This window comes from Camelus ferus, chromosome 12 (genome assembly GCF_009834535.1).
Source record: "Camelus ferus isolate YT-003-E chromosome 12, BCGSAC_Cfer_1.0, whole genome shotgun sequence".
Lineage (NCBI taxonomy): Eukaryota > Metazoa > Chordata > Mammalia > Artiodactyla > Camelidae > Camelus > Camelus ferus.
Genome location: NC_045707.1, coordinates 8,260,538 through 8,544,140, shown reverse-complemented (window position 1 = coordinate 8,544,140; position 283,603 = coordinate 8,260,538). Strand labels below are relative to the sequence as shown.

The 283,603-nt window shown below is 54.2% G+C and overlaps 2 protein-coding genes and 1 long non-coding RNA gene across 15 annotated transcripts; 2 read left to right on the top strand and 1 right to left on the bottom strand.

The window, feature by feature from the left end:
- Positions 1–65,164: 65,164 nt before the first annotated feature.
- LOC116667800 lies at positions 65,165–69,036 on the bottom strand. Its single transcript, XR_004324880.1, has 2 exons — positions 68,885–69,036; positions 65,165–66,401 (listed from the first exon to the last, which is right to left on the bottom strand). It is a non-coding gene; the product is annotated as an uncharacterized LOC116667800 (long non-coding RNA).
- A 24,950-nt stretch (positions 69,037–93,986) lies between these two features.
- On the top strand, positions 93,987–120,875 carry RTL6 (retrotransposon Gag like 6). 10 transcript variants are annotated; one of them, XR_004324374.1, is made up of 6 exons: positions 93,987–94,344; positions 94,549–97,464; positions 108,596–108,655; positions 109,558–109,619; positions 115,173–115,426; positions 116,707–120,875. XR_004324374.1 is itself a non-coding variant. In XM_032492411.1 (2 exons), exon 2 carries the CDS (start codon positions 94,871–94,873, stop codon positions 95,588–95,590), a length of 720 nt encoding a protein of 239 aa, XP_032348302.1. In that variant the 5' UTR covers positions 93,987–94,344; positions 94,549–94,870; the 3' UTR covers positions 95,591–99,922. The 10 variants fall into 10 exon arrangements, 1 of the variants encoding a protein (XP_032348302.1); XR_004324368.1 differs by having other exon boundaries at positions 109,558–114,764; XR_004324373.1 differs by having other exon boundaries at positions 108,596–108,765.
- Positions 120,876–145,273: 24,398 nt separating this feature from the next.
- SHISAL1 (shisa like 1) lies at positions 145,274–279,576 on the top strand. Of its 4 annotated transcripts, none has more exons than XM_032492410.1 (5): positions 145,274–145,380; positions 228,426–228,521; positions 231,984–232,197; positions 241,729–242,046; positions 273,626–279,576. In XM_032492410.1, coding segments are annotated over exons 2-5 (597 nt in total). In that variant the 5' UTR covers positions 145,274–145,380; positions 228,426–228,457; the 3' UTR covers positions 273,627–279,576. The 4 variants fall into 4 exon arrangements, with proteins under 4 accessions (XP_032348301.1, XP_032348299.1, XP_032348298.1 ...); XM_032492408.1 differs by lacking the exon at positions 145,274–145,380 and adding an exon at positions 200,605–200,793; XM_032492407.1 differs by lacking the exon at positions 145,274–145,380 and adding an exon at positions 201,182–201,706.
- The last annotated feature ends 4,027 nt before the right edge of the window (positions 279,577–283,603 follow it).

Genomic DNA, 283,603 nt, shown 5'->3' with positions numbered 1-283,603 from the left:
GCTACAAATTTTTGTGTAGGCTTAAGTTTCCTCTCTCCCGAGTGTAGCCTTAGGGGTGGAATTGCTGGCTCATACTATAATTCTATGTTTGACTCTTTGAGAAACTCTTGGGCTGTTTTTCAAAATGACTGTACCATTTTACTTCCCGCCAACAATTATTAGGATTCTAATTTCTCCACGTCCTTGCCAGCACCTGTTACCGTCTGTTTTCTTTCTTTTCCTTTTTAGTAGAGCCGTTCTGGTGTGTGTGAAGTGATACCTCGCCGTGGTTCTGATTTGCGTTTCCCTGATGACTAATGATGCTGAGCGCCTTTTTGTGGGCTCATCAGCCCCCGGGACAGGTTCTTCGAAGTGTCTCTTCAAATCCTTTGATCATTTTTAAATTGGGTTATTTGTTTTCTTTAATTGTTGACATACAGTAATTCTTTATATCCTTTGAATCACAACAGGTTTTAATCTTGAGGAAGTTCAATGTCTCTATTTTTTTTTTGGTTGCTTATGCTTTTGGTGTCATATCTAAGAAACTATTGCCTGACCCAGGGTCATAAAGATCTGTACCTTTTTTTTTCTAAGAGTTTTATAGTTGCAGCTCTTACATTTAGGTCTTTGACCCATTTTAAGTTAATTTTTGTATGTGGTGTGAGACGGGCATCCAACTTCATTTTTTTGCATGTGGATGTCCAGTTGTCCCAGCACCGTTTGCTGAAAAGTCTGTTCTTAAAAGAATTTGAAAAGGAATGTACGTACGTACAGTATGACTGAAACATGATGCTGTACGCTAACATTGACACAACATCGTAACTGAGTGCACTTCAGTTAAAAAAAAACTGGAAGGAAAGCCTGCTCTTTCTTCACTGACCATCGTGGCCTCTTGTTGAATGTCACTTCGACTGTGGACGTGTCTCACGCTGTTCCACGGACCTGTGTGCCACTCCTAACACCAGCGCCACGCTGGCCGCACCCCTGCAGCCTTGTGGTTAGCTTTGAGGTTGGGAAGTAGGAATCCTCTGACTTTATCCTTCTTTATCAAGATTATTTGGCTTTTCAGGGTCCCTTGCTTTTTTATATGAATTTTGGCATCAAATTCTGCAAAGCAGGCAGCTGGGAACTGGAGGGTGATGTGAAGCCATGGGTTGGGGGGGTGATTTGAGCAGGTGAGCGACAGGGCAGACTTGGGTTCTGCGAAGACTGATCTCAGTGTGGAAAAGGGATTGGAGGGTGTGGGTTAGGTCCAAGGAGATGTAAGGAGAGGAGACAGGGACTGGGGCTGGCCGAGGGACCGAGGGACAAGAAAACATGGTGGGGGGGCTACAGAGGGGTCAGGGCTTGGGACCGGTTAGCTGTGAAAGGAGGGAGGGAGGGAGGGGGTCACCTCTCCCGCAGACTCAGCCCCCACTCCCCAGCCCTGCCCCCCTTCCCTTCTCAGCACTGGCTGTTGGTGGGGGAGGGGTGCAGGGAGGGGTTGACTGGGTGCTGGGGCATCTGGATTCAATTCTGCCTCTGTTGCTGCCCCACCAGGGCCGATGAGCTTACAGTTGCCATCAGGGTTCACTCTTGGTGTTGGACATTCTGTGGGTTTGGACAAAAACATAATGACATGCACCCGCCATGACAGTATCACACAGAGCAGTTTCACTGCCCTAAAAATCCTCTGTGCTCCGCCTGTTCACCCCTCCTTCCCCCCAACCCCTGGCCACCACTGCTCTTTTACTGTCTCCACAGTTTTGTCTTTTCCAGAATGTCATAGCTGGAATCATCCAGCCTGGCCTCTCTCATCTGGGAACATGTATTTAAGGCTCCTCTATGTCTTTTCATGGCTTGATGGCTCATTTCTTTTTATTACTGAGTAATGGTCCATTGTCTGGATGGAACACAGTTTATTTATCCATCCACCTGCTGAGAGATGTCTCGGTTGCCTCTGGATGGTCTGCCTTTCAATACAGTTCATCAGGTAGGAGACTTTTCTCCTCCATGAGGCCCTGGAAGAGAGAAGAATTCGTCTCCATGGCCCTGGGTCACTCAGCAAAGGTACACGGGGGTGACAAGGGGACAGACACAGAGCCAGGCCTCCTATGTGGACCGTAAAACCCTCAGCAGGACTGGGGAGCCCAGCGCAGGGTCACAAGTGGGGCTGCCCTTGAGGATGGCTGGAAGAGGGTGAGTGAGGGGCGCCACCCGGGCATCACCACTGGGCAAATGCCAGCGGGACCCCTCTCCCTCGGAAGCTGGCGGCTCTGCCCTGGGGGCCTGGCCAGCAGTGTTGGGGGAGGCAGGGCGGGGGTCGCAGAGACTCTGAGGCCAGATGAAGGTAACGGGGCACCAGGGGCATGGGGAGAAGACTGCTCTGGGGGAGGAACAGCTTGTGCAAAGGCCTGGAGAGGGACCCGCTTAGCTCAGAGGGTCTGGAGTTGAGGACCCAGATGGGGTGAGAGAGAGAGAGATGGCCCAGGGCTTCGGAGCCCAGAGAGGAGTTTACGTTCTACCCCAGGACAGGGGAAGTGACCACAGGGTGTTTAAGCAGGGAGCACAGACTTTGATTTATGGTCTAAAATTCAGGTCAGAAATGGAGATGGCCTGAACGTGGGGGGGCTCTGGAAGGCGAGGAGGAGGCAGACCAGGGAGGGGTTCAGGAGGTGGCTCCCAGGGGCCACCAAGGCTTAGCGGCATCCAAGCAGATGGACATGTGGATCGCGGATGCTGGACTCAGGTGTTCCCTGGCACCCCATCGACACCGCTGCCTTGTGGTGCATTAATCTGAGTGTCACTGGGGCAGCAGAGAGGATGCCGTGGTCACCTTTCCCTGGCACTCACCCCCAACAGACCACTGTGGAGCCAGATGTGCGGTAGACCCTTTGTGGGGTCTGGGGGCTTGTCTTGGACACTGAGCCTCGGCCAAGTGCTCTATAAATATTTCCTTGTTCAATCCTCAAGGTCGGCCTAAGAGGTAGGACCTCTACCCCTTACAGATGTGGGCACAGGGCCTCAGGCAGGTGGATGGAGTCAGTCACAGGGCATGAAGGTGGGCAGGCTGGGATTTGAATCTGGGTCTGGGGGCAAAATGCTTCCTTTTAAGCCCTCCAGCACCCCCTTCCAGCCGCCCCCCAACGTCATTCACCACCAGTGCACTGAACAAGTGGGGTTAGAGGTCTGTTTCCACTTCCAAAGACCCCTCCCATCTCTGGGCACCTGCGGGCATCCCCGCGGGCAGAGTTAGGATGTCTGCCCGTGGCGGCTCCTGCCTGTCTGCCCAGGAGGGGCTCCTGGTGGGAAAGAGGATTGGAAGTGGTGTTTGAAGCCCTGGACAGAGGGTGAGGACCACCCGCTTGGAGGACAGACCTGATGGAGCTGCTGGGGCCCAACTGCAATTGTCCTCTGAGCAGCCTCTGTCACCTCTCCATGGAGGGATTGGGGCTTGGGGCTTGGCTTTCGAACCCCTACCTGGGGGGTCCTGGAGGTCGCTGCCACTCACCAGCTGCATGGCCATGCTCACTGCCCCTCGATCCCTTGTCTACAGGGTGAGCAGACAGCAGTTACTGGAGAATGGTGCAGGGAAGAGGACAGCATCTTCCTGAAACTCGCACTCCTGCATTGGCCACCCTCCCCACCTGCATTGCTGGGCCCCACCCACCTTCTACCTCCCCGAGTGGGTGTGCTGTCTTCCCCTCATTGGCCGTGAGGTGGCAGCAGAGCCCCACGGATCTCATCTTGAGCTGCCCGCCCATCCCGGGTGCTTCTCAGGACCGGGGCCTGGGCGGGCACCACCCAGGACAGGTCTGGAGGACGAAAGCCCAAGTTTTGGCCCTTTAGGGGCGGAGTTGGGCACCCACCTGCACCCTTTCAGCATCCCCCAGGGAGGCCCAGGGTGAGGGAGCCTAGAGGAGACGTCTTGCCAGCCCTGTGGTCTGGGAAGGCTTCCCAGGCGCTTGGACACAGTCCCAAGCAGGGGATCCAGAGGGGACAGCGCTCCTGCAGGGGAGCATGGGAGGCGTGGGGCAGCCCCAGCTCACCGGGCAGCCTGGGGTCAGGGCGGCATCCACCAGGTCAAGGCTCCAAATGGTGGTTCCTATGCTCAGGGCTGGACGTGATGCCATGTGAGTATGAGGGGCCCTTGTTGAAAAATGGCTAAATATAAAGATGGTGACAGCAGAGTGGAAACCAGGCTCTGGCCCTTCTGAGCATGGGACCCTGCGTGACCTCCCAGGCTGCACACACAGAAGCCGCCTGCTCCCACCCGTGTGCCCTAAGGAGGCTGCGTACAGCACACTCCCAGTAAGCCTTCAACCCCTGCCCTCTGCGTGTGCACAGCGCCCCCTGATGGGGGGACAGGGGAAGACAGGGGGAGGTCCAGATGCCCATTTTACAGGTGAAGAACCAGGCCCAGGGAGGGCCTCGTTCAGTTCCCCCTTTCCTTCCAGGGTGTGGAGAGGACTCCACGGATAAGGCAAGGACGGTCCTGCACGCAAATGCCCAACATATTACTGAGGACGAGACACGGGGATGCAGCCGTTTAACACACATTGCCTGCGCTTGTCCCCATCACACTGAGGACCTGGACGGCCCAGAATCGTGCTGACACTTCCTGGTTGTCCAGGCCAACTGCTTGCTCTCCGGGGTTTCAGGGCCCTGGGTTCCCGCTGAGCCAGGGCATGTGAAGGGTGCTGTGGCCAGCAGGGGGCGCCACTGCCCCACTGCAGGGCTGGGAGCCTTGAAATCAGGCTCCAGGTGGCAGCTCTGGGCAGGGCCCCTCAAAGCCCCCACCTCCCTCTGGGCCCCCACCCTCCCTGGGCCTCCACTCTCCCCAAAGCTTGGCCGAGTGCGGCCAGGCTTGCGAGGGTCCTTGGAGGCATCTAGTCCAGCTCGTTTGTGATTCCCACAGGCCAGGACGTCAGGGGGACACCTCGGGATGAGCTGGGGATGCTGGCGGGTCACCTGGTGGCGGCTGTGTGGGAGGGGTCAGGCACCAGGAGCGTTCATTCCAGAGTGGATCGGGCCCTGCTTGTCCCACTGCCGACTAGGCTGGGCTGCGCCCTCCTTCGTGCCCTCACCAACCCTGTCCTCTTCTCGCTATTCCCAGGGACAGGACTCGGGAGGTGCTGTGTCAGTGTCCTGACACAGGGGCTGCCGTGACAAACTGCCACAAAATCGGTGGCTTAAAACACTAGAAATTCATCCTCTCAGGGTTTGGAGGTCAGAAGTCCAAAAACAAGGTGTCATCAGGGCCCATGGCCTCTGAAGGCTCCAGGGAGGATCCTTCCTGGCCCTTCCAGCCCCTGGGAGCCTCAGGCGCTCCGGGGCTCGTGGCCGCGCCCCTCAGTCTCTGCCTCCGTCTTTGCGGGGCCTCCTCCTCTGTGTCCTTTCCTCCTACAATGACGTTTGCCATGGGATTTAGGCCCCAGCAGGTTGTGTGTGCAAAGCCCAGGGCAGGGCACGGGCAGTTCTCTGGGGGCAGGAGGAGGGGAGGTCCTGGAAACCCTTCTTTGAAGAGAACAGAGCACACCAGGGTCTGGTGTGTACTACGTGCTCATTTAAATGGGTTAAACCTAGAAGTTCACGTAAAGTGAAGCAGAGGAGGGAGGCCGGCCGTCCAGGGTTCATGCCTGTGATGGAGTCAGTTCTCCATTCTCCGGGCTGCAGGATGGCTCAGCCGTCTTGCTCACTGAAGGCCTCCCGGGACCACCTCCTGGCCTGTAAAACCACCTCCAAGGGGCAGGCCCATGCTGTCAGATGTGTCCTGGGAATCAAGTGGTCAGCATGGCCCCGACACAAAGAAGCTGTTTCCAAGATAGGTCCCAGAGGTCCCAGGCTGTCAAGCACACTCAGCCTGGAGAGAGCAGCCTGCCTGGGGCCCCAGTAGCCGTATTTCTGAGACAAATGGGGTTGGGGGGACAGGGCAGCCCTGAGCTAGTAGCCAGAGTGGGCTTTGGGGACTCAAGTAGGAGAGGGTGACACTATAGGGTGCCACCACTCATTGGCCATTGTCTTTGGAAAGTTTTACCGAATTCTCAGATCCTCAGTTTGCCGCCCTGTAAAATGGGCCGGCATGGCTCCTGTGTGAGTGGTGGTTTCAGTAGGCAGTGAATCCAGTACACGTCAGCCGTCCCAATTCCTCTTCCGTCTTCCCTCCCCCTTCCCTCCTCCTGTCCTGTCCTCCCCTCCTTCCTGGCCTCCCATCCCAAACCCTCCTGATCCCCTCCCTCCAGCCTCTCTGAGAAGGGCCGGTCCGCCCTGTGCCCCCACCGCACTCAGTAGGGCTCTGCTGGTGGCCAGCCTGAGCTTACTTTCATGCCTCTGCCCACGCAGTGTTTTCTTCCTTGTGTTTCCTTCTTCTTTTCTTATTTTATTTCCAACTCATGATCCCTTTCATTATACTGATCTCAGCCCCCAAAGGGGCCTCTTACAGGAAGCCTGCCAGGATTTCTGGGTGGTATATGCTTTCTCTTCCCTTTGAACCCGGCACTGTGGAGCCTGACTCTTCTTGTGGAGTGGAGCGCTCCCTTTCTTCTGTTGGGGTCATGGGTGTGCTGGTCACAGCTCTTCCTTCCCAGGGACTGTGAGCCCCCCTTGGGTGCCAGATCTTGGGAGCCCAGTGCCCATCCTGGGCCCTGAGTGGGAGCTCTGGGCACTCTGAGTAAGTCGCCCCCAGGCAGCCGAGCAGTGTCTGACCCAGAAACACATCCAGTGCGGTGCTAAGTGGCCATGCAGGGTGAGGTGTGCAGTGCGTGGTCCCTTCTAAGAAACACGCCCCCCTTTCCTCTGGTACTGCAGGCGGAGTGGGCTGCCGGGACGATGCCACCAAAGTGAGATGACGCTGAGTCTTACTTTTGTTTGTGTGCTTGCCTGCATTGTTAAATTGTTTTTACAATGTTATTTTTATTATTCCACAAATCAGTAGAATTATTCCCACTTTTGAAAAATAAAAGAAAGCCTCGTGTGAGATGTTTCCACCTCTGATTCTCGAAGGCCCAGGAGGGTCTCTGAACATCCTCTCCTGCCCCGACCTACCTGGCTTGTCCCCACAGGTGAGTTTTCCAAGACAAGGGGGCTTCTGGACACACCTCTGTCCCCAGAGCCAAAGGAAAGACAGCAGGTGCCCAGGACAACACAGCTCAGTTGCCAGGTAACGGTGGTCACCATGGCAACATTGCCTCCTTGGAGGGAGCAGAAGCCTCGGCACCCCCACCTGCAGACGAGGGGCGGGGAAGGCAGTGGCAGGAGCTCTTCCTTGACCACCTGGCCATCCTTCCCCTGGGCTTTCTTTGCCTCTTCCTCTCCTGAGCTCTTCCTCCCTCTGGTGAGGGGCTGTGAGATGAGACACAGGTCACAAGGTCTGGTGTGGCCCAGGGGCCAGGCTCTGGGATCCGCCCCCCTGCTCCCACTTCCACTGACTCCCTTGTGCCCTGTCCTGAGCTTCAGTGTCCCCATCTGTCAAATGGGGTGGTGACAGCCGCTCTTCCCTCCCCGTTCACAGTGTCTGTCCCGTCCAGGTCTGCACTTGGCTGGGCATCCCCAGCTGCCTGGCATGGTGCTAGGCACACAACCAGGGGCAAGTTACAAGGTTGTCATGGAAATTTGCAGGGCCAGGAGGCAGGAGAGCTGGGCTGGGGGCCAGTTCTGTGGTTCAGAGGCTGGCCAGTCCCTTGGTCTCTCTGGGCCTCAGTTTCCCTGTGTGACAGGGTGCAGGCTTCCTTTGCTTGCATCCTCAAGGGCTGCTTAGAGACAGCAAAGAGATGGTCTGTGGCTGACCCTGGGGGGCGCAGCCAGGGCACTCCTGTAGCCCAGGGGCTGGGGGTGCGCTTAGCTCTCTGCCTGTTTCCGGGTGATTGTTCTCTCCCTTACATTCGGCCCCCCCACCACCCAGCTTTGTTTCCTAGGTATTTAATTACATGGATTTCCATCACTCCCATCATCAAAGTCAGCATGTCCCTTGGGTTTCAGGACCAGGTGGCCTTGCCCTGACAGTTCCCCACTTCTACATACTGTGCTGTGTGACTTGGGGCCAGATCCTTGGCCTCTCTGTGCCTCTGTCTCCTGGCATCAGGTGGGGGTGGTCAGAGCACACTCCTGGAGGACAAGCGGTCAGGATAAGGGGTGCCCAGCCCCGCCAGCACTGGGCACACTGATGACAAACCGAGGAGCTCTGTTTGGGGTCAGACCTCTCCTCCCCTCACAGCCTGTTTTCTCATCTGTGGCCGGAGATTAAAATCAGCCATTTCATCACAAGATTAAGGGGCAGCTAGGCCAGCTGACACACAGCGCTGGCACGTGGTGACCCCTCAGGGGGGCAGGTGTCATCCTGGGGGGCTCAGCACACCCCTCCTGCTGCCTCTCCATTTTGTTTGCTCTGCATCCTCCCAACCCGTCCTGCTCCAGCTCACCCGGTGCCCCCAGAGTGTCAGCTCCATGTTAGGTCTTTGGGGGTCCAGCCACCGCCAGCCCCTCTTGGGTGGCTGATCCCAGGAGGTGCTGCTGGGGCCCGGCTCCCACCGGTGGAGGGGGGATGTGTGAAGCTGCGGGGCTTCCCTCAGCCCCTACTAGTTGCCATGGAAACCTCCTAGCAACAAGTCAAACAGGCCTTGTGCTCAGGCCCAGCGCAGCGCAGCTTGCAGGTCATTGGGGCCAGCCAGGGGCACTTGGGCAGCTGGGGGTCAGGCCGAGGACAGAGACCCCTGGGGCCACCGGGTCCGCCTTCCGTTTACTTCATTGTAAACAACAGGTTGCCCTGTGGCTGTGCTCCTTGGGGCCTCTCTTGGCAGCTCTGAGGGTCATGGGAACCTCCATTTCTGCAGGATGGGCCAGCGGTCCTGCTTGACCCCTGCCTGAACCCCGTTTGACCCCTGCCTGGTGGGGTCAAGCATGTTTCCTGCCATTTGGTGTTTACCGGATGTCATTAGGCTTGTGGGTGAGGAAACGGGTCGTGAGAAGTAGATTCTCTCCCAGGGCTCATCCTTCCTCCCCAACCCTGTCTTCCTCCACCCTGTCCTCCCCCCAACCCCATCCTCTCCCCAGCTCTGTTCTCCCCCAACCCTGTCCTCCCCCACCCCCGTCACCCCCACCCCATCCTCACCCCAACCCCGACCTCTCCCCACCCCGTCCTCTCCCCACCCTGTACTCCCCGCAACGCCATCCTCACCCCCACCCCTGTCCTCCCCCATCCCGTCCTCACCCCACCCCATCCTACCCCACCCTGTCCTCCCCCTACCTGGCTCCATGTCCACGGTCTTTTCCATTTAGTGTTATGAGGAGGCGATAGCTCTGTACACACACACACACACACACACACACACACACACACAGATATACACAGAGAGACACAGGGACACGCATACACCTATAGACACACACACACTATAGGTTTACACAGATACACATTTGTATAGTCCCCTCCCCATGCCTGGGGTTCCACTGAATCCAGCATTTAAAGGGACTTGCTGGAGGGGCTCCCTTGAAGGAGCATCAGCCCGTTCGAGTCCCTGACTCCTCAGAAACCATCCAGAGAGCCGCCCCCTTGGCCCTCTCCCCTGCGTCCTCACCCCACTCCCACCCGGCAGCCCCCTCCGGTCCCAGCTGGCCCCTCTGCAGCCCCTGAGGATGCAAACCCCACAGTGGCTGTCGCTGCTCCTGCCCTCACGCCCACAGCGGCGGGCTCACACTGGGCCTGCCCTCCTTCCCGGGGGCCTGAGGGAGCAGCAGCCAGGGCTGGGGCTGGGGTGGCCAGACCACTGGGTCAGAGGCCAGACTCTGCCAAAGGGGAGAGCAGTTTCTGGGCCTCCCCGGGGACTTCGGGGAAGGAGGGCAGTGCAGCCACCTGGGGGCTGGCCTCAGGCTGGCTGGAGGGACAGGGCTTCCTTCATTCCTTTTTAAAGAGCAGGGTCGTGGCAGTGTAATTCCAGTTGTTGCTGTGGGCAGCCTCAGCGTCACTCCCTCACTGTTGCACCCACAAGCCTGGGGTGAGGGAGTGTGTGTGTGCATCCGGGGTGTGAGCGTGTGACTGTGGGAAGTGTCTGTGTCTCAGCACCGTGTGTACGTGACATGTGTGGAGTGTCACAGAACACATGCGCGTGTGCAGTGTGTGTGTCTGTGTGGTGCGTGTGCATATGTGTGCTGTGTGTGCATGTGTGTGTATGTGCGGAGTGTGTGCACGCCTGTGCACGCCTGTGGAGCGTGGAGGTGGGGTCAGACGCAGGAGGGAGATGCAGAGGCCGGTGGAGGGGCTGTGAGAACAGGAAGTGGCTGTGTGGACAGGGCCCCCAGGAAGACTGTCTCCCAGTCTGAGCCTTGGTGGTCCCCGTCCCGGTTTTTGTTTCCCAGGTGGAAGGGTGAGTGTGTGTGGGATGGAAGTTTCTAGAACCAGAGGTCAGAGCCTCTCTTGCCCACTCTTCCTCCTCCCATCTCTTGGTCCAGGTGACAGGGTGGGTGTGGTGAAGGTTTTGAGGTGGCCCGAGTGTGCGCCTGCGGTCGGCAGGCTGGGGAATCAGGGCCCCTGTGTCCCTTGGCCAGATACCTCCGTCCACTTTCAGCCCAGCTCCCGCCGCTCCTCCTGCCAGCTGTCATGTGGGGCCTTGACCACACTCTCCTTTGCACCTGGGCTGCCTTCTCCCTCCTCCCTGTAGGGAGCCCACCAGCCAGTAGGTAGGGCTGGGGTGGGGGACGCAGCTGAGCCGTGCTCAGAGCCCTGGGAGACTTGGGGTGACACACAGGGGACCAGCGGTCATGCCTGGGGCAGGGAGGCTGGAGGTCCAAGGGTGTTCAAGTCTGAAGGAGACACTCCCTCCCTGTGCCCTGGACGGCACAGACACGGAAGGGTGGGCCAGGCCCCACAGCCGCCAGCCCGGGACCAGCTCTCAGGGTCCCCTTCCCAGCCTGGCCTGGGGGACACCACGGCTGATCCAGGTTCAGAGAGGCCCCGCCCTCAGATGCGTGCCAGTGACACTTGCGGCTGGAGCCTGTGTGTGGATGGTGGGACTTCTCAGTTTCTGTGTAGCACAAGGCAATTCCTCATCACATGTCATACATGTGTAGCGTGTGGCACACACGCATGCCCAGGTACATATATGTCACGTGGCTGACATATACATGCATGTATGTATATATCACATGATGTGTGTGTGTGTGTGTGTGTGTGTGTGTTCCCTACTGGTTCTGTTTCTCGGGAAGACGGGACTCACACAGTTGCCTTAGGTCTTCATCTGCTTGGGTTGCTACAACGAAACCCCGCAGGAGGGAGGCTCACACATCAGACCGCTATTTTCTCGCACTTCCGGAGGCTGGAAGTCTGAGGTCAGGGCGCCGGTGCGGTGGGCTTCTGGTGAGGAATCCCTCCTTGGGTTGTAGAAAGCCACCTTCTCATGGTGTCCCCACGTGAAGGAGAGAGAAATCTTTCTCTTCTTTGAAGGGCACCGTTTCCATCATGGGGGCCCCACCCTCACGACCTCGCGTAACTCTGATCATCCCCCGAAGACCCCCATCTCACAAACCATTGCATCGGGGGGAAGGGTTTCAGCGTAAGAATTCTGGGGGGATAGGAAAATTCAGTCCATAATGTGTGTGATCTTTTTCTGTTAAACCCATCTTCATTTATTCACTCATTTCTTATTTTGCTATAACACAAACTGCACAACCACCCCCCCCTTAGCACCTTCCCGAAGCAGGTGATGTCCCGCAGCTTCCGTCCCCACAGACACTCCACTGCTCGCTCCTGCTTCGCACAACTGGAGTCGTGCAGCAGTCTTTTCTGTCTGAATTCTTTTGTTCAACGTTATGTTCAAAAGAGCCAACCTTTTTCTTTAACAGAGCAGTTCTTTTCTCCCTTTTGCTGTGGCGTTCCGCGGCATGAATACCCTGTAATTACTCATCCCCCTCCTATTGATGGACACTGGGCTTGCTTTCAGTTTTCGGCTTTTGGAAAAAAGATGCTATGAATACACCTCTCTATGCATTTTGGTGGGCATGTGACCTCATTGCTTTGGTGGTGACTTTAGGAGGGGAACTGTGGGGTCAGAGGGTAGAATTATATTTAGCTTTAGAAGAGATTTCCAAACCTTTTTTGTAAGAGCAGTCATTTGGCATCTTAGAAAAATCGGCTTTACGTTTTAGAGCTTGTTTACTGGTTTACAGTAAAATTAAGAAGAGAGTTCAGAGCGTTCCCACACACCCGGCTGTTAGCAGATCACATCAGCGTGGAGCGTTTATCACGATTACTGACCCGGTATTGACACCAGTCTCACTAGCGAAGTCCATACTTGACTCCAGTTTCCTTTGTTTTTCCCTCGTGTCTTTTTTTCTGTTCCAGGATCCCCTCCGGGATACAACGTCACATGCGGCTGTCATGTCTCCTCAGGCCCCTCTGGGCTGTGGCAGCCTTGGTTTAACCATCTTTTCTTGTTTAATGTTACTTTAAAAAATTGAGATCCCTGTAGATTTGCAGGCAGCCGCAACGACACGGAGGGCTCCTCTGTGCGTTACGCCCGGTTTCCTCCCATGGCAACATTTTGTGAAACAAGAGCGGGGTACCAGGACGAGGACGCAGACACTGATACCCCCCGACCCCGACCTTACTTGGATGTCCCGTTTTACTTGCCCTCATTTGTGTGTGTGTGTGTGTGTGTGTAACTCTGCAACTTCATCACCTGTGTCGGTGCCTGGCCACTGCCACGGCCAGGAATGAACATTCTTAGCGTCACAAGGATAACCCAAGGTTGCCTTTTTATAGCCACACCCACCTGCCCCCTCCTTCATCCTGCATCCCTGGCAACTACTGACCTGCCCTCCATTTCCAAATTTTGTCATTTCAAAAATGTTGTATAAATGGAGTCACACAGTATGTAAACTTTTGAGATTGCTTATTTTTCACTCAGCATAATTTTCCAGAGATTCTTCCCAGCCATTTCCTGTTTCACTGGTTCCTTCCTCTTTTACTGCTGAGTAGAATTCCCCGGGACGGATGGGGCCGTTTGTTTGATTGTTCATCTTGGGAAGAACATCTGGGCCGATTCTTGTTTGAGGCCATCACAAATAAAGCTGCTGCGAACACTTACGTACAGGTTTTTGCATGAACATACATTTTCATTTCTCTGAGATGAGTGACCAGGAGCGCAAGTGCTGAGTTGTACAGCAGTGGCATTTTAGTTTTTAAGAAACTGCCAAACTGTCTTTCAGAACAGCTGTGCCCTGACACTTGCACCAGCAGTGTTGGGTTTCTTCCCATCCTCGCCAGAATTTGGTGTTGTCGCTATTTCTAGTCTGAGTCATTCTGATGGGTGTACATGAGCCGTGTGGTCTTGAGTTAATTACCAAACTTGTTGGAGACCCACTTCCTCCTCCTGAGCCAGCGGATGGGGCGCTGTGAATTCTAAACAAGCAAATACGTGTCTGGAACTTAGAACAATGTCTGGTATGTTGTAAGTGCTCAAAACACTTTCATTATTATTATTATTAGATTGAACTAGGTGAAATTGACAACACAGTCATTTTTGACCCACAAAAAGCAGCAATTGTATGTGATTCACCTAATACTGTTATTTTTACTAGGGAGCAAATATGCAGGGTCATATACACTCCAAGGGGACCTGGCCACCCTCCGTCCAGCCCCCTGGGGGGGGGCGGGGATGGGACTACACCCAGCTGTCCGTGGGGGCCCAGCACGGCCCACAGAGGGGGCTCAGCGAGGAAGAATGTTAAGGAGCATCGTTCATGCAGGGCTCCACTGCTTCCGGAACTCACTCTCCCCCACCTTGTCAGTGACAAATGGAAACAACCCCCTAAGGGAGGCACAGTACAGTCTGCATTTGACAGGAGGGGAGGCTGAGACTCAGGGAAGGTCCCTGGGTGAGTGGGGACAGAGTCCCTTGTGGGGGCCCCTAGGTGGGATGGCGGCCACATTTCTCTCTCCTGCTTCCCCCACGAGGCCTCCAGGAAGCAGCAGAGGGCAACTGCTGTCGGAGCAAGCACCTCGGAAGACAGGAGAGCGTCTGGGGGATCTCCCCTCCTTCCAGGTGGAAGCAGCCAGGATGAGGGCCAGCTCATCCGTCTGGAGCTTGGGGTCCACCCCTCTCCACGGCCTCCCTGCTGGCCTCTGGGGAACCAGGATGGGACCTACTTTTGGAAGCCATTCAGGAGCGGGGCTTAATGCCCTCTGATTGTCATGCAAATTGCCAGGCTTTGCTGATTACCATCCTTGCATGTTAATCCTGTCCAGGGTGGAGGTGGGCAGGAGGCTGGTCTGGGAGCCTTGGAAAGGGATGGAAAAGGAACTTGCTTTGTCTGGCTCTGCCAAAGCAAAGGAACGGGGCAGAGGAGAGGCTGGGCCCTGCTGGGTGGGAGGGGCCGGTTGTCTGTGGGAGCCCCAGGAAGATGGGGCACAGGGTGAACCTGGTGGGCTCTGAGAGGGGAGGGTGTCCAGGGGGTGGTGACTGACATACACAGGGCCCACAGGGGTGGGGGGCCGCCATTAGTTCTTTCTTTTTCCTTTTTTTGGAGGGGGGTGGTAATTAGGTATGTGTGTATGTATGTATGTATTTTAACGGAGGTACTGGGGATTGAACCCAGGACCTCATGCATGCTAAGTACACACTCTACCACTGAGCTACATTTTACCCCACCCCCCCACCAGTCAGGTCTTGAGAGGGTTAAATGAAAGCTTTTGGAACACCTCATGCAGTTGTCAGCTGCCATCGGCCTGGGTGAGCTCAGGTCAGGTGAGGGAGAGAAATGAGGCATGATGGGTGGATCCCACAGCGAGTCCCTGCGGGATGGGGCAGGGGCTGCTGGCTGGGGATCCAGACATAGCCCTGGGGGACTCCATGGGGCAGCCTGCGCTGGCCTTCTAGACTCGGGAGGGTGAGGGGTTCTAATGCTCGCTTGGCAGGTGGAGCCCCTGAGCCCCTGGGGAGGGGTTGCACCTGCAGTCGGTCACAGAGCAGGTGGGTGTGAGAACCCAGGTTTCAACCCAGGGCGGCGTCCCAGCTCTACCGAAGTGAAGAGTCCGGTTGGCCCGGGACAGCCCCCCTTCCCTCTCAGGGGGTCCTGACCCCATGGGTTCTCCCTGGGGAGGCTTCTGTGGTGGGGGGCCACCTTGGCTTGGGGGCTGTGGAATAAGCAAACGAGCATCCTGGGGCTTCCCATTCTGGGGCCCTTGGATGTGAACTATTGTGCTGCGTGGGTGGGGCTGCAGGAAACCATGATGGGGGAGGGGGGCGGCGCTGAGCCCACCGTCCTGGGCCACCAGTGCCTCTGTCCCCTGCTGATCTGATTCCTTCTACCCCCAGGTTGTCGACTCTCCTGGCAGCAGAGGGCAGGTGGGAGGTGACTCCCTCCTCCCTGGTGTCATGGGGGGCACACAGCACCCCTCCTCCACTGTCCGCCAGCTCAGCATCCTACCCTGACCCCTCGATTAGTATCCTGGGGCCGCTTAAATGACAGACATTTACTGTCTCACAATCTGGAGGCCAGAGTCCCAGGTCGAGGCGTTGGCAGGCAGGGCGGGTTCCTTCCCGGCTGTTCCCTGCTTCCGGGGGCCTCAGGTGTTCCTTGGCTGTCAGCGGGCAGCTCCTGCCGGGTCTTCACATGGTTTTCCCTGTGTCTGCTCTCACCGGGGCCCACCCTAATGACCTCATCTTAACTTGATCGTCTGCAAAGACCCTGTTTCCAAATAAAGTCCGTTCACAGGCGTTAGGACTGCAACGGCTTCTGCGGGGGCCCAAACCAAGCATGACATCCTCCTTTGTGCCCCTGACTCTGAGCACCTCTGCTGGCTGGAAGCTTCCTCCCAGTCTGTTTGCAAAGCCCCCTCTCGCCTGGTCTCGCCTTCCTCTCTGACAGCCCCTTCTCTGCCCCTCTCCACAGTGTGTGTTCCAGGGGTGCGTCCTGGCCACTTCCATTCCTGGGCCATCCTGGGCTCTCCATGCCTCCCGGCGTCTCTGCCATGGTGACCCTCTAATCTGGCATGTGGCCTGGACCCTCCCATGACCCACACCCATCACCCGGCCCTGGCATCCCCCGACGAGGCCCATGGGCCCCTCAGCACATCCCAGTCAGAGCTTGTCATCTTCCCTGGTGTTGTCATTTCAGCCACCGAAGTGGGACATCTGGGCATTGCAGTCGACCTTTCTGTCCCCCTCCCACCCCCTCCCCCCCAGTCCTCCTCCTCAACAGCCCCTTTGACCCATCCCTGCTCAGGCCTCTCTATCTTCCCGGACCCCTGCCTCTGCTTCCTGTTGGGTCTGCAGCTTCCGCCCTCTTGCCCACGTCAGCAGCATGGCCAGGGCCTGGGCTCTGCTCAGACGGTGCTGGTGATGGGGCCACAGGCAGGAGGAGGGCGGGGGTCCTGCTGCCGCTGGGTGGAAGGTCTCATTTTTCCAAATCTTGCTTTTAAAAGCTGTTTTCCACCTTCTGATCCTCTTAAAGTTGCCACCAAGAAGTCCAATACTTGAAAATGTTTTGTGGCCCTAAAAGGGCAAGAGACATTTTAATGGGGCTTGACAAATGTTTGTTGAATGGGACTAGGAGACGGGGAGGGAGGGAAGGAAACCCCAGGGTGACCAGCGGGGTGAGGAAGAGCCCTGTAGCCCAGTGTCTCGGGAGAGCTGGCAGCGAGGCCAGGTGGGTGGGCACAGGGCACAGCCGTCATGGGGGTGGCGGGAGCGAGTCCTATGACACTTGGTCCCTTTACTGGGCACGAGGACCAGCCCCTCTGCCCCAGGACGCTCGGCTGCCTGTCTTAAAGGCACCCTACAGGAACACAGGCCCCTGGAGTTTTGAGTTTGGGGCTTCAGATGCCCCGAGAAGGTTTCCAGAAATCAGGGTTAAAAAAATGGTCCAAAAGAGCGAGTCAGCCTCGGGGTCGGGGAGCAGAGCCTGTCTGAGAACCTTCCTGAGGCAGCGTGACACGGGCTGTCGGCGGCGGGGAGAGGGGCACGTCTCATTCTGACATTCCATTTTAATAATAATCAAAGTAGTCTAATTAAAGTCTCCATGCTCCCTTTGAAATACTAGCGATTATAAAGATGAACAATTGCATAATAAATATTAATTTGCATCATGGTAATGAGGCCCAGAAGCCTCCTGCTGTTAAGTGAGAATTTAGCTCTTTCTCTCCTGGTGGGGGAGCGGGAGAGGGGTCTCCCAGCCTGAGAGGGACAGGCAGGGGTGGGGAGGCCCGCCCCGCCCTGCGGTCCTCTCACCCAATGGGCCCAATGAAGTGATCAGTGCTTCCCTCTTCCAGGCTCCAGTTTCCCCAAACTGACAATGACCGATGGTCAACTCCAGCAGCCCACGAGGTGACCAGAAGTTTTTGAGATTGTTATACTACGTTTAAGGCCCTGATAAAAGATCTTTTGTTCTTTTCACCTATTGAGATATGGGCAAGTCATTCGGGCTTATCCGTGAGTTAACTTGAATTTTATGCCAACTAAAACAGCCTGTTTGCGGCCTATCAAACGTACATTGTCCATCTGCTTCAATTATTAAATTAATTAATTATAAAAAGGGCACATAAAGAAGGTCCATGTTAAATATAAAGAGTAAAGGCCCTTCTTCCTAGGACACCAAGCTGGCCCTCCCTTGAGGATGACTCCCTTTTCTGCCAAGGTCATCCTGACTCCCCGTGTACGTGCTAGTCTGTTTTTTTTAAACCTTGAAGGAACGTATCCCTGACTTGTTAACGTTCTTTGTTCTGACCTGACACAAAGCTGCGCTGAAGGCCCTGCTGCTCTGGAGCAGTGCCTCGGAGCCACCTGGGGAGCAGGCTTCCAGGCTAGTCCTCAGTTTGGCTCAAGTAAAACTCTTTTCTATTACTGGTTGTTTATTGGTTATTTTTGTCAACACCCTGCATCCAGAATCCTCGACTGTCAGCAAAGCTGCCTGAGAATTCCACGGCTGTGAAATCCTCTCCATCTGAGACAGCCCCCTCCCCACCACCCCTCTGTGACTGCCCACCCCCCTTCCCCGCATGCACCCTCTCCTCACACCGTATCGAGGTCTGTGGTTTGTTGACCTGGCCTCTACACCGGGGCGGGGGCTCTCCGGGGACAGAGACTGAACCATCGTGCTCACGGCTGTACCCCAGGCCCCAGAACTGTGCCCGGCGTTTAGGACACAGCAAGTATTTGTTGAACAAACCAGGATGTCCCTCTGCCTGTACACAGCACTTTGCAGTTTCCAGGACTGGTCATCTTCCTCCCTTACAAATCAAAACTGACAACTTGCCTAAAATAAAACTTACCCAAACAACCGCGTCGACAAAAAACACCACCCCATCTACTCCCAATCTCCCAAGCAGGTGAAACAGAGACTTTCACGTAAACTGCTGCTGCTCCTAATATTACCCCTGGCTTTCGATGTGTGTATGCAACCTTTGTCGACGTGATCATCATGGAAGGAAACCGCTGTGTTTCCACCACGAACAGTGAGCCCAGCACCCTTGGCAATCTTGGGTCTTGTTTTTCCTTTAAATATCTGTTGTGGTTTTTATTTGGTGAGCCATCTTTCCTAAGTCTGGGCTCCCTTGGCCCTGCAAACTTCTTTGGAAGTCCGTGGTTTCTTGGATAGTTTTAGATGTTGGAGGTTCCCCGGAGAAGCCACCAGATTCTGCTCTGGGCGCTGACATGCTGCCCCAGAAGCACGTCTCATATGGCTTCTTGGTGCACAGTTCACCTCCCTCCACTCCTGGGGGGTCTCATGCAGCCAGAGAAGTGCAGCAACCCTGGCTCTGTGTGTGTGTGTGTGTGTGTGTGTGTGTGTGTGTGTCTTTCGGTATCCGGAAGCTGGTTCCCATGACCTGACAGGCTCTCTGCTGGGTGGCAGGTGACAGGCAATCTGCTTCTCTTCTGATGTTTGTTACTTTTGTTTGTCTGTTTGCTTTGAGGATTCTGTTGTCTTCTGACATCGGCGACACCTGTCACTTGGTCGCCAGGTCCCGTGATGGTTGGTTGGGCTGATGGCCAATTGTGAGGGCGAGGGAGGACCCCCATGTCTTGTCCCACACCACGTATTGACATACTGTTGGTCTTTCGGCTCATGGATGGAACCTCTTAGGTTGTTTATCTTATTGCACTTCCCTGTGAGATTAAGTCCCTCCAGAAATAGATACCGGTGAAGGTGGGGGCAGACAGCTGCCTTTCCGGGCTGGGGGCCTCCCCTCTCTGTTTACAAAGCTGCTGCAACCACCGGAGAGGTTTTCTTCTGTGTCACTTCTGACTCATGGCTAAAGCTGTAAAACCAAGCCTGCGAGTTCTCTTTGTACGTGAATGAAAAAAAAGCACTTTTTTTCCCCTTTTCCCAAAGGGAAGAACCTTAGCCTTCTGCCGTGGTCTGTTTGCAACAGAAGCCCCTTTCTTTCTTTCAAATTTGTATCTCCTTTATTTATAAAATTTTATGTGAATTTCTAAACTCAACTATTTTGATTGAAGTTTAGTTAATTTACAATGTTGTATTAGTTTCTGGTGTACAGCATAGTGATGCAGTTTTATATATATATATATATATATATATATATATATATATATATATATTCTTTTTGATTTTCTTTTTCATTACAAGTTCTTGCAAGACATTGAATGTAGTTCGCCATGCTGTGCAGTAGGACCTTGCTGTTTATTTTATTTTATACACAGTAGCTTGTACCTGTTAACTCCCAGCTCCTGATTTCCCTCTCCCCTACTTCCCTTTGGTGACCATAAGTTTGTTTCCTGTGTCTGAGTCTCTTTCTGTTTTGTAAATAAGTTCATTTGTATCTGTTTTTCCCTCCGTTTCCACATATAAGCCATCTCATAAGAAGTGCCTTTCTTTGTCTTGGCCTGCATGGTAGCTCCCTCTTTCACAGCTATCGGAGATCAATTGGCAATTAAAATTGATCATTTATAGACACTTCGGGGCTTTCTAGCACCGGCCGGGCTGGGAAGAGGCCCCTGAGGTCCAGATGAGGGGCAGCTGCTGACACCTTGGTGCCGGCCTTGTTAGAGCCCGAGCTGGGAACCCAGCTGCACCACCTGCCTTGTGACCCACACAGCTGCGAGCTCCTAAGTGTTTTGAGCTAAGCTTGTGGTGACTTGTTAGAAGCAGGAAGCCAGCGCAGGGGAGGTGTTGACCCGTGTGATCTGGCTCTGCTGGCCGCTCGGCCTCACCCCAGAAGCACGTCCCCGCTGGGCCTCTGCGCTCCAGTCCCGCCTGCCTCCCCACAGAGCCCTGCCCGGGCCCGGCTATCCTGGCGGCCCTCACCACGGCTGGAATCGTCTGATGCCTGTCTTCTCTGCTGGGTGACAAGCTCCGGGGGGCCCAGCTGGGCTCTCTTGCCAGCATACCTGGGACAGTCCTTGGCACAAAATAGGCTCTCAGTCCACATCTGTGGGAACAAATGCCCCTCCTGGGTCAGGACCGCCTCCTTCAGCTTGCCTTATATTTAAAAGGGTGAAAGATCTACTAAATTCTGACCAGCCAGGAGGCAGAGACCGAGGGCAGCTGGAGACTTCTGGGCGAGGACAGGCCAGCCCTGGAGGATGCCCGAGCCCCGGGAGCCATAATTCTTCTTCCCTCCCTGCTCCCTGTCACAGCTGCTTAGTGGTTTATCACCAAAGGCGGGACTCGAGTCTCTAGGGCTTCCGAGCTACAGAGCTGATCATTTCCAAGTAATTAAAACACGGTTTGCAAGTCAGGCCTCCAGGAGCACCCTTGCCTCTGCCAGAGCTTGCAGCCCGGGTCCCTCTCATCCGGAAACAAGCACGTAGGGCCAGGGGTCTGCTGCTCTGCTGCTCCACCCTGGGGGCCGCAGCGTCCTCAGCCATGGCCAACCCCGTGGGTCCTGTCTTCTAAATGCACTCCCAATGCAGCGCCTGCTCAGCTCCTCCGTTGTCAGAACTGAAACACAAGGCAGGTCCTGCCATGTTGCCCTCAACCCTCTCCAGGTGCTTCCCAAGTCCTCATGGTGGCCTGCCGGGGCCTTCATGGCCTGACCCCTGGCACCTGGCCTCCTATCCCTCCACCCTCCCCTTGCTGGCTCCATCCCAGCCCTGGCTGTCCTCTAGGCAGGCACGGTGCTACCCCAGGGCCCTTGCACCAGCTGTGCCAGGGATATTCATCACATTTTCTCAACAGAGAGTTCTTTTCCTTTCCCTTCCCTTCCCTTTTCCTATGTCTTTGATCAAAGCCACAAGGGTTCCTCCCATCTTGGTCTATAACAAATATTTGCCATATGTTGCTTGTGATGTTTCCTTTGAGTCCCATCCGGTGAGCACACCAGGGCTGTGTGTCTGGGTGTCCTCTGTCTCCCCCAAGCAGCGCTGGGCTGGCCGTTCCCTACTGGGTCCCCAGTGCTGACGGTAGACTCTGGCAGGCTTTTGAAAGTTTCAGTGGGCATTTCTGAAATATGTGCATAAATGAGTCCACAAAATGGTTTAATACCTCACTTTGTTACCTGCAAACTGAGTTCACCTCTTGGTGGATGTCGAGCCAAAAGACACCCCAAGCCAAAGACAGGGAGAAGGAAGGATTTACTACTTGCAACAAGTGAGGAGAACACCAGAGATATAACCCAAAGCTGTGTCTCCTCAAGCAGCAAAATGGGGACGGTTTAAGCTAAGGGTACGCGCATATTTATGCAGGAGCTAGGGTGGTATATGCATATTCATGAGGGGCTTGAGCAGAGGAGAATGCAGCCTAGAACTGGGGCAGAGCTTGCCAGAGCCCACGCTCCAGCTGACTGACGTCACAAGGGTCCGCAAAGGTCAGCGCCGTCGTCCCTTAGGTTCTGATTGACGTGGTGGTTGGGCGCTCGTGGGGACTTGGATCCTGCCAAACAGCTCAAGAGTGTGCTCCAGGCTCACCTTTACCTTTGAAACAGACCTGGGGGGCTTGACAGCTGATTTATTGCCTCCGATATGGTGAGGTTACCTCCCTGACCTGGTCAGAGCTGCTCTTACGTTCTTTGTTCCTTTAAAATCATCAACTGCCAAGGCCTGTTCTTCTGCAGGTGCAGGCCCTGTGGTCAGGCCTGGATCACAGACGGCTTAGGCCAAAAATGGCTTCTCTTACGTCAAGAAAGCCAGGCCTGGTTCTCTTCCTCCAGGGCCCCCTACCCTATCTGCTTACAACCTCAATACCAGCCTGGCAGGATTGACAAAACCCCTATTTATTTGCTACCATTTGAGGGTGGACGGGGGCCAGGTGCCGTCCAGCACCTGTGCCCACGGCCTTCATCACAACCCTCCTCCACAGCCCTGTGCACTGTGAAGTATTACCCCATTTCACAGCTGAGGAGGCTGAAGGGGACCAGGTAAGGCTAGGGGTGAGTGTCCTTTGCAGGACAGAAGTTTCTCCCTGTTTCTCCATCTTGGTTGGTTATTACCCCTCGACCCAGGATCTGGAAGGTTCTGTTGGAAGGAGCCCCAGGGGGCCTGGTGTCTGCCCCCCTACCTGTTCTGTCCACTGCAGCCTTGATTCCACTCTGGGATCATGTTCTCTTCCCCCCATCCCCCACATGGCTGTGACCTCCTTGATGCGGGTAGGGGTCCGGGTCACCACTTAGCCCCAGGACACTTTCTGGAAACATTTGCTGTGGAGACAGAGGTGTGAGGGTGGATTATGTCTGAGTTTAAACCATGCTTGGGAAACAGGGTAGGTTCTGGTCCCAGGGGAAGGTTCAGGCCAGCACAGCTGTGGCCCCCAGGCATGCTCTGCAGGAGGGGTGGGTAGAGAGACCCCTCCCCCGACAGGGCGGCAAGGGCCTGGGAGCGAGCGCACTGCTGGGCCATGCTTGTCTTGGAGATGAGACAGGACCAGCTGCTCCAGTGGGCTGTGGATATTTACCCGGTAAACTCAGAGCACCCGTCACCATGGCAACCACCCAATCACAGGAACAATCCCCCACATCTGCCCGGCACCTGGTGTTTCTCATTGCGCTGTCTCAGGCGTTGACTCATCCTGTCTTCTCAACGTCTTGATAGTTGATTTCTGCAATTCTCCCATCCTGCAGGTGGGGAAACTGAAGCTGGGAGAGGGGAGGGGACTCAGCCAGTCTCTCATGCCGATGAGTGGTCGCTGTTGGACTGAAGGCAGACACGCCCTCCTCCGGGTGTGGGGCTGGGGCTGGGTGCCCCTCCCCTGAGGTCTGACGGTGGGGAAGGCTCCCAAGGTCACAGGCCAAACGGGGCCCAGGGCCCACCTGATAAACCTCCGTAATTCCTGCTGTGAGTGGTGGCAGCACAGCAAAGCGGAGAGGCCGAGTCTGCCACTTCCTTGTAGCAAGTCTGACCCTGGTGTGCCTCCCAGCCGGTTACTGACTGGCCTCGGGCTCCGTGCCCTCACCCGGGATGGGGGTCGTGATGTGGGTCGTGATGCGGGCACTGAGTCCACATCTCAGCTGGCAACAGTTGGCTTGGGCCATTAGTGTTAATACCTCACCAGACTTGTCCTACGGGGTGGCCTGGATTGGGGTGAACGGGACAGTTCGTTCTGGGGGCCAGCAACCCTGGCCATTAGTGAGCTGGGCCGTGCAGGTCGGATTGGCCATGCCTTCTCCCTTGATCCTTTAGGTGAATTCTTTCCAGGATCTCCAGGTCTCTGCTCCGAATTAAGCCCTCGGCAGTCTCCCCATCAGACCTCCTAATGGGCCCAGGTTCAGCTGGGTCCCTGCCACACACTATCCTTTCTGTGATCACGTTAGAAAATAAATGCAATTTTTTTTTAATTGAAGTTTAGTCAGTTTACAATATTGTGTCAATTTCTGGTGTACACAATCATATTTCAGTCATACACATATATACATACATTCATTTTCATATTCTTTTTCATTATAGCTTACTACAAGGTATTGAATATAGTTCCCTGTGCTGTACAGTAGGACCTCATTGTTTATCTATTTTATATATAGTAGTTAGTATCTGCAAATCTCGAACTCCCAATTTATCCCCGCCCTACTTCTCCTGGTAACCATAAGTTTGTTCTCTATGTCTGTGAGTCTGTTTCTGTTTTGTAAATAAGTTCATTTGTCTTTTTTTTTTTAGATTCCACGTATAAGTGATACCATAAGCCAGAAAGAGAAAGAGTGTGTTTTAAAGCCACAGAGTGCTGCTTCCGTGGGTGAAATGGACAAGACTCTGGATGGTGGTTGGGAACTGCTGTCACCAGCCGGGAGTGCCGCTGCCCTCCCAGACACCCCACCCCGAGCCCCCTTGCATGCCTGCCCCCCACCCTCCACTTCTGGGGGGAGAGATTACTGGTGCGCTCAGGCGGGACACGCACCGACCTGGCTGTGCCAGCCCGCGCTGTCAGGATAAGCGGAGCCTCATCTCGGCTAACTGCCGGCTTTATAAATGTCAGGTCGGCTGTTAAATGACCGGGAAAGGAGCTGGTCCATTAGGCACAGGGCAGAGTTACGGCAGCAGATAAACACAAACAGCCGCCCTGACTGCTTCCTCCGACCAAGCGCTGTGACATTTGCGTCATAATTTGGTGGTCTCCTAGGAGAAGCCGCCAGCATTCGTTCGTGCAGGATGACAACTGGGGGAAAAGATCTCAATAACAGCACAGGTGGGCCACGTGGCCCGGGCTCCATCCGAAGGGCAGAGGGTGGGCCTGGGGTGGCTCTCATTGTCATTCAGCAGACTCTGTAGCTTCTTTGTCACTCATTCATTCATTCACTAATTCAGCCCCCATTTCAGGTCATCGTCCTCCCCTCCTCCCTGAACCCTCGGCTTTGAGTCGCAAAACGCCAGTACGTACAGCTCACTGCCCCCACTGGTCACTGCCGCTGCCCCCCTCATCTCTCTGACTTCTGATATCCCCTCTTCTCTCTTGACACCCCTGCCCAGCCTCCCAGTTTCCCCTGAAATCCCACCCAGCCTCCCAGTTTCCCCTGAACCCATCTTTCTAGCCAGGACCTCTCCTTGGAATCCTAAATTCTGACACCCACCTGCCCACACGGCCCCCCGAAATGGCTCCCTCCTTCCAGCGGCTCAGATCCAAAGTCTCCAAAGTCCTGGGGTCACCCCAACTTCTCTCTTTCCCTAACACCCACAGTCCATCCACCTGCAGTTCCCAATGGCTCCATCTTCAAAATGCCCTGGAATCGGGCCACAGCTCCCCGCCTCCACAGCCATCACCTGGTCCAGGGTGTCCTCATCCCTTGCATTGTTGCAATCGCCCCAAACAGGTCTTCCTGCTCCCGCCCCTGTCCCCGTGCCCTGTCCCCCACCCCATGGCCTCAGCCGGCTCCCTTGACAAGAGGCGTGGGGTTGGTTAAAGTAAAAGTAGATACACACTCCGCAGACAAGAGTGTGGGCCTTTTCAAAAGGCAAGAGAAGAGGCAGGGGGGAGAGAGGGTGCACACGTGCGTGCCCTGGGATGCGGGGCTGTTAGTTTTTATGGGCTCAGTAACTTCCTCTGCTCACAAGTGGGAGGGTTATTCCAACAACTTTGGGAAGGGGGCTGGGGTTCCCAGGAGCTGGGCCACTGTGCACTTTTGGACCTTTCATGGTCAGCCTCAGAACTGCAGTGGCACCTGTGGGAGAGCCATTGACCATGTTAATATATCACAGTGAGCGTGTGATGAAGCTCAAGGTCTCCTGGAAGTCAAATCTCCCGCCGTCTTGGGCCTCAGGGCCAGTTGGGAGTGGAATCGCCACCATCTTGGTGTTAATTGCTGTGTTGTCCCTTGAATGGCTGTGCCCTGCCCCCTTCCTTCCTGTCTCACTTTGTCTGGCCCTTCAGAGACCACAAGTGGTGGACGTGAATATTCCGGAACTGTCAGAAGGCCAGGGTGGCTGGGACGAGAGAAGAGAGGCGTGAGCTGAAGCTGGCAGGGTTAGAGGGCCACGGAGGACTAGAGCCCAAGTTAAGGCTGTAGGTCTTGAACCAAAGGCATTTGGAAGCAGCTGCCTGCGTGTTATCATTGGAGGGGCAACGTGTTGGGGTTTGTGGTTGGAAGGACTGACTCTGGGGGAGGGGATGTGGGCGGCCTCACTGCTCCCCACCCCCCCGCTGTTTGCACAGAAGGCTGGGAAGGGCCCTTCCCCTCCCCTGAGCTTGACCACAAAGCCCCTCCAGCTTTCTCAGAAGCTCCTCCAGAACCTACCCACCCCCACCCCTGTGGCAGCCCCTGCCCCGGCCTCTCAGATCCTGGGCCTTGTCGCAGCTGCATCCTTCTCGCTCCTCCTCCCTGTGCTCCCAGCACCAAGGTCGCTGCACCACTCAAACCCTCACGGGCTCCCCACAGGGACCGGGATAGGGGGCAGAACTCTGTCCCCTGAGCAACAAGGACGGCTCCAGGCACCCAGCTGGGGGGCACCTGGAACGGACACACTGGGTCCCAGGGCCGGGGCTTGCCCTCAGGAGGTGGGCACAGTGCCTTCCACCACCCCCACCCCTCGCAGGAATTTGCACCTGAGAATTTTCACACCAAGGAGAGGTCTCAGCCTTGGGCCTCCCATTGGGGTTCTCTCTGGTGCCCAGGCTCTCGGAGGCCAGCGAATTTTCCTCCTCCTCCTCCACACCGGAGCCGTGGGTCCCAAGCAGGGTCCAGGCGGTGTGGGGGCTGCACCCCCCCCCCCCGAGGGGCCTCCTGGAGCTAAGTCGGGGGCCTGGGCTGTTCTGCAGGGGAGCGCCCGCCCCAGGGAGGGCCCGTCCCACACCAGCAGCCACACCGGCCGCCCTGGCAAAGGCGGACACACCCTTGAGGGAGGCAGTGGTAGGCCAGCTCGGGGTGGCCCTGGGTCTGGCTCCCCTCGGGGGCACAGCAGGTGAAGGCACAGAAACACATTTCGGGGACCCTCTCGGCGCAGCTGGGGGTTTTGCAAAGTGGATGTGAACGTGAACTTTCGGAGGAGCGGGAATGAGGGCTGGGGAAAGTTTGCCATCTTGTTGTTTCTCTGAGTGTTTGTGAGACGGGAGGGAAGGGGGCAGGGCACAGCCATGAAAAGAGCAACACAGCGATCAGCGCCAGGACGGGGGAGCTTCCAGTAGACCCTGAACTTCATCATACGTTCACCGTGACACGTTAGCTGCTAAATGGCTCTCCCACAGGCGCCACGAGAGCTTCAAGTCTGACCATAAAAGGTCAAAAAGCGGGTGATGGCCCAGCTCCTGGGAATCCCAGCCCCTTCCCCAAAGTAGTTGGCATCATCCTCCCATTTGTTAGCACGTGAAGGTGCCGAGCCTATAAAAGCTAACAAGCCGCACCTCGTGGCCGCTTTCCCGCAAGGGACGTGGCCCGCGCCGCCGGCGGACGGGCTAACTGCTTCTACTGCAAACCGCGCACCCGACCCCCACGCCTCGGGGCCTTTCCCTTGCCTTCAGGGACGGCCCACGCTCTGTCTATGGAGTGTGTATCTCTGGATAAATCTACCTTTACTCAGCTGGGGCTCGCTCTTGAATTCTTTCCTGCGTGAAGCCAAGGACCCACACTTAGTGGGTCATGTCCCAGGGACTCAGCCGAGACCTGGGACAGGCCACCCTCTCGCCCCACATCTTTTCCTGTATCAAAAGGACTCGATATCTGGGCCTCTGCATCTCATCGTGAAGGGGGCGGGGAGGCGTCACCTGCAAGACTGTTGGAGAGTCAGTTGAGGTGACCTGGGCGCCTGCGGGGCACAGAGCCAGGGCCCAGTGCCTGTGAGTGGCGGTCCTTGTCCTGTTACTGTTGTGAAGTCACGCAGGAGTCTGGTCTAAGGGCGAGATGAAGTGACGAGCGATGGGATGGCTGCTCGGGGTCTGTGCTCGTTGCCTCCTCTTGGCCCGGCTGAGAGGACAGTCCTTGTGTCCCCAGTCAGACCACAAGCATCCCCCTGACAGCCAGGGTGGCTACATAATTTGCAGTGTGGGGTGAAAAATGAAAATGTGGGCCCTGCCTCCAGAATTAAGAACTTCAAGTTGGTGACCACAGAGCATGAAACCACGGGGAGGGGGCCCTCCCGAGTGGGTGGCCCAGGGTGACTGCACAGGTCACAGGCCCATGAGGTCTGTCCTGCGGGGTGGGGGGGTCTCAAGGTTTTGATGGAGTGGGGGAGGGGGCAGTGGGACAGCTCAGAGCAGCCAGACTCGTGGTTTTGTGTCACCACGTTTGTGCTGAACAAAAGTCACTCTCCCTTCCTGCCCTATTTTAGGCTTGGCCTAGCATGAATATTTTATTCTTCTCCATCATCCCCTGCTGCAGGCGGAGACTTGGGAGCTGGCCAGGCATCCCCAGAGGGACAGTGGAGGAAGAGCAGGCTCGGGGGCTGGTGGGGGGGACGGCTCTCCCGCGCAGGGACCTGGCTCTGCGGCCCGCAGGGCGGAGCTGGTCCTGGTGGGGAGACCTTGGGAGGCAGGTTCCGGCCAGCATGAGGGAGCCTTCCCAAGGGGGCCAGGCTGGCTCTGGGGAGCAGGCTCCCTGTGCCCAGAGGTGGGCCAGGCACCGGGTCCTGGGGGGAGTTGGGTAGCCACCACGATCCCTTCCAGGGTGCTTCCTAAACTTGCCCCTGCGACTCTTGGAACCTCATTATGAAAAGACGACCCCACAGATACCTGCTGTATGAACCAGCCCTTCTAGGAGGAGGCACTGAGTCAGACATCACCTTGGACGCTACCCCGGGACCTCCTACTGATGCCGGTGGTTAAGGGCCCAGACTCTGGGCGACGGTGTGCGCGGGAGTCTGGCTCCGGCACTTCCGGGGTGTGGCCGGCCCGGGCTGCTCCACCGGACCCTGCCTCAGTTTCCTCATCTGTCAAGTGGAGTCAGTGGTACACTCACCTCAAGGGTTATTGTGAGGACCGAACGAGCTAACGTGTGTAAGTGACTCGCGCGCCTTCATCCTCACAGCTTGTGCCATCTCCCCTCCTACCGAGGAGTGTGCTTGGCCAAATCACGGCCCCCAAAGATGTCCACGTCCTGACTCCCGGAACGTGTGAGTGAGCTCTCTTACATAGTCAGAGGGACCTGGCGGATGTGAGAAGTGGAGATCGTCCCGGATTATCCGGCAGGCCTGGCGTCATCACAAGTGTCCTTATAAGAGGGGGGCAGGAGGGCCGAGTCGGGGAGGGGATGTGAGGACGGAAGCAGAGTCTGGAGGGAGTGAGGCTGGCGGCCAAGGAATGGGGATGACTCTAGAAGCTGGGAAAGGCCAGGAAACGAACTCTCCCCTGGGGCCTCCAGAAGCAGCCGGCCCTGCCTGCACCTTGACTTGAGTCCTGGGAAACTGACTTCCAACTTCTGACCAGCAGAAATGTCGGAGAATAAATTTGGATGGTTTTAAGCCACTATGCTCATGGTCCTTTGTTATAGCGGCCACAGGACACTCACCCAGGAGGAAAACCATGGGGTGGAGTGGGGAGCAGTGGTGAGACTCTCCCTTAAAACTTGCCCCCCAAAACCCTCCCCCAGGTCCAGTCCCAGCTCAGGCTCAAATCCAATCTGTCACTTAACTGGATGCATCATCCAGGTCAGGCTGCCTCTGGTCTCAGAACCTCGGTTTCCCTCTGAAAATGGGGTACAGTTGCATCATTGCAACGCAGTTGGGGTGCTCCCTGCTCAGTACAGACCCCGATAAATGCCAGGCTCCTCCTCCTGGTCTGAGAAACGCGGGGCTGGATGAGCTGCTGTCCTCTGCCCTAAGCAGGTGGGGTCTCTGCTGGGCTGGGGCACCATGGCCACAGGCTAAGAAGGGGCGCAGCAGCTCCGGGCCCCCTCCCTGGCCCCCCCAGCCCTCGGCCCCACCGCCCAGTGCCGGCGCCAGGCTGCTGCCGCCGCGTGGTCTCTGCCCCTATCAGCGGTTCCGCTCCATCTGCCCGCCCAGACACAGCAAGAGAGCTGCCGGCTGCCTGCCAGGTGGGGCTTGTAACACATAATAGAAAAAGGGGGCGGGCGCGTCCTCCACACACCTGGTTCCCCCTCCCTGCATCAATATTTTTAGCTCTGGACTTGCTGGCAAAAAAAAAAAAAAAAAAAAAATGGCTCCAGAGAGTTGTAGTAATAGTTTGGGGGGCTGTCGCCTGGGGAGGCCTGGGGGCTCAGTGTCTCCGGGGCGAGGAGGCAGGGAGGACCTGGGCTGGGCGCCACCTGCCCAGTGTGGAATGGGGTCGGGGTTTGTCAGGGACTGCCTGTGGACAGACCCGGCAGGATGTGACCGGGGACGATTTCTATCTACTTCCTCCCCTTCCCCCGCACCCTTGTCCTCAAGGCAGGTGGGCAGCCGGTGGGCGGACAAGATTGCTGCCCTTGGATTTGGGGGTAACTCCATCCTGTGGGTAGTGGGCTCATTGGCCTCCCTGCAGGCTGGGGAGGGAGCTGTGATTACCCAACTCCTTCAGGGACTGGGACACGGTGTCTCAGGGTGGGTGACCTGCTGGAGGCACAGCGGCTGGTCAGTTGGCTGAGGACGGAGTCTGGCCGCCTGCTGGGGTCCCTCCTCGAGCTGCAAGGCCAGGAGGCCTCTCCGGGAGGACACGAGGGGTGACAGCGGCATAATAGAACCCTGGCTGGTGAGGGAGTCCCCCTGACTGCGTGAGGCCTCTGCCTAGTTGTCATCCCAGCGGAGGACCACGGCCAGAGCTATGTGTCAGTAGTCCCAAACCTGGGCCTCAGGCCCTTCGCACCCTTAGGCGTTTCCCACTTCCCTTGGGGACAAAAGCCCCCCGCCTGGGGTCCAGTTCCTACTTTGCCCCTTGCAGCTGCATGGCCTTGTGGGGGAATCATGCTTCTCTCTGAGCCTCAGTTTCCTCATCTGTGCTATGGGCACATCATATTCTTTTCCTCCTGGTATTGAAGTGGAACAAGATGAGACAGGCTGGGGCCCTCGTGCCAGCCATCCCTGCCCCTCCTCTGCGCTTGCATCTGGTGGGTCCCGGCTTCCTGGTGATTGTCTGGCACTTTGCCTGGCCTCCTCTCACTCAGATTCTGGCTTCCGAGGAAACTTCCCGCTCCTAGACTGATCCTTGCGGTCTCTTCCTGTCTCTCCACCTGTACTGACGCGAGTGAGGATCCCCCTGCTTCTAGCCCATGATTTCCCCAAAGCCTCAGACTCTGTGGAAGGTTCTAGGTAATAGGAAGTGGGAGTGAGGAGTGAGTTGTTGCCTCCACCATCCCGGGGGGCATCCCTGATCTTAACGCTGGTCCAGGAATTTTCTCTGCTCCAAGGGTCTCAGCCTGAGGTCTTGTGTGGTCTTGGTTCCTACCTGATGGTCTGAGATTGTGTTTTCCTCTTTCAACAATTCTGGAGAATATTTCAAAGGACTAACAAATGTACAGGTTTCCACCTTGTAGAATTAATCATGTTAACATTTTGGTATATTTACTTCTAATTTTCTTTCTTTCCTTCCTTCCTTCCTTCTTTCCTTCCCATCCAAAAAAACCCCACTCTGTTGTTTTCATAAAATGATACATGCTCATTGTACCAGTCAGAATAACCAAGGTTATGCTGCAGTAACAAACAGTCCTCATACATCAGTGACTTTTCAGCCTCATTTTCTCACATCCCATAGTCTAAAGCACACCTAGGGTCAAGGAGACAGGGTGGCGAGAGCCTACAGGTGCCTGAGGGGGAGATTTAGGACATGCAGCCTGCATTACCACCAAAGAGGACAAATAAAACACAAAAAATGCACCATTGAAGGTATACAAATTTCCCACAGCCAACTGTCCAGAATATTCACCCTGACTATTAAGTGAACATTATTCCAGACAAAATAAGGAAGAGAGAAATAGACTTTATGAAAATATTATTTCACTACACAAGCTTTTAAATGAAAATATTATCTTTAATTTTTACATACAGGTTAAAATTAAGAAGAAATGGAAAAATTGTTAAACTTCAAGTAAACTCTTTTCTTCAGGAAGAAGAAAAAAAAAGAAATTCTGAAAAACTGTGAAAAATTAGAATGATTATAGGAATTTATTTATATACTTGTGCCAATTTCAGGCAAGTTTCCTTACTTCTCTGCTATGGGATCTCCTCTCCCATCTCCCCTCCTTTCAGCTCATGGTTTTTATAGTTATATTATCAGTGTTTGTGATATTTCTCAGTTTATGACATTCACATTCTTTTCTGTAGCTATAATTCCTATAATTGCTTACTTTCTGTTGCATATTTAAATTGATTGGATGTTCACCAGTACTTTAATTGGCTGGATTTTATTGTAATTTTTTTCCCCCAAAGAAGGGCTCATGGCTGTGTGTTCTCTAAGTTCGTCCTGTCCTTGAATGTATTTGCAGATAGCATCCTGGATGTGAATAATTTTCTTGAGTCACACTTTCTTTCTTTGAAAACCCAGGGCTTCCTGGTCTTATGAAGTGGATGGTTGCTGCAGAAGCTTGAAGCAGGCAGCTCTTTTCCTTCTTGTAAACAATCTTCTTTTTCATCCTAAATGCTTGAAGAAGTCTGTTTTCTTTAAATTCCTAACTTTGTGAAGAAATCCTGGGTGGTGGAGTCTGTGGCAGCATTTCTGAGACATGGCATGCTGTTTTGAATTTTGGATTCAGTTATTTCTTTATTTCAAGGACTGTCTCTCAGGGCATGTTTACTACACAATCTGCAGCCCTTATTAGGGCTCTGAATCAGGGCCACCAATTATCCTTGTGTTGTATTATTTTCTACATCCGTACACTTTTCTGGATTTCTTTTTTCTTTTTCTTTTCCAACCTGTATGGCTGTGATTATCTCAAGGCTTCCCTCTGCACCATTCATTCTGTTTTCATCAGTGCCTAGTCTGCCCGTTCATTCATTCGCTCACCACATATTTACTGATGACTTACTATTTGCCAGGCATCTTTCCTGGTATTGGGGGAATCAACAAGACAGGCAAAAGTCTCCCTCTGGGAAACTGGGCAGGGAGCAAGGTAAATAGATCAAAGGGTGCGTGCGAAGTTGCTAAGGGCTGCGAGGGAAATACAGCAGGGATGAGCGCTTTAAAGGAGGGTGTTCAGGATAGTCTCTGTGAGAAGGGACGTTTGAGCCAAATTAAGAAGGAGGTGACATTCTCTGCTGCTCCTCATTTAGTGCATCCACAAGCATGCTTTGTCCTTCATTTCTTTCCTCGGGTCTGAGATCTCCCTTCCATGTCTTTCTGTTATCTTAAGATCTTCCCTGTGGGTTTTGGTTTTGTGGGATTCATGTTCTTGGTCAGCCAGTCCTACAGCTGCAGGCCATTTCTGGCCAGTCTCATTTCTGGTTGGTCTGCCTCCTGCAGACGTGAGTGCTCTCCCCCACCCGCTTTCCTTCTCTCTCCTGGATGCCCTGCATTTGCATGGTTGCCATGGCTTCTTTTCATCTCATCCATGCCTCAGTGACTCTGTCCTGGTCGTCTGTTTGTTCTGGAAACTGACATATTTGCTTCCAGTTTCTCTTTTTATTTTTCTCATTTGTTTTTCTCTGAAAATCACATTATAGTGTTTGTGATGACGCACCCTGTGGGCGATTTTGGGGTCCCCCTGTGACTGGCTCCCTTCCCCCTTGAGGCCAGGCTCTTTCTCCTCTGGCTCTGGTCCGTGACGGGTGTCTGCCTGGGGCACAGCAGAGGTGATGCCCTCCTGGTTGGAAAACCCAGCTGTTTTCTCCTCTGAGGTGGTGTTGAGTGTCTACACCCGGGCTCACCACCTATGTAGGACCCTCCTGTAGGGGGCGACTCCAAGGTGCAGTTTGCAGCTCCAGAGCCTTCATGCCGATTGATGAGACTTCTGGTCTTGGTGCCCCCGCTACACCATGTCCACTCCTCTGTGGTCCTATGGCAGGGAGCTCAGAGCACTACCCACCTTGCTGTTTTCGAGCTTCACTTTGCTCCAGATGTTCAGAGATAAGAGGTGGTGGGAGTTGGGGCACCAGAGGGGCGAGCTGCAAAGGAGGGAGGTGGTGGGACGCTTCACATTCGGAGGAGTGGTGGGCTTGGGCGACTGGGAACGACATGGTGCAGGCAGCACCATGCCCGTCTGAGGGGTCACCACCTGTGCCACACTGATGGTTAGGGACCTGAAATCATTCTTGACCCTGGAAGTGGGTGGCTGGGGTCAGGTGGAGGAAAGATCATGGAAGGAGAGGGGGCCCAAGATCCCAGAGGCCAGGCTGCTGGATCAAGTCTGTGGGCATTGTGGTCACTGGGAGTTATATCAGGAGAGACGCCGAAGGAGTGACAGTGATCCAGGGGCTAAAATCTCCATGGAGCAGCAGAGCAGGAACCGGGGGTGGACGGGGACTGTGACAAGGAGGGCTGGAATAGGAAGGAGGATGGTCTGGGTGCAGCAGTGAGGAATGGGAGGCCATGGTGGTCAGTGGGGTGTTGGGGAGGGGACCTGCTGGGGTAGCGGCGTCCTGTGGGGACAGATGGGGTCTGGCTGCAGTTTCGAGGTGAAGGTGACATTCACTCAAGCTTGGGGGGCTCCAGGGTCTTGCTGCTGGTTGACTTAAGTTCCAGGGTGCAGTGGAGGGAAGGAAGGGGAGCAGAGGACCAGTCGGCTGGAGAAAGGGGTGTGGGGATGAGGGCTGACAGGGGGACAGATGCTTTCAGGAAGAAAGGGCAAAAGGAGCTTGTCTGTGGCCTCTAGCGGGTGGGCGCATGCGCGTTTGTTCTTAATCGTCCGTCTTCAGGTGAGGATGCCGGCAGAAGAGGAAAGGGTCTCAGAGAGGTTGGGTCTCCCACATCTGGGAGAGGGAAGCTACACTGGAACTGAGTCTGGGCCTCCCTGGAGGCACCTGGTCCCTCCCCTCCCCCAGCAGGACACAGAGGACACCACCCCCATGCCAGGCAGTGGAAGGGGCTGGAAATTTGCTTTCAGGTGCCGGTGTTTGCTCAACACGAGTCTGAATCCAAAGCCCTCTCCTCCAGGCAGCCTCCCGGCTTACTCACCAGGGTCTTAGATGTCCCGGTATTCACAATCCCTGTCACCTTCCAGGGGACAACCCCTTGTCCTCCAAATTCAGCCTACCCCATCTCTATCTCCTCGCAGTCAGCAAGGATTTAGTGGGCATCCAGTGGGTGCCAGGTGCTATTCTGGGGACCTGGGGGAAGTCCCAGAGCAGGACAGACGGAGACCCCCAGCCCATGAAGCTGACATTCTAGTGTGGGCATCAGATGATACCACATACAAACTATGTATTTCAATAACGCATCTAGTAGGGTAGACGGCAAGCAGTTCAGTGCAGAAATATGACACTGTGGAGTGCCAGGGGCTGGCAGAGCTGGCAATTTTAAACAGAATGGTTGAAAAGGTGACATTTGAGTAGAGACTTGCAGGAGGTGAGGGAGAGGCACTGTGGATACCCAGGGGAGAGTGTTCAGGCAGCTGGGACTGCTAAAGCAAGGGTCCAGAGGCAGGAGCCTGCCTGGAGTAGAGGCTCCTTCTGGCTTCTTACTCTGCCACTCTCAGTATGTGTCTCCTCATGGTCACAAAATGACTGCTGTGCACCCAAACATCACATCCACATTCTAAGCAAAAAGAAGAGAGAGCTGTTGGTGGCTTTGACCAAGGCCGTTGCAGGTCACATTCTGAGGTTCTAGGTTGACGTGAATTTTGGGGGGACACTTTTCAATCCCTCAGGGACCTTGGTCAGGTGTGTGTCCCAGAGGCTGCTGCCCCCACTCCAGGTGAAGGTCACGGGCTCAGCGGCCTCTCGGAGCTGGCCACTTGGTGCCGCCAGCAGCTCTCCTCCCTTATTTCCCGTAATTGCGCTTCTAGGCTGGAGAACACCTCCCCTGCTCTCCCTGAGGCACGTGTACAGGGCCGATAATGAGCTCTGCTGTAGGAAATTACCTGTGTCTGGGGTTAGGACTGATTTTCTGTCTAGGAATAATTAACTTGAGGACCCGAGAAAAGTGAGCTACAAGCGGGGGAAATAAGTGGTTCAAGAGTCTGCTTGAAAAGGACCAAGAACAAAGCCTCTGGACGCAAAGGCACGCCTGGCCCCAGCCCTTGGCTGTGGGAACCCAATTACCCTCGCGGTCCCTCCTGCCGCCCCCGGATGGCCCGCAGCTCCCGTGAAGTTCTGCTCTGTGATGTCGCCTGTGTGGGGGCGCTCGGTGGCAGGAGAGCCCGGGCTGGGAGCCAGGACCCTGGAAGTGCACATTCCTGCCGTCCGCACCTGCAGGTGCAGAGCAGACAGCAGGGCCAGCCTCAGCAGCCTCTTCCCTAAAAGGGGGTAAAGTGACCCGCCCCGGTGGCCAGGCACAGGGGCACATGGACAGTGTGTGGTGCGTGAGTGGGTGCCTGGCACCTACTAGATGCTCGGGGAAAGTGGCGCATCCTCCCGGGAGAGCGGACGTGTGGACCGAGGGAACAGAGGCGCTGCGATGAATGGGAGAAGGTTCAGGTCTGCGTTCAGTCCATTGCAGCCACTCACTGAGCAAACCACTGAGCATCCCTGGGCAAGTCTGAGGAGTTAGAATAGCAGGGGTGTTAAGGGGTGAGGTGAGACGTGTGAATATCTTGCAAACTGTAAAGTGCTGTCCCTCTGTGCTTTATAAATAACAGGAGAACCCCAGTCACCACACCCTGCCTGCTGGACCAGCACTGCTCCTCTCATTACGCTAGTTGCCCTCAAAGTGGAGTCCCTGGCCCAGCCAGCATCAGCTGGGAACAGGCTAAAAATGCAAATTTCAGGGCCGACCCCAGACCTACTGAAACAGAAATTCGAGTGGGGTAGGCAAGTCCTCGAGGGGATTCCGTGCCTGCTAAAGTTTGGGAAACTCTGTGTTTCATGTGGGTCCCCTCTCCTGCTCAGAGCCCCCCAGACATGCTCAGCTTCTCAGCAGTGCCTTCCCCCTTCTCCCAGAGCCACCCCTGCAGGCTTGATGTCTTCCAAATGGGAAGCCAGGCTGGGGCTCTCACCTTGCTGAGGAACCCCGAGATACTGGCACCCCTGCTGTGTTCCAAGCCGAAGCCACTGTGAGTCCCAACACCTGTGACCAGTCCCGGCTCCCAGCTGTTGCACAGGGCAAGGTGCTTGCTGCCGAATGTTAGAGGGTGTAGGGTGGGAGGGGCCCCCCATCTCCCCTAGGGACTCTTTCGAATCTGGCCAAGGAATCAGAATCCAGGGTCTGATTTCTCTCTGTCACCACTCCCCAGGTGACCCTGGACACGTCCGGTCCTCTGGGCCTCAGTTTCCCCAACTGTGTCGTGGGAACACTGGTCTGGAGTATCTCCCAGTCACTTCTGAGATGTCTTTGCCTTCCCAGGGCAGGCCTGGAGCCATCTCCCTGGTTTTCTTCTGACCCTGCGGCAGGAGACCCTTTCATGTCCGGACTCAATGGGGGGGTCCTCCCCTGCCCTTGCTCCTGCTAGAGACCTGACGGGCAGGGTTAGGGCCCAGGGGGGCAGCGGCCAGGTCAGCTGCGGGACTGACGTGTCCTGCGTGCTCCAGTCCCCTCTCATGAGATGCCCCCTTTCTTATGCCCTCAGTTCAGCCCGGCTTCTCCCTTTTGAAGCCTGAAGCTGCTTCCTGAACAGCATCTACATCAGTGTTTCCTTTTTTCCGAAATTTTAAAATTGAAGTGTAGTTGATTTATAATGCTATGTTAGTTTCAGGTGTACAGCAAAGTGATTCAATTTTATACACACATATATATATATGTATTTATTCTTTTTCAGATTCTTCCCATTGTAGGTTATTACAAGATACTGAGTGCAGTTCCCTGTGCTTTACAGAAGGTCCTTGTTGTTTATCTATTTTATAGATAGTAATACGTGTCTCTTAATCCCAAACTCCTACTTTACCCCTCCCCACCTTCCCCCTTTGGTAACCATAAGTTTGTTTTCTACATCTGTGAGTCTGTTTCTGTTTTGTAAATAAGGTCATTTGTATCATTTTTTTAGATTCCATGTATAAGTGACATCATCTGATTCTCCGTCTGACTTACTTCACTTGTATCACCACCTCCAGGTCCATTCATGTTGCTGCAAATGGCATGATTTCATTCTATTTTACGGCTGAGTAGTATTCCATTCCACACGCACACATGCGCGCACACACACACACATGCACACACACCCCACATCTTTATCCATTCCTCTGTTTACACTTAGGTTGCTTCCATGTATTGGCCATTGTAAATGGTGCTTCTGTGAACATTGGGATACACATATCTTTTCGAATTAGAGTTTCCTCCAGGAGTGGGATTGCTGGATCATATGATAAGCCTATTTTTAGTTTTTTGAGGAACCACCATACTGTCCTTCCTAGTAGCTACATCAATTTACATTCCTATCAACAGTGTTTCTTGAAACTCCAAGTCCCTGATGTGTGAGGGGCAGATGTTCAATTTAAAAGGTGCACAGAAAGGAAGTCCCTGGTGGGCACCTGTGGCCACTGCCCAAAAGGGGTCCTGGCATGAATTCCAGCTCTCGGCAGAGGACTTAAATATAATACTGACACACCTCTCCCATTTGGCTGATACTTTACAATTTATAAGCCCATTCAGGCATTGACACAGAGCCTGCAGGGTGCTGGTCTGAGCAGAGTGCTCCAGTGGGGAGGGGTGTGGAGAGGGGTGCTTAGGACTGTGTTAGATTAGGTCTCAAACCCTGGCTGACCACTTCCTAACTGTATGACTCTGAGAAAGTCACTTTACTCGTCTGAACCTTGTTTTTCTCACAGGAAAAATGTAAATGGTATCTTTGATGTTGTGCAGTGCACAGCCTGTAGAGCTGTCCACAGTGGCCCTTCCCATCCTCTCTTTAGAAATCCCTGCCAGTTTTCCACGTTACAACATCTATTCTCAAATGGGTTCTGTGATTCATTACTTGGGTTTGCACATGAAAGGGCCTTTGTGGTCAAGTGCAGGTATGGGATCTTGGGTTGCAGAAGGCATGTCCACATCAGGTAAGTGAACCACGGACGTTGGGAGGATCCAGACTCTGTTCTTCTCCAGAAACAGACCCTGAAGCAGGATCAGAGGACAGGAACATGTCTGACTCACCTCGGGTCTCTGCACGTGGTCAGGCACCTCTAGAAGTGGGGAGCAGTGGTTGAGTGAAAGTGTAGTGGGTCCTTTGCTCTGGGGAGTGTATTAGGGACTCATGGGGGCTGTGAGAGCCCTGAGGGGCCCTTTACCAAGACTGTATGGGCAGAGGGGAGCGGTTGTGAGGGGTCTCCTGGAGGTGGTGGGGCAGGACCTGAGATCTGGAGGCTTATGTGGCTGAGGCTGCTGGCCGGCCCCCCAACATCCACTCTCCCATTCTTCAGGGACCAAACAGGATCAGAGCTTTGCATGAGCACGTTGCCTCTGGGAAGAAAGCACTGCCTTTGCCAGGCCCCTTGCAGATAAGCATGGCCTCATGATGAAGCTTTGGTTGATAAGATATAAGCAGAAATACTGTTGAGACTTTTCATGCTAAAAGGGAACTGGCTCAGCTGGAGGAGTGGTGCTGGTTATCTGTCTGCTTTTCCTCTTCTTTCTAGTTTGTGATAAGAATGTGATGGCTGGAGCTCCAGCAGCCATCTTGGATTAAGAGGTGACCTTAAGGATGGAAACCTTGTGTTAAGGGTGGTGGAGCAGTAGCATAAATGCTGGTGTCTCCAGTGAGACCAGCCATTGCGCTGGTTCTGAATGTCCTAATTCTGAGCTTTGAAGGATGAGGAGAGCGCTTCTACCTTGTTTAAGTTGCTTTTATTTCAGATTTTCCTGTTGTAAAGCTAGACCTAATCTGGTAAAGCAGGGAGAGAGAGCTCCTCATAAGCAGAGGGGAGCCCCTGGAGAGTGCCGGGTGGCTGGGGGAACTGTGGTCAGGTGTTTTAGCACACTTGGGATGCAGCGTGGAGGAGGGGTTTGTGGGGGTTCCACTGAGGGCATTTGAGAAGTCCATACCTTAGGCATAAGGACTTAGCCCATTTTAAGATATGATTGCTAGCATCTTCCTCTGCCTCTGAGCCAGAATTGCCCATCATGCAGTTCTACAGAGACTATGCAGATGAGATGCAGAAGGAATTCATCAGGGAACCTCGCAGCCCCGACATCATAATAAGCAGTGCTTCCAGGTAACAGAACTGGGGCGCTGTCTCCTGGGATCAATCCCCCAGAGGGACAGAGAGACAGGGCAAGGCTCAGAGAGATCAGGAGAGGATGGAGGGAACCCAGGAGGCACCGGGAAACTCCCAGGGGTCCTCAGGCTGGAACTTCAGGGAGTTTTCGGGATGACGCCAGCCCTCAGGGAGGGGCAGGGAATCAGGCCCTTGAGGATTTAGGCCCCAAACCTGAAGAATCCCTCCACCTCCCTTTTAAGCAGGTGGTTGGGGGGAACCTCAGATAACGTCTCATCTGCTCCCTGAAGTTCGGCCTGGGGCTTCAGGAGAGGCGGCCCAATTATTGAAACCTGGAGATGGGAGCGTCTCGGGCTATTCCCTCCACCCCTCATCCTGAAGATGAAGAAACTGAGGCCAGAGACGGGCAGAAACTTGCCCGAGTGCCCCCCAAGGCTGCAGTGGTTCCTGGGTGGCACCCTGCTCCTGGCCCCCACCCAGGGTTCCCATGTGCTGCAGGCTGAGTTCTGGATGTTTCCATCAGCTGTGACCTGGCCCTCTGGGAGCCTGTCTGTAAACGCAGGCGTGGGCGACCCCTGGGGCCCACAGAGAGGCCACTGCTGGGAGTCACGGTCTGGGAGTGAGAGGTGAGAACTGCGCCAGCGCGCCCACAAGGGTTTATGCCACCCCTGGAACCCTCCACCTCTGGCTGGAAGGTGAAGGCCTGTGGGCCCTTGGGACCACCTCCCAAACCTGGCAGGTGAGAGGTCGCACCTGAGAACTGGACAGTGTCAAAGGCCAGGTGTAGCCTGCAGCTTCTGCCGGGGTTTGAGCTGCTGGGGAGGTGCCGGGAGCAGGTGGCCTTAGACTTGCAAAGTGGCCCAGTTGGGAGTTCAGGCTCAGACTGCAGGACGGGAACAGTGAAGTGGCGGGATGAGGACCCCTGGAAGACAGAGGGGCCCGGGGAGGTGGTGGCCAGGGGAGGCCGAGCAGGGGCCCTGGGCAAGTCGCTTGGTGAGGGGTGCCTGCTGGCATTAGTGCTCCGGGTCTGGGGTCACCTGGAGGACTGTGGGACCCCGGCCACAAGCCATTGGGTCCACACCCGGCACAGTTGGGCTGGTGGTGCCTGGATGCCTACAGATGCAACGAGCAACCCTTTGATGATTCTGCTCCCTGGGCCTCCGGACCTTGAGGCACAGTGATGGCTTCTTAGCTGAGTTGCAGTCACCTCGGAATCACCTTCACTTCATTTCTTCCCTGACTCCCTGGAGGCCCAGATGGCCTGCGGGATCTGGGGAGGGCCGCCTCCCCAAGGGCAGTCCCAGGGCCTGAGTCAGGGAGCCCAGAGGCCATGGTGTCTGGACTCCGCCAATGCAGGGAGCTTGGCTTGCCTCCTCCCGTGGTGAGGCACTCACCCCCACAAGGCAGTGCTTCCCCTCGCGGGGTCCCTCTGTCCCTGTGACGCTGCAGTCTGCCTTCATGCATCATCCCTCCAGGATTATTTGCAGGATCCAGAGAAATGCCCACAGCCGTCTGCTGGTTGCCGCGTTGGTTCCGCGTGCCGAGGCCAGTGGCCGCCTTTTGCTGTGGCCTCTTCACCAGGCATAGGGCTGGGCCCTCTAGTGTCTCCAGTTGTGAACTCCTTCCAATAAGTCTGAGAGTCAGAGATTTCCTCTCTATTTCATAGTTGTGAACACGGATGCACAGAGAGGTGAAGTGACTTGCCCAAGGTCACACAGCTGGTCCACAGGGAGCAGATCTCAGCCCAGGCTGAGAGGCTCCACCGTCTGCTGTTAACTCTCTGTGATGATGGTCTGGTGCCCAGGTGGACATCCCCTCTCCCCATCCTTCTTTGAGGACCAGCCTCCCAACTCTCCCCTCCAAGGTGCCCTGGTCAACAGCCTCTGGTCCCTGCATGTTTCCAGATGATGTGACCTCTGTTCTGGGCAGCCTCACCAGTGCAGCTCTGCCTTATCTTCCATCTTGGCTCTCTGAGTGTCTAGACTGCACCCCAAGGAGAATGGTCCCTCTTATGGGGATGAGAGGGGATCCCCCCCATATTGTACTTCTTTCTAACAGACCTCAGCTGGGCCACACAGGCACCTGGCTACCTCACAGCTACCTCGGGCTCCATCCCTGCTCACCATTTACCACACTTCTGCTTGGGGCTTGGCAACAGCCCTGCCCCATCCAAAATGGTCAAGCCTCAAAGGCTTCTGGGGCTTGCAAAATCAGCGAGGAGCTGTTTCCTCTGGCAGACCTGGCTACATAGGACCTGCCTCCCAGGCCAATCCTATCCACAGCCTCCCTCTTCCCTGACTGGGAACTGGTTATCTTCCTCCACCCTTCTCTAGTCACCTGGCTCCCCCACGCCTCCTCCATCACATCAAGCTTAAGCCTGCCTCAGGGCCTTTGCACTTGCTCCCTTCTCTGCCTAGAGTGCCGCTGCCACATATGCCTTGTTCTGGCTGCTCCTCATTTGAGCATCCTCCCTAATGTCATGTCCTTGTACGAACCCTGGTCAGCTTATCTCAAATGGCCTCTCCCCACTCCCACCTCTGTTGACCATTACTCTGTCCTACTTTCTCCTAAGCACGTGTCGGCATAGGAAGCCTTCTTCTCCTTTTCTTCTCCTGCTTCCCCTCTTCTTCTTCCTCTTCCTCCCTCCTTCCCTTTCTCCCTCTCTTCCTCTTTTTCCTCCCCCTGCTCTCAATGTCTGAATCCCCCAGCAGAATGTCAGCTCCTTGAGAAGATGGCCTTGTCTGCTTTGTTTGCTGCTGGAGGCTCAGCACCCAGCAGGGAGCTGGTGCAGAGCAGGTGCCCAGGGACTGTTTGCTGGCTCTCTGGTGAAAGGTGCCTGGGGGTTAGTGAGTTGGAGGGTCTTGGCAGCAGACTCGACTAAACTGTGTGGCCTGGCCAAGTCACGGTGCCTCCCTGAACCTCAGCTGCTACTTCTGCAAAATCTGGGAAGCCAACCAAGCTGATGAGAGGACTTCGTTCAGGGTGGGCAGTGCCCCGCCCGGCACAGAGCAGGAGGATGGCTCAGATGGCATCCTGACTTCTCAGCAGCACAAGCTCACTCTCTGCCGGGCTCTTAGCTTCCCGCCCCACACTCGGGCGTCCACAACACATTTAATTTGATTTAGGGAGGGACGTTGTCTCTATTTTTTGGGTGGTGGTGGTGCTGATGGTTTATTTCCTGCTCAGGGCTGGGTGCCGAGCTGGCATTGATGCAGAAAAACTGGTGTTATCAGGGCTGCATTTGGAGCAGTCTCTTGCACTGGAGACCTTGACACGTTAATTAAACTTGATAAATGCTCTTGTCTAAAGATAACTTTTGAACAATGGATCCAGTCACCCACTTATTAGTTGGATACATGCTCCGGCAATTTGCCGTGGTGGCATTCTGAGATCCCTGGGGCCTGCACTGGGCCTGGGGGCGCTCGGGGACAGAGGGCTCAGTGGCTGCTGCAGGGCCTGGCACAGTCTCCTGGGCTGGGGGAGGGCACCGTGGGCCAGGAAGGGCAGAGGAGGGTCTCAATCCCAGCTCCAAGTGGGAACTCGGCCCTCTCCCACCTGCAATTCCCTCCACAAGACCCCTTCTGCTCAGCACCCATCTATGTCATCACCATGACAACCCATCCAATGACAAGCACCACTGGGGGAGATGGGATAGTTAACAGATAGGACCCTTGCCCTCCACTTGGAGTCATTGTCCTGAGGGGGGCCCACCCTGGGGTGGCATCATGTTCCCTGCCATTCTGCTCCCTGCCGCCCTCCCTGCACCCCAGCCCTGGAAGAGCTGGTGACACACAAAGCTTGCTCCCAGGATCTCAGCAACCAAATGGCCTTCCCAGGGTCCCGCATGGGGACACCTGGGTCATATCGCACTGTAGCATCCCAAATTCTGTCAAACTGTGTTCCAGGCACCACCAAGACTGCAAGTGCAGAGACATGAGGGACTGGGGGCTGTCACTAGGGAGTGACTGCACTGCCTCAAAGGCCCCCAAAGGGAGACGGGGAGCTGTTTAGAGGAACAAGTGAAGAAAGATGCAGGTGGCTGCCACGAGTCACCAAGATCTTGTCAGCCTCGGAGCAGGGCTCCCATCATTCTCAGCCCAACCCCTCTGGAGCAGCCCGCTGACTGGACCTCAGGCAGGTGGCTGCGGCTCTGACCCTGGCCTGATTCAGAGCCCCCTGTTTACACACTCTCTCCTGGGCAGCAGGAAGAGGCTGGGTTCAAGTCCTACAGTTTATTTATAGCTGTGTAGCTGGAGGCCGACCACTTTGTGTCTCTGAGCCTCAGTTCTCAGCCGGCCCTGCCTCCCTTAGGGGGTAAAGAACACATGGGGAACCCACGAGCATCTGCCCGCTCCAGGACTTCGTGTGCTGCGAGGACCGCGCAGGAGAAGCAGCCCCGCCCCGTGCATGAGGGAGAAGATGGCCCAGCCAGAGCCAGCTGTTTGGAGCCCAGCAGCTCCTCCTGCTTGGTTTGCACAATCCAGGCACGGCCAGCAGCCCCGACTCACGAAGGTGGCCCTTTGCTCTTGGAAGGAGATGTCCCCGCAGTGGGCTGGGTTGTCGTGGCTGCCGTCAAGGCTCCAGAGAGACGGAGAAGCAGAGCACTGCAGAGAGACAGAGTCAGGCCTGGGGCTGGAGCCCTCAGTCCTCGGGCCCACCCACCTCCCCGGGGGTTTCTCTCCTTTCTCTCCTCCTCGCTCAGCTCACCGGTCCAGCCGCGCTGCCTGCATTCTGCTCCCACGCCCGGGCTGGGCTCCCGCCTCCCCGCAGCCTGCAGGCCTGCAGGCGTGCTGCTCCTTCCGAGCCTGCCGCTCCCTCCTCCTGTGCCTGTGAACTCTTACAGTTTACATCTCAGCTCAAACCCCTGACGTGCTGTGAGCCAAATAAACTCATATTTGAAGCCCCTGAGTTTTGGGGTGTTTGTCATGCAGCCTTATTGTGGCAATAAATACAGTTTAGATCTCATTCTAAAGCTGGGGCTGGGACTTCCATGTTCTGGCTCTGTGCGCCCTCCCAGCGCGGGGCTCAGGGCACGACCCAGGGCCGATCGGCTGCGACGCCGCCCGTTAATCCCCAGCCCGGGGTCCCGGCTCCGAGCCCAAGTGGGCTGAGGAGTGCAAGCATCCTTATCTTCGAGTCCCAGCAGCTGGAGTCTTAATTCGATTCCGAGGCTCACATCTCAGCACAGAACTAGCTCCCCCTTGGGAGGTGGGGCTGCGCCGGGACCACCTTTGCTGTGGCATCTGAGACGAGTGGCAAGGAAGCTGTTCTTGCCTGTGACTTTGCCTTTCCAGAGTGGGTTGATTCCACCTCGTTCTCTCTCTCTCGGGAGTGGCCCTGGCGGCCGCGGGTGGAGCTGGAGCGCCTCCCCCGGCTGGCCTGCCCCGGCTCACTCCCGATGCCGCCTCCCGGAGCGTGGCTGTGTAAAGGGTCCTGGCTCCCCTCCTAGCCGCTGTGCGGCCATGGGCACGTTGCTTCCTCTCTCTGGACTCAACTTTGTCACTTGCCATCTGAGGAGCTTGGGGGTCCACTGTGCCGGACCTGGGGTGGGACACGGAAGTGAACCGGGCTAGCCCCGAGCACATCGCAGGCCGGTGGGGGTGACGGGCGTCCACGCAGGCAGCGGACACACAGCGGGAGGAGGGGTTACCCCACTGGGGCAGAGGTCATCAGGGAGGGCTTCTCAGAGGAGGCGATGGGTAGGTAGAAGGAGACGTTCAAGGGCTCTTTTGGCGAAAGGCCTAGAGGAGGGAAATGCAGGGTGTGCTTGGGGCTAGAGGGGTGAGCATGGGCATGGAGGGGCCTCAGACAGGCTGGAAAGTCCACCTGGCACAGGGTCGCTGGAACCCTGAGAGTCCGTGCTGGGAAGGCCAGGCACGGCTGGGGGCTGGTTTTGGACCTGGGGACACTTGCCTCCCCACGCTGAGGCTCAGGCTCTTCTTTGGAACTGGGGCCTAATAAGGTGGGTCCTTGCACGGGTACAATGGTACACAGTTGGTGCCAATTAAATAATGGCTATTTCTATAATAACGATTATTGCACATCACATTAATTATTACAGGGGCCTTCACGCGGTGTGTCTGTGAAAGTTCAGTTAGGAAAACAGAAACCACTTACTTTCGGAGGAAACTTCACACGGGGGATGAAGCGCTTTACAACCCCGAGGGCCGGAGGAGTGACGGTCAGTCCACAGACACCATGTGTTTCCCAATTCTGTGATTGGGACCTCAGGGTTTTGCTGATAAAAAGAAGTCGCTTTGTGAGTAAGCCTGGCATGGTGGGCCGCGGTGGGGATGGCCATGGCCGAGGTGGACTCAACACCAGGGCACCGGGAGGCGAGCGCTCTGGCCACGTGGGGTGGCCCAGGCAGGTTCCCTGGAGACGTGTCGGCTGCAGACGCCCTGGGAAGTGGCCCGTCCTGCTTTGATGAGCTCACCTGGCCTACTGTCTGCAAAGCTCCAAAGTCCCCTTGACCAGGCAAAGTGACAGATTCCCAGGCCCCGGGATTAGGAGGCAGGCATCCACGCCACCGAGGCCTGCTCACCACCCCACCCGCCAGAGCCCTGTCTGTAGGCTCTGCCCGGCTCTGAGGATCAGCCCAAGCATGTCCTGGCTCCAGGAGGCCTCCTCACTGCCTGTCACGCAGCCCCTGCCGACGGGAATGCCACGCCCACCGGAAGACGCTCTGCCCTCATTTCAGACTACCTCCCTCTTTAAGGGCATTCCTTCCAGGCTGCGCCCAGTGCCGGCATCTGCAGGAAAGCTTCCTTCGCTGGCATCCTCTCACCAGCGCCCGTGGCCTTTGCTGCAAGAACGCTCTCTGCTCCCCACATCCTGCTCCCTGACAGGAGGCGTCCCCAGGCAAGCAGTGCCAGGTCCCTTCTCCATGACTCCCTGCCGAGCCTGGCACAGGCTGGGCGCAGGTGCACTGGGACACAGCTGCCAACAGTGACCAGCGCACAGCACGCCGGGCACCCTGGGCCCTTTGCACATGGTGAGGTGCCTCTGCCGTCGTCTTGTGGTCAGTCCCTGGTGGACGGGATTGGAGAGCCCGCACACTGCTCTGTGGACCACACTCCAGGAGGCAGCCGCACTTGGGGGCCAGCCTGGCCTGGCACTTACTGCCTCTGTGACCCCTAGCAGGCTGCTCGGCCTCTCTGAGCACCCACGTCACCCCTAGAAAAGTGTTTTTCTGTCATGCAGGATGGATGGTGGAAACTGACACAGGCCGCATGAGCTGTGAAGCGCCTTCCCAGGCACTAGGCTCTGGGTGGCGGCCGCAGTGGGCACAGGGTTGTGGAGGCGGACCCGGTTCAGCACCTGGCTCCCTGGCTAACCGACCAGAGCTGGGTGGCCTCTCCTGGGCTCCTGTTCTGTCTCTAAGGAGGGGCCATGTGACTGTCTCCCTGGAGGGCCGTGGTGAAGGGGGGACGTGAGGGCCAGTGGGAGCCAGAGTCCCTGTCCTGTTTGTTGTTGGCATTTGTTTAGGCATTCCCGGAGCGCCAGCTGTGTGCCAGACCCGGGTGCCCGGCGCAGGGATGCAGGTGTGAGGGCAGGAGCGAAGAAACTCACCAAGGCCCCCTGTGCGCCCACCTCCAGCCACGCCCCAGGGGAGCCTCATCGTGCATCTCATGACACTGCCTCCATGGGGGTGGCCCTCTGATGTGCCAGCCCTACCCGGTGCCCCCAGTGAGTTTCCCAGCGAGGCCACAAGTCCCCAGACCACTGCATCCTCTGACACCTTTGCTATTTGCTAACGTGCAACCTCTGACCTCAGGAAGTGGGGCTTTCCACCGTGGCCGAGTGCAGGATTCAGGTCCTGAGGCTGGGAGCACTCGAGGCATTGGCCCTTGGACCGGGGGCTCCAGGGCTCAAAAGCTGTCTGTGGACCCCCACCCAGTGCCCCCTGTGTCCTCCCATCAGGATCACCTCCAACTCTAGACCCTGCACTTGGGACCTGGGAAAGTGCCCAGACCCAGCATGGAAAGACTTGGGTCCGATTCCTGGCCCCACACTTATCGCTGTGTGGCCACTGGCCCAGGGTGTGGACAGCGCCAGTAACTGCAGACCCCTGCCTGCCCTCCCCACCTGCCGGGCACTGGTCCAAGCCCGCAGGGGGAGTTACTTCCCCCGTTCTTCACAATAATGAAGAGAATGAGGCAGGTACCATTTGTGTCCCCATTTTATGGATGGGGACACTGAGGCCCAGAGTGGTCATGACACTTGGGGAAGGTCAGCAGTTACTATAAGGCAGAGGCAGGATTTGAACTCAGGCTGGCTGGCTCCAGAGCCATGGGCTGAACCTCTGGGCTGCCCCGCCCATCTTAGGGGGGGCATCTCGAGATGACAGGGACATCATTTTCTCATCTGTAAATGGGCAGGGCGGTGGTGAAAATTCTGTCCGAGGCATGAGGCATGGGGAGTTCGGGCCCGAGCATGAAGTGGGATCTCAGGGGACATGGCCACTTTCTCCTTCCCTGGGCAGGCCAAGCTCTGGTGAGCAGACACATCTGACATGAGGAGGGGAGGCGCTGAAGGGGCCATCCTTTGTGGGGGTGGGGGTTGGCCCATGGCAGACCTAGTGTTCCTGGACGGCCACGCTGTCCCCAAGGCTAAGGCCTCACAGTCCAGTCCCTCTTTGCATCTCCCCCAGCCCCTACCCCGGCCCCTTGCAAACCTGATTTCTTTGCCCTTTCTCCCCTGATGCGGCTTCAGAAGCAGCCGCTATTTTTAGCGTCTCCAATCAGTCCTGGCTATTGTTAGCATCTCAGTGCGACACTCAGGAAATGATGCCGCCGTCAGAAAGAGGTGAGATCATCAGCCTGGAGGTCCATGGTCATCCTTCCATGAGGCTCAGCAAAGGGCCTTCCCTCCCCTCCCTTCCAGCTCCCACCCCGCGCCGAGGTCAGGGACAGCACCGGGAGTCGGGGCAGCTGTGGGAGTGAGGAGCAGACTGGGAACGCATGAGGGGTCAGCGTCTTCTACGTGCATCTTGTCTGTTTTCCCTGAGCATCTTCTACGTGCTGGACACTGATTTACGCACGACTCAGCAGCACTTCCCTTGAGTTCAGGGCCCCACCAGGTGTCCTACAGGACTCAGCTCTCCTCACACATAATGCCATGCTGAGCCCTGCACTGCTCTGCTGTTATGGAGCCAGTGTATAACCTGGGCCAGCCAGTCAGGTGCTCCATCCCTCCAGGTCCAGTGATTGATTCAGGAACAAGCACCTGGCCCAAGCAGGATGTGCAAAGATCTACTCTCCACTTTAAACAGAACCTGTTTTGTTGGCGTGGCAATGTGTCCACCTTAAAAATGGATGTTATCAGGCCCCCTTGCAGCATGGAGAGGCTGTGTGACGTAAAAGGAAGTCTGCTGGCTTGCATTCCCATCAAGGGGGATGGTCTCAGCTGGCACAAACCCTTCTGCTTCCTGCCTGGAATGTCGATTTGGTGCCTGGAGCAGAAGCAGCCATATTGCAGCCATGAGGATAAAAACTGTATCATTGACGGCAGAACAGAGCAAAGCCTGGGGCTTCTGGGAAGAAGATGGTGGCTTAGACACATACACGTACATGTGTCTCTTCTTGAAACCTCACTATAACAATGAGGAGGATCACTCTAAAGGCATCACCTTCAAGAACAGAGAGAAAAGGAGAGGAGACCAAAACAGCTCTTTAGAAGCTAGAAAACTGGTGGGTGAGCAGTGGCCCCCTAGGCAGACCTGAGGAAGGTGACACTCAGAGATATTTATTTCTCACAGTTCTGGAGGCTGGAAGTCCAAGATTCAGGTGCTGGCGTGGTCATGTTCTGGTGAGGACTCCCTCCCTGATTCACAGCTGGTGCCTTCTGGTTGTGTCTTCACGTGGCAGGATAAGCAAGGGAGCTCTCTGGGGCCTCTTTTATCAGGGCACTAATCCCATTCATGAGGGCCCCACTCTCATGAACTCATCACCTCCCAAAGGCTCCACCTCCTGACACTGTCACTTCAGGCACTAAGATTTCAATATATGAATTTTGGGGCTTCACAGACGTTCAGACCATAGTGAGGTTAAAGCAGGGGCCTCTGGACGGTGAGTACCAGGAGCATGGGAGGATAGGGGACCACATTGATGCGGGAGGATGTGCTGACCATGAAGACCTCTTGCTTGATTCCTTCCCGCAGTCTGGGAAACCCGCAGCCAGGTATCTCCGCAGGCGGGAGGTCAGAGATCATTTCAGCAAACCTGATCTCTCCAAGTGGAAAGACCCCACTTCTGACCCTGGATGGTCTCCAAGGAAATGACCTGGCCAGACTGCCCTGCTGTGAAGACCACCGTAGACAAATGCTGCCCAAGGCTCAGTGATTTCAACCAGCTTTTTCTTTCTTTGTTAAATGGAGTTCACGTTCAGCGAGGTGCGCAGATCATAAGAGCATAGTTTGATGGGTTTTGCCAAACAGACACACCCACGTGCCGCCCACCTGTCTCGAGGTGGCAAGAGGTAGCGTCAGCCTCTCCTCGGTCCCCAGCACAGTTAGTCCCTGTTCCCAGCACCCCCAGCCCCTCCCGCCCAGGCAGCCACCACTCTGATTTCTCTCACCATCAGCGAGCTGTCTGCTCTGAGAGGTCACAGAAATGGACCACAAGCACACGCCCTCTTGCAGCCGGCTGCCTCCTCGGTATAATGCCTTTGTGTGTCACCCGCCTTGGCACACGGGCCAGCAGTTCACTGCGTTCATGAATTGTGACCCACCATTTAGGTATGACGGATGCGCTTGACTGGCCCATTCTCCAGCTGGTGGATGTTTCAGTTGCTCATGGTTTTCGGCAGTTTACAAACAAAATGCTACGAGCATTCCTGTACAAGTCCTTATGTGGACACATACTTCCAGTTTTTAATTGGACAAATGACTAGAAGCAGAAGTGTTTGGTCACAGGCTGGGTGACATTGATTTTCACTGACATCCTCGGGGAATAAGAGGTCCTTATACCAGAACAAGATGCCATTCAGAGAACTAAAGAGTTCATGGAAAATAAAAACATTACAGCAGAAATGAAAAAATTCAGTGATGAGCTGGACACAGAATATGATCCGATCTCGAGAAAGTGAGGCAACAAGTGTCATCTCACCATCCCTCATTCACATCTTCCTTTCCACCTCCCCAAAAAGAACCCCAGTTTTCTTTGTATGGTCCACGATTTTTTTTTGATCTAAATATTTCAGCGTATATTTCTTAGAACCAGGGAATGCTCATCTTACAACCACAATATATTGATCAAAACCAGGAAATTAATATTAACATTGACACATTGATACAATACTGTTATCTAATCTGCAGGTTTAATTCAAAGCTAAGCTCATGATTAAGTATTTAATACTTTTTCTTGCAACAAGAGCTTCCTTCTGGCTGTATTTTCTCTCTGATATACATTAATGCCACTGAGTCCTGCACTTTTATTTTGGTTTTATTCTCTTCAGAAAGTTTAAAGGCTCTCTAATTTTTTTTTAAAGATAATTTCTTTGATTACATAACACTTTTTAAAATTATGAGGAAATGCATGAATTCCCCCTGAGGGCCCTGTTAGAAAAATAATAAAGCAAAGCAAAAAAAACCAAAAAAAGACACAGACATAGAAAATAAAAAACAGTAACACCAGAGGGAAGCCCAGATGTAAACACCTGAATATTGAAGTTATACAAGGGGAGAGCAGAGAGGGCAGAGGGGAGGAATTTATCAGGGAAACAATTAAAAAATGTCCACGTGCAGAGATCACGGGGCCCGCAGAAATCAGAGGAAAATGGATCAACACCCAGAGTCCCCCGACCTTGCAGAACACTCAGACAAAGAATGAAACCTGGGGTGTGGTGGGGTGAGAGCTTCTTGCAAAGGATTGGGATGGAGGCTGTCTCAGCTCCTCAGCATCAGCCCTGGGAGGGCTCCCTGCAGGGCTGATGTGCCCAGTGAGCAGAAACTGCTCTGCCGGGACCTCGGTTAACGTAACTCCCCTCCTCAGGTAGTTAGAATTAGAACTGGCCCAAGGACGGTAGTTTGCTGGACGTGGGAGGCAGAAGGAAAAATAGTATTGCTTTCTTTCTTTTTTAACTTGATTTTAATACACTTTATTTTATTTTATTTATCGTATTTTTAAAATTTAAGTTGACATCCTAATACATTTTACGTTCAGCAAACTTTATGTAATTGAGAGAGAACTGGTTTTAAATCTAATTCTGCTATTTCTAAACTAGACGAGACCTCATCCTAATCACTTAATCACTCTTTTTTAAAATTTTATTTTTTATTGAAGTGTAGTTGATTCACACTGTTAGTTTCAGGTGTACAGCAAAGTGATTCAGTTATATAGATACAGACATACATGTTTTTTTCTTTTTAGATTCTTTTCCATTATATGTTATTATAAGAAATTGAATATAGTTTCCTGTGCTCTATAGCAGGTCCTTGTTGTTCATCTAGTTTATATATAGTGGTCTGTACCTGTTAATCCCAAACTCCTAATTTATCCCTCCCCTCCCCTTTCCTCTGTGGTAACCATAGTTTGCTTTCAGTGTCTGGGAGTCTGTTTTTGGTTTGTAAATAAAATTCATGTCTTTTTTTTTTTAAGATTCCACATATAAGTGATATCATACGATATTTGTCTTTCTCTGCTTGATTTACTTCACTTAGTATGATAATCTCTAGGCATTATTTTATTCTTTTTTATGGCTGAGTAATATTCTTCTCTCTCTGTCCCCCCTACATCTTCTTTATTCAGTCATCTGTGGATGGACATCTAGATTGTTTGTACGTATTGGCTATTGTAAATAGTGCTGCTATAAACATGAGGGCACTTGTACCTTTTGAATTATACTTTCCTTCCAATATATAGCATTCCTATCTAAGAGTCTCTGCGCTCGGACACTGTGATGGAGATTTGCAGATGTGCCCGTGGGTTGAGCTTATTTTTAGTCTTTTCCTCTTCATACACACTCCTCTTCTCCCTGCTGGCTCTGCTGACCACGAGCAGTGCCAGAGCTGCCCCCAGAGGCCACAGCTTGTCCCAGACCTTCCAGACCATGCCTCCAGGCCCTCTGACTGGCTGCCACCTTGGTGGCTGGACACCCTTGGCTCCAGGGGATCCCCTGCGAGCCCCGATTTGTCCACTGCGTCCTGCTTCAGAGGATAAGTCAACGGCTCCTCTTCTGATCCTCCCCACCCTGCTCTGGACTTCACTTCCCAGTCCCTCCCATGACTGTGCAAGATCCGTTTCTGTAGCAAGTCCCCAGAGCCCCCGGGTACTTCTGCTCCCCTCGCTGCTTGCTGTCAGGTGCCATGCTGGCGTCTGAAATGGCTCCACAAACCTCCGCAGAGAGACAGAATTGAGTCTCTGATCTGATCAGAAGCGCGCGGCTGCAGGGTCCCTTTCTTCCGCTCCCACGAGTTGCGTTAAAGGCTCACTGATCACGTGCCTGCTCCCAAGCCCAGTCACGTCGCTGGTACCTGTCACTGAGAAAGGATGAATTATGAACGAAGAAAGAGTGTTTGTTTCTCTGGAAAAGAAATGGCAGTATTTGAAGCTCCAATAAAGGTAGGATGCTAAAATTGGGCTGCAAAAGGGTCGGGAGAAAATTTGAAATCTGGAAGGAATTTGGCACCCTGACTGATTTGGATGTATCTTTAAGTATTTCCTTTAGTCAGAAACCTAAGCTAGAAACTAGACCATGCAGCAGGAATTTGGTTCTGCAACAAACACCCCAAGGAATGCCCATCAGAGGTAGTGCCAATCATAGCCAAAGAAGAGACCCACATCAAAAGGATGCACCATTAAGTATTTTCAGTTTGAAATAAGATGGTTAAGGTATATAAGCATCATTGTATTAAAAAAAAAACAAACGAGGTAAAATTCACACGGAATAGTATTAATCATTTTAAAACACGCAGTTGAATGGCAGTTTCTGCGTTCCCATGTTATGCCACTTTCTAGTTTCAAAACATTTCAGCCTCCACCCCAGAATAATCTCTGTATCATTTAAAAGTGATTTCTCTGCTTTTCAATAATGTTTTGAATGACAGACGTTGTTTGGGAGGGCTGGGTGCTGAAGAGGGAGGCTTTGGGGTTCTCACTGCCACCTGACGCCCAAGTAGTGAGTCTTCTGAAGCATGAAGCCACCAGACACAGGGGTGCCAAGCTGGGTGGTGGAAGGAGAGACAGACCCTGTTGGCATCGTAAGAGCTTCTGGGTCAAGCTGTGCCCGAAGCTGGCTTCAAGCCTGGGACTTCTGCATTTCAGGAGCCAGTAAGGTCTCTGCTTTATTTGTCAGTGTGAGTTGGGTTTTCCCACCTGACCTGTAACAGATACGATCCCATTGAATCCTTGCGGTATCTTGGTGTGCAGTCGCCTGGACTCTAGTTTACTGACGTGGACAGTGAGACTCAGAGAGGAGAGAGTCAGAGGCTGATCCTCCCTGCCTCCTTTTGCTGGGCATGCGCCAGGCTCTCACTGCCCTGAGGCCTGGGACCCTCTCCTTGACCACCTCTCCATTCTCCTCTCTGTGTAGAAGCCCCTCACTAAGAGAAGCAGGCAGGGGTCTTTGCTGAGGTGGGAGATCTGCAGAGCCTTCAGCCTCTGTTACTGCACAAAACACCTCCCATTCAGATGTTTTCTTTGGCGTCTGAGTGAGGCATTTGCTTTTCTCTCTAAGCCTGTGAGGCAGCTCAGAGTCATGACTCCACGCTGGCATGCCTCTGTGTGACCTTGAGCAAGTTCCTTAGCCTCTCTGTGCTTCACTTTTCCCATCTATAAAATTTAGTGGTGGGACTACACCAGCACCATCCAATAGAAACAACGTGAAGCCCGTACGTAGCTTCAAATTTCCTGGTAACCACATATTTGAAAAGTAAAAAGAAGTAGGTAAAGTGTTTTAGTAATACATTTTATTTAATTCAATATATCCGAAATCTTTTATAGCATGTCATCAGTATGAGTTGTTAATGAGATTTTTTTAAAGATGTTTTTTGTGCAGCATCTTCAAAGTCTGGTTGTGTGTTTTACGCTCCAGAGACATCTCAGTTCAGAGCAGCTGCACCCCAGGCCACAATAGCCACACAAGTCCAGTGGCTGCTGCGTTGGGTGGCTGTGGATTTGCTTAGGTTTCAAACTTTCACATTTGTGTTTTAAGCAACAGGTCCCTTTTCCCAAGTGAGACTGTTCAGAGTCCCATCATATAAATGGACAAAGGGAGGATTCTTTGGTTGTTTCCGGGTCTTGTTCAAACTTCTCCCTCCCCGCTGACTCCCTGTTTACCCCCGCGGCCCTGAGCCTCCTCATCTAACCCGGGGGCTCCTAGAAATGCTATTTGGAAGTCACTGTTCTGGGTGACCTCTGAGGCCCCTAATTACTGTGATCCCCTCTGACATTTAAATGCAGAGAAAGGCTGTGACCTCTCCCTCCCGAGCTCCACGCTGCTGACTAAAGCAACTCTAGAAATCTATTTTTATTCCTTCATTCATCGAATCAGTCAGTCTGGGACAGGCTAGGCCGCAATAACAAAGAAGTTCTTAAACCTCAGCAGCTTAACACGATGTTTATGCCTTCCTTGTGAGAAGTTTCACGCCAGCCTGAAGCTTTCCTGGGGGGTGTCCTCTGTACAGGGCTCAGGGACTGGGCCTTCCATCTTCAACACGTGCTCTGTCCTAGAGGGAAGGACAGCTGGGTCCTCACCCCAGACACGCAGTTTTGCAACCATTTCACTGGCCGGAACGCAGGAACACGACCCCAGCTTAGTACAAAGGGGACTGGGGAAGGTGGTCCTCCTGGGAGCCCGGGAGGAGGAAATGATCCTTTCAGGGAGCAACCTCCCTCCTGCTTTGGGGCCTGGGCCCAGCGGTTCCCTCTGCTTGGAACGCCCTTTACCCCCCTTTTCTTTAAATTGAGCTCCAGCGATCTCAGTTCCAACGCCACTTGCCACTCCCGCGGGGAGGGCGGAGAGGACACGCTGCAGGGCATGGGCTGGGGGACCGCGAGGGTGGGGTCCCCCAGGCCTGGCCACCCACAGCCGAGAGCTCAGATTTCACCCCAGGACCAGCCACCGGTGTGCAGAAATGGAAGGGTTTTCAGCAAGGCAGTGAGAGGATGGGATTTGCATTTGAAAACGACCTCTTTGGCTGCCTTGCAGATGGATAACTGATAATACTTCTATTTTTAAGAAAGGCCAACTCCCTGGGTGGCGCCAGGAGGAAAGGGCAGCCCTGCATGATGCCAACTTTGATGAATAATCTCCACTCCATCGAAATATTTTACCAGCGCTTCACGTAAGAGGCTTATACATTACTCAGCCTCACGGCTGTCTTGGCAGAGGGGACCCTGGCTGTTCCCTAATGAGCAGCCGGCGGCGAGGAGTGGGCTGGGGAGGAAGCTTCTGGATCTTCCCTGCAGCTTATCCAAGATTTCGAAACCAAATCACCTCCTTCCTGTCCACGGGCCTTGATGAATGCCGACTGTGGGTGGCCCGGGCCCTGTGCTGGCCTTGGGGGACACAGAGATGAGTTGGACGCAATCTCGAGCTGTCCCCGTGCTGTGCGGGGATGGACACCCAGACAGCCGGGAGGCGGGGTCATTCTCAGGAACAAGGAGGCTGTGGGAACCCAGGTCCAGGATGGCAGCCTGGGGTGACAGGAGAGGTGATGGCCAAGCTGGGTTTTAAAGGATGAGTAGGAGTTCACCAAGCAGTGGGTGAAATTCATCCTTGCCTCTGGATGGCAGTGAGAGTGCGGGTGTGCTGTGGGTGGTCTAGGATGTGAGGCTGGAGGTATAAGCAGGGGCCAAATCCTGAGACTTGCGTGTCAGGACGAGTTTGCATGCTGCCCTGGAGCCTTGTGGAGCTGTTGGAAGGATGTCAGCAGGGGGCTGACACCGATGCACAAAGCTCTTTAGTCCTAGGACCAGGTCTGCAGGGTCTCAAATACTGGCTTTGCCTCTGCTGCTCAGCCCCTCCACAGGTTCATGTCCTTGCCTTGGTCCCTCCTCCCCAGGTCTGCCGTTCATTCCCAGAGATCCCCATTTCCCCACTGGTGACGGAGCCGGGAGCCCCCAGGCCCCTCCAACCCAATGGCTCCAGAGCAGAGCTCATGATGGGAGGGGCACAGGAGGGACCCTGGGGTCAGGCTAGCTCTGTTTCCTTCCAGGCTCTGCTGTTTCCTAGCTGTGTGACCTTGGGCAAGTTACTTAATCTCTCTGTGCAGACCAAGGCTGTGTCAAGAGGTCAGGGCGGAAGGCTTGGGAGCAGGCAGGCTGGGTGGGGGGTGGAGAACAGCGGTGGCGGGCGGCCGACTGAGGCTGATACTTCTGGGGGGTAAGGGAGGCAGATCTTTCATGTAGGGGTGGGGTAGGGTCGTCTGTGGGATCAGGCAAGCCTGAGGCAGGAGCAGAGCCCAGGCTCTGTACTCCTCTGAGCCACTCTCTAACTTCAGGTCGCACTGTCCCCGGGGTGCACTGGGGCCCAGGCCAGCCCAGCCCCTGGAAGCGCTTGTGCTGCAGTGGTTAACGTGCTGCGGGGAAGTCTGCCCTCAGCATCTGGGGAAGAGATGCCCTTCTGTGCGGGCACTGCAAGCGTGAGATGGCGGTCCCCTTGGGAAGGGAATCGGGCAGTATCCACCCAAATTACCCTGGGCACGTACGCTGACCCAGCAGCCCCACTTCTGGGGAGCCGTCCTCCAGAGACCCCACCCGCGTATGCAGGCCAGCTCCGGGACCCCCACTCCGCGCGTCTTGTAGCAACAAAAACTGGGAACGGCCCCAGAGTCCATCAAGGGGCGTGGGGCGGGGGACCGGTGGCAGGAAGTGTGCAGAAGCACACAGCTGGAAAAGATTGGAAAGATGGCCATTAACTGACGAGGAAAGAGCTCCAGAATGTGCTGTTAAGTGAGGAAGGCAAGTGCAGACCGTATGCAATACGCTAAGTCTGTGTGAGAATAGAGACTCGCTTGTATTTGCATAAAGAAACCCTTTGGAAAAATGCAAAAAGAAATGAATAGAAACGACTACACTTGGGGCTGGGACACAGATGTGAGGGCTCCCTTGGTTACAGCCTGCGGCTTTGGGTTCGAATGGGGTTATGCTTACTTACTACTTTTTTTTTTTTAAATGGAGGCACTGGGGATTGAACCCAAGACTCGTGCATGCTAAGCACACGCTCTACCACTGAGCTGTGCCCTCCGTTGCATTACTTATTTTGAAACTTAAAATAGTAAAATAAAATTCATTAGAAGGCTCCTCACACGGGGAGGGGCAGTGAGCGGAGGGCCGGGCAGGGCTGTGCGGACACAGCGATGTGTAGGCTGAGCCTTGGGCGCACGTTGGCTGAGGATGCTTCTGGAAAGACGGCAGCGCTGACTAAGGGCTTCCTGTGTGTCAGGGAGTCAACAGCCTCCCACTTAATCCGCACAGCAGTGCCGTGAGGGAAGCATCCTGCGTGCCCATTTTGCAGATGAGCAAACGGAGGCTCCAAGAGGTGACATTATTTGTCCAAGGTCACAAGGCTGGTCAGTGGCAGGGTGGTCATTCAAACTGAGGTGAGTCTTACTCCATAGTTGTCGCTGCTGCCCAGGGACTTGGGTAACAAGCAGGGAAAGGGATGGTTCCAAGCATTCAAGCTCGTCCCCCTAGTTTGTGGGCACGTGGATTCTGCCCGTCTGTTCAGGTTCAGAGCAGAGGCCGAGGCTCAGAGGCTCTGCTGCATCTGGCTGGGGAAAGGCTGAGCCTGAGAAGGTTCCGGAGATGGACGCATCCCACCGTGGGCAGAGCAGACACGACGGGGCAGCAGGTCGCACCTGGAGTCTTGGGAGCCAGGTGGCGGGGAGGAAGCTGAGGCTGGCCTCTGTGCTGCGGTGGGCGAGGAGCTGCTCCCAGGGGCCCAGGCCGGGGAGCAGAACAGAGCCCCTGCTGGGCCTGCCTCCCGCCTCCCCACCTGCACCAGGGCTCAGCCCCCGTGGCCCCCGCCCCAGCCGGGAGGCTTCAGGCTGCCTGCAGAGTGAAGCGTTTGCACCTCTGCAGTCTTGGGCCACAAAGGATCTGAGGCTAGCGGAGCACTTTTGTTTCCAAAATGACCTAGTTTTTGTGAAAAATCCTTCTGAGACTGCTGCTCTGATGTTGGCAGTTCTGGGCCGACTGGAGGACAAGACCAGGTGGGACTGGTCCCTGCTGGCTCTGGCTGGTGAAGCCACTGCCTAGAACCAGAGAACCCCAGCTCCTCTGAGCACATTTGCCTGCATGTGTGTGCCCTCCACAGCGTCTAGGGTGTGCCACGCCCGGGTGGGCCCTGCGTGGGCGCATGAGTGGCCTTTGTCTCCCCCAGCTCTGCTACCAGCCCGGCTCCGCGGGGAAGCACGCCCTCAGCCTAAGATATTCTGGAGAAACTCCTTCCCGGGCCCTTGTGTCCCTTCGGTCAATACCACCCTCCTTTCTTATGTTTACCTTCAAACCTTTCTCTACTTTGCATTCAGCTCTTCCATTCTGCTGTTAACAAATACCTGAGCTGATGCTGGAATTGTGAGGTCTTCCTTCCTGATCAGGCCAACTCCTATGCAGCCTTCAAAACCCACAAATGTTCCTTCCTTTGTGAAACCTCCCAGTTCCCCCAAGCAGATAGTCCCTCACTCCCAGTGCTGCCAAAACACTCTGTAAATGAAGGGCAGGACAGGAGCCACCACCAGCTGAGTTTCTACTGTATTTTGGGCACAGTTTCAAGCTCTCTCCGTGAGGATGGCAGAGGCCCCTATAAGGGGGTGGTACTGAACAGAAACCTGGTAAATGAGGACACTAGCCATGTACATCTGTGCTGCCACGGGACCTGCCCTCAGGGTCTCAAGTCGGGTGAGGGCACACATGCAGAATGAGAAGGTGCTCATGACTGTGGCAGAGGAGAACTCGGTAGGGGAGGGGGAGCCCAGAGAAGGTTCCTAACATTGTGAGGCAGGGCAGGGTGGGAGTTAGGGGTCAGCTTGCTGTGGAAGAAACAAAGCTGATTTTGTATTGAAGTACAGGGTGTCAGCTCCATTCCTGCCTCCCACACATTCCTGTATTCACCCACCCATCCATCCATCCATCCATCCAACCATCCATCCACTCACACTCCCACCCACATCTTATCCATCCATCCATCCATCCACCCTCCCACCCACCTACCCATCCATCTCTCCTCCTTCCTCCCCTTCTCCCTCCCACAAATACTTGTGTCCATTCTGTACCACACTCTAAGGATGCTAAGAAAAAATCAAACCCAGTCTCTGGCCTTGGTCCTTTGCAGACCTCAAGCCCTACAACTTTGCACTGCCCTTTCTCAGTCTTAGCTGCCTTGCTGGGAGGGGGAGACAGTGATGACGGGCAATGACCTTGTGTGCACATTGGGTTTACAGAGGGGAGGAGAACGGGGCTGTGGGAGCCCAAGGGTGGTGCCTGGGAATCAGGAGGGGGCATCTGAGATGAATCCAGATGTACTGAGCAGGTGTAACCAGGCAGTCCGTGGGAGGCAAGGGGAGAGAGCAGCCCAAGCCAGGGCAGGGGCCCAGGCTGCAGGATTGGAGGCGGCTCTGACAGCCCGGCTGGCAGGGCGGGGATCTGGCTGGACTGTGGCGCTGAGCCTTCTCCCAGGCCCCCACACGGGCTGAGTTCAGCTGAGATGTGAGTGTATCAGGAAAGGAGGCTGAACACCGGTTTCCTTCTCCCCTGAGGGCACCGCGTGGGCCGAGGCCTGAGAAGGGCCGTTCAGACCCCCACAGGCTGTTCCCTCCTCTCTGGCCCACGAAATGCCCCGTTGCCCTGCCGGGCCCTGGGCTGCCCACTGTAAGGGCCCCCATTAAATCTCCGTTGCAAGCCCAGAGAGCCCCTGCCCCTACAGCAGCTGGCTCACCCCAGCCGAGGCCCCAGGTTCAAGACCTTCCCTGATGGAGATGGAGGAAGGAGCAGGAGGCAGGTAGGAAACAAAAGCCTCCAGGGGGACTTTTTGAAATGGGGGATGGTGGGGGAGCCGAGGGGGAAGACAGACATCACTGTCAGACAGTGGAGTGTCTCACCCTGCTGCCGCCAACCTCCCAGAACAGCGGTTAAGTGCTCTGGCTCACAAGTCAGGCATCCTGGACTTGAATCCTGGCTGTGTGACCCTGAGCAAGTGACTCAACTTCTCTGCGTCTCCACTGCTACCTCTGTAATGTAGGGACAGTGGTCCTGCCCATCTCGTGGGGGTGACTTGACACATCAGACACACTGGAATGGTGTCTGCACATAGCAAGTGGTCCACTGAGGTTAACTCTTGTCATCATTGTCATTATGCTCCAGGGGACAGTCCTGCCTGGTCAGGATGGCTTGGAGGCTGGGTGTAGGAGCTGAGGCTGGGGTGGAACGAGCTGGCGGCCGATGGCTGCTCAGCTCCAAGAGCACCGCACCTGCGGGTACCATGCCTCTTTCCTTCCTCTTCTGTGACTCCCTTCCCGCCACAATCATTCTAAATCCCCGCCCTGAATAATCAGAGATGAACTAGGCTGGGTGGGGCTGGGCAGGAGGTACAGCAAGGTGAACACGGAAGGTTGAGAGGAGGGAGCTCCAATCCCTGAGACCTCCCAGAAGCCTCTCCTGAAGACATCAGGTCTGAGCTGTCGTGAGGCTGAGCAGGTTGGCCTGGTGGACCAGTGAAGACAGCAGTGGCAGGTGCAAAGGCCCTGGGGCATGTCCTGGTTGTCCTTGGGTTCCAGGTCTAGTCACCAGCATTCATATCCTTGCTCTGCTACTTACTAGGTACACAATGCTGGACATGAGACTTCCCCTCTCTGTGCCTTGGTTTCTCCTTTCGTAAGTGGGAAGGGAGTGAGAAGCAACGCTCCTTACCTGTTAGCGTTGCTGGGAGAGGTAAGTGATGTGTGTATAACGCTTTGAGCAGAGCCTGTGAGTGAGTCAAGACTAACATCCTGTGAATCATCTGGAGAGCTCTCTTGTATATTTAACCCACCCGCCTCCCCCTTCAGTGGAGACCAACTTGAGGAAATAACAGCATGAATGTGAATTCTTGATGGGCAAACACAGATTTCAAGTCCCGATGGTGATGACCTTCTAATTGGCATTGAAAAGGAGCATTTTTCAACTGCCTGTTCAGTCCCTGGCAGCTGCCGGGTGACAAACTGCTGTCAGACGCTTTTAACAAGAATGGGGTTTCAGGAGGCCAAGGAACAGCCTGGACCAGATCTGGGATAATTGGGTCCTTCCAGAGGGCCACCAAGAGGGACACTGATGGAAACTTCCTCAACTGTGAGCCAATAACATGAGCTCAGGTATCAGCTGCTGTCCCCCCAGCGACACACTCCCTTTGTCAGCACTGAAGGTCTCCAGCATCTGGGCCGCCATGCGCCCCATGGCCGGGTGACGCTCCTGCTGAGCGCGGCCCAGGGGCAGGGGTGCAGGGACCCTGGCTACTCCCCTCCCTCCGGGGGAGTCGCACCCCCCTGAGGACGGATGTGGCAGGAACCCGGCCACGCTTGCCTCTGGCTGTTGACCTAACAAACAGCTGTTGCCTCCCGTGCTCCAGATGGATCCTGGCGCCGCGAGCGACCGAAGAGTTCTGCTAATTAAAATCAGGTTCTGACATTTGGGGCTTTTTGCTGAAGATGGGAGATGGCACTCTGCCGTCAGTGGGGAACTCAAGTGTCAAGTTCTGCCTAAACGTGGGCCCCAGATGGCTGGTCATCATGGCTCCAGACATTGTCCCGCTTTTATTTATTTATTGAATAATTGGTACTCTTCCCAACATTCCAGAGAGTCTTTGAAGCAGCCCTAAGAACAAATTTAGTTTGATATGGAAAAAGAAACCCCCCACACGCGTGCGCACACAGGCAGGCGTGCACACACGTATCTGGAGTTGGAAAGGACTGTGCATGAATCCTGCTCTGCCCCTTTCTTGCTGTGTGTCTTTGGGAAAGTCATTCACCTCTCTGAGCCTTGGTTTCCTCATTTGCACAACGAGTGTACACAGTGCCTTCCCTGCAAGGCTCTAGTGAAGACGAAATTGGACCATTAGATAATTCCACTCAATTTGCTGTTTTATAGATGTTTCCAAAATAGGCTTGTTCAAAATGGTTCACAGGGTAAGAAAAAAAAGTTAGGTCAAAGCAAAGAAGCGGGGCAAGGGTGCCTACAGTTGCCCAGCCTGGGGGCGGGGCCCACAGCACCATGACCTGGATGGGGCCTCCTAGGTCCTGTCACCCTCACCCCAGACAGACATCAGTGGTTCAGGCTGAGAGGCAGAGAAACGGAGGAAGCCCCGTGGAGCCCAGCCTCCCCTTCCAGGCCGCCTTCTGGCTGTCCTGACCCTCCCCAGCACCCTAGTAATAACTCCCACTTGGCTGAAGCCTGAACTTGGGGGTCAAAGCGCATGGACACAGGGAAAGGTGGTCAGAGTGAACCGGGTTCCTGGGGCTGAGGGAACGTCTGTGCCCCCTCGCGGCTGGCTGCGCCCCCTGCGGAGGCCTGCAGGCTCACTCTCCTTCCCCAGGGCCCCCCACCCACCCCGTCGGAGGACGGTTCCTGCCTGAGCACCCACCTGTCCTGCTACGTCCTCTCCTCCTGACTGGAGCCCTCGACTCGCTGGCTTCCCCGGGCTTTGCCGTCTTTGTCTTCCTCCTGGGAGACAAGCTTCTGAGGACGGGGACCTCTGCTCCTTTGTTCGTGGGGGTGTCCCAGGAGCCCGCCAGGGCGCTGGCCCAGAGCCCCTCGTCCGCTCAGGGAACCTGCAAGGACAGCCAGTGAGGACGGTCCCCGCTCCCGGGAGGCGCGAGCGCGCGGCATCCCTCCCGTGCAGGAGAGGCGGCTGGCGGGGCCTGGGCCCCCGGGTGCGGCTCGCTGCTGGGAATGGGAGCGTCTCGAGGCTGCCCAGGGGCCACCTCCGCAGGGAGCCTTCCGGTATTCTCCCTGAGTCCCCACAGTAATCCACCCCATTTTACGGAGGGGGAAACTGAGGCTCCCAGGTGCAAGGTGGGGGAGTGACCAGGTGTGCAGGAAGTCATCTGGGAAAGGATGTGCGCAGTTCCCCAAAGGGGGGGACCCTGATAAACATAAACAGCACACGTCTTCAGTTGGGGGCTGGGGGGCTGGGGGGACACGTGCCTCTTCTCTCAGGGGTCCTGCAGCCCCCAGCCTGGTTCCTCTTAGGTGGTCCTCCCTGGACCCCTGGGGTGGGACTGGAGCATGATACTCAACACTAATTGGTACATCTTCTAAAATCCTCCTTTGAATGAATAATTTAAAGTAATTTAAAAGTATGTGTTAATTATGTAATTAATGTGTATTTGTATGTAATGTAATGCATAATCAAAACATTAATTGAAGAGAATTGGGGGGTAACCTCATATTCAGAAGAACATTAAATTGTCCTTAATCCCAGATTAATGAGGATAAGCATTTTGAAGTAGCTCCTTCCAGGGGCGTGTGAATGTGAGTGTGGCTGACCAGGAATTCGGGGCAGGCAGGGGGTGGGTGGGGATCCTGCAGGTGAGTGGGGCCATCCTGAGAAGACCAGGTTGCCACCTCTACTTTCTGGTGCCACCCTCTCGCCTGAACACTCAGTGGCTGACTGCTGCTGTTAGAACTGGACTCCAGCTCTTCTGTGCTCCCCCTGTTCCTCCCTGTTCCTACTCCCTGCTCCCCCACTCCTCTCTGCTCCTCTGTTCTTGTCTCTGCTCTTCTGTGCTCCTCTGTGCTCTCCCTGCTCCTCCCTGCTCCTCTGTGCTCCTCTCTGCTCCAGCTGTCTCGGCCCAAGTGCCTGGCAGGCCCCTCCTGCTCCATCGTCTCACCTGGTTCCACTGACCCCCTTTCTCTCTGTCCTGGTCCCCAGCCTCCTTGCTGGTCCTTGCGTGCTCCCACTGCCAGGGCAGCCGTCACCCTCCACTCCCTCCTTGCCCCGAACTCCGCAGCCCCTCTAGGACAGCTCTTCCCAGATGCCCCGACTCAGCGAGCACTTGCTCCCCATTCCTCGCTGGAAGCACCCTGTCCTTTCAGAGCACAGGTCACATCAGTCCTTGGAGATATGTCCTCTGGTCACTGCTTATGAATTTTCTCTGTCACCAGCAGGACCGAGATTGATGGGGATACTGCTGGGTTCACAGTTCCTGGCATGATCAAGGGACCTGCAGATCTTTGAATATTAAAGGCAAAGGTGACCACATGAGCTAGAGGATGCAGAGACATTTGATTCACACGTGCATATGTGTATGTATATACATATGTTTACAGAAATATTTTTCTGAAACATTTTATTGAAGTATAACACATGTATGGAAAAGTGCAGAAATCCTAAGGGCACAGCTGGGTGAGTGCTCACCTCTTGCACACACCCATGAACCCAGCACCCAGATCCGGAAATGAAACATTAACGCCTGAGAGCCCCCGCCCCCATGCCCCTCCTCGTCCCCACCCTTCCCTCCTTTGCATCCACCCTTGAACTACAGATATGATGCTGGCAGGATTGCAACAGGTCAGCCACTTTGGAAACTGCTGGCAACGTCTCCCGAGCTGAACCTAGGCCCCCACGGGACCCAGAAATCCTGCTCCTCGGTGTAGACGTGGCGGAAAGGTGCACAGGTGCTCAGCATGGATGCAGAGAGAAATTCTGGAAGGTTTGTGATGGCCGCAAACTGGAAACCACGCAGACGTCCATCACAGTGGATGGATGAAGCAACCTGGGATGCTCACACGGTGGGTTTTCACAGCAGCGAGAACAAGAACAGAACAGACAAGCGGCAGCCACGACGACTCTCACAAACAACGTGGAGCAAAAGGCGCCGGGTGGAGGGAGGGGACACCAGGACGACATTCACACGCAAGGCCGACAGGCGGAGGGACCCAACCGCGCCAGACAGCCGCTGTGCTGCTTCCTCCATTCTCTCTCTCCGTCTCCCCTTCGCTCCCTCCCGTCCTTCTTCTTTCCTTCCTTCCTTCCCTTCTCCCGGTTTTGGGATGTCTGTTCCCCCCACGTATAGCTTTTTCTCTGCATCAGGAAATAATACCCTTCAGAAGGACGCCACCCGCCTCTGCGCAGAGGCTCGCCCGCGGTTGGCACCTGTGACCTGTTTAAGCACTGATGCCTTGGAGGCTGCATGACCTTTCTCATCGGTCGGAGTGGGTTCCGGGTCGCTGGCAGACACAGGCGCTGGGGGGGGGGGGGGCGTTGATCACGTGACCGGAAGCGCAGGCCACGCCCCACTGGGTGGGTGTGCTCATGGCGGGGAGGGGCGAGCCAATGCCGTCCACGTGGGCATTCCCGCGGCAGGAAAGGGTGAGATCTGGTCGTTTCAATTGTGTCCAGTTCTTTTTAATGGCTGCAAACGGTTGTCTGGATAGTTCATGGCTTATGTAAGCAAACCTCTGTGATTGGTGTGGGCCAAGCCGCATGGGTTCAGATCTGGGCCTTACCAGCTTCGAGTGATCAATCCTGGACGAGTTCTTTGATCTCTCGGGGCCTCCGTTTTCTCATCTGTAAAATTAAGTTAAAAAATTGCACAGCCCACAGGAGGTTGCTCTGAGCAAGAACTGAGCTGTTATTTGTAAAGCATTCGCCGAGTGCCCGGAACACAGGGAGCATTTGAAATATGTTTTTCTACTCTTTCTAGGTCGTTTAAAACTTTCCCCCATTTTATTGGCTGTCATAGTGCTGTGTAATAAACAGCCCAAACCTCTCAGGGGCTTTCAACAAGGGTTAGACTCGTCCCTGGGCTGCGGGTGGGCTCAGCTCTGCCCCACCGGCCTCTCCTCTCATTTCAGAGCCCAGGAGGAAGGACCGCAGCCACACGGCAGGGGAGCAGCGGGGATCCGAACCCTGGGATGCCTCCCGCTGCTGCCATCCCAGTCCTCTCACTTCCACCACATTCCAGGGCGCGAAGCCAGCCTCAGACCCAGCCCGGAGTCAGTGACCAGACACTGACTCCACCCACCTGGAGCTGTGGCAAGGGTGGGGCGAGGGAAGGGAGAGTGTGGCAGAATATACCATTTCCTACCTACTGTCTGTGACCTGGCTGTAAGGTCCCTCCCGTGGAAACATTTGTGCTCCCGTCTGATTAAATTTCAGGAGGGGTGATACCAGGTGAGTGACGTGAGCATTTTCCTGTGGCTTCATGAAACGTTGCCAAATCACCCTCCAGAGAGATTGACCAAGTTATGTTCCTATTAAAAGGATACAAGCCTGACCTCCAGTGCTCAGCCAACACTGTAAATGTTTCTCCCGTCTCTGCTAAATTGATAGGTGAAGAGAACCATGACAAGGATGGTAAGGGCCGCATTGCATTATGTTATGGGTTTGAATTTTGATGGTGAGTCCTTAAGAGGGTGTGGTCACAATCACCGGCTCCCTCCTGTCCTTCCCCTGCCCGGGGGCTTGGCCGGTGGACCTAGCCCTGCCTGAGCAGTAGCTTAAATGTTCTCCGCTGGTTTGCCCTTCCCGTCCCTGCCCCGCCTCTCCCCTCCACCACAAGAACAGCTTGTCCAGTCCTGGATGGCGGCTGCCCCTCCTCCTGGGCTCGGGAGGGAGAAGACTCGTGGAGTCCATTCCAGCTGAGCCACAGCTTTTATGAACGAGAACGAGATATAAGGTTTCTCGCTGCAACACAGTTGGGGTTGTTTAAGTGCAGCCAAACCTGCCCAATTCTGTGCTGCGACGTGCGTCTCCCCCTCCCCAGAGATAGGAAGCCTCTGGGTTTCCAAGTGGAAGGACCTGGACGATAATAAATCGGTCACTTCCTCAGGCTGGGCTCCTGTGTGCGGAAGCTGATGGAGGGGGCTCTCAAGGCCGCTGGAGTGAGGGATGCGGGCGGCAGAGGGGGGTTGGTCGGCAGTGGGGCTGACGGGGGGAGCCCCGGAGCCAGCAGGGCCCTGCAGACGCAGCCTGAACTGAGGCCTGGGGCCAGCCCTTTAATCCAGGCACTGAGCAGTCGAGGGGTGCAGGCTTCCCCTGGGGTGGGGTGACCTTGGGCGCAGAGGCTCCCTCAGCCAAGCCCATTCTCAGGATGGAAGCAGCTGGGAGCCCCGCAGCCAGAGGAGGGAACGCCTTGCCCTTGAAGGGAGGGTCTGGGTGGTGAATCACGCGCTCCCTGCATTGGACCAAGTTTTCATAATTGAGTACCTACTGGTGCTGGACGTATATTACCAACCAGGATCACAAGGGCCCTGGGGGCTTTGTGTCAACATCCATCAGACAGGACCCCGAAGTCACGCTGCCAGAAGGAGGCTGGGCCAGGCTGGGGGTTCTGGGTCTGTCTGATTCCAGCATCAACGCTCTCTGCTGCTAAGACTGAGCAGAGGGGGGGGCGCATGGCTGTGAGTCAGGGTCACACCTTTCCAGGGGGAGGGTGGGCACTCTGTGACATCATCACACGAGTGGGTAAGAACCACACAGAGTAAGCCTAGAATGGGCTGGTCCAGGCTGACGGCCCCTGACTACTGTTTCAGATCAACATCTTTGCAGCAGAAGCTTTTACTCTTCAGAGAGGGAAGCAATTTAGAAAATGATTCAGCAAACAGTTTGGCAGATGTTTCCTTGGGACGCTGGGTTTGTAGGACGTGCCTCGTCTTTGGAATCGATCAAATCTGGTTGGAGTCCCAGCTCTGCCCAGCTCCCGCCCAGCGGTGGGGCCGAGGGCCCTGCCACACCGCGATTCCCCCAGGGGTGGGGGTGGTGCCCCTTCTCCTGGGGAGGGTTCTGGGAGGATGAAGTGAGGCTTCGGGGTCTGTGGAGTTCTACATGGGCAGGGGTGTGAGTCGGCTCTGGGCCGGGGGACATGGAGGTCATGGGTGTGGTCCTTGACCTCAAGGAGGCCACAGCCCAGTGGGGAGCCATCTGCATCCACCAGCCATCACAGGGCTACACCAGGCATGCTGTGGAGCAGGGAGGCACAGAGGAGGGTAGCGGGGCTGGCTGTTGGGAGGAACACGGGAGCTGGGTTTGAACACTGAATAGGAGCTCACCAACTGGCTGGGAGAACCCGGGAAGAACATGTGCAGAGCTGGAGGCGCTGTGGGTCCAGAGCGTCTCAGGTAAAAGCCGTCAGAGGACACCTGAGATGTCTCACTTTGTGGTCGAGCTTTCTGACTCCTCCAAACTTCTGCTGGGTTCCTAAGACAGATGGCCCCGAGGCGTAGCCGGACAGGTGGTTCCTAGCAATGGGCTGAAAAGAGAAGTGAGGGAAAGGGGAGACCCACTCATGCACCCCGAGCAGGATCAGAGGGGCTCCCTGTGCTGAGAGGCGTCAAGGGCGGGTGGTGAGATGTGGTCCTCGAGGCGGACGGGATGATGCGGACAGGCGTGGGGTCACGTGGGAAGTGCAGAGCCAGCATCTCCAAGGGGTCAGCCTTCACCTCGGCCAGCACCCGGGGCCCATCATGGGGGCACTGGCAGGGATGGGGACCCGTGCCCATCTGCCCACAGGACACCCCTGTCTCAGTGTCCTGGGACCTCGTGAGATCCTTCAGGGAGCTCTCCAGGGAGGGAGGGGTGTGGGAGGGAAGCCTGCAGGCCAGAGTTTGTGAGACCCTCCCCGATGATACACAGTGAGGTCCAAGGGGTGTGGGGGCAGTGGCCAGAGAGAAGACGAGGTCAGAGGGGCCGTGAGCCAGTCGAGCTCACCACTGTGCTGTCACCAAAGACCCGGAAGCAGGGTCATGATGTGGTCAAGTTGTGTTTTTGAAGGATGACGCTGGCTGCTCCGTGGAGAACAGAGGATGGGAAAAGACCCAGTGCTTGTATGCTCAAGTGCTTCTATGCAATGAGGTCCGAGCTAGGACCAGCTCGGGGGTGGGGGGAGAGGGCCTCAGAGACCCTGTAGGCAGCTCTGAGTCCGTCCCTTCCCTGCTGATGGGGAGGCAGCTGCCACAGGGAGGGGTGGGCTGCCTGGGCTGGGCCATGTAGCAGTGCAGGTCATTTATTTATTCAACAAACATTCTTGGAAAGTCTACAGCAGATACCATTCATCAGGCTCGCCCTCCCCTTGAGAATGGCCCAGAGTGAAATGCCAGGCTCAGTCCCGGACCCTTAACCCCAGAGCAGACGCTCAGCACCAGAGCCGGACAGACCTCAGCTCGCTCTCTGTAGCTGTGGAAATTCTGATCTTCCTCCCAGAGGCCGAGGCCTTCTTCACTTGGAGAGTCAGAGCAAGCAGAGACGTACACCTGCTCACAAGCACCTGGACGGACCCTGTAGAAGGGGCCGGGCCATCCCCCACGCCTGGCTTGTTCCCGAGGGATCCAACAGCTCACGTGGGCCTAGCGGAGGGACAGGTTTGCAAACACGAGTTTATCTCTGTACAGCACGTACCTGACCAGCATTCTCCAGATGCCTTGGGAGCGTAAAGGGGAGTGAACACTTGTGCTTCCGGCTGTTGGAGAACATTTCCTCAAGAAATGGACACTTCCCAAACTGGCCCAGAAAGTAGAATCCAAACAAAGAGCAGGGTCTTGTGTAAAAGAAAAAAACTTTAGGATCTGGGGTTGCTGAGGAGGCTGGGACGCACAGAGTGGGCTCCTAAGGAGAGGCCGAGTTCAGAAAAGGACCCCCCAGATGTCCGCACAGGGTCCCTTGGGTCTTTGGGCGAACAGCCAGGGGGCTGGGCTGGGCAGGGCAGGATTCCCCGAGGCCCAGCAGAGAATCGCAGCCGGGTGCTGGGGGCATGGTATGGGCACCCATGGGCATCCCAACCACCAGGCATTCATTCAGTGAGGCGGCAGGAAGGCAGCACCTTGGTCCTTCGGTGAGGATGACTCCAGACCCTTTCTGAGAAAGCCTCAAGATTCAAGAGAATCGAGGAGAAGCCCCATCCAGAACAAAACCTCATGGCTTTGAAAGGAAAAGGAAAGAACCCTGACTGTCAACAGCACAGCCACCGTGATGCCTGGCACAGGAAGTTCCCCAGACAGGCGGAGGGCCGGGTGGGTTGTGACCTGTTCAGTCATGCAGTGGTTCTCAGCAATAAAACGGAGGAACTGTTGACACGTGGAACGTGGGTCTGCAATCTCCCGTCTAAGCAAGAGAACCCAGGCACAGAAGACCGCAAACAAATGATTCCATTACAGGGAGCTCCAGGGCGGGCAAGCTTATCCTTGGGGATGGAGGCCAGGACGGTGGTCACCTCTGGGTGACCAGAAGCACGAGAGGACATTCTGAGGTGACAGAAACAGTCTGTCTCTTAGCAGGGCTTTGGCTCACTGGGGGCGTATTGTTAATGTGAATTGCACTTAACAGTCTATGTGCTTTACTGCATGTACATGACACTTCAGTAATAACCCGAAATGGACATGGAAGGTTTGCCAGGTGAAGTAAGGCTGTCTGGCGGGTGAGGGTCATGGCAGAGGCACGGAAGCATCAGGCGGATGGTGTGCTCGGTGGAAACTGAATGATCTTTTTGGGCTGGATTAGGAAATTTGATTTAGGGGCAGTCTAGTTGGAACCTCCCATCTTACAGAGAAGGAAGCAGATCAGAAGGAGAGATGTCCTGTCTACAGTTGAGCAGCTCGTCAGTGGCACAGCTGGGACTCAAATTTAGGGTGTGTGTGTGTGTGTGTGTGTGTGTGTGTGTGTCTACAGGGGTGGGGAGGGAGGAGCAGGGATTCCATCGAGGTAATATTTGCTGAAGGAGAGAGCAGAGTGATTCATTTTGATGTGTTTATGCCACTCAAACATGCTAGCTGTATTAAAATAACTCTTTGCCATAGGATCCAGCAATCCCACTCCTGGACATACATCCAGAGCAAACTCTAATTCTAAAAGATATATGCACCCCAATGTTCTTAGCAGCACTATTTACAATAGCCAAGACATGGAAGCAACCTAGATGTCCATGGACATATGGTTGGATAAAGAAGATGCTATATATATATATTTTTTTTTCAAATGGAATACTACTCAGCCATAAAAAGAATAAAATAATGCCATTTGCAGCAACATGGATGGACCTAGAGATTATCATACTAAGTGAAGTAAGTCAGACAGAGAAAGACAAATATCATGTTATCACTTACACCTGGAATCTTAAAAAAAATGATACAGATGACCTTATTTATAAAACAGAAACAGACTCACAGACACAGAAAACAAATTTGTGGTTATCAAAAGGGAAAGGGGGGGAGGGATAAATTAGGAGTTTGGGATTAACAGACATATTACTGTCTATAAAATAGATGTACAACAAGGACCTTCTGTAAAGCACAGGGATCCACACTCAGTATCCTGTAATAACCTACAGTGGAAAGAATCTGAGAAAGAATATGTGTATGTGTATCTGAATCACTTAGCTGTACACCTGAAACTAACACAACATTGTAAATCAACTATACTTCAATAACAAAAAACCTCTTAATAAAATGAACAAAACTTCACTCCAACCTGGCGCGCCAGCAGAGCCAGCTGCGCCTCCCTGCCCTCCCCCACTGTGAATGGTAACCAGAATTACACCTTCACATCGGGGACTGCGCTCAGCTGTTTATCTAACTCGCCTTTGCAGCCCTTGCAGTAGGATTTGCCGGGTGGTTATTACCCCCCCCCCCATCCTAGCGCGCACAGCTCGGGTTGGGGAGCGCTCTGCCTGCAGTCACGTGGGCAGCAGGTGACTATCAGGTGTGGCAGGTGGTCATTGGGGCCTTTGCGCTTGTGTCTCCTGCTACCTGGAACACTGTGTCCCCAAATATTTATGTGGTGGAAATTTCTCCTTGCTCAGGTCTCAAATCAAAGGTCAGGGAAGTCTGAGCCATTCCAGTAAGTTGCCTCCCAGCCCCTGACTTCTGTCTCCGGCACTTCCCAGCACATCCCCAGTTTATCGGCTTCAGTGCCCATGTTTATTAAATCGTCCTGTCTACTTTGTGTGGGTATCTCTGCCCTCCCTATCAGAACATAAGTTCTGGGGGAGGGTGAGGGTGTAGCTCAGTGGCAGAGCGTAGTGCTCAGCATGCACGAGGTCTTGGGTTCAATCCCCGGCACCTCCATTAAAAAAGAAAAAACCTGATCACAGCCCCCCCCCAAAAAAAACCTCAAAATTGAACGAAAAGAATATAAGTTCCAAGAAGAAGGGACTTGACTGATTATACTCTTGTATCAACCAATATACACCGAATGAACAAATACATGAATGAATGAATGACTGAATGTCACAGAATGCTGTGCCCATCTACCAACTTCTCGCAGTCCACCATTTCCTGCTCTGGCATTTTCTTTGGGCCCTTAGGTAGTTCCCAGTTTTTACTAGTATTTACTTTACAATCCAACATAGCACCATGTTTGTGCATTTTGTAAAATCATGGATGTGTGTCCAGCGGATAAAGAAGTTCAAAAAAATACTGAGACGAAAGTGTCCGCGATGGTTCCTATTTCTCTGAGCCTCCCATTTTCGAACCCCTGCTACGCTCCGGGCTCCGTGTGCACGCGCTCCCTTTCTGCCTTTTTTCATCCTCACCTTCCCTGCCTGCTCTTGGACTCAGAAAGGAGAATCTTCCATACGCAAGCTGGTCGGTTTTGCCAGCAAGATGTCGAAAGAGCCCACCAAGCGACTGGCTCCCTCGCTGAGCTCCTGCTCCGAGAGCCCGGCTCTGCTCCTCTGGAACAGAAGCCAGGAGGCGGGCAGCCCTGGACGTGGAGCCGCTGTCCCTGTGAGACGAGTGAGGCTGTGGCGGCGGGGGCTCGAGGGGCTGAGCGAGTGGCTTGCCCTCTCTGCACCTCCATCTCCGCGTCGGTACAATGGGAACGTGGCGGTAAGCGCCTCAGGAGATCAGATGGATGCCGTGAGGCGCCTGGCCGCCTGGCACACCATGCGTCCTCCAAAAGGCAGCCTCTGAGCATCAGGGATGACGAGACCCTGGTTCCGGGGCTGCTCCTTACAGCCTGCTTTTCTGTCTCCACCCTCGAAATCAGTGGGGACCTGGGGCCCTTGGGGGCCAACTGAAAAGCCCTTAGAAGGGTTGATGTGACGGATTGCAAAGCCAGGGCAGGTGTGACCCTGGACACCCTTCCTCATTCCCTCACCAATGTGCCAGCCTTGTCTGCAGCCCTGGGACCCGTCGGTCCCTGGAGGAGGCAAAGGACACTGACTATAGGGGCTGCCCCCACCCAGAGCAGGGCGGGGACACTCAGTAAGCCGGGGCTGCTTGGCCCTGGGCCGTATTTTCACATCATTTCTCTCTCATGATTTCCTTGAGTTAATTTACATTTATTATCATTACAACTTGCTGTGTTTTATTCCTAATTCGCAGAAGTGCACCAGTGGCCTGAAAGTGGTTCATTCCAACCTGAAAGAGAGGTAAAGACAGAGAACGGTGACCAGAACCTGGAGCGAGGTCACAGCCGGGGACCAGCAGTCGGAAGGGGCCGTGCGGGTCCCGGGAAAGCGAATCTGCCTACACTGAGGATTTTGCACGAGCCGCCAAAAAACGTGTGCACAGATTCAAATGTGTGAGTTCAAGTATCTGAAAGATTGTTTCACCATACCAGCGAGCTCCCACCTGTTCCCCAGCCTCGGGACGTGATCAGCATGAGAGCATCAGATGGCAGCCTGAAACTGAAGACTTCATTTCTTTAAAAACAGAAAAGTAGAAATCCATCCAGCAAAGCCACCGAGTTTTTCCAGAACAAGCACTGAAACAAGACCTGCTGGAGCAAAATTGAGTAGTTTTACTAATAAAGGCTGAAATGAGAGGGAAACTCCAGCATTCGCAGCTTGTCCCTCTGGAGCCACAGCAGACGAAGGGAACTTTCTGCTTCTGAATGAGCCCCAGAGTTGGTCCCAGATATCGCACCCAGGGGGAGAACCAAGAGCAGAACCTGCAGGCTCCTCCAGCAAAGGATGCTGTGGGTGTCGTTGAGCGCGGCAAGGACGCACGATGTGTAGGGGCAATTCCCGAATGCCGCCTGCCAGCAGACGCTTCTCCTCACCCAGGAAGGTCTCTGCGGCGATGAGGACGTATCAGCCCAGGACGGGATGGGGGCAGGTGACCGTGGTTATGAAGAAAGTCCCAGTTTCCGGGCTCACATTCACAGGACACGCGCTCCCGCTGGGAAGTGCTCCAGGCACTTTACAAGAATCAAGCATCCTTTACTTTTATTTATTTCTTTTTTAGTATCATGGTTTGTTTATCTAATAAAATATACTTTTATTACCCACGTTTTATGGTTGGCAAGCCCAGGGGCCCTGCAGGTGAGGAGCCGGCCCCGGGTGACACGGCTGGTTAGCAGGGGAGAGGTGCGCGCGCGGGTGGCCGTGTCCGCACACGCTCTTACCGCCGTGCCGGCCTCCGCCCGACGGTGAGCGAGAAGCGGCTCTTCCCTGTTTGACGGCTGAAAGCCCACATTTCAGGAGAAGAGCCTTTTCATGAAGTTAAATGAATATTATTTTCTGGTAGCCATGGTGGGGATTGGAAAAGGCACATTGGAATCAGTTCTGACTTGGCACTTACAGGGAACAGCAAGGAAGGGGGTCGCTAAGTGAATAAGAGGTCGCCGGTACATCTTCCTTTTATTTGCTGCAAAGCTTGCGGTCCAGCCGTGTCCTGACCCTGCCTCCCTATCGAAGGAGAAATCACAGATGATCAGTGTGACCAGCCGCAGCTGCTGGGCTGGCATCGCATGAATTAGGTGCGTGCGGGAGCTTTGAGATGTGAGCAGAGATAAGACTACTTCTTGACATGAATATAGCAAGCAGGTGCCATTCCCAGGATGTCAAGTGGCTCCTTCAAGCATCTGGAGGATCTGTTTGGTATCCTGAAGACTCTGGATCTGCCATTTCAGGACAGAAGAGTCACCACTGCCTTAAAAAGATAAACCATCCAGAGAACGGCTGGAAAAAGGAGTTGAGGACTGGACATATTTAAAAGGTTACATCCACAAGCTGCCAAAAATATTTCCAGAATATTCCCTGAGCTCAGGAAAGAAGTGGGCTAGGGGTCTACTTGCTGCTGCCTCCTGCACAGATACATGCCCAGGAGTGGGAGTGCTGGATCATATGATAAGTTTACTTTGAGGTTCTTAAGGAACCTCCATACTGGCTACCAATGTACATTCCCACCAGCAGTGCAGGAGGGCTCCCTTTTCTCCACACCCTCTCCAGCATTTATTACTTGTGGACTTTTGAATGATGGTCGTTCTGACTGGTGTGAGGTGATGCCTCGTTGAGGCTTTGATTTGCATTTCTCTGACAATCAGTGATGTTGAGCAGATTTTCACGAGCTTGTTGGCCTCTGGACGTCTTCTTTGGAGAGACGTTTATTCAGGTCTTCTGCCCATTTTTCGATTGGGTTGCTTGTTTTTTAAAGTGTTGCCTTTGCTTTAATTGCTTTTAAAAAGATGCTTTAGAGAAGGCAAGTCCCTAGGTTGTTGGGGCAGGGATCTGCCCCCCCTTTCTCCTTCCATCGAGCCCTGCCCTTCAGGGGTCATGGCCCGGCCCCAGCCTCAGGACCGGGGGCAGCGGCTCCCGAGTCCGGTCTTGGCCAGCGCGCCAGCCTCCACGGCCAGCACTGACGCCCACTCAGCCGTTCGGTCTGGGAGGCAGACTTAACGTTCCCTCTCCCTGGTCTCCTTTTCCTTGTTCAGTGTCAAATATTGGAGACTTTACCTCTTCGAATAATTTGGAGTCTGACCCTCTCCCTGCATCTTCATGGCTCCCCTTGGTCCGAGCCCCAACCCTTGGCTACACCATCCGACCGCATCCTCTGGACGTGCTCGAGTTCCTCCAAAGCCCTTTCTTGTCAGCAGCCTGAGTGGCTGTTTCGAAGCGAGAAACTGCTCTCTCCTCTGCCCGGGAAAGCTCTCCATCGCAGGTCCTGCTTTGGGTTCTTCGTATTAACACATCAAATCCCTTAACCTGTGCAGTCTGCACTAACTCCAGGTAGGAGCATCAGAACTGTGTTCTCTTGTGGGGTACCCAGCCAGCGTTTGCAGAGAATTGGAGAAATGTTTGGTGTGGAGAAAAAACTCCACACCTTTGGTGGCCAGAGTATTGAGAGAAATAGAAGGAGGCAGAGTTTAAAACAGAAGGGTTTTCCTTTCACTTATTAAAAAAAAAATAAAGAGAAACCAAGTGTGAACACTCAGGTTCAAATTTAAGTGCTTGTGATGCTACAGATGAACTGGGTGACGAGGACTGGCGAGCTCACAGCTCGGGTGCCAGCTCCCAGGTCCCTCCTGAGCAGGAGGACGGACGCATTGCGTTTTCCAATGCAAAGTCCCACCTCCCAGGACCCCCTCAGTTCTGGGGATGGGCCGGGGCTTCGACACCAATTATAAGATGAATTCACTCTCTTCAAAAACATATATACTTTGAAAAAGTATGTGTTTTAGGATGATGGAAACGTTGTGCCTAGAGTAAACAAGATAAAAAAAAATGAAGACATTAGGGTGGAAATCAGGATGCTGAAGGTGGTCTCTGAAACATACACTATTTATTACCCATCTTATTTAAACCCACTCGCATGACTTTAAAAAATGCGGAGTTTTAGAAGACATTAATCCACAAGGACAAAGAGAATAGAAGAAACAGTAGAAGTAAGATCTGGGATGCAGGAAGGAAGATGGACATGTGCATATTGACCTAACCCCAGGTGCAACGTGGACGTCTCGGACGGGGAGAGGAAGCGTGTGTGTGTGTGTGTGTGTGTGTGTGTGTGTGTGTGTGTGTGAGTGTGAGACAGAGAGAGAGGGGGAGAGAGAGAGGAGGTTGTGTGGGGTTTGCAGCCATGACAGGAAACTAAATCATCGGCCCCAGTAGCGGGACGTTGACAGATAATGCCTAAATCTAAGTGATCAGTGATGACATAAGGTAAGTGTGAAAAAAGAAGCATGCAGGAATCCATGTCTTGGGGAAGCGGGAATGCGGCAGGGGCGAGGATTGCTGTGTTTGGTAAGGAGTAAGTGTACAATGACTTGACTCTTTAATCTACATTCATGTGAAACAGATAAAGGTGGAAGCATTGACGAGCGGGCCACATGGGGGCACACGGAGACGGCACGGGGACGTGGAGGTCCGGTGTGGACTTAACGTCCACTTGCTTGACTGCTGGTGTGGAAGAAAATTCGCATTTCATGGCAAGACAAGAAAAATTTAAACACAAAAATCTTTTCTCTGCCCTCTGGCCCCCTCTCCCCGCACCGTGCACCGTGTATCCGGCTGGCGCATCGAGCAGACGTCCCCAGCGGCAGAAATCCCTGCTCAGCCATAAAGAGCAACGTTCTCCCTGCATCGACGAGGCAGCTCCTTCAAAGGTACCATTCCTTCCTGATCTGGTAAGGGGCCATGATGACACTTAGATTGGACTGTAAACTGTCCATGGTATGTCATTTAACATCCAGCCCTTCGTCTCAGAAACCTTATGTGACTGTATCTTGACTTCTAATGGGCGGAGCCGTTCTCAGAGCTTTTGGAGACCCTGTGCCTGGGTTATAATCCTCAATTTGACTTGAGTAAAAATTTTCATTTCTTTCTTCGATGGAGTGATTAGTTTTTGTCGACACTAGTGAAGTTGAACATGTTTTTATCTGTTTGCTGGTCTTTTGGGTTTCCTTTTTTTTAAAAAAAGTTGAAGTATGGTTGGTTTATAATGTGTTACTTTCTGGTGCACAGTGTAGTCAGCATAGTGATTCAGTTATACATAAATAAACTCACATATATATTCCTTTTCATATTCTTTTCCATTATTGGCTATTACAAGGTATTGAATACAGTTCCCTGTGCTGTACGGCAGGACCTTGCTGTTTATCTATTTTATATATAGCAGTGTGTATCTGCAAATCCTGAACTCCCAGTTTATCCCTCCACCAGCCCCTTGCCCCAGGTAACCATAAGTTTGTTTTCTATGCCTGTAAGTGGGTTTCCTCTTCTAAGAACTGTCTCCTCACAGTCTTTCCTCATTTTTCTATTGAGTGATTTTTTTTTTTCTTACTGGTTGGTGGACATCCTCCCCACATTCTGGATACTAATCTTTGCTGGTGATAACTTATGTGATTACCTCTCTCATCTGCACTTTGGTTTGCCTTCGTTTCATGGCATTTGTGTGTGCACGTGTGTGTGCGGGAGTACAAAGGTGTGTAACATTTTGACTAACCGAATCGGTCGATCCCTTCCCTGTAGCTTGAGTTTTAGTGTCTCACTTAGGGGCTCCTTCCTAACCCCACGGCCAAGGCGATACACTTGCATATATTCTTGTAAACGTTTTGTGATGAAAAAAGATTGTGACGACTCTCAGGATTCCTTATTAAAATGACTAGGGTAATGACTGAAGGAAGAAAAACCGGGAAATATAACTTCCAAATTAGTAGAGGGGGGAAATGGAAGAAGGAAAAAGAACTTAATCCAAAAGAAATCAGGGTAGGATAGAAAAAGGCAGAATTGGTGGGACAATTCGAAAGCACCTAGTGCATTGGCAGAAAGGAATCCAAACAGAACTGTAATATTAATAGATATAAATGAAGTGAACTTGTGAACTCTAAAAGGTAAAGATTGTCATATTGGGTTTTTAAAAAATCTAGCTACGAGTTAACAATAGATATACCTGAGACATAAGGACGTAAAAAAATTGAATGCCACTCACTAAGAGAAAGCTATAGCTATTGATAAAAAATTTTGATTGAAGTGTAGTTGGTCTACAGTGTGTTAATTTGTGGTGTATGAATATTGATTCACTACACATGTATATTCGTTTCCATATTCTTTTCATTATAAACTATTGCAAGATATTGAATATAGTTCCCTGTAGTATACAGTAGAAATTTGTCGTTTATTTTATATATAGTAGTTAGTATCTGCAAATCCTGAATTCCCAGTTTATCCCTCCACCCGCCCCTTTCTCCCCAGTAACTGTAAGTTTGTTTCCTATGTCTGTGGGTCTGTTTGTTTTGTAAATAAGTTCACTTGTGACCAGACCAATTGATTTTAATGTAAAACATTTTACCAGAGATTAAAAGTGCCATTCATAGTGATAAACAGATCTATTAACCAGGGATATGTAACAATTAAAATTTTGTATATGCCTAATAATAAAGCAACAAAACATATAAAACAACAATTGACAAAATTACAGAGATAAATCCACTGATGTTGGGAACTTTTAGGATACCTCTTTCAGAAATTGTTACATTAAGCAAATTAAAATTTAGGAAAAATAGAATATAATTAAATAATAAAATTACTAAACTTAACCTAAAGGATATGTATATATATATATACACCAACATGAGACAGCTGTAAAATACAAACTCCTTTTAAACACACATGGGCATTTATGAAAATGGACTATGAACTGGACCATTCTCTGATCACAATGTTTTTAAGTTTGAATAAATAATCTCTAGGTAACTAGAAATGATCCAAGTTTGGAAATAAAGAATACACTTCCAAGTAATTCATGGGTCAAAGATTAAACCATAATGAAACTTAGAAAATAACTGAATGAAGACAAGAATACTGAATATCAAAACTTGGGGGATGCAGCTAAAGCAGTATTTAGAGGGAATTTTATAGGCTCAATGCTTATCTTAGATGGAAGGATAAATAAGATTGTCTAGCAAACAACTCTGGACTTTAGTGTTGTCTACAACAGATACTCCTGGGAGCAGGAGCTCCCCTCCTCTGAGTGGCACAAACCCAACACCTCACTTCATCCCCAAGGCCAGCAGCTGGCATTCCAGGACAATCCCTTGTCTAGACAGTGTTTACTCTGGGCTTCCTGTTGCCTAGGTCCCAAGAGGGCATTCCTTGCACCTGTGCTGGTTTCTTGTGTTTGACTACAAGAAGACAGAGAAGCAGACAGGGGTCATGCCTCCCTTAAAATATAAATCATGGCAGGTCCAGCGGCCCCGCTCAGGGCTGGCAGAGCCCCTCTGGAGCTATGGGAGTACTGGGCACTCTGAGTCTTTTCTTACGGGCCCCGGGCTTGTGAGATTCCCCAGTAAATCCTGTTTTTATCCCACCTGGATGGAACTATGGTATTTGCCTTCTCCCTCTTTACCATAACTCTGCAAGCAGAAAGATGGAAATGGAGGAGAACAAATTAAATGAAAGAATGTAGAGGAGAGGGAAGTTGATCAGGATGGCCATCCTCAAGTGGGCCCTTAGCCCTGGGCAGCAACCACCCTCTGCTCCCCCATGGGATTCTCTGACCATCCTAGAAATGGTTCTGCACTTGCTTCTCTTCCTCAGATCTCTAGCTCCTCCTCCTCACCTGGTCACCCCTCTCAGCAGACGGCTTTCCTCCTTGTTACGGGCTGAAGTGCGTCCCCTTAAAACTCATGTGTTGAAACACCTACCCTCAGAATCTGACTGTTTTGGGCAGAAGGGTCTTCAGAGAGGTGGTTAAGGTTAATGAGGTCCTATGGGTGTGTCCAGGATGACTGGTGGTCCTTATAGGAAGAGGAGATGAGAACACAGACACACGCAGGGGGAAGACGCCATCTGTACAAGCTGAGGAGAGAGGCCTCAAGGGGCCGACCCTGCCGACACCTTAATCTCAGACTTCCAGTCTCCAGAACAATACATTTCTGTTGTCTGGGCCACCCCACCAGTGGTGCTTCATTATGGTGACCCAAGGAAACAAACACACTCCTTGCGTCACCGGAAACATACAAGCAATACGAGGAGCTCTTCCAGGAGCTCCTGCCACCTCACCTGCCCACACCCACGGCTCTGCTTCTCTCCTGGGACCGTGGAAAACTTCCTGTGCTCCTGGTGGACCTCTGCCTTTAGATGGACTCCTGCTGCCTCAGATACTTCTCCTCCTGAAGCCCCTCCCAACCGCACAGCCTCATTCTGGCTGTTGTACTGTCTTTTTCTTGCTTCATCAGTATCTCTCCCCCCAACCCCAGATCAGTCACATCAGCAGGCAGGCAGAATGCTATTTACTCATCTTATAAAGCGTCTCTTGACCCCACTGCCTCTCCTACCCCCACAACTGCCCACTCTCTCCTCCCCTTTCACAACAAAACTTGCTCAAGACATGTCCACACTCACTGCCTCCAATCCAATTTTCCTCTTCCAGCTTTCTCTCTGCCCAAGCTCTTTTCTCTCTCTCTCTTTTTTTTAACACCTTTATTGTGGTGTAGTTCCTGTACAGTCAACTACACATATATCAGATGTACACTTTGATGAATTTTGACAGATGTCTACACCAATGAAACCACCGCCACAATCAAGATAGCTAACATTTCCGTCACTCCTCGAGAGGTGGAATTTTCCAATTCCCAATTTATCCCTTCCCACCCACTTTACCCACTGGTAACCATAAATTTGTTCTCTATGTCTGTGAGTCTGTTTCTGTTTTGTAGGTAAGTTTATTTATGTCTTTTCTTTTAGATTCCACATATAAGCAGTATCATATGGCATTTTTCTTTCTGGCTGACTTCACTTAGAATGACAATCTCCAGGTCCATGCATGTTGCTGAAAATGGCATTATTGTATTCTTTTTTATGGCTGAGTAGTGTTTTATTGTGTGTGTGTGTGTGTGTGTGTGTGTGCACACACCACATATACATATACATATACCACAGCCTATCTCATCATCGGCTGATGGACATTTAGGCTGTTTCCATATCTTGGCTATTGTAAATAGTGCTGCTGTGAACATTGGTTGCATGTGTCTTTTTGAATTATATTTTCCTCTGGATATATGTCCGGGAGTAGAATTGCTGGATCATATGGTAAGTCTATTTTCAATTTTTTAAGGAACCTCCATACTGTCCTCCATGGTGGCTGCACCAGTTTACATTCCCACCAGCAGTGTAGGCGGGCTCCCCTTTCGCCACATCCTCTACAGCATTTATCATTTGTAGACTTTTTAATGATGGCCATTCTGACAGGTGTGAGGTGACGTCTTATTATAGTTTTGATTTACATTTCTCTGACAATTAATGAGCATCTTTTCATGTACCTGTTGGCCATCTGTTCTCTTCTCTATTTTTAAACTTTCGTGTCATGAAATATAATGCACACTCGGACCAGTACACAGAACACAGATGTGTCCTCTATTGAATGACTGTGAGAGGACGCATCTGTGTGGTTACTACCCTGGGTGAGAACCGCCCCGCTGCCTGGGACCTAGAAGACTAGGCATGCGTCTCCTCCTGACAGAGCCTCCTCCTGCCCCAGGGCGTCACGATCCTGAAGTCTGTCGTAGTAACTGCCTTGTTTCTCTTGGTACATTCATCACCTAGTATCTACCCTTAAGAAAGAAAGTTTAGTCTCTCCCGGTGGTTTTTTGTTTTTGTTTTTTATTTTTTTAAAAAATGTTTATTATTATTATTTTTTAATGGAGGGACTGGGGATTGAACCCGGGACCCCGTGCATGCTAAGCATGTGCCCTACCACTGAGCTGTGCCCTCCCCACCCCCAGTCTTTGCTGGTTTTGAGCTTCATACAAGGAGATTATACGGTGTGTACTCTGTCTTCTTTCACTCATAACGTTGTTTGGGAGACTCGTGCTTGTAGGAGGAGCTTGCCGATTTTCACTGCTCTGCAGCACGTTTCTCAAAGTCGGTCCCCAGGGCAGCAGTATCAGTGTCACCTGAGACGTTGTGAGAAGTGCAAATTCTTGGGTCCAACCCAGACCTCTTGCCTGAATCAGAAACTCTGGGTGTGGGGTCAGCCTTTCCAGGTGACTCTGACGTATGTTAAAAGTTGAGAATCATTACTAGACATGATTCTGCTTTATTTTTCCAGCCTATGGTGGATGAGCATTTGCACTATTTCCAGTTTTTCTCCCCTCTGTTATAAACATCACCTCTGTAAACAGTCTTCCACAGGGTTCCAATGGCACTTGTGCATGAGATTTAGAAGGACTCCAGCCTTGCCCATTTTTGGCTTTCTAATTCATGCCTACTTGTTTTCTGAAGGGACTGGTGTCAGCCTGGGTTTACAGAAAACCAAAGACACAATCCAGTTAAATGAGGAGAGTTTAATAACAGAGATAATTTATAACAGTGTCCTGAGAAAAAGCCATGTTTTCACTAAATTAAAAAACCGATGTACTTGGGATTGGTTGCAGGGAACATGTTATTCTTAGTTGCACCCAAATAATCTGTGATATTTTATCCATCAAATAGAGGCTGCAGTTGTCATTGTTGAGAAATATTTTTATATACATAGTTAGAGAAATTGGGCTACACAAATTTTTGTGGCAAAGTTAGTATTTGAATACAAAAACAGACTTCAGGCTCCCGGGGTGTCTTTCTGTGTTTGCTGCTGTCAATCAGACCCTTGAAGAGCCACTTCGTACATCAACCCAATGCCCCAGAGTGAGACTGAACTTTTTGTAAATGAGGCCTCTAATTTCTTGTTACATTGTGTTCAAAATCTGTTGGAAATCTTTTAATCAAAGTATTCATTAAATGAGTGCCAAGAATTTTGAGCTTTGAAGCTTTAGGGAACTGTAATTATTAAAAACACTCCTTGCCAATAGGGAAACATGGAAATTCATCTCTACAAAAGAAAGGGAGGGGCTGAAGAAATTAAATGCTGAGAGTTCCAACGGTGTTCGAGATCTGATTTTCATATTTCATAATTGTTTTTGGAATATCTCATCATGTGGGAAGAATCTTTTGGTGAGAGTCCTAGTTTTAATTGGATAAATTTATATTCTGTACTGGCATGGAAGGAAATCAAGAAGGTCTACAATTTTGCAGCTTCTAAATTTGATGAAACATACAGATGGCCAATGGGACATGAAAAGATGCTCAACGTCACTAATTATCAGAGAAATGCAAATCAAAACTACAATGAGGTATCACCTCACACTGGTCAGAATGGCCATCATTAAAAACTCCACAAATGATAAATGCTGGAGAGGGTGTGGAGAAAAGGGAGCCCTCCTACACTGCTGGTGGGAATATAATTTGGTGCAGCCACTATGAGAAACAATATGGAGATTCCTTTAAAAACTAAAAATAGAGCTACCATATGATCCAGCAATCCCAGTCCTGGATCATACAACCTGGAGAAAACTCTACTTTGAAAAGATACAGACACTCCAATGTTCATAGCAGCACTATTTACAATAGCCAAGACATGGAAGCAATTTAAATGTCCATCGGCAGATGGTTGGATAAAGATGTGGTATATTTATACAGTGGAATACTACTCAGCTATAAGAAAGAATGAAATAATGCCATTTGCAGCAACATGGATGGACCTAGAGATTATCATACTAAGTGAAGCAAGTCAGATAGAGAAAGATAAATATCATGATATCACTTATATGTGGAATCTTTAAAAATGACACAAATGACCTCATGTATGAAATAGAAACAGACTCACAGACATAGAAAACAAACTTGTCACCAAAAGGGAAAGGAGGGGAAGGATAAATTAGGAATTTGGGATTAGAGGATGCAAACTACTATATACAAAATAGATAAACAACAAGGTCCTACTGTACAGCACAGAAAACTATATTCAGTATCTTCTAATAATCTATAATGAAAAAGAATATATGTGTGTAACTGAATCATTTTGCTGTCCACCAGAAACAAACACAACATTGTAAATCAACTCTACTTCAATAATAAATAAGTAAATAAATTCGATGAAACATTCAAAAGAATGATAAACAAATTTTAAGGGGGACATATTTTGGCTTATGAAAATATTTGTCACAGAATGATAGTCTATTCTGTCAAAACTGAGTCAAAATGATAACCTGTGGAGATATTTGAGCTGGAATATTTATACCTTTCAATTAAAAGATAGGATTGTGAATACCCTCCATTTACTAGAGTTTTTCTGAGCCTACCTGGTAACTTAGTAGCTGTAGGAAGAGAATTTTCTCAATTAAAATCTAGTCTACAAAGAAGAGTTAGTTGAAAATATCAACAGATTTAAATTTATCACCACAGAAGACAACTTTGAAGTGATTTTATGACAAAAATGAAGACTAGTAAGACCATATTTGAAAAAAGAGCATTCTTCAGAAAAAGATCAGTGACATGGCCATAGTTGTAGGTCCACCAACATAATTAACAAATCTGTTGGCCACAAATAATGTTTCAGAAAATGCAATAAATGATCTATGTCAGGTGTTTAGCTCCCAAGAGCATCCCAGTTTGAATGGTGACCCTGCCTATGAGAAGACTTTGACATGGTTGGCGACCCCTCCTCCTCCCTGAGGATGCTCCTTAATTTCCTTCGTCCCCGCTGGCCACTCCTCAGCAGGTCCTCCTTGTCTCCTCGACCTCTAAACAGTGGGCTGCCCAGCTCTTGACCCTCTCCTCCCTTCTGTATACACTCTCTTCCTAGTGTTAAACACTGTCTGAAAATAACTTTCCAATGGACTTTTCCCCAGAACTCCAGGATCACATCCAGAGCCAACATGACATTCCACTTGAAGGTATGGAAAGGGTCCCCCAAGCTCACCTCCCAGCGATGTCCTCCCCACGAAGCCCACTTCACATGCAGCTGTAATAAATAATACAGACAGACCCGTGTGCCCTTTACTCTGTTTCCCCCAACAGTAACATCTTGCAAGCTCATGGTGCAACACCGCGACCAGGACATTGACCTTGATAGAGTCAAGGTGCAGAAGACTCTCCCTTTTATAGCCACACCCACTTCCCTTCCACCCCAGTGCCTCCTCATGCTTTCATTTCTCTGGGATGAATGTCTGGACTGTGATCGCTGGGTCGTACAGCTGTTGCACTCTTAGTTTTGAAAAGAAATTGTCATGTCATTTTCCAGAGTGGCTGTACAGCAATGTACCCAGTTTTTCTGCATCCTCACCGGCATTTGGTGCTGTCACTTCTTTATTTCAGTCGTACTGGTAGGTGTGTAATGATATCTTATCATGGTTCTAATTTTCATTTCCATAATGGCTGATGATGGCAGACATTTTTTCATGTGCTTATTTGCCTTCTGTCCCTCCTCGTGGGTGAAATGCCTCTTCATCACGTCTTTGGTCCATTTTCTAATTGGATCGTTTGTTGCCTTACTGCTGAGCTTTGAGAGTTCTTTGTATGTTTTAGATACTCATCTATTGTAGAACATGTGGTTTACAAATATTTTCTCCCAGTCTCTACCTTGAATTTTCATACCCGTAGCAGGGTCCTTCACAGAGCAAAAGTTTTAAATTATAATAGAGTCCAGTTTATCAGTTTTCCCTTTCACGGATCATGTTTTTGGTGTCCAACCTAAGGTTTCTTTGCCTAACCCTACATTGCAAAGATTTTATCTGTTTAATGTTATATGTTTTACATTTAAGTCTGTGATCCATTTTGAGATAATTTTGTAGAGATGTCAGACTTAGATTGTGTTTCCTTTCTTTGTTTTTTTTTTTTTTTAAACCTATGAATGTTTAATGGCTCCATTGCCGCTTGTTGAAGAGGCTATCTTTCCCCCACTGGATTGCTTTTTGTCTTTGTCAAAAGTCAATGGGCCTATTTGTATCGGTCTATTTCTGCGTTTTCTATTTTGTTCTATTAATCTAAATGTCTACCTCTCCATCATTATAATACAGTCTTAATTACTGTGGCTATGTTATAAACCTTGAAATCAGGTAGACTGATGTCTCTCATCTTATTATTCTTTTTCAAAATTGTTTTAGTTATTCTAGTTCCTTTGCCTTTCCATATATGTTTTAGAATAATCTATGTAGGGACGAAAAAATTTTGCTTGGGCTTTGATAGACCCTGCATTAAACCTGCATACCAATTTGGGGAGCATTGACATCTTTACTGTGTTGATTCTTCCAAACCATTTCACAGCGTGTCTCTTTCTTTACATAAATCTTCTTAGATTTCTTTTATCAAGGTTTGCTGTTTTCTGCATTCAAATCGTGTACATATTCTGTTAGATATGCATCTGCGTGATTTTTGAGTGATTGAACATGCCACTGTATTTTAAATTGCGCTGCCCATGTGTCCATTGCTAGTACATACAAATTTAAATTGATGTTTGTATATTCACCTTGTATCTTGTGCGCTTGCTGAATTCACTTGTTCTAAGAAATTATCATCATTGGTTTTGGTAAATGCTTTGGGATTTTCTATGTAGACAGTTATGCCAACTGCAAGTAGGAGCAGTCTGATTTCTTCCTTTCCAATTTGAGTGTCTTTTATTTCCTTCTTCGCCTCATTGCTCTGGCTAGAACTTCCAGCAGTATGTTGAATAAAAATAGTGAGAAGGAACATCCTGGCCTTGTTCCCAGTCTTGGGGGGAAAGCACTCAGTCTTGACCATGAAATACAACATTAGCTATTGGGTTTTTCTAGAAACTCACTATCGAGTTGAGGAAGTTCCCCTCGGTGCTCATTTTTCTGTGAATTTTGATCATGAAGGGCAACTGATATTTTTTTTAAAAGATACGATTCATAGACTCTAAAATTCCCTTTTAGAAAGTATACAGTTTAGTGGTTCTTAGTATATTCACAATGTTGTGCAACCATCAACACTAAATCCAGAACATTTTCGTCTCCCCCAAAAGAAACTCTGCACGCATCAGCAGTCAACCTTCTCCGCCCCAGATCCTGGAAGCCTCGGGCTCTGCCTGCTGCGGACGTGTCACATAAATACAGTCGCACAATACGTGGCCCGTGTGTCTCACTTCACTTAGCACAATGCTTTCGCAGCTCATCCGCTTGGTAGCACGTATCAGTCAGTACAGCGTCTGTGAGTTCTGCATCTGCAGGTTCAACCGACTGTGGATCAAAAATATTTGGAAAAATTCCAGAAAGTGCCAAAAAGCAAAACTTGAATTTGCTGTGGGTGGCAACTATTTACATGGTGTTTCCATTGCATTTAAAACTATTTACATAGCATGTATGTTGTATTAGGTAACTTAAGGACCTCAAGATGATTTAAAGTACACAGGAGGATGTGTGTGGGTTACAAATACTACACCAGTTTATATAAAGAACTTGAGCATCCGCAGATTTGGGTATCAACGGGAGTCCTGGAACCAATCCTCCATGGCACCGAGGACATCAGCATTTCATTCTTTTTAGAGCTGATTAATATTCCATTGCACTGTGATACCACATTTTGTTGACCCATTCATTGATTGGTGAACATGTGGGTTGGTTCCATTTTTCTCTCTATTATGAACAATGCCACTGTGAACATTTATGTACAACTGTTCACGTCCACACGTGTCTTCAGCTATCTTGGGCATGTGCCTAGGAGTGGAATTGCTGGGTTCTATAGCAACTCTACGTTTAACTTTTTGAGAAGCTGCCAAACTGTTTCATGGTAGCTGTGCCATTTTATATTCCCACCAGCCATGTATCAGGGTTCCAATTTTCCCACTTCTTCACCAACATTTGTTACTGTCTGTCTTTTCAACTATAGCAATACTGGGCGGTGGGGTGTGTGAAGTGATATCTCACTATGGTTCTTGTTTGCATTTTCCTAAAGACTAATAATGTTAAGTATCTCTTCATGTGCTTATGGGCCACCTGTGTATCTTCTTTAGAGAAACGTCTATTCAAATACTTTGCCCATTAAAAAAATTGGGTGATTTGTCTTTCTTATTATCAAGTTGCAAGAATTCTTTATACATTCTGGATACTAGACCCTTATAAGATACAGGATTTGCAAATATTTTCTCCCATTCTGAGGGTTATCTTTCACTTTCTTGTTAGTGTCCTTTGAAACACAAAAGTTTTACACTTTGGTGAAATTCAATTTATTTATTTTTTTAAATCACTTATACTTTGGTGTCATATGTAAGAAACCATTGCTCAATCTAAGCTCACAAAGAAAACCTCTAGGTTTTCCTCTAAGAGTTTTATAGTTTTAAGTCTTACATTTAGGTCTTTGATCCATTAGTTAATTTTTGCATAGGGTAAGAGGTAGAAGGGCTAATTTCATTCTTTGCTATGGATTTCTAATTTCAGAAAAGGCTATTCTTTGGTCATTAAATTGTTTGGCACCCTTTTTGAAATAAATTGAAATAAATTGATCATAAATGTTAGGATTTATTTCTTTTAATTCTATTCCATTGAACCATGCCAGATGATACATTCTTGATTGCTACAGCTTTGCAGATAAATATTGAAATTGAAGTCTCTATTGTCAGGTGCACATATGTTCACAATTGTTGTCTTGATGAATAGATCCTTTTATCATCACAACTTTCTTCGTCTTTCTTTGTCTCTACTAACATTTGTTGTCTTAAAGTCTATTTTGTCTGGTACTAGCATAGCTGTTCCAGCTCCCTTTTGTTAGTTTGAATGGTATATCATTTTTCATTCTTTTATTCAACTTGCTTGTGTCTTTGAATGTAAAGTGTGCCTCTTGTGGACAGCATCGAGTTGGATCATCAAAAAAAAGCCCGCTTTGCCAATCTTGCCTTTTCAGGTGGAACGTTTAATCCATTTACATTTAACGTATTATTGATAAAGTAGGACTTACATCTGCCACTTTGCTATTTATTTTCCATATGTCCTACTTTTTGTTCCTCTATTCCTCCATCACTTCCTTCTTGCATGTAAAGTAGATATTTTCTAATGTACCATTTTAATTCCCTTGTCATTTTTTGCACATATTTTTGAATTATACTTAATGGTTGCCTTGAGGATTACAGCTAACGTCCTGACTTATAAAAATCTAGTTTGGATTAATACTAACTTAACTGCAATAGTTTAGAAAACTTTGCTCCCTAAATAGCTCCATCTCTTCACCTCTTTTATGATATTGTTGTCATGCAAATTACATTTTTAATATATTGTATGCTCATTAACATAGATTTATAATAATTGCTTTACACAATTGTCTTTTAAGTAATACAGGAGAAAAAAGAGTTACAAAAATAAACTTACACTGTCTTTTATATTTACCTATGTTGATACCTTTACTGGGGCTCTTTATATGAATTCCAGTTACTGTCTAATGTCTTTTCATTTTAGCCTGAAGGACCTCTCTGAATTATTTTTTTGGAGGGTAGGTTTGCTAGTGATGAATTCTCTCTAGTTTTATTTACCTGGGAATATCTTAATTTTCCCTACATTTCTGAAAGACAGTTTTGCTGGGTATAGAATTCTTGGTTGATAATCTTTTTATTTCAGCACTTTGAATCTATCTTCCCACTGACTTCTGACTCCTATGGTTTCTGATGAGAACCCAGCAGTGCGGGGTCATTCCAATTGTGTCTGGTGTGCAGTACAGAAATGTTTTTATATTGGTGATGGTGGTTCACAATTCCTGGTCCTCTGGGGCCTATTTCTCAACTAGGGGGCAAAAGATTAATGATATTCGATGTTCTCCCTTGTCCCAGGGCCACACCCTCACAGAAGCTGTTGCCCAATGAAATGGATGAAGCAGATTTTTCAGACTCCTCTTTGACGTAGGGGTGACTCCCCTCTCCCCTGCTTTCAAATAGGAAGCCTGGTTCTGTTTCTGGCCTTGTGTCTTAATTATGCCTTGGGACCCAGAGCCCAGCAGGTATGTGGCTTTGTCAATACTCAGCAGTTTGTGTTTCAGAAACACAGTGGAGTTTATCTTGCTTTTGAGTCCAGCCAGATCCTCTGAACATCATTGTACAGTTTATTGTTGTTCTGTGTTTTGGCAGAGAGCAGCACCTCAGAGCATAAATCATAACATTATCGGGATCTGAAGCCAAGTACTCTGCCCCTTTTCCTTATTTTAATCTGTATTTTAATTATTTAGCTCTATTTTACACACTGCCACTTTATATCCTATTTGAAGTAGGTGAAATACAAACACATTTTGTATTCCTTCAATTTCATGTTTTATCATTTCTCAAGTCAGAGTGCGCCTTATATTCAATGCACCTGGGAATTTAAGATGTATGGTGTCAACCACACCTGGAATTGCAGTGAACACTTCACTTACATGCACAGCATCCAGTAACCTGGGGAGGTAAAACCCAGGCACTGAGGGCAGAAAAACCGGTGGGGTGACTCACAGGAGTGGATTCCTGTGTGCGTTTGGAAAAAGTGGGAGGGGTAGCAGGGTACAGGCCAACTTCTGCATTTGAAGTCATTGACCATTGACCTCAGTCAAGATTAAAGCAGCTCTTGTCCCCACGTGACGTGGGCGATCTCACAGAAACAGTTTAAGGAAACACTGTCTCCTTTCTTTCTCTTCTTGCCTTAAGTCCTAGACGTTCTCAGCTGGTCACAAAAAGTGCACCTTTTGTCACAATGGGGTCCACACAGCTGTGACACAGCTAGACTATCCTTTCCAAGTGCTCACAACCTCATGTCCCAGTTCCCATTTTATAGAAGCAGGAAGTGTAAAGGCATGAGTGTAGCTGAGCCTGCCCCAGGCCCGCCAGAGATGGGCAAGTGGCTGCCAGCGATTCAGCCTCTTTGTAGGTGGGGTCCAGAAGACTGGCATGGCGGGCGTCTTTTCTCTCCAGCCATGCTCCAGTCGGGGACTGATCATTTAGAAGCAGCTCAGCAAGATCAAGCAGGAAGAGCAAGCAGACCCAGAGGCAAATAGCTCATATGCTTTGGTCCAGTAATTTCACTCCTGGGGGATTAACCCAGAGAAGCTGGCAGAGGAATGGGCTGGGATTTACATTCAAGTGTGGTTTATAAAACTTCCACATGTTAAAAAAGATAATGAAACCTATCAAAAGGAGCATATTAAATAAACTGGGAACATGATTTCACTGGAACATAGGTAGTAACGGAAAACCATGCTTTTGAAATATCTTTAATGGAAAATGCCCCAAATTCAGGGTGCATTCGAGGTTGCAAAACATAAGGTGCAATAATTAATACTTTGTAATAGGATATATCATAGCAAAACTACTGCATGGAACTACAGAAATAGTACTATTTACTCTCTACAGGTGGAGGAACTCAGTGATGTAAGTTTTTTTTTTTTTTAAGACTTCTTTCATATCAAAGTTCTTTGCACTGGAGAAATGCAAATCACAACTACAATGAGTTATCACCTCACACCAGTCAGAATGGCCATCATTCAGAAGTCCACAAACAATAAATGCTGGAGAGGGTGTGGAGGAAAGGGAGCCCTCCTACACTGCTGGTGGGAATGTAGTTTGGTGCAGCCGTTATGGAAATCTGTAGGGAGATTCCTCAAAAGACTAAAAATAGACTTACCATATGATCCAGAAATTCCACTTCTGGGCATACATCCAGAGAGAACCTTCATTCAAAAAGACACCTGCACCCAATGTTCATAGCAGCACTATTCACAATAGCCAAGACATAGAAACAACCTAAATGTACATGGACCGATGACTGGATAAAGAAGCTGTGGTATATTTATACAATGAAATACTACTCAGCCATAAAAAAAAATAAAATAATGCTATTTGCAGCAACATGGATGGACCTGGAGATTGTCATTCTAAGTGAAAGAAGCCAGATAGAGAAAGACAAATACCATATGATATCATTTATCTGTGGAATCTTAAAAAAAAGACAAATGAACTTATTTGCAAAACAGAGACAGACTCTCAGGCATAGAGAACAAACTTGTGCTTATGGGGAGGGGAAGGTGGGAGGGGATAAATTGGGAGTTAGAGATTTGCAGATACTAATTGATATTATGGAATAGATAAACAATAAGTTTATGCTGCATAGTGCAGGGAATTATATTCGAATCTTGTTGTAACTTATGGTCAAAAAGAATATGAAACCGAATATATGTATGTTTGTATATGACTGAAGCATTGTTTTGTACATTAGAAATTTACACAGCATTATAAACTGACTACACTTCAATAAAAAATATATATATGGAAAAAGTTCTCTGCAATGAATACATACTACATTGAATTTGTATTGAATATAAAAAGCAAGCTTCATTAAAAAATAATTACAATATATACAAAGAGCTTTACTAGCGGTCTTAGGAAGAATTTAAAAGAAAGGAAGGTATCTATGTTAATAATAAAGCAAGAGTATATATGTACGTTCATGTATAACTGGAAAATTGTGCTCTACACTGGAATTTGACACAACATTGTAAAATGACTATCACTCAATAAAAAAGTGTTTTAAAAATAATAGCAATAGTAATAAAAAAAAGTAACCACAGTCGTCACTGATTGGCTGCTAAGGACCGAGCAGTTGCCCAGGAGGCGGGGCTGCGTGGAGTAGGGACGGGGTAGCGCGCGCCACTTCCGGGGCGGGGCCTCGGCCGCGCGGGAGCAGGTGGTCTCCACGGCAACCAGCAGGACCCGCGCGAAGCCCGCCCGCCGCCACCGCCGCCGCCACCGCCGCCGCCGCCGCGGGGGCCCCGCCCGCACCCAGGCCGCGCTGCGACCGGCCCTCCACCGCAACCGCCGCCCCGACCCCAGCGCCGCTCGTGCTCCCGCCGGAGGCCGCTCGTGCCCGCCTGCCGCCGCCACCCCGGCCTGACCTGACCGGGAAGCAGTTCTGGCGGGCCGCCGCCGCCGTGACTCATCCGCCTGCCCGCATCCCCGATCGGGCCATCTTGGTCGCGGCCGGCGCGGCAGACGGAGCCGCGCAGGAAGCCGCCGAGACCCAGGTACGCGCCCGCCGCCCGCCCCAGGCCCCGGCGCCGCCGCAGGTGCATCCGCCCTTTGTTCTGCCCCAGGTGGGCGCGGGGCGCCGCGCGGGGAGGGGGCCTTGGCCTGGGCGCCGGCTCTTTGCTCCTCCCACGCCGCGTCCCGTCCTTCTGCCCCTCTTTCCGTGGTCGAAACCTTTTTAAAACTGTTTTTTCATCCTTCAGGGCCCAGAACAAGTCCACCCTCCTGTGCAGCCCGCCTTGGCCTTGTGAGGGCGGCGATCAGGGAGCCACATCCGGAGTCGGGGATTCCCCAAGGGCCTGCACCACCTGCCTGGCCCCGGCTGTGCTCATCTCTCGGGACTTTCTGCTCCGTCGTGTCGTCTTGTTTGGTCTTCACAGCCACTCAGAGTCTTGAACCCCACCCTTTCCCTGATTTCTATCTGGATCTACCCAATTTCAGCATCACAGGTGCTCAGGTTCTGAGTTACCGCAACCCCCTTCTCCCACCTGGTCAGTCTCAGCCTTTGGCTGACCGCTGGCCAACATGGTCCAACCCCAGACATCAAAAGCTGAAGCCCCAGCCTCTGCCGCTTCTACCAGTGCCCAAATGGATGACGTCATTGACACCCTGACCTCTCTGCGCCTCACCAACTCTGCGCTGAGGCGGGAGGCCTCGACGCTGCGCGCAGAGAAGGCCAATCTCACCAACATGCTGGAGAGCGTGATGGCAGAGCTGACGTTGTTACGCACCAGGGCTCGGATTCCGGGGGCACTGCAGATCACCCCGCCTATCTCAGCCATTACCTCAAACGGGACCCGGCCGATGACCACGCCTCCGACCTCTCTGCCGGAGCCCTTTTCCGGAGACCCAGGCCAGCTGGCAGGGTTCCTGATGCAGATGGACCGGTTCATGATCTTCCAGGCCTCCCGCTTCCCAGGTGAGGCCGAGCGCGTGGCGTTCCTTGTGTCCCGGCTGACCGGAGAGGCAGAGAAGTGGGCGATCCCTCACATGCAACCGGACAGCCCGTTGCGAAACAACTATCAGGGATTTCTGGCAGAGTTGCGGAGAACCTACAAGTCTCCACTCCGGCATGCGCGGCGCGCCCAAATCAGAAAGACTTCAGCCTCCAATCGAGCCGTGCGGGAACGGCAGATGCTCTGCCGCCAGCTGGCCACCACCGGCACAGCGCCCTGCCCAGTGCACCCAGCTTCCAGCGGGACGAGTCCAGCTCCGGCCCTGCCCACCCGAGCACGGAACCTTTAGGAATCGGCCACCACTCGGGTTGCATTTGCAGCCACCCAGGTAGCCTACCCACTTTGCTGCGTAGAAGACACGTCCATACAACAGCATCACCCCGTTTGAAGACGTCCCTTCCTGTCTCTCCAGACCTGGTCCATAAGGACATCTTCCTTCAGCACTCTTGGGCGCCTTGTGACTCCCCGGCTTGCTTCCTGGTACTGTGTGCCAGCTTTGTATCTGCAGTGCATGTTTCCTTCTCTCGCTTGCAATTCCGGCTCTTCTTGTGACCACAGCTCAGCTACTGGGTCCCCTCGACCCCACAACACGCTGGGGACCATGTGGGCCGAACTTCCCCAGCCTGACTAGGCTCACGGAGTCTCCTTCTCCAGCCTCTGCAGGCCCTGCTGCGGCTCCCCACCTGGCTGCCCTGTTCTCAGTGATGAGCTCACTGATGATGGAGAGAGCCGCTCTGGCCAGGCCAGTGGCTTGGTGGGGGTACTTGGAGAGGGGAGTCTGGCTTCCCGCCCACAGGCGATTGCCAGCCCTGTGGGGCCCACTATAGCAGGCAGGCGCCTGGTCTCAGCTGTCAGTGGCCAAGTGATCACTGCTGGGAGTGTATCCTGGCATCTCTAGGGGGCAGGCCTCGCTCTGCACATGAATATGCAGTCAGTAGGCCCCACGGTTGCCACTGGGGAAGACTGGTAACGCAGCCCTGGGGGGAGCCCTGGGGGATGCACCTCTGTTAATGCCTGGCTCTAGCTGCCGGTGCTCCGATAGTGCCAGGAATTGGGGGGTATCTGGAACACGCCTGCTGAGAAGGTCATTGTGACTTTGGATCACCGGGCAGTTCCATCAAGTCTCCATCCATGCCTGAGCCCCCAGCAGGCCGAAGGGTGGCCTCTCGGGCTCCCTTTGCTCCTCGGGACCCCAGCGGTAGGGTGCGGTCCCCTGCCTCTTTGCCCCGTGGTACTCCGTGGTGGACCTGTCTAGCTTGAGACTTGTTCACTTCTCTGTACGGGTGACATGCGGTCTTCACCTGAGCCCCTTCAGCCATACATGTGGTCTCTAGGTCTCCAAAGCCTCCATGTAGCCTGCCTCCCAAGGCCTGGGCTGTCCATCAGGTACCCAGCCTTTGTCCAGGGAAACATGGACTCAGAGCCGGAGACCCAGCTTTCCTGGGCTGCATCATTAAACCCTGAGGCAGGAGGGTCTCTGCCGGTGGCAGCCCCAGCCAGGGCCTCGCTGGCATTTGTAGAGGACTGCGCTGTGGACTGCCCCGGTCCTGATGCGGTGACGGTGCAGCACCGGCAATCAGTCCTAGTTCCGGGGGGCAGAGCTGTGCCTCTTGGTGGCGATGGCCCTGGGCTCCCTCCCGGGGGACGCCCAGAGTCACCTTCTAAACGAGACTTGGCCGAGCCCTTGGACTGTGATGCCCCTGCCGTGTTTCAGTGCCAAACGAACCACATTTCCATGACCACCTGGGCCATGGGGAGACGAGCTGTCTTACCCTGGGTTCACCCACCCGGTTCTGACTGGTCCCAGCCTGACTGCCGAAGGACAGCCTCTGCGCCCAACCGAGGACTGCGTCTTGGGGTACCCAGAGGCTGGGTCCTAGAGCCCATCTCCTCTTCCTAAGAGTTTTGACGATGCTGGGGAAAGTGACTGCGTTCCTGAAGCAACTGCTGCCTACAGGGTCAAGGATGTTCAGTGGTTGCTGGGGTTCGTGGACCACTGCCACCGTTCATCGTAAACTCTTGTTAGCCCAATTGCCCTGCTGAACAACTGCCTGAATTCAGGCTTCAAGCCCCCCTGGATTCCAGCCGAGGCTGTTCAGGCGGGACCATGGTGCTCATTAAGCATGAAGTGGGGGAGGACACACAGTGAGGCTGCTGTTCCTGGTGAGTGGGGCCTCTGGTGGGGGGCGCGGACCACTTGCGCTTTGTGCTCAGTTCTCTTCTGCGTGCCTGCCAGGTAGAGGGCCCGCGGAGGACGGGGTCCGGTGACACCTGGGGTAAAGGAGGCCTCCAGGGGCAACTGACACCTTGAAGTTTTCCACGTGGCCTGGCCCCGCCGGGGTTGGGGGCCCAGCAAAGAAGCAGGGCAGGACTGCTCGCCAGCCCCTGGGGCTACCCGAGTGGTCTTTACGATCCCTACTGTGTTTGCATCAAGCGCTGCGTTTCAGTTGTAAGGCTGCACATAACCAGGGCCGGAGCCGGTCCGCCGAGGCTGGCATGCTGCCTGTCTGTCCCCACCGCCCGGTGGCCTGGCCCTCCCCAGGTGGGCTGCAGCCCACGCAGGCCGCTCCAGCTTCGTTGTGCTTGGTGACGCAGTTGTGTTTTGCCTGCTGGTGCTTACAGGCTTGGGACTGGTGCTGCACGTCCGCGACCTTCGTGACAGCTTCCCGCAACTTTGGAAGCGGGGGTAGGTGAGGGGCTCGGGGTCGCCGCCACACTGCACCTGGAGGAAGCCCCACATTGGGAGCCCCTGGTGGCCCTGGTGGAAGACAGCCTGGTCCCCAGCTAAAGAGGATGAGGCCCAAGCTCCACGCGGCCCAGCATAAGACCACATGACCAGGAGGATGGGGTGGGAGCAGGCGGCGGAGGAGGGGAGCGGCTTTGTACATACGTGGGGCTTGCGATTTCTCTAAATTTAAGAGAACAGTTACCAATTTATAAAAGAGACAGGCAGTTAGTAGTGTGAAACGGTGCATGTGAGGGAAAGCTTTATGTTTTTCATGGTGTTGCCTTTTGGACTATATTGTGTCTGTTTCCTGGTCTATGTGGTACCCTATCTGGTAATTCAGCTTCATTGCATAACAGGGCATCGTTTGAGATCAGATTCAGAATCAGGGTTAACTTCTGGCCTGATGTAGGGTGACCTTGGGATTCACTTCATGTCCTAAAGCATTTCGGTAACTTCTAGGAAAGAGCGGAAACCCAGCTCATCGGTCCCAGGTGAGTATATAGTGAGTAAGAAATGACACAGAGTGCAGGGCACCCCGTGAAGGCGCAGGTGGGCACCCCGTGAAGGCACAGGCAAGACTTCCCTGATGCACTAGCTGCTGTGGTCACAAGAGGAACAGAACCAGCTGCTCGGTTACCAGGATCGTGACAATTTGGCCTTTAGGAGAATGAACAAATGTGGGGAGAGCTGGGGATGTACTTAGGGTACCTGGAGGGAGGAGCCGCATGACAGTGTGAAAGGACCCACGCAGGGACGAGCGACCAGGGTGGAGTTTGGGTGGGGAGAGAGAGCTTTGGGGACGTCCTTCTGTCTCACAGCCAGAGCTGTGAGACCACAGTCCCCTCTGCTCGGGAAGCCCTAGGTTAGGGGCTTAGAGGTGAAGACGCAAGCTGGGGCCCTGGAGGAGGAAGCCAGAGCGATTGTTGGGCCAGCAGCAAGAGCTGGCCACTGTGGGGAGAAGATGGGCTCGGACGGCTCCGTCACCCACCGTGCGTGTGACGTCCTGTCTCGGGTCCCGATGTGGGGTGTGGTGCTTGGCACAGCGCAGACGCAGTAGAGGAGGTGGGGTAACACCAGCTCCTCGCTGCAGCATCACAAGCTGCTCTCTGTAAACAAGTAGCAACGCACTAGTTCTTTTCATGATCAAAGCCAACCTACACGTTACAGAAATTTTGGAAAATAAAGTAGTAGAAAGAGAAAAATAAAGTTTCAACGTTTTGGTGTGTCTCCTTCCAGTCTCCCTTGCTCCACCCCTCCCCCCAATCATGGTTTCTCTGCTTGTTTTAACACAGTTGTGGTCCTACCTTCTGTAACGACGCAGTGTCGTGTAGCTGTTTTCACTTGCATCACTGGGCATTCCCCCCGTGTTATTACTGATTTTATTTTGAAATGGCTGTGTGCTCCTCCATCAAGCAGTGCCAATGGTTGGTCACCAGTGCTGTTACTAATTTTTCACTGTTAGAAATCGATGGATGTCTTTGTGTATAAAGCTTTTCCCAATGTCAAGTTATTTCCTTAGGATAGATTCTCAGACGTGGGATTATTGAGTTAAAGAATATGAAAGCCTTTAAGGCTCTTATTACACATTGATGAACGGTCTCCAGAAACGTCTGTATCCATTTACACTGCCACCAGCGAGGACGGATGTGCCCAATTTACTATCTCGCCGGCACTGGCTAAGTATTTGCTAATCTGATCATAAAAAAATAACCAATGAATTTTAGTTTGACTTTTTTTTCTTTTTTTTGATTTCTAGCAAAGTAGAACATCTTTTCATGTTAAGCAGTAGTATTTCTTTTGTGGGTTGTCAGTGTCCTTTGCTCTTCCCTCCTGTGGTCTGATAAATTTGTATCAGCTCATTATATATTAAAGATATTAACCTGTTGTGTGTCATATTCGTTGCACACGTTTCCAGCTTTTTACATTTTTATGAGCGTGTTTTACTGCAATTTTAACTTGATATGTAGCCAACCCATTCCCTCACTGGGCACTGTGCCCACCAGACCAACAAGGCAGACACGTGTACGTGTCCCTTTTGCTCACGGCTGTACCACGGCACCTGTAGGTACTAAACGTTTGTTGGACTGTTGCGCAGGTGGATGTGCTGGGGGCTTGGGGTCCGAGATGGGTCAGACAGGCCCGCCCAGATGCTTATGGACCAAGAGCAGGTCACAGACCTCTTGGTCCCAGAATCTCTTTGCACCATTAAAAATCCTTTAGGGCCACGAAGAACTTCTACTTACATGGATTCTTATTTATTGATATTTTACCATGTTACAAATTAAAACAATGTTTAAAATATCACTTTGAAAATAAACTCATTACATGAGAACACAAATAGCATATTTTAAAGAAAACCATTTTCTCAAAAACTTTATGAGGCAAGTGGCATCACTTCACGGTTTGCAAATTTCTTGAACGTCTGGCCGAATGGAAGATGGCTGGAGCCCTAGACCTGCCTCTGCACTTCATCTTTTGCAAGATCATGTGTCATGTAGCCTCTGAAAAATTCCACTGTACACTCATAACAGCAAGAGCAGGAAAGGCTCAGGATATTTTGGGATTATTACGGAAACAGTAATACCTCCCAGACCCGGGGAGGGTCTTGCCTGCTTTGGGAACCTCTGCTCTACGAAGAGGCGAGAACCGGCATCTGGCAAACATCTCCATCCAGCCTTTGTGGTTTCTTCCACTGCTTCAAGCTTAAAGGCTTCGTTTCCCTCTAGAATTAATAGTTATCTCTGGGATTGATTTGGCATGTGTGTGGGGTGAGTTTCCAGCATGACTCTTTCCCTAATATTTAAACCACTGTCCTGAGCTCACCTGTTGACTTCTTTCTTTCCTTCATCGGTCTGTGCGTTTCCTTCATCACATCTGAAAATCTGATCTATCTTAGGGCCAACTTTTCTATTACCTAGTGAACCCATTTACTTCCCCCGGAACCTCCCTTTTTTAAACAAATGGGGGTTTATGTTTTGTATTCATATCCTGTGGGGTCTTTCCTTCAGATTTTCTTAGCTGTTCTCACCAAATGAACAGAAACCCGAATTCTAAAATTTGCCCGAGATCCTAGTACAGACAGGTGCAGGGCTTGGAAAGGCATCATTGCTTTGGCCCGTTGTGTGCAGGCTGGAGCCCTGGAGGATGGGGTGGCCGCCGCTTCCTGCCCACAGAAGGCCTTGCCCCTGGGGCTTCAGCCAGTGCTCCTCTGTGCCTGGTGGTGGGTTTGGGGTCAGGGGTGAAAATCGGTGTTCCAGCTGGCTAGCCTGTTGCCGAGTCAGTATCTTCTGCTTGGAAAAGTCCAGCGTGCACATGGCTGTACTGGCGGGCCCCAGACGGCTGCTCCTAAGAGGTTACAAGGACCTGGCCACCTCTTTCAGTGGTCCTCCCCCAGGTTCCAGAACAGCCGGGTGGAGCTGTGGAGACTTCTCCACAGTAATGTGTCCCTGAAGCCAGCCGCTCACACACCAAGCACCACAATTAAAACCAGTAGAAACTGCCAACTCTCTCCGACCGCATCTGAGCATTCTCAAAGACAAGGGAGGCTCACGTGATTTGTCCATCAGCCTCCATCGGCCACCTCGGGCCCCAGGCATCTGCTAAAGCCTCCTGTCAAGAAAAGTTATTTAATTTCTAGGAATGCGCTATCGCAGGGCATTGAGCTGGGCTTTCCCTGCTACAGCCAAGACCCAACGATGAGAAGGACAAGCAACAGATAAACTGTCCTCAACGTGGACCACTGCTGCCCAGCCACCAGCACCCTCGCTGGGAGGGAGGTCCTAGACGTGCCATCCTGCCAGAACCAAAAGGCTGTATAGGCTGCCTGCTTCTTTACCAAAGCCGTTTCTCTTCTTTCTGGGCAAAAAGCTTGACTGCGTTTCCCAGCCTCCTGGGTGTGGCTCGGGGGCGGGGCAGTTCCCACCCTTGGATGCGGGTGGACGGCTCCTCTGTGCTCTCCCCTCCACCGGAGTGATCAGTGCTGATGAGCAAGGTGATCTTGGGAGACACTGTGAAGATGGCAGACCTGTACCACAGAGGGGGCCTGGGCTCCGAGGCACAGTCTGGTGGGGAGCCGCCAGGACCCCCACAGGGTGGGGCACACAAGGCCACCTGCACGAAGTGCTGAGTGCGATGGCTGGGTCAGCCAGCAGCTGTGGAGGTGGGGGTGGCCCAGGTGGAGTGGGCACCCGCCCACCCAGCCCAATTGGGGGCGGCAGAGAGGCTGCAAAACCTTGCCCGGAGCCCTGCACCTTCTCTGCCCTCCCCCTCCCCAGGGTCCCAGACTCCAGGATCACTATGGCCTGGCAATGAAGAAGGAAGTCCAGTCAAGAGAAGGCCTCCCAGCCCCTCCCAGCCCCTCCCAGGGCCACAGAGAGCGCGGGCCAGCACTGGGGAGACGGAGGGAGACGCATCCAAATTGTGTCTGAGCCCAACATTCTTTAGAGGTAAACAGGGCTTAGTCTTAACAAGAGACAGTTCTACAGACAAAAATGACAAGAAAACCTTGGAACATGGCCAAGATATCCTGCAGGGACCTCCCACCTAGTGGGAAGGGGTTCAACAGATCCCTCCGGATTGGGGTTTGGAAGAAATAAAATGGTTTCCATTTATAACCCTAATGAGTTCAGATGCCGCCATAAATTAAGTGCCGTTGCGCTTAATTCGCTCAAATGATGAAAAACCCCACAAAGCTATGAAATAACAAAACAGGAAAAGCAGAGAAAACTCTGGTATTCTCAATCCTAAAGCAGCCTTAGGGCATGAAACCAGCGAGCCAGGGAGAGGCTGACCTTCACACACCAACTACCCGGAGGGGTTAGAAGCACTTTGGAATCAGAATGAGAAAACTGTGCCCCCGCTGTCTGCCAGACACGGTTCCAAAGCTGCAGGGGCAACGGTGAGCAAGACGGAGACTTTGCCCTCAGGGAGTTCTCACTCTCCCAGGGGAGGAGAATGAGGAACCCATGTGTATCTTGTCCAGGGAGGATGGAAGATGGGGTCTGAGGAGACCTCTCCAGGGGCTTTATGTGGAGTGGAAAAGGGGGCTTACACTCAAACCTGACTGTGGTCCCGAAGAGGAAAAGTGATTATTCAAATCTGCGTTTGTCTTTTTTTTTTTTCTTTTTTGAGGGGGTAGATAATTTGGTTGATTCATTTATTTATTTAGAGGAGGCACTGACAATTGAACCCAGGACCTGTGCATGCTAAGCACATGCTCCACCACTTGAGATATGCCCTCCCCATCTTGTGCTTGGTCTTAAAATCAATAGTCTTTGACTCAAAGAAAGAGGCATTTTTTTCAGATTTGGGATTACACTGAATATACAATTTTCTGTTCTCCATAAAACTGACTTAATACGATACACATTTTTACCACATTGTTACATATGTTTTTTGAAAACAAGCTCACGGTTTCAGAATATTTCCTTATACGGAGGTATGTAACTGTGTAGCTGGTCCTCCCTGGCTGGCTCCATTTGTAACAAATCAAGATACAATTTACAGACAGTAAAGCGAGGAGAACTTAAGTGCATACTTCGATGTGTTTTGACAAATGTCTTCACTCATGTAACCACCCCCAAAATCAGAATGTAGAACGTTTCCATCACTCCAAAAATCTCCGTCGTGCCTTCTGCCCGCCAGCCTCTGCCCACGCCTCCGCGGCAACTACTGTGTTAATTTCCGCCCATAGACTGGCTTTGACTGTTCTGGATCTTCACAAAGATGGGCTCAAAGCGCTCACTCTGTTGTAGTTGGGCTTCTTCTGCTCATTATGCTGTTTCTGAGATGCCTCCGTGTTGGCTGGTGCACGGATTGGAAGTTTGTTACTTTCTATTGCTGATCAACGCTCCCCTTCGTTCTGTAAATAGACCCTAGCTGGTTAGCTGCTCATCCGCTAATGGGCATCCACGCTGGTTCCAGGTTGAGCCAATACAAATAAAGTTGCTCTATACATCCCACAAAAGCCCTTTCATGCCCACCTATTTGCATTTCTCTTGGGTAAATACGAGGAACCGGATTGCTGGGTCTTAGGTCAGGTGTATAACTTTGTAAGAAACTACCAAACTGCCTTCCAGAATGGTTGCATCATTTCATGTCCGTGTCAGTTGTGCTGGGGTTCAGGCTGGTCCGGTTCCTCTCCTCACTCAGTACTGCCCGTCATCTTGATGCAGCCGCGCCGGTGGGCGTGTGGTCATAATCCCATGCTGGTTTTACTGTACATTTCCCTGGTTTCTGATGGTTCTGAGCCTTTTTATTGCTAGTCATTAACGTATCATCCTCCCCACCCCGTCATTTTTTCAAACATACGTAAAAGTTGAAAAACCTGTATCAGACACGTCCATACGTCCAACTAGAGTCTCCAATTAACATTTTGCTAAATTTCTTTTATCACGTATCCATCCGTCTTTCTGTCCATCCTTAATAGCTCTTCCTCTTATTGCCCTAGCAAAGTAAGTGAAAAACACTAGACTTCTCCGCTCGTAAACACGTCAGCGTGCAGCTCACTAAGTAGGCGTCAACGTTTGTTTGCAGTTCTTTTTTTATTTGGAGGAGGGGGTTGATTCACATAAAGGGAAACCGCCAGTCTTAAGTACACCATTTGGGGAGTTTTGAAACACGCATACGCCACTGTCACCCAAGCCCCTGTCAAGACACAGACCACTATGACACAGAAACTTCCCCGGTGCCTCCGCCCCAGTCCTAAATACTTTTGCCAGTCCCTGAGACACAAATATATTCTCTAATTTCTTCTAAAAAATTATAGTTTTAACTTTTACATGTAGATTTCTGATCTATCTCAAATAAGTATTATGTGGATGATATGAAGTGGAGTTAAAACTTGTTTTCTTGCCCACACGGATATCCAGTCGCTTTAGAATAACTTGCGGAAGACTCTGTTTCTCCATCAGAGTGCTTTGGGGACTTTGTTTAAATCAAATGACCAACAGAGTTGGTCCACGTCTGGATGACTCCTCCCATTTCATAAATCTGTTTGTCTGTTCCCACGCCAGCGCCATGCTGTCCTGATTACCGTGGCTTTGTAGTCAGCTTTGCGCTCAGGGCGTGTAAACGCCGCAGCGATGTTCTTCCTGCCGCAGTTACTGTACATCTGTGCTACCCAGGCAGTAAATCACTAGGCACATGTGGCTGTTTAAATTTATTAAAATTAAGTAAAACTAAAGATTTAGTTCCTTGGATGCAGTAACCACATTTAAAATGCTCACTGTGGCATGTCTGTGACCGTAGTTCTATTTTGGGTCCTGTGCAATTCCATATACATTTTATAATCATTTCATCAATTTCTATTAAGAAAGCCTGCTGGGACTATGATGGGGAAGGAATTGAATCTACAGATTAAAGTGGCTGGGAATTGACATTTTAATAATATTGAGTCTTCCAATACAAAAATGTGGTTTCCTGCACACTTTGTTCAGAGTTTAATTCTTCTTAGCAGTCGTGCAGGTTTTAGTTGGTGGCCTTACACATCGTGTGTGAATGTATTCCTAGGGATTTTGTGATTCCTGATGGTATTGTAAACATGATTTTTTTAAAAAAATTCGTTTTGAAATTGTTTGTTTCTAATGAATAAAACCCAAACTACTTTTTCCGTTTGCTTTTATTCTGTGACTTTGCTAAGTTCGTTTATTCTGGTAGTTATTCCTTAGACTCTAGGGTTGTCTACACTCATGATCGTATTTTCTGTGAATAAAAAGAGTTTGTGTCTGTCGTTTCATTGTGGATGCCTTTGATTTTTCTTTCTCGCCTCTTCCCCTGCCTAGGACTTCCAGGGCGACGTTGGCCAGAAGCCACAGAGCGGATAACCTCACCTTATTGCTGACTCTTGGGGGAACATGCTCAGTGTTTCACCATTAGTTACGATGCTAAGCAGGAGATTTCTCTTAACAGATGCACGAAATTTCTGTCTATCCCTAATTTGTTAAGAGGTTTTTTTTTTTTTAACCATTTTATTTATTTGGGGTGGGGGCATGTTTGATTTTTTTTATTTATTTATTTATTTATTTATTTATTTATTTATTTATTTATTTATTTATTTATTTATTTATTTATTTATTTATTTATTTATCTAGTCTGTTAGTTAGTTAGTGAGTTAGTGTTTTAATGGAGGCACCCGAGATTAAACCCAGGACCTCATGCACGCTAAGCATGTACTCTACCTCTGAGCCACACCCTCCCCACAAGAGTTCTTTTCTTTTTTAATCACAAATGGCTGTTGAATTTTGTAAAATGCTTTTCCTGCAACAGAAACAATCATATTTTTTCTCTTTGATTCTGTTAACACAGTGAATTAAACTGATTGATTTTCAAATGATAAACCAGCCCTGCATTCTTAGGGCGAACACAGCTCGGTAACGGAGTGTTCCCCTTTTAATAAAGCGGTGCCTTTTCCGGCCAGGACTTGAGGGCGCCTTTTGCTTTGTTATCAGCAGGGATATTGATCTGGAGTGTTCGTTTCTGCAGTGTCTCTGCTGCAGGGTTATGCCCTCCTCATAAAACAAATTGGGAGCTGTATGCCTCTCTGTTTTCTGAAAGTGCTTATGTAAGGTTAAATTATTTCTTCCTTAATTGTTTGGTAGAAAATTTAAGGGAAACCATCGGGGCTTGGAGTTGTCTTCGTGGTGATAAGGTGTTCGATGTTTCTTCTTTAGTGAGCCTTGGTAGCACGTGTCTTTTAGGGGAATTTGTCCATTTTATCAAAGTTAGCAAATTTATTTGCATAATGTTGTTGAAAATATTCCATAATTATCTTTCTGAAGTCTATAAGACCTTGAGTGTTTCCCCCTTTTTTATTGCATAATAATGTGTATTTTTTAATCATTCTGAAGACATTTATCAATTGTATTGACCTTTGCCAAGTACCATTTTTAATGTCATTGATTTACTGCCTCTGTTTTCCATATCATTGATTTCTGCTCTTACGGAGATGATTTCCTTCCTTCTGCCTACTTTGGGTTGAATTCACGCTTCTTTTTCATAGTTTGTAAGATAGACGATGCCTTTTACGTCTCTGGGTTTCCTCCCCGGGCCTCGAGGTTGAGAGGACTTCCTGGCACTCCCTGGTGGCTGGAGGCTGTGTTTTGTAGAAGAGGAGGGTCTGGGAAAGGGAGTTGCCTGGCAGGTTCACGTATCGAAGGAAGCACAGCTGTCTCTGTTCTCCTGTCCTGTCCCCACTCTTCCCCGTGGTCACGGAGCCGGGGCCCACGGGAAAAATCTGGTGAGTGAGTGTGGCCTCCACTGTGTCTGGGGCTCCCCGTCATTCCGAACAGTCACACTATCCTGTATTCAGCCTCTAAGAACTGATTAAATGTTAGTGTTCTCTCCTCACCTGCCTTTGAGGTGCCCCTTCCCTCCACGCGGGGCTGAAGGTGGAGCAGCCGGTGCCCATCTCTGTCCGGAGGGGCTGCACCCTTTAGAATCTGCCTCCCTTCCTCGTTTCCTCGGGACCCTAGCTCGCTCACGGGCTCAAGAATAACTGTGATTTTGGAGATTATGCAGCTTTGTCTCATTGTTATGGTGGGAGTGGTGTTCTCTTGTGGCTTTCGTCTTCTTCTTCTTTTTTTTTTACAGTTCTTTGTTTATTCAATGTAAGTAAACAAAGAAAACATTTGGCAAGTGCTTGATTTTGCTGTGAGTTGGGTTTGACCTGTTGACTGAGTGGCCAAGGATTTGTGTTTTTCTGTTTTGTTTTGCTTTGTTTTATAATTCTTATCTTGTGGCTTTCTTCACCCTAAACCTGACTTGGCATTTTTTAAAAGTATATTTTATATGTTTTTGAACATATATTCAAACTCATAAAATATTTTAATTTTTTTTTGTCAGAAGATTATTGGAAAATTTAAATCCATTTTTATTTCTACTTGGGTGAAGTTCTCTCACTCACAGTCACTCTCATTAGTCAACCAGTAATCAATTATGTTGGATTAAAGTCACGAGAACATGTTGTGAATTCACCTGCACCAAAAAGGTTTAATTTAAAAAGTCAGCAATTTTTTGTAAGTCTCATCCTTACTAGTGGCCCAACGGCTTCATTATTTTTTTTTCTTAGGGGGCTCTAAAATATTTTAAAATTCTGTTAGAGAGTACACAATTAGGAAATGTTAGAAGAAAATTTATATGAACAGCTTAAAAGAGATGATAGTCTCTGACCCACAGATGCATATACTATGGTAAAAAACTCAGACAGTAAGCAGAAGTGTTTGATAAAAGTGTCTGATAAAGTCTAGGACAGAGCAGAAGGAGAAATTAATATTTTCTGAGGAGTTAAAGAGATATTCCTGAGGGTCTTCATGTATTTAACTCCTAGATACTGGACTGACTTGGCTTTTTAAAAACAAGAAGAGAAAGGAAAATCACCCCTGAGATGGGGGCCCCCTTAAACTGCACCTCACTGGGCTCGCCGAGTCCAGCCCTGCCCCACGATCATGTTTTGGGTTCCCCTTTACTCGGGTCTTGTGCCTTATGTTGCTGTTCCTTGGTTTAATGGCATCACATTTACCTTCCATTCTCTGATTTTTACTGAGTTTTGCCTTCTTTTTCTACTTACAGGCTGTAATTCTCAATTATCCACGATTCCAGTAGCTTCCTGCTGGTGCTTCTGGGCTTCTGGTAAGAGCCACATCTCCTGGGCAGAGAAGAAGGTCTGTCTCCTTGCAGAGGACACTACCTACCAATTTATTTTCTCATGAAGTTTAATTGGCTGGAATTTCTGGTATTAGGTAACAGAAATGATAAATGACGTTTCTATCCCAGATTAGCTACTTCTACTTTAATCCTTTTTGGGACTTTAAAAGAAAATTGTCCATTTCATGGGGAGTTTCCGATTTACTAGCATAAAATTGTGCATAGTATTCTCTTAGGCTTTGAAGACCTTGTCTGTAATTGTAATGTCCTTATTTGGCTTCTTAATTTAATCTATTTCCCCCTTTTTAATTGATGAGGTTGGTCAGAGATCGCTGCATTTATTTGTTTTTAAAGAATCAGCTATTGATTGAACATACACTGTTTTTCTGGCTTTTTTTTTTTAAACCTTTTTTTGGGGGTGGGGAGGTAATTGGGTGTATTTATTTATTTTTAGAGGAAGTACTGGGGATTGAACCCAGGACCTTGTGCGTGCTAAGCATGCGCTCTACCACTTGAGCTATACCCTCCCTCTGTTTTTCTATTTCTCAGTCATTCATTTCTGCTTATATTTTAATCACTTTCTTCCTCCGACACCAGCACTTCCTAATAAGTAAGAAAGAATCCACTTTCTAATTCGTACATTAAAAAAATTTAAGTTTCCTGGGCTTTAGACAGGTATCAGGAGGAAGCAGGATTCTGAAGCAATTAAGTCCCAGAAACAATAGATTAAATACAGGTCACTCCTTTTTTTTTTCCTCCTAGAATTCTTCTTAGAAACTTAAAAGCACCAGTGTTCATTTAGAACATCAGAGGACAGTCCGTTTAAGTTCTCCCAAACTAATTTATTAGAATACAGAATCCTTTTCTTCCCTCTGATCTTCTTTTAGGCCCAAGATGTCTCAGAATCCACACCAGGAAACGCTCCTCTTGGGCTTGATTGCTCAACTTGGTATGTGTGTGTGTGTGTGTCTCTGTCTCTGTCTCTGTCTCCCCTCCCCCTCTCCCCCGAGCCCCCCAGAGATCACACTGGATCCCAGTTCTGCCATCTGCACGTGTCCTCGTGACGTGTGGGAAGCATCCCTTCCAGCAGCAGGATGCCGGCTGATGAGGGTAACAGCGCACCTGGACGCCCTCCGCTGGTTTACCAGCCGCAGAGGGAGCGTGCCCTGCTGGTACCTGGTTCCAACCCACTGTGACCCACTTTGGTCTTCTGGCCTCCAGACTGTAAGAGAATAAATTTGTGCTGTTTTAAGGCCCCAAGTTTGTGACAGGTTGTTACCTCAACTGTGGGAAATGAAATATGGAACTACTATGGAAGCAATTGTGACAAATTAATATGAAATTTTACATGGAATGAATACATTTCTAGAAAAATACAATGCTCCAAAATTGGCACAAAAAGAAAGGGCAAATCTGAATAATCTCATAACCATTGAATCTGTAACTAAAAACCTTCCTATAAAGAAGACTCCAGGTCCAGATGGCTTCCCCAGAGAATTCTACCTTACATGTAAGGCAAAATGATGCTCCCCTGACACAAACCCTTCCAGAGAAAGAAGGAAGGGAAGGCTGCCCAACTTGCTTGGTGAGACCAGTTTAACTTGTATAAAAAAAGGAAAAGGATAATATGAGAAAGAAAAATTACTGGCAAATCTCACTCATGAACAAAGATGCAAAAAGTCTAAACAAAATATGAAAAAAACAAGCAAACTGCAAGGTAGATTTAATATTATAAACTCAAATGTTATTTGTTAAATTAACAGATTAGAGGGGGAAAATTATATGATTGTTTTAATGGATATAGAAAAAGCATTTGATAAAGTTCAATATCCACTCATAAAAAAGGAACCCTTAGAAAACTAGGAACATAAAGAAATTCCTTAATCTGTTCAAAGATATCCACCAAGAAATCTATAGAAGAGTCATATTTATTGGTGAAATGTTGAAAGCCTTCCTTATAAATTTATCAGCCAGACAAAGATGCCTGCTACTCCCACTTCTGTTCAACACTGGGGCTGGGGATCCTAGCCAGTGTAATAAGGCAGTAAAAAGAATGAAATGTAGGGATTGAAAATGAAGCAACAGATTTGTCTTTATCCACAGAGGATGTGATTTAATGAGTCAACATACAGAAGTCAATTGGATTTCTATGTACTGGAAACAAACAGAAAGTGAAAAGTTTAAGAGATACCATTTAAATACTATGAAAAAGCGTATGCTAGTAAAATCAGGTTAGACGAAATGGACAAATTCGAAGATACGGACTATCAAAACTGACTCTAGAAGAAATAAAAAAGCTGAACAGATAAGTAAAGACATTGATATTAGTAATAATAATAAAAAAAACTTCCCACAGAGAAGGGCCAAGTCCAGCTGGCTTCACTGGTTGAATACCAAACATTTAAGAATTAATACCAAGTCTTTGGAAAAAAAATCAAAGAGGCGGAACACTTCACAACGCATTCTGAGGCCAGTAATACCCTGATAGCAAAACCAGAGAAAAGTCTAACGAGGAAACTGTAGACCAATATCTGCTATGAATATACATGCAAAAATCCTCAATAAAATAACAGCAGCCCAAATCCAGTAATGTATAAAAAGGACTATTCACCATGACAAGGGGGAATTTAACCCCGTAATGCAAGGTTGGTTTAACATTCAGAAATCAACTAATGTAATACACCATATCAATAAAATAATAAACAAAAACAAGGCAACCATCTCAATAGATGCAGATTGAGTATTTGACAAAATCCAACCCCCTTTCATGATAAAAACACTCAACAAACTAGGACTAGAAGGGAACCTCTTCAACCTGATAAATGGCATCTATGAAAGCCCACGGCTAATACCACCCGCAGTGGTGGAAGGCAGCATGCTTTCCCCTGAGATCCAAAACAAGACAAGCGTGTCCACCCTCGTGACTTCTCTTCAACATTGTACCATGGGTGCTAGCCAGGGCAATTAGGCAAGAAAAAGAGGCATCCACACTGAAAAGGCCGAAGTACAATTACCTCTATTTGCAAATGACAAAATCTTGTATGCAGAAAATCCTAAGGAATCTACCACCTGCTAAACTAAGTCATTAGTTAAATTAGTTATTAGAACTAGTAAATGAGTTCACCAAGATTTCAAGACACAAGATCAATATACAGAAATTAATTATATTTCTATACACTAGCCATGAACAATCTGAAAATTAAATTAAAACAATTCTCTTATGATAATATCAAAAATCAAAAAATTTAGGAATATACTTAACAAAGGCAGTGCAAATTATTCTACTCTGAAAACTTTTCAAAGCATTGTTGAGAGAAATGAAAGTAGATCTAAATGAGTGGAAACACATCGTATGTTTATGGATCAGAATAACCAATATTGTTAAGGTGGTAAAACTCCTGAAATCGATCACTAGAGCCAACGCAATCCCCGTCAGAATTCCAGCCAATTTCTTCATATAAATTGACAGTCTGATATAAAATTCATACAAACACTCAAGGAACCCAGATTATCCAAAACAATCTTGGAAGGAAGAGCAAAGTTGGAGGAGTCATACTTCCTGATTTCAAAACTTACTACAAAGTGACAGTAATTAAGACAGTGTAGTTCTGGCAAAGTGTAGACATACAGATTAATGGAACAGAATTGAGAGTCCAGAAATGAACTGTCACAATTACAGCCAATTGATTTTGGCAATGGTGCCAAAACCATTAATTGGGGAAAGAACAGTCTTTTCAACAATTGGTCCTGGAACAATTGGATGTCTACCTGCAAGTGAAGTTGGATGCCTACCTCACACCCTATAACCAAAAAATTAACTCAAAATTAATCAAAGATCTAAATGTAAGAACAAAAACTGTAAAACTCTTAGATGAAAACATAGGGCTAAATCTTCATGATCTTGGATTGAGCAATGATTTCTTAGATATCACATAGACACACGCAATCCAGGAGAAAAATAGATAATTTGGGGCTTCGTCAAGATGAAAACTTTGTACTTCAAAGGACACTGCCAACTAAGGAATGTTGCTCACCATCTAGCTCTGCAAGAATTAGGTCACAACCACTGCAGCCACTGACCTCCAGCACACCCCGAAAGGGATTCAGGGTGAAGATCAGGAATGAGGCTCTGTGCTCTGGGAAAACTGGCAGAACAGGCCTTCAGATAGTGAGATATTTTCAGGAGAAAATTTTATGAACCCAGTTGCTTGCATCTTCTCATACCTAGAAAAGCACTAAAATCTGCTCCTTGTGACTGACTAGCAGCCCCTTTCTACTGAGATGTGTGCTGGACTGTACGTACCCCCTTCACCAAATTATCGTACTGACCTCCCCCCCTCACCTCACCTCTTCAGAGCAGTTCCTCAGAGGTCTCTGAGAGGATGTCTCCCGGGCTATAGTCCTCAGTAAATCCTCAAATAAAACTGGACTTACAGCTCCATATTGTGCGTTTTGTTTTGTTTTGTTTTTTTAAGTTGACAGGTCTGTTCACATACTGCTTACTTTTTACTGGGTTGTCTTTTTTTTGAGTTGCAAGAGTTATTTTGATGTTCTAGATTGAAATCTCGTTATCAGATAAATCATTTGCAAAAAATTTCTCCTGTTCCGTGAGCTGTTTCACTCTCTTGGTGGTATCCTTTGAAGCACAGAAGTTTTTAATCTCCGTGATTAAAGGAGATCTTAAGACAAAGAGCTGTTTTTTCTCTTGGACTATTTGTGCTTTTGGTGTCATGTCTAAGAAACCATTGCTCAATCCAATTGTGGTGTGTGTGTGTGTGTGGTGCGTGTGTCTCATTTTTAAGGAGAATGAGACCCTGTTTATAGGCACTCTTTCATAACCTCCTTCAAGATCTTAGCGTTATGTATTGAGCTTTTTACTCGGAGAATGCACATCGCCATGTCGTTGGCACCACCAATTTTAGTGGCAACCACTTGGTTCCTGGCACGTTTTTAACCCTGTGAGCAGGGTGCGGGGCTGCTGGCCCCACGCTCCGCATAAATGTCCGGAAGCCGACCTTCTGAGCGGAAGGGCTCGCGCGAGGTTTGAGTCACTGCTGCCACAGTTGCCGGCGCTTTCCGTGCCCGGGGGCCATGTAAACAGATTCAGTTGCTGGCAGGCTGGCAGGGGCACAGGATCCGTTCACGCAGAATCGGCCTCCCCTGAGCCTGAGCTCTCGGAGCATCTCGGAGCGGCTTCTGTCTGCCTCCAAGCCTGGAGGGAGAGGAACTGGGGTCTCGCTTCCGTGCTGAGCTGAAGGTGTCTGCTGATTGCTCCCGACCCCGGGGACCTACTTCATGGCCCCAGCAGCTCCCTGGATCACGGGTGCTGGATCAGCCGCTCCCCTCAGGGGCCCGAGGCTGGGGTGGCCCACGCCGAGGTCTCGTCCAGTCCTGCCCCCCCTGCATACAAAGCCGTCCCTTCTCCAGGAACAGCCCCAAATCAAACAGCATGCCGGGGCTGGAGGAGAACTTCAGGCTGGAACTGATCCCTGTGGTGGCTTAAAAATAGACCAGCCGTTATGCAGGTAATATGTTAATGCTGGGATTAGCGTCATATGGTAATTGGCTCAGAGGCCAGAGTGCGCCCCTCGCCTTGGGCTCCGCGTCCCCAGTTTGGGACCTCGCATCCGTCAAACCCACATGTATCTAAGGCAAAGCGCTTGCTCCTGGACAAGGCCATGCTTCAAGTCAGTCCGCACGGAGAGGGGAAGGGCAGAGGGTCCACACAGAGCCTCTCGAAGAGGACACCGCGCGGGCTCAGAGACAATTGTGTATTCATAAATGCGCACAAACACGTCTGCCTGGGAACTCGGGTGGCAGGCGGGAGATAAACGGAAAATTTTGGAATACAATTAACGTAATGCTGGTCTTCCGGCCCCACAGAGTTCAATTTGCAGGAGCAACGGTTCAATCCAGGACTGTTTATCACCCCCGGAGGCCGGTTACACAGAGATAACGGAAAAGCTCTTGTGTGGTCCAGGCGGCAATCTGTCTTGGAGACAATCCCTCTGGCCGTGTGTGAGGAGGCATCGTTACCCAGACACGTTGTTGAAATGAATGTGCGCCATTTGACGACTGGCATCCAGCGCTCTTGGTAAGCGTCTGAGAGTCCCGGTGCATCCGCGGAATTGCCGGATTCTGCCCCTGCAGCAGGAGTCAGCGGCCCCGGACCCAAGCCCAGCTGCCAATCTCCCCCCCAGGGGAGACTGAGTCCCCCCGTCTTTGAGGTAATCAAAGATACAGTGAACCTCTAGGTGGTGGCAGATGCCGCCGGTGGCCTAGCCAACAGCCACTGTCCCTTTTGGGTCAGAGCTACAACATGCCCATTTAAACCACGTGCTCTCTCAGCCTCCCTTACGGTCAGCAGTGGCCCGGTGGCACCACGCTGGTTAAAAAGGTGTGAGTGAAAGTCACTAGGGACAGCTTCTGGGAAAGCTTTATAAAAGCACCCGAGTTAGCTGCCATTTCCTTTTTTGATCTTTGTGTCCTTCCTCCTGCCCAGAATGCAGAGCTGGTGTCTTGATCTCAGCAGCCACTTTGTGACCATGGGGATCAGAGTCACAGGCTGAGGAGGGCAGAGCAGAAGGACAGAGGAGCCTGGGTGTTGATGACACTGTTGGACCGAAGACGCTGAACTCGACCTCTGGACTCTTCCATGAGATCAAACAAGCCCCTCCCTTGCTTAGCTGGGCTCAGGGCTCCGGCACACGCAGCACTAACTGGACCAGTGAGGTACACCGTCTGTCCGGAGTTCAGGTGAGACATCTGGCTGGAGGTGGCAGTCTGGGAGTTAGCAGCGCTCAAATGCCAGAGAGGGGGAATGGAAAGAGGGTGGGAGAAAGGCCGTGGTGCCGTTAGAGAGGGGCAGCTGGAGGCAGCGCAGCCCTCCCGGGAGTGAGGGGAGACAGAAGAAGGGTTTGGAGGACAAGGCATTGCAGCAGCCAAGGAGCTCCTACTTTTTCAGCCACTCCTGGCATCTCCTCCAGGATAAACGATAGGGGAGCCACCCTCAGCAGCCACTAAATGGACTTCCTCCTCTGCTCTGTGGCCCCCTCTTCCTCCTCTGGTCCCCACCTCCTCTGGAGCTGGCTTCACCACCCACAGGTCTGGCCCCTCCCTGCCACGCCCTCCCTTCTGAAGCCCTCCTCTGTCCCTCTCCTCCACCCCTCTACCACTGCCTTCGTCTAAACCGCCCTCCTCTCCCGCCTGGACCACTGCAGATCCTCCCCATGGCATCCTCATCCTCCCCCACTGCCCTCTAGCCTTTCTCTGCAGGTTGACAGATGGCCTTCAGACTCTTCCCTTCCTCCTTTGCTTAAGGCCCTTCAGTGCCTTCCCCACTGCCTTTCTGATGAAGCCCAGCCTCCTTGGCCTGGGCCACAAGGCCCTTTGCTGTCTGGCCCCCGCTGCCTCCCCTCCCTGTCTCAGCCGACACCGCAGGCGTTTCAGATGGTGCTGCATTACCTGTTCTCTAGGCTTCCGTGCCTTTGCTGTTCCCTCTTCCTGAAATGCTTTTCCCTTGGCCCTGGTGGTGAGCTCTTACTCATCCACTAGGAGCCCCATCAAATGCCTCCTCTGAGAGGCCTGGCTTCTGCGGTCAGAATCAGTTAGTTTCCCTTTTATTCCCATGGCACTTGGCTTGAAGCGGGTGAGTTGAGGATCTCAGCAAACTGTACCACAGTGAATCCCATCCATGCCACACCCCTCACCAGAACGTGAGTTCCTTGCTACCAAAAGCCATGCCTGAGTTAAAGCATCCAGCCCAAGGCTTGGCATGGAGCTTGGTGAGTCATTTTGGGATGGATGGGAAGATGTGTGGATAGGACTGGTTAGGTGGATGGAAGGATGGGTCAATGAGTCATTGAGTGGATTCATGGATGGATAGGTGGATGTATGGGTGGGTGGGTGGGTGGATGGGTGGAGGCACATATTCCCCTCCTCCCTTCCCCTGCCTTATACATCTCCACAGCACTTAGCACCATCTGCTTCGTGAACATTTGCTTATTTATTATTTACTGTCCACCTTTCCAAACTAGAATACAAGCTCTGTGAAGACAGAGACTGTTTTGCTGACGACTCAGAGCCCAAACCGTTACAGACATGGAGGAGCTGCTCAGTAACGAACAAATGAGGAGGAAGGTCCGGAACGAGGGTCCAGGTCTCGCCTCCCTCACCCAGGCTTCTGTTCTCTCATGTGGTCTCTTCAAGAACAAACAAACAACTTGAGGCGCACAGAAAGGGCTGCCTGCACTCAAGGCCAGTCCAGGTCTAAGTGGGGACGAGCTCTGCCCTCAAGTGTCTGGAATCCAGGCAAGTGTGTTGCTGTATTTTTCAGCCTCAGAGCACGTGGGGCCGCTGGACGGACAGTAGGAGGAGTGAGGCTTGTGTGAGGGGAGAATTCTACACAGGTGTTGGAGAAGGCTTCCCGGAGGAGGTGGCATATGAAGCGGGCCTGGGAGGATACGTAGTTTGAAGTTGGGCAGGTGCAGGCATGGAGGGGCAGAGGGGCTGGGCTGGGAAAGAAGGCAGGGGTCGGTTAGACTGGAGAGCTGGGTGCAGCGGATGGAAAGATGGGGAGAAACAACTGAGAAAAGTGAGTTAAGAACAAGCCTGTGATGTCTGCGAAAGCACCCAGGAGAGAGATCTCGGAAGACCAGAAAAGAGGCTGGCACCGGTGGTGCTCCTGGGAAGACCATGAATCGCGGGGCTCTTAATCCCCTGGAGTCCAGCGACGCCCAGACCCGCTGGAAAGCCCCTCACCCCCGGCACGTGCAGCCCGGCACACACATCACTGTGGCTGCCCCCGGCCCACCAATAACCCAGGCCTGGAGGCGGCCCGGCTTGGGGAGGTGGTTGCTAAGAGACCAAAATCTCAAGGCTCAAGTCCAAATTTCAGGCCACGACTCAGAAAGAACCCTGGCTCTCATCCCTGGCCCGTGGCATGTTTAGAACCAAATCCCCAGGGGCCACCTGAGGCCCGAGGGGACAGGTGCCTAGACCTGAAGACAGGAGGGCGGGGGCTCAGTCCTGACACAGGCCCGGGCCTCAGGACAGAGACGGACAGAGACAATTCCCTTGGGTCCCCCTTCCAGACGCAGCTTGAGGGGACAGTGGGTGAGGAAGGCGCCCTCAGGGTGTCCACGTGGGCTCCCCCGGGGGGTCCCTCCACTGCGGGAAGGATGTCCTCAGGGTCAGCTGGACTCTGCTTACCTGGCCACCCTGTTGCTCACCTCCAGGTGACACATAACCCACTGAACCCATTCGCTGTCATATGGCCCAGAGGCAGCCCCGGTAGCGTGGCCCACAGGCCTGTCTGACCCTGGAGAGGGGACATCCGCGACGAAAGTTGCTCAGAGAGACAGGGCAGCGCATATGGGAGGGGAAGAGGGCCGCAGTGAGCTCCTTCCTCAGGGTGACCAGCCCCCACTGCAGGGCCACATGAGCTGGATGGCTTCTAGCCTGGGGGACACGTGAGTCACATCGCCTGGGAGACTGAGTGCAGGCCGGGACTCCCCAGAGCACGGTGGCAGGGCCGTCTGCACAGCAGGGAAGTAAGATGACTGTAGGCACTGTGTTCACTCATTCACTCATTCATTCATTCATTGAAACCCACTGAATAGGGGCTCTGTGCCTGGCCCAAAGCTGGGGTCTAGGGAGAAAAATCAGACAGGGGCCCTGTAATCAGGCAGCTGCCAGAACCTTAGCACAAAATGAGACCTCAGAGCATAGCACCATCACAGGAGTCATCGGTCTCAGCTCCCCTTCCTGCAAGTGACGGGGAGCTCACTACCTCAAGAGCCAGCCGCTCGGAGCTGGACTTCTCTGCCTGTCACAAAGTTCTTCTTATCCCTTTTGCTTTCATTGTGTGTGTGTTTGCTTTGCTGTTATAAACAGTGCTCCTAGAAGCATTCTAGCACAACCTCCTGGTGCCCACGGACAAGAGATTCTCTGAAAAACACGGACGTGAAACGACCGGGTGTGTTGACCTCCAGATTCACTAGGTGATGCCCAACTGCTTTCCAAGGCGATTGCACCAAGGCACACAATCACTGTTTTATTAATTTCTAGAAATTCTGTTCAGCTCTTTTTCAAATCTAGTCAAGCCATTTTCAGAATCTCTTGCTCCTACCTCATGTTTCCAGTTCTCTCCTTTTCTGTTTCTTGAATCAGAGATTTTTCTGTTTCTTGAATCAGATTGAACAAGCCTAGTTCCCACTCCTCTCCGAGTGCTGGCATCTGACGGCGCCGTGCGTGGATCCAGCTCTGTGTGGTCACTGCTGTTCTCGCTCATGGTGCTCTGGTCCCTTGTGTGTTCGGCGGCTTTTCTCTGTAAGATGCTCATCTTCCCTGCGTTCTGCCTTCACATTTGGCTGCAAGGTGGAGTCCTCCCGAGGGGACCTGCATTTGTCTGTGAGAAGTCTAGAGAAAGCCATTTTAGTCTAGACTCCCAGCCGAGGGGCACTTAAAGAAAGGGCCGCAAGTGGGACGCAGCCTGCAAACCTGCTTGAGGGCTGGCTTGTGGTGTGCGGTGCATGAGGGCGCCGGCCAGACCCACTTCTTGGGTTTCAGAGGCTCGTCTCAGGTCACCTGGGCCTAGTTGGTGGCAGACATGTGAGACGTTCTGCGTGCACGAGTAATGAGAATAGCAGTGCCCACCGTTCCCGGGGCACCACCGTGCGCCAAGTGCCTTGGGAGGGGCTGGGCGTGTCCACCAAACTCTTCGTTGCAGTGATCCTGTGAAGTGGGCACCAGGACTATCCCCCGAGGTGGGAGGGAGGGCGCGGCACACCTGAGGACCCCGCGGGCGGGCTGCACACACCGGCGCTCCTGGACTCTCAGCCTCTGCGCTGAAATTTGTGGCGTCGGTTAGTTTCTGCCATTACTTTATCATTCTGGCACCAGAGATGTCAGGGACCTGAGCCACCGGCACCGTCATCCCTTCGGGCCAAGCACAGACACCCTGGCGGAGCAGGCTTGTCCCTTGTCACAGCAACGCGTCATGACTCATGCCGCCTTCCCTCTGAGTCAGTAAGCGCTCCCCGAGCAAATGCCACTTCGTGTTGGCAGCCAGACAGCCTCTGCCTGTCCAGCTGACAGACACCAGTGCTGTTCTGAGTACAAACTAAAGACAAGGGTGACATAGGGGAAAAAAATCGTCTTCTGGAAGGAACTGCTGTGGCCGGTGATTTGTGGCCCCCGCCCCCAGCTTCCCCCAAAGCACAGGTTTGCAAGCCTTGCCTGGAGAGACGCTCCCTCAGGCCTTTCCTGGGGGCAAAGGAGGACGTCACCTGTCCAGCTGCTCAGCCCTGGACTCAGAGCAACATCAGAGGCCAGTCAAGGGCAAACGGGTTACTGGCCTAAAACTCTCCAGGGCAGCCTGGGCCCCTAGAACTCCTGTGAGCATCTCACCCTCCACAGCTGACACCGTGAGGCAAATAAGCCCTTGGCTGTGCCTCCCTCAGCCCTCACACACCTGCTGTCCCCTGGCGCCGCTGTGACTGCTGCACCCGGGCTGGGCGACATCGGGGGCCCAGAGGAGTCAGCCTGGGCCTTGCCCTGCAGCAGCTGCCCAGCCCGGAGGGAGCTCAGACCCCCCGACACAGAGATGTACAGTTGTAACGTGGGAGCCCAGCCTGGGAGAGGGCAGGGAGAGCTTCCTGGAGGAGGCAGTCTGGTTCTTAAAGGATAAGTAGTGTTAGTAGAATAGGTACGTTCTCTCTCCCCTGGACATGGCTAATTCCTGTTGACCTTCAGATCTTGGCTCAAACATCCCTTCTTCCAGGAAGCCCTTCCTGATCTCACTCACCTGGGAATCCCCTGTGGTAGATGACCTGCTGTGCCCCTCTCCTTCCCAACCCCTGAAGCAATGGGATCACATGATTAATGTCACCCCCCACCAGACTTTGGGCTCCACGGGGACAGGGACCATGTTATCTTTGGCCCTTGGAGAACACTCAGTATCCAGCAGGAGGCAGCTTCCGACATGAACACAGGCTCCATCACTACCTAACAGCATGCGAGGTATGCTTGGGGCTCTATTTCCCCGTCTGCAAAATGGGCCTGCTGTGACTTTGTGACACTTAAGTGGAGTGACTGAGGTACAACCCTGAGTGTGAAGCAAGTGTACGAGACATGTCAGCCATTTTTATTTTCTAGATCAGTGCCTGGCACAAAGCCTGCGCTCAGTAAATATTTGTTGAAGAAATGCGTGTCGTTGATAAACGCGTCGGTCATCACGCGGGTGTGGCTAACTTATTACCGGTTTATGATCTCCCTCCCTGGTCTGTGCGCCCCTTGCAGGCGGGGCTGGGGCTGCCCTGTGCACTGGGCACCCTCAGCGTCAAGCAGAGGCAGGCGCCTCGCCCTGGGTGCTGGGGGCAGGGAGAGGCACGCGTGTCCGTGGGGCGCCCACCCCATGTCGCACACCACGCTGGGTCCTTCTACACACAGTCTTAGTTCATTCTCTACGGCTCAGGGTCCCATGGGCACCTGAGGTGGGGCTGGGATTTGAACCCATGTCTCTGACACCCAAGGCCCAGCCAGATCGGGATCTGCCCTGCTCACACCAGGTTGAGGGCCACCTCCTTTGAACATTGTTCAAAGTGCTTCTGTAACTTCGACATCCATTCGGAAGCACCTCTGTTTGCTGGGGGACCCTTGCCTGAGTCCGTGCAAGGGAAGCGCTGGAGTGACAGTGCTCTTGCCGAGGGGCACTGAGGCCCGCCCACGTGTGGACATCTGGCTCCCTGCAGTCCTCCCCGCCGCCCAGGAGGAAGAGCGGAAGCACCAGAAGCTTCCACGCAGCAGACACTCCCACTCCCACGGGAGGCCCTCAAGGCTCACACAACACCATGAGGGTCTGGCTTATCTCATTCTGCAGCTGCGGAATGTGAAATTCAGAGAGGTCGCTCATCCCCGGCCAAGCCCAGGTCTGCATCTTTCTGCTGCGTCAGCCTCGGCCCGGCTGGAGTGCCCCGTGAGCACTCCCAGAGCCAGGCCTTGGGAGGTCGGCAGAATTCTCTGTGTGTGTGTCCATAGATGCCACCCGACCTTCAGTGGAGAAGAGCACAGTGGCATCTGGAGGGAGCAAGGCCGGAGAGCCAGAGGGACCCCCACCCCCGCCACCGCTGTGCACATGGAGCTTGGAGCTGAGCTGGACTGTCCTGGCGCTTTCTGCTTTTGGTGACTGCTGCCCCCGACTCCCCACCGGGGGTGCTGGGCCCACTTGTCTCTCCCTGGGCCTGGGGGGCAGGTCGGTGGTGGGGTGATCTGGCAGGCTCCAAGACTCTACGCACGCCATCATCTTGGCCCCTGGAGGATTCTGGAGATTTTCTGAAGACCTTGGCCAGACAGCACCTCCTTCTGCAGGCCCGAGAGTAAAGAAAGGGTGGTGCAGAGAGCCAGGATCCCCAGCAAGACTCTAAAGGGGAGTTTTCATGGCCATCATCATGAGAACGAAGATCTTTCCTCCAAGAACTGCCCAAGCTTTTTCCCCCTGCCCCTCTGCCTGCTTCCTCCCATTCCTCCATCCTTCCCTCCATCCCTCCTTCTCTCCATTCCTCCCTCCCTCCATTCCCCTCTCCCTCCATCTCCCCTCCTCTAACTCTTTCCTTCCTGCCTGCCCTTCTTCTCCCAGTGACAGATGCCGGCACTGGGCGTCTGCTGCCACAGGGCTCGCTAAAGCCTGCCTTTTCTCTGTGGCCTTGGCACCTGGCCCTGCAGCCTATAGCAGGAGACCCGAGGGACAGCAGGGGCTGGGGGCTCAAACGGTGTGTGACCAGGCAGAGGACGCTGCCTCACCCGCCCGCCATCCCCAGGGCCTGTCACTTGCCTCCAGAGAGAGGTGGCCTCAGCGACCTTGCTCATCTGCTCTGGGCTCAGAGAGGCATATTCAGGGAGGGAGTGCCTGGCAGGTCTGCCTCGCTGTGCTGCAGACCCAGCTCTTAGCGCGTCTGGCACATAGTAGGGGCTCAGAAGGGGATGCTGAGCACACATCTTCCTTGCACTTGTCTCACTGTCATGGTGGAGGCAGGGATGATGCACCTGGAGGGGGAAGCAGCAGGCACTTGGCATGCATGCAGTGTACTCCCCGAGCCCACCACAGGGCTGAGAACCTGGAGGAGGGAGAGGGGAAGGGGGTCAGGCCGTGTTCCCCTGGGAGGCGGCCTGAGAGCTGATCCTGGGACAGAGGGGATTTCCTGGGCTGCAGAAGGAGGTGCTGTCTGGCCAGGATCCAGAGAGTCACACGGGCCGAGGGAGGGAGGCGTCAGGGCGAAGGATGTGTGACCTGTGCCATGTGTTGCGAGTGGGGCAGAGCTGGTGAGTGTTCAGAGGGGAAATGGGGGAAATGGATATTCTGGGTGTTGAGACAGGAGCCAGAGCCTCACCCTTCATAACCCAGCCGCATCCCTGCTTTCCAAAGACCACTTCTGTTCTGTCTGTTCGTGCATGAGAGCGGGAAAGACTCCTCCAGGAGAGGCCGCCTGATGCAGGGCCGGGGCTCAGCTCTCATCTCCCCGGGAAGTCGTGTCCATCTGAGTCAGCCTCAGAATTGCTTTTCCCCAAGCCCTGTTGAGAGAACAGGATCGTACACCACAGCTTCCCAGGCATCCTCAGAGGATCCTCTGGCCGTGGCACGGCCGCCCCAGCTGGGTCCCCAGGCCGGGTGGCCACTTAGCCTGTCAACAGCAGAGCCGGCGTGTGGCTTGTCCCCGAGAGCTGGCGTGAAGTAGTGCCTGGTGGTGTGGGGACCGGAGCACTCCGCTTGCAGATAAATCGAGTTCCGCGGGTAAACTGTCCAGTTCCTCAAAGACACTGTCAAACCGTGTCGGGGGAAATCCCAGTAAATCTTGAAACCGCTGCTGGATGATATAAGTCGGAGACGGCGAAGGTTATTAGAAAAATTACTCCTCCGCGCGGCCCTGGGGGAGAGCTGAGAAGGGCCTGAGGCAAGGGCTGGTGGCCAGGAGGGCCGGGGCAGGGCAGCTGCTGGCCCGTGGGGACCTCGGGCTGGAGCTGGGCCCCTCCCGCTCCCCCACGCCATCATCTGCAGGAGACCGGCTTTCTGGGCCAGCCAGGCTCGCCACCCCCGACCCCATGGGGCTCTGTTTCGTTCTGCTTTCCCTTCTCTGTAATCCAGGGACAAATCAAGCTGAATCTAGCAGCTTCTGTCTCCCGAACCTCAACCCCACGCAGTCTCCCCGTTCATGACGGGAGCTCCCCAGAGACGTGGAAGCGCTGGACCATGGATGCCAGACAGTGGAACTGACGGCAAATCAGAGCAAATCCCTGGGAGGGGTCACCTGGGACTGGTAGGACAGGAGGTTGGAGGGTGTCAGACACCAGGGCCGGGCAGGGCAGGCACAGGGCTGGGGGACGGAGAGGGAAGAGCCCCCCCAACTCATGTCCCAGCTCTGTCCACTCCCTATAGTCGTGTTCAGGGATCCCCAGATTAAGGACCCCCCACCCTCCCACACAGTATCTCTCTCCTCTCTCTTCCAGCCAGCCCTCTGGGGACGTTATCTACACTCACCAGCCACTCTGAGTCCACACCACCTCCTCCCTCGGGTTGCACTTGGCTCCTGCCCCTCCCCCAGGTGCTGTGGCCAAGGTCAAAATGAGGCAGTGACCCCTGGGATTCTGGAGATATCTGGTCTCCTCGCCCTGTCAACAGCGTCTACTCATTAGGCCTGAAGGACGCTGTGCTGAGCCCCGGCCATGTCCCCTGAGAGCTGAGGTCAGCTCTGAAGTCACCAAGGCCCTGCAGCCCTGGAGCCAAGGCAGGCCCCTGGCCAGATCTGAAGCTTCTCGGAGCCCCCACGTCTGCACCTGCAAAGCAGAGCCAGTGTCACCCGCCTCCCAGACAGTGGGCTCTCAAGTCTGCAAAGTCCAGGGTAGAATGTGGGGGTGGAGGTGAGCATGGGGGTGCTGCCCTGACCCCAGGGGCTCGTCCTTCTGGGCTTCCCACTCTTTGAGGCTCTCTGCAGCTTGTGCACCCTCTGACCCACAAGGTCCCCGCTGGGTGATGGGACTCAGGGTGGACGGAGGGCAGGGGCTCGGGCACCAGACTGGGGGTCCCAGGCATCCTCCCTGACAGCACCCAACATGCCTGCCCCTGAGCGCACAGCGCGCCCCAGCCCATGGCAGACCAGCCCTGATGCAGGCGGACCCACCCTCGGGGCTGCCGCCAGTTGTCTGGGGCCTGGGGCTTCGGCCTCCTGCACCTGCTCCGCTCTCTCACCAGCCGGAGTGGCAAACAGGAGCATGGAGGGCGGGGCAGCAAAGCCCAGAGGGGACTGAAAGGAGAGCTCAGCCGCTGGGCCACAAGAGGCAGCCCCTGGCCTCTTGTGGCCTGAGCCCGCGTACTCCTCCATGCCACAGTTGCTATGGAAACCCGGACCCCAGGCCTTCGCGCCCACTGTCCCCGCAAAGCAGGGGCTGGAAGGAAGGTGGGTGGGTGAGGTGGGGAGGACCTAGTCTAGGACAGAGCAGGGTCAGGGCTAGTCCAGGGCTGACTGTTTCCAAATTCTGCCCTTTAGTCCCCAGGGCTCCCGTGCAGGCAGCGAGAACCCACAGGGGCCCAGCCCATGGCAGCGCAGGGGTGCTGGGAGGGAGCTCCGGGTCCCCCAGTGCTGCACAGGGGCAGCGTGTGGGCCATTTGGCCTGTCTGCCACAGCCGGGGGCAGGAAGGAGGGGCTCCGGGGCTTCAGGGCTGCCAGACACTCAGAGGGAAACACGACCAAGCGCCGGGTGCGGGAAGAGTGGGGCTTGGGGTCAGAGTGAGCTGATCCAGGAAAGGAAAGGGTCCTGCTTCTCTCACAAGCCCACACCCTGCCCAGCCTCCCCCAGCACCCAGTTCTGAGATTTTCAGGACCCTGGTCTCAGATGAGCTCTGGGAGCGGGAAAGGGAGGAAGGAAGGTTCTGGAAGCTTCTTTGCTCAAAGAACTCTGTCTGCTTTGCCCGCCGGAAGCTCAGGGAGCCAGCCACTCCCACTGGCCTGGTTCACACCCAGGCTTGACCCTTGACCCCAAGTGAAGGTCCCGCTGGAGCAGGAGGCCCAGGGTGCGAGCAAGCCGGCGTGCGCCCCACTCGGCGGGCGTCAGACCCAGGCCCCGTGCGCCTGGCACCTGGCCATCGGAGCTCAGCTGTCTGGGCGATGCTCCCTACCGAGGCACAGCACTCTACAGTTCAGCAGTGCCTTCTCATTCTTGCTTTCGTTCAATCCTCCCCCCACCCCAAGGATGCAGGTAGCGCAAGAATGGTCATTTGCACTTTACAGGAGATGAAACCGAGTCTCTGAGAAGGTTGGTTACCTGGACCGTGTTGCACCGTAGAGCTGGAGGTGGGACTTGCACCCGGGTCCTGGTGTCCCTCCCACACTGACCGGCTTCTTTTCTTTGGGTAACTTTAGGCCACTTGTGTATTTCACGCATCCGTTCATTCTCCCACTGACGTTCACACTGTGAGGGTCCCCTGTGTCCCTGGGTGCTGGGCCCCGCCTGAGTAAGCTGGATGCCTCTCTGACGCTGCCTCCCTGAGCTGGTGAGGGGGAGAGACACCCCCTCAGATCAGTGTTTCTGCTCTTCCCTCCACCTGGTAAGAGCCTACATCTCTTCGCCTGGCAAACTCCTATTCATTCCTCATTGCCCAGATCTATGACCCTGACCCAGGTCCCACTAGTACTGAGGAAGAACAAGTGGCTTGATTTGGTGTTGGTGGGGAAGGGGTGAGGGTTACACTTCCAGGTGTAGGGCCTGGCTCTCCTGAGGTTAGGGGGTTAGGGAACCACGGACAGATTTTGAGGGGAACCAACATGCTCAGATGTGCATCCTTAAAGATGCCTCTGCTTGTAGCCACAGTTCAGCCTGGCTTCTGGCCTCTACTTCCCAACAAATGGGCTTAGGTTCCATCAGCTTTGATCAAAATGTGTTTACAGAACTCTGTTTTGATGGTATTGTAACAGATGTTCATTGGAAAGTAAACACGGCTTCCTTAGTTCAGGACCTCACTCAGCGCTCTTGGACACCTGCTGTGTGGAGGCCCAGGGCCCAGGGCTCGGTCGGCCCTACGTCTGAGCCCCTCAGAACAGTCTCCCGAGGCTGTCATCATCCTTGGGGCAAAGCTCAGGCCTCGTGAGCCGATGCTCCCACTGGGACAGTGAGCCCTTGCGTCCCTGAGGGTGCACTGTGGCCCCCGAGGGAGGCACAGGGCGGGGAGGGGGTGAGGTGCCATGGCTTCTTAGCCCTCGGGATGCTTTCTTCCCGGCACGTCTCACAGGCCCGTGCCCACGGGGCCTTTCCCACACTGGCTCACACTCACACGGTGACGGCACAGGCTGCAAGTTCCCGTGTCCCCGGGGAACGGCTGGACGAGCGAGCCGCAGAGCCGTCAGTGAACAGCCGGTGGGGGGATGTGCTGTATCCATGTTGTTTCCTCCTCCAGACACGGGGCCTTCGATGGTCAAGGCAGTGATGCCTGCAGGCTGCACTAATGAACAGATGGAGAGTCGGCACGAGGATTTGTTCTGGGTTCCTGGTGAAGAGCACTCCCTGGAAATGGTCCTGTGTAAGCAGAAGCACTACCCCTCCAGGGCCTCCCAAGCCCATCAGCTCCAGTCTTGGAGATGAGGCCCAGAGAGGGAGCCACCCTGCCCAAAGCCACACAGCACATTAGGGACCAGCAGGGGCCTGACTGGATCTAACTGCTAGGGTGGAGGCCCCACACTTCATGGGAGAGCCTGGTCCCCCCAAACACTCACATCCCTAGGCTCTTGCTGGTCCCCAGGGAGATAATCTGGACCCTCTCGGGCCCTCCAGGCACCCCGGGCTCCTGGTGGGTAACCCTGATGATGGGGTTTCTCTGCCAGCATATGAGGGCCAACTCCTCTGTTCTGTGGTTTGCCGGCTCACCCTCCACGGAGCCTCCTGTGGGGAGGGGTTGAGGCAGGTTGACAGACCAAGTCTTGCTCTGATGGGGTTTGGGATTCTCAAGAGAACGGGTGCTTGCTGGTGGCTGCTCCCTCTGAGCACCTGGGACCCAGGTGAGGGTGGCAAGGCACTTGGCTGCAGAGGTGGGGCTGGGAAGCTGAGAGTTGGAGAGAGAGGCGGACCCAGCAGGCACCTGGTGGGGATCGGGGGTGGCTGCCAGTGGTTCCAGCAGATGGTCAGCTCTGGGTGGCCTCTCAGGGCGGACGGACACATGGGAAACAGTGTGCCTCTGGGGAAGAACCAGGCAGTGGAGTCTTCCTCCGGCCTGTCACCTCACCCTCCTTCCTCCCTCACCGGAACCTTTAGTCCTGTGCCCCTTGCCCCCAACTCTGTCCCTCTGGTGTTTGAGTCCATCCCGGTGTCCTGTATCTCACAAGGCACAGTGACAAAGAGACGGATCCAGGCTGCTCAGTTAAGTGTGGCCCTGGCTTTTTTTTGGGGGGGGGTAGAAATTATAGATTTATTATTTTATTTTGAAAAAAACAAAAAAAAAAACAAAAATAAAAACCAAAATGGCTAGGCATATCAATATTTGTGACATGAAAAAAATACATATAAACTCATATATATATACGAAATCACATGGAGAAATGGCTCAGTAGAATGTTTGAAACCAAGGCTGGGCTTAAGCAGATTTCTGGTGAGACACAACTGAACGTTTGGATTAAAGCGTCCAGGCAACGTTAGGCAATGGTCCAGAAACTGCGCCCACTCCCAGATCCCGTTTGCAAAGGTCAGCAAAACAGGCTCCCAAACACGATGTTTTCGCAGGATAGTCCTGGCTGTGCCTTTCACCATCTCTGTCACCTGGGGCAGGTGACGACGTCTCTGGACCCCAGTTTTCCCACCTGAAGAATGGGGGCAATAAATGTATCGAGTTGCTGTGCAGATTAAATGGCGGTGCTTGGCACCGGGAGCCGCGCTGGCCCAGGGGGGCCCTGCAAGAGCTGTTCTTGCTGCCCCATAACACAGCTGGAGAGACCGAGGCAGGCATGTCTGTAACTGACCCATGGCCATTCGGCAAGTGACCAGTGGAGCTGGGATCTGAACCCCAGATTCTCACGTGCACCCCTTTCCAAGCAGGCGCATCATCCGGCCTCCGACTTGGGGTGTCCGGCTCCGGCTGGCATCACAGTGCGAGAAGGAGACCCTCGAGCTGGTGTCAGCATCTCCGCTCTTAGACCCTCGCTCATCCCGGCGGCGTTCTGAGCACCTGCTATGGGCCAGGCCGGGCTAGGTATTAGCAGCCCCCACAACAGATAAAACCCCACCCTCAGGGGGTTTCTGCACTGCGGCTGGGGGCCAGGGGCACCCACATGACAAATGAGCATGTCAGTAGAGGGACAGAGAGACTGATGGTGAGAAAAGGGAGACAGGGTGACGGCCTCCCCGGGAGGTGATGCTTTGCAGAGGGGGCTTGACAAGGAGGACTCCGCAGAGCTGGGCGGAGCTGTGGGATGGCATTCCAGCCGGGGAGGGCAGGTGGCCAGACAGGATCCTGAGGGACTGGGGCGGTGGGGGGGGGGGGGCGGTTAAGCCAGGGGAGCCACATATCACAGCTCTGTGAGGAAACCTTTCCTTGGGGAGGTGCTAAGCTTTGGCGACTTTGGGTTTTAACTCCTCCTTCATCTTGAACCCTGCGTCAGCCGGACCGGAGAGCTCCACCTGGCACTGTCTCTGCTCGTTGGATCCATCACTCCCTCCCAGAGCCTCAAACCGTCCACCTGGAAAGGCCTGAGTATTATCACCAATATCACACCAGTGACTCCTGGTGCCAACGCCCAGGGCAGGGTCCCGTCAGCGCAGTGGGAAGGGGGCGCCGTCTGCGGGAAGGGGATGTGATCTGTGGGCTGCAGTTTCAAGGCTAGCCTTCAGCTCGCTCCCCTACACCTTGCACAGGGGACGCTCTTTCTGCCCCCTCCCTGCCCCGGGCAGCCCTCCTGCACCCCCACCCTGCCTGCATTTTTGGTCCATGGCCCCCAGGCCCCAGGGGCCTGGCAGAAGAACTCAGATGGTTTTTATTTCTTCCCATGAATTGTGAGCCTCAGAGGTGAGGGAGCCTGCACGTGCTGGATAGATTTCCCATCCAGAAGAGCAGATAAATTGCCATCTGCTCCCTCACTCTGTGACTTGTCACTTCCAGTTTAACAGGACCCCAGGTAATGCCACAGCCAGCCCGCCTCACGTCTTCCTGCCAAACCTCCTTCCTGCTTCCATCTGTTTCCACTGGCCAGGCCCCTGGGCCATGGCTCCCGTCTCAGCCAGGGGTCGTCCCAGAGGCCGGGGTGCTGTGGGCAGCTTCGTCTCTCACCGGCCGTGTGGCCCTCAGCCTGGGCCACCTTCCTGGGCCTCCACTCCCTTCACTGCAGAGTGTGCCAGGAGGCCCAGCTCTCAGACTGCGCGGAGCTGTCCCCGGTCCCCAACAGGGGAGCCAGGACCTTCCAACTCATCGCGCAGTGACGCATGAGCCCTGGCTTCGGCCAACCTGGAGCCCCTCGGGGCCTCCGTGCCCACGGGTCCCTGGGAGACTGAGCCTCTTCCCTTGCTCAGAGACTGAGCCCTCTCCCCGCAGCCAGGCCAGATTCTACTGAGCTCCCCGAGGCTAGCCAAAAGCCTGGGCAAGGGCTAGAAACTTCTGGAAGCAAAACATGGGCCGCTGAGCCCTGGGTCAACACCCACAGCCCTGAATCCCAGCTTCTAACATAGATGGAAGGGGTGGCAGCCAGGGCTGTGTGGGTGGGTGCACAGTCTCAGCCTCCTCCTTCTGTGTGCCCTACCTTCTCCTCCAAGTGCTGGCCGCCTCTGGGTGGGGATATGGGGCCAGGAGGCAAGAAAAGGACTCAGAGGAGCCAGGCCTGTACGTCAGACCACCAGCAGCAAACTTCACCTCCCTGCTTCTGTGTCCTCATCTGTCTAATGGGCTCAGCAGGCCACCCCTGCAGAGATGATGGGAGTGAAATGAGGGACGTGAATCAAGCCTTTGGTTGACTTTCCGCCGGGTAACGTGGCATGCTGCTCACCGCAGGCATGTCGTGGGCATCCTCTACGCCAAGCACGGGCTGGGCGCCCAGACGCCCTGCCAGACCACGTGGCAAGTACAGTAACTTCGGATACTTCCTGAGTGCTTGCTGTGTGCAGCCCTGGCTCAGCGCCGTCCTGTATCAACCCATCTCCTGATGCCAAGCCCACAGCAAAGTGTCCATTCTTGTCCCCAGATCACAGGGCAGCACAGTGTCTGCCTCTCACCGGCGCCCTCTCCCACCCCTGGGGCGCCTGGCACGTTCTCAGCGCTCGTCAGGTTGGTGGAGCGCTGTAATGCCGAGCGGCCTCGTTCCCTCGTCAGGAGCAAAACAGGATGGCATGCTGTTCAGCCTCCAAAAGGAAGGGACTGCTGACCCGGGCTACCACATGAGTGAGCCTTGGCGATACCTAGAGTGTCCTGTTCCTCAGCCTGGGGGTGTCCATGTGGAGGCGCTCACTCTGGAAAACTCCCGTGAGCTGTACACTAATGTTCTGTGAACTTTTCTGTGTGTGTGTTATACTTCAGTCAAAAAGGTTTCTTTTTTTTTTTTTTAAGCAAACAAAAAGCCAGATGGAAGGAACAAATGAGTCTCAGGAGCATGACCTCGGAGATGCCGCCAGCCTGAGGGCAGTGGGAGGCAGGAGCGATGGCGCAGGAGGAGGGTCGTGGCACCCTCAGTCCAGCGTCCTTAGTAAGTCCCTGCTGGGCCCCTGGCCTGAGCCTCAGTTACTCCTTGTGAAAATGAGGTGAGAATGTGCACCTGGAAGGGGGTTTCAGAGAACCAAGCGTCTGATTTGCTGTCCCCATGTGCAGAGGGGCCCCCAGCCTGCCCCCAGCTTCGGAGGCCGTGCTGAGCCCCTGAGCGGCCCCTGACCTATTCCCAGGGCGCTGGGCCCTGCCCATTGCGTCCCGCTGTCCCGTTCTCCAGCCAAACACCGATTCTGGAGCTCAGCACACATCTCCTGCCACACACACACCCCCCCCCCCGCCCCGCCCCCGGCCCGGGTAGCACTGACGGGCTGCGCACAGAGCTCGTTAGCGCCACAGAAAGCCCGCTCCCGATTAGCCGTTCTGGTACTGTCAGAGGCTGGCGGCTCTCTGACAGCCACCCACGAGGCTGTGGGGACAGCGGGCTGACAGGGGCCACCTCCCCAACCCTCTGGGACGTGGCCGGCAGCCTGTGATCTGGGTCAGGAAGCTTCCTGTTAGCTGTAAGAGTCACTGAGGCCAGTCCAGAGGGACCGAAGGTGGCTCCCGCCCTGTCGGTCTCTCAAGGCCCTTCCTTTGCTGAATTCTGTCTGAAGGCGGAGTAGTTCCAGATGCAGAGTTCGGGCTTGACATTAAACAGCCTGTGAATAATAAGAGGATAGACATTCAAGCAGGGAGAGGACACTCGGGAGGCCCAGGACGTGGATGGAGACCCTCCGGCCCTAAGATAGGGGACCGGCTGCCAGGGATCAGACATATGGGCAGGGGCGGAGGCAAGATGGTGTCAGCTGGGTCTGAATCCAAGGGTGACAAGGAACCACTTCCTCAGTGTAGATGTAGCCAGAGCTGTCAGAACCAGGAGACCCACTTTACAGATGGAGAAAATGATGCCTGGAGGTGAGAAGAAACTTGCCACAAGTCTTGCATGGTCCCTTGGCAGAGCTGAAGTGGACCCATCCCTGCCTCCCGATCAACACAACAAACCAGCCAGGTGTCAGGTGATGCCGAGCGCTACGCAGAACCGAACTGGTCTATTGAGTTCACGTTGCAGGCAGAACGGGGGCGGAGCATGGGGGCTGGCGAAGGACAGAAATTCAAACTGCAGATGGCCTGGGGTCCGAGAGAGCAGGCCTTGTGAACTAGGGGCGGGAGTTCTCACTTATCCTAGTAGGCGCCGCCGCAGTCATGAATGTGGGTGGGGCGGGCAGAGGCACCCGGGGTGAGGCCTTGACTTCGGGCTGGGACAACCAGGGCTGGTGGGAACAGCGGGGATGGGGTCCGGGGTCCAGGGTTGACAGGGACGTTGTGCGTCCAGAGGCCAGTTAGACGTGCGGTGGACATGCTGCGCAGGCAGGTGGATGAGTCAGGATGGAGAAGGGCCCTGGGAGGGGTCTGGGCTGGAACCTCCAGGCGGGAAGAGATGACAGGGGGTGCGTGTAATTTGTAGAGAAGAAATCCAATGACCAGTCCCTGGGCCCGCGGAGGTTCAGGTGGGGGGACGAGGAGGCACCAGCCAAGGAGAGAGACGGGGTGGCCAAGGAGGCAGGCGAGGACCAGGCAAGTGTGGGGTCTCGGGGCCAAGGACACCAGCACTTCAAGGAGAGACGGGCCGTGCTGCTCAGAGTCCCACCCGGGCGAGAGCAGAGAAGTGGCCACTGCTGTGAGACGCGCCAGGAGGGGCCTGGGGGCCTCAGGGGGAGCGCTCTCTGTAGAGTGCCTGTGGGATGGCCACCAGGAGGGCTGAGAGCTGCGGCGAGGGGGCAGCAACCAGGGACGGCACTTTCCCGAACCTTGGCTGTGCGGGGCGCCGGGGGGAACGGCTGGATCGTGGGGCCCTTCTCTCCTGCGTGGCAGGGAGGGCAGCCTGCGTGTGAGCTGATGGACTGGTCCAGGAAAGACAGACTGGATGATGCAGGAATGAGAGCTGAAGTCTGTGCTACAGGGGAGAACTTGGTCTGCGTCGGGGGTGGGAACATGTCTGTCTTACAGACACGCACCGAGAGGGGGCATGTGAGCTGGAGAAGGACCAGCCCGACCCGGTGGCTTCTGGTTCCTCAGTGAAGAATGAAGCCAGGTCCCTGGCTGAGTGTGGGACGTGGGAGGTTGGAGGAAGGAGGGAGAGTGTGAAGCAGGCCTTTTGGAGAGCTGGCGTGGCGGGGGGGGGGGGGGGGCTCGTGTGTCCATCACGTGTTCTCACGCCCACATGCACGTACAAAGCTGGTGCCTTCCTTAGACATCATTAAGTTCATCCTAGAAGTCCGCTGTCTAGAGTGTCTCCCTAGAACATCTCACAGCATTTTCCCCAGCAGGATAAACAGCGCCAGTGTCTCTGCATATGTGCCGCGGGGTGATGGCGGTGCAGCCCGTTAGAACAGCCCTCCCTGGGGGGCAGCTCCGCGGTGTCGGCTTCTCTCTGTGACAAGTGATGCTTTAACAAAGTGCATATTTATCTCTGGGCACCTGGTGAATATTTTATATGAGGAGCCCTAACGAGTGGCCTTTCTCGCTCTAAAGGGTAATTGAGTGTACAATTTCGATGCTGCTGGCCTTCCTCCAAAGCAGACCCTGCTCCCCCCAGACCCAGAACTTCAAGAGCGCCCTGACACCAACCGCGTCACCCTACTTTTGTTGGCGTTCTGATGAGTGAGAACCAGAATGGTTTTGTTTTAATATTCAGCTCCCCAATCGCTAGGGAAGTCGAATATGTTTTGTATTTTCTTGTTCCACATTTTACCCCTTTTTCTACTGTTTGTGTTTTCCCGACTGCCTGCTAGCACACTTTCTGCAAAAGGAGGCTATTAAGCTTTTGTTATATGCGTCTCCAGTGCTTTCTCTGCCTCCGGCATATGTCTTTTTACTCTGTTTTCATTCTTTTGCCATATAGGAGTTTCCACTTTCATGCAGACGAAGTTGCCAGCCTCTCTGTGGTGGGAACTGTCGCGTGCCGCCCGGATGCTCCCCAGGACCTGCATGTGCATCACTCCTGTTGCCTGTGGTCAGACCCACTCTCGGTGCAGAGATGTGGCCCCTCTGGGTCTCACTCCCTGCCAGCAGGCAGCCCAGGGACTGAAAAAATTTTCTGTCACAGCCCTGGAGGCCAGAAGTCAAGGTGTCTGCAGGGCTGTGCACCCTCTGAACCCCATAGGAGAGTTGCCTTCCTGCCTCCTCGGGCTTCTGGGGGCTGCCAGCATTCCCTAGTCTTTCTCAGCTTGTGGCCACATCACCCCAATCTCTGTCTCTGGGGCCACGTGGCCTTCCTTCCCTTCTCTGCCTGTGTCTCTGCTCTTCTGTTTCTTGGAAGGACACCTATCACTGAATGTAGGGCCCACCCAGATAATCCAGGAGGCCTTCACCTGGAGACCCTTGACTTGATCACATCTGCGAAGTCCCCTTTTGCAGACAAAGTCACACACATAGGTTCCAGGGGTGAGGCTGGGGATGTACCTTTGGGGACACCATTCAGACCGCTGCAGGCATCTACTGAGAGCCCTCCACCCACCCGGGGCCTTCCGTACTGAGTCCTCATCTTGTTTCCAGGGAGGCCAACCCAAGACGACATCTCTCGCCTAGACCTTGGGCCTGAGGGGCACTCGGGGGAAGAGGGGACAGGCCGCAGGCTCTCACCTGCCTGGCTGTCCGGAGCTGGGCAAGCCCCCTCCCCTCTCGGGGAGCCCAGGTTCCTGCTGCTGGTGGAAGGCCTGTGTTAGGTACTGGTTAGATTCTGGCAGCGTGTGATCTGATGATGCTCACATTTACCAGGACCATCCACTCGGGTCTTGAGCAGCTCCTGGTACGAGACCCTTGTCCCCAGGCTCGGGGGCAGCGGGAGTGGGGCTGAGCAGAGAATGTGCCCGGTGGCCTGGCCCCGCGAAGCCGGCGCCTCTCAGAGAGCTGAGACCAGGCCCCTCCCAGCCACCGCCCGCTGCCCCAGAATAGCTCTGACGTAATTCATAATTGTCCCTTTCTCCCACAATAAAAGCCACCAAGCGAGAAAAAGGGGTTTCTTTTCTAAAATTGCTTTTCTGCGCTCTTTGACAGAGCCTGTGGTCCCTACGTATAATTAATTCATGGCCTGGTGACCCAGTCAGCCACTCAGGCTGGGGGAGAAAGCTCTAGAGAAAAGTGGAGCCGCACAGTCACGGCTGAAAATGAGATCGCCCAGCCGCCCAGACCTGCCGCAGCTCCAGGACCAGAACAAACACCTACAAACTCCCGCCTGTCGGAAACTTGGCCTCCAAGGCCTTGACCTTCTTAATGCCCGTCAGCCCAGAGACCCAAAGAAGTCCAACCAGAGGAGACCTTTTAAGGTTTTCCCAAGATTTCTCAAACTTCCTGGAGGCCTGGAAGCAGGTATTTCAAACCAAGCCTGGTGACAAGTCTTTCCTGGGTTTCGGGGTGAGTCCTGGTCTGCCATCAGCTTTCTGGGTGACCTTGATTGAACTAGGCGTCCTGAAGATCATTTGCCTCTTCCATTAAGTGGAATTATCCTTCCTAAATTGCAAGTCAATGATAGAGACCAAAGATCTGCTTTGGAAAATCTGATCGTTTCTCTCCAGCAATTAACCATAAGGGCTTTATCCGGGGGAACCTCTGAGTGGCGGCCCCTCACCCCTACCTGGGCGTGAACTTGCAGACCCTCCCCCCGCTTTCCTGCTCTTGGAAGCCCAGGAAGGGGGCTTTCTGTTTTCAGTGATTTTTATTTACCTTATTTGAATCGGGGGTGGGGAGAGGGTGACAGAACAAGCTTTGGACTTTACAAATAATAATAGCTAATTATTAGCATTTACTGCGTGCCAGGCGCAGGTCTAATTCTATACCCAGCGCAGTCCAATAAAACAAAGGTGCTGCCAGCTGTGAGACCCTAGTATTATATGTACCCCTAACAATTTTTAAAATACTGACAATCACACCATGACACAAAAAGATGAATCTTAGAACCAATTACATGTCATCTACTAACCCCTCTGCTCTTTGCAACATAGTTTCAAGGCAGGAAATGTTACCCTCATTATACAGATGGAAAGACTGAGGATCGGAGATGTTAAGTAACTGCCTAGGTCACTCAGACGGCAGAGCGGGGACTTGACCTTGGGCCATTATGGCCTCGGCTGTGCTCGTCCCTCCAGGGGCACCCGACCCCAGGGCAGGGAATCGGGGGTCCCGGCAGGAGGCCGGGGTCTCGGGGGGGACGATGCTGTCACACGTCCTCCTCAGCATCCCTCCTCCCTCCCTCTGCTCAGGGCTCCAGCCTTGGCCAAAGGCCAGGAGCCCCCCCACTGCCGGGGGTCCCCTGTGTACAGCTGCGGGATGCTTCTCCCCAGAGTCAGCACTGTCCTTGGACTCTCGGAGTTGGAGGACTTAGGCAGAGCTGGCGAATCACTTTCATTGCCAGCGCTGACCCTCATCCATCCACCGAGGCTGCCTGGGAATGTGTTGAGAAGGATTCTGAGGCCCAGCTGGAACCCAGGGAAAGCTCTCTGGCACTGTCTCCAGGAGCATCAGCCGAGAAGAGGTGGGACCAGTACCAGGCGGTTCCCAGGGAGAAGCTCGGGCACTTTTAATACAAGAGGATCCCCCCAGGCCCCCACCACGTGCCCAGGAAATGTAGAACGGCCTCCCCAAGATCGAGCTTACACCCTCAGTCTCTCTGAAGCCCAGGCTTCACCAGCTGAGCCAAGACAGGGGAGGAGGTGAGAATGAGGGGCTGTCCGGAGCGGTCCAGGCCCTCCGAGCATCACCGCAGCCTGGAGCTCCTCCAGCCCTGGTGGCGGGGGGACCCATAGCGCGCCAGCTTGAGTTTCACAGATTACACTGTGCCGAGTCAGCTGGCCCCGTAATTATGTCACTTCTATAATTAGCCTCAAGTTCCCGCTGCAAAGGAGGAGAATGATGTGGGGTGTGAGGGTGAAACACTGTGACTGAGAACTTGACTCACTCCCCAGAAACCCCCCACCGCAGGCAGTGGGCGCCCTTCCTGGGCCGGGGCAGGCTGCCCACTTGTTCTAAGGCGGCCTGGGGCTCCACACCTCCCCTCCGTGATGTGGGACTGTCCTCGTCGCCATGACAACGAGCAGGTCTCGGCATGTTTGAAGCACTTACTTGTCCCCCTTTATCCCCACCACGCGCTAACGGACGGTAACTCACCGTTACCCGCTGTCCTCGCAGCCGTCGGGAGAAGCGGCTCAGAGAGAAGGTGGCTTTCTGAAGCACAAGTGGGGCTTGAACCCAGGACCGGCCGACATCCACTGTCCCACATCCTCAGTGCCCTCCGCTGTCTCGTGCTTCTCTCAGACAAGGGCCCAAGAGGTGCTCCTGCAGAAACTGGCTCCAGAACAGTCCAGAGATGGTTTTAGGAGACCAGCCTCATCTTGAAGAAAGCTGGTATTTTTAAGAACGGGCAGAATTTTGAGGGTTCCAGTCCCAGATACCAGCGTCCACCCCCACCTTACGTGCACAGCAGAAGAGAAAGGGGCAAGGTGGGAGGAGGCCTCCGAGGCCCCCAACCCTGTCCCCGCAGATCCAGAGAGTTTCAGGCCAAGATCGGGCTTAATGGGTGGTGAGACTTATTTCCTGACTGCCTCTGGGAATGGAGGAAAACAAATATCAATTACGGGCAGAATTGTCAGTCGGGAGAAAGCTGTCGCTCTCAATTTAGAATTTACAAACAATTAATTAAGCCTGTGGTGGGGAGCATGCCCAGGAGCCCGCCCACCTAGGAGAAGGGACCAGGGTGCAGAGCCGGGGGCTGGGGAAGCCTCCGCCAGGGCCTCCGAGACTCATTCAGACCCCCAGTCCTGGGTGTACCAGGACTCTGGGCAACACTCGTGATGCCAGCCGACCCCAGGAATCTGTATGTCTTTGATGGGGTAGGGGTGGGGAGAACCCAGGCACCGGCATCTTTTTGTGGACCCTAGTGAGTCTTCTGTGCAGCCAGGGAGCCGGGTGGACTGAAGCACGGACTGCTGCCCACTGGGGCCAGGCCTGCTTGTCTCCCTCCCCCGACACCACCCAGCCCCCCACCATGACCTTCCTGTCTCCAGGGGTCCCCTCCTGGAGGCTACACCCCGCACGCGGGCTGCAGGGACGTTAACGCCCTGTCTTGGCCGCCTGAACTCATGACCTCATTCCCGTCAGTCACCCACGCCCCGGGAACCAGGGTCTCTGAACCCAGCTCCCAGGCTGCACCCAGGCTGCTCCCGAGTCCTGCTCTGGGTCTCCCCTGTTTCGGGCCTGCCACCCCTCCTGCTGTTTCCTCCATCTTGGACCCAAGAGTGGGAGCATTAGTAAGGTCTGTGATAGACGCAGCCCCATCGGGGAAAGGGTTTGTTTTGTTTAGTTCCATCTGGAGTAAGAAGAGCGAGTGCAGAGGGAGGGGCCGGTCTGCTGATGGGAAGGGGCGTTGCGGCAGGTGGCGGGAGGCGGGTGGCGGTGCAGGAGGGCTGGTTACCTTCTCTTTCAAGGAAACAACTCTTCCTTCAGAAAATAAGGGTGCCAAGAGGTGTCAGAAGAAGAGGAGGGGCCGATTAAAATTTTACCAGGAGCCAAGGGGTCCAGGCCTGTGTCTGGTCCCTGGGCTCCACAGGAAAGAACACAGACCCACTCCTGCTCCCGGGGGCACGTGTTCTGTTTGAGGGGACGGAGAACAAACAAACAAACCTGTTAGCAAGCACGATCATTTCAGATGTCAATCACTGCTATAAAGAAAACAAAGGATGGGGCGGCGGGGAGGACTGCGGGTTTTGTGACAAAGATCGGTTCCAGAAAGGCTCTCTGATGAGGTGATTTGGAACTGAGACTGGAGAAGAACCAGTCACCCAGAGGTCTGGGCTCAGAACATTGGGCAGAGGGAACAGGTGCAAAGTCCCTGAGGCAGCAAAGAGCTTGAGGTACTTGGAGGGACAAAAAGAAGGTCACTGTGCCTGGAGATAGGGGACAGTGGAGCAGGAAGAGTGAAATCTGAGAGGGAAGTAGGGGTTACAGAGCCTCGAAGACCAAAGAAGGAACTTGAATTCTATTCTAAGTAGAATCAGAGGCTGGGGAATGAAGCCATGTGCACCTGGCCGAGACAGAAAGACCGGCAGCAGCGATTCCCTCCACGGTCAACAATCATGGGTCAGGATTCAAGGCAGCTCCTTGCAGGCAGCAGGCAGCACGCAGGGCAAGACTGAGATCCTTGGGAGAAGGAGAGCCCGCAGGGGAGCCCATGATCACGCGTTCTCTTCTAGGGAGTGATTTCCTGGATGCAACCCAGGGGCCTGGGGCCGAAACAGAGCTCAGTGGACAGCAGGTGGCTTGAGAAGACAGCAGGTAGAGGTCAGGGCAGCTGAGACCAGCAGAGGAAGGTACGGAAGAGGAGCTGGGCAGAGAGGGGCCCTGGAGGTCAATGTGGGGTCTCCCACTGAGTCCACGGCTGGAGGATGAGCTGCACATGCTCAGAGCAAGACCCTCCGAGACTCCCAGGGAGCGGGCTCTGTGGGACTGAAAGCAAAATGGAAGCACTAGGAGTCTGAGCTGAATTGGGGGAAGAACAGGGGAACAGTGAAATTCCAGCTTGGCCAGAATGGACAAATCTTAATACTTGGTTAAAATTCCTGACATCCAGCTGGGATGCCAGAGAAGCTGTCTCAGGAGGAGGAACCATGTATTAGGGTAAAACTTACATCGAACGCCTCCTAATTAAGCCTAAAACCAAGCACCTGAAACATCTGCACAGAAAACAGAGTTCAGAGAGAATTCCTGCCAACTAAGAGGGACTGAGGAAACACATCGGCTTTCTCCACACCCACGAACAAAGTGTAAGCTAGGTCTATATAAGTTTAAAGTCATCAGCTGGTAATTTAACTGCCTGCCAAAACAAGAAATACTCTTTAGAGGCTGGTTGCAAAATCCAGCATCTCTCGAATGCTTTGGTCACAATGCCCAGCATTCAATTAAAAAATCACTAGACACACAAAGAAAGAGGAACACGAGACTGACAGTCAAGGAAAAAAAGCAGGCAATAGAAATTAAACTTGAGATGGCCCCAATGCTGGGCGTAGCGGACAAAGACTTCAAAGCAGCTCTTATAAACATGTTCAAAGAATTAAAGGAAAACATCTTTAAGAAATTAAAGACTATGATATTAATGAGTGAACACATAGGGAAACTTAGCAAAGAATGCAAAGTATTAAAAAATGCAAACTCTAGAGCTAAAAAGTACAAAACTGCAATGAAAAGTCCACTGCATGGGCCTCACAGTGCATGTGAGATGACAGCGGGTGGAGAGGGAGATGGCGATCTTAAAAACGCATCAGTAAAAATGATCCATACTTAAGAATAGCGAGTTTTTAAAATGAAGAAAAATGAACCAGCACAGAAAGGATAGCCCTTTCAACAAAAGGTGCACCTGCTCTGACCTGGGGCCCATTCTGGCCCCTGGATTCTTGCTGATGTATCTCTGGTTCCCCCTGAGGCTGGGTGACCCTGACCGAGCCAGGTGGGTTCAGGGCAGGGGCAGACTGAACGAAGGAGGAGCCACCTATGTGGGGGGCCCAGCAGGACAGGGAGCCGGGAGAAGAGACCCCCTTCTAGGACACGGCAGCTGTGTCTTCCTCTCCCTCTGGATCATCAGATTGGCAGTAAATATCCACTGATTGCTTGCTGTGCCAAGAAGTGGTCATTGCTGAACACACAGCAGTGAACAAGACAGACAAGGTCCTGCTCACTTGGCCTGACCTTCTAGAACGGGGGTAACCCACAATTCAAAAGCAAACAGACAGACTATTTATGATGGTGATGGATGCTGGTGTCCTTGGGAGTAACATGCAAGCACCCGAACGCTCCTGGCAGGTGGGAAGTGCTGGCCATTCTCGCTCAGGAGAAGGGGTTTAAAGACACAAGAGTGGGTCCCACCTAAAGTTTTAAAAGATATGTGGTTCTGAGGCACAGAGATGGACCAGAGCCCCCAAGGCTGTGAGCAAAGCCCCTGCTCCCTGTGCCGCTGAGATGGGAAGGATGGGGGCACAGCTGGACAGCACGCCCTGTGTCCATGGAGGGGCTGCCCCAGCAGACAGTGAGCTCCCCATTACGGGGGTGTGCAAGCTCCCACCGCCCACCAGGCAGGCTGCTGAAGGGGCTTGAGTGGCACAAGGGGTGAGAGAGCCCACCCGTGCTGCGGGGACGGGGCACAGTCACCTAACTTTGACCCTCCTGGCCTTGGTTTTCTCATCTGTAAAATGGCAGGCAAGGTGGGACCACCAGATGGGCCTGAGCTTGACCCCAGCCCGAGGGCCGGGGGGATGCACTGCAGGCACTCCTTGCAGCAGATTTTACTTGCTGCCCAAGCACTGTTCTACCCACGAGGCAGGGAGCCCTCCTCCTCAGGCCCTCTTGGCCCCCAGACCCAAGTGTCCCCCATCATCCTCAGGATGAGTTTGCTCACTATTGTTAGGAGAGGACAGGGCCCCACCCTCCCCTTCTCAGCTCCTCCTCACCGTCCTTGGGACCCCACAGAGGGGCCAGGCCAGCACCAAGGACCAGGAGGATCAGGCTGGGCCCTGCCTGGGGGACAAGGCAGAAGGGGGCAGAGCGCTGGGAGCTGAGAGCCAGGAGGGCTCCCTGGAGGAGGAGGAGGCCTAGCTCCCTTCTCTCTGCCTCTTCCCCTCTCTCTCCTCTCTTCGGACCCCTGGCTGGCTGTCCCTCTCAGGGTCTCTCTGCCACCTCTCTGTTCCAGCCTCTTTCTTGGTCCTCTTTCTCTCTGTCTCTCTCTCTGTCTACCAGTCCCCCTCCCTCTGTCTCCATCTCTGTCTGTCTGAATGTCCTTCTCTGCCCGTGTCTCTCTCCTTGTCTCGTGGTGGCTCCATCTACCCATTCCCCCCTTTCCATGAGTGACAGGGCGGCATGATGGGGCTAGAATTAGACCAGCAGCTGAGAGGCCAGCTGCCACTCTCTTTCCTCCCTGCTCGGGGCCTCCATCCCGGGGGCGGGTGGATGTTCCCCGCACCGGGAGAAGGAGGACCGACCCCGCAGTAGAAATCCTGAATTAGGCCTGGATCGGAGCCACCCCAACAGATCACAGACGGGTGGGGTGTGTCCTGGCTGGGGTTGGGGGATACCCCAGGGGGGAATCCAGGGGCCCATCACATGCCCAAACGTAGGGCAGGCAGGATTCACGAAAGGGGCGGGTGCTCTGGGCTCTGTCCCTGGAGGGTGACTGTCCTCTGATGCTCAGACCAGAGCACAGCACCCCCCACCCCCGGACTCAGCCCGAGTCCTGTGAGCAGGGGCAAGGCCTCAGGCTGAAGGGACCCCAGAGGAGCAGGGGAGGAGGGTCTCATCTGTAAAAGGGGGCACGTCCCCTTCGGGAGTTCCTCACCTCCATCCAGCCTCTCGTCATTTCTGAATCTTCTTTGGGCTCGGATCACCGGTCCTCTGCTTCTCAGCATCTGCAATCATCTGGTTTACTGCTTGTAGGATGCAAACCCTGAAGGGTGGGACTCTCCCCCACCTGCCTCTGCCTGGGATCCCCAGGACCGAGAGGAGGGTCTGCACACAGTAGGTGCTCAGTAGTAGGTGTTGGATGCAGGGAAGGGTGGCGGTGGATGAATAACCATCCACCCTTCCCCCAGCTGTCTGTTGTCACCGCCCGCTGTGTCACAGGGAGCAAGGGACCGGGCGCCCAGGAGAACCGCTGGACCCGGCGCCCAGGAGAACCGGTGGGCCAGGAGGAGGGCCGCTCCCCGCCAGCCTGCGGGTGTCTTCACACACATCTTCACGGTGGCAGATTGTCATTTACTGTATTCACTTTGCTCAGGCTGTGAACATTTGCCCAGAATATGAAATATGGTTCAGAAAACGGTTTGAAGCGGCTGGCACGCGTGGCCACGTGCAGACGGCCCCAGTTCACTGAACTCTCCTTTTGAGGGGTTCATTCATTTCGCAAACGAATAGGAACCGAGAAGGCCCTCGCAGCCCCACCCAAGCAGTGGTCCTGCCCGCGGGGCGTGTCTGCCCTGATGCAGGAGACAGGCACGCGCCAAGTCGAAGACTCAAAGCACAGGTTCTCCTGGACAGGAGCCCTGAAGAAGTGGGGCTCCGGGAGATCTGCCTCCAAGGGGCGTGGGGGGCCCCGCTGTTCCTAGGGGTGATCAGTCTTGGGTAAGGTGCCAAGGCCCTATCCTGCTTGCGAGCAGTTCTGGGGCCTGGGAGGGGCTCTGGGTGGACTTACATCCGTCTCCCGGTGGTGGCAGCCTGCACCACAGCCTCCAGGCAACCTGCCTCAGGTCCCCAGGGTGGGAGCACAGGGGTGGGTGTTCCCAGGCCCCAGCCCTCTCGGAGCCCTGGGAGACTGACCAGCCAGCCCCCAGTGAACAGAGAAGGTGGCGTGTGGCCTGGGAGGCTGCAGAGAAAGGGCGGGCTCCCCGGGCACGGGGCGGGGAGGTGGAGTGTAGGCAGGACATGTGGGTCCGTGTGTCTGTAAAGGGGCTACGCCTGCTCGGTGAGGGACAGCTGGACTCGGGTTCTCGGCGCTGAAGCTAAAGCACATTCAGCAAACACACACACACACACACACACACACGCACACGCACACATCGGTGCACTGCGAGCTGAGGCACAGTGGATAAGCAGACACTGATGGCCTTCCGTGCACCCAGCATCTTCCTCTTCATCACTGCAGCCCCGCCAGCTCCAGCCTGGCTTGCTGGAGGGGAGAGCAAGGCCCTGATGGGCTAAGAGACGTGCTGGGGCCCCCCACGTGGAAACGGCCAGAACCCGCTCACATTCTCCCTCGGGGCACCAGACAGATTCAGAAGGCAGGGGCGGGGGGTGGTCCCACGGTGCGTCCTGGCAGCTCATCCATGGTTTTGGGTCTGAGAAGATGATGTTTACGGCGCTGGGTGAGGGCAGTGCGCAGGGCCAGTGCTGGAATGGCAGAGGGGAATGTTCCGGGGTTGGCTGAGGGACCAGACGTAGGCTGGGGAGTAAGCCGGGCTTGAGGCCCCCCACCCACCACCAGGGGAGCCCCAGCACGGCCACCTTCGGGCAGGGCAGCTGGGCAGGCTCCTCTCCTGTCTAGACCTTGGACTTCACGTCTGTCAGGTGTGCTTACTCCTGGGAACTTGCGGGTCATTAGGGGACCAACAGCGGCTATCAGGGTTCCCTTCCTTACTAAATATTTTCTGAGCACCTACTATGTACGCCTGCTATGGAACAGACGCACCGGGGTTATGATGGTGAACAAGAAGACAAGGTCCCCACCCTCCTGTGTCCTCAGCCCAGTGGGGAGAAGCTCAGAATGGATGGTTATGGCTGTCCCTCGTTCTAGCCCATCCTCTGATCTCAGCCCTGCTCTGGACAGGGGTGCCTGCTGCCCTCCTCTTCCAGATGGATAAACAGAGGCAGCCTCAGGAGGGGAGCACCTCACCCAAGCTGAATCCCAGCCTGGCCCCTGAGTCGGGGGCCATCCTCGCCAGAGGGTCTTGGAGACCCCCAGTTCAGCCCCACATTTTCTTGGATGAGAACAGAGGACCACATTCTCTAAGTGCCTCCATCTCTCCCAGAACATTCCCAGTAGGCGACAACTCAGCCCAGAATGGGCTAGTTTGAGCCGCTGGAAATCTCAGCTGGGATCTTGGCGTCTGGGGAAGGGCCGGGCTCTAAAAATAAACCACTCGCCTCAGCCTCAGCCTGGGAGCAGCCGGCGGGCGCCTGGTGAGTGAAAGCAGACGCCTGGCGCTCCCGGCAGAGGACAGTGGGCCTGGCCCGGCCGGAGCGGCCCTGCTCTGGCAGCTGGTCCCCGGGACAGGCTCGTGGCAGGTGGCAGCCAGGAATATTCGACCCCGGCTCCCGGAGGCCCCCCCACCCCCCACGCACACATCTCATATTCCCCATCCTGGGACGTGTGTCTCCCACAAAGCGGAGCCCGGGCTGCTCCCCAGGAAGGGGCCGGCGGCGGGCGCCTGGGACAGCTGGAGGTACCGTCCACGTGCTGGAGAGTGGCAAGCCTCAAGTGCAGGTAGGGGGACGTCTCCTCAGGCCCCGGGGGAGGTGAGCTGTGGGCCTGGGGGAGAGGGGGCCCTGGGGGGCTCTCTGTCCATCCTCAACTCCTGGGAGAACTGACGGGGCATTGGCTGTCCCTGGGAGGAGCCAGGATGCTGCTTCCCTCCCCCCTGTCCATGCCCCCAGCCTGGTGGGAAACAACAGGCCCTTTTCCGCTCTGAATACTCTCAGCCAACACGGAAATGTCAGAGTCCTGGGGGCTTAATTAGAAGAAGACTGCAGGTTAATGGGTTTGCAGAAACCAGGTTGAAAAGTTTCGAGGCAGGCGTCCTGCAGGGTTGCAAGGAGCCTGGAGCCTTCCGAGGAGAAATGGCTCCCTTTCTGGCTCCGGGGTGGGTGGGGGAAGACAGAGGACCCCGATCCTGTCCCCAGAGGGAGGCGGGCAGCCCGCCTTCTCAGAAGCACTGTCTGGGGAAGACTGTCCAGGACAATGGGGAGAAATTCTAGGGGCACAGGTTTGTCCGGGCAGGTCTTGAGATCCTTGACTCTGTATCATACTTCAAGGTTTGCAGAAAGAAACCTTTCAGTAAAAGGTTTTAGTAAAAGGTGGGGGCTGCTTTGGGCGCTGAGCTGGGCCTGCGGGGCCGGAGGTGAAGCGTGGGGACCAGTCCCCAAGCTCTGCACCTCTGTCTCCCGTGCTCCGAGGTGCTGTCAAATCTGATTTTCTGCTTAAACGGATTTCTGTGCCTAATCCCTGGGCAGGATATTCACCTACAGGCGAGGCGATTAGCGCTAATGCGGTCCCCTCCCCGCCCAGGATGGGGAAGGCGGGAGACGGGCTGGGGGTTGGGGCTGCTAGCTGCCTTCCCACCCCGTTCATCAGACCCTTGTGAGGGCTGCGGGGCCTTTCCTGGGCACACAGCAGGGAGTCACTTGGGGAGTGGGGTTGATCAGGATGAGTTTTCGCGGTCTGAGAGTGAGCTGGCCTCGGACACGTCTGACTCCCGCAGCCGCACTGGCACGGCTGGGCGGAGTGGTCCAGGTGCGCGGTTGCAGGAAGGAAGGCCGGCCTACGGAGGAAGGCTCTCTGTGGTGGTCAGTGGAGGAATGCTGGGTGGTCGCTGGGTCTCAGACTGAGCATGTCCTTCCTGCAAACACCCAAGGGCCCTCCAGGCCGGACGTGCATGCCCACCTACCCGCCGTCCTCTCTGCCGGCACCGTCCCTCGGAGTCAGGAGGGAGCTGATGCTGTTCAACCTTCTCCCACAGTCCCCCAGAACCTTGCTCAGGGGTTGCTGCCTTCTCATCTGCCCAGTAAACCCACCCAACCGCCCCCAGCTTCCGAACTTCAGTCCTCCCGCGTGGCCTGCGTCACCGGGACCAGCCACTGGGTATCGTCACCACCGGGCTGAAACCCTGACTTGGGCTTCTCTCGGTACTGCTGCTCCCCAGATGCCTGAATCTCAGGAAAACACTCGGCCCCCTAAGCCTCATTCTTGCCAGCCAGGTGGGGGTGATGGTGCCTTGGCTACGGGGCTGCTGGCTGACTAGCAGAGATTTCGGGCCGGAGGTGTGACCCAGACCCGGGGCAGCTTGCGGGGGAGGGCGCGTCATTTCTCCTGCATTTTCCCATGTGCCCTGAGGGCCAGGACTTGCCAGCACAGCCTGGCACACAGCAGGCGTGCAGTAGTGCTGTGCACACACACGCGCGCACATGAGGGCACAGCCGCTCTGGCTCTGACTTTCACACCAGCCCTGTCTGGCTAGGACCGTGGTGACAACACCTACGCAGTGTCCTCTTACCCCTCTCTTCTAGGTGCCGCCCTGGCCCCGCGCGGTCCTGACCACAGGGTAGGTTGCTGGGTTTGAGTCCAGGCGCTCGAGCCACCGCCCAGTGGGGTGGGTGCAGCTGCGGGAACGTACGAGACCCTAGGCCGTCGCAGGAGCCCGAGGTGCAGGTGCCAGCCTTCACTTGGGAACCGTATCCGTGTTCTCGTTTCTGGCTGAGTTGGCTCCTGTCTCACGTGCACACGCGGACACTCAGCCTCTGCCCCCAACTCCTGGGAAGCTGGGAGTGCCAGAGGCGGTGGCTGTCTCCAGACCCAGGATGAGGCCACAGGAAGCGCTGTAGCCGAGGCCTGAAACCCAGCATGTGCCTGCATTAGCAGCAGGGACTCCACATGGCAGTGACCAAATGCCAGGTCAGAACCACCTGCTTGACAAACACTGTCTCTCACCTCCAATCACCCGACTCTATTGCAAAGAATAAAATTCTGTACAAAGACGCAGCTCAGCAAAATGGAGCAACTGCATGTACATTACTCCTGAGAGGTGGGCAGAGGTGCAGCTCGAACCCGGGGGGCCTGCTGGCCGTGCTGACCAACCTGCACTCTGCTCACACACCCAGACACCTTGCTGTTCACACATCCCCCAGCTTCCCTGCTGGGGTAGAATCTGCGCCAGGGGTGCCTTGCTAGGTTGGCACGTTGTCGTTTCATCCAGCCTAATGCTGCCCCTCAGGGTTTGCCTCTGTGATTTCCCCACTCTGGACACATGCTCATCTCTGATGTATCGGTCAGCTCTTAATGTAACAATGCTCCATAACAAACAATCTCCAAATCTCCGTGGTTTACAGCAACCAAATGTGGATCTGCGGTTTGTCTGACCTTGGCTGGGTCTGCCTGGGCAGAGCCGGGTTCAGTGGCACTTGACTCCAAGCTGTATCCATTTCGGGTCTGCCCTGCATTCTCATTCTGGGGTCTGATCTCCTCTGGATTGTGGCAGAAGAGCAAACCACCTCAGCTCAGGAAAGGTCTCTGCTCACTTCACTCAGCCATCGTCGATCTGCCAAGCCCCAAGTCTGTAAGGTGAGGGCCTAGACACCACCTACTCTCCTAGGAGGCACTACAAGGTCCCAGGGTGGAGGGAGGGGCAGAGACTGGGAATGAGGACTCCATCTTCCACATTTGCACATACCTCCCACACTCTCTGATTTATTCACATGCCATTCCCCTCCAGCCTGGGTGCTCCCTGAGGACGAGCATGACTGATTCTCCCTGGACCACAGGGCCCTGATGATGCAAATTATCACTGAGGCCAGGTCAAGTTCAGGGTCAAGTGGGGGTAGTCAACAGCCAGGTAATGGCATGGCTCCCAGCTAATGGGGTTGAGGGAGAGGAACAGAGCAGGGACAGGGAGGGCTTATGTGTCACTGAGGGGACAGGAAAGTCTTCACGGGGGAGGAACCCTGTAAAGGGATTTCAGCAGGCAGAGGAGAGTGGGCAGAGGGCATCCTGGAAGGGGCACTGCCCGGGCAAAGGCCTGAGGGCAGGAAAGCGGGAAACCTGGTCTGGCTGGTCCTGCTGCCTCTCGCTGAGCCAACTGTGGGCCCTCCCTGGCCTGGACGCTGCAGAGGGTGCAGCCCCAGGGCCCTTTCGAAGCCTGTTCTGTTGCCTCTGAATTCTGCCCTGAGAACCTCTTTAAGCTTCTCTGGCCCCAGCTCTAAATTAAGTGGGAACTGGGAACCTCTGATCTCATTACTCGAATTATAATTGTCCTTTTCTTAAATCATTCATGGTGGCAGAGCCTGGGGACATGGAGGCACTGGAGAATTGCCCAGCCAGCAGCGTGAAGGGGACAGTGGCTTAAAGGTCACTGACAAATACTCCAGTTCACATTAATTTGCAAAATAAAGAATACACCGTCCCAAAGCCCTTAGGCTATGAAGCTATTTAAATACCGGCAGTTCAAACACCGAAAGGGGAGAGGGGTTATTTTTCCAAGTTAAATACTCTCCTCTGTCTCCTGAGATTTCAAGACCCCAGGCAGAGAGGACCTTTAAGGAAATTAATCTTGTACAGGAGGCATTTGTTCAAGTCGGCTCTCCCCTCCCCACACTCAACCCTTCCAGGCAGAGCGGACCAGGAGACAGAAAGGCTGGGATTTAAGAACAGTTCAATGGGAAAAAAAATATGAAAATGAATGTATGTATGTATATGCAAGACTGGGACATTGTGCTGTACACCAGAAATGGACACGTTGTAATTGACTGTACTTCAATAATAATAATAATAAAAGAACCATTTAAAACAAACAAACAAAACAAAAAGAATAGTTCCAGTGTTGTAGCTGTGTGTCCCTGGGCACACCCCTTAGCCCCTGAGAACCTCCGTTTATCCATCTGTAAAATGGGCTGATGATCCCTGCTTGGGCCAATCCTCTAGGAGGGCAGGGAGAATCAAGGGGGAAGATGGGTGTCAAAATGTAAGGGGCACTGGCAGCCTGTGCACACAGGAGGAGACGGTGGAGGGGGCATGCAGCGGGGTGGGGGGGAAGATGGAGGGGGAGCAATGAAGGGTCCCAGAGCGAAACAGGGAGTGGGGAGTCAGCTAGGACCTATGGCTGAGAATCTGGAGGGAAATGGAGACCCAGTGACCACAGATATCACCTGCAGAGAGAGGCCCATGCTACCCATGCAGGAGTGAACAGCAGGGAACGGAGTCCTGAGAGGCCCTTGTGCCTCCTGGGGATGTGAGGGAATCACGTAAACGGGACCCGCCCTTCCCGAGTCTCAGGCCAGTTTGATGTCGCCTCCAGCTCAGAAATGAAAGACCAGAGTCCACTTTTTTTTTTTTAATTTAAATGAATGATTGAACACAGAAGAGGAATAATATGGAAGCCAATTTAGGAAAACCTGTTAATTAGCTATCAATCACCAACCTGTGGTGAGAACTGGTTTCCTTTTCTCAATCATTGTCCTTGTCCTGCTTCAGAAGGGGGCCGTCATTGAGAGCCTATTCTGTGCTCGGGGCACTATACCGGGGGCGGGGGGTGGGGGGTGGGGCTCTGGAGTTAGAGGACCTGACCTCTTACCAGTCACGAGACCCCGGTGAGGGCTTGGCTGCCGCGTGCCCTTCCCAGCCTGGAAACGGGCGGTCTCACGGCTCCATGGTGAGGGCAGCGCTCGTTCACTTGCTAGAAGCACTTAGTCCGGCTCCAGGCACAGGTGGGCTCTCCAGGAAGTGCGGGCTGTTTCCCCAGGCACATCTCTTAGGGGACCTCACCAATCCTGGGTGACCTTGGCTGGTATCAGTGGCCCTTGGAGAGGGGACTGTGGCCTTGAAGCTTTGAGCTGCCTTTTGGTGGGTTTTCATATGAAATCTTTTATGGGGGAGCCTCTGTTGGGAGGAGATGGGAGGGTCTGAGGGAGGAGGCTGCCTGGTCTCCCACCACCTCCCGCTCACTGGGGGACTTGGAGTGACAACCTCTGCAGGGCCTCTGCCTCTAGAAGCCCATTTGGACCTGGAGGTGGTCAGACACCCCTCCCTCCAATTCCAAATCCTAGCTGCACAGTTGAGGAGAGCCCAGGGGCTCAGGGTCTGCCCTCCTCAGCCTCCCTCCCTTCCAGGGAGCATCCCTGAGCCTGCTCTGGGCGGGGCCCCCGCAAGCGAGCACCCCAGGAGTACAGAAGATGGTTTCTTGGAGCCACCAGCCTGGTGGGGCCACACAGGGTCTCCCTGGGGTCTTGCAGGGGTCCCTCTGGGCCGCCCCCACCCCATGCAGTCAGTCCTGGCTCTCTCCCCACCTGTCTCTGTCTCCAGACCCTCCACCCTCTTGTCCTGCCTCCTTCTCTCAGCCTGGAGTGGCGCTGAAATAAAGTGAAGTATCCTCTTCAGCAATTTAAACGTATTAAATGTTCGCCAGCACACGTGGGGTATTTTCTCTCTTTCTGTCTCTCAAAAACAGGCAGCAAAAGCCGCCGAGGCGAGTCATTGGTTCCTTTCTCCGGCCGCCCTCCCGGCAGAGGCCCCGGCACTGGGCGTTCACACTGCTCCTGTCGACTTGGCAGGAGGCTCTTAACGCCTGGAACCCGCAGGTCTGGGGCCCTGGGGCCTCGGCGGGGTCCGGCAGCCCCTCCCAAGCCCCTCGTCCCCTTGGGCTCCTTTGAGAACTTGTCACTCCAGGTGATGGTCACGCTGGCGACAGGGGTTCATGGTCATTCTCTAGGTGGGACACTGGGCTTCAAGGGGCAGGGGCCAGAGCCACCTGCAGTGTGTCGCAAAGCTGGGGCTTGAGCCTCTGCACAGAGAAGCATTAGGGGCAGAGTGACTGATGAGGGTCCTGACACAGGTGATTCCTCCACCAGATGTGGCCGCCCCCCTGGTCAGCCCCGGCCGGGCACTTCCTTCCGGAGTGTTCCATTTGGTCATCCCCACCTTGCAGATGAGGTCCAGGGGGAGGAAGGGCCTTGCCGGGCCAACAGCAGGTAGCAGTGGCCAAATGGGAACCCACGTACGCTCTGCGGGAGCGGTTTGCCTGAGAAGCTGCCCAAACGCACTGGTCAAGTGCACGGGGTGGTCCAGAGCTGAGTGAGCCCGCGCCGCGTGGACGGAACTCTCAGAGCCCAGGTCTCCCGAGGTGCTTAGGGGATTGGAGGAGGCTCAGAGGCATGAGGTCCTGCAGGCCTGGGATGCAGGCAGACTGAGACCTGGACGCCCACCAGACCTCCCTGACCACAGCGGCCTTGGCCAAGCCGCTCTGTCCTTAGCTGTACAGTGGGATGGTGTCACCAACCTGGCACAGAGGCGGAAACACTGCTCGTCCCATGGGCACGTCAGCTGGAGGGGCAGGCCCCGCAGGTACACAGCTCCCCAGGCACCCGGGCACCCCAGGCTCTTTCCCACTCCAAGGTCTTTGCGCATGCTGTTCCCTCTGCCAGGAACACTTTTCCGTCCGGTCCCCTCCTTCTCTACCGCCAAACGCCCCTCCACCATCCCTCTGCCACCACCAGCCTCGGCACTCGTACCTGGCACACAGCTGGGCTCACGCCTCCATTCTTGCTGTTCCCTTTGTTCCGAGGGCACCTGTCTTCTTGGTAAATATCTACTCCCGATTCAAACACCACCTCCTCCATGAAGCCGTCCTGATCTCCTCCCTCTTCCCCAGCAGACCTGTGCAGGCTTCTAGAAAGGCACTGGTGACACTGACCCTGTGGAGGACACGGGTCTTTCTCTGCCAGGGTAGGGGACTCCTTGAGGGTGGGGACAGTGGCTGATGGAGCCTGACACGGAGGAGCTCTGCTCAAACAGTGACCATTATTACCATGACACAGCAATGCTACCGTGACGTGGGGAAACATCCAGCAGGTCCTCCCAGAGAAAGAGAATCTTGTCTTTCTCCTCTCAACTTCTCCATCTCTCACACCCCTAGGGAGAGTCCGCAGTAAACGGCTGCTTCCTGAATTTCTGAGCTGTAGACTCTTTACAGAGACTGGGCCACATGGGGCCAAGAGATTCTTTTGGGTTACATTACGTCGTTGTTAAAAACCAGGAATTCTGCCTCCGAGATGCCTCCCAGCCTGCACTGAACCCCAGATGTCACTGTTGGGGTGAGTACCCACTACCCCTGTAGACCAGGCCAACTGAATACAAAATTGAACCCTCTCCACTTCCTGGCAAGGAGCAGAGAGGCTAGAAATCCCTTCCTGCCTCTCTGCCAGAGTGCCACAGCCTCCCTCCCGCAGTAAGCCCTTTGGGGTTTGTGTCTCGGAGCCAAACCGTCCTCTAAATGCAACTCCCAAGCTGTGTGATCTCTTCAAGATCAGTCACTCGAAGGGACGCGCCGCTGCTGTCGGGTTCCTACACCCGCTGCCAATTAGCCTCCATGGAGGTCTGCAGAGGGAGCGGGCCAGAGTTGATGAAAGACCGGGAGACAATTAAAGCTCATCGTGCCTCCTTGCAAGTGCTGTCCTGCTCCGGAGAAGAGCCTGGGTGTCATCTAGCTGCTTCATGGAAACCCTCTGCGCTTTTAAGACGTACTTTCCTAGGACCTGCCATCCAGAATCAAGGAACAGGGTGGGCAGAGCTGACAGGATGGAAGGGCAGCTGCAAAGACGCCAGCTCAGTCATCAATTGATTTTCAGGACACAGAGGAAAGAGTGCAGGCTTTGTAGCCTGACTGAGTCAAGCTTATAGCCCCACTCCAGTGCTTAGAAGCTGTGTGGCCTTGGGCAAATGACTCCAACAATCTAAGCCTCAAGTGGCCTCGTCTGTAAAGCGAGGCCCAGAATGTCCATGCCGTGGAGCGGATGGGACGGATGACCAAGTGAGAGGAGAGGGCAGCAGATGGGCTTGGTGCCCTGCGGAGGCTCAGGGAGTGGCGACGACGGTTAGCAGGGTCTGCATTCTAGCCAGGTGGGATCAGCCGACTTGGCCAGGAGTGAGTCCCGGATGTACCCCTGTGAGCTGGGGCCAGTCCCTTGATGTCTGAAATACAGAACTGGTAGTGCTGTTCAGGGCTATTGTATGGGTCTTATGAGATGACATAGGTGAAGATGCTTTGCAAACTGTAAAGTGTTGTGCAAATATCATAGACAGTTGCTAGCAATGATCTGTGTAGCCCAGGGCGGCTTTGGTGCTAAGATATGCTTTGGGCTGATGTCGGATTGCTCAGTGGGCTCTCCTGCAGGTATGGCCAGCGGTTAGGAGGATGTGCTATGAATGTGGACCACCTGGGCTGTGTGATCTTGTGTGAGTTACTTAACCTCTCTGTGCCCCAGGTGTGCCTCAGCTGTAACACGGTAAAGCTATCACATTTGACTTAATAGCTATACAGAGCCTTGCCCTCAGCAAGTGCCTGGTAGACCGACTCTAACGGCCATCATTCTGGGACATTATGCGTTTTCTCTCCGGTGCCCTTGGTCTCCCTTGCCAATTTTAAGACTCACGGCCCCTCCAGTCCACCCTCTGCACGTCAGCAGCAGTGTCTTTTTTCTGGAAGGCACCTGTCATCATATACTTTCCAGCTGATCAGCTATGCATAACCCACCCTTCCCACTTCAGACGCAGCCCGACCCCTTTCCGGCCTCTCCACCTCTGCGGCCCCACCCCCGCCACTGTCTGCTGTGCTCAGAGAGACAGTCCCGTGGCGCTGAGCCTTTGCACATGCTGTTGTCCCCTCCAGAGCCCCCACCTGGTCTCCTTCACACTTGCTGTCTCCTCAGTCAACTAATACTGTCACTATATGCATTTGCAGTGAGGAAGCTGAGTCTGAGAGGGGAAACAGCTCGCATAAAACCCTGGAACCCAGAGATGCCAGGGGAGGGGCTGGGAAACAAGCCCGCCTCGATTCTGTAGGGGAGGAAGAGATTTCCCTCTACCCTTCTGGGTTCTTCTGGCTGGTCTAAGAATGAAATGGACACGGGACAGATCAACAGGAGAAAGACGACGTTTCAGGAACATGAACACACGGGAGAGGCCCAGGAGAACTAACCCCCCACGTGGCAGAAACGCCTTCATTACACATCATCTTCAGCTAAAGACAGAAAAGGATGCTGGGGGGGGTGTGGTTTGGGACTTCAAAGAGGAGGAAGGCAATTTACACGGAGATGGAAAAGCCAATGTTTGGAAATAAATGTTTGTGGTTCTTGCAGAGACAGTGAGGCACAGAGTAGACTCATCTCTAGGCCTGGGTCCCCCCCACCCCAGCCCCCTTCTTTGCAGGCATCTCTGGCAATGGCTCTATTCCAGGAACAGGACCTTTATCTAAATTCTTTAGGCAGCTGAGGGGAGGTAAAAAGAAAGGCTTCCCTGAGTCTCCTGCTCCTTAAAAACAATTACCCTAAATTAATCCTCGTGGTGGAGACACATTTTGGGGTGGGAGATTTTGCTCCCAGCACTCCCAACCCCCACAGCCCCTGGCCACACGGACAAGCTCCCGGGGCTGGTGCAGTCCATAGGCTGAGCACCTGCGGGGGACCTGGCGCCGTGGTGTTTGTGAGGATGCAAACTCAAGTCCCAGGTGCAAGCTGGACCCCAGAGGGTGGGCCCCAGAGATACCAGCCCGCCTTGTTCACCACATCAAACTGCGAACTGCTGCTACTCCGAGGGTCCCCCTACCCCGGATTCCTCCCGGGGACTCCTGTCCTCTTGGGTCTATACCCTCAATGTGCACATCCGCCCCCACAAGCTGCAGTCACACGAGACTGTATCCTGTCCCCAGGTTCTCTGGGCATTCAGACCCCTCTCTGCTTTGCCCGGGCTGGTCCCTCCTCCCCTGTTCCTCTCCCCTGGGACGCTTGTTAAAATCCCACCCCTCCCCGAAGGCGCGGCGCAGCAGTAGGAGCCGCCCTTCCTGTGCGACCCCAGCACTTCCTTCAATTTCCAGGTCAGTGCTTCTGCTCTGTCTCCAGACTGCAGACCCCCAGGCAGGGCTGAGGGCTCGCCCCTCCGCTGGCTCCCCATGGCTACAGGGCCTGGCTGGGTGGCCACGGAGAACAGGGCACCGCAAGAAAGGACAATCATCTCACAGGAAAAACGGGAGGGCAAGGGACACCCTTGCTGAGTGTATGACGTTTAAGCCGAGACCTGCTGGAGCTGGCCAGGGGAAGTCAGGGAACAGCATCCCAGGGAGAGGGAACGGCATGTGCGGAGACCTGGGGACGGGCTGGTGTGAGCTCACCTGCTGTCACCCGGATTCTCCGAAATGCTGGGCTCACTAGCACGGCGAAATAGATCTCCTATGTCATCCCATGTACAGTCAAGAAGGCTGAGCTCGGGGATACAGAGTGACTTGTCGATGGTCACACAGCAAAGGCAGAGGGGGCACAGAGGCAGACCTGGGACCCCACCCCCTGCTATTTCCACCCCAAGGCATGGCCTGCATAGTGTTTGCATGTGGAGCTAGCAAATATTGGATTCTCTGCTCTTAGAAGCAGAGAAGCCCCACCCTTAGGAGGCTGCAGGTGCCCAGCTGCCCTTGCTCGGCTGGGATGCCGTGGGCCTTCTTAAGAAGTGAATGTTTAGCATCCATTATTTCCTGACTCACTGGCGTCATTTTGCCTCAGCGAGCACTTCAGAACTGAGTATTTCCTCCAAGAGCTGCAGGCAGCTCCCCGAGGAGCCGGTGCGCTCTATTTCTGCCTCACTCCGTGATGCTGCGTTTCTGCAGTTGGAAGGCTTCTGGGCTCTGATGATTTTTTAATGCATTTATAATCGAATTGAATTTCCAACGCTGGGGGAGCTCCTGGATGCACTGGTCCAGGATCAGAGAGCCTCCTTGTAGGAGCAGTGCTTGCATCTCAGCCTTCGCCTGCTGCCAGTACCACCTGGGGACAGCCAGCCATGGTTTAGGGGACCACAAGGGATGGCCTTGTCCTCTGCAAGAGGTGGTGCTGGAGAATGGGCAATTGGGCTGCTTGGGTTCAAATCCCAGCTCTACCGTCTACCAGCCCTCCAACTCTGGGTGAGCTAATTCACTTGTCTGAGCCTTGGTTTTCTCATCTGTAAAATGGGCAAAATGATGCAGGTTTTCCACGAGGAGTGAATGAAATAATCCTCTAGCAGTTCTCAGCATGGGGCATGGCGCAGGCTGAGCACCCACAAGCGCTAGCTGTCTGTGGGGATGTAATTCTGGAGTACACACGCAGGGCCAAACTCATCGCCATCAAATGGCCCAGCGACCAGGGATCCGTTCCAGCCCCGGGGCCTGAGTGAGCCCTCTCCCACCCGCCTCACCCTCTTCCTCCATGGTCTCACGCCTGCTTCCTCGCTGGACCTCACACATCCCTGGGCCCGTCCGGCCTCAGGGTTTGCACTTGCTGTCTCCTCTGTTCCTTTCCCCTGCTTGCCCACCCCTCCCCAACCCCAGGGCTGGCCCCTCCTCATCCTCAGGTTCAGCCTTGCTGCCACCTCTTGGAGAAGCCTCTTTGACCCCTCCGTGCTTCTCTGTGCAGCAGCCACTATGACCCCCGTCTCCTCCTCTAACATTAAGTCTGCGGCAGCTCACTCTGGAAGCAGGCCGGCCACTTCTTTTCAGTTTCTCCCCACCTCTCCTTTTTAATTAAAAAAGTTACATATGCACATGATTATGTATTATGCATATGCAAATCTTACAGAACTGTGTAGAATGAAGAGTAAAAGCCGCCTCCACTCCATCCCAGCTCGCAGACCCTCTCCCGTGAGCTAGCGGCTGTTCTCCGCTTCCCTTTATAACTTTAAATAATACACTTCCACCTCTTTCTTATCGACTTCACACAGTATCTGTGGCTGCTGCTCTGAAATGCCGCCTCCTTCACCCACGCTCCCCCCACCCCCTGCCTCTCCACCCCCCATTGGTATTTGCTCCTCGGCACCAACTCCATTGACTCCAGGATTTACAACATAGACTTCCGGTTATGGTCCTGGCCCTGCCATCGCCTCTGACTCCAGTCTCCTCTGCCTGTATCTTCCACACCAAGCCAGCAGCCAGAGGGAGCTTACCGGGTCAGGACTCTCCTCTGCTTAAAATTCCCGACACACACTGATGGCACTTTCAGTCCAGCTCAGACTCAGCTGTGCCCTCCAGAGCAGTGTGACCTGGCCCTGGGGTCTCTGTCACCCTCCATGTCCCTCTCCCCACCCTCCGGGACCCCCAGCCCAGCCTCACTGGCCCTCTCTCAATTCCTCGAGCCTGGTCCTGCACCGGCTGTTCCCGGGGCAGGAAGCCTGTCCACCTGCTGCTCCTTGCCATTCTCTCCTGGCTTTACATCCACCCCCGGGCGCCGCCTCACACGTGTCCATTCTGGGGCGCTCCCTCCAAATGCCCTCCACCCGACGGCTCTGGGCAGTTCTTGGTCACGCTGGTGTTTCTCTCCTGTGTTGCTGCGTTTCCTTTTGACCCCCTGCCCCAACCACGGGAGGAGGAACCCATCACCCCAGCACTTCTGACTCTCAGTGGGCACCGGGCAGAGTTAAATGAACCCACGAGCAAAAATGTCAACCTCAGTTTCTCAGTTTGCCAACTCCGGGCAGCACTGAGGGGCGAAACACACCCCTCGCCTCCTCATCCCCTGCTGCTCCTCCACTGGGGCTGCTCCACTGGCCAGGGGGCAGAATCTATGATCCAGGGGAAACAAACGATAATCATCTGTGTGTGCTTTGTGGTGGATCACGTCTACAGCAGGGAATTAATAAATAGGGCTTATGAAGTTAGCACCCTATAAATGTTATTCCCTGAGGAGCCGAGAGGTGTGACTGGACTTGCAGACTAGGAAGCGTGATCCCAACTCTTGAAAACACGCCTCTGGGTGGAGAAACTGCCTGGAGCCAAGCACCATGGGCACCTTGTGCCCTGCCTTGGGGTGTCTGCTGCCCCCGCGGCCTCGGCAGCCCCAGCCCCCGGTTTGATCACAAGCAGCTGAGCGCGTGTGCACGCGCAGCCCGGGCTCAGGTGTGCATGCAGGGCGTGGGGTCAGCCAGCCGCCCTCCTCCTGATGCGTGGAAGCCTTCGTCCTGCGGATGGCTCAGCTTGTGCAGAGCTTGGTTCAAAACCTCTGCCTTCCGGACTTTGCGGACCTTGCTCTGCTGTCTTCCAGGATGTCTTCCTGGCCGATGGGGAGAAATCTGACCCGTGCACGCGCTGGTGTGGGACTGCGTTCTCGCAGAGTGAGCTTTTAGGGTGTCCTCTTCTTGGTGCCGTTCTGAATTTCACCGGGCGTGGGTGTTTGCCCAGTGTTAGTCCTGCTCCATTCTCACCGCACGTTTGATCTGTAAACGTGAGTCTGGCTGCAGCTCGCGGGACACGTTACTTCCATCGCTATTTCTTAAGCTCTGGTTTCTCTTCCTCCTTGTCCCCGCGCTCCCGGGAGCTGCTCCCAGATGCTCGTGAATCTCGAGATCAAATGTCCGCCTCCCTAGGCCCCTCTGCTCACTCCTGTCCCTTATGTCACTTTGTCCTGCGTTCGGAGGTTCCTTCACGGGGGTTTCTTCCAGAACACCAGCCTGAACTCCTGGTGAGCCCATGTGGTTATTAACGCGGCTGTTGGGCTGTTTCTGTGAATGTCAGAGCTCTTCAGCGTTCTGAACATTCGCCCGCTCTGTCCTGCCTTTCTCCCCTCCCATCACTCAGCACCCAGGCAGGACCCGCCCAGGGACTCTGCCCCTGGGTTGGGGGAGGGGAGGACGGTCAAAGGTCACAGTCACCAGCAATTCTGGTTAATAAGAGAGAGGAAGACCAGATGAGTCCCCCTCATTCCAAATGCACCCCCGACTACTGCAGCCTGACAGCCCCAGCCTTTGTTCTCTCTCCAGGGAGACCCATGCTTCTTCTCAGCCTGGCTGGGCTTCACTCTCCTCCAGTCTCTCCAGCCTGATGCTTCTAACCCTCAGGGGAGCCATCTGCAGGTCCCTTCCTCCCGTGCCAGCCCCGCTCGGCGTTCATCCTCTCCACCTGCATGTGTTGGGTTCTTAGCAGCCCAGGACGCGGAGGGCGAGGTCCCAGAGCCCCGTGTGCCGAGTTGGGCGGGAAGCCTGCCCGAACAGCGTGACTTGGCTATTTTTCCTGGCAAGTGGATTGACGAGGGTTTTGTTTCTTTCCCCCAAAGTGAATATTAAGGGCTTGCTTTTCTCCCCAGCTTAATTGGAAGGACCCAGGTGCCTGTCACCCAGTCGTCTGTCGAGCATGGGGGTTCACCCACTCCCTGGACTGGGCCGGGCGGGACGCGGGCCGGGGGAGACAATGGGTTTGTTTGTCTTCTGGACAGTGGTCAGATGGTGGCTTGCCCGCTGCGTTATTGCTCTGTTTCCCAGCCTGGAACCCCTGGCCGGGGTGAGGCATTGCCTCCATGCTAGTTTGCTTTCTGGGACCCCGTCCTGGGCAGAGTTTGGGGAGCCTCCTGCTGCCCCCACCCCCGGCATGAAGTGTGCTACCCCACAGCGCCTGTTCCCGAGGCCCCTGTGCGTCTCCTGCCCAGAACGGTGAGGGCCCCAAAGGCACATGGCTCGGGCCAGCCTGCCCGGCTTCTCCGCTCCTGCAGCGCCTGGGGCTCAGGACGCGCCTCTGGACCAGCAGGAACATCCCTGTTCTCACTGTCGTCAGTGAGTCTGCAAGGGGACAACCAGGGTCTCATGGAAAATTACCCAGAGGGACCAGAGGGCAGGCAGGAAGTACCGGCCAGGAGCCCCGAGCAGTGCCTGTGCCTCTGCCCGAGTTCCTCCAAACCCCCAGGTCCGGCGCTCTTCCCACCCACCTTCAGACGAGGACACACACCGTGCTCACAGGGGCAGGCAGGTGGCAGAGCCGCCAGGCCCACCTGTCAGCCTTCAACTCCATCAGTGGAAAAACTCTATGTAACTGACATCTTGCAAAGACCATTTACTGGTGCCTGAGACCCACAGAAGGGAAAGGGGGCTGCCTGGAGCCACCTGGGGGCGGCTGTCCAAGGGGCTTGGGAGGCTAGGAAGGGGGCCCACAAAGACTGGGTTTGGGGAAATGGCAAACAGCTGGAGTAGCTGGAACGGAGCTCAGGTGGAGGAGAGGAAGGGGCTGAGGCTGGGGCTTGGCTCTCAGAGGCTCGAGTGACACAATCAAGTCTGCATCTTAAAAATCACTTTGTGCATAGAGGGAAGGGTGACAGGAATGTCACCTGCAGGAGCCCAGGCCAGTGTCAGCTGGCACTGAGGGCTCTGGGGTGGCCAGACCTGGAAGCCGGACTCCCGTTTCCTCTTGTTTCCCTTTCTCTGCCTCTTTCTTCCTTCCAGTGCCTACCTCTACCCACCCTGTGTCCCAAGGGAACAACCAGGATGTAGGAGAAAGAGAAGATTGGCCAAGAATCACTAGACTCTGCTTTAAAACTGACTTTCAACATGCTGTGCGACCTTCAGGAAGTGACTCGACTTCTCTGAGCCACAGCTCTTGTCTGTCTGAAAATGCAAACAGTATTCCTGCCACCAGAAGCTATTGTGAGGGCCCAACAGGTGATAAATGAGAACAGAGCTTGTGACCTGGAGGCAGATGACTGCAGGGAGGCGGCTCATCAGGGCCACATCAGCATTCATCAATTCTGCCATCCATATGGATGTCTTGCCCTGGAGAAAGAGGGGGAGGGAGGGTGGCCGGCCACCCCTTCTGGCCTCTCCCATTGGCCGTGGGCTCCAGGTTCAGGCCATCAGCATTCGGATGTGATCAGTTGATTTGATTCATGTACCTTCTACTCAGCACCCCTCCACAGAGGGGACTGTGGGCTGGAGGCATTATAATCAAGTTGGAGGGAAGCTGACTGCATTAATGAAAATCATTACACTCCTGGCAGCTAATCTGGGCGGAGTTGACAGGGAATGACTGTGAATTCCTCCTTTGACTGTTCTGTTCTCCGGCGAGAATACTTTCAAATGGCCTGGGGGTTGGGGGAGGCCGAACTCTCACAACCACCCGGCCCTCCCCAGTGCGTTGCAGATAGCGGAGGGGGGCGCGGAGCCCGCCTACCTTTCCCAGCTGCTGTCCGCACATCCCCCTCCCCAACCACCTCTGTCCATCCTTCTCCTTCTCAGGAAGGCTGCTCAGGCTCTAACAAAGCCCCCCTGCCAGATGCCAGCTCCAGGCCTCCTCACGGGTGCTGGACCGAACTTCCCGAGACCCACTTCGGCCCAAGTCCTTCCCTCCTGCTGAAAACTCTTCCGTGGCTCCTCGCCATCCCCAGGGTTAAAACCCACACGCCTGCGAGGGCCCGTCTGCTCTGCTCCCCCAGCCCACGCCCCCTCCCGCTGACCTCAGCAGCCCCTCCCTGAACACGATCCCGTGTCCGGGCCTCAGCCACCTGGACGTCCACCCCTCCGTGCCCTTGCCCACCCTGCTTCCTCCACCCGGACTCCCTCCCTCCCTCATTCCCCTGGTCAACTCCTGCTTGACTTTTAATACTCACCTCCTGCCTCCGTTTCCCTGGGAAGCACCTCCCAGTTCCCCGGCCACCCCCACGGCCACCCGTCCACTCCTCGGGGGTCCCGTGGCCACCTGCAGGTCCCTCTCCTCCCCAAGCTCCAGCTAATCTATGCTCATCCGTGCTTTGTGCTTGTCTCCCCAGACCGATTGGGGTTCCCCGGTTCACCCACTTCTGCGGCCCCAGGGACTGGCTCACAATAGGTGCCCAGTGAGGAGCTGCTGTCTCCGAAAACTCTGCTGGGCAGTGGAGACCGCCCCTCGAGGAGCCCCCAGCGTGGCCACAGACACAAGACCCCAGCGGTTGCCACCTGAGGCCAGGGCAAGAGGAAACAGCAGAGTCATGGCGATGCCGGCATGTGGCCTCTGCGTTCCTGACATCTCAAGGCTGCAGGCAGCTCTGAGCTTAGCCTGTCCCCCACCCCATGCGCACATCAGGCAGAAGTCACACACCTCACCATCTACTCAGGCAGGCTATTCTTACGGAGGACAGCTCTGCCTTCCAGAAAGTTCCTCCTTAGATAGAGCCCCCTCCTGAGGGGCTTCCCCATCACTGTCCTCCAGGCACAGGTGGGCTCAGACTCCCCGTGAAGGCCATCTGACAGGAAGGCATCCAGCTTTGCCGCACTGGTCTCTTTCCAAAGTGTGCGCGCTGGCGGGGGAGGTCCTCCCGCACTGGGGGTGCGGAGCCTCCTGCCTTCCCCACCCACGGCCGTGAGGGAAGGGCTGCGGCTTCGCGCTGGCCGGTGCTGGGCCCCTCCCCAGCCCGGGCTTTTCCCACTCGCTGGTGGAAACCATCCTCCGAAAAGAAATGGGTTTGAGTCCCACGGCTGCCGCTTACTCACAAGGTGAACTCCAGGAAGTGCCCGCAGCTCTCTGAGCTTCAGGGGGTGGCAGCATCACCTGGGGGGTCTGTTAGCACCAGGCAGCAAGTGAGTATCAAAGCCCAGCTCTGGTGCCTTTCTGGGTGGGGAAGTTTAGCACCTACTGTGTAGCTGTCAGTGCCCCAGGCGGGCACTTGCCCTGGGCTTATGGCCCAGTGCAGGGGGCAGACGTTAGCTGTCCAGGGCAGTGAGCAGCTACAAAGCAGGTAACTGCTCACCAGGGAGGGAGGGGGGCTTTTCTGAGGTGCGATCTAAAGGATGGACAGGACTTAACAGGAGAGGAGGGAAAGAGGGAGGAAGAGCATTCTAGACAGAGGGAATGGCACGTGCAAAGGTCCTGGGGTGCAAAGGAACCTAAAGTGTCCAGGAAGCTAAAAGCTCAGAAAACAGAGTGGGGCAGGATGTGTGCTATGGCTGGAGAGGTGAGCAGTGGCCAGTCCCCACCAAGCCTTACATAGGGCTTAGCATGAGGGCCACCACATGTCCAGGGTGGCTCTGGAGAGGCCCATTCACACCTGTAATCCTGAGTTTATTAACATCTCTCTCTTTTACATCCAAGAGTAAAGTCCCAGTTTAGATAGTGCATTATAAATCTGTGGTGGATTTGGGTGTTTATCCTCTGGGAAGGTGCTGGTGGATCTCAAAGGGGATTTGGGGAAGCAGGGAACCAAACTGGAGGTTGTGGTGGTTCAGCCCCGGGTGTGGCTAGTGTGTGGGAAGCGGTGATGAGAACCCACTTGGCCCCTCCTACCTCCTGCCCACCTCCCCAGGCCCGCCCCCGTGCACATGCGCACCACGAGTGTGCATGCATCCCTCCCCCCACACACACCGGACACACACGCACCCGCCCTGGGAGCCATCAGGGCGTGCTCCTTACTGGCGAGTGTGTGGTCTGCACCCCTTCAGCTTCCTGTGGCTGTTTTCCACGTCCCCCCCACCCCCCGGGGGCTCTCCCTGTGGGCCAGCTGAGCGGCACTGGCTGGAGTGCCTGAGGCTTCATTTGCATTAAACTCAATGCCGCCCACAGCACACAGGGGCAGGGTCCCATCCCTACTCACCCTTGTCCCCTAAGGCTGAGGGTAGGTCGGCCACCTTGGGGAGGGGAGGTCACTGCCAGGAGCCTCCTGCACAGGTGAGGCTCAGTGACCCCTAGGCGGGGCAGCCCACCCTCCTGGGCTGTAATGACAACATCTGCATTGACCACGGCGCCCTCTGCCCTGGTGCAGTGGTTCACAGGTCACAGGACAGGTGCCCCGGGCCTCACATCCTCACTGAGGTCACACAGCCATCAGCTGAGCTGGAACAGGAGCCTGGCCTGGGGAACCCCGGCCCGGACCTCTTCCCAGGACCACTTCCCTCCCAAGCCAGCGGAAGTCCTGCCCTCAGGGGAGGGGCGGTGGGAGGAAGCATCCAGGAACCCCTACGCAGGTTACTACCTGCCCAGCCCAGAGATCCAGGCAAACGAGAGCGTTGCCCCATGACCCTGACAACAGGTTAAACACACACACATGCACGTGCACACTCATGTACAACGCCAGAACCACCCAGGCGCTCCTGGGGCATCTGCCGGGAGTTCCCACTGCTCTCCTGGTCTGAGCCCAGAGACAGGGCAGCCATGAGAAGTCCCCGATCACAGCTGTTCAGTCCATGACGGAGATGCTTGTGCAACCCATCCTGGTTCACACGGCCCTCTTCCTCACATGACCCGCTGCATCCTCACACTGGGAGCAGAGGAAGATGGGGGCAAGCACCCCAGCTCTTGGAACAGAAGGCCCAGGACAGGGAGGGGTGGCAGGGTCACGGCCACTTACAGCTATGGGATTTGGGCAGGTCCAGTCGCCTGCTGGCCCCCAAGGCCCTCATCTGAGAAATGGTGTGATGTCAGGCCCCTCTCAGAACTGTGCAAGATCCTAGAAGCGAGGGTTGGCTGAGCACCAGGAAAGCACCAAGTGTTGTCATGAGACACCCCTCCAGGTGGCTCCCACTCTGCCACGCTGCTGGGAGGGGCTCCAGGGCTCCACTGAGATCCGGGGGTGGACGGGCCTTCCTGAGTGCAGTTCGTCCCTGTGACCCCTGCGGGGTCCCCAGCAGGCTCAGCTGAGGGCCCTCCCTTGGCAGGGGTGACTCTCCCCCGTCCTCCCTGGCTGCCTCTCCCTGCAGCCCCCAAATCATCACCAGGTCCTGCCACCCTACCTTCAGGTCACATCCCCGTGGCCCACTGCTAGGCCAGGACACACTCTCTGGTTGCTCACCTCTCACCTGCTTCCCCTCGCTCTTCTCAGTGGGCTCCCTGCTTTCCCTTGACCCCCAAGGGCCTCTCACACCGTCCAAGGGCTCTTTGAGAAATTGTTGGCATCAGGTAACTTCTTCTCCCGGAGCGGCTGGAACGGAGGCCTCTGTTGCACTCAGGATAATGTCTCAACACTCACCAGGGCCGCCTGGGCCTTTATGGTCCCTGCACTGGCCCCCCTCTTCATCTCAGGACCCCTCCCCACAACCCCAGCCAGGATCCAGCCACTCTGACCTCCTGGCTCTTCTTCAAGTCCTGCTCTCTGCCGTCTCCAGGATTCTGGAAGCTCCCGGAAGTCTCCAACGCCTTGCGGCTGACTTTCCTCACCTTTCTGCCCACTTCGCACCTGACCCGTCAGAGACGCTGCCCCAGTGGGAACTGAGCGGAAACTGGAAGTCGGCGGTTTTAACGCTCTTCCGCACGAATCAGATGGGAGCCCGGGGAAATCAGCAGTTTGTAAATACGGGAATTAGGGCAATTAGCAAGGAAGTGGATTCCCTCCCAGTTAATTCAAGGCAGTTGCACTTTATCTCTCCTGAGAGTCGCTGGGGCTGCTCTCCAGAGCCAGCCCTGTGTACTGGCCTGGAGGAGCGGGGGCAGGCCAGTGAGGACGGGACCTTGGGGAAGCCGGCAGGGCCGGGCAAATCCTGGCTGCCCTGCTCCTCTCTGTGTGACCTTGAGCAAGTCCCTTGCCTCCGAGTCTGCCTGTGACATCCTGAAGGTACCTGGAGTGAGCTGCGCAGGGTGCCCTGGCTTTCGGTCTGCTTCCTCCCTCCCTCCCTCCAGGACACTGCGCCCTGCCAGCTACTCTGCAGGCAAATGCTCATGCTCAGGACTGGGGCAGGAGGCAGAGGGCCAAGGGGGCAAAGGAGGAAGGACAACTCTGAGCACAAGGGAGAGGGAGTCTGGGAGGCTTCACGGAGGAGGCAGCTTTGGTTGGTCTTTAAACCCAGGGATAATGTCTACAGGCAGAAGTGAAGGGAGAGGGGACGAGCCAGCCAAGGCCTGAGGCAGGAAGGAGGTGACTGGCCCTTTGAGGATTTGAACATGCTTAGAGCTACTTTAAAAGCATCCAGATGCCATTTCAGATCAACCAGCCTCCAGTGACACCCCTCCGTGTCTGGGCCTCTGTCCTGTGCTGGGGACCCAGACATGGGCCCTGTCCTCGAGGGGCTCATCTTCTGCTTCATGTCTTGTGCTCCCCCCATTCTGTGACAGGGAAGCCCAGGGCTACGCTGGGTAATCAGGGAGGGCTTCCTGGAGAAGGCACCCTGAACGGAGCCTTGTAAGCCAGGCAGGCCAGGAATGAGGCACAGGGACCAGGGCACCGCAAGGCTGAGCCGCGAGAGGGGTGGGGGTGGGGTGGGCAGGAGGAGATGTGCTAAAGGCGCTGACGTTTAGCCCGTGGCTGGAACCAAGCTGAACTCTCTCTCCGTGATATCCCATCATTTTCTCAGCAACCCCTCGGGCAGCTGTTATTCTGTACCATTTAGGGATGAGGACACCAGACCTGGGTGGGGGTGGGTTAGGTGACCTGCTAGAAGCTGGCAGAGCTGGGTTTTAGCCCAAGGCTGCCCCAGTGAGGGCCTGGCACTCAGCCCGGGGGTCAGGCAGACACCCACGGTTGGCACTGGATCCGCATCTAGGAAGGTCTGGACACTATCAGGAGGGCAATGGGGAGCCTTTGGCGATTTTAGGCAGAAGAATGACAAGAGCAGACTTGGACTTTTAAAGGTCACCATGGTGGGGGATGGATGAGCCAGGAGAGGCCAGAGCAACGTGTGGCTGAAAGCTCTGGAAAGGGCATCCCCGGCAGTCATCTGGGCCGCTGGGAGTGTGGCCGTGGCTCACCTGCTGCCCAGCCCACCCCTCCCCGGGAGGCACAGCCCCCACTGGAACCAGGCAGGAGGATGGGGGACAGAGGGTGGGGGAGGGTGCTGCCGCCACTAAGGACCCTGACAATGAGGTGATTATGTCTTGAGCTTTGCTTTAAAAACCTTAATGGATTTTTTCCACTCCATAAAGCCACCCTGTGGTCTAGGAATGATAATTGAGATCCGGGAACAAGACTAATGCCTCTGAGCCAGCGTCTGCTCCCCTCCCCCAGCCTCCTGGCTGCACCGCCAGGGACGGCAAGGGAGCGCCCAGCGGTGAGGTCTGAGCTGCCCATCCTGGCCCTCGAGCGTGTGACAGTGACCCTAGCCGGTGTCCCTGGGCGGCAGGTCTGCCCCTGCTCTGCAACCAGGAGCTCAGGAGGTCCTCTCAGCCGCCCTGCAGGGTGGGGGCTGCCGTCATCATCCCGTTCTCAGGAGGAGGAACTGAGGTACAGATGCCTGTGGGCTCATCCTTCGTACCAACCACCTCTCACCTGGGGGAGGCACCCCCTGACCCAGGAGACCCACCCCCACATCCAGCAACGAGGCTTGCATACCTCTGGGGTATAAGAGGGAGTGAAATGATGGGACTACCTGGCCACTGGACTCCGCTGCTCCAGACCCCTGTCTCTTCTGGTCCTTGCCCCCTCCTCCCCCTCCCCACCACAGGTCCCTGCCAGGAAGACACAATAATAACAACAATCATCATTTACAGGCCCCCGGCCTTGCTTTAAGCAGTTCACACATATAAACTCCTGGAATCCTTGCGCTACTCTATGCAGAACACACCATATTGATGCCGTTTTACTGCTCAGGACACTGAGACTCAGAGAGGTTGAGATACTTGCCCAAGGCCACACAGCTCCCTAAGTGGGAGGGCCAGAGGGAGCTGCTGTCACTTACTTGTTACCAGGAAGCCATAGGGCCTTTTGGTCCCTGAGAGGGGCCTCTGACTGGGGAGCAGTGCCACCTCCCGCAGCACCGGCTCCCACTCCTGGTTCCTGGGATATACAGATAACTGGCCCTCTTGATGTCAACACCTTTCTCTGCAGAGCCGAATTCCCCTAATCCAGTGCTTGTCACCAGGCCAGATGTTTACTAAAAAGAGCCCAGAGGCTCCACGCAGGGCCTGTGCAGTGCTGGGACCCCTTTGGTCCCCGAGGACTTACAGAGTTCAGAGGTCCTTTGCTCTGCTCGCCAGAGTCCAGCCCACATGGGTCAGAGGTGACAGGAGGGCTCGGGGTCCCACGCTTAGCCCTTGACTTGAGCCAGCAGCTCCCGGTGCACAGCCCCCGACAGTCCCTGCGGGCTGAGTCGCTATTTACCGCTCGCCCGCTGGGTGCAGGCACCAGGAGGGAGCCGTCTTCCACTTCCTTATCAACGGTCCGGGGTGGTGGGTGATATGCCCATTTCACAGAATAGGGAAGTGAGGCCTGCCTTGCCATGGGACACATTAAGGCAGGACAAGGACGGAGTCGGCCCAGCCCTCCCGCTGCTAACCCCAATTCCCAGTGCTGGCCGGGGTCCTGGAGGTGTCCCCCCCGTCGTTCCCAGATCAACAGCCACTCTTTTATCCCCAGGGCTCTCAGGCCACATTCCTCCCAGGGCCCCGCAAGAGCCTAAGGCACAGAAGGAGAGAAAACTGTTTGGATCTGACATTTGTTAGTGTTCTTCTGGCATGATTGGAATTGGCTGCATGTATAACAAATGCACCCAGTTTGCTGAGAGTAATTTTTACTTTGCATCTTTGAGCACTGGCCAAGTTTCAGCTGGAAGAGTACCTAGTTGATTCACTCACCCGCTCTTAAGGCTGTGGCTTTGCCATGAGCCCCGTGCCCCCTCCCCTCCCAGGCCACCCCCAGAAACAGCGTTGTTTGTAAGCAGAGAACATCCGGGCTGTGTGGGATCCACCTGTAGGGACTGCAGAAGCCGCAGCCCCGCCCTGCAGATGCCTTACACGCCACACTGGGGGGCCCGGCGTTGCCAGGACACAGAGCCGTCCGTGTGGCCCCCCTGCTCACTCCTCTACTCTCTTCTGTTAGCGGAAGCACAGTTTACAGAGTTGGATCTATGTTTGAATTCGTGGCTGTGTGTGATTTGGGACAAGAGGTGATTGCATCTCTCTGAGCCTCAGTTTACTGGGGATTCAAAGAGAGGGTGGTTGCGAGCTCAGTACGGTGCCCAGCTAACAGCGGGTGCCCTTTTCATCCTACCCTGCTCCTGCCCCCACACCTGCCACTTTCTGAGCCCATTTTTTTCAGGGGGTCACGCTGACACCCCCACCTGCAACGAGACAGCTACCTTTCATGCTCTCAACACACATCCACGCCTTTGCTCAAATGCATGTCTTGAATCTGGTTCCACGCGTTCCAATCTTGTTCTTCTTTCTTGAGATTGTCTTGAATATTATAGATCCTTTTGGTTTCCATATAAATATTAGGATCAGTTTATCAATCTGTCCGCCCAACCCCCGCCGCACACACACACAAGTCTGCTGGGATTTGGATTGAGGATGGCATTCTACGTACACATCAGTTTGCATCGATTTCAAATCCTTGCAACACTGAGTCTTCTCATCCATGAATATGACCTGTCTCTCCACCTTTTTAAAGATCTTATTTGATTTCTCTCAATAATATTCTGATTTTCCATGCAGACGACTTTTACTTCTTTCATTAAACTTATCCTTGGGTGCTTTGTGTTTTTGATGTTACTGTAAATGATCTCGTAAAATGTTTCCTAATTACTAATGAATGCTATGGAGAAAAACAGTTGATTTGGTCATATTGACCTTGTATCCAGAAACCTTGCTAAATGTATGAGTTCTAGTATCTTGGCTGTACATTCTTCTGGATTAGCTGTCATAATCAATCGTTTCGTTGATATATGCTAACAGATCCCCCTTCCCAGTCTCTATACTTTTTCTTCTTATTGTGCTGGCTTAACCATGAACCGAATGTAGTGATGGTGGGTACCCCTGACTTGGTCCTGACCTCAAGGGGATGTTTTCAATCTCTCATCACTAAGGATGGTGTTTGCTGGAAGTTCTATGGATACCTTGTATCTGATTGAAGAAGTGCCCTCTATTCCTAGATGGCTAAACACTTTTTTAAGTCATGAAGACATGTTGAATTTTATCAAATGTTATCTCTACATCTACTGAGATAAACATGTGATTATGTATTACATTTTTCTAATGTGAATTTCGCAGACTGACTGTGACGTCAAATCAGCCCTGCATCCCCCCCAGTAACCCCGCCCTGAGCATGATGTGCTGTGCTGTGTGTATATGACCAGAGTCTGTCTTGCTGATATTTTATTGAAGATATTTGCATCTTTAATTTTTGACCTTTCATTGCTTTTCTTGTGTGTTAGTTATGTATTGCTGCATAAACACTTGAAACAAAATATGCTGGCTTAAAACATTAATCTTATCTCTGATGGGTTCTGTGAGCCAGGAGTTCAGACGGGGCATGGCAGGGGGCTTGCCTCTGCTCCACAGTGTCTGGGGCCTCAGCCGGAAGACTTGAAGTCTAGGGGCAGGACGGATTCCCATGAAGTCTTAGGCACTTTCATGCCGACTGTTGACTGGGGCCCTGCCTTGGGCTTCCTCACAACATGGCGGCTGGAGTCCAAAAGCAAATGTCCCAAGAGGGAGAGAAGGAGATAGAAAGAGAGCAAGAGAGGCAGTGAGGCGTGTGCGGCATTCTTTTATGCTTTGCAGACCTAGCCTGAGACATCGAGCAACGTCACTTCTGCAGCTCTCCTCTGGTCCAGGAAGCAACCAGACTCCTCCCAGACTCAAGAGGATGTGAGAAGAGGGTCAACCCCATTGTAAAGGTGGGGCAAACATATTGGTGTGTCTGCCTTTAGAAAATACATCCTGCCCCCTTTCTTGTGAAGTTCTTATTCCTAAGCACAAAGGGTCTGCTTTGCCTCTAAAGTAGGTAGGAAGATATCCCCCTTTTTAAATTCTGTGAATAATTTGCATGTGATTGATGTTATTTCTTCCTTAAATGTTTGGACGCATTCATCCCCGAAGCCACGTGGGCCTGGAGAGTTCCTTGTGAGAAGGTTTTAAATTACAGATAAAATTCTTTCGTCAATATAGGACTATTCAAACTTTTTATTTCTTTTTGGTTGGTTTTGTTTTTCTAGGAGTTTGTCCATCTCAACTGAAATTTTACATTTACTGCCCAAAGAGGTGCTCATAATACCCTTTTTTAATGTTGGTAAGGTCTGTAGTGATGTCAGCTTTTTATTCCTTTTTTTTAAATTGAAGTGCAGTTACAATGTGTCGGTTTCTGGCGTGTGGCACGATGTCCCAGTCACACGCACACACACACATGGTCAGCTTTTTATTCTTGATACTGTTTTCTCTTTTCCTGAGCAGTCATGCTGGGATTTATCAGTTTTATTGTGCATTTGAAAGACAAACTTAATATTCTGTGGATCTTCACTCTTAACCTGTTTATGTTCCATTTTATTATTTAAGATCTTTCCCTCTCTTATTTCTTTCTTCTTAGTCTTTGAGTTTACTTTGTTTTGTTGGAACTTTTTTTCCTGCCTCTTGAAATAATTTCTTTTCAGCTTTCTTTCTCTTAAATTTAAGTTTTGAGACTGTCAGTTTCCCTCTAAGCACTGCCGTAGGTTCATCCTTTACTTTGACGCTTCGTTATTTTATTGTCCATTGCAAAATATTTTCTCATTTTCATCGTGATTTTTTGTCTGACTCATTGACTTTAGAAGTGCGTTTACTGATTTACAGATGGTGGCGATACTCTAGTTGCCTTTTTGCTTTTGATTTCACTAAAATCTCCCTGTAGTCAAAGAACATACGATCCTAATTAACTGAAATTTGTTGAGACGTGCTTTATGGCCTGGCACGCAATCTATTATGGTAAACGTTCCAGATGCACTTGATAAGAATATGAATTCTGCTGCTTATATTTTATAATGTTCTCTGTGTGTGAGTAGATCAGGTTTATTCACCAGATTGTCTAAATTTTCTGCACCCTAAGGTTTTGCCTCCTCATTCTGTCTGTTGCCAAGAGAAATGCGTTGTTGCCCCACATGATCGCTGCTGTGTCCCCCTCCTCTTTTACTTCTGTCCATTTTTTGTTTTATTTATTCTGAGACTAAGTTACAAAGTCCATACAAATTTAGAATGGTTTCTCTTCTTGGTTAATTGCCCCTCTCCACCTCTGTTCATGATTTTTTGCCTTGCAGTCTACTTTGCCTGATGTTCTTTCAACTAAGCCCACTCACTTCTGGTTAGAGTTTGCTCGATCTTTTTCTGTCCCTTACTTTCAGCCCATCATATAAGTCCTTTTATTTAAGATGTCTCTTCTGAGCAGCATATGGTTGTGTTAAAATTAAACCAATTTAAGTGAGATGATCTATGTCTTTTAAGGAAAGTATTTATTTTTTGTTTATCCCACCTGTTTTCTAGTCCTTCACTCACTGTCTCTATCTTTAAAAAATCAAAAATTTTTTATTATTCGGTTTCCCCCTTTGCCGGAGCTTGCTGGTTATACATTCTTTAATTACTCTTTCAATGGTTACTCTAGAGGGAACACCCTGCGTCTTTGATGTGTTACGGTGTAATTCAAGTGACTATTTTTACCACTTCTGAGAAAATGCAAAAAAGGAAGGGCTTCAAAGCGTTTTAACTTTATTTACCCTTTCTGTGTATTTTCCTCATTTTCCCGCTGCTCTGCGCAGGCACGCATTTACCCCTTCTTCAGCTCTTCCTTCCTGCCTGTATTGCAGCATTTCTGCCTGAAGTCAGTTTTCTTCTGCCTGCGGTGCTAGAAAAATCTACTGGGAGTAAATTCTCTGAGTCGTGTTTTTACAAAAAGATCTTTATTTCATGTTTATTTTTGAACGGTATTTTCATAAGGTCTGTAATTCTTAGCTGGCATTTATTTTTCTTTCAGCACTTTAATGGAAGATGCTGTTCCACTGCCTCCTGCACTGCATCATTTTGGCTGAGGGGTCACCTGCCGGTCTTAATGTTGTTCCGTTGAAAGTCACGTGTCTTCTCTGTGGATGCTTGTAAGCCTTTCTCCTTGTCTTTGGTTTTCAGAAGTTTTTCAACAATGTGTTAGGGGCAATTAGGGGACTCATTAAGCTTCTCGAATCTTGGTTTGAGGTCGTTCATCAAATTTGGAAAATTCTTGGAAATTATCTTGTCAAGTGTTGTTTCTGCCTAATTCACTTCCTCTTCCCCCTCCTGAGATTCCAGTTACACGTATGTCAGATCTTTGAAGCGACTCTCATGTCTTTTATCATCTCTTCTGTGTTGTTCCTTCTTTCATCCCTCTGCACTGCACTATGGACTTTCCTCACTCATTTTCCAGGGAACCAATTCTCTTTTCCACCTAGTCCACTTTGCTCTCAACCCCGTCGGTCGAGTTTTTGTTTTCAGTTATTATGCTTTTCAGATCTAGAGTTTCTATTTGCTTCTTTTTCTATGTATTCTGGCTTTTGGCTGAAATTCTCTATCTTGTCACAATTTTCTTGAAAGTACTAATCACAATAATGTTCGTATCTGTGTCTGGTAACTCCAGGATTTGGATCACCATTGGGTCATTATTTTGTCTGTTTTTTTCCTCTCTTTTTCCTGTTACTGGTATGCCTGGGAATTTTTTAAAAATTGAAGTGTAGTCAGTTACAACGTGTCAATTTCTGGTGTGCAGCACAATGTCCCAGTCATGCATATGTATACATATGTTCATTTTCATATTCTTTTTCATTAAAGGTTATTACAAGATATTGAATATAGTTCCCTGTGCTGTACAGAAGAAGTTTGTTTTTTTCATCTATTTTTATATATAGTGGCTAGCATTTTGCCTGGGAATTTTTAAATGAACATTGAACATCATGTACAAACTTGTAGAGTCTCTGTATAACATTATAATCCTCTTGAGAGAGTTTACTTGAGCTTCTGGATTTAGGTTATGGAGAGAGAACATTAATCCAATCAGGACCTGAGCTGATTCTCTGCTGGGTCTCAGTCTTTCTCAGGCCGTCTTTAACACTGACTTACCCTTATTCCTAGGACACGGCCACCTTCAGAGGTCCAGCTGTGTGAACACTCCTCTATGGTCCTTGAACTCAAATATTTGTTTTCTTATGATCATAAATCTGCTGAAAGTTCTGCTTAGATTCTCAGTCTCTTAGCAGCCACTCTCTGCTAGGTTCATTCTGCTCAGGAATTGGCAAGTTTCTCAAAGGGGAGACAGAGACGTGGGCTCACAGCTCGGGGCTTCTCCTCTCCTGGAATTTAGATCCTCAAGCCCCGGATGCACTGACAGCCCTCAACTCCAAGTTCTGCCTTCCCAGCCCCATGAGGTTTCTAAAAGCTCTGATCAGCTGCCACTTTCTGCGTTTTGTTTTTCTCTTGGCTCTTCAGCCCCTTAGAACAGCTGCCTACAAATTGGCAGATGTCTCTGGGGAAAATCAGGGTAGACCATCCGTTTTGCCTTCATGAGTTTCCCTTCTCTGTGGGATTTGGCCCCTTCAGTCCTGGCTGCCTCTGTAGCTCTCTCATGCCTTTAAACAGATGTTCCTTACATTTTATCTCACTTATCGCTTTGCTAGGAGATCAGGAAGGACAGTAGGCAAAAAGCAATGCTGACCTCAGCTCAGCTGGTGGCAGGAGAGGTGGCAGAAGATGGATTGAGAGGGATGCGGTCATGGTGATTTATTAGGGCAGGGAGGGGGAGTGCATAATGAATGCAGATTATTTGTCCCTTGGAGATGCTGGGCACACACTCATCAACACCAGACTCCTGCAGGCTCCCCTCTGGACGCCCAGACCGTCTTCATGTGCATCCCCCATGATAGCCCTGACCACCCTGTGTGCATCATGTCTTTGTCCCCATCCCCCACCAGTGGGGAGCTCTGTGTTCCCGGCATTACCCGGTACTGAGATGCTCACAGGTCACTAAGGAAATAAATTAATTAAAGAAATGTGAATTTGTCTAACAATGACCGTGGTGAGACCAGTATCTCCTGGGTCCAAAGGCACCTGGGACCAACCACTCCGTTCCAGCGGGCCTTGTGGTGTGGTAAGGCTGTGTTTTCGCAGGAGGTGCTCCCCAGGTCCCAGGCCATCTGTTCCCCCCAGCAGCTGGCATGCCTGGACCCCGCTCTAACTGGGTCACCATGCAGGTCCCAAGGGTATTCCCAAGGCAATCTCCCAGGCTCCTGGCTGTGCCCACCCACTCCTCGCCAGGCCACATTCTCAACATCCCCACTGCTTTCTCAGACCCAAGGGGGGCTGTGCCAGAGGCAGGATTCTCCCTGGTGATGGGAAGGTCGGGGTGGGGAACTATGGGGGAGGTGTTTGCAGCTCCTGGAGAAAGAGAAGAGATAAACACCACCTCTGGTTAGGACCTGGCCCTCCCTTGGTGCAGGATTTAGATCAACAACAAAGCGTACCCCCCCAACCCTCCCCCTCCCCCTCCCCTTGCCAGCCCCTCCTGGCCACCCCCTCCTCCTCTCTCCAGATCGCTTAGAGCCCAGCAAATGCCACACCCCTCTGACCACCCAGGCTTCCTCTGCAGTGGAGCTAAGGTCCCCACAGGGCAGGGGCTGCAGGACAGAGGGAGCTCGAGTGAGAGCTGGCTGCAAAGAGTGGGTTCACCATCCTGTCCCTCCGACTAGCCCTGCACCCGCCACATAATGGGTGCTCCATGAATGTTTGTTGAATGACTATGTGAAGATTCCCTGGCCCTGGCAGGCTCAGATCTGGGCTCCAGCCTGCCCCATCACTTATTTTTATGTGACCTCAGACAAGTCCCTTTTTTTGAGCCTCAGTTCCTCCTACTGCAGGATGGGCTTATCCGTCCTGGCCTGTCTGCCTTGCTAAGAGGACAGTGTGGGGCTCACAGTCATCTTGTTCTACTTACCCACTCGCCCAGTAACTACAGAGCACATACAATGTGCCCGCACTCTTCTAGGCACTGGGGACATGGCAGTGGGACAAAAGGGATACAATTCTCTGTCCTGCAGTTAGCATCCGGGGGGAGGGGGCTGGCAATAAAGAACCAAACAACAGGTGACAGTAAGTGCCGTGAGAGGGAATAACCACAAAGCGGGCAGGGCTGCAGAGTGAGCCGGGAGGCCTCTCAGGAGGCTGCCACATGGGTGCACACCTGCAGGAGGCGCTCTTCTCGGCTGCTGATGTGCCTGGGTACATAGCTGCCTTTGGAAAGAAGAGCTAAAAGTTGACCGTGGGTCATCCAGGCAGAGGGAACAATGAGGGCGGAGGCCGGCTGGCAAGTCCAGTGGGGGCAGCAGACTGTGGGAGGCAGTGCTGGCTGAGCCAGGAAGGGGCCCGAATGGGTGCTGGCCGCTGCCCCTGCCGGAAGTGAGCAGCTGAACTTTGCCCAAGCAGATCTGTCCGGTGCCGCCCGAGGAGGACTTCCATCTCAGGGGCCCCGGCCTCCCAAAGCCCTTCTGGGGAGGAGGAAGGAGATTTGTCCCAACCCCAGCATTCCCTGTGCCCCAGTGCACGCGGACACACACACACACCCCTTCCAGACGCCTCTCCACCTAGCACACTCCACCCAGACAGATGGAGAAGCTCCCCAGCCGCTGCCTGGGCCTCCAGGTCCCACCAAGGCACTGAGGAATTAATCAGGTTGGAAGCAGTGGCTAAATGTCCCCATGGGCTGAAAGAACCCAGGCCAGTTGCCCAGACCACCCCCACTCCCCACCCCGGGCAGGTGCCGGCCCTGAGGGCTGAGCCAGCTCCCACACTGCGCCGCTCCTGGGAGGCACCCCGGTTGGCACCCAATGATCTCCGTCCATCAGCCCAAGGAACAATTGAAGGTCGGGTTTTTATTGACAACTACCCTGCCCCAGAGGTGCTCCGGCTTTCCTGCCCCGGATGCCGATCATTCCCGGGGGCAGGGGTGGGGCATATGGGAAGGGAGCCCTGGGGGCTGGCTGTGGACCAGGGGTCCAGCAGAGCCAGGGATGACTCTCCACTGGTGCAGGGAGGGGAGTGGCAGTGGTTCTGGTATGTGTGACACTGGGAAGGCTCATTTGGTATGCAGTCCGAGGTGCTGGCTTTGTTGAAGTCCCAGCCCTGAAATGTACCAGCTAGCCTTCCCAAATCTCGGTTTTCTCATCTATAAAAAGGGCTCCCCCTCCACCACCACCACCCCAGGCTCCCTTGTCAGTGTGCTCCCCCATCTCCGCATTTACCACCGGGCCTGGAGACCACTGCTCCCATGCAAGATCTCGAAGGCAGACATGGCCTCCTGGACAGGGCGCGGGGCGCAGTGAGGCTTCAAAAATATCAGCTGAATGAGTGCGTTGTGAGGGGCCAACGCTCCATGAAGTGGAGACCCGGCCCATCCTAGTGCCAGGGAGCCATGACCTTGGGGGGACAGCGGGCAGCGGCTGCATCTCTGGCGATTGGTTCCCTGGTGGGAAGCCCCCTCCCTACCTCTCCTGCGGCTTCGGGATGCTTCATGTGTCCCTGTTCCCCATGCCAGAGGCCAAGGGGCCTGACCTAGTTCCTCCTTCCTCAGACCAGGCCAGTACCCCCGCAGGAGGTGGGATGTGGTGGCCCCACCCCTGCGATCATGAACAGGGGCCGGACATGGGGAGCACATGATTGACAGGCAGCATCGAGGGCGGGCCTGAGGCAGGTCACCTCCTCCTCTGGGCCTCATTCTCCTCATCTGTGAAATGGAGCAGTGAGTCAGGGCCATGTGACTAAGGATGCCTCCAGGTCAGGAGCTCCAGGAACCCTCACACACCCTGTCCCTCCTGCGATGCACGGTGGCTCTATCCATGGGCCAGCCCAGAGCAGGTGTTGGGTGGGAGCTGCTGACTCACAGCACGTCAGCCAGGGAGTCCAGTGGGATTCCAGAACACCCTGGAAGGATGCTGGGTGATGTCCAGGCGGCGCCGCCAACCTGCTCCGCAGGGAACCCTCGTTACTGCTGGGCTGCATCCTGAGCCAGCGGGCTGGCCCTTCCCCTTCCAGAGGGCTGGAGCTGTCCTGGACAGAGGGACTTCATGTCCTGGGTGTGGGCCTGCGCCTGCTCCTCAGAGCCCTTGGGCTCACAGACTGGAGGCTCCCTAAGATGGCTGCGCTGGCCAAGGAGGGACAGGAGGGCCAGGGAGACCTGCCACACCTGGAGGCTCTCAGACCTACAGGTCATTTGTCAGCCATTCACAGGACACCCACGCTGAGCCAGGCTCCAGGTGGAGTCTGCCTCACTCAACATGTGTACTGAAGGCAGGGCTTCCCAGTGGTCAGTCAGGCCACCATGGGGGCCCAAAGTGCCATGGGTGGATCCTTGTGTCCCCACCTCCAGGCATTTACCTTGGGCAAGTCACTGAACCTCCCTGGACCTCGATCTCTTTATCTGTGAAATGGGTCTGATCATAGCATTTGCCGCAGATATTAGGCAGGGAGGTGGGAGGGTGGGAGGTGGATGGCAGAGCTGGGTTGGTATACGACCCAAGATGTCAGGGTTCGCAGTCACAGTCACCTGCTGTATGGAACCCGTGCTGGGTGCTGGGAGGGAAAGAGACAGAGGGGCAGTGTCTGCCTTCTGGACACCAGGCCGTCAACCAGCAGGTGCCCACAGGAGGGGCACGGACCAGGCCTCGGTGATCAGACAATGAGACTTTGGCTTTCTTCCCTTGTTCATGGAACAGCAAAGGAGCATTGAAGGGGCGTGAGGGAGAAGGCGTCCTCTCCATCAGGGGCGCCCTCAGGGCGCGTCCCTCTCCAGCCACTGTCTTGGGCTCACTTCTGTTCCCTTTTAAAACTTGCTTTCCATTCTCAGTGGCTTAACCCCGGCTCTCCTACAAACTGGCCATGTGGTCGTGGGCAGGCTTTTTAGCCTCATAAAACAGGGATAAAAATATCTATCTTATTTAGGATGATCTGCAAAATAAACAAGATAATCTATAAAAAGTGTTTCTCGGAGCCAGGCCTTATACAGCCATCCCAGAAGCTCATCCCACTTCCCCTCAGTCATTCTCAGACAGACTGAGTTGAAGTGACTTTAGACACTATTGAACCGACCCGCACAGCTGACTTAACTGTCTCGCTGAATGATTTGCTACCGTCATGACCATGGCAAACATCTCTGGGCCCAGAGCCTCCCCACCAACGGTCCCCGGAGGTGGAGGCCGGGACCTGGTTGTCACAATCTCCGGCTTCGCCCCTGTCGGCAGTGGAAGTCTCTCAAAGATTTCCTTTGAGCAAAGCATTCAGGACCCTCTGAGTGAGAACTGTTTTGGCCCAGCTCAGGCCGGCCCTAAGGGGCTGGGGGCGCCACCAGTGCTAGTGAGGGTCCCACAGTGGGTACCGGTGGTAGATGGATTCAAGACCGAGAGGCTCTGACCTTCATTTCATTCCACTCTTGTAACATCGGTGTGGTCGGGCCCGTCGGCTGGGGCTGGTGCAGACGGAGCGGCCTCGACAGCACATGTGTACTTGCCCGTCGTCCCGGCAGCTTGAAATTCAAGATCAAGGTATCGGCGAGGTTGGTTTCTTCCAAGCATCTCTCTCCGTGTCTTCACGCGGTCGTCCTGGTCTCCTCGTCTTATAAGGACACTTGTCCTATTGGATTGGGGCCCCCTAATGACCTCATGTTAACTTAGTCACCTCTGCAAAGGCCCCCTCTCCAAACACAGCCACCCGCTGCAGCCTGGGGGTTAGGACTCCCGCATACGGATTTGGGAGACGACACAGTTCAGCCCGGACGCTGGTGACTAACCATAATTCCAGAATTTATAGCTCCCTTCCCAGGCCACCCTTACAGAAACAGTCCCCCCCAACAGCCCCGAGATTTCTGCCTTCAGTGGGGAAACCAAGACTGTGACTTGTCCAGGCAGGATGTGGGCCCAGGCCTGGATCCTTCCAGAGCCTGTCTGCTTTCCACGTGCTGCAGCAGCTTCCTGAACTGGTCGGGGAACGTTCTGGACTCCCCAGAAGCTGCCTCCAGGTGCTGTGACACGGTCAGTTGACCCTGCCAGCCAGGGCCCAGCCCTGAGAGGAGCTTGTGGGTACGGAGCTCCAGACCTATTTACCTTGGCACCACGGAGTCCCACCCCTGCCTGGCACACAGCTGCTGTTCGGGAATTGTCGGACAGATCTGAGGATGACACAGGCAGGGTCGCTGCCCTGGGGGAATAAACTCACTCTGCATGAGGGCAGTGAGCCAGCCTCACATCCCAGCACCAGGGACACGCAACCAAGAGCCGGGCGGCCTCTCCCCTCTGGTTTGGGCCCTGCCGACCTCCGTGCGATGGCCTCGGGGGCCTGCCCTTTGCACATCTACTCACAGGGCCCAAGCTGATTCCAAAGTCCCTAGCTGTCCTGGAACTGAGTCACAGCGGAGGTTGGTGGGATCCTGGAGGACAAATCTGGTCCCCACATGCATCTGTCTGCCTCCATCGGTGCCAGCAGCTCAGCCCATGGCCACATCACCCAGGAATACCCAAAGAGGACACATCCTCAAGGAATGAAAAGCCCCACTGGCCCCAGCTCTGAATTCCTCCCCACTTGCGGTCCCAGCTGGCTGCCAGCTGTAAACAGCCCAACGAGACGGCCCCACGGGGCCGGGAGCTGCAGTAGCAAAGAACATGGGTCTTTGTCTCAGTTGGAATTTTCTCCCCCAAATGACATTGGCTGCGGTGGGCCTGTTGTGTGGAAGCTCGGTTTACAAAGCCCCAGGCTCCAGGGCAGGGGGCCCGGCGGGGAAGGCATCATTACCCAGCCCCTTCTCTGGGCTGACGCTATTCCCCTGTGGGTCCAGTCAGCACAAGGGGCCCCACCTGACAGATGGAGAATCTGAGTCAGGGGGCCAAATCACAGCCCAGTCGCCTTCTTCCCAGCCCCAGACATCGGCCTCCCCGTTGCCACATCCCGGGACCTCCAGGCCCTGCCTAGTCCCCCAGGAGGCCTGGATATTCACTGTCACTCCAGCCCCACATGACAGACTCCCTCCTGGAGAAAACTTTCCTCAGGCTTCCTGAGTGTCTTCTCTTTGACCTTGACCTGCCAAGCCCAGTTTGAGCAAAGAGTTCTGCTGAGTCAGTTCATCAAGGATGCCCCTCCTCACTCTCCTCATCCCCCACCCTTGGTACCGAAGTCCCTGACCCTGTAGCCAGAATCCTCTGGGGCCAGTTTAGCAAGAATTCCCCTTCCCTTGATACTTAATCAAGTTCCTCTTAGTAAGTTTCCGTCCGCTGACCCCTCACTCTGTGCCTTGGCTGGGAACCCCCAGCTGTCCTTGCCATATTCGGAAGTTGACTTCAGTCTCTTGCCCCATGTTGCAGTGGCCTTGAATAGAGCCATTTTTAGCAAGCGCCTGATGCAATTTTTCTCTTTATCACACGCCCCTCGGCCCCCACCAGCCTGGCCATCTTCCTGAAGCTGCTCACCCCTAAAATCTTACTCTGTGTCTTGGCCTACAGCAAGTTTGACAGTCAGAGCCCCGACTTCGCACCCTGGCTCCCCTCCCGGGTGGGCTCGCTCAGCTCCCGGCACCGTGGCCACGTCTGTGAAGCAGGAGCAGGGAGGGGAGGGACCACAGGCACAGCACGGGAGGCAGCTCTCAGAGCAGAACAGGTGCTCTGCATCAGGGCTTGCTTTCTCCTCCAGCTCCTGTTTACAAGATGCCTTAAATCTGCCGGCAAAGAAAGACTGCACGTTACTGGGATATTCTGTCTTCCAACAGGGACAACAAAATCCCAGGTGGTGTGGCAAGGGGCCACTCAGAAACGGTGACATCTGCCCAGCTCCCGCTTCCCCGTTTATCGCGCTATTTCAGTGCTCAAAAGGACAGGCAGGTGGCCGGCCGCAGAGCCGAAATTGAATAAAAGAACTGGGAGTTTATTGGACGGTCCCGACTCGGCCCAGCGGGGCGTGGGTCTTCAGCGAGATTGAATTGGCTGTTTGTTTTCTCCTCAACTGGAGCAGCAGGGCAGGGAGTCGTGAAATGTTTCCGATGTCTGTTCGGAGTTTCTCTTTTTATCCTCAGGCAGGCAGCTCTCGGAACTGGCCAGAATGTTGGCCGTGAGGCAGCGAGTGCCTGGCGGGAGGTCTGGCTCCCAGGGTAGGGCCTGGTGGGGTGAGACTTAGGCATGAGCTCCAAACTCTTCTGGAGGATGAGCACTTGGAGGCCTGCATTTTTTATTCAGGGACACAGAGGCCCAGAGAAGGTAAGGGGCCAGCCCAAAGTCACACTGCACGTGGGTGCGGGAGTTGGGAGCCAGGATGTGCAGATTCCCTTTCTTTTGTACCTTTTTCAAAAGTCACCTCCTCCATGAAGCCTTCCCTGCATCCACCACCCTGTCCAGGCTAGATCAGGTGCCCTCTGGGCCCCCACAGCACATCAGGGTCCTAGCATCAGAGCCCAGATCATGCTGCATTGCAGCCACTGCTGCTGCGCCTCCCTCCTTGAGGACAGATGCTTCTGGGCACAGAGGTGGCAACAGTAACTCTGAATGAATGCATGCACATCTGTCCCTCTTCTGCACATGGTGGTGGGCAGAGGACCCCTTGCGAGGCTCTCTGGTCTCCATGGCAGCCAGCTCATTCCTGGCAACTGACAGCTAATGACAATCACAGTGTTAATAATAACAACAATAAAAATAACCAGGACACTCCTGCCACCACCAATTACTGAGCCGTACTACGGACCAGGTGCGCGTCCGCTGCCCTTTACTGAAGGCTCGTGACAGCCGTGGGAGGTGGGTATTATTACCCTCATTTTTCAAATGAGGAACCAGGGACAGGAGAGCTGACTTCTTGTTTGATGAGCGAGGACGTCCCTCCCAGACAGACAGTTCCAGACGGGGTGGGGCTGCGAGCGGGGCCACAGGGTGAGGGCTGGGGGCCGGCTGGTCGGAACTCGGCAACGGTATCAGCGTGTCGGGCTGCTGTAACGAAGCACCAGGCTGGGGGGCTTAAGAATAACAGACATTTATACACTCACAGTCTGGAGGCCAGACTCCGAGATCAAGGTTTTCGCAGGACTGGTTCCTCCTGAGAGCTCTGGGCAGGGTCTGTTCCAGGCCTTTCCCCCCGCTTCTGGGGGCTTGCTGGCGATCTTTGGCGTTCACTGGCTTGTAGACACATCCCCCCCATCTCTGTCCCCATCTTCACACTGCCTTCTCCCTGTATGTGTCTGTGTCCAAATGTCCCCCTTTTATTAGGACACCAGTCATGTTAGATTAGGCACACTCTAGTGTGGCCTCAGCTTCATTATTTCTGCAACAATCCTATTTCCAAATAGAGTACCACATTCTGAGGTATTAGGGGTTAAGACTTCAACATGTGAATTCTGGGGGGCACAGTTCAACTCATAACAGCAACCCAAGGGTATCCAAGGGAGAGCTGCAGGTGGTCTGGGCCAGCCACAGGATGAGGGAGGCCAGGCTGAGTGCCAGGTGGGCACTGGGGACAGGCCAGCTGGGGCAGGGACCCGATGGGGGCGCTGCAGGCACCAGCACGCGTGGGAAACCCGCAGCTGGTCAGGGACGTGTTGCCTTGGTTCCCCATCAGGGTGAATGTTTCCACCCCTCACCCTGCTCCTCAAACCAGAAACCTAGGGTGGTCCCTGCCCCTCCCTCTCCCTCAGCCCTCAGTTCTGACCTCCCACCACTTAAAGAATTCTTGAGTCTGTTTACTGCTCTCAAATAAGCAAGTGCCTGTATGAGGCAGCAGACGGCCATGAATGCTTCAGGGAAAAAAAGCCAAGAAGGCAAGTGGGAAGCGTCAGAGGTGAAGGGTGCTTGGGAGAGGCTTCCTCTTGTAAATGACACATCAACCAAGGTGGGAAGGAAGGAGGAAGCCAGCCTCGGAGAGACTGGGGGCAGCAGAACTACCTGGGAAGCGGGGCCAGCCAATGAGAAGGCCCTGGGGCAGGAATGTGCTTGCTGCCAGGAGCAGCTGGAAGGACAAAGGAGCTGGACTGGAGGAGGGGTCGGTGGGAAGGACAGGGGAAAGGAGGCCTCGGTAGTGAGCTGGTTACCTCAGGTGCCCCTGGCCCAGGACTCAACCTCTGACCCGGCCCGAGCATCCCTATCTGGAGGCAAGAGAAACCTCAACACCCAGATCCCAGTCCTGCCGCATCAGGCCCCCCAGCCATCCTCTCTGCACAGCTCGGCTCCCAATCCTGCAAGAACAAACGGTATGCGATTTTCATTATTGAAATCCCTTTCTATAGCAATATCATGAAACCCTGGGTAGGAGCAGTGCAGAGAGCCCCCAGAAATAATGAAATAAAGAGGATGACGGCCTCACTATGAACGGAAACTCCGTCTGCAAAAACCACACAAGGGACCCCAATATTTCTCAATCTCCCCGTGGCTTGAGTTTAATTGCCACAAAGTACCGTTTTCTTCCTTACGCTTTAATCAACCAATTTAGATATATTACCATGCTTGACACGGCCTTGATTTCTGATAAATGAAACACAAATTTTTTTTAAAAAAACACTTGCACAGCGGAGAGCAGCAGGCCTGGCTCCCTGCCCGTGGTCTGCCCGGTGTCTCCGCAGAATCCTGGTTGGTTCGTTCATTCAGCTCATTTTTGCTGAGGGCCTACTATGTGCCGGGCCCTGGGGCCACAGCAGAAGGTGAGCAGATACAGAGCCCTGCCTCGGGGGTTAGAGGCGGGGAGCTTCCAGGTGGACGGGGTTTGTCACAACAGAACAAAGGAATACAACGCACAGCCGGTCAGGAGGCACTTCGGCCATACAGGGTGGAAACAGAAACAGAACAGAGGATGGGAATCTTAGCAGGAGGATGGGCAGTGAGCCCCCCTGAGGCCTCATGGAAGAGCTGACATTTCAGAAGAGATTTGACAGAGGTGAGCCGAGATGCCGTGTGGGTCCCAGGACAACTGCGTTGCGGGGAAGGGCTTTGCTCTGGGTGTGACGGGGCCATGGAGGGTGGCAGTCCTGCGGCTACCACTGACTGGCTCTGGTGAGTTCTGCAAAGGGACAGACAGACAGGCACCCACGGAGCACCTGCCACACACCTGCTGGGAGGCGCAGGGAGTGGGGGTGGGGGACCACCTGGGATCTCCGCGAACAGGGATTTAGCTACAAGCTACGGGTCCTTCATGAGGCTCAAATCCTCCCCCTTCTGCCTCAGTCCCCTGCCTTACACACCGGGGGTCATTCTCTGGGCTGGAAAGGGACCCTGCCCGGACCCTGTAACAGTCTCGAAATCTCCATGGTCAGCTCATGAGTCCATCTCCACGTCGACACAGGTGCCTCCAGGTCCCCAAGACCCAGTACACAGGCCCAGGCAGGAGGAAGGCCCAGGGCCCCACACGCCCCACCCTGATGGACAGAGCAGTGAGCTCAGCAGCCTGGACACAGGGTGTGGTGGTCTGGGCCCGGGACAGGGCCACTTAGCCTGCGGAGCTGGAGAGAGAGTGAGGGCCCTGGGCTGAGTCAGGGCTCTGCTGTGTTTCCTTTCGACCAAGGAAGCAAGTCAGCAAAACCACAGCCCCCTGGGCTCCAAACGCAAACCCCACCCTGGCTGCCTCCTGTCTTAACATCCTCTGCAAACCAGCAAGGTGGGCTTCTCGAATGCGGAGCCCGACTCCGGGCTGCTGCCGCTCCCCACCCCCAGCCCCTGGTTCTCTGACACCCATGCCCGGGGGACTCACTGCTGGGGTCCCTTGTTCTCCCAGGTGGGCTCAGGGCCCCCCAGGCACCACAGCTCCAGCAACACAGGACGGACTCTCCAGCTGGTCCCGTCAGGCTGGCGGTGAAGGAGGCGGCAGACCCCTCCCCCTTGGAGACAGGATAGGGCAGAAGCCACTGGTCCCTCCAGTGTCCCTCTGCTCTGATCCGTTGGGGAGCCTGAGTTGGGGAAAGGTCCCTGTTCATTTTCGGCGTCTGGGGAAGCTGCCTCACTGGTACCTCCTTGACACGTTGGTCCAAACTTCAGCTCTGTTTGTCCACTACAGGTGCTAAGCAGACACCAGCCTACGGCACTCAGCCAGGAACCGGGATGGGGTGCGGGGATGAGGGGGAGGGAGACGGTGACCCTGGACAGCTGCTGCAATTGTCCAGGCAAGAGTGACGGTGGCTCAAATGGGGTTGTCGTGGACGGAAGTGGACAGTCCAAACTGTGGTTATGACCTAAGCCCACAGAGCCTGGCAGAGCCAAGGAGAGGCAACTGATTGGAGGGCAGGATGGAGCCAGGGCCTGCGGGAGGGGGTTAAGGACAGGAGAACCCAGAGTTCCACTGCGGACTTGGGGCCTGAGCACTTGGAAATGCAGGTTTGGCACTCAGGAGAGAGACTAGGGCTGAGATTTGGGACTTGGCGGTCCACAGATGGACAAGAGTGCCAAGGTTATAAATATAACCAAGAATTCCTCCCTGCCACCTTCTCTCCAAGGGAGCAATTCCTGGTACGCAGCGTTAACCACTATACCCTTGTTGAATGAATGAATTCTTATTCCAGGCGTGGCGGGAGGGTTTAAGCTGAGACCTTAGTGCAGAATGGTCCTTATTACATGGATTGTATAAGATCCCCCTGAGGCCACTGGGTATCAGGAGACTGTCAGGAGGAGCGAGGAGAGCACAAAGTCAGCCGTCTTGGGAAAGCGCCCGACCTGCAGGGCAAGGTCACAGCAGTGGGGCAGGCAAACACCTGTGCGCTCACCTCCAGCTGCTCCACCAGGAGAAGCCGGTCTGTGGCTCTGCCAGCAGCTCAGGACTCTGTGCAGCTCCAGGGCTGGGAGGTGGATGGGCCGGAGAGCTATGGCTGGGACGCTGCAGGGCAGTGGCACCTTCTTCTCCTGGAGCTGCAGCCCTTGGAGCCCAGCAGGCCCACCCAAGCCCAGTGGGGAATCGCCCCTGGGCCGGAGGCCAGCAGTGCAGGGAATTCACCGGCACAGTGACCTATGCTGGCCAACTCGCCAGATGAGGACCGCTCGCTGATGCAGCGATGGGCAGCGGTGGTTGGAGCCCAGGGTCCTACTCAGCAGCAGAGGGTCCCCTCAACTCTCTGAGCCTCAGGCTCCTCCTCCACCAAATGGGTGGTCAGGGAGCAGGAGTCTGATCGTAGTCGGAGGTGGCCGTGATGACTTGGTTGCAGGGTTGGAGCTCTGGGCAGCACAATGGGGGGCAGTTTTATTTGTTAACAGTCACGCGTTTTCCTTGTTCTCTCTGGTCCCTGAACAAAAGCCCTCAGCCCTCTGGCCACATTTGGGTCACAAGTCCCCCTGCTCCATCCGCGTTCACCCAGCTGTAGCATCAGCCTCCTGTCTGTCCTCCACGCAGTTTGGTGGCCAGAGACTGGGAGTGTGCAGAGCCACCATGATCCCATCCTTCCTCCTCCCCGCCCTGCCCTCCAGGGCAATGGGAGCATGGAAGTCTCCAAAGCAGGGACCTGGCAGGGTCAGGTCTGATTTTTAATCCACAGTCTACACAGTCTGTCTCTACTGGCCCCAGATCCAGATAAACCCCAGTGGCATGAAACCCCAGGGGGGCTGCTAACCCACCCATGTGTGTGTGAATTGCTGTTGCAATATCCTTGGGAGGCAGAAGACCAGATTATATTTGATTACCCCTAGGGATGGGGAGCTCTCTACCTGAGGGCCGGGGGCTATTCCTCCAAATCCACTCAAACGGTCTCCCTGCTGGTCCCAGGCCTGCCCCCTCGGAGTCACAGAGAGCACAGTCTTTCCTTTCCCTCCCAGCTTGGCCCTGCAGAGGTCACCCACTGTGTCAGCCACCACACCCAGTCCATTGCACGAGGAAGCATGTCACCAATACCACACACCTACTGTGTGCCTCAAAAGCACCTACTATGTGCCGTTTTGCATACGTATCTCCCACTACAGCACCATGCGCCCGAGATGGGCCAGAACTCTCACTTCATACAGAAAGAAACAGACTGGGAGAGAAAATACTGGTCCAAGGTCACAAAGACTGTGAGTGGCTGGTCTGGGGTTTGTCGGAGGCTATCGGATTCCAGAGCAATGCTTATCTGAGCTGCTAGATGCTCCGGCCTGTTCACATGGAAACAGGGGAGGCCAAGGCAGCAGTGTGGAGGAGGGTGAGGGCAGGGGCCTGGGACGAGGGCCTCCACCCTTCAAGTCCCCTGGCAGGTGGCAGGATCAGGGTGGCAGCCCCGAGCCAGCTCCACACCCTGAAGCAAGGAGTGATTGCTTCCTCACCTGGGAAACAGAGACCAGAGGACAGGTGTCTTGCTGAAGGTCACCCACTAGTAAGTAACCCAGCAGGGACTCAAACACCTTTCCATGCTCCAGGCAGGGCCCCAAGGACAACAGCTGAGCGCTGAGCCTGCGCTTTCAGAGATGGAATCCCTTTTCTCCCTCCGGCTCCTCTCCTCCCTCTCAAACAGCTGGCAGGGCTCAGCCAAGCCCCAGAGACGCCAGCAGCAGCTGGCCACGTGGTGGGGGCAGGGTGTGCCCCCCCTACTCCCCTCACACACACAGGGGCGGGAGGGCGGCAGGATGTGTCCCCCCTCAACACACACACACACACAAGGGTGAAAGGGCGGCAGGGTGTGTCCCCCCCCCCAACACACACACACACGGGCGGGAGGGCGGCAGGGTGCTCAACTTCCCAGGCTATTCTTAGCTCCTCAGGGTCCATAAGCAAGGTCACCCTCTTGTCCCCGAGAGAGCAGTGACTCAGATTTGGACATGCTGACGGAGGGGCCACCCTGCTCCGGAAGGTGGAGGCTGCTCCTGGTCCCGAGGACCGGCCAGGGTGAACGAGGTGGGCTCACGCCCCACCTCTCACCAGTCCAGTCTGCAGTCACTTGGGCAGACAAGTGATTCCACAGGGATCACATTTGCCCGCAGGTGCCAAGGGCGTGAGCCCCGGGATGCCTGTCTTCGCAGGTGCCTCCCCAGCACCCAGGACAGCGTCTGGCACACAGGAAAGGCTCCATAAACATTTGTTCAACAAGCTGATTAGTCTGTTCAGTGGTCCCAGCCTTATTTTTCAGACATACACTGTCTGGGGCAGGGGCGGGTGGAAGGCAGACACTGTATTGATAATAATCACAGTCAACCAACCGGTCATGAGCTCTGGGCGTGTCAGCTGCCACAGTAAGCCCCCTCGCACCTCACTAGTCCTTGTGGCAACCATGCTGGCCAGAAGGCCTGCTTCTCCTTGTTTTACACACGGGGACGCCAGCCGTGGTGAAGCCAAGGGTCACCTCCCACGGGGACTCCAGAGCCAGGCTGGAAACCCCTGCGCTAACTTGAAGATGGCGGGCTGTGAAGGGAACTCCATGAGAGAAGGGATCTCACTGGGCCCCGAGGCAGGTGGTGGGACTGGCATCCAGAAGGGGCACAACGTGAGTCCTGACCCAAGGCCCTGAAGGAGCCTGCCGTGGGAGGACAGCAGGGGCTCTCACTGTGTCCGCAGTCACTGGCTGTGAAGCGCTGGGCATGCCAAGAAGGCTAGGTGTCCGTGGCTATTGGGGACCAGAGGACGACTTGGGGCAGACAGGTAACAGGACTGGGACTGTGTTTTGCCGCGATCCCTTTGGCCACCACGTGGGAGGTGCGTGGGAGGGCCTAGGGCAGCTAAGGGGGGCTGGGGACCCCATCTATCCAGAGTTGTGGGGTCTAAAGTCAGAGGTGTAGATAGTTGGCGCTCCAAGGGGTGGTGGGCTGGAGGGATGAGACGGCAGCCAAGGATGACGTGAGATTCCAGACGTGAGTGTCTAGGGAACGGGACACCCTGCCCTGATGTGGAACAGATAGAAAATATTCAGGCTCTTGCCCATCCTTTTGACCTCTTGTCCACTGCTCCTCTGCCTCCCTGCCCGGCCCACCCAGTACCCCATCTGCTTGACCGAGCCCTGCCCACCTCTCCATCACAAAGCACACATCCAGCCAGGCTCCTGCCTGCCTGTCTACCCACCAAAACACACAGTCAAGCAGCCCTCATCTCCCCATCCTCCGTGCAATCTCCTCTAGTAGTAGTTACAAGCATTAAGTGAGTTATTAATATGCTTGGAACAGTGCCTGGAGCCTCAACACACATTAGCTATGGGTAGAGTGTTACTACTGTTGTCACTGTCCATCCAAAGACCCCCTGCTCACCATTCACCCAGTAACCCATCTAGCCACACTTCTATCAGCACCCATCTGCCCATCACTCACTTCTCCGTCTATCCATCAACCCGTCCCTTCATTCATTTCTCCATGAAGCTATCCATCCAGCCAGCCATCTTCCCCATATTCATCTGTCCATGAACCCACTCGCCCATCATCCACCCACCTACTCACGCATCCGTTCATCCATCCACCCACCTACCCATTATCTGTCCATCTATCTATCTACCCATTCATCCATCCACCCACCCACCATCTTTTCACTCATTCCCACATTCCTCCACACGTCCACAAATCCTCGTTACTGAATGTCCAGTTCTCTGCTCATTTCCCAGGATGCAAACACATGGAAACTTGAATCCGACACAAGGACTCTAGTGTTGTTGGGAAAGGCTGGCCAACACAGAGCAATCACCTATCACAACAAAGATCTGGGCTTCAAAGGCCAGATGGAGGCAGAAAAGGCCAATCTGAGCTGACTAATCAGGGGAGTCTTCCTGCAGGAGGGCGAGCTGCCTAAAACTATGGTTTCCCAGGGCCCTCCCCAGCACCAGTTGAGCCAGCTAGTTTGCACAAACCAAGCTCCAGTGCTGCTCCACTCCACCCACTGCCTCTCTGGTTGCCTCTCACCACTGCAAAAATTATCTTGTTATTTTTTTTCTGATGACAAAACTAAGCTGCTGAGATGGCAAGCTTGCGCATGGCTTTATAATAATAATAATAATAATAAATTAGCACTCCATGCTGAAAGTTTTAGGTCCACCTGTCAGCCCAGGGGAGGGAGGAGTAGAACTAGGAAGGGCCTAGGAGATGAGGAAGAGAGGATTCTAATTACACCGTGGAATGAATCACGGCACTTTTACGGACTTCGCACATCATTATCTGCCGCGGGATGAGCAGCTTATTTGGGGTGTGGGGAGAATCAATTAAAGTTGGGGATGCGCTCAGAGAGCTGAGCTGAGGATGAAAGGTGCGAGGCAAATGCCAAGTATACTTATTAATAAAATATTGGTGCCAACTTGCAGATGTGGCCAGACTGTGCGCTGGGTGTCCCGGGGGGAGCTGGGAGCGATGTCATTTGCTCCTGGCCTCCTGCGCTAGCTCGCTGAGCCTAGCCCATGAGAACCACTTGTCTCACACCGAGGCCCGCTCCAGTCTGGGCCCTGAGTGGACAGTGTCGGGGACACTGAGCCGGGTCAGACCCGGGCCAGTCCTCAGAGAGCTCCGGGTGGGGATGGAAGCACAGTATCACTCAGCATGACCAGGGCTGTGTCTGGCGGAGAAGCCTGGCTCAGAGAAGGCTTCCAGGAGAAGGAATCAAATGACCTGGGTCCTCAAAGATAAAAAAGAGCAAGAGAGAAGGTCCAGGAAGAGAAAGCAGAGAGAGTTGGGGCCTGGTCTGTTCAGAAAAGGAGAGCAAGCCTAGGGTGGCCTTGTGGCAGGAGATGGAGCTTGGTGGCAGGTGAATGCAGATTTCATCCAGAAGGAAGTAGGGAGCCACAGCAGGGTTTTGAGCAGGAGAGTGATGCTGTCAGATTTGAGCGCCACACAGATCCCTCTGGCTCCTATCGGAGGATGGCCCACTAGGGGGAGTGGCTGCGGGGCTGGAGATGGAGGGTTCCTGGGGCTCTGCCTGGTGGAGCCGAAACACCTGGCTGCGACTGGTAAAGGTGGCAGCCCACGTCGTTAAGGGCAGAATTCCCACACAGGTTGGTCCCTGTGTGCGCGGCACTGACCCCATCCTGCACTGTCTGCCTGGCCAAGGGCGTTGGTGGGTCATCACCCTGTGGGCTCCCCCTCTGGGGAGGCACCCGTGGCCCGTAAGCTGCAGCCGTCGCCCGTCCACATCCAGCCCCTCTCCCTGCTGTGTTTGACGATGACTCTGCTTTCTCCCTCCACCCCACGCTGGCCCGGAGGGCCCCTGACAGGTGGAGGATGAGACCTCAGCTTTTCGGACCAGAGGTTCTGGCCCAGGTTTGAGAGCTGGGCTCCAGGGTCAGGCAGACCCAGGTTTGAAGGGCCTCGGGAAAGCTACTTGTTAGCCTCAGTTTCTTTGTCTGTGAGATGGGCATGACCTCACAGTAACTGATGTGATGCTTGCCAGACACATCGAAAAATGCCCAGCACGAGGCTCAGGGGCGTTGCTTGTGGTTATTTTTACGATGCTGATGCCGCAAAGTGCTCAGCGTAGTGCCTCACACACAGTAGGTGCTTCAGACCTAGTGCCTGACATTACAATCAGTAAACACCAGACTATAGGCCCTAGCTCCCAGCATGGGTAGAGAGGGGGCTAGCAAAATAGAGGCCCTACTGTGTGCCGGGCTTGAGGTGAAGACACTGATATGGCCTCAATCGACCACATATCACAGGGTCCCTGAAAGTTAGGAACTGTGGTCCCCATCTCAAAGATGAGGAAATCGAGGCTCAGAGAAGGAAGGTGACTTCCACTGATACAAGGCAGACCCAAGAGTCTGACGCCGAAGCTGGGGCTTATTTTGTAATTTTCACGTTAAAATAGGACATGAAGGTGGCAAGGAGGCTTCATGTGCTAGGTGACCTCGGGCAAGTCACTGGACCTTTCTAAACCTCAGCTTCCTCATCTGTAATTAGGGCTCACGTCGCTGATCTTGGAAGGTTGCTCTGGCAGGCCGTGGTTCTGGGGTTCCCTCTCTGCAGGTGGCACCCCAGGATATTCCCATGGTGCTCTGGGGCAGAAAGCAGCCCGTCTTCTTTTCAGCTGGGCTCCAGTACCAGGTATCATGTTCTTCGGAGGCCTTTGAACGATATGTGAGCAAAACTGACTGCAGAGGGCCTGGGCCCTCAGATGGTCTGGGTCTAGGATGGGGAGGGCAGAGACAGAGGCATCTCCAGGACACCGAAGTGGGGCCACATTTTCTTAGATCAAGAAAGTGATGTAAATGGTATAAGTGGTCCTGAACTTGGAACTCTAACACAAGGCAGGTAGCAGCTTCCACTGACCTGCTGTGTGACCCCAGGCAAGGCACTCACCCTCTGATTCTCCCAATCCTCAGCTGAAATGGTGCAAAAGCAAGAGACCTTGCTTATGGGGGACTGCAAAGCCCCAGGCCTGGCATGAGGCGCACCAGTCCAGGCTCTAGAAGCTGGAGGGTCCTTTCCCCTTCACCCTCTTCCAAAGGCACCAGGGCTCGGCTGGCCCTAGACAGCTGGGGGAGCCCTCGGACAGGGCCCTTGGGTGTCCCAGCCTGCACTGAAGGCACAGCTCCTTCATATTTCTCACTCCAGCCGCTCCCTGTCAGGCCTCTGAGTCACCCTTCAGAGGTTCTGATTCATCACAGATGTCGCCCGGTGAACAGGCTGTGACCGGCAGGCAGCCAGACAGGCGGGGGCTACCTGGCCAGGGCCACAGGCTCCACCCTGCGGCCCAGGCCAGGGCCGGCTTCCCCACAGCTGGGAGCCTCCCCAGAACAGAATTCAGCCAGATGCTGGAACCCAGCACCAAAGGCTCCTCTTTCCCCCAACTCTGTGGAAACACGAGATGTTGCAATAACAAAGGTGGCTCTGTGAGGCCAAGCCAAACCATTTATAATATCGGGAGAGGCCGCTCAGCAAAATCAAAGAAGCCTGGAAATCCGACCCAGGCCGAGCAGGCCTGATTTGTGGAACCCCAGACAACCTGCCTCCCAATGGCTGAGCTAAACCTGAAAGAAGCCAGGGCTGGCCTGAGTCTGCCAGAGCCTCACAATGTCGGAGCCAGAGGGGCCCGACCGGCAGTGAGCACGGAGCAGGCGGGGAACCTGAGGCCTGGGGCAGCAGAGCCAGGACGTGTCCCATTCCAGGGCTCTCTACTTTGCTCCTCCTTCATCGAGGTCAAGAGCACAGGCCAAGGGCTCGGGCAGGGAAGGGACAGACCCAGGGTCAAATCCCAGCTCTACTACTTCCTGGCTGTGTGACTCTGTGCAAGTCACTTGACCTCTCTGGGCCTGTTTGTCATCTGTCAGCAGGAACACAGAGAAGCAACTCCTAGGATGGATTCAGGGAGACCACCCCCATGACACTGTGGGGCACAGAGCACCCAATAAGTGGGAGCCTTACCTTGGCTTCGGTTAAGACTGTGTTACCTTAGCTGATAACCACGTGCCCACCCAGGTAGGGCGGAGAGAGAAGGCACACTTCCTGCCCCAAGTAGCAGTTCCCCGAATTCAAGAGAAGAGGTAGGGGAGAAGGCATAGCTCAAGTGGTAGAGCGCATGCTTAGCACGCATGAGGTCCTGGGTTCAATCCCCAGTGCCTCCTCTGAAAAACGAATAATAAAACCTAATTACCTGCTCCCTGCTAAAGTAATACGATAATACATTAATTAATTAAAAAAAAAGAGAGAGAGGAGGTGGATCCTCATCCTAGAGGTCGGTGGACTTGCCAGGGCCTTACTGCTGCAAAGCTGAGGCTCCTGTTATGGCCGGGCTGCCTTGCGCCCCCACCCCAGCCCCCCAGAAGGGCTGCCAGGGAAGAGCACATCGGAGTCCTCGGACTTCTGGCCTACGCCTGCCTCTCATGTGCTGTGTGACCTTGGGTCCATCACACGACCTCTCTGGGCCCCCTTCCTGCAGCTCTGAGATCCGTGCCCTTACTGCTGCGTCCACCTCCCCACGTGTAAATGGGTGTGGAGGGCACGTGGCTCTCTGCATACGCCAATTATCCTGATTATCATTGTTGTTGTTATTATTCTGGACCTGGGGAGTGCTGGGCTGGGTAGAAACAGGCCTCTAGCCTACCAATTTGCATCGTATTATTCTCCTCCTCTGCCGCGCTGGGTTTGAGACACTGGTGAGACTCAGCCTGTGAGGCGCCAGCTGCAGTCAAATCTAAACCTGGGTTAGACGTGGAGGAAGGATCCTGTCATTGTCCATGTAAGCTGATGCCTCGAAGGTTTGGGGTGGGGGTGATTGCCCCGGAGGTACGGGCGGGGTTCTCTCACGCCCCCCAGAAGAACCTCTCTGGCTTCTGCTGTCCGCCTGTCCACTGTCATCCCGATTCAGAGATGAGGAGACGGGCTTTGGGAGGTGAATCCATCTGCCCAAGGCCACCAGCTGGCAGGAGGGGAACCCGGATTCAGGCCCCGTGGCTGTGCAGCCAGGGCTCGCTCATTCACCAGGTCCTCCCGCAACCCCAGAGCCAGTGTCACAGTGCGTCACCTGTATTCTCAGCTTCCCGCCTACAAAACCGTTACAGTGACAGATTGGGTACCAGCTCCTATCCCGTAGGCTTGTCATCAATGAGAACAGAGCCCGGTGCCACCTAAGTGGAGGTTATTTTCAGTGACAGGGTACAGATGAGGAGACTGAGGCTCAAGGAGGTCAAGGACACACTGGGGTCTCCTGTTTTTCAGGTTTTGGGAGTACAAGTGGGTGTGCCCCACTACCCCCACTCCTGCTCTTCCTTCCTGGTTCCTGCTGCCCTTTTGTGGCAGACACGCTCCCGGGGACCCTGGACCACACAACGGTTCCTGACTCATGGGGACCAGGCAACTCTGAGCCTTGGGGGTTTCCAAGTTTTTGCGTTTCTCTGGATCGATGCCTGTTGCCTGAATCAGCTGCCCCAAGCAAATAGCAGGACCCTGATGGGAACTGTGTCTTTTCTTCCTCATTTTAAAATTTTTCCAAAAAGGGGAATTTGCAACTGTGCATAGAATGTTGGCTGACATCTCCCCAGCATCCACGTAAGCCACTCTGAGGGGGGTGTATTTAAAGAAATAGAGACTTGGGAACGCATTGGCGCTGTGCTTCAGAACGGGGAGCCGTGACGATTCGTAACTCACGCCTGATGAGGGAGAAAGGCTACTCTAGGAACAGCACACGTGGGGCAGGGCCACTCGTGCAGATGTGAGGACCAGAACACAGAGGGCCTTGAATGCCAAACCAGCAGCTCAGACATCATCCTGAGAAGGTGTAGCCATGGAAGTCTGCAGGCAGAGCGGTGGCTAAGGCAGGCTGTGCCGTGCACAGACCAGCCCAGGGGTCTGCAGTGGGAGGGATGGGCTGAAAGATCTTGGCCCCAGAAAAATTAATTGATTCGCACAAGCGGTTGCCGAGTGTACTGGTTTCTCTATTGCCATGTAACAAATTGAGCGGCTTCAAACAGCACCCGTTCATCATCTCGCAGTTCCGTGGGTCAGATTCAGGGTGGGCTCGGCTAGGTTTCTGCTTAGGGTCTCATGAGGTGGAAATCAAGTAGACAGCCAAGCTGGGCTCTTCTGGGGAGAGTCTGGGGAGACACCAACTCTTCAGGGTGCTGGCAGAGTGCAGTCGGTTCCTCGCGGTTGCAGGACTGAGCCCATTTTCCTTCTGGGTGTTGGTGGGGGCTACTCTCACTTCCCTGTCCTAAGTCCCCTCCATCTGAGCACGGGCCTCCCCAGTGTCCAATCTCCCCTTTTGCTGGCATCTCTGAGTCTTCCTTTCCTGCTGCTAGCTGGACAATGCTCTCTGCGTTTAAAGAGCTTGCGTGATTAGGTTAGGCACACCAGATAACCTCCCGATCTTATTCATCAACTGATTAAGAACCTTAATTACAACTGGAAAACCTCTTTTGCCACAGTGGAGTAACACTGGGGGGGTAAGGGGATGGGGCCCTTTTGGAACTGGGTCTGCCAATGTTTTGATGCAGACAGAAGCCCTATTTTCTCTTGGCTTCAGGGGCTGTGAATGGTTCTGCCAGGCCTTCTGCTAGGGCCAGAGTAGAAACTGTGTCACATCTTGTGGCCAGGAGGGAGGCTGGCAGGAGTCCAGAGGAGGCCCTAGTGAGTTTATGGCCCCTGGCCCGGCACACGCTCGTGTCAGTGCAGTGTGTCTGGCCTCAGGGAGGCTTTTTGACCAGACAACCTGCTCACCCCATCTGGTCTCCCAAATCTCCAGGACAACCAGGAGCCACAGCAGTTGCTTCTACACACTGAGCACCTACTATGCACCTGGCTCGGAGCAGTCGAGATTCACAGTCTCTTACAGAAGAGCCAGCTGAGGCTGAGGGCTTGGCTCAGGCCACCATAGGGGTCAGCTCAGCGCTCCAGCTCCAGAGCCACAGTGCCTAAACCCTGGGCTATCCTGTTGCCCACGTTATCCAGCCCTGCAGCCACCAGGAGGCTGTGGCTCCCCTGTCACACGTGGGTACCACGGCCAGCTGGGAGAGTGGGAGCAGTGGGGGCATAAGGATGGCCGTGAGCTAACAGGTCTTGTGTCTCGGCGGGGCAGGGCTGGGCAGCAGAGGCTGGCTGGCGGGGCGGGCTCCTCCAGGGGCCTGGGGCCCAGTCTCCCCTGCTCAGGGCTTGTCTCCTCCCAGGTAAACAGGGTGGGCTTGATGCCTTCCGGTAGCAGCGGACTGCAGCCTGGGGACTTCAGTCCCTTTGGATTGAGAAGGAAAGAGGCTCCAAAAGGTGGCCTGGCCACATCCTCCGTGGGTGACTTGGGGAGGGCGTGGAGTCTTCAAACCTCCCAGCGTACAACTTCCTTATGTCTTGAATTTGGGAAATGGGGGTTTGGGGTGGGAATCCTAAGGTCTTGGAGAGGGAGAAGGAGGAACTGGAGGGGCTCCTTGGGAGGGTGGGGGGCTGCTCCCCAAGGGAGGTGGGGGATGAAGATGCCGAGGCTGGATGTCCACTGGACCTTGGCTGCCCCCAACTTCTAATTAAACGGCAGCAATTCTGATGTGGCAGGTGATCTTCTCGGCAAGCCTGGCTTTAAATTTAGCTCCCTCCCCAGCCAGCCCTTTGAAAAGGCTGCTCTCCTCTGCGGAGAGAGCAGGGAGCAGAGGGAGAGAGGGTGAGTCATCACCGCCCCGCCTGCCCCCCCCTCCCCGGAGCTTCGCGTTTGCGGGGGAGCAGGCCTCCCGAAGGCAGAGAAATAGTAAATAGGGACAGGATTAAAGGAGCCGGAGAGGGTGGAGGGAGCACGCGGCAGACTCCCAGGATTCACGATTCCCAGGAGGTGCTTAGCAATGGGGGTCACGTCTCCCTCGTGGTCTGGGTACTCACCTGCCCACACACCCAGCCCCGGCACCTCTCCCCCAGCCCCGCCCAGGGCGGAGACACACACGTTTGCGGGGCGGGCTCCACGCTGGGCTCACCTCCAGCTCCCAGCGGCTCCAGGAGGCTGCCCGGTCCTGCTCCCACTGGTGCACAGAGTGCGGAGGACTGAGAATGCTCCCCCGCCCCCAAAGATAGCCTTATATTCCTAACCCCTGCAACCTGGGGATGGCACCTTACATGGCAAGGAGGAAGGAGCTTCACAGATGTGATTAAGGGAAGGATCTTGAGATGGGAGATTATTCTGTATTATCTGTGGGCCCAAAACGCCATTACAGGTGTCCTTCTGAGAGGGAGCAGAGGGGCTCTGACACTCAGGGGAGCAGGCCATATGAAGACGGGGCAGAAAGAGGTGGGGGGGTGCCGGCTTAGAAGGTTGGCGTGTTGCGGGCACAAGCCAAGGATGCAGGCAGCCTCCGGGAGCTGGAAGAAGTCTCCCCTAGGACCTCCAAGGAGGCAGCCCTGCCCGTGCCTTCAGCCCAGCAAAACTGATGTTTGGATTTCTGGCCTCAGATCTGGAAGAGAATAAATATGTGTTGTTTTAAGGCACTCAGTCTGTGAATATTGGTTATGGAGGTTACAGGAACGCAGAGCCCAGGAGCTGGGAGAAGTGAACTCACCCCCCATTACACAGCTGGTGAGTGGCCCAGCTGAGATTCCACCCAGGTCCAACCGGTTCCAAAGCCTGTGCATCCTCTGGCCAGCTCTGTGAGCTCCTGGGGGGACAGCAGGGATGCTGATGTGGATCAAGGCACTGGTGCATTTGGGATAATCGGCAGGACCGCTTCCTATCTGATACAGCCCCTCATTGAATCCTCATGTGACTTTGTGACGGGTGCAAACATTTCCATTTTGCAGATGAGGCAACTGAGGCTCAGGGAGGCAATGTGGCTTTGTGCAAGGTGGGGGAGCCTGACTATACGAAGGGAAGGTGCAGGGCCCTGGCAGTACGGTGAGGGCAGCCCAGCACTCGGCAGGTGTGTAACAGAGGCTTCAAGAGTACATGTAGGAGCCAACTAGGGGAACCCACAGGCGGGACGTAGCTGGAGCTGGCTGCAGGAGCGTCCTGAATGCCGGAAGGGGGATCCTATAGAAAATCGGAATTTGTGGAGGTTTAACATCCCATGTGGTGACCCAACCAGGCTGTAAGCTTGTCTGGGTGTCTCATCTCTGGGTGTCCAGCGCCAGACCCAGACCTGGGACAAACACAGAGCCCTGCTCGGTGATGCAAATGCTGGGAAAGAGGGACTCTGCCGAATACGAGGCTTTTCAGCGCGCCCTGAAAGTGTCACACATGGAGACACAGACACACCGCATACGCACATGCTTTACACACACACCCCTCACACACACCATATAGCTGTGATGATGTCCAGGACGCAGCCTTCGCCTGCTGGGAGCTCAAAGGATAGTCCCCTCTCAACCCAAGTCCTGCTCACCTCCCGCACTGGACCCTTCAGCCTGTTTCTTAGCCTCTCTGGTCCTTGTTTTCCATCATCCCATGGAATTGTCTCCCCTCTGGGAGGGTTTGCAGGAGCTGGGCAAAGTGCTTCGAGTACCCTGCCTCAGTTAGTCTTCACAGCACCCCTTGAGGAAGACGCTGCTGTGACCTCTTTAGGGAAGGAAACTGGCCAGGTGGGGAAACTGGGCTTGGAAGCCGGGGGTGAGGGGACTCTGGGCTGGAGCCTGGTTCCATCCCCCCACAGCTGTGTGGCTCAGGGTAAGCGCCCTAACTTCTCTACGCCTCAGCTCATCTGCAAAACAGGGAAGACACGGCCCAGCGCTGTGGGAGGAAGAAGTAAAGTAAAGTGTGTGAAGGTCTCCGCTCAGTTCCTGGGAGGTTCAAGCAGCGCCTGTAAAGATGCAGCCAGACCCAATGGCATGGGAGTGGCTGACTTCCAGGGCACTCAAAGTCGCTCCCCTCCCCAGACAACCAAGTGATAACCACCCTCACCCTCGTTCCTCTGCGGGGTCCTCGAAGAGGATGCAACGTCCTCATACATAATCTCCACCAGCAGAGGTCACTGGGTCAGGGACAGGTGTCGGGGAAGCTGGGGAAGCAGGCTTACTGAGGTTGGCTGCAGCACAGCATCGTCCTGCAGGTGAGGGGTGAAGTGGGGGGGGGGGATCGGGGACTGCTAGGGGCGAGGGATGGAGAGAAGGGGGACTGGAAAAGGAGAGGGGAGCCCACGCAGCCGTCAAGGCAGCCAGGGAAGCTGGGTTTTTCCCACTGGAAACTGGACGGAGGATCTTGTTTGATGTAGAGGATTCTCCGCCCCAGTCTAATGCTGCCGCTGACCACCTCCTACAGGGGCTGGGCAGGAGGAATGTCTTGCTTAACACCCGCCGCCGGGGGAAGGAGCACTGCAGGTGGGGCCCTCCAGTGGCAGGCAGCCTGCAGGAGGGGCTGCGAGGACAGGAGGCCACCTGGCAGAAGGGGCTCTGGTGTTCCCACAGGGAGGAGTTGGGGGAGCCCCCGGAGTTGGGCCTAGGGGAGCGCGGGGAGCAGCCAGGAGGAGGCAGGTGAGTGTGTGCGGTGGGGTTGGGGGGATGGAGAACTGGAGACCTGGTGCAGGGAGGAGGAGAGAAAGGAGAGAGGGAAAGAGGGAGGAAGGAATAGAAGGAAGAAGGGAAAACAGGAGAGAAGGAAAAAGAAAGGAAAAGTAGGAAGAAAGGAAAGAAGTGGAGGGGGGAAGGAGGAAAGGAAAAACGGAGAGTGAGAAGAAAGAACGAACCGCAAAAGAAAGGAAGAAGGAGGCTGCAAAAGGGAAAAAACGAAGAGACACACGAATGGGGAGAGAGCGCGCAGGAGGGGAGGAAGAGAGATTGCGAAAGAAAAAATGAGAAGAGGAGAGAGAGAGCGCGAGCAAGCGAGCGAGCCGCGGGCGCCGGGGAGGGGAGTGCGGCGCGCGGCGGCGGCGGCGAGGGCAGGACGGCCGGGCGCCGCGAGCGGGGAGAGGGGGCAGCAGAGGGCGAGCGGCGAGCGGCAAAGAGTGAAGTGGGCACGGCGGCGGCGGCGAGCGCGGGGCCGGCGAGCATGAGCGCGGCGGCGGCGGCGGCGGCAGCGGCGGGCGCGGAGCGGGGCTCGGGGCCGGCGGGCGGGCGGGCGGCGCGGGCCGCCCAGTAGCGCCGGGCGGGCGGCAGGGCGGGCCGGCAGGGTAGGCGGCCGGCGGCCGGTCCGCGAGCCGGAGCCCCAGCCCGATCCCGCGCCCCGCGCGCCTAGGAGCGGGCGCCCTCCCGGCGCCGGCCCCGGAGCCCCGAGTCCCCGCGGCCCCGCAGCCCCCGGAGTCGGGACAACTGTTGCGGCGGCGGCGGCGGCGGCGGCGGCGGGGGCACCGCGGGGGCGTGGGCGGCCCCGCGCCCCAGCAGCCGGCTCAGCCCCGCGGGCGCCGGCTCCCGGCGGCGGAGCGAGGAGCGAGCGGGCGGCGGACACGAGGTGAGCGGCGCCCCGGGCAGGCCGGGCGGGGGTCGCGCGGGGGAGGGGCGCGCCGGGCCGGGGTCCGAGAGCCGGGGGAGCGGGGTCGGGGCGGAGCTCCTGGCGGAGGAGGGTCCCGGCGAGCGGGGGGCGGGTCTTCGGTGCCCTGGCTCCCGAGAAGGGGTGCGGATGCCCGGGGCGGGGAGGGGTGGGCGCCCTGGGAGAGGCGAGTTCGGTGCATCGGGGGTCCGGGGTGCTGTAGAAAGGGTCCGGGGACGCCCAAGGAAAGTCTGGGGACAGGAGCCGTGTCGGGCAGCCGGTGCCCTGGCACTGGGGTCCGCGCCAGGGCTCACCAAGGTCGGGGTCGCTGAACCTTGGAGAGGACGGGCCCGGGTCCGAGGAGCAGTCTAGGGCGCATCGTGCAGGGACGCGGCAGCTGAGACCCGCATCCGCGTCCGAGGCGGGGACCGGTGCCCGAAGGCTCCTCCGGGCGCGGAGCGAGCCGGGAGCCCCAGGCGCGCCGGGCAAGGTTCCGGAGCCACGCTGCGGACCCGGCCGGTTCTGGAGCTCCCAACTGGGCGGCGCGGACAATGAGGAAGGCCCCTCCAAGTGCGCGCCCCTCACTACCCACCCGCCGCGTGGCCCCTGTGGAGCCGCCGCCGCCTTCTGGGGCCGAATCAATATTGATCCGCGCCTGGGGCCGGGTGGCCCGGCGGCGGCCTCCGAAGCTCATTAGCGCCAGCGGTTGCCATGGCAATGAGACCCCAAGCGTCTTCAGGTTATATTTATTCTAATTATTATTATCATTATTCTTATTAGTATTTGTTACTCAGCCAGAAGAAACCAGAAATGAGGAAAAGGCAGAGTGTCCTGGCACCTCCAACTGTCATCTCTTTGGAGAGAGCCGGTGCCCGCTGGTGGGCCAAGCCGGCCAGCCTAGGTCTGGTGCGCTGTGCGGTTGCCCGGGCCGCACCTCTGGGGCGGTGGGGCTGGAGAGGGGAGTTATATAATCTGCCGTGGGAGTATGTCTGAATGCCTCTTCTTGTCTATCCTGCCTCTCTCGGCCTCTTTGATCCCTTGGCTCAGTGACTGCTCCTCCTGCCCAGGGAAGCCCAGGCTGGGATGGGAACAGCAGAAAGTGCCTTGCACCGGGAATCACAGCTGGCGGCCTCCAGCCCTCTCTCCCCGAGCTGTGTGACCTTGAGCAAGGTGCTTGACCTCTCTGAGCCTCTGTTTCCCCATCTGTAAAGTAACACGAGAGTCATTCCCACTCTGAAGGTTGCTGTGAGGTCACACTGAGAAAGCCCAATGAGTTCTGTGTGCCCCAGGCAGCTGCCTGCCCTTCTCTGGGCCTGTTTCCTAGTCTGTAGAATGAGGGCCTAGCCCCCCGTGTGTCTTTAGTCACTTGTGTCCTGTGAATCTCACCCCGGGCTGTGATTGAAATACTGTTGAGCCAGCAAGTTGGGTTCAGACCAGGCTAAGGGGGGTTTCTCCGTCACCCCTTGTTCCCGCACCTGTCAGGTGGTCTGAAGGTGGCTGGGAAGCAGGCAACCCAGCCTGAGTCCCTGGTGTTAGCCCAGGACGAACCCCATGCTGGTCAGGGTTGTCCAGGACTGGGAGTCCCTCCCCTACCGCCCCCTCGACCTGTGACTGCTCAGGGCAGGACACCTCCCTGTACTCAGTCCATCTCTCCAGAGGCTGCTTGCTGTGCCTGTCCTGTTTGGGGGCTGAGTGTAAGCAAGAGATGGCCGGAAATTTCAATGCAGCCAGGTGGCCCCTGCCCCTCGTGGTTCAAGCTGAAAGCCGAGGGGGTAGGGGGTGGGGTTCTGCCCCTTTCTTTACTGTCACCATCACACTGAATTCCCAACTCAGTCTCAGGCATCTGGCAGATATTGGACTGATGAGGGAGGTGAGGGAAGCAGATTGGCTTGATGCCGTGGCGGGGGGTGAATGTCCCACCCCCCACTCTCCCAGGCCACCTATCCTGGAGCTCACTGCAGCTGGACTGGACAGGATGGGTGGGAGCTGGGCCAGAGCTGCCCAGACCTTTGTGAGTGAGAGAGAAAGGGAGCAAGGCCTGTCCCAAGGGGGATAGGGAGACTGGCTGAGAGCCATTCTCTCGGTCCATGCCATCCATCCATCCCTCCATTTATTCATTCCTTCGCTCACTCCCCTTCTTCAGACACCTCGGTGAGCCCCCATGTCTGCTACTGAAGGGCATCAGCTCTGTCCTCGGCAGCTCTTAAGGAAAACGGCCCCGGGCAAGCCAGTGAGTGGGGCTGGAGCGCTGCCTGGGGGAAGCTGAGTGGTGGGGGCGCAGGTGGGAAGCATCTGCCCCAGAACCCAAAGAGTGTTTAGGAGGGGAGCCCCGTCCAGGAAGCAGGCACGAGTCAGCCAGAAGGGAGGAACAGAGGTGTCCAGGGCATAGGCCCCTCCACGGGCAAAGCGGCAGACACACACGAGGCACAGGGAAGGCAGGGCTTGGAGGGGGGCGTGGGGGGTGGCTGGGGACTGGGGAGCAGGGGGAGGTGGTGCGGCTGGAGCAGAGGTAAGGCGAGGGAGTGGGACGCCAGCACCCAGTCTGGTGTGGGTTAGCGAGCAGCAGTGGGGCAGGGAGGAGGGGAGGATGGTCGGGCTTGGAGCTTGGACGTGGCCATGGTCCATGGGTGGGAGCCCCTACTTGGGGTGGACAGGGGGAGGTCTGGGAGAACAAAAGGATGAATCTGGTTGCCAATCTCTCTGGGACAATCAGCCAAACCTTCCCAGCTGCTTCCCCCTTTCGGCCACCCTCACGGAGAGGGCTACCTCCCAGCCAGGCCCGTGGTTTCTGGGAGGGGAAGGTAGCCAGTGGACTCCAGATCTGGCTGCCTCAGCTGTCCGAGTCCACGATAAATGACTTCACTGCCATGAGCATAAGGGTATAGCTCCCTGAGCTTGCACTTGACAGGAAGAGCCCAGAGGCCTACTGTGCGCTGGGCACGTGCGGAGCACACACCAGCCCCATCAGCTCGCACCGTCCTCACGCCGGCCCTGTGAGCGGGCAAGTATCGATTCTGTGGTACTGCTGAGAAAACAGGGCCAGAGAGGTTAAAAATAGCCCAGCTAGTATCGCCATCCAACCACACCACCTGGGGCCCAGCCTGTGCCTGACGGCGACCGCGGTGGCTCTTCAGACACGGCGCGGTGAGCCACTGCAGGGCAGGGTCCGCTGAGTCTCACGTCCCAGTTGTCCTGTTTCTGCTCTTCTGGACTGATCCAGAGCGTGGCCTGTCTTAGGCTCAGATGAAAGATATCACCTCCCATGTTGACGGGGCTCTGCCTCTGTCGACTCAGCCCCCTGCTTCAGCCTCTCCCCAGCCGAGTCACACGGCAGATTCACATTGATCTTCGAATAAGCGCAGACCCCAGCCCTCCCAGAGGGGCTTTTCCCAGCCCCGCCACTCTCTCTAGAAGTCACTGAAGCAGTACGCAACTCCTCAAACCCGTGAGGCCTTGTTTGCGAAACACTCTTCTGTAAGATGGCGTCCTGAACACCTGGAGCCAGTGAAAGTAAGGAGGTGACCAGAGGCCCTGCCCACCCTGGGACCTGCTCTCTTGGGGACATCAGGTGCTACCCACTCCGTTGGTGTTGGTCTCTCCCTGCACAGGGCCTGGTGGGGGAGAGGTCCTATCTCCCCCTCCCTCCCTCCTTCCCCCTCTCTTTTCTTCCTTCCCTGCCTTCCCTCCTCCAGCACACACACTCTTTGACCCCTTCTCTATGCTTGAACCCCTAGGAAGGTAAAGAAGAACCCAAGGCCCCTCAGACCCGCCCCAGGGAGCTCCCTGCCTGGACGTGACCAGGGCTCAGGATCTGTTTGATGACTGACTATGTGAATGAATAACTCTCTAGCGGAGACATTGGCTGTCCCAGCACCCCTGGCTCTGCTCATGTACCCCCGTCCCACGCCCCAGCTTGGCCCATTTGTGGCAAGCTGCTCCCTCCTTTCCTACTTAGCTGTAACTAGGTTGGACATTTTTTTGGAGGGCCTTCTCTGGGTCTCCTGACGTCACTACTCTCTGGGAAAGGTGCTTGCCCTCTGGGCCTGGGTTTCCTCGCTCAGCATGCTGATACCTGGTACCCATCTCATGCGTTTCATGAGGGTTGTCGGGGGAAAAGGCACTGGCAGAGTCTTCGGTGTGGGAGCCCCCTTGCTCCACATCCTGTAGCTGTGCGGGGTACAGATAAAGTCAGGGACCTAACCCCTGCATCTCCAAGGCCTGTGTGCTGTGCTGTGCTGTGATGGTGAGAAATCCTAAAAGCTGCTGCTTCGGGGCCTGAGAGGGAGCTTGAAGCTTGTCGGTTTACCCACGTACAGATGGGGACACTGAGGCCCAGAGCTGAGCTCGTGGCATGCTCAAGGTCATGGTGAATTGCACATCCTTGAAGGCCAAGGATGCTCGTGATGTCATGCAGGCCTGGTGACCATTGTCTAGAGGCCTGGGGGAGGGGGATGCAAAGACTCCTTGGATTGTGAAAGTTGCTCTGAAAACCCCAAGATGCTCCCATCAGGAAAGGCCTTCAGAACCTCTCCCTCCCTGGCCACCCAGGTGGAAAAGCAGAAGCCGAGAGATGAAATGTCAATGCCACTGGTCCCACACTTCTGGCCTTCAGACACAAGCAGGAGCCCTCACTTGGCGTGCTGTCGACAGGCTGCCCCTTCCTCCCCTGTCGGGGGCGCACTCCCCGACCACCTCGGCCCATGTGCGCAAACTTGCCTTCAAGAAATTAAGAAATAATGCATGCATTTCCCCCAATTACACCCATTTAACGCTGAATTAAGTTCTGGAAGCTCTTAACGGAGCCCTGGGAGAAAAAAAGATTTTTTTTTTTTTGTTCACACTTCCCTGGAAAATGAGACAAACCGTGATCTTTTAAAACCTAGCTACATAATCTGATTATACCTTCCTGGCAAGCCTGAAAGAAGTGCCCGGCGGAGAGCGGGAGGGCCGATCCGCCAGCTTCAGGATTTGCATTGGGAAATGGGGCTGGGAAAGTTTGTCTCCTGCGCCAGATTCAAAGCTCCTCGGCACACGATGGGCTGAAAATAAAGTGCCGCTTTCTTAGATATTGGCACAAATTACAAATAAAGGCAAATTCCTTCCATAATCCAGCGCGAGAATTTCCTCCGCAGGCTCCCTGAGCATGGTCACTGAAACGACGACGGTGATTTGCCTTCACTGCGGGCTCGTTTCCTTTGTCGGGAGACTCCTCTATGTGCAGCTGGATTTATAGACTAACAGAAAACGCATTTAAGCATTCGCTCATTCTGTATTTTCCGGAGCACCTCCCCTGTGCTGGACCCAGGGGACAAGAGACCATGGAAACAGGATTGTGCCCTGGTGGGGTTTATGGTGTGTTTGTTGGGGGAAGGAGAATGAAAGGAAAACAGACGTCTGTGAGCTCCCACCCTAGCTGAGGGGTCAGGGAGAGCTTCCTGGAGGAGGTAACTTTTGGCTTGGGTCTTGGAGGGTGGATAGGAGTGTGCCGGGCAGAGCAGGGCAGAGGAGCACCCTGAGGAAAGTCTTCAGTGGGTCTCAAACAGGCATGGCCTCCCAGTGGCATCTTCGAATTTTAATGTTTCCAAGTTCCTTTGTTACATTATCATCCAGCCCCCTCAGGCAACCCAACGCCAGTCTCCCAGTCTCCCTTTCCCTAAGGAGCACAGAGTCCAGAGAAGGAACGAGAGGTGGCCGGGGTCACAGTCAGAGCTCTGGATCCCAAGGCTCTGGATCAGATGGACTCTCTGCGGGTAGCAGAACAAGTATCATAAGCTGCTAGAGGGAAATTCTGAAAATTAAATCAGAGAATTACAGACATTAATACCAAAGTCTAGAAGGTCCCCTTTCTCCCTCCACCTGAGCCTCCCTCCTCCTTCTTGGCTATGGGACGCCCTGGGCTTCAGGATGGCGGTCCTGGGATGCCCATGCCAGAGCTGAGCCTCAGTCTCTGCGTCCAGAGAATGGAGGGGTGGAGCCTCTCCCTGCCCGTTTGCGGGAAGCTGGGCGTCATCACTGAGTCCCAGAGGCCCAGCCAGTGGAGTTCAGCCCTCAGCTGGGCAAGTCCAGCGCGCCCTCCCATGGGCTGGCTTCTGAAGTGCTTTTTGGTTTAGAGTTTTCGGGGAGCAGATCAGGACTATAGCATCATCTGAGCGGAACTGGCCTGGCATCTGATCCTTGGGACCGCGAGGCCTCTGGGGACTGAGCCGTGCCTCTGAGCTGAGGCCCATCGCCAGGGCGACAAGCGGAGCTGCAGGGAAGCTCCTGGCGCAGATCCCGCGAGAACAGCCCGGCATCACCCAGGCCGTGCTCGGGGCTCCACCCTGGACAAGTCTCCCCTCTCCTGGTTCCTATCTCTGTGACCCTGGACAAGTTCCATAACCTCTGAGCCTCAGCTTCCTCATCTGCAAAACGGGTTATTGTGAGAACCAGATAAGATAAATTTGCAGCTTAGCGCATAGTATGTATTCAAAAACACATCGGCTCTCTGTATTCTCCCTCTATGAACAGGAACTTCACTGTTACTCTGTTAATATTGCTCCAGCCCTTCGGTGAAGCATCCTTGGAGGCAGAAGCCAAACCTGATCACCCGGCAACCCCCAGAGCAGGGGATTCCATGACTGGTTGTTGACTGAGTGAGGAAATGAATCAAGTGAGCCGTTAGACCACTCTGGTGCCTGCCCAGGTGCCATGGCAACCACAGAGCAGGGTGGCAAGGGAGCCAGCCCTGGAGCTCACCCGCCTGGGTCCACACCCCGGCTCCACCCCTACCTGTGGCCAGTGTCAGGCTGCTGAGTTCACTCTCTGAGCCTCAGTATCCTTGTTTTTAAAATAAGCTTGATAATGTTGATGATAATAGTCATAATAACTGACAAGGGTGGTTTTGAGGATTAAGGGTAAATACTGTAACATTCCAGGCTCATTTAATAACATTTAATAACAGAAGCACCCAGGGGCTACAGAAGCAGTGGAGCTGCTCTCTGTCCTCCAAGGGTAGGGATCACCCTGTTCTTGGTTTAGCTCTTAGCCAGCTTCTGGCTCAGGTGTGTTTTGGACACATCTGTGAATGAAGGGATGGACTGATGGCTGGGTGGGTTGATGGATGGTTAGATGGGTAGATGGGTGCCTGAGTGGATGGGTGCATGGATGGATGGGTGCATGGGTGCATGGATGGATGGAGGAATGGATGGATAAATGGATGGATAGATGGATGGGTGGATGGATGGATGGATGGATGGATGGACGGATGGATGGATGGATAGATGGATGGGTGGATAGATGGACAGATGGATGGGTGGATAGATGGATGGATGGATGGATGGATGGATGGATGGATGGATGGGTGGATAGATGGGTGGTGGGTGGATGGGCGAGTGAATGAAGAATGAATGAATGAATGATCAAGAAACACCCAAAGCCTAAGATCAGGGCAGTTCCGGAAGGGGCCCGAGGACTAGGGCAGAGGCTTCTCTTTGAGGGCCATGAGCATTGAGATGGAATGAGTTTTGTAGCCAGATAGTATCTCTCTTCTCTGAATGAATATTTGTTGTCCCCATTCCGGGGACCAGGGATGGTGGCCCAAGTCTGGGGACCCAGGTTGCTTGATGTCCCTGACAGTTTGGTTTTGGAGCTGGACAGAGCTGAGTTCAGACTGTGGCTTCCTCCTTTTTAGGGCAGGGAAGTTCTGGGGCTTCTCTGAACCTGTTTCCTCCTCCATAATATGGAGAATACTGTCTTCCTTTGGGGGCATGGTGATGCGCAAAGATCACGTGTTGAGCATGGTTTGTGATTTGTAAAGGTACAGGAGAAGTTGGATGAGGTGTTTGGGCTCCACATGGTGCAAGAGAGATTGCAGGGAGGTTTTGGAGCTGGGGGGAGGCACAGTGCAGGTAGGATGGGACCACCAGCCTGTGGGCCTTCTGATTCCTTCCCAAGGGGCACCAGGCACAGAGTCAGGGAAGCGGCAGGGCAGGAGGGCCCTGCCAACCTGCAGGCAGAATTAGGTCTGCTGATCGCCACAGAGCAGCCCCAGGGATGGGGTGCTGGGCTCAAAGCCCCGGGACCCCTGACCTGCTGGGGTGGTCCTTGCATCCAAACCAAGCCCAGCCTGGGTGCTTTGCAAACCCCGCCTGGTTTAACTCTCAGAACACGCATGAGCAAGGACGGGTTATCCTTCTCCGCGAGGCTCAGAGGAGGGACGTGACTTCCCCAGGGGCACACAGCTGCTAAGTAGCAAAGCCAGGATTGGGATTCTCCCACGAGGAGTGGGGGATGGCATAATACCCTCAGTGGTCAGGAGGGGCGCTGGCATGGGCGTGCGGGTCACCACACTCTTGCCCCCCCCACTTCTGTGTGGCCCTTCCAAGCCACCTCCGTCCTCTCTGCCTCAGTTTCCTCCTGCAGTGTGGGGTCCACAGCAGGCCCACCTGTGATGTGGGTCACAGAGGGTCACGGAGGCAAAGCGCTCTAGGAAGGAACCCTCCACGTGTCCCCACTTATTTGTCTCTGTTATGTGAATTCCTTCTCTTTGGGAGAGAGAGACATGGGGCAGTGAGCCCCTCAGGAAAGGTGGGGCCTGGCAAGAGCTGGTGAGGATGTACACTGGGGCTGGGGTCCTTCACATCGAGAGTCTGCTTTCTGCTGCTGCCTGTGGCCTCCTCAGAAGCGGCCTGGGGTCGAACAGGAGTGGGCACACCATTTGCCTGGGTTTGGGTCATGTGATTATTCACTGCTAGGATCGCATCCAGGGTTTGTCCTGGTTGGGGTCACAGGGGCTCCTGTTCTACAGGAAGACTGGAAATAGTCACCTACGCTGTCCAGGTGCAAGTCACACGTAAGGGACTGCACAGATGTGGGTGAGAATAGAGGCCAGGGGAATGATCTGCCTGGGGGAAAGGGGCCATACATCAAGGAGGCCTTACCGGAGGAGGTGGCCCCCAAGGAAATGGAGGATGAGCTGACCAGGTCGATGAGCAAGGGGTGGGTGGGTATTAAGGCACATGGAACAATGCATATGGAACCCAGAGGAAGAAGTTTGGGGAACTCCTGGACATCATGGCTGGCCTCTGGTATTTGTGGAAAGCTGTCTAGGTGAGGCTGTAGAAGTCACCAGTGGCTTAATCTCCACAGACTCTGGCTAGTTAAGGAGTTTGGACTTTACTCTGTAAACCCAGGATGGCAGATCTGTGACTCAAGTACCACCACTAGCCACTGCTGTGCCTAGGGCAGACATTGCTAATCAACCCACCACTAGCCACTGCTGTGCCTAGGGCAGACATTGCTAATCAACCCACCACTAGCCACTGCTGTGCCTAGGGCAGACATTGCTAATCAACCCATCACAGCATGGAGTCAGGATGTGCACAGCCCCCCAGGCAGTCCCAACTGGCCCATCCTGTAAGTGCCCAAGATGACACTTATTTGCTACTGCCATCATCAACGGGCATGATGACCATTCTTCCCCATTGCTTATGTTGTATGGTTCAACCCAGCACCCAGAGTACTTTCCTGGTAGAAGAGGAAGGCATGTTGCAGCCTCCAATTCCACCCAAGCTACCAGGCTCCCGTGGGGCTCCGCTGCCTTGCAGCGAGTGCCGGGTGAGTTTGGCCCTTCCTGGGAAAGCAAAGCCATTTTTCCCAGTGAATCTGGGCTTGAGCACCGTCTCGGTGCAGACCCACCTCTCCCGGGTGAGCCCCTGTCTATCGCCCTGTAGGTCCACAGTCCAGTGAGTAAGCCTGGGGCAGCCCCGGATGTCCAGCTGGGGCCTGGCTGAGAAGTGGGGTCACTGGGGGAGGGCTGAGACCTGGCAGAATTCTGGGCAGGACTAGGGAAAGATTAGGAGAATTTTCTCCTGAAATTCAAACAATTGGACAATCTGTTCTGGATCGATTTAGAAGCAGTGAAGTGAAAAAAAAAATCAGAAAATATAGTGTGAAAGCTATTTTCTCTCTCCGTTGGGAAGAGGCATGAGCTGGAGTTTATTTGTGGACTGTCCGGGGCCGTGCCCAGGGCCGCTCACCTCCTCGCTGCCCACTCCACCACTGCCCTGGCCCATCATTCCCCCATCCCTGCCACCTCCGCCTCTGTGCCCAGTGCTGGGCTGGGCAACCCGGGGTCTCAGGTGGCATCCCTGGCTCCAGCCTCTGGAGCCGACAGCCTGCAGGGGCCTCAGATGTGGATATACCAAGATAGGCAGCCGAGGAGGTCTCTGCTGTGCAGACAGTGGGTGAGGGGACATGGAGCGCCCCCATCCTGCTCTCCAGACCATCCTGCCTTCCATGTGAAGGACCAGGTGTGTCTGTCTGGTTCACTCCTGTACCCTCAGGGCCTGGAGTTGGGGCTGGCACCTAGTAGGTGCTCATTAAATTTCCTGCGGGGATGCTGGGTGGAGGAGGGGAAGGGAGGGAGGCAGGAAGGAACAGAGGCTTTGCGTGAAGTGATCTGCTCATGGTCACACGTTGTTAGTGATGAAGGTGGGATTGGAGCCAGAGCTGGGATCCCGAGACCGTCGATGTGCCCCCTTACGCACAGCACCCCGTAGCCCCCGGCCCCCCAGCCCTGGGGCCAGGAGCCAGGCCTGAGGCATCGTGGGGCCTCCCACACTGATGAGCCTTTTCTTTCCTCCCGGTGTGGGATCATTCATCACTTGAGCCAAATGCTGATTGTTTTCAAATAAACCTGTTCCTGTGTGGGGCCAGACCGGAGTGGGTGGGCAGGGATGGGGGGAGGTGGAGAGGTGGGCAGGAGTGCAGGTTCCCCCTCCCAGCTTTTCAATCTGAATTGTCCCCCAGAGGGAAGGGACTCCCCAGGGCCTGCGGTGAGTTGAGTTCCAGAGAAGTTCAAGCAGGGGCTAGATCTGCCGGGATGTCCTGCGCGTGGGGGCGGGCGCGGGCCCCAGCTCCAGGTGGGAAGTGGGACCAGCTGATTCCCCAGACTGTCTCCTCTGTTCCCCCTGAGGCACTGGGAGAGGGGGAGATGCCCAGCGGTTTGGTTTGAAGGCATGGCAGCTCCCTCTCTATCCCTCACTTCCTCTCAAATACCCGAAGCCAAGAGCCTGAGGCCCAGAAAGAACACTGACTTAGAAATGAGACCAGCTTGGGACCGCGTCCCAGTAGCTCAGCAGCTGTGTGACCTTGGGCAAGTGACACCGCTCCTCTGATTCTTAGCTTTCTCATCTGCAAACCATGAGCAGCAGTTCCCCAACTCCCTTTTTTTTAATTAAAGGAGACAGCATTTGTCAAATGCCCATCATGGGGTTGACACATAGTAAGAGCTCCAGAATCATCTCTTTCTCCCACTGTCACGGTGTGGAAGACCAGTTATTATGTACAGTTTAACTCTTGTTTGGGTTCTGTGGCTGCACGCGGGAGCCCGTGGGCTTCAGTCCAGGGGGAACTGCCTCGACAGCTGGAGAGCCCTGGGAGCCCCAGATGGCTTCTAGTCCACCTTTAGCCACCGCTTTTTGATGTTACCTCTCCATTCCCCAGAAACTTTTGAGCCAGCATCCTGCCAAAGCAGCACGCTAATTAGACCTCCACAGTACTGTTTACCTGGGTGTCAACCTATGCTGTGGAATTTAGCAATTTTCTCTGCATTATAAGCAATGTTCATTTTCGAAAAGGAGGAAGGCTGCTAGGATGGGAGTCACGTTTGCCCCTGGAGGACCCACGTGATGAAGGTTCGTCCTCCCAGCACCAGGCTCTGCCCCAGTGTCTGCGGGGCCCCTCCCTGCTGCGCAGGGCGGGTGTTGGCTGAGGACGGGGCCTCCCTGCCGGCTCTGTGCTCTGTCCCTTGCTCTGTGCGTCTTCAATGACAGGGTGTCGTGTCAGAGCCTCCCTGGGGGATGGTCAGAGGCCTCTGGCCACTCCGAACACCTGCAGACATGTCTATGAGCGATTCTTTTGTTTCCAGAGTACAAACTCAGCATCAGGATGGGTCACCCACTTGGGGAGGACACAGCAGGAGCCAGATTAAACAGAGGAAGTGCTGGCTTCAATGAGGAGTTGCCCCAGGCTGGGAAGAGGGGGAGCAGACAGCAGGAGAGAAGCGCCAGTGAAATGGCTCAGTCTGGTCTGATTCCAGAGCCCAGCCTCCCGCCAGACACCTGGTAGTGCCTGGACCTGATCCCCTCGGCCTGAGAGCCGGGCTTCCCTCCCATCCCCTAAGACCTGAGGCCGCCGTCCTCTGAGACCAGGTTGAGGACCTGAAGGGCAGGCACTGGAGGGGTCTTCCCTGTCTCCAGGCCCCTGCCCCTCACACCAGTCCGGTGGCAGACCCCCCAGGCTCCCTGGGAGACTGGCCGTGGGAGGGGCCGCCGGAGGAGGCAGCAAAGCCCAATAGGCTCGGATGGCTGAGTTCAGTTTGAGGTGCAACAAGTCTGGGGGCCCAGGGGTGGAGTTGAGCAGAAGAGGCCACTGTCTGTCCAGGTTGGGGCCCAGGAGAATTGCGGGAGGTGAGCCGGTGTTTGTAAGCGCTCTGGGAGGACGGCCGAGAGCCACCTTTGGAAGTCTCCTGTTCAGCCGTTGCCACCAGGGAGCCCTCTTGGGGTGCAGCCTCCCAGGTGAGGCCTGGCCTGGTTCACTGAGGGCCAGTGTGGCTGACCAGGCTGGTGACCCAGGCCTGGCTCACCAGTGGGGCAGCTGGCACTTTCAAGAGAGAGAGGTCCAGGCCCGGCCTGGCTCTGGGTGGCTGCTGGTTTCCTCCCGCTCAGGTCAGCAGCTTTGGTACAGTTACCAAGAGTGTGGCAGGAGGCTTGTTCACCCCAGAAGTGGAGCTAGGTCTGGGGGAGACGCGTGGATGTGGGCCCTCCAGGCCAGCCAAGGGGGGTTAGGAGTGCCCGGCTGGGTGGGGCAGCCGCCCGCACCATCCCTGTGGTCTCGGCTGCCACCCTATTTGCATAATTTTGAAGTTGATTGGCCTAAAGGCAACTTCGCTTAATCACAGCTGACAAGTCTCTGGTTGCAACAGCATCTGCTTCCAATTAGCTGCGCCGTGCCGTGGTTTGTTACACTCGCTCGGCAGCCCCTCTCCCAGCACCCCCACCGCCCAGCCCCCCTCATCAGACCTAGAAGGACCCCACTGGGCCTGTTGGCTACCTGGAGAGCTTGCCGCCTGCTCCCCGAGTGTGGACAGGTTAGCACACAGCCTCCGGGGCAGGAGGCACAGGCCTCCAGAGAGCCTGCGTTTCCAGGCAGCTCCCAGGAGATGCGCCAGGCTGCGGACTGCACTCTGGGTACCAAGGGGTTTAGAAAACTGAGCTGCCTGGTTTTGTTAATAAAGTTTTGTTGGAACACAGCCTCCGCCATGAGTCCGTGTGGCCTCCGACTGCTGTCCTGCTGTGACGGCAGAGTTAAATCATTGTGATGAGGCACCCGGCCCACAAAGCCCGTGACCGCTACTGTCTGGCCCTTCACAGAAAAATTCCCAGTCTCTGATCTAGCACAGTGGTTCCTGAACTTGAGGGTGTACCAGAATCCCCTGGAAAGCTGGTAAAACGCAAATCCCTTGCCCCCACCCTGGTTCTAGTCCAACAGGTCCCAGCTGGCCGGACATCTCGCGTTTCTCACCAGCTCCCAAGCAGAGCGCAAGACCGCACTGCGGGCGTGTGCGGTCCAGCCACCTCCGAGGTCTCTCCCAGCAGTTTCCATTCACTCATCCTACTCTAAACATCATCCTCATCAGACAGAAGGGAAGCCAAGGGTCTGAGAGGTCCCTTGCTTCTCCAAGGTCCTGAACTTATAAACGCTGGCTCTTCCCCGTCACATGCTACACTCTTCACCCAATACCTCACCCCAGGCACAACACCCCCCAGGGCTCACCGTGCCCCCGCTGGGTTACCTGGCTTGGTCTGTTCCATATTGAGTTCCACACCAGGGCCTGCCGTTAGTAACAGCGACCCCTTGGCAAGTCAGAGTGCTCTTGTTCTCCTTGGGCTGGGAGAGCGTGATCCTGGGAAGTCAGGATGTCAAGGGCATGGCCGAGAGCGCTTGGCGCCTGGCGGGGGCTTTGCTGCCTCCCCCTTCCCCAGCATCTGCAGTTGGTGGTGGGTTCAGTTACCAGCATGTGTTTGGAGTCATTACCCCCAACAGGCTGAGACCCGGGCTGCCACCCCTGAATCACTGATGTCACTCTGTGAATGACAAGGTTACCTTGCACACGGCACCCGCTTCATGTCTCATCTTCCTGTGACCTGGGAGGGTGGGGAGGCAAGACTCCCACTTACAGAGGAAAAGCCGAGCTTCCCTGTGGCCAGGTGGCCTGCCCAGGCAGGTGACAGGTGGCGGTGGGGTTCCGTGCCTGGGTTATGACATGTCGGTCCACCTGGTTCGGGCACTTTGCTGAGTATAGGAGGACCTTTCATGACCAGCACCCCCAATTTATAGATGAGGAAACTGAGTCACCGAGAGCTTATGACCAGGAAGCACTTGAAGGGGCCGGGTGACCGGGGCTCACAGGGAGGAGGCTGGGAGTCCATGTGAAGACAAATCCTTACTGGAATCAGAAAATCCCAGCACCGGGGATCCACCTCCCTGAACCCACCACCCAAGGTGATGGCCAGAACATGGGCCCCTGTGCCCTCACCCACCCCCAGTCCCCGCAGGGCCCACCACGACCCACACTGCCCTCTGTGCCTTGGTCATGTGCATGCTTCACAGCTCTTTTTAGCTTCCTAAGGTGATGGTGCAGATTGTAATCTGGGGACCTAAGTTTCTCCCCCAGCCCCAGGTTGCTAAAACGCCCCGTGACATTGGTGTGGCTGTGGTTCACTTTGGCAGCTGCGGAGCGTTCGGTGTTTGGACTTCTGCTCCGCGTCCTCCCGTCTTCCAGCTGGGCTGTCTGCAGGGTTTTCCTCTCATAAATGGTGCTGCCGAGAACATTCTCGTACCTCGTGCCCGCCAGTCAGCAGGGCCTTCGCTGAGCCTGGAGGGGCGTTAGCGCTGCTCATCACACGGTCACGGAGGACCCACTGTGTGCAGGAGGACGCCGTGACAGTAGCCTCCCCTGGGCCTCCCTGAGCTTGCTGTGGGTCGTGCTCCCTCCAGATCTGACTCCCCAGCCCCCCAGGTAAAGAGGAACTCCTCCCGCGTGGCGGCATCACCAGAAGTAAACGTAGTGACGCGGCTGCACTTTCATATGACGGCGCACCCGGCTCAGAGAGGGGAAGGGACTCGCCCAGGGTCACACGGCTGAGACGTGGCAGAGCCTGTGCGTTCGGACCCCAAGCTGAGGGCCCTCCCTTTCGGTTCTCTGCTGCTGTGCTGAGCCTCAGACCAGAGGCAGGAGGGGAAGCCTCGTTACCTGGCTGAGCGCTGCCCCCAAACTGGTCCCGTAACTTACTGCGCTGAACGAACCCTCGCCTCACTTTTTGTGATTGGTCCCTCTGCCAGGAACGCCCTCCCGCTCTCCCCTGGAGCCCACTGCCAGACCTCCTGAATTGAGTCCCAGCTCCACCACCAACTCGCTGGGTGACCCAGGACAAGTTACTTAAACTCTCTGTGTCCCAGTGTCCACATCTGTAAATTGAGGCTAATCACAGCATCTCCCAGTCGTTAGGATTAAGTACACACCCGCTCTTCCAGTCCCACCAGCTGCTTTTCCTGAGCTCCCGTGGCCCCCTGGTTTCCCCAGCACAGCACCAGTCACTCTGGGCCACCACTGTCCACATGGATGGTGACTAGGTAAGGGGCACCCAGGCCTGTCTGAACTTAGCACTCTTTCTGCCTTAAGCAGAGCACCTGTGTCTTCAGGGGACAAGGAAGGCGGTTCATCTCTGGCCCAGCTCAGGCCGGGCAGGATTCCAGCGATGGGCGCAAGGCAGACTGAGCCGGCTTCCTTTGTAGGCTGGCTTTAAATGCCACCGTAGCACTGGCCACCACGGAAATGCCAGTTGAGGGCGGAGCAGAGGGACAAGACACAGAAAGCCTGAGTGTGGAGACGGCTGTGGGCTGGGGCGGTGCCCGGGGAGACCCGGCTGCGGGGCCTGTGGGCCCTTTGTGTGCAGATGTGCACATGATGTGTTTCCAGCAGCCGCTGGGATGGGCAGCCCTGCCTGGATAAGAAGTTCCCTGCTGCTGGCTGGGGTGGGCTGGAGCGGCATGGAGAGGAGACCTAGGGAGTCAGCCCAGCTTTGGAGTCAGGTGGACACACCCCCTCCATAGTCTGTGTTTCCGTCCTCAGAGGGCAGGGGGCTGAATGCGCTCACGGATGCACCTCCCGGGGCAGTGCCTGGCGCAGAGGACGGGCTCCAGCTGTGGCGTCACTGACCCGCACTTGATCAAGGAGCTTGAGGGCCCTGTGGGGAATTCACACATACGGTCTCTCGTGGCGTGAAGCACTAGCTAGATGCGCCCCTGCAACCCCAGGTCAGCTGCTTCCGAGCTGTGAGACCTTGAGGGGACACCCTCAGTTTGCTCACCTGTGAAATGGGACTCAATGACGTGCTGTGAAGACACAAAGCCAGGCAGACCTGAGCCTGGCTCCGGGGACAGTCCCCACGTGGCAGCCCCAGGCGGCCCTGGCCCTGAGCTGGGCTCGCACTGCCGACGTAGGGCCAGGGCCACCTCCCAGTTCTCCCTGCCCCGGAAGAACCAGCTGCGTGGCTTTCTGCACAGACCAGCTACCATGCTCCTTTGCCTATACAAGGCCTGGCTGAGTCGCTCTCATTTTATTGGGGTTTAGGGTTGATAGTGATGGAGGAAGGCTGGCAGCTGGAGGGGCAGGGTTTCTGGTCTCTGCATCCCAGAGCTGAGCAGATAAGGGCGTCCCCGAATCCACGCTGTACGGGGGCACGAGTTCCTTCAGGAGCAAACTCTCATTAAGCCCAGGCAAAGCCAGGGTCCCTGCCCTGGACAAGTGCCCCGGGGGTGGGGGGAGCACAGCAGGCCACAGAGACCCTCAGGCCCAGAGGGATGTGAGGGTCCCCAGTGAAGGGGAGGCGGGGGGAGAGCAGGCTCTGGGCGGAGGGGCTGGGAGCCCTGTGCGGCGCACAGTTGCTGGCACCGGGACCCCCTGCTCAATCCCAGCTCCTCTGCCGCAGGCTGTGTGACCGCAGGCAAGTTGCTGACCATCCCTGTGCCTTAGAGTCTTCGCGTCAAGAGCCTCACACAGAGGGCGAGTGGGAATAGAGGCTCAGATGCTGGGACAAGCTCCATGCTGTATGGACCAGTGAGGGAGAACAGAGGAAGTGGAGGGAGGGGCATGCCGGTCCCACCTGGACCGACTCCAGCCCCCTTTTCCACCTCCCATTCTCCCTTCAAGCTCTTCCCCAGATTCAGCTGCCCTCGGGGCCCTGCCCTGATGACCTGGAGCCCATTCCCATCTCCTCTTCCCGCCCAGATCCCCTAGATGCACACCCTGCTGGCCAGTCCAGCGTGGCCAGCCAGAGGATGGGGAAGACAGACCCCGGGGCCCCCTCAGGGTCATGGCCGGCCCCTGCGAGTGTCGGCCAGTGCCTCCCTCCCTCCCTCCCCTCACTCGTCAGATTCAGACATAAGATCTGCCTGCACAGAAGTCCCAGCACACAGTAGGTGTTCAGATGGCTCTCCTGTCCCCGCCTCACTTGTCCTCTGCTCTGCTTCCCGCCCCTTCCTCACCTGAGAGGGCTGAGACCCTGTTTATGGTGGTCCTCGTGAGTTGTGGGGGTGGGCCCCGCAGAGGCCCATCAGCACCTACTATGTGCCGGGAGCACTCACCAGGCCTCGCCCGCCGCTCTGGCCTTGTCTCCCTGCTCCCCCCTCTTTCCACTCCTGCTGTGCCAGACTCGTCCCCATCCCAGGAGTGCTGTCCCACCTCTTGGCCTTTGCATGTGCCAGTTCCCTGCTGGCAAGCTCCCTCCCCAGGCCCCCCAACCTGGTCTGGATGAGCCGGGGACCTGTCGGATCTCCTGTTCCTCCGGGGCACCCCCGACCCAGACCAGGTCAGGGTGCTCCTCTGAGCTCAGACGCACCGAGTCACCGCATGTATGAATTAGGTGGGCTTTACAGGGGTGGGACGGGTCTGTCCAGCCCACCAGTATCTGTAGTCCCCAGCCAGTGCCACCCAGCATTACACTCGGTGTGGAATGAATGAATGAATGCCTCCATCACCTCCTTGGCCCCTCCCAACACCCCTCAAGGTGGGTGCGTTACCCCCACTTATAGATGGGAAACAGGCTGGGCTCCGGCTTCTCTTCTTCCCAGAGAAAGAGGGTCCCTTGGGCCGAGGCCCCTCCCACAGAGGGAGGCTGGCATCGGGGCTCCGAGAACTGGGAGAGAAATCCCGGGCTGCCCTTCGACAGCCTGCGTGCCTGTCTTTCCTCTCCCAGCCCTGACACTTTAAGTGATTCATTCTTCATGTGATATTTTTATGTTTCTCCAGTGGGAAAAAAATGCCCCTGGGATTTCCAAGGGTTGTTTTATCTCCATGGTGTAGCCAAATAATTCGGGAGAACGGATAGAACAGAGGGCCTCACGAGGTCTCAGCGACACCCTCCCCTTAACCACTTGCCCTGAGACCTGGTGTGGCCCCAAGAGGGGCAGAGCATCCAAGCCTTGGGCTTTGCAGCCCAGCCTCTCCCAGCTGTGTGCCCTTGGGCAGACCTCTCCCCTCCCTGGGCCTCGGTTTCCTCACCTTTGAGACGGGGAGGGCAGCTGTGCCCCCTTCAAGCACTCAGGAGAGTGACACGCACGGAGGCCTGCGTGAGGGCAGAGGGGGCCCTGGCCGGGGCCCAGGACGGGACCGCGGAAACAAGCTGGGTTTAGAGCTTGAACCCAGAGCCTGGTGGGTGGAGGTGGGGGTTGGGATGTCGCTGAGGACTGAGAGCTCTTCGGGAGATCAACTAGAATGTTGTCCTGTGGGAGGGATTTGGGGGGCAGGAGTGGTTTCCGAGTTGGTGGTGACCTGCACGATGTCCCGTGGTCCTGCTGACAAGGACACCCCATGCTGCGGTGTGCAAACTCTCCTCTTCCCTCCGGAGTGGACCCTGCAGTAGCCCTGTGGAGCACGTGGTGTCATGTCTGCCTGATATGGGGACAGTGGGGCTCAGGGGATGTACACTCAGGACTCTGAGCTGTCCCACCTGGGCTACCCTGGACTCTGGGGGACCTAGCCCTCTGGAGCCCTGGAGCTGGGGTTTCTTGGCTTAGGTGAGTGGCTGCCACCGTGAGACTGATGCCCAAGGTTGCTGCTGGTGTTGGCAGTAAAAGCTGACACCTTGTCTCAGTAGAAGTCAGGCTGAGCCTCTGCCTGCATCTCCACTGTTCCATCTGAAAGTTTGCTCTTTGCAATAAAGTGAACCTGGCATCTAGGCCTAAGAGTGTTGACGGTGAGTGTTGCTCTTTGGGGAGCAAACATTCACTCAGCACCTACTGTGCGCAGAGCATCCTCTGCGGGGGATAGAGGGGCATGGAAGTCCCCTCCCCACTTCAAGGAGCTGGTGCCTGGCAGGGAAGCAATTAACCAGCAGGCGGGGCAGCAGGCAAGTAGTGCTCACTGAGGCACCAGCCAAACAGGAGAAGGGGCTAGCTCGGTAGGCGTGGCACTCAGGCACACCTTCCTTTGCTCGGGGGCACCGAGCAGCATCTCAGGTGCCTAAACCATCGGCTTTGGAAACGACAGTGGGCAACATCAGTTAAGAGGCATTTACAGAGCACACCTGCTAGATGTGCTGGGTGCCCTGCTAACCCTTCTGGTCTTTTCTCTCTTCAATACCCCAGCAAGGCGGGGGCAGGGACAGGCCTGGTTTCCATTTTACAGATAAGGAAACTGAGGCCAGTGAGATAACTTGCCTAGAACAGTCAGCTACTTAGCGGCAGCACTCAGATTCCAGGCCAGGGGAGACGGACTCAGAAACCTTTGTCGTTTCCCCTACCAGCACCCACCATGAGCCCCTGCTTGGAGTCAGACAGACTTGAGTTCAAATCCCATCCTGCCAGCCCCTCAGTTCCAGATAAATCGTGCCGGCTCTCTGAGCTGCAACTTGTTTATCAGAAAAATGGAGATGATGATGCCTGCATTCATTCAACCAATCCAACAAGTGTTTATAAAGTGCCTACTATGTGCCGGGCCCATGCTGCCTGGTGCTGAGCCCAAACCAAGCAGTGGCAGCAGGGCCAGCTTCACGGTGTGTGATCGGGGTAGTCGCACAGGGACCCAGGCTCGGAAGGGCCCACGCTTGGTTTAATGCTCTGCTGTTGCTGAATTGCTGAAGAGTTTTGAACAGAAATGGTTCTCTGCATTTTTCATTTGCACTGGGCCTGGCGAATTATGCTGCCGGTCTTGGGTCCCTGTCCTTGTCCAGGTTACAGTCTAAGGGAGCTGATGGACGCTGCTCAGAGGGAGCCCCTGTGCCAAGCATGCAACTATAAACAGCCATCTGTGTTCTGAGGAAAGGTGGACAGGCCGTGAGCACACACAGCAGGGTCCTCAGCCTCATGCAGGGGTCAGGGGAGGCCTTGGAGGACACAGGCTCTGGGGGACTCATCCGAAACTGCCAAGTGACTGCTGGCTGTGCAGCCCCAGCTGCTGGAGAACGTGTCGCCGTCTGGCCTGTGTCCATCTGTCCTTCCGTGTGTGTGCTCCGGCCACCTGGCCTGGCTGCCCTGCCGCTCCCTCCGCAGGCACCGGGGGGTCAGGAGGACGCACTCTGGCCTTGCTTCCCACAGGTGCTATTCCTGGACTCTGGTTTCTGAGTGAGATTTCATAACCTCTCAGTGGACATTGTCCTAAAAACAAAAGTTCGCAAACTCAGAATTGGGTCTGCAAGGCCAGGAAAGGCCCTGGAAGCCCGGGGACTGGCTGGAGGGTAAACATCGCCGCTGAGACAGTGTGTGCTCCCACAGGTGCGCCGGTCACACGTGTGCCCGTGTGGGCTGCGGGGGCGCGTGCACGCATGTTCACGCGTGTGTTGCAGACACGTGTGCACGTGTGTGCTGCCTGCGGGTGTGAACACACTCATCTGTGCCTGGAGACAGGGCACAGGAGCAGACCATGGGTTTGAATCCTGGCTCTGGCCCGCCCCTCCCTCCTTGTCCCCACCCTGGGGAGGGCAGTGGGACAGCCTAAGGGTGTAGGCAAGCCGGCTTGTCAGAGTCAAGTGCTCAGCACGCTCCGGCCCAGGGCCGGCCCCGGGGCTGGCAGCTGCTCTCCCCGGCGTTAGCTCCAGCCCCCGCCTCTTGGGCACCTACTGCCCACAGGACGGTTTGTGAGGCCTCGAAGGGCTCTGCCCCTGTTTAATTACTAACTCGCAGCACTCACACTATGACGAATGGTAAGAAGAATGTCCAGGCTTGATTTCTGATTCACCATGGAATCCATTGCTTCCTGACTCTCCCCAGGCCACAGTCCCGTGGTGGCCAGACCCGGTCCATCTTGTTTGTGGCTTAACCCCACGCCCACCGCCACCCAGCCCTGGGCGTGGCCCCCAGTAGAGACTGTCATGTGTGCATTGATGAGCATCCAGAAGATGACCCTGGGCAGTGGGGATGGAGAGGGCGAGCAGCAGCCCAGGCTGCTTCCTGGACCTGCGGGCACTGGAGCCAGGCCTGGGGTAGGTCTGATTTGAACACCAGAGTTGGGGGGAGAGATGTCCAGGGAAGGCCCAGCCTGAGCAGAGGGCCCGACTCCTGTGCTCTGCCACCAGCGACTGGCACCCAGGAGGCTGGGACAGGACCCGTCCTCACCCCGCCACGGGGATGACCGCAGAGCTGCAGCCCTGCAGGGGAGGGGCCAGGTGGCATGTGTTTGGGTGACCAGTGTGTAACTAGTCACGTGCCCTCCTTTATTCTCGATGTCGGGAAATGCAGGCTCAGGTGGCAGGGTCTAAAGGCCAGGTCCCCTGCAGCAGCGGTCTGGGTTCTCAATGCCCCGCCTGCCACCTGCTTTTCTCTAACCCCAGTTTGCTCTCAGGTCGAGACACAAACCAAGCAGGCAGCGTGCTCTCGCCCATGCCAGCCTCCAGAGCCCACCCAGAGGTGCATCAGAGGGAGAACTCTGAGAGTCGGGGACCTAGCTGACCCCAGAAGCTGGGTCCAGGCTGCCTGCCTGCAGGAGAGGGGAAGGGTGTCCCCAGCCTGGGGAATAGGGTGTGCAAAGACCCAGGGGAGAGGCAGATCCCAGAGGCTGGAGTGGAGGAGCAGAGAGAGTGAGAGGCGGCAGCGAGGGTCAGACCACACGGGGCCTCCGGAGTGAGCGCGGACTTGAGCCTGCAGCTGCCCCGACCCCTCAGGAGGTGTGGGTGGGTGGGCGAGGCTGGGGCAGAGGCAGCTGGCTGCAAGGAGCACACCCCACAGACATTTTTGGAGTGCCAGCCCCATCGCAAGTGCTCTGAGGCCTCCCTTCAGACAGTCGTCGCAAGGACTCTGTGGATGTGATACTATTTTTATCTCCTTTTGGGGGCCGAGGAGACTGAGGGGACTTGTCCCAGGTCATATGGGTGTGGTTACAGAAGGGGGGGGCCGGGCAGGGTGGCCCAAGCCCAAGGCCCAACCTCCAGGCCGTGCGGCCCTCGGCCTTATCCAGGCAAGAGGTGATGCTCTGGGCCACACCCAGGGGAGGTCAGGTGGGCTGACAAGGGGTCTGCTGGCAACCAAGAGAGGGTGTGGGATCTCCTGGCATCGGGCCAGTGGCCCCCAGGCGTGGGGGCTCCAGAGAGTCCGTGGCAGAGCCCCTCACACAGCACCGAGGGCCCGCCCGCCAGCCCTCCCTCCCTCCCCCCGCCCTGCCTAGCCCGGCTGACGTGAAAGCAGGCTCTGCTGTTGTTGCTGGTGGGGTTTAATTCATCTTTCTCGGCTCTGTTTCTCTTCACATGCCCTCCTGGCCTCTCCTCTCAGGCCTCGCCAAATTCGGTGTTTAAAAATAATCCTCGGATCTGGGCACAGCACTCCCTGGCTGACCTGAGGGGTGGACGCGGAGATGTGCGCCTGACTTGTGATCCTGGAGGCAGCCAGAGCGTGGGGAGTCCCGCTCATCCAGAATGTTCTACCTGTTCTTTGAGTTTTATTGTTGGTCACAAGCTACCATTGTGGATAGTTTACCAATTTTCAGAGATGGAACCTGGGACCATAAATCGAATCTGTCCACAGGTAAACGTGCTTCTGGGGGGGAGGCGGGAGGGGGGGAGGGCTCGGGAGGCCCTGGAAGCTCCTATAGTGCCGGGAGGGAGAGCAAATATGGAGGCCGGACTTGCTTCCTGTCTGAGCCACTGAGTGGCTATGTGACCTCAGGCAAGTCACTTCACCTCTCTGAGCCTCAGTGTCCTTCTTTACCAGATGGGAGGTTGATGTCTACCTCATCAGGCAGTGGGGGATTATCTGAGATAACACGGTGAAAAGCCAGCATCCAGGACCTGTAAAGAACTCAGCTGGTATAAGCCAGACCCGGGACAGCAGCCCTATGGCTACAGCCCCCAGAGCAGGGCCGGGCCCGGTGGAGCGCAAGGAGGGGCATCACTCTTTCAGCCCCAACTCCTGCCTCTGCTGGAGAGGCTTTCCCAAAACGTCACCAGTGGGGAGGTCCCAGGGGGCGGCACCTGACAGCAGTGACATGCCCAGGTTCCCCGCTGCAGACCCCCTAGAGGGGTCGCGGTGAATATCAGTGTTGTTGATGGCGTGACCCTGCAGCCGGCCCTCTCGTGGAAACCTAGCACAAATGGCAGCCATGGCATTTCTAAAGCAGCCTTCCGACCTGGCCAGGGATAGAGAACCTGGCTTCCAGCTTTGCCGTCTCAGGTCGTTTGAAATGGAATTTTTATGTAAATGCCCAGTGACGCACAGTGGGGTTTTCTCTCCACCACGGGTTCAGCCTTCAGTGCTGGCACTGAGCTGCCTTGGGGACCTGGGGTGGTAGGGCAGTCCCCACCCCCACCCGGAGGCCCCCACCCCAACCTCTGCCCCACAAATGGGGCTGTGGCTTCTGTCACCTGTTGAGGCAGCCACAGGTGGGCATGAGGGGCCCAGCTGAGCGGAGGCGACTGAGCAGACCACGAGGACTGCCCTGTTGGACAGGGGACGGACGTGCAGTGCGTCACCAAGGCGGGGCACACCGGAGCTTGGTGGACCACACATCCACAACAGACCTGGGGGCTGCTGTTGATCCAAGCATGAGGCTGGTGCCCCCCGCTGGCTGGCTCAAGCCCAGGCCTATCATGGTCCCTAGAGGAGGGCAGGAGGACCCATTGCATAAGCTGGGGGATGCCTTCACCCAGCACATCCTGAGTCCCTAAAACCCAGCCCAGAGACCCTAGCCTAGAGTAGGGGTTTGCAAGTGAATATTTATGAAGGGAATACATGAATGAATAAATGAATTAACATGTTAATAAGAGAAGAGATGGAATACAATAAGCCTCAGTGGAGTGACAAATTTCTTCCAACTGATGGAATCAAGGCAGGCTTCCTGGAGGAGGTGGCATTAACATAGCTTCTAAGGTAGTGTAGGATTTGGACTCACAGGAAAGAGGAGGGCACCCCAGGTGTGATTAGACAGCCTCCCCCAATACATGCAGGGCTTATAAGTATGAGCAGCAGGAGGGAGGGCAGGGCACATGACAGAGGTGGACCCCCCCCACCCCCACCCCCACCCCAGCATTTGTTCAGGGAATCCGCTCTCAGACTGGAGCCCCGGCTCAAAAAGTAGGTAGCCCCAGCCTTCAGGGGCTAGAAGGGCACAGATTCTGGAGACCTGTCTCAGCCCTCAGGGGGCCCTCTGCTTCCCCATCTGTGGGATGGGGCCACATTGCTGGGGGAGAGGCATCTCGGAGACAGCACCCACCACCACCCCAGTGCGTTTTCCAGGGCTGATCCTTAGGTTTCTCCAGTATGAAATCCTTTCCTAAGCACTTTCAAATGCTTTAATCTCCTTCATCCTCCCAGGAGGGCCCTGAGGGAGGCGGGGAGGAGGACCAGGCTCCGAGCAATTAAACAGCTCACAGTCCATAGGGGTAGAGAGGCCTTCGTGCAGAGGAAGGAGGGGCACCCTCCCCAGGGGCTGACACCGACTGTCACCACCATGAGTAATCGCCATATTAAGGCATCTTACCGCCAGGCCACCCCCTTTTCTTATTCTTGCTTACCAAACTCAGGAGCAGCACCTGACGCCCTCGGTGCCTCCCTGCTGTCCATGCTGTTGGTGAGAAGACCAAGGCCCCAGAGCAGGGCGGGACCTGGCCGTGAGCATCCTGTGTTCGGCCATGAATCTGGCATCGTCTCCTTGTTCTGAAGCTTCCGGCCTCTGGGTTGACCCTGGGTTGCCTCTGCCTGCCACCACCAAGCAGGATTCAGAGCTGCCTTGGACCCACGCCGGTGTCCCAGAGCTCTCCCAGACCAGGGGTTCCGTGAGGCAAGGGGGTGGTGTGCACCACCTCGCCTTGCCCAGAGCTTGGCACATAATAGGCGCTCAGCAAATTAATTCCCAGCCACATGCAGCTACAACCCAGGCAGGGCTCTCAGTGGGCCATGCCGTGCACACGGACGACACTTGGGCCTCCTCCCCAGCCTCCATTCCCAAACCCCTTAGGGGAGGGGCTGGTAATAGCGAGGTAACCTGTCGCTTCAGGTTTGTCCTGAGGCTTCAGCAACCCGATGTAAGGTGGATACCTTAGGTGGCCTGCTGCTACCTGCCCTTCCCCCCACCCCCCACTGACCTCCCCACTGCTCCCACCTCAGGGCCTTTGCACTTGCGGCCCCGTCACTCTGCAGCACTTCCTCCAGTCACCACCGTCCATCTCCAGAACTCTGTGATCTTCCCAAACGGAAACCCCGTCCCCATGACACACTCACTCCCCACTTCCCTCCCCCAGCCCTCCTCCCTGCCTCTGTGGACTTGCCTGCTTTGGGATCTCACATGAGTGGGGTCATAACAGTACTTGTCTTTTGGTGTCTGGCTTATTTCACTGAGTGTAATAACCTCAAGGCTCATCTATACAGCAGTCTGTGACAGAACTTCCTTCCTTTTTAAGGCTGAGTAATGTTCCACTATTATAGGACCTCCCGCCAAGTCGTGTTTACTTGTCACCCACTCGCCGACCACATGGGTCATTGCCACCTTTTGCTATTGTGAATTGCGCTGCTCTGGGGGGTACAAGTATCTGTTTGAATCTCTGCTTTCAGCCTTTGGGGTGTAACCCCAGGGGCCTCGTAGCATTTGAACTACTCATCTGTTTGGGGGCTGTCAGCCCTCCCCAGTAGAATGTAAGCCGGGGCAGGGACAGCTTCTATTGAGTTCTGTTTCCAGTTGATTTAGTTCATTGCTGTGTCCCTAATGCCTGGAAGGGGCCGGCTCGATGCATGCTTGTGGGGGGTTAATGAAAGACACGGTTAGCGACACAGCAGGGAGACCTGGGTCCCGCAAGTCCCCCACAGGTACACGAGCTCCCCACCAGTCGCCAGGCTCCCCAGTCATTCTCATTCCTGTGCACTCGGGCGCCCGCTCACCAGCCTCAGCCGGCCTCAGCCCACTGGTTATTTCCACCACCTGAGCCATCCGTCCTCCTTTGATTAAGTCTCATTTTGCCGTGAAAAGAAAGGGAGGTGACGGTGACTGGTGGGGGAAGGTCATTCATTCCAGAAAGGAAATTGGATGGTGGCGTTTCCATCATCCACAGCCCGGCCCCCTGCACCCAGCAAACCCACTTCCCTGCCGCGCCTGCCCGTCCCCACCGTGGGCAGCAGAGCCAGTGTCTGCACCACAGGCGAGACAGCCCACACCCGGCCTCTCCTGGCTCTCCTTCAACAGGCAGCTCTCGACGGATCCATGCAAGCCAAACGATGACCAGCTGTGGCCAGCAGCCCTTGAACGTGCTCGCCGTCCTCTCGCTGCTCATTTCCGCAGGTAGACCCTCCGTGACGCTGGGCGAGAGGTGGCGGGGGGGGGGACAGGGACAATGGTCCCTTCCTGGGGTCCGTGCCAGCCCAGCCGGGCTCCTGGGTGCTGATGGGGGTGCCTCGAGTCCCCTGCCCTGCTGGGGTCCCCCTCGTGAGAAGCTAACGTCCGATGCTGTTTGGTGAGAAGCCACTGTGTGCTGTGCCCCCACATGCCTGCCACGGGAGCTCAGCTGGAAGATTCTTGAGGACACTGTGGGGTTAAGGATGGCTGATGGCCAAATTCAGTGATTTCTCTCCTGACCCCAGCAGGTCAGAGTCAGGCAAGGTTGTAGTCACCGCAGATGAGGTGACCGAGACTTGGCTAGCCTGAGACAACACAACCAGTGTTGGGGCTGGATTCTCACCCAGGTGGCGCGAGGCCGCCGCCCCCGCCCCCCGCCCCCCGCCCCAGCACCGGACTGGTCTCCCAGGCTGGCAGTCACCCCAGCAGGTGGCTCTCACTCTCCTGTTTACAGAGATGAACATAGACCAGGTTCTTGGGCTGCTCCAAAGTGAAGCTGGCCGGCTGGAGTCCACCCTACCTCCTGCCAGCAGGGGTGGCCCAGCGCGAGCCCTGGTCTGAGCCAGGTGCCTGTTCTCTCCGTCTCTTCCTCTGTCTGCCTCCCTTTGTCTCTGTGTCTCCCTCTGTCTCTGTCCCTCTTGTGTTCTTTCGCTCTGGCAGAGCTGTTGACACCGGCCTGTAGCTTCGGGCCCTTAACCCTTTGCTGGGGGGTGTGGCTCTGAAGGAGGCCCTGGACAGCAAAGCCAAAGCCAGGCCAAGGCCAAGGGTCTGGGGCCACGGTGCACAGCACTCTTTCCGCACTGTTTTCCCTTGTATTAGCTTGTCTTGTCCTCGCTGTCCCCTGGGAGAGAACTCCTCACCCATTTCCAAGTGAGGAAACTGAGGCTCAGACCAGGAAAGCGACCTGCCCAAGGCCACACGGTCAGTGGACAGTCACCTGTCTGTGAAGTGATGGCCATGCTGACCCAAGCCCTGCAGACAGGGGTGGTACGTGCTCCTCTCTCTGGCCCCAAAACCCCAGGACCCAAGAGAGTCACTCTCCGCTTGGTGATCCCTCTTCACTTGGGCCGGTTTTCCTGGTGACTCAGGACTTGCTGGCCTCCTAGCAGAGTCCCTCTGCCCTCGGGCCCCAGGCATGGCCCGAGAGCCACACTGTGCCCGTGACTGGAGGCTGGAAGTTGCCGCCTTTCATCGTCCACTCATTGACTTACACCTTCCCTGTTCCAAGCAGACCCTACGCTTTGCTGTTTACAAATGCTCCTTGGAGACCCCGGCTGCTGGACCGCCGGTCTCTATCAGTGAGGGCAAGGAGAGGCTGTGATGGCCGGGTGACCCTGCGTGCTCCAGGATTCAGACCAGCTGTCCTGGCTCCTGGCCCAGGGCTCCTTGCGTTCCGGCACATTCTTCCTCAGGAAGCAGCCGTGGCCTCCTTGTATTTGCCAAATGGCCAAAGCAGGTGGTGCTGGCCATCCAGGGCTGGCCGGGGTGAGCCGCCAGGGGCTTCTCCATATCCGCTTCCCTGGCTGGGCCTCCCTCCCACCTCCGTCTCTGCACATGTGGCTCCTCTGAAGCCCAGCTCTCAGGCCCCCTCCCCGGCTCCATCCCCTCCCTGTCCACGGCCCAGCTGGCCCAGGCCTCCCAGTCCAGCCTCAGAGCCCCAGCTAGTCTTCCTGCCCAGCCCCTGGGATTGCTGGCACAGCCAGTTCCCTGCGAACTGAGTGTGAGCAGATTCACAGCAAGGCTGCCCCCTCGACCTGGACAGGGGCTGGACGGCGGCCAGAATTTGCTTCCCACCTCTGCCCCTCACCTCCAGCCTCCAGTGCATGCTTCTCCCAGGCCAGTGGGTCCCAAACCAAGCCTGTCGGCATCCCCCGAGTTAAGACTCAGGTTGCGCCTCCCCCCGCCAAGTTTCTAATTCAGAAGGTCTGCTGAGAAGCTCGAGAAACTGCATTTGTGACAAGTCCCCGGGGGATATGGGTGTGGCAGGTCAGGGACCACGTTTTGAGACCACTGCTCTCAGCCTCAGTTTTCTCCTCTGTACAATGGGAATAATGAGATTAAATGAGATGGTCCATCAACCTGAGGTTTACTTAGTGACCTCTGTGTCCATGAGGGGGTCTTCTGTTTCCCAAGGCCGAGGCTGAGAAAAGGGCCTGGAGGGCCCTTCGGACTCCTGAAAGGCTGGAACCCTCTCCTGAAGTGGTCCTGCCCTGCCTCATGGAAGAGGGTGCTGTACTTTGCGGAAGGGGCACAGGATTACACAAGGCCCCCCAAGCCAGGCTCGGCGCTGCAGCACGTGAGGCCCAGAGGCCCACCAGCCAGCGCAGCCCCGCTGGGACTCCCCTCGGCAGCCCCGGGCGCTGGGAGCTGTGTGGGCTGGAGTCTAATCACCTCTCAGCAGAGACAGAGCTTTCAACTAACTGAGGCGCTTCTGCAAAACCACAACCTTTGTGGTTGGAGAAATGTATTCAGCCTGGGAAGCCCCTTTTGAGCGATACAAATTAGATACAGCAGTCCTTTTTATGAAGATACTAATGAAGCTGGAGACGGCGGCTCCAGGTTTTTTTCCATTGCCGTATTTGTTCAGGCTTTCACGCCTGTTTATCGCCACCGGCCCCGCTAGTAAATAGTGTCCTGGGCTTACAGCGCCATCGGTAGCTGAATAGGGGCCTCCGAGCTGGGGGAAAGGGGGTCCAAGGCCAAGACAGCTTTGTCGCCGTGAGCTGGGGCCACTGAGGCAGGCCCTTGGGGACCTCCAGGTCTCAGGCGCCAGCTTAGTAGAAGCCAAGATCCGGAGGGGACACTGCTTTGTCTACAGCGGGACCTGGTTCTGGCAGCCATGCCGCTCACCGCCCAGCCTGGACTTGTCAGTGAGTCCTCATGGCGATGGAGGAGTGGAGAGGGCCCTGGACCTTGACTCTAGGCAGGCCTGGGTGGATTCCTGCTCCACTACAACTAGCCAGCTCAGGCAGGTCACTCTAGGCCTCCGAGCCTCGGTTTCTCCCTCTGTAAGGTGGGATCCCAGACCTGCCTGCTAGGATGGCCAAATGGATTAAATCTGCTTGAGCCTATGAAGCACACAGTAGGTGCTCAGTTAATGCCGTTTCCTTATTAAGTGCCTTCTGTGTGTAGAGCCCTTGGTGGGGTGATCCACGTGGGGCTTCAGATGCAGCCCTGCCTGCGAGGAGCCCCCAGTCCGCGCAGCACAGTGTAAGCAGGCCTGTAGTCGAGGCACGCCGGGGGAGGTGACAGGAGTCAGAGCAGGCTTCTCGGCAGAGGTGAGGATGGGCCACACTGGACCACCAAGTCTTCCCAGCAAGGGAAGAGGTGAGCCAGACCCTAGGATAGGCCGACCAGGTCCTGCCCATGGTGAGGAGCCCCACTAAGCCCAGGGCCTCTGTTTTCCAGTCTTGTCCGCGCATTTCCGGGTCTGTGAGCCATACACGGACCACAAAGGCCGCTACCACTTCGGCTTCCACTGCCCCCGGCTCTCGGACAACAAAACCTTCATCCTCTGCTGTCACCATAACAACACGGTCTTCAAATACTGCTGCAACGAGACCGAGTTCCAGGCGGTGATGCAGGCGAACCTCACGGCCGGCTCTGAGGGCTACATGCACAAGTAAGTACCACGCCGAGGCCGCGGCCCCACTGCCCTGAGCACGCAACGAGCCAGGCTGCTGCCAGAACACCCCAGCTCCCAGGCAGCTGTTGGGTAACCAGTGCAAGGATGGGTGGACCTAGGAGTCTGGGAAAGTCTTCAGGTGATGGGTTTTCTGGCTTGTTCTGCCCTCTGGACTCTAGCCTTCTTGTCTGAGAATTGGGCACGTAAAAACTACCTCTCAGGACTGCTGTGGAATTTAAATGAAGTCAAGGATGTGGAAGGCTTTTGGGCGTGGAAGATGCTTGGGCCTGGACTCCACAGGCCCCAAGTTCCTTTTTCACTCATTATTTGTTCAACAAATATTGGTTGACTTTCTTGACCCAGAGGTTAATCCCATGTAACCCCTTTCTTTAAGGTGATTAAAACACATGAGACCAGAGCCCTGACGGAGGGGATTCTCAGTGTAAAGAAAGAGGAGGAGTTTGCTGGTAGAAAAGCAGTGGAAATATGCTAAGTAAAGGCACATAGGATCAAAAAAAATCCACTTATTTCTCTTATTATGAGTGAAACTGAGCATATTTCACACATCTGAGAGTGTGTATTTCTTTTATTGTGAGCTAGCTGTTTATGTCCTCTGCTGTTGCCTGTTGAATTTTTGGCCTTTTTCTTATTTGTTTACTGAACTCTTTATATATGAAGGAAATAGGATGTATTGAAAATATTTTCTCTGTGTGTTCTTTGAATTTATGATGATTTTTTTCATCATGCTTAATTTGTAATTGTTATTTAATCTAATTGTACCCATTTTTTTCTTTTATGTCTTGTGGGGTTTGTATCATACTGAGAAAGGTTTTCCATACTCTGAGATTATTAAAAATTCCCTCATGTTTTCTTTTATGTTTTCACTTTTTGCCTTCAAATCTTTTATCTGTCAGGAATTTATTTGACTGTAAGTTTTTTAATTTGGATGGAAAGTAGGAATCCAACTTTTTTTTTCCCCCAAATGGGTAAACAGTTATCCCAACGCCAATTATTGAATTGTCCATCTTCTCCTCACTGATGTGAAATGCAAACTTACCATATACTATAATATACTAAATTTGAGGATCTGGGTAGATTGTGATGGCTTTCACTGGTCTGTTCACACATGTGTTACTACCTCTTTGGGTTAACTAGCTTTTGATATGTTTGAATGTCTTCTTAGTCTGTTCTTACAGCTCTTTGGTCATAAGAAGTTTAGAATTAGTTTGTGCAGTAGAAATCTAGTTAGTATTTTTTTACTGAGATTGCATTGAATTCATAGATTAATTCAAGGGGAATGGACTTTTCATGATGTGAAATATTCCTATCCAAGAACACAGTATGTCTTTCCATTTGTTCAAATTTTCCTTCATAGTGTTTTGGAGTTTCCTTCATACAGGTATTACACATATCTTTTGCATTTATTCATACTTACTTCTTTTCATGCTGCTATTGTATAATAGAGTCTTTCTTCCTCTATATCTTCTAACCAACTGCTGTTTAAATGATAAAACCCTGTGATTTCTAAATATGAATTTTTCACTCAGCCACCTTCCTGAAATTTCTTATCTTTGTAATACTTTTTCAGCTGATTCTCTTAGGTGTCCAATTACGCCATTTTGTAACAATGATAATTTTATCTCTTGCTTTCCAATTTTTGTGCCTCACTTCTTTTTCTTTTCCAGTCGTGCTGGCTAGTACCTCTAAAATCATCTTTAAAATTGTCAGGCAGTCTTACCTTCTTGGCTTTAATGGGGATGCTTCAGATATTTTCTCAATAAGCCTGAGGCTGACTCTTTGGAAGGATATATTTTTTTCATGATAAGGAAAAATTCACTTGGAAGGAGTGTTTGTTGAGTGACTGTTGAAGGGATTAGTGACACCACTGGGAGTGGTGGGGTGGGGTCTGAGCCTCCATCTCTCTGATGTTGGAGCTTGAATGTTTTGCTACCATGCCATGCTCCCTTGAGGGAAGTTGCCTCTTCCCTTTGGTCAGGCAGGAGATGCAAATCCCTTGACTGTCATCCAAATCTCTCCTCCTCCCACCAAGGCCAGCTCCCCCAGCCTTCCTTCCTCAAATGCACTGGTGCTTCCCCTGAATATCTTGCCATCTGCTCAGACCTTAGAATAATTCTATGTGAAGTAGTTCAGCAAGCTTTGTCTGTCACGAGGGCTGGAATCAAGCCTAGAACTTGACCTAAGCCTTTTATAAGACCAAAGACTAATTCCCTGAGTGCGGAGGGCGGTGCCAGGACTGGGGTTAGGACCCTGAAGTGTTGTAGTTGCCGGCTGAAAGCCAGGCAGAAGACAGAGGCTTGGCAAGGCGGCCAGACTTCTCCGAGGCTTCGGTGGGTGGTGACTGGGATCCTCATTCTGAAGCCCACAGGTTTCTGTGCTCTGCACATTTATACAAGACTCACACGGAATACTCCACCATTTCAGCACAGTGGGTCCTGTCTCCGGATAATGAAGAGTCTGACCACAAAACAAATCCCTTTTCTGGGGAGGCATGGAAACACTGAGGAATTTTAGCTTAGCTTTTATTCTGGAAACTCAGTGAGCATTTGCGGAGCACACGGCACGGGACTGGCTCTGTGCTCAACCCTCTGAAGGCACCTAGCAGCGCACCCTTAGCCCGCTTTACACACAAGGGAGGTGGAGCCTGGAGAGGCTGAGTAACTTGCCTGACTGAGGCAGCCAGTCAGGGTGGAGATGGGAGCTAACCAGAGTCCAGAGGCTGCTTTAATAAATCTGAGACTTCCACCGATGGAGGGCCTAGAGCAGCGACCCCTCTGCAGCACCGTGGACATCGGGGCCCTGGTCCTTCTTTGTGGGGGTCGCTCTGTGTGTTGTGGGACGCTGGCCACCACCCACTGGACCCTGGCTGCACCCTCTCCCCACTGACTGGATGTGACAACCAGCCACGTCTCCTGACGCTGCCGAGTGTGGCGTGCAGGATTTTCCCAGTTGAGAGTGCTGCTCTGGAGGGGTCCCTCCTCATTCAACCTCGCAGAGCGTCCCACCGCCCCCGTCCCTCAGACATGGACAAACGCCCCGAGGGGGCCCGCGCCTGCCCAGAACTGGGTGTGCCCCTCACCCTGGCTGCACTGCAGTCCCAAGCTTCGTGAGGGAGGCGTGGTGCTTGGTCTCCCGCCTCCAAAAGTGTTTAAGAAGGTGGGAGCCACAGAGTTCAGAGGAAGGAGCATTTCCGGGACGAGTTCCTTGCAGCTTAAATATGAAATGCCAGGGGAGCCGTGGGGAGAGGCAGCAGGAGCTGGTGGGGGGGTGATTCCTGGGCTGGGGGGCAGAGGGGGAGGAGCTTGGGTTTCCTCCTGAGGGCCCTGAAGGCTTTAAGCTGGATTTGTGCTCATGCGTGGTGCATGGGACAAGGACCTAGGACACCACAGAAGCCGTGAGGGTGACTTGGGCAAGGCTGAGGCCCCGCTGAGGGGAGGGGCCAGGATCACCCAGGAGATGACCAATCCAGAGCTCAGAGCAGAGGTGCTGGAGGCCCCCACTGAGCTGCCTGAGTTAGGGGGCCTTGTGGAGAAGGCCTGAGCCCAGGGAGCTGGACCAGGGCCTTGTGTCCAGCCAGAGCTTGGGTACAGAGGGGACAGCTGGAGGATGGGCCACAGGGAGTAGGAGGATAGGTCCGTGAAGGGGGTGGGACAGGCCTGCGTGGCCAGGAGGTCCTGAGTGCCCTGGGGATGTGAGGAGAGCCAGGTGGAGTCTGCCTCTGGGACCGTCCTGCCCTTTGGGCCTCTGACCACTCTGGGCAGGATGCCTGTGTTATCTCAGCCCTCACAGCTACTCTGAGAGGAAGGAAGAAGGGGCTGGGCCCAGGCTGGTGAAGTCACCTGTCCCAGCCACAGTCAAGGTCAAGGGACACCGGGACCCTAGTTCCAGCCAGTGGGCTCTGCCACCCCCAGGTGCATCTAGAAAGCAAGGGCTTGTCTGGCTGGGGGACGTGCCAGTCCTCAGCCGAGAGGCCAGATGTTCCAATATCCCTGAAGGTTCGTGCCTGCCGGCAGCCCATCCTTACGGACCAGCACAGCCGTGCCCCCCGCTGGGCTTTATGAAGACGCACGGGGGCCATCAGCCACAAGGGCTGCCTGGCACACACCCGCCCCACCAGTGAATCAGCCGGGAGGCGGGGAAAAGGAGAGTGCTCTGATGACTTATTTATTTGTGTTTTCTGGAGGAACAGAATGGTCTGTTTTGGTTCTGGCTGCCTGGCAGAAAGACAGGCAGAGCGAAAGAAGCAACCTCGCCAAGCCCACCGCCACGGCGAGATGCCACTTGCAGCCACTCAAGCAGAGCCCCTGGTGTCCAGGAGTGTCCTGCACACCTCCCCATGCCAGGTTCCAGAGGGATGCTAGCAGCAGCGACCACCCAGGGCCGCCAGGGCACAGGGCGAGGGGGGTGCGGGGGGTCAGCAGTCAGCTCTCCCCGGGGGGCGGAGGTGGAGCAGACTGGAGTCCTGTGCAGTCTGTGGGTGTTCCTGCAGGCGGACGGCTGCTGGGGCTGGGCGCACGGGGCAGGAATCCTAGGAAGGCAGAAGGGCCCTCACGGCCTCGCAGGGGGGGTGATGGCGTGTCGCTCTTCTTGGGCTGCAGTGAAGCCTCTTCCCCCACACTCTGTCCTTCCCCAGTGTCCAGAGGTGCTCCGGCCACGCTGACGGCCTGACGTGTGGCAGCTGGTCAGGCCTGAGGACCTTACGTCACTGTCCAACATGCTTCGAGCTCTGAATCCAGCCTCTGAGCTGGGTCAGAAGTTTCTGGATGTTCTTGTCAGTCACTCAACCCTATCAAGCCCCGTTAGGCATAAAACCGACATACACATAGTCAGCCTTGTAAAGACTAAAAAGGTTCTCGAATCCGTGAGGTTTCCTAGTCTGAACTCACCCCACCAAGCCAGGGGTGGGGGACACATGAATGTTTATGGGCATTTATTGGACCTCCAGGGGCCTGACTTGCACTAAATCCTTTCGTCTGAGTAGAGGTGTTATCTGTGAAGAAGGTCCCACTGGCCTCATTATGTCAAGGCTGAGGCACAGAGAGGGTGAAAACTTGCCTGTAGTCACACAGCACACAGTGGCACAGCAAGGTCTGGGGCAGGTGTATCAGTCATCCAGGCTCAGTTATGCTGAGATAATGAGCAGCCCCAGGGGCCCTGGGGCTCAAGACACAGAGGCTGATTTTTGACTCATACCCCATGGTTTCCTCGGGTCACCTTGTGGCTCTGTGCACGGAGCATTCTGTGATCAAGCAGTCCCCTCCAGGGCAGGATGTCCCCAAGGCAGAGGGAAAAGAGTGATGGTGAAATTACAAGGTGACTCTTAAGCTTCTGCTCAGAATCACTCTGACACTTTCGCTGACCTTTTTTTGGCCAAAGCACGTCACGTGGTCAAGCCTGTTGTCAGCAGGGCAGGAAGAGGTACAGGGACAGACCCCACGGGCAGGCCTGCAGGGAGGATGATAAGTATTTCGGTGGTAGTGGACTCTGATTCATTAGCCCCAAGACCACACTCCTCCACTGCACTAGACAATTTCAGTTCTACTGTGTGACCTTGGGCAAGTCACTTTGCCTCTCTGGGCCTAGATCTAGTGAGCACTCTCTCTGTGCTTTAATCCCAAGAGCCAGCACTCACTGGGTCCTTTCTCCTCCAGGCCCTGTGTCAGCTCATTAAGCCTCACAATCACACCATTAAGTAGGGCGAATTATTCCCATTTTCCAGAGGAGGAAAGTAAAGCTCGTTTTCCTGAGATCATGGAGAGAGAATTGTGCTGAGCTGGAATTTGAATCCACACAGGCCTGACCTCCTTGGCCCAGAATTTAGTCACTAGGGTTATCAGCTTGTCACACTGACCCATGTGTGGGCTCAGTGCTCAGATATTCTGGGTGAGGTTGGCTGAGGGGCCACCAGCCATCTCCTGGCCAGCCCCGGCCCAGCCATGAGCCCTGCAGCCATATTCCTTTCTGATACAGTGGCCTCAGGAACTCACCTCCTCCATCCTCGACTGGGACTGCCCATGGGTGGCGATGGAACTTCCATCTGGCCACAGCCAGCTGACGTAACTGCTCCTGCCCCCGGAAGGTCTTCAGTGAGATTCCTCCATCAAAGAAGGTTTTGTTTGTTGCTTGGGAAACACCAAAAGAATCTGAATCTGTAACTCTCCCAAAATACACTGAAAAATTGGTATCTGTGGCTTTGGCTGGCTTCACATCTTGCCCCATAAAACAACCTCCATTTTCTTCTGCCCTTTATAAAATGCATACACACACACACACACACACACACACACAAAACAAAAACCCCTGCATCTGGACGAAGTTAACTTCCAGATCACGTTTTTAAATTAAATTTTAAAAACCAGAATGCTTCCAGCCAGCCAGCCATGGAGGGCAGGCTCTGGAAGGTAGGGGAGCTGCCCAGGCTGGGCATATAAAGATAACCCGACCCTCGATTCAAGGAGCTCTGATCTTGAGATGCAGACAGTCCTACAAGGCAGCAAAGACAACAGAGTGTGTTCTGGGAAACCCAGTGGCTTTGGGAGCCCAGGGGAGGGATGGGACCTAACACAGGACATCAATGAAGGCTTCCTGGAGGAGTTGGTGGCAGCACTGAGACGTGGGGGCAGGGCCAGCTGCCTGCACAGGAGGGAGGGAGCAAGTTTCAGGCCAAGGAGCAATGTAGACAGAAGCCTGGAGGTGGCTTGTTTGCCCAGAGAACCCTGGGGGTGCCTGCCTTAAATGATATGATGCTGTGGTTGATGGTGTGTGCTCTGGAGCTGGACTGCGGCGTGCAAGTCCTTAGTGGCTGTGAGATCTTAGACATGCCTCTTAATTCTCTGAGCCTCAGTTTCCATCGTAGGATGGGGATGATGACAGTAATACTTCCTTCCATGTATGTTTTGAGTGTTGAATGGGCTGAGATGTGTAAAACGTTTACAGCCGTGCACACCAGCTGCTGCATGTGTTGCTACTATTATTTCTTAGTCCTGGTGGTTCTAAGCCCAGCCGCATTCCACCTCCCACCCCCAGCTGGCGTCATGGCCTCCCTCTCTGTGGGGCAGCATCTGCAAACAGCTGCCCACCTCTCCCTCCCTGCTCCCCTTCCTCAGCCCCCCGCGGCTGCTGCCATGGGAACCACCGAGGAAAACCTGATGCTTAGAGCAACTCTGTGGGGGCTACAGGGGAAGCTGCAGAGAGGGTGCTGGGGAAAGCAAGAGTGCCAGGGGCTGGAGCCATGTCCTCCTCCTCTGTCCATGTGGACGTCCCCCAGGACTCCAGCCTCAGCATGCCAGACAGGGCTGCTGGCCTCTATTCTCTGGCAGGACTTCTACATCCAGATATCTCCAAACGAAGCTAGCTTCCCCTTGAAATAAGGCAGTTTGGGGGCCTGAGCTATCAGTCATTCACACTTTAGTATGAACAAGCCCCTGGAACAGCTGCTGCTGCCGGCCTCCTAGAAGTGGTAGCTGGAGGTGGGGCCACAGAAGGGATCAAAGGTGCCACGATGCAGAATTGTTGGGTTACTCATTCCTCCAGCAGATACCAAGCCCCAAGCACCTGCCAGTCCTTCCTCCACTTGAGGTGCTCGGGACATGCAAAGCCTCCCCTCGAGGAGCCCCCAGGGTGGGGGTAGGAGGCATTCCATGCAGAGGGCATGTGTGAGCGAAACTCAGCATCCCTGCCTGGGCCCAGCCCTGGCAGGGGGCTGGAGGGCTCCGAGGAGGGCAGCCCCCTGTCTCCCTGCAGAGGCCAAGGCTGGCAGGGGTGAACCAAGCTGGAAAGATCCAGAATCTGGAAACTGAGGCCGGGAAGGGCTTCACACCATCTCCTCCAGGCCCAGCGACGCACGGCGTCCCCCGAGGCCACACAGCAGAGCCGGGCCAAGGAGGAACCAGAGCCAGGCCTCCTGGCTGCAGGCTCGTGCTCCCCAGCTTCAGCCACCACCTAGGGACCTGCCGTCGGGACCCAGGGCACCGAGGGGTGTCTGGTGAGAGTCAGGGCAGGTCCCTCCCACTGGGCTGTGGGCAGCGAGGCTGGACGCTGGCTCTGCCTCCCAGTAGCTCCTCCTCTTCGCCACCCGCCAGCGCACACCCACCTGAGCAGATGCCCACAGCAGGCAGCAGATGGAGGCGGTGTCTGAGTGATTAATAAATCGGTCCCTTTAAACAGCCGCAATCTCAGGAGAGCACTGTTCAGCGCTCAGCAGCCCAGCTGCAGTACAAGTCCAGGAAGCAGCCCTCCCTGGGTGCTGGGGAGACTCAGACCGTACAGCATAGCTCGGGTGGTAGGGGAGGGCTTGAGGGGCACTCAGGCCAGAGGAAGCGCCTGACCCAGCCGTGCAGGAGGGGCAGCGTGTCTGGGAGGCTTCTGGGGGAGGCAGCCTCCAAGAGTCAGTGGTAGAAGACCAAGAGGGGAGGAAGGAGGCAAGCAAACAGGAAGTGCTGGCCAGGCCAAAGGCACAGCCTGTGCAAAGGCCTGGCGTCCTGGGCAAGCAGGGCATGCTCCCTGGAGAGGAGGCAGCTTGACCGGGAGCCAGCTTCCCTTCAAAGAGGGGCCAGTGTACACTCACAGCTCAAAACCCTCCAACATCTCTGCTTCTGGAGGGTGGACTAGCGCTCAGCGTGGGAATGTTGGGTGCAGGAAAAAGAGAATCGATGTTGGGGGGCAGGGGTGACTCTGAGACCCCCAGCCACACAGTCTGGTGGTGCCTGATGAAGAAGAATCGGGGAGGGGACGGAGTGGGGTTTGAAAGGCATGTGACTGGTGGACAGACCAGTGTCTGCTGCGTGGGGTGGGGGGAGGGCTCCTGAGAGGGAGCAAGATGGAGCAGGCTGGAAGGGAGCCAGCCCTGGGCCTCCCCCAGGTGTTGGGGGGGGCACTGGCTGAGTTCCATGAGGCACTTGGGGGTGCGAGGTGGCCCAGTGTGGATGCTGAAGACCGGGAGGTTGATGGCTCTGGAATTTGGGTGGGTTTGTCCTAAGACAACAGACTTCCTGAGTTTGCCCTTGGTCCAGAAAGATGGGGAGGGTCTGGCAGGAGAGGGGAAGAGGCGGTGGGGATGCTAAGAGAGCCTCCCAGGTGGCAGGAACAGCATAAGCAACAGCCAGGAGGGTGGGCAAGCAGGGGTCCCCCATGGGAGACAGCTGGCAGGGCTGGGAGTGGCACCAATGGGGGAGGAGGCATGAGGGTGAAAGCAGGCGCCACTGCATCCTGAAAGCCCCGGATGCCCGGCTGAGAATTCCTTCCAGAGGGTGTAACAGTGTGGGGGACCCCTGCCCAGGGAGGTATCTTGGAGGGGCATGCTCGGGGAGGCGGCACAGGGCAGTGGATGGAGAGGAAGTGGGGGTTGGCATGAGCAGAGGAAGCAAGATGCCCTGCCCCCCAAAGGGGCTCACCATCCCCCCTTCTGAGACCCCAAAAGAGCCTCTGTGCCGCATTTTAAGATCAACTCTGATGAGCTCTGGCCCTTGGGGTCACTGTCACAGCCTCTCTCCATCTCTCTGTCTCCCCCAGCAACTACACCGCCCTGCTGGGAGTGTGGATCTACGGCTTTTTCGTGCTGACACTGCTGGTCCTGGATCTTTTGTATTACTCGGCAATGAACTACGACATTTGCAAGGTTTACCTGGCGCGGTGGGGCATCCATGGACGGTGGATGAAACCAGACCCCCGGCGGTGGGGGAACCCTGCCCGGGCCCCCCGGCCAGGGCAGCCAGCCCCGCAGCCCCAGCCTCCCCCAGGGCCCCTGCCGCAAGCCCCCCAGGCCGTGCACACGCTGCAGAGAGACAGCCACAGCCCACCGCTGATGACCTTCCAGAGTTCGTCTGCCTGGTGAGTGGCTGCGATCATTTGTCTTTGACTGGGGTTGGAAGGTGCCAGATCCTTATTGCTGCTGTGTTTGGCTCGTCGATTACTGGATTGTTTGCTTATCTTATTTGCCATGAAGGATTCGAAGTTGCTCGTGGTGCATGTGCCGGGACAGAAAATTCAAAATGTAAGGTTGAAACCATGCTTGCTAACAAAGCTCGCAAATTTCTTTTCCTTAGATTCTTGTGTGAGAGCTGCTGCCACTGAGTATTAAATGGATTGTGAGTTTCCTGGCTAACAAGGCAAAATGGGAAATTGGATGTCTTTCTAAGTTTTCACTGTCTGGTCAAAGGAAGTGAGTCGGTCTGTCCAGGGCTGAGGGATGGGTTTTTTTCAGCATGAAGTTAGTAAATAAGCGTATTGCCAGGTTCCAGCATGCACATATGTTGAGTCTCAGAAAGGCATCTGAGGCGACGCAAGCAGGCTGCTCAGTGATGGCTCAGGGGGAGGGCAGGATGCTGGCAAAGGGGATGGGACCTCAGCTGGCCTTATGAGGTGGCTACCCCAGTAGTGCCCAAGGGGTGTGTTCATGATTTCCTCTACTGTGACTCTCATGTCTGTCCATCCCCAGGCTGGTGAAATGTAGGCAGTAACTTAACCTGGGGGTCCCTGGACAGTGCAGAGCTGGTGGGGGTGGGGAGTCTGTGCATTTTGGAGCAGGAACCACTGTGCACCAAAGCTGGGCATCAGCCCCCGGCAGGAGCCAAGCTGAGGGCAGATGCTCAAGTCCAGAGGTCAGGTGTGGGGTTCAGATGCTCTGCGGGGGCTAAGCTGCAGCCACAGGCACACAGGGCACGGGGTACATCATCCAGGATGTCACAATCCTGAGGCCGGCCTGCAAGACCCAGGTGCAAAAACCTGCAACACGGGGATCACCGCCGAGTCCATGAGTTTTGTGGGCCTCCCAGCCCAGGTTCAAGTCCCAGCACATCATGTTCCAGCTCCGTCACATCAGGCAAGTTCCTTCACCCTCTTAACCTTCCAACTCTGGTGAAGGCGTGGAGAGTGAGGGTTCACACCCCCACCCCCTCCCCAGGGTTGTCCTGAGAGTCAAACAAACTGCCCTGCCCATAGTAGGTGCTCACGTGATCCTGGCTGCCTACTTGCTGGAGATGCAACCAAGCTAGTTAATGATCCTTTAAGTAGCTAACAGAGAGTGACCTTTTCAATAATGAATGACTTGAATAATTAATAAGATACACTTAAATCAGCTTGTGCTTATCGATCAAGTAATTGCCCCATCTGTCATGCGGAGATGAAGACACAGCCTTGCTCAGTTCAGTTTGACAAATATGGACCGAGCGGGTCCTCTGGGCGGGGCCCCGAGCCGGGCTCCTGGGCATGTGGAGGTGATGGGTGCAAAAGAGCCTGCTCTCCACCGTGAGGAGTGGGGAGGAGTTGGGGAGGAAACTCACAAGCCCACCCAAAACCACCGACCATACATCCACGTTGACCCTGCCCCGAAGGTGGGGTTTCCTGGAAGGTGGATCCCTTGTCACAGACACACCTGGGGTTTTTGTTACAATGAATTCCTGGGTCTCAGCCTCCTGAGCAGGCATCCTGTAGGCACTACAGTTTGAGAACCACTGGAAAATGTCATTACCCGAAGCGACGTGTTTTGAGAACTGAGAAGCTACCATGTAAACGAAGGTGTCCCCTCCCCACCTCCATCCCTCCCTCCGTGCACACCTGACATGGCGGTGACATGAGCCAGTCTTTCTGGGTTGTGGCCGTCCTGCCGGTTGTGGCCGGTTTGCTCACACTGAAAGGGACCATGCTGGTCGGTTTCTGAGTCGCTGTCCGCAGTCTGGTCCTCACAGTCCTCAGCCTCTCCCTTGCTGTTAACCCTTGCCTGTCTCTGCCTTCTCGTCCTTTCCACGTTGCACACATTGTGCACCTGCTGCGCTACGCAATCCAGATGGGGTTCAAGAACAACAGCTGCAGAGGGGAAGAGTCCCCGAGCTTGCAGGGACGGTATGTGAAGTCTGAGCTCATGGCATCTAGTGACAGACTGAGCTCGCCAGGCTGTGCGGTCTGAGAGGGGAGACGGTTCATTCCGGAGCTCAGAGCCTGTGTGTGTCCCTCCTGGTTCTCCTGTGTGCACACTCAATGGTGTTTCCATAACCGTACGATCATTTATTCAGAAACAATCATTAGGAACCTCCACGGGCGGGATGCGGGATGGGGGATCCCCAGGGTGCCTCCCAGCTCCGGCTTTGCCCTCCACTCTCTGTGTGACCTCGGGCCAGGGGCTTCCTGCTTGGGCTGCAGCCACCAGCCCAGAGGAAAGGGGATGGACTTTGACAGCTGGGCAGACCTCACCTTGCTGGGCCTCCTGGTGGGTGCCCGTGGTTCCCCGAGGTTCCAGCAGCATCTCCTGAGCACTTGCTGTGTTCTGTGCTTTGACTCTCACTCGCACCCCACGGGCTAAGCGCTCGGAGCACAGAGAAGCTTGCCCGAGGTCACAGCTGGTATCGTCGGTGCGTGATGGAGGCAGGAGCACGGAGTCGGGCTCCGGCTCCCTGCCCTCTGTGGCGGCAGGAATCCCCGCATCGCCCTGTGTGCACCTGTCTACCTTTGCCCTACCCTGGCTCTGTGCTGGGTGCTAGGGCCACAGAGACAAATGGGGCATACGAAGACGTGGGTGACCGTCACAGAATGATGTGCTCCCCCTGGGGGTGGCACAGACCATGGGGCCACGCTGTCTGAGGTTAAGCAAGCCTTGCCTGTGGGCAGGAGGGGAAGTGCGCCAGCGAGAGCACACCCAGCCCGGCAAGGGGAGGTCTGCAGCCACGCGGTGGTGGGTGTGGTCACAGGGAGGTGCCACGGTGGGGGTGGGGGCGGGTGGCTGGAGGGGGGTGGGCTGTGATCAGTGTTTCTCCCAGAACTAGCCAGAGCCTGTGCTGCTGTAATCCAAATTGTCGCCTGGATCTTCCAAACACGCGCGTTCCAGCAGCTGTGGGAGCGCTTCCCCGGGGCGTTGCTGAGACGCCTGCCCTTCAGCTCCGATCCGCTCCCAAGTCTCTCTCCCTCTCCCTCTCCCTCTTTCTACTTTCATCTCCAGAGCTCTCCGGCCTTTGTGGCCTCTCCCTCCTCCTCCCCTCCCCCATCCCAGCTCTGTATTTTGTGGTTGATCCCAGTTTCTCCAGATCCTGGAAGCGTCTCCATTCCCGGCCCACAGCCCAGCTTCTCCCCACACTGGGAGCAGGACCAGAGTCCTTCCTCTTGGAAGAAGGGGCTGATGGGGAAGAGGGTTGCAAATTCACACTCAGCACCTTGGTTCCTCGAGTCTCTGTCATGAGGTGCAGACCTCTTCTGGGGACCCCCATGCCTGTTTTGGGCTCTTGTTTGGGTCTGGGGGACTCTGGAGTCAAGACCCAGCCCTGGACCCCTCCAGGGGAGACTGAGGCAGGAGGCTTCTCATAGTCACCCCGAGGGGAGGCCCCAGGATGCTGCAGGGAGGGCCTGCGGCCGGGAGCAAGCACTGGGCCGGGAGGCCCGGCAGTGCACTGGCCTCACCCTCGTTGCCCTCAGCCGGGTCCTGTGTGGGGTCAGGCACCAGGCAGGGCCCTGCGGACACTCAGAACCCTATCAAGGAGGAACAAGGTCAGAGGACGGGAGGGAGAAGGAAGGAGCCGTTGCTGAGCGCCAACTGTTACTGGGCACCTGTCACCGGCTCCGTCAGTGGGGTTGCCCCAGTGCAATCATAAAGCCATTGCCCTTCTTAAGTGGATGATTTTTAGTGTCATTGTCACCATCAGCATTACTGGAAGCGGTGCATCTGTTTGGGGCGGGAGTCAGACAGCTCAGGTTCCAGGCCCACCTGCGTCACCTGCAGGCTCCGTGACCTCCGGCATGTATTCCCTCCACCCCGTGCCTCAGTTTCCCCATGTAGATACCGGGGATCATAAGCACCCTGAGAATTCAGTGTGTTGATCCTGGTGAAGGGCTTGGCCTGGTGGCTGGTCCCCACGTGTTGGCGATTCTTGAGGTCATCTCACACTCGGGTAAATAAACATGGTAGGGGCCCTGCCCTCCCAGGACAGACAGGGAGGGCGGAGGCAGCGTTCACCTGGGCCGGCGCAGGGCAGCCACATGCTGCTCGTCTTGTCTCCCGCCTGCCCTGTGGGGTAGAGGTGTTGAGCCCCGTTTTCAGATGTGGAAACCGGGGGGCTCGGGGGAGTTCACCGTCTTGCCCAGGTCAACCCACAAGGGGGAGACGGAGGCAGGGCCCCACCCCAGGGCCATTGGCCTCTCTGCAGGGGGGTTCGCAGAGCCACTGGAGACGTGGCCTCGCCCATGGGAGGAGGGAGGAGCTTCTGGGTCAGGAACTCCTCCGGGGCGCGTGGGCAGACGCAGCCCCCCTGCTGCCGCTTACAAAGCAGCATCGGAGGCCGTGCATCCGTGGCGCCGTAACTCAGAGCAGTGCCTGCCGCTGTGGCCCCTGCAGATGCCCGCTCCTTCCACCTCCATCACCGAAAATGCCGTCTCCTTGCCCAGCGGGGCCGGGCCGACACCGCATCACCGACCGGGAGCGCACTGCAGTGTCCCCGCCTCCAAACTCACAGCCCCTGAGTTACGGACCCGGCCTGGATCCAGGGGCTTGGGGTCCGAGGGCTGAAGTGCAGCCGCCTTCAGTTCATCTTGCGGAGAAGCTGGCTTTCCCTTCATTTAGGACATAATGCCCTTGGACTGCACAGTTTTCCGCTAGAATCCCAGGGGCTCAGTCTGGCGCCCCTGCTGCCCTGGCTCACTTCCTTCTGAAAAGTGGTGACATGCTGCCCTGCTTCGTTACTCGTAATGTCTCCTCTGTGCACCTGACACAGTCTTTCTCCCAAACCTGGGGAACTTCTCACCTTGGCCCTCCTTGCACACTTGCAGGCTCACAGGCGGCAGGAAGGCAGATCGCGGCTATGCGCACCTCCTTCCTGCCACCCTCCCTTTACCTCTCCCTCCATCTCCCTCCCCTCCATTTCTCCCTCCCTCCCCACATTCACACTTGCATCCAGCAGACACGCCAGCACTCCAGTCTGAGCTCCTGCTCTCCCTGCGCCCAAGCCCAGCTCCGCCTGACTTTCCGTCTGCCTCTGCTCGGGTCCACCTCCCGCCTCCCTGGAGCCAGGGCCACGCCCACCGCAGAGGCTTTGTCTCTGGTGTTCAGGGCACATAGTAGGTACTCAGCAAATGCCGTTTGCTTGACGTGGCAGCAGCAGAGCCACATGCCCGTAATGGTCAGGCTGTGCACCGTGGGGTGAAGTGGGGCTAAAGGAGAAAAGGAGGGGAGGCCTGGGGCGCTGCGGTGCCACCCAGGCTCCACACTGCAGCTGCGGGGAAGGGTCCCCGAGATGCAGTGTCACCCCTGCTGCCATGTGGCCGTGCTCCCGTGCATCACTGTCACTATTGCCGGCCCAGGGGAGCAAGCAGGGGCTCGCAGTCAGGCACCCCTGGCTTTGAATCCCGTTTTGGCTCCTCAAGACCTGTCTGAGCCTCGGATTCCTCATCCGTAAAGTGGGGACAGTCTCAGCCTTACCTCACAGTGCGGTTGTGAGGACCAGACGAGGTTCCAGCTGCCCTCCGAGGACCCCAGCCCCTCTCCCATTGTCCCTGCCTCCTCCCCCTGATTCACCCCACCTCCCCATCCCCGGGAGGGCTTCCGCTCCTAGCTCGCCCCCCCCCAGGCCGTCCCCAGCCCACCTCCCTTTCTCTGAAGCCTCAGGCTGCTGCTCACCTCCCTCTAAGATGCATGGAGCCAGCTGAGTGCTGGAACCCACGGTTATGCTTACTGTCTAGACACGCCCCCATTGTTGTTCCCACTGACCCTTGTAACTCCCATCCTGGGGACTGAGCTCCACGGGTCTATCATCCCTTTTACAGATAACCAAACTCAGGCCCAGAGAGGCTAGGCGACTTGCCCAAAGCTGCACAGTAAGTTCATGGGCTTGAGCCAGGGTCTCCCTGGTCCAAATTCTCCCAGAACCAAGTCTGACCCTGAGCCAACTGCAGCAGCCCCTGTCAACTTCAGAGCCTCCTCCCACCTCATCCCTGCCTCACATCTTCCACTGGAAGCCTGGCTCCACCCCCCTAACTCTTACCAATTCACACCTCTCTGCTTTAGCATGCAGTTCTCTTCCCAGAATGCTCTTCTTCCACATCTCCCTAGGGGACTCCTATTCGTCCCTCAAAACCTTCCCTGAGGTCAGGGACCCCGATCCGATCTGGAGGCCTGGGTTGCAGGTGAGGGATCAGGTGGTGACTAGAGGAGAGAGAGGAGGTTGCCCAGCCCCCAAGCCGACCCAAGGGAAAACTGACTCGGCCTGGGAGAGGGATATTTTGTGTATCTCTTCAATAAACTTTGATGGGGATTCAGCCCCCCGGGGTCTTGCTAAATTCCGATGTGCATAGTCTGGGGCGGGCCTGGGGCTCTGCCTGTATAAATAAGCTCCTGGGAGGCACTGATGCCTCCAGTCTGGGGACCATCCCTTAAATAGAGGACAGAGACGTGGCCGTTAGACCTGGGAGTGTCTCTGCAAGGTGCGCTGCGTGACTTCAGAGCCCAGATTGGCAGAAGGAGCCCGGGGTGGGGGGGGCTGACTCTGGAGTCCAGGGCAGATGCTGAATTACCTGGCCCCCTTGGCAGGAGAGGAGCAGCTCTCCTTGGTCCACCAGCCCGGCCAAGAAAGCCCTGGTCGGGGAGGGGCTTGAGTCTGCGCAGGAAGTGTCGCATCACTCAGGAGAACAAGCACAGTGACACCAAGTGCCCAGAGGACCCAGGAGAGTCCACAATGAGCTGCAGGGGAGGGAGGAGTCCACGCATGTTTCCTGGAGGAGGAGGTGACATTGAGCCAGGCCTTGCAGAGGTGAGGGGAGGTCACCTGGTTGGAACACAATGGAAAAGTCACTTCAGAGGGAGCAGCATGAGAAAAGGCCATGGTGACCCTTGAAATCATGTGGCATCTGAAGATTTTGTGAGATCTAAGGGAGGGGCAGACCCTCTTTGCCGACATTCAGGGGCTCCCCTCTCAGCCCATCACCCTCCCATCTCCTCCCTCCCTCACCTTGAATCCCCTCTAGCCCCTGGCGGAACTCATCCGTGCCTTCCCCGTGGGGTCCCTGGAGTTCACCCAACCCCAGAGCCTCCCCCCTCATAGAGCTCAGATGTCACTTTTTTCCTGGCTCTGCGGCCAGAGTCTCTGGTGTGTGGTTTCTGCAGGGAGGACACCAGCCAACGGCGAGAAATTCCAGAAAATTAGGAGACAAAGGGAGAGGACCAGAGATCGTCTTTCCTTGGCATCACATCAAATACTAAGGAGGCCTCCTTGATTGGGATTCAGAAGACAGTGAATGTTCCAGCAGGGGCTGGAGTTTCAAGTGCTCGGGGCTTCCAGCAGGATCAGGACACCCTGGCCCGTGTCTTCCCCGGCTCGGTCCTAGCTTCCTCTCACCTGGGCTTGCCTACACGGGAAGGCACCCTCGCCAACCCCCACCTGCTCTCCCTGTTTTCATCTTGTGCAAATGGCTTTGGCGAAAACCCAGGACGGTATTTGTCCATTAGTGCTGTCCCACTACCAAGGAGTACCATGAGGGATGGGGAATGACAGAAAGGCCCAGACCAGGGGCCTCAGCTGCTGTGTGTCCTCGGATGAGTTACTGGCCCTCTCTGAGTCTCAGTACCTCCTCTGGACAATAGTGATGAGAAGTGAAGGAGGGCACACGAAAGGACCCAGCCCAGGGCTGAGCACACAGTAAGGCTTCAAGGGACGTTGATCCCATTCCCAGGGAACACCCTCTCACCTCTCACCAGCTGGCCCGTCCCTCCTTACCCCAGGGATGCTCAGAGCCAAACTTCTCAGTGGAGAAGAGCAGGGGGCTTGGCCCAAAAGAGAACACCTGGGTTTGGTGCTGTCAGGGTGAATTTAAAACAACAGCAACCCTTGAGCCCAGGGGCAGCCCTGGCACGCACTCAGATAGGATGCCCTGTGTTCCTGCCCCATCCCTGCCAGAACATAAGATTGAGGGTCTGCGTGGTTCAGTGCCTCTCTCCCAGCTCTCAGGCACTTATTTGACTGAATCCTCATTTTACAGACAAGGAAACCAAGGCACAGAGAGGTTAGGTAACTGGGCCAAAGTCACCCTAGCTGGTCACCCGCAGACTCAGCATTTGAACCCAGGCAGTCTTCTGCAGCGCTGGGAGGGGTGGTGAGACGCATGAGAGGCGGGGCCGCCCAGAGCCAGAGCACAGGGTCCTCACTGCTGGTCTCAGGTATTATTTCCCTGCTTTAGCTACTTCCTCCACCAAGCAGCAGTCCCATTTCCTTTCTTTTCATGCAGAATTTTCCATCATCAAATTGCCATGCTCACCAGAGAACATGCGAAGAGGGGATGGAACAGCCTCAGCATCAAATGCGGCCCATCATCCCCTCCAACCGTCCTCTTGTCGTCAGCGCCTTGCTCACGTTATAGTTGTTGCCTTCGCACAGAAAATTATGTGTCTTGGGTTTTTAATTCAACATTATGTCACGGAGAGCCGCCTGCGTTATTGAGACGTTTTCATAAGCTGCTGCTCTAATGGCTGCAGTCACTGTCCATCGAGAGATGATGGTCCGTAACTCCATGACCCAATTCCAGGTCTCGAGCCAGCTGGGGGCTCCTGACCTCCCACCCTGCAAAGCTTCTCCTCCTCTTCTCAGAGCATCACTCCAGCTCATGCCCAGGCCCCTGGGCCCCCAGGATGAGAGGGTTTCCAGTTGCTGGCATTGACACGCCCTCCGCATCCCGGCCCAGGCGAGTGCCGCCCGGTAATGGAGCGCTCCTCCCTGAGAAGCCGGCTGCCTGCGTGCGAACGGCTCTGCCCACACGGAGCTCTGCATCTTTATAGGCAGGAAGCGGAGTGGTTAGGGACAGACCTGGGTTCAAGTGTTGCTCCCCCATTTCCTAATCGCCAGAGGACCTCCAGCAGGTGATTCAGCCCAACTGCCTTTCCCGGGAAGGCAGGGCGATGCAGTTGGACTCACGGGGTGCTGTCTGGCTAACCAAGATGTGGGAAGAGGAGAAACTGCTGTGCAAATGTTTTCCTCATTTCCGGCTTCGCGTCAGGGTATGGCAGGCTTTCTGCAATGTTGAAGACAGCTGCCGGCTGTCCCCAGGGCCCACAGCCCTCTCAGCTGAGTGCCAGCTGGCCAGAGGGTGACCAACACCAGAAAGGGTTTCACTGGCTAAGTGGGGGTTTCTGACGTGGGGGAAGGGCAATCCAGGCAGTGAGAGCAACTCGGCAAAGTCTCAGAGGAGGGAAAAGGCTGAGGAAAAGCGGGGAGCCCTCAGGAACCCCAGGTCCTGGGCGCCACTCCCCCTGGTGGCTCCCAGCCTCTCAGTGGCCACCCCTTCTCCACCCACTTCACTGCTCCCTCCTCGCCTCCCCATCCTCAGACACTGGAGGGCCCTTCCCTGAACCTCTTCTTCCTGTCTCAACCCGCGCCTGAGAACCCCACCCAACGCCACAGTTCCCGTCTAGACCAACTGCCCCGACTCCCGGGTCTGTCTCCAGCGGCGTTGCTGAGTGTTCAGTGGACAGGGCGGACCAGCACATCCAGGGACCCCAGCCCCTCCCACCGCCTCCTCAGGACAGTACCTTGGAGCCAACCTGACCCCCACCCTTTCCCACTTCACACATCCTGCCAGCGATACCCAGAAAATGAACCCAGAATCCTCCATCCGCACTCCTCTACTGAGACCAACCATTCCAGTCCATCTTCCCACCAGGGTGGAGACAAAGTCTCCTGAATCTCTCCCTACTTCTATCGTTTGCCTCCCATCCCCTGAAACATACACAGCAGCAAAGTGATCCTTTTAAAACATAAATCAAACCCCACCAATATCTTTCTCACTAGGGGACGAATCCAAATTCTTTCACTGGTCCACAACCTGATTCGATACCCCTCCCCAGTCCCTCTGTCCTCGCCTCCCCCCGCTTGCTCCAACTGCACTGGCCTCCCTGCGGTTCCTGGAGCTTGCCAAGCTCACCCCTGCCTCAGGGCCTTTGCACCTGCCACTCCCTCTGCCTGAACTGCTCTCCTCCCAGTTACCAGCACGGCTGGCTCCCTCCCCTCCACCAGACACCTGCTCAGATGTCACCTGCTCCAAGAGGCCTTCCGAGACCAAGGTTTACAAAATAGCAACAGTCCCTTGGCCCACCAGCCCTCTCTACTTTCTCTTTTCCTTTTTGGTTTCTGCATGGGGCTCACCACCTCTTTTGTGTTTGGTTTCTGGTCTACTGTCTGTCTCCTCTACTGTAAGGAATCCCGAGAGAGTTGGGACTGGTCTGTCTTGTGCCCAGCCATGCCCCCAGTGCTGTTAGTAGGTGCTCAGTAAGCAGGTGTTGACTGAAAGCATCTTCGTCTGTCTGGTGTCTGGCACAGAGTAGGCACCTAGTAAGTGTCAGACAAATAGATGAACTGGATTATAATTGTTAACAACAGGAGCGCCCGTTTACTGAGGAACCAATGAGCCAGCAGCTGCACAGACAGTGCCATTCCACACCCTCCGCAGCACAGCAGCTTGGCCATTCGGAGCTCCCTGCATGGAGAAAGAAACTGAGGCTCAGAGAGGGTTAGCAACTCCCCAGAGCTGCACAGCAGCTGAGCTGGAATTCACACCCAGGTCCAGCTGACTCTATAGCCCACATCCATGGAATGGGAGGCGGCGTCTCTACCTGTACTTCTCCCACTGTGAGAGCTACACACTGAGATGGTAGCCAAAGCATCCGGCTCCATGCTGGACCCGACGATGGGCTCCCGGTGCAGGTCAGGTCTTACCCATCCTGGGGCAGGACCCCAGGGACACTCTAAAGGGCGTGAGATCTGGGGCCCCAGGCACAGGCCCACCAAGCCCTCTCTGAACTGGACCCAGGATTGAGCAGAAACCGTGTGGCTTCCAATCCTGCACCAGCTCCATCGACAACTGCCTCGTGCGTGTGGTTGCACTGCGTGGTTCGTTTTGCTTCATTTGCTTTCTGAGTCTTTATCCTTTCCCTTGCGCCATCTATGATGGTCTTTCCCAGCCCCCTGGATCTTTCTGGAGACCCAAGGAGGGGCTGAGGCAGCCAAGGGTCCCCATCCATCCACCCCACCGCTCCCCACCTGCCTCCTTCCTCTGGAATCCCTGCCCCTCAGAGAAGGACCCAGCAGCACAGAAGTAAAGACGGCGCAGATGGGTTTATATAAAATGCTGCCTCCAAACTCTCACCACCGAGCTCCAGTAAGCTTGCAGAGAGGTGAGCCGCTCGGTCTCGGAGTCAGAGCCGGGTTCAGACTGTGCCTCCACTTGCTAGCGGGAACCTCGGGCAAATTATTTAACGTCTCTGAGCCTCAGTTCTCCCATCAGTAAAATGGACCCACTAGACTGACCTTGCAGGCTGACTGCAGGGATCAGCACAGAGCCCAGCCTGTGACAGGTGCCTCAGTGAGCGCTAATTACAGCGAGGGGCGTGTTCGTGCCAGAGTGAAAGCAGAGGGGAAAAGCCACAGGACCAGGACCACAGGGGCTTTGCACTTTCTGCTTTCTTATGTGCCCACAGTTCACACCCTGCCAATAATGATGTACGGGCATTGGTCCCCCTTACCCGACGCTTCACTTTACCCGGGTCCAGTTGCCTGCAGTCAACCGCTGTTTGAAAATATTAAATGGACAATTCCAGAAATCACCAATTCTTAAGCTCTCAGTTGCACACCAGTCGGAGTAGCGTGATGAAACCTCACGCCCGGGGCGGGACTCGCTTCTCTGGCCAGCGTGTCCTGCCCAACAGTCCTTGGTAGCCGCCGTCTCGGTGATCAGATCAACCACCGTCGTGTCGCAGTGCTTGTGCTGGCGTGACCCTTACCTACCTAGCCATGGCCACGCAGGGCGACAGCAGTGATGCTGGCAAGTCATCTGTGCCCACGGAAAGCCACAGAGTGCCTCCTTTAAGTGAAAGGATGAACGTTCTCAACTTAATAAGGAAAGAAAAAAATCGTATGCCAAGCTTGCTAAGATCTACGGTAAGAGCAAACCTTGTATCCATGAAATTGTGAAGAAGGAAAAAGAAATTTGTGCCGGTTTTGCTGTCGCACCTCAAACCGCGAAAGTAGCAGCCGCAGTGCTTGCTACGTGTTTAATTAAGACGGAAAAGGCGTTACATTTGTGTAATAAGATGTTCTGAGCGAGAGGAGAGAGAGGCCACATTCACATAACTTTTATTCCGGTGGATTGTTATAATTGTTCTATTTTATTATTAGTTATTGTTGTTGAACTCTTATCGTGCCTAATTTATAAATTAAACTTTATTATAGGTACGTCAGTATAGGAAAAAATGTAGTATACATGGGGTTCGGTTCTCTCTGCGGTTTCAAGGATGCACTGGGGGTCTTGGAATGGAGTCCCCATGGTTATGGGGGCGACTGTATTTCTCTTCTAATTATATTCACTTAACGTTAAGTTAGCCAGCATCCTGAGGTTTTTGCTTAATTTTTCTGAATAGCGTTCTACAGCTCCCCAGTAGTCCGGATTCACATGCTGGCCTCACACTGGCCATTCCCTACAGCAGGGCGTTTATGCAGCTTGCACGTTTTCTCCTGTGGCAAGAAAACATCGCAAGGGGAAGAATACACTCTAGAAAATGAGGGGCAGTAACAAGCGCCTCTAAGTGTTTGTGGTTTTCCCTTGTTGGAGTGATGTCCTCTGGGTCGACTCCAGGCTCGCAAGTTACTGGGTCTGCGGTGTGACAGCTCCTTATACCAGTGCCGGCCCCTCCCTCAGAGGACTGTCCCCAGCAGCAGCTCGCCTCCCAGCCCCCCTGCAGCACGGGGCGCCCTCCTCTATGTGGTTTGCATTTCTTTGATTAGCAGTGAGGTTGAACGCCTTCCCTTTTGCTTGCTAACTAATTGTGTTTCCCCTCCTGCGGGATACCCACTTAGTTTCTGTGCCCCAAAAACAGGATGATTGAAGCCATTTCCCTAAGCAACAGGTTACTTCCCAGACTTCGGCTCCTAGGTGGTCCTCCCTGTGCTATTTACTTACTACATTTTTAATTGACCTTAAGTCAAGCCATTTTTAAAGAGAACTCAGACTTGCAGTGAGCAATCATATCTTTGGTTTGAGCATTATATTTTTCCAGGGAACCCTCCTACACTGTTGGTGGGAATGTAAATTGGCGCAGCCACCATGGAAAACAGTATGGAGGTTCCTTAAAAAACTAAAAATAGAGTGGCCATATGATCTAGCAATGCCACTCCTGGACATACATCTGGAGAAAACTCTAATTCAGAAAGACACCTGCACCCCAATGTTCACAGCAGCACTATTTACAATAGCCAAGGCATGGAAGCAACCTAAACGTCCATCAACAGATGACTGAATAAAGAAGATGTGGTATATTTATACAATGGAATATTACTCAGCCATAAAAAAGAATGAAATAATGCCATTTGCAGCAACATGGATGGACCTAGAGATTATTATACTAAGTGAAGTAAGTCAGACAGAGAAAGACAAACATCATATGATATCACTTATATGTGGAATCTAAAATAGGACACAAATGAACATATTTATGAAGCAGAAACAGAGTCACAGACATAGAAAACAAACTTATAGTTACCAGGAGGGAAAGTAGGGGGAGGGATAAATTAAAAGTTTGAGATCAGCAGATACAAACTACTGTAGATAGAATAGATAAACAACAAGGTCCTACTGTACAGTACAGGGAACTATATTCAATATCTTGTAATAAATCATAATGGAAAACAATATGAAAAAGAATATATATATATATATATAATGGAATCACTTTGCTGCACGCCAGAAACTAACACAACACTGTAAATCAACTACACTTTAATAATAATATAAAAAAGAGTTGTATTTTTTCTGCTACAGATAAAGCAAATCCATAAATAAATCTCACACCTCACACTGTCTCAACAGACCTGGTGGTTAAATTTTGGGAGCCCATTGTTAAACATGGCCACTCTAAAAATTCAATGATAGTAACTTCCCATTAAATAAATTATATTAAATGCAAAGATAATAGATAAACCTCTTCACTTCCCAGTGGTTTTGCTACATCAGCCACTTTCTCTGCTCTCGAGTTTTTACGTCTGCTGTATCTGTGTGATGGAAACCTGCGTAATGGTGCCGACCGCGCATCTCTCCCCCAACGCTGCGTTAAGTGATGTCATGTTGGCATTATTTACACCAGGGAAATGGGCCGGAAATGCTACAGATAGGACTCCTGTGCCCCTGGAGGACCAGGCGTTAAGTACTTACCGGCATGCCCCTGTATGTGTATCATGAAGAGATGCTCGGCACCTCCAGCGATCTGCCCGCCCCAGGGGTCTGGGGACAAGCAAACGTGTCCTTACGTGTTTGTGCGAGCTGGGTCCCAGCGCTTCCGGTGACACTCAGAGGCAGGCGTCCTGGCAGGGGTAGCCGGAACAGGAAGCAGGGCGGTTCTGGAGGGAGACTCAGCCCCACCCTTTCCAGAACCTGGTCCTTCCCGATCCTGGTCCATCCCAGTGCAGAGAAAGCAGTGCAGGGGCGGGTGGGGGGCAGGTGGCGAGAAGGCAGGCAGGCTGGTCAGACCCCCCATCACACATCCGGCTGTGGGTCCTCAAAGACACGTCTCGGGCATCCCTTTGCAAACTGCCCGCTCCATCCTGCTTTTCCTTCTCTGAAGCAGTCTGCATTGCTGTGTGGCTGCAGCCCGGGCCTCCCTCAATTCACTCGTTATTGTGCAAGTGCTTATCCAGTCAGAGCAGGGCCACAGCCCGTGCGAGTGCTGGGGGTGGGAAGAAGAGAGAATCTCAGCCCTGCCCGCAAGGAATGCCGGCTGGTGATGGGCAGAAAATCCATCCTGACTGTCCTCTCACTTGCCTGGAAAATCCATGTATCCAGCCCTGGGGCAAATATACCACAAACAAGGTTTTGGGAAAATCACTGGAGATGCTTCTGGATGATCTAGACCCACTGTCTCTGGGCCCAGGATGCAGCTCCATGGGCTGGGAGAGCGAGAACGTTGGATCCAGCCAAGCAGATCCACCGGCCCTGTGACCTTGGGAAAGTCACTCGCTCCTCCCAAGCCTGATTGCTTGTCTATGAAAATGGGGGCGTCGGGAGGACGGGGACAGTGCCCGTTAGGAGCCTGGCACAGAGCAGGTGCATAGCCCCATGGCGCCCCTGTTCCCAGGGACACACCACCAAGTGGCCGCTTAACCTGTCTCTTCCAGGGAGGGGCTCCCGCAACCCCGCCCTTGCACCCGGCCGCTTGGCCGGGGAGGGCAGAGCCACACTGCCCACCCAGCTCCCAGGTCTGGAGTCTTAATTAAAAGCTCCACACCCGGTAACTTCAGTGGCTGCTGTCTAAACAAAGACGCCAGCTCGCGTGAGCAATTAACAAGGAGCTGCTTCCACGAAGGCCTGCGGGTCCTGGGGGACCGTTACCGCCAGAAAGGAGGATGCTCCTGATGTCAACTTGACAGAAATTCCACATAAGCGCCCTCTGGGCTGCAGCGGGGTAACTGGAGAACCGAGATCGCGGGGAGGGAGCCGGTGGTGAGGCTCGAGGCTGTTATGCTCCCCAAAACCATCCAGACCCGGGGCCCTTCACAGGCCCAGCTCCCAGATCAAGTGCCAGAGGGAGAGGGAAGGAGGCATTTATCTCCATTGATGTGGGTCAGGGGGTATTACGGAAAGTTTCCTTCTTAATTCTGCTCCCCCACCCCCACCATTAAAACTCTGGCCTTAACTGCTCAAATATTTGCTTCTGAGAATAGAAGCAAATGTTGGCGCAGCAAATGTCTCCCAGCGGGGACATTCCAGCTGCCGTCAGAACGACACTTACCTGTGGGTCAAAAGGGCACCCCCTCCTCACTCATCCACGCCCTCCAGGATGGTCTTCCCGTTGTTTCGAAGGTGCCGGGAGGGTGCTGGCCAAGTGGCCTGGCCAGGAGCTCTGGGATTGACTCATCCTGTCCTGCCTCCTGGGGCTTGGCTTTGGGAATCCTTGGGTGCTATAGCCCGGGACTCCCCTGGGCTGGGCTGGCACCGGGCTTTGGGCTGCCCAGCTGTGTGTCCTTGGGCGAGTGGCTTTACCTCTCTGAGCTTCCAGGTATACATTGGTGGGGGAGCAAATAATCCCCTCCCAGCAAGGAGATTACGGGCACAGAATCTGAGAGGGTGTGTGGAGGACCTAATCCAGCGCCCCTCTCATAGGAAGGACCCCCAAGTTATCCCCTTTCCCTGTCTCTGCTCACTTCATGAGCAGGAAAAGAGGTGCCTGCCACATGCCCCCTTTCCTCGGCTGGAAGTGGTTGAGGATTTGTGTCCCAGCTCGTCCAGCCAAACAAGACAAGGGAGACGGCATGCTAGATTGTTCTGTTGTGGGCATGGTCACCCTGGGGTCTTCGTGTCCCAGAGCCCACTCCCTGGTGAGGCCGCTGGAGTTGTCCAGATTCAGGAGGCTGGAAAGAGCTGTCACTGGGCCCTGTGGTCTCAGGGCCAGGGAGGCAGGGCTGCAGAGCTGCCCCGGGCCCCAGTCTGTCTTCACTCTGTCCGCGTCCAGCTCTCCTTCCTGACCACTGACCCCAGGCCGGCAGACCCCACGAGGCATCCTGGAGAGCCCACTCCAGGCAGGCCTCTTCCGTGCATCCAGAAGCCCCGCTGCCACTCGGCCCCCAGCCCCACTGCAGACAGGCCCCACTCCCCTATCCAGCACCACCCAGTGACCCCTTCTGAGCTGCTGGTGCCTTTTCTGGACCCTCTCTGCCAACAAGCGTGGACACACGAGATCCTATAGTAACACCCAGCGACTGTGTCCCTGACCCTGGCCGACACCGTCACTTACACGATTCCAAGGGGCAGATCCCCACCTCTAGATGTGCCCCGATCGACATGGGTGTGCAGTGGAGCCCTGCTCGCCTCTTTCCCGAAAAGCCACTCTTCTGGCTGCTGGTGTGACTCGCAGTGGGTGTGTCGGAGAGCAGGACACGCAGGGCGCTATTGGCCCTCGTGGCGGGGAGAGAGCGTGTCCACTGGTTTAAGGAAAATGTGGGGCAGGTGACGTGCTTTCAGCATCAAGTGACTTGGTCCAATGGGAGTTTTGGTGACAGTGCCCCCCGTCCCCCGGGCAGAGCTGATAGGAGGAGGCAGGGAGGCTGCGGGGAAGAGCCCGAGGTGGTATAGGCGGGGGGCGGAGGTGATGGAGACAGGGACTGATGAGGAAATATTTTGGTTGTAGACGAGACAGGCCCTACAGAGGGAGTGGATGTGGGGGCAGGGCAGAGGGAGCGCCGAGGACCCCTATGGGGTCTGATGTGAGTGACGTGCATTGTCGCCACAGCCCAGGAAGGACAACTCAGGAGGTGGGGCGAGGGCTGCGGTCATGGCCTGTGTTTATCATCAGTGATGGCGGGGGGCACCCTGGGATGCGGCATGGGGCAGGGTGGGTGGGGTGAAAAGGACAAGCATGCATCCGAGGGCCGGGGCGGGTCACAGGTGAGTGGGAGAGGGAGGGGCTGGGAGGGAGGATGGCTCGGGACACATTGCCTGTGAGAGATGGCCTCTTCCCTGGCTGTAGGGCCAGCCAGGAAAGGCCAAGCCTAGAGTGGGTGTGTGTATACAATGTGTGGGCGGATGTAGTCTGCATGTGTGTGTGTGTGTGCAGTGTGACGTGTGTGTGCTTGAATGTGTGTATTGCACGCTCGCTCACAAACTAGGGTGTGACCCCACCCAAGCCTCAGCCCCCTCCTGCTGCCTCTGTCCTGACCGGAGGTCAGTGGGAAAGGCCTAGGGAAGGGGTCAGGGCATCTGAGGCAGCCAGGGATGCAGTAAAGTAGGCACAGAGCCAGGTCAGCGTCCAGACCGGGGGGAGCATAGCAACGTGCACGGTGCCCGGGCCAGGGAACCAGGAGCCATGGATGGCCAAGGGCAAGGTGCAAATGTCCCCAGAGCAAGGAAGCACCTTAATTTCCAGAGGGTTTACAAAACGTGCACCAAAGCCTGGGCCCCGGGCCAGGTCTGGGGACACAGAATGCAGTGGGTCAGATGCTGTCTCTGCCCATGAGACGCTCACCCAAGCCTGGCACCACTGGGTTCCCTACCCCAGTTACCCACGAACTCCTACTCATCCCTCAAAACCTTGCCCAGGTCACTCCTCCTCCAGGCCTCCCTCCCTCCTCTGGAGGACTTCTCTCTCTGCTTCCTGCTCCCATCACAGCCAGGACCATGTGGTCTGTTGTCACATCTGTGCCCACTGGACTGGGCAAGGGCAAGGGCAGTCTGAGTCCCACTGGGGATCCCAGTGCCTGGAGCAGAGCCCTGGTCTGGGAGTCACAGCTGCTTGTTCGACTCTGTCCACCACCTTGGGCAGCCGCGTCCCTCCCTAGGCTTCATTTTCCCCTCTTGTCAAATGAGAGAAGGGACAGAATGCTTCTGTGGTGTCTTTTTAACTCAAAGCCTCTCTGACCTTCTGCCTGTCTAATGGAAACACGGATCAGGGACAAGAATGGATGTGGAAAGTGCTTTGAAAAATTCATAGCAGGAAGCAGAGGGAGAGAGTCTTTATTTTTGTACAGCAGGAGGAGGGGGATGAAAAAGACAGCGTCTTGAGAACTTTGTGGCATTTAATGCAGAATGAAGAGTGCCCATGGAAGCAACGGCATCAAATATTTACCAAAGCTGCATTAAAAATTAACCTTTAAGATGTGGAGTTTAAAGACCCTCCGCTCCCAGAGAAATGTGCTCAAGGCAGGCGGGTGAAGAGACAGGAAGGAAGGGTCCATGTGGGGAGTTAGCAACGAGGCCCTCAGAGCCAGGCACAGCTCCCCACGGACCCCTTCCTCCTCCACCAACCAGAGCCAGGGCAGCCTCCAGCCCTGCGTCCGTGGAGGCACCTGGTCAGCCCTCCTCAGCTGTAAGCCCTTCTGAGGCTCGCATGGCCTGTGTGAGTAGAACAGGCCCTCTGCTCGGCATTCATGGCCCTCTGTGATCCGACCTCTACCTCTCCGGGCAGCTGAGACCTGTTGGATGGAAAAGAGTGAGCTGCCGAGGTTGGAGGAGATTGAGGTGGGAGTGGGGACCATTCTAGGCACTGGGAGTGGCATGTGCAAAGGCACTGAGGCAGAGAGCCAGTGCATTCGGGCATCAGAAGGAAAGTCAGGGGGCAGGAATGTGGGGAGAGAAGGATCTATTTCTAAACTCATGCACGTGGCTGCCGGCAGCCCCAGGTCCTCCCCTCAGGAGGCATCTTTTTGCCATGTGGGCCTCTCTGGGGGCAGCTCACAACATGGCCACTGGAGTCCCCTATAAGAGGGCTCGGGGATAGAGTGTAAGTTTCCGAGTAAGATAGAGGGCACAATCTTTTTGACCTGATCTTGGAAGTGACATTCCATTCCTGTCACTTCTATTCTAGCCACTGGTGCCAGTGACAGTTATCAGTTAGAATGTTCTCACTTGGCAGGCAGCAGCAAACCGCACTCAGAGTGGCTCACACAGTAAAGGGAACGTTTGACTCGTGCAACTGGATGTGCTGAAGAGAAATATGGATTTCAGGAGAGGCTTCATCCAGCAGCCCTAACCATCTGATGAAGATCTAGTCTCACAGTTTTTACCTACACTTCCCTGAGGTTAGGCCCAGCTCTCCTTCTGGGTCACAAGTTAGCTGCCACCAGCTCCCAGAGCCACAGTCCAAATCCATCAGAAAAGGCAGCAGCAGCCTCCCTGTGGCTCAAACAGAGGCCCCAGAACCACGTCTTACTGGTCCTGATCATCCCAATGTGGGCCATGTGCCCATCCCAGGGAGGGGGCACGGGGGGACATGGTAATGGCTGATCCATTCAGCAGCCCCCCACCAAAGCTGGGGCCGGTGTCATTCCTGAGGGATACAGAGACCAGTTCAGAAGGGGAAAAGGGAAAGGATGTGGAGTGTCCGGCAACCAACACACCCCCGTCCTCCAAACCTCCTGTCCTCATCTGTGAAATGGGACAGCCTACCTGCCTTTGGGGTGGCAGGCAAATGAAATGGTGTCTGTGCGAATTATCTGTAAATCAGCAAAGCTGCACGCACAGAGGGTTTATTTTCACCCAGTTGGGAGCCGCGAACCTGAGGTGCTGTGTACTTAATGAGAGGTGGGAGTGTTGAGAGGCAGCCGCTTCCGTTGGTTCCTCCAGAAAATATTGACAGAGCAGCCCTTGCCAGAGCTGGCCCTGGGAGGCTTCCCGGAGGAGGCACTGGTGGCTCACATCTTACTGTCCGAGTTAAAGCACACAAAGTTTGGCTCCATCAATTTCAGTCTGAGAAGGTGAATTTTTCAACACCCAAAAGGCTCTCTCTCGTCCGCTCAACACCACTCCTCTGACATCCAGCCCCTGAGTTCATTTTGCCTCGCCAACCCTGGGCTGCTCCTAGCCTGGGTTCCTTGCTGGAATTGGATGGTGTGGGCCCTTGGGGTCTGAGTCTCTCATGCGGTATTTTATCAATAAGATAGATTCCTCCATGATGTTGGGTGCAGCACAAGCTCGTTCTTTTTTCCTGCTGTGTAGTATGCCATCGTATGGGTGCGTCACACTTCTTTTATCCCTTTACCTTCGGAGGACGTTTGGGCTGTTTCCACCGTGGGGCCATTATCAGTAAAGCCGCTCTGAACGCTCACATCCAAGCCCCCCGGGGAAGCAGTGTATACCTTTCTCTCAGGTATTATTGTAGCCTGTCCTGCCACTGCTGCAACCAGTGACCACAAACTCAGTGGCTTAAAACAGCACTAATGTTTTCTCTGCTAGTTCTGAGGGCAGAAGTTCAAAATGAGCCTGAGGAACACCTGATTTCAAGGTGTTGTCAGAATGGTTCCTTGCTCCAGAGAGACTCTGTCCCCTGGCCTTTGCCCGTTTCTGGAGGCGGCCTGTGCCCATGGCCCTGTGTTCACCACTCTGACCTCTGCTTCCGTCCTCACATCTCCTCTGACTGTGACCCTCCTGCTCCCCTCTTTACAGGACCCTTGTGATGCCCTGGGCCCACTGGGGTAACCCAGGAAAGCCACGCTCTCTCAGGGTCCTCAACTTACTTGCACCAGCAGACTCCCTTGCACCATATGAGGTCACACTCACAGCTCCTGGGGAGGGGCCTCTCTGGGAGCCTGAACTGTGCCTACACAGGCGCTGTGTCCTCACAGGGCAGGTGCAGGTTCGGCTCCAGCACGTGCTGCCCCCCGGTTTCACAAAGTGGCCGGACCATTTTGCCCTCCCCGCGGGCGTGGATGGCAGCTCCTGCTGCTGTGCCCCTCACCAGTCTTTTTGTCTGTTTCAGTGTTAGTTTCAGGTTTGTTTCAGCCAGTGTGCAGGGGCAGCTTCCTGCAGTTTTAAGCTGCTTTTTCTCAATGCTTCCGTTTCACTTTCTACCATCATTACACGAGCACACCTCCTCCATGCAGCCCCCCATGACCACACCTTTGGTGACTAAGAGCTCTGCTCTGGGAGACTCTGATCTCACCTCCGTGGGATTGCCATCTTGACCCCGACAGTGGTCCTGAACTGTCCGCTCCTCTGTAAGATGTGGTAACAGTGTCTCCACCTCTCGGGGTGCTGAGGATGCCGTGGAAAGCGTGCCAAAGGCTCCTATCCCAGCGCTTGGCTTATCATCAGTGCTAAATACGGGCGGGCTGTTATCAGTGCTGCGGGCGCGTTGTCTCAGTTCACCTGGCGATTAGTCATGTTGTGCCTGTGACTCCTTGGCTTTTATGCTTTTATCGTGAGCAGTTATTGTTACAGACTCTCTCAGCGTTCTGAAATTGTTCATTGTTATTCAAATTGCCAGGTGCTCTGTCTTATCTCCCCAGTTAGGTTGCAGACGCCAGCTGGGAACCCTCCTCGTCCCGGGGAGGGCCCAGTTCCAGCCCTGCTTCTCTATCCAGGGCAGTGGTGCCCGCTGCCCAGCCCGCCTGCCTGCCCCGAGCCCGTCCAGGCTGCTGCCCTGCCCCCAGGGGTGGCCTTGCAGCAAGGACCATCCTGTGTCTCCCACTGTGACCCCTCTGATTGGCCTTGGCTCAGGCTGTGGGCCCTCCACCCCCAAGTGCCTTCCCCCTCTCCTGACATGAGAGTTTCCCCTGACTCCCCCGCCCCAGTCCAAGGCCACGCCCCGCAGGCCCTCACCGCTGACACAGTCCAGATCTGCCGCTCTTGTTTTTGGGTCCCACTGTGGCTCCCCCCAGCTCAGAGCCCTCGAGGGCTGGAACCACGCCTGAGAGGTCTGTGCCCCAGCACCCAGCCCAGGCCTGGCAGAAGGTGCCATCACTGAGGGCTCCCTGAAGGCCTGGTGGGAGGTGCCAACGTTGACACCACACAAAAGGAACATCCGTGGTGCTGGGCTGGTTTCCATGGGGCTGTCTGGCAGGAAGCAGCCCATCTACCAGCAAAGTCGCTGGGAGGATTAGGGCAGGGGGGCTCTGGGGGACAGGGACCTGCCACTGCACGGGGACAGCTTCCTGCGCTCATGGGCTGCAGCTCCGAATGTGGCCAAGGCACAGCTGCCAATGAAAGCAGAACAGAAGTTGACATCTGCTGCAGTTTTGTTCCGAAGGCTGCACAGAGAGTGTTCCCGAGGTGCCTGGGCCACACAGGAGCTGATGCTCTGGGCTGTGTCACGACAGGCCAAGCCATAGCAATCAACCGGCCAGTGGGTGTCCACAGCAGTGAAATTCCCCACAGGCCAGCAGTGACACTGGTCCAGCATGACTGGAGTGGCACCAGGTGGGTTTGGAGGCCCAGAGAGGTTAGGTGACTATAGCTTGTGAGGAACAGAGATGGGATCTGAACCCAGGCCTGATTCCAAGGCCAGTGGAGATGACTGTCCCCAGCCCTCTACAGTGCCACGTGGTGCTGACCGTCCCAGAGTCCTGTGGAAGTCAGACGAGCTGCATGGATGGAAGGGATGCCCAGTGAGCAGGGTCTTGAAGGATGAGTAGGAGTTTGTCAAGTAGAGAAAGGGGAAGATGTTCCCAGCATGTGGGAGCCCACTTGGCTGTTCTGGAAAGAAAGTCCTCTGAAGTGAAGAGCAAAGAAGCAGAAACAGTCATAGAAGTCTGGTGGTGAGAGGCCTCCGTGGCCAGCCAAAACTTTACCCTCTAAAAAAAAGAGGGCAGAATTTTTAAACATTTTTGATTTTGAATTATTTCATGTTGTGCAAAAAAAAAAAATCTAAAAATGTACATATAAGGCACCCATGTGACATACACACTAGGTCCCCACCACCCAGCTTGCAAAGTGGAGCAACGCTGGCACCAGGGAGACTTCTAGCCCGCCCCTCCCCATCGGCGCCCCCTTCCCCCGAGGTTCCATCAATCTGGATTTTGTGCCTGTCATCCCCCAAAAAGTTGTCTCCCTGCAGAGCGACTTGGGGCAGTTCCTGCCCTCCCGAGAAATCACTCCAGGGAAGTGCAGGGGCTGGCCTGGCCGTGGGGCTCAGGAGCAGGGACAGCCACACAGAGCCCTCGGCCAAGGCGGGGAGTGATGCTGCCTCGACTAGGAGAATGGGGAGCCCCATGGCCACGTCAGCCTAGAACAGCAAGGACAAGTGAGAAGGGACATTGCCGCCACCATATCCCAGAAGGGCCACCAAGGGCAGTGGGGGCCAGGATGTGAACTACGAGAAGAGATTCAGTCTGCATTATATAAGTTTTCCAGCTCACTGAACAGCTGGAGTGGGCTGTAAGGTAGTGAGTTCGCTGTCCCTCAGGGAAGCCAAACAAAGACTAGACAGCCACCTGGACATCCTCCGCAGACTTCCTCTGACTTTCCCCTTCCCTCAGCCCCTGGATCTTCCTCTGTCTCAGCATTTATCCACCTGATGTCACTGTCCACACCCCAGGTGGGGTCTCCAAGGCTGGAGTCTGGGTTGCCTACTACAGGTTCCCCCACTACCCCCACCCATTCAGGTTCTCAGGGATGAGGTAGAGCAGAAAACAGACCACCAGATAAGCCAGCCCTCTTGGAACTTGTGAGCCAGGGAAAGACAGAGATCACTCAAACGAAGGAGGCAGTGTGCCAGCTGGCGGGGGTGCAGTAGGGAGCAGTAAGCAGGGGGCTGGGGGTGCATGGGGGTGCAGGTGCGCCATCTGCACCAAGACTTAAGGTTGCTGATAAGATTAGCTGTGCATAGATTCCTAGGAGAGCAGTCTAGGCAGAGGGAACAGCAAGTGCAAAGGCCCTGAGGCAGGAGTATCCAGGAACATTGAAAGAAGAGCCAAGAGGCTCATGTGGCTGGAGAGGAGTGACAAGGAGGGGCTTGACAGGGGACCACATCAGAAAGGTTCTGAGGAGCATGGAGAGTCTCCAGGGCCTTGGTGATGAGAAGCCATTAGAGGGTTTCAAGCAGAAGAGATTTAATATATAATCATAATTTTTAAAAGCACAGAGAACCCTGGCTCCTTTATGGAGAATGCACTGGAGAGAGCTGACGTCAGAGAAACCAGTTAGAGGCGGGAGGGTATAGTGGTAGAGTGTGTGCCTAGCATGCACAAGGTCCTGGGTTCAATCCCCAGTACTGCCATTAAAAATAAATAAATAGATGGATAAATAAATAAACCTGATTACCTCCCCACCACCGAAAGAAAGAAAGAAGCCAGTTAGTAGTATTACATACCCAGGCAAGAGAGGATGGCGGCTCGGGCCATGGTAGTGATGGTAGACATGGCAATAAGTGTTAGATACTGCATCTGTTTTGAATAAATGAGATTGGCCGATGGATTGGACCTGTGTGTGAGAGGAAAGGCGTCAAGGACTCCCTTCTGAGCTGAGCTTCTGGAAGAGTGGAGCTGCCATCAGCCAAGTCGGGGAGGATCGAGAAGGAGTGGGTTTAGCGGGAAACTCAGGAGTTTGGTTCTGGACACATTAAGGACGAGAAGCCTGTGGGGCGTGCAAGGGGGATACCCAGGAGGCAGTGGGAGATGCAAGACCGAGGTTCAGGGGCAAGGCCTCAGCCTCCAGACGGTACCATAGCCACACATCCCAGTGACATCAGAGGATGGTGGGGTGTCTGAGGATGGCGTCCTGCGGCAGCCGGCAGACTGAGCTCCTGGAAGGTTGCCTGGCTTTTCTGCCGCAACATCATTCTGCATTGTTCTCCATCACATGGGGAGCCATCATTTTTGAACAGTGCCCTACTGATGGTCATCTCTTTGATCCTGGCCTTCTACTTTTACCCACATTGCTGCAATAAATGCGCTTATATGAAGTTTGCCCTTGTGAGCACATTTGTAGGAGAATTGTTGAGAATTGTTAAGTGGAATTGCTGGGTCAGAGGGCGTGTGCATCTGTAACTTTGGTAAGCATCCAGCTGCCTTCCAGAAGTGACCACAATGTCCCTCCCATCAGCATGAAGCAGAGGCTTTCCCCCCAAACCAGCAGACACACAGTGCACTCAGTGTTTTAGATCTCTGCCGATGTGATGAGTGGACGACTGTGGAAGCTTCCTTTTGTCTGTGCTCTGGGATGTGTTCTCATTAGGGCTTTAATTTGCCTTTGTCTTATTTTAGACTTTGGAGTTGCAAGTTGACAGTTTTTCTCTTTCTTCTTGGCAGTCGGTTTGTTTAGATTCTCTCTTGGATCCTTTGGGTAATTTCTATTTTCTTGGAAAGTCACCCATTTCATCGAGGTTTTCTGATTTCATTGGACCAAGTCGAGTGCATAGTCTCCCTTGTCCTTCTCTCATTATTTGTCTGTTCTCCCTATCCTTCCCGAGCGCCCGCTCTGTGCCAGGCATCGTTATTGGTCCTGGGGGTACAGTAGAGGGCCAGAACCAACGACGAGCCAACTTTTATGGAGCCAGAGGCAATTTAAAACACATACATAAAAGATATGGACTGTTAGGTGGTGGTAAGTGTGAGGGAGAAAAACCTTCTGAGAGCAGGGAAGGGGCTTATGACGGAGCGCTGTTTTCAGTAGGGTGGTCAGAGGGGGCCTCAGTAAGAGGTGACTTGAAGGACATAAGGGAATAAACCATGTGTTTATCTGGCAGAAAAGATGGATTGTGCTGGTGTAGGTGCTGTAGTAGCCTGAGTTCTTGGAGAGACAGAACAAGTAGGATAGAGATAGATAGATAGATAGATAGATAGATAGATAGATAGATAGATAGAAAGAAATCTAGATATATAAATGTATACCTGTATATAATGTATATAAAATGTATAAAATCTCTATGTAGATACCTATATATATATAAAGAGATTATATATAAAGAAATATACTAGAAGGAATTAGCTCATGCAGCTTTGGAGGCTGAGAAGTCCCAGATGTGCAGTCGACCAGCTGGAGACCCAGGGGAGCTGGTGGTCCAAAGCCAGTCCCAGTCTGAAGGCCTGAGGACCAAGGGAGCCAGTGCAGCAGATTCCAGTCCAAGTCCATATCCGAAGGCAGGAAAGGACCACTGACCCAGCTCAGAGACAGTCAGGTAGAGAGGGAATTCTGCCTTCCTTGCTGTTTGTTTGGTCCAGGGCCTCAGCGTGTTGGAGGAGGCCCCCCTGCATTGGGGAGGGCGACCCGCTTGACTCTGTCCGCAGATTCAAATGTGCATCTCATCTAGAAGTGCCCTCACCAAAACCCACCTGGCACCATGTTTGAGCAAATATCTGGGCGCTACCCCCAGGGCCCAGTCAAGTGGACCCGTAAAACAAGCCATCACGGCTGCAGCAGGTGGAACAAAAGAGAAGACAAGGGGTGTGAGCAGAGAGGATGCAGAGGAGATCTGTGGCTTCTCCTTGGAGGGAGACGGGAGCCAGTGAGGGTTTTGAGCAGAGGGGTGACATGATGTGATGCAGATTTTCACAGGATCCCTCTGGCTGCTGTGTGGAGGTTGAACAGGGAGACTTGACCAGTGAGGGGGCCATGGGAGTAGCAATGGAGGTTGCAGGAAGTGCAAGGTTTATGGACACAGCTGGAGGGTTTACTGATGGGCTCGATGTGGGTGTGAGAGAAAGGGAGGGGCCGAAGCTGCTCTGGGACTCCAATGGAGTTGTATTTACTGAGCTCAGGAAAATTGTGGGGAGAGCTGATCTGGGGAGAAAGATCAGGATTTTAGTTTTGAGCATTTTAAGTTTGAGATGTCTCTAAATGTCTATCGACAGATGACTGGATAAAAGAGTTGTGGTGTATTTCTGCAATGGAATACTACTCAGCCATAATAAAGAAGAAAAGAATGCCATTTGCAGCAACATGGATGGACCTGGAGATTGTCATTCTAAGTAAAGTAAACCAGAAAGACAAAGGAAAATACCATATGATACCACTCACATGTGGAATCTAAAAAAAGAAAAAAGAGAACACTAATGAACAAAACAGAAACAGACTCACAGACATAGTAAACAATCTTATGGTTACTGGGGGAAAGGGGGTGGGAAGGGATAAATTTGGGAGTTTGAGGTTTGCAAATGTTAACCACTATATATAAAAATAGATGAAAAACAAATTTCTTCTGTACAGCATAGGGAACTACATTTAATATTTTGTAATAACCTTTAACGAAAAAGAATATGAAAACAAATATGTGTATACATATCCATGACTGGGACATTATGCTGTACACCAGAAATTGACACATTGTCTATTTACACTATACTTCAATTTACAAAAAAAAATGGCAAAAAGAAATATCCAGTTGGTGATGTCAGGTAGACAGTTTGGAGCTATGTTGGGAGCTTGAGGCTGGAGAGACATTAATGTGTTAAATCCTTGGGAGGAGACGGGGTCCTCAGGAATAGAGGTGGAGAGAAGAGGAGGCTGGGAAGGTGGGGAGGGACCCCCAGAGGAGCCTGAGAAGCAGCAGCCAGAGAAGGAGGAGGAGGACCAGGAGAGGGACCTGGAGTGTCCTGGAAGCAGAAGTGATCACCTGTCTTAGTGCTGCCAAGAGGACACGCAAAAGGAGGGCTGAGAACTGACCACTGGATATAGCAACATGGAGGTTTTTGGTGATCTTAACAAGGCCAAATTCTGCAGAATAGTTCGGGCAAAAGCCCATCTAGAGGGATTAAGAGATAGCATAGAAGTGGAATTGGAAAACAAAAGTACAGATAACTTTCAGATGGTCATCTCCTCCAACTGCTTTCACTAGATTCACCAACAGTTAACGTTTCCTTGTTTTTCATAAAGAACCAGGAATTGGATTGATTTATTCATTCCTTCCTTTTATTTTTTTAACTTCATTTCAGCTTTAATTTCTCAATTGCTTTCCTATGCTTTCCTTGGGTATTTTGCCTCTGTTTTTCTAGCTTATGAGGTGGATAGCTAATTTATGTTTTCTTATTTATTAAGATCAATATTTAAAGCTATAAATTTTCCTCTAAGCATTGCTTTAGCTGCATCACATGGGTTCTGAAATGTAATCTTTTTATTTTTATTACTGTCTAGATATTTTGCAACTTTGATTTATTTTCTCTCTGTCTTTGATACGAGTTATTTTAAAGAGTTTTTAAACTCATGGGTAGTAGAGTTCATGTTTTGTGGTTTTATTAATATTTTCAAATCCTAGTATATTGTGATCAGAGAATGTTGTGTTGTATCTACTTTTTGGAATTTACTTCCTTTGTAGCCTGATAGTCATTTTTGTGTGTATACATTTTCAGGAGCATTTGAACAGAAGGTAGATTCTGTTTAATACACAGACAAATACTATGTTATTAATAAGGTTATTTGGCTCTCTATAAATTATTTATGTTTTTGTCAAATTAATATATAGTGGGCAGAGAGTTGAATTACAATGCACCAATACTAGCATTTTGCTGTCTTTTTATTCCTAAATTTCCAGGAGTTCTTGCTCTATGACATGTGAGTCTATGTTATTTGGTCCAAAGACACTTGCTACTTTTAGGTCCTCATGGTGACTCATCCTTGATCCCCACACAGTGCCTTCTTTTTCTCTTTCAGTGTTTCTTGCCCTGAGTTCAGTGTTGTCTAATATTCAGATCAAGATCCCTGCTTTCTCGTGGTTTGTGTTTGTTATATTTCTACACATCCTTTTTTTCATAATTATGGTAAAACATATAACATAAAATTTACCATTTTAAGCACTGTACTGTTCACTGGCATTAAATACATACACATTGCTGTACAGACGTCACTCCATCCTTCTGCAGAACTTTTTAATCATACGAAACCTTTCTGAATCATTTTACCTTCAGTGGGTTTGCTTGTAATCTAGTCTGAGAGTCTCTTTTTTCCAGCAAGTATGTATGGCTCATTAACATTTACTAATATGGCAGCTGCATTTAATCTTAGTTCTGTCATCATAGTTTATGATATGCTTTCTGTTTTTATAGCTTTTGTGGGGGTTGTCAATTTTCACCAGATGGTCTCTGTTTTCTTTGTTTTATTTTTTGTGTGTATGTCTTCTGACAATTTGGAAAGCTGTGGTTTTCATCTTATGGTTCTCTTCATAATTATGCTGTGCTATGACGCCTTTAATCCTCTGTTTCTTTAGACAATGTTTATTTTCCTCCTACTAATGACCAATGCCCAGATTAGAATATTTCTACTTTCCCTCCCCATCTCTCCCTTCCACCAAATGATTCGAGCTGATTATATTAGTTTTTCCATTTAGCTCTGATGTTATTTCCATCTCTAAATGATTTTTTGGACTCCCAGCTGTGGATAAATAAGACATAGTTTACGCATATTATCTCCCTCCATCAGAGCTTCACCCCTCCTACTATCATTTATATCAGTTCTCTGTTTTCTCTTTTGTTCTTTTCTACAGCAGTCACAATTCTTAGATTTGTTTCAGACACAGTCCTAAAATTGAATAGATTCTCATCGCCAATGCTCTTGCCAGAGTTACTCCATTTACCCTTGGTTACCCTAAGTGCATCCTCTATTATAAAGAAGGGCTCATGGGAACTCTAATTCCAAAATGTGTTCAAAAAGTTGTTCTGTTGACTTTATATTTAAATGATGGCTCATCTGGGCTTTAAATTCTTGGTTCATTCTTTCATTCAACAAATATTTATTAAGTCCCTACTGGGCACCTGACCCTGGTGATACAAAACTGAACATAACACACAAATACCTTGGCCCTCGTGTCGCTAATCTTTGATTTGGGAGAGACAAACAATAAACTAGACCAGTAAGTAGAACCCTTGGTGTGCCGCATAGAGGTAAGTCTCTGGAGAAGGATAAACAGATGATGGGGGCTCTGGCTTTGCTCTGTGAAGTAGAGGAGACAGCTCCCTGGACTCTCTCACCCAGAGCCCAGCGATGCAGAGTGAGGTGTTGGCTCTGCCCTTTGGAATATCACTCACTCTGGAAAATTGGGCTTTGTTGGTGAAGCCAGAGCCCCTCCCCCAGCTTCTTCACTTGCCGCTGGAACACGCACCGGAGCTTGGTTGAAGATGGCTTGTTAGTTAATAGCTGTGTCAGTTGCAAGCAGCAGAAACCCAGCTGCAGTGGTACGGAGGTGGGCAGCCTGGGGCTGCTTCCCGCCCCGCCTGCATTAGTGAGGGTCCTTCATTCTCACGTTCGTCCTCTGGCTCCAGGTCCCCTTCCCAGTAGACCTCCTCTTATATGACATTGGCCAGAGTGGGCCTTGGGACCACTCCTGTCTGCAAGGGGGTATGGGAAGGTGAATATTTGTGACTGGGTATAAATGGACACAGGCCAGGGGGTTCACTGTGCCTGCCACAGATGGAGTTTGTATCATTATCCTTGTCTGGCGGTGATCTCAAGAGCAGAAAGGGAAAAGGCAGCTCAGCTCTGCCAGTCAAAGCTGTAGGTACTCCATGGGCTGGTGTTTGCTCTCTTGATCTTATCCCACTGATCTCCTGGCTCGTCTGTGTGTCAGGACTGTCCTGATTTCCTCTCCGCGGCTTTGTGTGATGCAGTCACATCCAGTGATATGATTCCAAGATTCATAATGATTTTTTTTATTATTACGAGTGGATTTCTGTATCTGTTATTCATATTTTCTAGTTTGTTACAGCAAGGGTGACCATATGATTTGTCATCCAAATTAAAATACTTTTGATGGTGAAAGGGGAACAATATTAAAAATTATGTCAAAACAGTGTAAACTGGGACTGTCCCAAGCTGAGACATATAATCACCCTGATAATTGTTGAGGTCAAAAAACACTGTTGGTTTTTATAAGTTGATCTGATGTCTCACAGATTGAAAATTATATCTTTATGTCTATACTCTCTGTTCTAATAATCAGCCTATTGATTCTCTGGGATTTTCTATGTACATGATCTGCCAATAATGGTAATTAGGAGTCTTCTATTCCATTCCTGACGTTCTATGCTTCTTTCTTGTCTTATTGTGTGGGCCGGGGCGCTAGTGCTGTATGGTGATGGCGTAGTGATGGCGTGCCTGCTTGCCTTGCTTCCAGCCTTAAAGTCAAATGGTTCTCAACATCCAGAAACAAAGATAGGTCATGTGCTCAGAGAAAACCTGGCTTCTCCTGGCACTGAGGCCCGAGAGAAGTGTCTCCAGTGCGTCCCCATGGAGGAGACACCATGTGATATTTTGTTTCCTTCTGCTTCCCTAGAAAACCCTTTTGCCGTGCCTCAGGATGGGGGAGGTGAGGCCCGAAGCACCCGGCTCAGCCTCCAAGAAGAGCACCTTCAGTGAGACGCCAGGGAGAGTCGAGGCGGCCGCGGCGGTGGCGGAGGAGGAAACGCTCCCTGTGCCCAAACCCCCTTCCACGGACTTCTAAGACGAGGAGCAAACTCAGGGGTGGGGGCCGGGGGTGCAGGGAGGGGCTTCTGAGCCACCCGTCCGCAAGCAATAGTCCCATTTTGGGCTGGTGGCTTTTGAGAGGTGGCGCCCTCGTGGACTCAGGATGGCGGCACAGCTGCTCTGGCCCAGCCAGGCCGGGAGGGCTCGGGCCTGCGTGTCGCGCCTGTGGCTCCCTTGCCTCTGCTCCTGCCGTAGGGGCCCCTGGGCCCATCCGTGTCAGAGCATCGACTGTGAGTGTGTGTGTGTGCGTGTGCGTGTCTGGCGTGTGATTTGGGGTGTCGTTTTTGTTTGTTTGGTCTTTACTGGGGTGCCCCCAAGTTCCCTCGTGGGCATGGGTCACCTTGTGGTGGGGCTTCGGGCCAGCGTCCGGGCTCCAGCTTCCTGCTGTGGCCGGCGGCTGTGAGCCAGATGGAGGGGCCAGCACGGGACACAGCCCCACTGTGCCTCAGGGGGTGCTGGGGATTTGCAAATGCCAGTGGGGGCTGTTCTTACAGCTTCTGTTTCCATAATGACACTGATCCTGAGAGACACTTCTCAGGCTGTCCCTGGGGCAGGCGCTAGGGGGCGTGTCTTCACATACACCCTCTCTCATCACTGGGGAGGCAGGTGGGATGAACTGCCTGCAAAAACAGCCCACAACTCACAGCCAGGAGACAAGGCCTTCTGTTTGACCTCAGAGGTATAAGAACCCAAAGTTCAAGCTCCCCAGCCCGGGTCTCCCCAGTGGCTTCTCGGTGGATGGGCCATCGCCCCAAGTTCTCCACCATCACTGCCACAGAACCCTCATACACATGGCACATTCTGGTTGAGCACCTGCTGTGTGCCAGGCCCCGTGCTGGGCAGTGGTGGGGACGGGAGATGCGCCAGGCTGTTCTTGTCCCTGCCCCAGGGAGAGCCAGCATCTGGTGGGAGAGGCAGACACAGATCTTTGCTGGACAGAGTGATGAGCACTGTGGAAATGCAGAGGGGAAGGTTCTGGAAGCTGGGACTGCTACACAAACCTGGAGCCCATAACATCCATCCACAGAGCTCACCGCCACCGCCACGCACCCCGCTCCCCCGGGGCACACCCACGGATGGACATTACCTGAGAAATGATCATGTAAATCCCCAAGGGCCAGGCTGGCAGTGTAAGTACCCTCTTTCCGCTGGTGTTAGTGATGCCAAAAACCTCCCCCGACACCCAGCTTAGCGGGCCCTCCTCCACAAACGTGTGTCCCCTCTGCTCGAGGTCTCTCACTCAGCCGGACCCAGTGTTCTCCCGCAGACCGTCTGCCCGTCAGATGCAGCAGGGAGCAGGCAGGCCCCTGCTCGTGGTGCTGGTGTTCTAGCTGGGGCGAGAGGCCAGGGAAGAAATGAGCAGTGAATAAGGAAGACAGCAAGACTGGTGAGCACTGAACCGACTGAGAATTCCGTCCGAACAGTGTTAGCAAGGGTCTTGGTGAGCTTGGGAAGGCTTTTCTGAGCAGGTGATAGTGAAGCCCAGACCTGAATGGTCAGCAAGAGCCAGCCATGGACACTGAAGATAGGAGAGCATGCCAGGCAGAGGCAACAGCTGGTGCAAAGGCACTGGGGCAGCCACAGGCTTGATGGTTTCAGGGAACCCAGAGACCCAGGTTGTCTGGGAGGCAGCGGAAGGGCGGAAAGAGAGGAGGGGAAGAGAGAGCCCGTGCGTGAGCTGTGGTTTGCTGTGAGTCACCGCAGGCTGCACAAGCGTAACACCCGCCCATCCTCTGAAAGGCAGAAAGAACTTTCTGGGGCATCAAGATTTTCCATCCAGCCTGGCTCTTCATCCTCTCAAAGCCCGGTAAAAAAGGGATTCTCCCCCATTTCATGGACTAGGACACGGAGACTCAGACAGGTGGCTTGCCCAAGGTCACATGGGCAAGCTGAGGCCCAGGGCTTCAGTCCCGTCTCCTCCAGGCAGCGCTGCCAGGGCCCCTAGGCATACAGCTTGGCAGAGGCAAAGCGGGAGAACCTTTGCTTAGGGTCTTGATTGGGGATAGGCACAGCTCCCTTTTCCCTGGACGCTGAGTCATCCCAGGACCTGCCCAAGGGCCTCGGCCATGCAGGGCAGCCATTGGGCTGGGGTTGGCCCAGGTTGGTGGGGGACGCTGGGGGGACGGTATGCCCAGCAGCCATTCAGCCCAGCTCTATCCCATCACACCTGCATCCTCTGTGCAGAGCCCCGGGAGTCAGAGGAACCCAAGCCTTGGGGAGAGGGGGCTGGGCACAGACCCAGAATCTGACAACAGCTCTGTACTGAGAACAGTGTGACCTCAGGCAAGTCCCGTGCCTTCTCTGCCGTCGGTGGCCCTGACACTAAAAGGAAGGGATCAGGCCAGATATTTAGGAGGCCTGTATCTCTGGCTTCCTGTGGTTCTGGAAGGCGCTTCATCTGCTGAGAAGGAGCAGGTGGCCCTGCCTCCTGGCCCCAATCACTGGAGCCAGAGGTCACTGTCACAGAGACCAGCCGGGGTCAGGATTCCTCTGATTTGCATCCCTGAGCTTGAGAACTTGCGAGATGCTGCTCCTGGCCCCACCAGCGGTCTCTCCGGGAGTGACCGACGAGCCGTGGAGGTGTCCTGTCACCGCCGGGCTGGGGGTCTGAACACTCTGTTGTGAGCGGGCGGCCTCGCACTGTGTAGCTCAGCACACATCCCAGACTTAGCAATCCAACACAGGGCAGCCTGGGTGCAGAGGACAGAGCACAGGGACCCACAGCACTGCCCCTTCCTGGCTGGGTGGGCTTGGGCCAATTGCGTCACCTCTCTGAGCCTCCGCTGTCAAGTGTGTGAGGTGGGGGTGTGGGAGGGAGGTGCCAACACTCGTTGCCTCTCCGAGTGGTTGAGGGGGTGAGGGCAGTGCACATGGGTGCGAGCATACGTCCAGAAGTCACTCAGGTGCAGTTCAGTCCCACCCACTGTCAAGGGCTCCTCAAGACCCCCAGGTCACAGGACCATCCCAATGAAAACCTGCCTCCATCCTACTGCGGCCGGCAGACGTGCCAGTTAGAGTGTCCCGAGAATGAGACGCAGGGTAATGACAAATTCAAGTAGAGATTTACAGAGTTCACGATTTTTAGTGACTCCCTAACCTGATTTTTCAAGCTGCCTACTTTTACTTTTTACTGTGAGCTTCTGGCTATTTGTAAAAGTAACAATAATAACGCAAAAAGAAAAACAAAAACAAAAAAAAGAAAAAGAGGCTGGCAATACGTCCACTGAGGAACTTGTCTCTGGTTCACATCACTGACTCCCTGTATCTGTGAGGACTTTTTCCCACTGGGAACTGTGTGTTATTAACGAGCAGTTTTATGCTTTTCTTCTCTTCCGTGTCTAGTGTCTTGTATGTTTGGGACTCTCTGCTCAGAACCGATAGCTGGTAGCCCCTGTGGGCCTCTCTGCCCTCCCTGAACCTCTGCAATCTCCCTGCCCCTCTAGGAGCAGCTCGCTAGTGCAGACGGGCCTGGGGCCGCCAGCTGCCAGGCAGACACAGGACCCTGACGGGGACCAGGAAAGAACAGGCCTTAACTGAAAACACACGCACACGCACACACACGCACACAAACATGCGCACGTATGTGCACGCACTAATGCACACACGTGAGTTTCTGCAGGTAGATCCAGCCTCTCTGATGGTCCAATCTGATGTTTTCGAGAAATAGCAAGGAGGCAGCTAGCGTTCCTGGTGTGGGGGGTGGCATTTTCCCTCATCATCCAAAAAACTATCTGGGCAAACTCAGCACCAGGGCTAGAAAGGAGGATGCGGGGTCATCAGGGAAAACGTGACCAAGGTTAGGGGGCAGGTAATAGGCTTCTTCTGCCAAGAGACGCCTCCCAGCTCCCCATCAAATCAAAAACTGCGTTTCAGCCACTCCAGTCAGAAGGAGACAGTGGGGCTGGCCGGGCACCATCTCCCACGCACCCGGGAGATCCCCAGACCCACATCTACGCCAGCCAGGACCCCGGGCCTCGCTGTGCCTCCAGATCACTGTCCCTGCCCAGGCCTTGTCCCCTGGCTCTGCAGACACCCCATTCACTATGTCTACTAGAGGTTGTGCTGTAAAAGAAGACAAGTTTCCTAGAGTCACTGACGTTTAAAACATGTATTGGTTTAATTTGTTCAGCTTGGCTGATGGGTCCCCACCCACTGGAAGAGTCACGCCTGAGGTGGCCTTCAGAGTGAATTTGCAGATTACTTAGCGATCCAAGTTGACATAAGAGCCCCATGTGGAGTCGCTGGGGGCATTTCTGGTCAATGCTGAGGGGCAGCCATGTCACTGCAGAGAGACATCTGTCCGGGCCCCCCTCTCTGGGCCTGGAACAGAAGAGGCCACCTTGGGGGACTCTTATCTTCCCATCCACCTGCTGAGCATCAGACAGGGGCTACCTGGTCCTCACAGACTTGAAAAGTCAGAGGGGTGGCCAACCACCCAACGAGTGGGTGACACTCTGGTCACTGCCACCTGCAGCCCCAGAACACATCACCAGGCTGGGGTGATGCCCTGTCCCCTCCAGGAAACAAACACAGCACACCTACCCTGTGACCAACGCCACGCCAGGCTCCCCAGCCCCGCCTTGCAGCACAAGCGCAGCACCAGGCGGTCATCAGGTGAGTGCAGGCAGCTCTGGGGGCTCCTGGCCTGAAAATTCAGCTGTTGAGAAAATCCATTTGTTCACGCATGCATCCATTCATCTCACCAACAAATATTTAGCCAGCTCCATACCCAGGGCCCAGCTGGGAGCAGTTCCTGCTATAGCCAGAGATGTCGGGGAACAGGCAGTGTCTGAGGGAGAGGCTAGCATCACTTGTGAAATGACTAGTTGTGCCTAACAGTTAGGGATGCTCGAATCCACAAAGAGAATAAGTGACCTTGGAGGTGGCATTGTCCCCACCCCCACCCCTGCCCCCAAGTTTCCAGTCCAAGATGCTGCCGGAGAGTTGGTGCTAGATAGATGCTTGGTGAGTGAGGGGCTTTGACTATTAGTCACACTGTACCTAAAACTCCTATCATCACGTCAAAGCCCTAACCCATTTTCCCTTGATGGACTGACATTCAGGGCTGCTGCAGTGCCCACCTCCCGGGGGCACCGTTTCTATAGGCGGCACTGTGAACAGCAACCCTGGGTTTGGCAGGGAGGTGCCCTGTGAATTGCCCTAAACTGCCCTCCAAAATGTGCAGGATCCCATCAAAGTCAGGGAACGCTAGTGGGGGATCACCACTCACGTGATCCAAAGGTACAGACCACACAGCCTCCATGGGCATCCAGTGTGGCCACAGCTGCAACCAAACTGGGCCCCGAGAGAAGCTCTTCTTGGAAGCCCGCCTCGGGTTCTCACCTCGGTTCCTCCCTGTCTCTTTCCCGTCTTCTAGGTGAAAGCTAATGGGATACAGCACAGTCAAAGAACCAAACAGAGTCTGGGTGATGGGCAGTAACTGAGTGGGGACCGTGGGGGGAGAGGCTCAGTCTGTGTCCTCCCCAGGGTCAGCCGGGCATGGGCCCGCATGCACGGTGGGGCAGACTCGTCCCTCTCCCCTGTAAACCCCCACTTCACGTGAGCAGGCGTGGGGTCTCTCTGAGAGCTGATACTCGGGAAAACCAAAAACCAATAATATTCCTAATAATAATAATAATAATAAAATGTAATGATGATGATGATGTGTTTTACACGGACCGCTGTTGCACTGCTTTTGTCTTTATATACAGTAGTTTTTATAAAGATGTCCTTAGGTTTTAATAAAGGAGTGTCACGTCAGCTGTCCCCTGTATTAAAATTTGCTTTCATGTTTCAAAATGTGCCCTTGGGAACCTGCAGTCATGTTTGTTGTCACTCTGTCAGGGAGGGCAGAGGATCAGGGTCCAGGGTCTCAGCTGAAGAGCGGTCTGGGGCGGCATTAGGGGCAGCTGGTCACACAGGTCCCTCCCGAAGGACTCGAGGGTCCAGCACCAAGGACAGAGCAGATCGAGAGGCCAGATGGACACCACCTCCCAAGGGACAAGAGCAGCGTCCGAAAGGAGACAGAGCCACGAAGGGGGCACCGGTAGGCAGCAGGAGGGGCTGTGAGCCCACCAGCTGGTAGGGGACAATTGCTGGGAAGCAGCACCATCCCCTCTGCTAGAGTCCCATCTGATGGCCCAGACTTTCAGCACACCCTGTTCCCCAACGCCACCAACCTCAGGCTGGGGCACAGGGAAAGGGCCAGAAAAGGGCCGTAGCACTGACATCACTATTGCTGCTGTATGCACGTTCTTGGGGGCACGTTGAGGCTCCCGTCCACACTGAGCCCCATCTCAGGCTCCATCTACAACACTCCCTCTCTCCTGAATCACAGATCTCCCCTCTGCTCGGTCACTGCTGCCAGCATTCCAGTATGCCTTCGTTTCACCAGTCTGAAAGGCACACTCCAACATTCACCCCCCAGATCAGGTCTTCAGACTGTGCCTCCCCCACAACCCCACCCACCATGAGAACAGCTAGAAACCCTGGGCCACATGTATTTTTTAACACTCCTGGAAGGCAATAGAAAGCATACCAGTAGTGAAGAATTCGGAATTCGAGGCCTGGGAGAGGATGGACACTCAGAAAAATGAGGTGGCACTTGGGGCTGCTTTTTCCCTGGCACTCCTTGGTTCTGAATAAGGAGGCTGAGAGGATGAGCTCTGGTCTTCCAGCTTGGCAGGCTGGGGGAGGGGGTGGAGTCTGGGACCGCTGGAGGGAGGGATCTGGAACCCCTACTTTGGACTGGGCCCCCCCAAGGGCTGTGCCATGGGAGTAAGGGTGGGCCCACCCTGGCAGCTCTGTTCCACTTCATCTGGGGGACCAGAGACACCCAATTTCTGAAATTGGATTAACGGGATCCCAGATTGCTGGCACGCCCACTTAACTGATAACGCCATCCGCTTATCTTCCTCCAGAGAGTACTCATCACCCTGGGCTTCAAAATATTTCTACAAACAATTGATCAAATATATTCTGTCTGGCCCCCCCTCAGAGGTAACCAGGCAGCCAGGGCAGCAATAGACACGAGAAACAGCACAAACAGGTCACGGGAGAGGCTCCAAAACAGCTGTACTCAATGTGCCCAAAATGTATAAAAGTATGTCTGAAAACTAATGCCATAAAAAGGTAATAGAGGAAATTTTTTAAAGAACTTATTAGAAACCATAGAAGTAAAAAGTATAATAACCGAAATTAAGATCTCCATGAATGGGTTTAAAGGCAAATTAGATCAGAGACAAGGCAAGGAGATCTGTTGTCACCACTCTTATTCGAGATGCTGCTGGAAGTTCTAACCAGTGCAAATAAGGCAAGAAATGGAAATAAAAGGCACATAGATGGAAAAAGGAAACTAAAAATGTCCCTATTTGCAGAGGATATGATTGCTTCCAAAAAAAAAAAAAAAAAAGTCAAGGAAGCTACAAAAAAGGCTTCTAGAACCAGTAAGTGAGTTTACAAGATCACAGGATACCTGGTTAGGTCCTTGGATTGTCCAGGAAGAAAGAAAGTACCAAATAATATTAGGATACGTTAAGAATGCATTTTTTAATCTTTAGGAGAATCATTGAAGTAATAGTAAAAGAAGAAATAACTTCCAAGCTAATATAAAGAGAAACATAGAATGACAAAATGTACTTATCCAAAAGAAGGCATGACAAAAAAAAAAAACAGAGAGAGAGAGAAATAAGACAAAAAAGCACATAATACTTAAAACCAAATATTTTAGTAATCACATTAAATATAAACGAATGAAATGGTCTTAAATTAAAAGATTAAGATTATCAGATTGGATTTAAGCCCTCCCTCCAAAATCAACTATATAATATTCATAAGAGATATATACAATATTAGGACTTACAAAAAAGTGAAAATAAAAGGATGGGGAAAAGGATACTATGCAAGTACTAACCCCCCAAAAGCTGGTGTAACTATAGTAATATCAGATAAATTAGAGTTACAGACAAGAAGATTTAGCAAAGATATAGGATAACATTTCATGATGATAAAGAGCCAACTCAATAGGAAAACCTTATTAAATTTGTATGCACTTAATAACACATAGCCTCAAAATACATAAAGCAAAAACTGATAGAACTAAGGAAAGGAAGACAAAACCACAGTCATAGTAGGAGACTTTAAGACAGCTCTGTTTACAACAAGTAGGACGATCAGATGGAAAATCAGTAAGAATATGGAAGAATTGAACATGATTAAGAAATTTGCCAAATGGACATACATAGAACAATGCATCCAACAAATATAAAAATTTTTTCCAAGCACAGAATCTTTGTGAAAAGTTGCCATATACTGGATAACTAAGCAAGTTTCAACTAACCTCAAAGGACATTATTTGACCACAGTGCCACTAAGATAGAAAACTATGAAGAGAAAGAATAACTAGCAAAGTCTTACTTGTTTGCAAAACAGATAGCCTACAGTCAAAGAAAAAATCATGATGCAATTAGGAAATATTTGAGCACAAAAGAAATTATGCATATTAAAACTTGTGTGATGCAGTTAAATCAGTGCTTGGAGGGAAATTTAAGCTTAAGAGCACATATTAGTAAAGAAATCAAAGGAAGTCTAAAGAAATTAAGAGATATACTGTGTCCATGGCTTAAACAACAGCATGGTAAAGACATCAGTTCTCCCCAAACTGATATACAAATTTAACTGACTGAAAACTAATGATTTAGCCATACTTCCCACCAATTAAATATAGGATAGTCAAATAAACACAAAGTAAAAGTAAAGAACACTGAAGAGGAACACAAAACTAATGCAAAAACAAACATAACAGGCAATCAGCAAAGCAAATTGCTGATTCCTTGGGGAAAAAATTAATAAAATCGATAACTTCTTGGCAAAAGTCATCAAGGAAAAAAAAAGACAACACGAATTCCCAACATCAGAAATTAAAAAGAAGATACCAGAACACAGCCAGAAAACAGTAAAAAATAAAAGAAGACTATTATGAAAAAATTATATCTAAAACATTTGAAGATGGAAAAGAAATGAACTGTTTTCTTTAAAAGTTCAAGTTCCCAAAACTGAGACCAGAAAAAGAAAAATCTGAAGCACCCTTTAATTATTAAACAAATTGAATCTTTCCCACTAAGAAAACCCCAGGCCTTGCGAATTCAACGACACATATGAGGAAGAAGTAATGCCAGTCTTACACAGGCGCTTCTAGAGAACAGGGGAAAGAGTATAATGTGAATATAAAAAAGAATAAAATGACCTCAGCTCATTTTATGAGGCCAGAATGACCAATTACTGATACCAAAACCTGACAAAGTGAGTCTCAGTCATCAATACAGATGCAAAAATTTTAATCAGAAGAAAGCAAACGAAATCCAGCCTGACCTCATCAGGTGTATCGCCGAAGCGTCAGGTTGGTTTAACATCGGAAAACAATAAACAGAACCCACAGCCTTAGCATATTAAAGAGAAAAATATATGATCCCTTCAACAGACACAGAAAAAAATAGAAAATTCAACTCAAGTTTTAAAATGCTTGACAAGCTGGGTGGACAAGGGAGCTTTCTTAAAGCAGACAAAAGACACCTATGAAAACTTACAGAAAACATCCTGCAAGTCTTAATGCTTGAACTACTGGGCAAGCCCATGACATCTGCTGTCAGCACTTCAGTCCAATGTTGAATATGAACCCCTGGCAGCACTGTAAGGTAAAGACAGGGAATAAAGAGTGTAAGAGTGGAAATGAAATGGAAGAAATTAAAATGTTACCTCTCAAGATGATAGGATTGTTTAGGTAAAAAAT

Coding starts and splice junctions, on each gene's coding strand:
- RTL6 (XM_032492411.1), top strand. CDS start 94,871: ATGGTCCAACCCCAGACATCAAAAGCTGAAGCCCCAGCCTCTGCCGCT.
- SHISAL1 (XM_032492410.1), top strand. CDS start 228,458: ATGACCAGCTGTGGCCAGCAGCCCTTGAACGTGCTCGCCGTCCTCTCG. Junction 228,522..231,983: donor CTCGCTGCTCATTTCCGCAG/GTAGACCCTCCG, acceptor TCTGTTTTCCAG/TCTTGTCCGCGCATTTCCGG. Junction 232,198..241,728: donor TCTGAGGGCTACATGCACAA/GTAAGTACCACG, acceptor TGTCTCCCCCAG/CAACTACACCGCCCTGCTGG.